Source organism: Argentina silus (genome assembly GCF_951799395.1).
Source record: "Argentina silus genome assembly, chromosome: 14".
Lineage (NCBI taxonomy): Eukaryota > Metazoa > Chordata > Actinopteri > Argentiniformes > Argentinidae > Argentina > Argentina silus.
In genome coordinates, this window is record NC_139668.1 from 867735 (window position 1) to 1136076 (window position 268342).

A 268342-nucleotide genomic window follows, 5' to 3' on the forward strand; every position below is an offset into this window, starting at 1 on the left:
ACTATTTGACTATCATCATGAATCTCATCTCAATGTCATATTCATCAATGTAAATTCTTTGTGTAATCTGTCATTTGTTATAACCCTAGCATTTATATTTTTGTTTGTTTGTATATTTCCTGTATTGTGAAAAAAAGAGAAGAAAAGTACATTTCGGTCTGTCATTTTATTTATACAAGATCCGTTCACAGGGTGTAGGTTTCATTAAGCATGGGTGGGACATGTCCCACTCACTTTTTGAAAATGGTATTTCCCCCCCACCCCATTTTTTTCTATGGTCCTGTGGACTTTACCTGTAGAAGGACCAGTATCATATATGAGAAGAAGGAATTTACAGGAATTTTGGGCCCAAGCACTGGTGTTTTTTATACCCAATGCCAGATGCTGGTGCACCAATATAATAATAATAATATGTACCGCTGTGCAACTGCTGCACTACACCCCTGCTTCTACCTTTTTTAGGGCAACCTAGACGTCCACAGATGTCCGCTATTGTGCAATATCTTCAGCGGGACATGCCGACTCGGAAGGTATAAAGCCTTAACCCTGAAAGGTGTGTGCTAACCCGCTCCAGAACAAGGCCAGATAGCTGGGCTCAGGTCATTGCTAGCCATTTTAGAATGTGCAACTGTGAACAGTTCCTTAGCCCTGGGCTAAAATCTATTTTAGCGGCTAGGAGGCTCTTTGAGCTAAGTGCAGTATGAACAGCCCTATAGGCTACTTGATTTATGCCCACCGCAGTCGGGTTACACTTAGGTCTTCATCATTGGATGGGCTATAGAATATAAAGCTACTTTTTGACAAATTGCTATAGGCCTAAATAAAATTGCATTGAAACAAATGAATAGATCCTATGATTTAATGTCTGTAGGATGAGGATCTGCTAGTAAAAATAAATCTCACATGAGCTCCTAAAAAAAAAAAAAGGGTTGCTCGGCAACAGGCTTACAGTGGATCCATTGTCTTTTTGACATGGCATGTAGATCCTTTTAATAACAGTTTCCCTGTCCCCTCTTCCACCTTCAGCCTGTATGCTGCAGCTGTGACAATTCAAGAATAAGGGGGCTGTCAATGCGATGGATCAGGTCCCAAGTGTCACGTAGTGTTACAGACCTAAACAGCTTTTACATTTCTCTGGTCTGGCCCTCTCTATACAGTTAAATGTGAGGTCCTTACCTACCATGCTCATTGGTCACTGATAACAGACACTACCAAATGTACCTCGGGGAAAGTTCAATGTCAGTGCACTGCTATTTAAGGAGTATTTGATAGGCCTACTTGTTTAAAGGTGCAATATATGACATTCATTTCTAAACGCTTCCTAATGGTTGTAATGACTATGTTTAATTGGTAGCGATCAGGGAATGAGATCCCTTGAAAAAAATATTACATTTTGCTTTCTAAAATGGATTGTCCGTCATGACACTCGGTTTGTAGACAAACATGTTGGTACTGACCAGGAGTGTCTCTGGTGGCTGCCTCTTTGAATCCTGCGCACATACAGAAACACAACAGCTAATGTCTGACACTGCAAGTCCATTTCATGGGTTATATTATTATTAGGGAAGTTGTTTGTAACTTTAAACGAATTTCACCGCAGTGGCCAGAGGTGGCAAATTTCCAGCAGACTTACACCCTGCTTCTTTAAGGGGATATCAATTTAGAGGAAATAGGATTTTCAACGATTAAATGGTCCATTTATTTTGTTGTAACATTTTCTAAAATCATCAGTATTGTATATTCCTAACATTATTATTATTATTATGAAAAAACAGGGGGAAGACTCTTTATTATTAGTTTATTGCGCAATTACATTTTAACTGTGTGGTTATCAACATTTAACATATATCTTTGCACTTGGACGGTGCACATGACTCAGCAGATCAGTGCACTGTGTGTGTCTCACATCTGCCTCCCTCAGACCCCTGTGCACCCCATCCTCTTTGCACCCAACTCTACTCTGCTCACATGCAAGCAGCACGCACACACACACGCACACACACACACACACACACACACACACACACACACACACACACACACACACACACACACACACACACACACACACACACACACACACACACACAGAGCTAAGCTCCTTTATCCCACGGCTGCTGCTCTAGCAGTCACTGCAGCGTTGTAATTCACACAGGAATGCACAGCATGAGGCAGTGGGGCCCAGAACCAAGCAGTCAGGTCCTCTCTTACATAGCCCTGGAGCAGGCTGAACCTACTGTAGCCCTGGAGCAGGCTGAACCTATCCCTGGGAGCAGGCTGAACCTAGCCCTGGAACAGGCTGAACCTAGCCCTGGAAGCAGGCTGAACCTAGCCCTGGAGGAACAATATCACTGGGTTTTTAATTAAAGGGTGGGTGAGTACGGTAGATAATCTGATATAGTATCCCGCAGCAGTCATTATACGGTTCACATTTCCTCTAACTCACTGGGAGTTCTCTCCTTTTCGCACTCTGAGGCCTCCTGTCCATCTTGAGGCACAGTCAGGTTTGGTGAATGTGATGCCCACAACCAGTACAGTGCAACCTGGAATCAGACCACGGTCATCTGCATTGTTATTAATTTAAAATGCAGGAGGCCACCATGAGGTAAAGAGCAAAGATAGTTGTTTCTTAGCCTACAGTCTATTATGAGGGTACTGTTGAGGGTAGCTTACTGTTATGCATTCAGATACCACCAAGCAACCATGAACTCAGCAAGCTAATGTATTGAACTTTGCTCCAATGCTTTTTGAATGCATTTGTTTATTACTTTGGTTGACAGTGAGAATGTACAGTACGTTATTGATAGTAATCAACAATACTTCCTTTTATCCTCTCCATGGACATGGATATAGTCAGGTGGGTGGGCTGTCATTGGCCTATATAGTATACATGCACTTCCTGTTCTCTTCCCCTCAGCAGATCACTTAGACCAAGAATGATCATCTTTTGCAAACACAGTCTGTTGTATGCATTCCTTAGTCATCCAGTATTCATAGGCTATGTGGGAAAGATATATAGTTAAACTTATAGTTAAGACCAGCTTGATGAAATCAGAAGAGCAACATGTTAACACACATGCATTCTGATGAACTAAACAGCAATAAGTTGTGGGCAGTCAAGTGAACTGACATGGTGTTGCTGTGTCAGCAGATTACATAGAAGACTTTAGTGAGAGGCAAAAAAACAAAAACACATCTCTAGGTTATTATTATCAAACCCAGCTCCAGACTAGATATAATTAAATTGAAATCCATCCTGTCCCCTGCAACCCCAGATGTGAATGTATAATGGAAATTAAGTAATAGGCATTCTAATCTAGTTTCAGCTTCACTCAAGCCTGAAGGCAAAGCCTTTTTTTTATTTTTTTAATAAAGCCTTCTTTTTCCTCTGTCACTCAGAGGAGCAATTTAGAACGGCAGGGTGCTCAGGATGAGTATCTATTTCAGGCACCCTTGTATTTGATATTTTAATTTCAATAAAGATAGCTCACAAAAAAGCCAGCCAGTATGCAGTAATGCAGTTTGAGGGATGCAATCAGAAATTGGTATTCTCTTTACAGAGATTTAAATTTAAATTATTCAAACTGGTGTTTTTCATTCAAAGAGAGAGGTACCAAAAATGGGGAAACGAAACCAACTCTAACAAATAAAGTAGTCTACTGTACTGTAGTATGGTTGTGTTGAATTACCATCAGATGGCGCTTTAATCTTTTTAAATCACACTGCCAAGACAATGTGGCGCTTTGATGTACCGTAACAAACAGAATAGGATGTCATTCAGAGAAACACCTATTTCAAAGAGAGGTTTACTGTCTTTACAGATTGCAGATTGTGTACTAATGTAATGCGAGTGATTTGTTTTTTTATGAGAAGCGGTGACATGGACTGGAATCAATCCATTTCAGAGCATCAAGCTGCCACAATAACGTAAATATTTCGGCGAAATATTCCAGACCAGAGAAATATATCGGCTCTCACAGTTTTCTACCCTTTTACGGTAGCTAGGGTCTCGCGATGTTTGACACAGCTGAGCTGACATCCTGGAAGAAAGAGAAATTGACACATGTCAACAAATAGCCACTATTAATGCTACACAGGTAATGCTACGAACTTACAAAGTATTTTGTCATTTGGACAAGAATGATAACAATGCGAACGTTTGGTTTTATATTGCAAAAGTTAAGTTAAATGAATACCAAACTGTCGCTGTTTGCCAATATAGTTAACCATAAGCCGTTATGCACCCTTTACTGTAGCAGGTACGAGCCGGGTGCCACTCGGTGTGTACCACAGATACAGAGTGACGAGCAACGTTTCGAACAATGAAAGACGTTAGGCTGAATGTTAGAGAACTGTCTGGTTCTAGGCTACACATGTACTCGTACTAGTACTACTAGGTAACTTAACTAACGTTGCACCTTCCTGAATAAGGCCAGTGGACGTAGCTATCTATCTCTTATCTCCAACTGGCTGGTGAGCTGCTAACATACAGTATCTGTGGTTCTAGTCATTTACTCGTCCTGGATATAGGCACTGCGGGCTAAATACTTTGACACTAAACATAACAATGACCATACCAATCCTATCCTTTGCGTTTATGTAGCTAAGCCCATATGTGTCTATGTTACTTATACTGTTATTATGGGAATGTAGAGGGACTCATGTTGGGTGTAGAACAGGTACAGAGACAACAAGTCAATTGGATAGAATAGAAGTCAACTCATTATTGGTAATGAATTAGATCATTAATATGTGAGATACTGTATTGTCATATTGTCATCAACACATCATATGATTGTAAATAAAACATGTAATTAACGCTCTCTCTCTCTCTCTCTCTCTCTCTCTCTCTCTCTCTCTCTCTCTCTCTCTCTCTCTCTCTCTCTCTCTGCCTCCTCTCCCACCCCCTGGCCCTCCCATTTTTCATCCTTTCAATATCATATGATTAGGCAAGCTAAGGTATGCCAGTGTACAATGCAGTAGATTAACTCACACTGCGCCTACAGGTCTTTTTTTGTCTCCATGACCACCCCTCCCATAACCACCGGCTGTATGACTTCCTCCCCCTTCGCCGGGCAGCAGGCCCAGGCTGCTCGCGATGTCAACACATCATCCCTCTGTCGTATTGGCCAGGAGACAGTGCAGGATATTGTTTTACGCACCATGGAGATCTTCCAACTATTGAGAAACATGCAGGTGAGCTTAGGTGTACAACTGCATGTGCATGATAGTGCTCCTTTGGATTTTAAAGTATTGTCTAGGAATACTGTAAATACCCTGAAGTAGACGTTTTGGTTTCCTGTTGTTTATAATTGGTCAAAAGATTGATCTATTGGCAGTTTATTTGCCGTTTGCCCCTCATCCCTCTTTGTGTGGGAGAATGAGATTGTGTGTTTTTGTCCACACACACACACACACACACACACACACACACACACACACAAACACACACAAACACACACCCTTTTTGTGTGACACTGGTTTGAGACCGAATTTATATTCCTCTCTCTCTCCACAGTATTGAATTACATACAGTAATAAGCATTGTCTCAGTGTTTTGTGGTATGAGCTAAAAATATAAGCTAAGTCAGCTTTTATTCTATTATCCCTAGCAATATTTATCCCATGGTACTGTCTCTCAATTGTTTTTTAAACAAGGAGAACCATATAGTATTTTGTCTGAAAATGCAAACATTTTATCACTAGACAGCCAGACATCTGTTTAAACCTTATTTTGACCTTCTGTTGACACATTGGAATGATCAGACTTTGCCCTGAAGATGGGTTTAGGGTAGGTTTCATTTTGATGTCTGTGCTGAGAGAGGATCTCTCTGCGACTCATTAAAAACAACCAGGGAAAGACAGAAGAAACAACCAGGGAAAGACAGAAGAAATACCACAACACAAGCACTGCCTTGCCACAGAATGGACAAACAGCATTGTTGTGACTTGTTTCTCACTGTTTCATAATGAAAAGATAGTTTATAATTTATTAAAGGTCCAGTATGTAGATTTGTACTTCAAAATAGTGCTTAATGGCAATGGTAAACCGGTAGTGATCAAGGAATGAGATTTTATGATAAAGAATATTTATAGGAGAGTGCTGTTTTGGTCCAAGGCGCTTTCTAAAACAGTTGTCGTGGCCGAGAACTGGCCTTTATGTACGATTTGTAGGTTTTGTGAATATGCACACATTTGTGGCAATTAGAAAATTTAGCATATTGTACGTTTTCAGATTTTCAGTTTTGCCAGCAACGCGCAACATGATAGCCTACACCTTTAGAGTAGGAGTCTAGTTATTAGGAATCCATGATTTGACTATAATGTGAGAACTGACATTCAGGTCATAGACAGGTCATATGACCCGACAGGTCATAGACACCAACACACTTTGTTTGTTGTTCACTATGTAAATGTCTCTTAACAGTTGTTATTACAATGTTATTACATTAGTAGAGTGTACATAACAGACCATTTCCCTATGTCGTCTCACCCAGCTACCTAATGGAGTGACATACCACCCCAACACTCATCAGGACAGACTGAGCAAACTGCAAGAACACCTGCGCATGCTCTCAGTGCTCTTTCGCAAACTGCGCCTCGTCTATGACAAATGCAATGAAAACTGCGCTGGTCTGGACCCGATACCATCAGAAGTGAGTGACTACTGTTCAGGCTCACCCCAGACTCTCCAGTTGATCTAATTTATGGCAAATGTACTGAAAGACCAATTGTAGGACATAATGCATATTGCCTCTGCTGACGACATTCTGTGTTGCTATACAAACAACTGATGCAATTCTTTTGGACGTTTTGGTTGACAGATAGAATGGATTACACTTTGTTCCACAAAATGGCTGATTTTAGTAAGGAGATGCTGTGAGGAAGTAGGTCAAAGAAGCTGGTGCCTCCCACTCCTCCAGGTCTCTACCTCAGTTGAGCTCCACATTCAATAAGTGCTCCATTCTCCAGGGAGCCCTTAGTGGCTGTTATGGACACCTCGAGAAACCCACCTCTCTGTGTCAGGCTTTGTGTAGGGTTATCTGTCTGATTTATGACTGCAGTCCACTGGTTGGTTTTGGTTTTGAATCGTTTGTGACTGACTTCACATACCATTTTAAATATTGTATTCATTGCACACATTTTGAATGTTTTCTGGTTGTTCCATATTACATAAGGATACATTACGTTATTAGTTCTCTACAATGGACAGAAATGACACTTTAATTTGGAGTTCTGGACAAACATTTACAGTATGTGAACCTCTTTACCCTTTACACCATACCGTACCCACCATATTTAGTGTTTACATATGAAAACCCACTAACTGCTGACCAACCAATATCTCATCACCGCAACATGTTGATTTTAGCCTTGCGCACAGCACACATTTATCATTCTGTAACATTCAGGTGCTTGACATTTTGGCTATTGGCTGCCTGGGCCTTTCCTCAAACAGGAAGTGGAATCAATGACTCAGGCAGCATGACCTCATCCCGGCCTAATTAGCAGCAGGCCTGGTAATGAACAGCTGGCCAAAATGCTGAGGTCAGCATTTCCCCCCAAGCCAGGCAATCAGCGGCGCTGCTCTGGCATTTCCTGTTCTCTGAGCGGCCATGTCGTCTATTCCCTTCTCCGCTCGCTTTTTTCCTGTTTTCTTTTTCGTCCCCCCTGTCAAATTAAGGAAACCTAGAGAACTTCATTACCCCATTCTTCTCTGTCAAGCGGGAAACCACATCCGTCCTTGTGTGGAGACAGAGGTTATTACTCACACATGCACGCACACACACACACACACACGCACAAACACATACATGCTCGGTCCATTATATCTAAGCACTATCAGAAAGGCAGGCACACCAGATCGCACATGCATTCGCTCACTCACTCACTCACTAACTCACACACACACACACACACACACACACACACACACACACACACACACACACACGCACGCTCCGCCATGACTAGCGCAAGTTAATATAATATAATATCCTGCACATGTCTTCTGTCTTTTTTTCCTCTGCGAGTCAGCCAGTTTTGGTTTGGCAGTGTTCTCTCTGACTGAAGACAACTGCTAGGGCTACATCTGATTCTCCCTGTCTTTCTCTGCTGGCCCTACAGTAACACTCTGGTCACAGCTTGATTTAATCACTGTCTGAGGGGCCTCTGCCAGTTGCTGAACCTCAGGTCAATGCAGCAATGAAACAGGATAAACTATTCAGGATTTACAATAGCACTCCGCTGGATTTGTTTTAGACCGAAGTGTTTTCACACCTGGCAAAGCTTTTTATTGGCTCGTAATTGTTTTTAGTCTCGTACCTAATCTGTTTGTAATCTTGATTGGTATGATGGTTGTGTTATCAGAAGGTGCTGTAAATGTTGTTTCTTTTCTTATGCACAACAATGTTTCCCTCATGTCAGACCTAATCTCTCTTTACAACATTATCTGATGATAGACACAGGTATTCAATGGGCATCAAGTGGAATGGTATCATTTAAGATAACTGTGCTGGTGCTCATATACAATTCCCTGCATAAGTAACGGGACAATAAAACATTTCTTCTATTTGCTCTACACTCCAAAAGTTTGGATTTGAAATTGAACAATTACACTAAAGTACAGATTCTCAGCTTTAATTTGAGGGTATTTGTGTACATATTGGTTTTACCATTCAGAAATGACAACACTTTTTATACATAGACAAGGTTCCCACGTGTCCTGGAAATCCTTGAAAATGAAAGACCAGGCTTCCAGGCCTTGAAAACACATGGAAAATGAGAAATACAATAAAATATGGTTAAATTGGCCTACATTAACTCTAAGTTTGGTGATTATAGGCCTACACACATCATTTTGGAAAATCTTTGTTTCTATCGGTTTTGTTACATAGCCAATTAGGCCTACTTTTTTTTTTTAAATTGTAATTCCTTGCAGGGAATAGCCTATGCAGCCTTCACTGAGGCAATTCATAGGTAGGTTTCTGGTAGCCAAAGCTAAATAATTGAAAGATACCATGGTTATTTTTTTTAATATCAAAAACATTATTAACAAAGTTGATTTTATATTTATGCAACAATACCTAGATGCTTACTCAATGGCATACATTCAACACTTGCTCAATGTGAATCTTGTGCATGCGATACTGCTCTCTCATTGTGAAATATGTGCCATGTATACATGCCACTAATTGACGTAGGATTCCCAGTGTTGTCAGTAGCAAGCAAAATGCTGCTTAAAACTCTGCTGAAAACTAAGTAGAAATGCATGAAAGCCACTAACAGAAGACCAAATTTACCTGGGAGAGGACTCCCAGACCCTCCACCCAAATTAGGGCTAATGAGGAATTTATTCTAAGCAAATTATTTTACCACACCCTAGTTTTAGCAGAAAAGATGTCACTGTAGTGCTTCTTCATTGACTTGCACAAGCCTATTAGTAGCCTAAGGCTTGGTTAAGGATATTAAAGTAGTAAAATAAAGGGATGGTCAATATTACTGTTTGAAAATGGGTTCATTGATTAGATTTACAGATTGATTAGCACCAACTTGCTGGCGTATAGGGACAGACCATAGAGTTATGGAGGAGCTGTTGCTGTTCCTTAGTTGCCCTGTAGGCAAGCACCATGGTATTGAGTATGATGCACCCCACTACTAAGGCCAGTGGAGAGTGCAGAGGAGAGGTGTGACATGATGTTCTACACATGAGATACCTACCTATTGTGTGTTTTGCCACCATTACAGTGAGTAATGTCTCCCTATTATTTATCGTAAAATGTCATTGAAAATGTCCAGGAAAATTTGTTCTTGAAACTTAGTGGGAACCCTGATAGTCTATTTCAGGGCACCAAAAGTAATGGGACAATTGGCTTGATAGGTGTTTCTGGTAAGTCAGGTGTGCTCTGTCACATCATTTGTACAGGCTGTCAATGTCTAGTATTGATTCTAGGCTTTGTGTTTGCCATTGGAGTCTGCTATTGGTGTCTGTCAACATGAGGACCAAAGAGGTGTCTATGAAAGTCAAGGAAGCCATTATGAGGATGAAAAATCAGAAACATACTCAAAACCTTAGGCTTGCCAAAATCAAGTTTGGAACATCATTAAAAAGAAAAGAAAGCACTGGTAAGCTCAGCAATCACAAACAGGCTGGTAGGCCAACAAAGACTTCTACAGTGGAAGAATGCTTACCATAATTAAGAAAAAAACAAAAACAAAACAACTGTGCCCCAGATCAGGAACACTCTCCAGAAGGAGTGAATGTGTCATCCACAGAATACATCACCAGCCGAACTACAGAGGCTTCTTTTTAAAATGTAACTTTTTTAAATGTCTAATTGGTGAAACCAAAATGTACAAAAATACCATCAAATAAAAGCTGGGAATCTCTACTTTAACCTCACAGTAATTGTTTGATTGAGTATAGAGCCAAAATAAGAAAAATGCTTCACTGTTCCTTTACTTACGCAGGGCACTGTCCCTGTAATAGGGAACAGTGTGTTCCATCACTGCGCTACTCATTATCCTTTACACCAGCAGGTGTCAGTGTGATTTAAAGCAGAGGAGCAGGGAGAGTCTGAGGATGCTTGGAGGCTTTTAAACACAACAGTCGGTTTAGTGTCAACCAGACAAGGTCATGCACAGAGTGCCTTTAAAATGAATTAAGCACTTGTATGGAGAAGTCCAGGAAGGTGGGAGGAACTTTTTGAACAGCTCTGAAAGGTTCTAAGATAAGACATGATTTGCCTGTTTTTAAGCTCTACACAGAATCCCCATTTTCACTACTCTAAGGAAATAAGATTATCACTTGCATAAAGTAATTTCTAATACTGTATCTTAACTTAGGGCTGAATTCCCCAGAGCTCCCTGTAATCTGAATATGGTCAGTTTGTGCTTAAAAATGCTGCATAGATCTAAAGCTGTAGTCTATCCTATAGTTAGGTTGAATTTAAGTCTATTGCACTTATCGATTATATATTTTGGAACATGTAATTTTGTTTAATGGCAGACATGGAATCCAACAAATGTAGTTGTGCAAATAAATGCTCAGCAAACCAAACTGATATCAATTTACCCTCTCAACCCCTCACTAAACAAATTCAACGTATCCCTCTTTGTGCTACCACAGCAACTCATCCCCTATGTGGAGGACGACAGCTCCAAGCACGATGAGCGCTTGGCCAGCCAGACCCGCCCGGCGACAGAGGAGAGGAGGGAAGTCCTGGAGGTTAATAAGGTAAACTGCCTACTGGGCCTTAAGCACTGCTATCCTGTATGAAATACAGTACAGATACAAGCTACACAATACTCGCCGTTTTTTATCTTACTTTATTTACTGTATTTACTGTATTTATGGCTAGTAGAGCAGTGCAATACAGTATGCATTATTTGGCAGTTTTTTTACACACACACACACACACACACACACACACACACACACACACACACATACACACACACACACACACACACACTCTGGGTAGAAGACATGAAGAGAGTGAGTGAGTGTGTGTGTGTGTGTGTTGGAGTATTCACCTACATTGAAACATAATACAAATCTAAAATAATGAAAATAATGAAAAGGTTAGCATGACTGCAGCACTCCCTCCACTCCAGCCCACAGCACTGAGCCCAGATGCCCATCTGTATATTAAGGCTGCAATCGCAAGAAGATCTTTTGGGGAGTTAAAGAGGTTAACTCATCAGGAGGAGAGTGATGCAGGCAGCAAAATGTAGAAAGCAGATGTTAGGAGCACCGGCTGCATCTGCCGCAGTGACCCCAGCCAGATATGATTCTACTAGAGGAGAGAGGGAGGTGAAAGAGAGAACACAGAGAGAAAAAGAGAGGGAGAGGATGGATGGATGACCGGATAGATATATGTATGTAGTCAGAGAGAAGAGATGGGAATAGTGTGGTAAAGAGAGAAAGAAAAAGGAAGGACAAATATAAAGGTGGAAAATGTTGTGGTGAAGGAAAGACAGCCAAAAGATTGATGAATTACTGAATAGAGAGGTTGGTAGACAGTTGGAAGATGCCTCTGGAAGAGAAACATAATGTACTGTAGGCCTATACTGTAACAGAATGACAAAAACAAGAAAAGAGAAATGATAGATGGATAACAGAATTTATACCTACTAAAGATACAGTGCCCTGCGTAGGTGATGGGACAGTGAAGCATTTTTTCTTGTTTTGCCTCTACACTTGGAAAACAACCAATTACTATGAGGTTAAAGTAGAGATTCTCACTTTTATTTGATGGTATAAATGTACATATTGGTTTCACCATTTTGAAACATATATGACCCATTGACCCCACCAAATGTTGTGTATCTTCTCTGGTGATGCTCTGCCAGGCCTGTACTGCAGCCATCTTTAGTTGTTATTTGTTTTGAGGTATTTTTGCCTAAAATCTTTAGGAAATGAAATACATGTTCAATTGTATTTCAATCTGAAGAATAGGCTGTGGCTATGGCAGTATGTTTTGGGTCATTGTCTTACAGTATGACAAAGCACCATCCAATGAATTTGGAGGCATTTGCTTGCACTCTCGCAGACAAGATGTTTCTGTACACTTCAGAATACATTCTGCTGTTGCGGTCAGCAGTTATCAATATCATCAATTAAGACAAGTTAGACAGTTCTAATGGCAGCTATACATGCCCAAACCATAGCACCCCCTCCACCATGTTTCACAGATGACATAGAATGCTTACAGAAGATTGTAAATATAGCTATTTGAGCTAGATTATTGAGTGTGATAAAATAGTTAATAGTGTATTTGATATTCAAGACATATGTACAAGTAACGTGGCTAATGTGACCAGTTTCTATATTGCTGATAACCGATTTTTGAAAGTAACACTTTACATTAAAGTCACATGTGTAAAAGGTTTATAAATGGTTTATAATTAGTTAATAAATCACTTATAACCAGTTTATTATTAAATTATAAACCATTTACAAACAGATTATTCGATATTCACTTGGTGCTTGCCAAATAAGGAGCTTGCAATCAGGAGGAGTTATTAATGCTTTATAAATGCACTTATAAATACTAACAATGATGTGAAATCATGCAACATTATTTACAATTGTTGCAGTGGAAAATTGTATTTGCTTTTTTTTACACCACATTTGTGTAATTATGGGTGTAATTACTCTTAATTGGTAGTCTTACTCTTGATGTGGTAGAAACTGAGACCCTCCACTTATTGATTCATTTCTGCTATGGCAAGCCCTCATTGGACAAGAGCAATAGCAGATCAGTTTTCTCTTCATTGCTTTTCAATAGGAGAAACACAAAGTTTGCAAAAATGTGAGTGTGGGTTCTCCAAGCCTCTCTGGATACACTTTTATAATAATTGAAAACATTTTGAAAATGTATTAATTAACAACAATAATATTTCATGATAATTGTATAATACCGTGATCATTGAAAAATATGTCTTTATAGTCCAATGAGTGCCCTACATTATGTTGTCTAAATGGTACAATGGTATAATGAAAGAGATATAATGGACAGGCAACGCTCTGCTAAGAATCATAGTCTGACGCAATGATGGTCAAGGCCTGTAGGTTTGGATTTAATGGCTGCTACTGGGACACAATAAACTCTGTCTGTTACAGCAGGTTATCTTGTTACAATTCAGCATGACTAGCATTTAAACCATTTAATACTACCACTAATAATAATGCATTTATTTTGTACAGCGCTTATGTTTATAGGGCAGTACTATTATTTCTTAAGAGAAAAATAACTCCTATTTTGATGGTCTTTCAAAAAACATCACATACCAGGAAGTCGGTTTGACAACCGAACTATAAGTGCCAGCTCTCTGGTGTTGCTATCTTTATTTGGTCAAAACTATACAATTATATATAACATTTACAAATGATCATTGGAAAAGAAAAAGAGAAAGATGTAAATCACATAGCGCTAGCAACTTACTTCAAAGGTGATGCTACTAATTGGCTACGCAAGCTAGCTAGCTAGCTATATACTCGTTTTGATACTGTCATGACTGGCTGACATAGAGCTACTTAGCTAGCTCCACACCAGTGTGGCTTTGTCGTAAGCTTGAAACAACTTGTAGTTTAAACACTGATAGCACACAGTTAGCTAGAGGGACACATCAGCTATATGCTGTGTGGGGTCACTGGTGTTGCTCACTAGCTAGCTAAAATCAATGCCAAATTAGGCTAGGTAGTAGCTAGTTAGCCAGTATTACCTGTAGCAAGCCTGTAAGTTGCCAATGTGAAACGCACCTTTCAAACATTTGATTTATTTATCTAATTTCATTCGGTCTCTGTCTGTTCGTATGTCACATGCTTTTTCTCTGACACCACTAGGACAATTTTGGTGAAACTTGGATGAATCATGGGTCTTGCCATACATATTGTTCAGGAGTTTTGAGGTGACGCCAATACGTCATTAAAAAGGTCATAATAGGGTGCAATGTGGAGAGCTAGCAGTGTAGCCTAATGCAATAGGCCTGTTGAATTTGGGAATAATATTTTGAGAAATCAACACAAAGCTGTAAGAAGCAAGACTGATAATGATCAAATAACCACTACACGTTCTGGTAACTTTTCAGTCTAACTACGAATGCAGCTGTAGAAATAAGCTGGCGTCTTATGTCAATAATGATATTAATGATAACTCATTAATTAATGTTGATAACTCTTTAATAAATGGTTAATGGTGTGACATTTCAGCAGTTACACATGAATAAATGGGGTTATGGAGGTTTTCTCCATAAGCACACAGGATAGAAGAGTGCTCACATGTGGTCTGCTCATTGATATACCCAAACCAGCTCAAAGCACTAACCACACATCGGTGAACACAGAGAAGGGGTAAGTAGTGGATAGATACTGTATATCAACAAATAAAATCTGGGAACCTACACGGTGGACATGTTTAAATGAGGAACAAGTTGACAAGGACATCAGGATTTCAAGTGTGCGTCATGGGGCAAAAAATATGGTGACAGCTGTTCTGTACTTTGGGAGATCTTTACATTGTTCTGTGTGTAAATATGTGTTAAATCGGTTTGCTGCCAGCCGAATTATCCCTACAATTCAGGAAATAACTTCACCAACTGTGCAACCACTGCAAATAATGTTGGCTGATTTCACATTAGGGTTAGTTTTAAAGCATTTATAAGTGGATTTATAAACATTAATAACTGGCTCCTGATTGCAAGCTCCCTATTTGGCAAGTACCAATGAATATAGAAAGTTTTAAACTAATGAGTTATAACTGTTTGTAAATGTTTTTATAATTGAATAATAAACCGGTTATAAGTGATTTATTAAGTAATTATAAACCATTTATATACCCTTTACAATGTGACCTTAATGTGTTACCAATAAATCTTCTAACCTGCGCAGTTTTATACTGTGCATTTCTGGGATAATGAAGAATATTAAATTATATTATGGTGGGAGTATATTTAGCAGCTATTTTCCATATCAGTTTTGCAACACTGAACATTTGTTTGGCAGTGACGTTCCACTTTACCAGTGTGCAGGAGACTCCAAAAGGTGAACGCAAAGCCTAGAATCAATACTAGACATCGACAGCTCTCTTATGTCTCTTATGACAAATTATGTGATGGAATGCCTGATTTGCCAGAAACACCTGTCAAGCCAATTGTCCCATCACTTTTGGTGCCCTGAAAAACGGAGACTATGTAAAACAAGTGTTGTCGTTTCTAGATGACGAAACCAATATGTACACAAATAGCATCAAATTAAAGCTGCGAATCTCTACTTTAACCTCATCATAATTGTTAGATTTCAAATCCAAAGGTTTGAAGTATAGAGCCAAAAGAACTTACGCAGGGCACTGTATATCCACAAAAGGGAAAAGTTGGTGAAGAAGAGTGAAGATGCCTGTATGAGACACCTGTATATTTCCTCATAGAAGAAGCAGCTGTGAAAGGCCATCCCCTACCTTCAGTCTAGTTGGACAGGTAGCATTGTAGAGATGAGTAGAGGAGCTAGATGAATGACTCCTCCATGGTAATGTCTTCCTGCTTTATGGGCCATCCTGTGTGTGAGTGATAGCCTGTTCTCCTTATCTGTCTATTGGGGTAATTGCTGTTTGTCGGAGGCGCTGTGACTGATGGTGATGCAATCTGCCGAGCTGGAGAGGAGGAGAACAGCATCACTCTCCACAAGTGTGTGTGTGTGTGTGTGTGTGTGTGTGTGTGTGTGTGCGTGTGCGTGCACATGACCGTGTGTGCATAATTCATTGGCACCTAATGGTTTGAGATTGCTCAATCTCTGAGATGCAGAACTTTTGTGCTGTAGACTGATTGTGCATCATCATTTCAGGCCCCTGTTCCTCCCTCTCTCGCAGAGAAAGATAAACACTGAGGTGCCCAAGTGACCACAAATTAGAACCTTAATGAATGATCTACATTGATGGTCACATAGCAATTAATGAAAGGAAATAATTAATATACGATAGATAGATACACAGAATTCTTATTGAATGCAAATCTTGAATGCATTTTGTAAGCAGGCTTTTTTGCCCTCTATGTCTTCTTCGTCTAAGAAAACCCTGTCTGACTGTGCATTTTCCAGAAATGTGCACTCAAGACTGCTTGATAATCCTTCCATTTGGTGATGATGTCTTGTCATCGCCACATCACTCTTTCCTCCCTCATGTCCCCATCCTCGTCCCCCTATAGAAGTGGCTGATGGCCATCTCCCTGAGAGTATCACAGTCATTAACCTCCCTCCCCCACCCCCCGTCCCCCTCCCCCACTGGAGACCCATCCCCAGCAGCCCTCCACTGCAGCCTGCCATCACCACTCGGCCCGCGTTTGATTTAATACCAGCCTAAGTGTGAATAAATTCCTGTCACAGCCCATTAAGGAGGCCTTGGAGAGATCTGGCCTGTTATTAATTCTCCACAGCTCCTCTCTCTCTCTCTCTCTCTTTCTCCCTTGCTCACACACACTCTCTTGTTTTTTTAATACCCTGTTAATTACCACGTCTGTCCTCTTTATTCAAATGAGAAAGTGAGAAATTAAAAGCAAAGATGTTTGTAATACAAACAGGGAGCCCTCTAAGCCTGAGCTGGCTGACGCATATAATGAGTTCCAGTGGCATTGGTGGTTAGCCTTATCTGAAGAGCAGGCCTGATGATAAACAAACAGAACCCCGAATGGTAATGAGACTCGGAGAGAGGTGTATGGGTCTCTTTCCCTCTCTCTCTTTCTCACTGTTTCCCACTCTGTCTCTCTCTCTCTCTCTCTCTCTCTCCCTCTCTCCCTCTCTCTCCTTGTGTACACACTCAGACATTAGCAGGGTGTTCACACAGCGCCCAAACCTCCATGTTATTTGTAGGCTCATATGTAGCCCATTAGACCACTTTGTTGATCAGGGGCTTTTTAAATTAATTTATAAGTCATATTTATCAAATTCCAGGGGTAGGCCTAGACAGTATTCTTTGAAATTACTTTGAGTTCTCTCCTTTGCTCTGCTGTCGGGTTTCATGTTTAAGCTACTGGCTGCTAGTCGTGCCAACGGCTCGTGCTGAAGCAATAAGCTTCCAGAATTTGTGGCTCATATCTGGTGAAAATAATAACTTGAAAATATTAATAATAATAAAAAAAAGAGTAATTTGTGGGCCATATGCAATCGCCTACTTATTAACCATATCCATATTAATAATAATGTATAACTGAAGTGAAGACAGGGTCCGTTAAACACATTTGTATGGCCTTAGTTTAGTTTTACATAACATTGAAATGCTTTGGATCGGTTAGCAAGGCTCGAAAGTCTGCTTTTGACGCGCTAGAATGCCCAGGTGTATCTCAATTGCTACCATAATTATGCCATCAGGTCCAGTAGCTAGAACATGGTAATGCCATCAACACCTAATAAAGGGGAAATCTGGGATTAAAACAACAAAGCTAAACTATATATAAACAATACATATTTTTGTTGACCAAATGTGACACTTCCCCATTGCCTTCCAGTCAAAAAACACACAGTTTTGTCTACATGGCGTCAAATTTCATAAGGGGCGGAGTTAGGTCTGTCGCTTCGCATACCCCTTTGGTTGAAGGAAGCTCGTGAGGCATTTATAGGTATTCTTCAAGAATCAATGGCTATAGAGAGCCCAAGTCAGCTCCACCCCTTTTATTTTTTGCACCAGAAGTGTGTCTGCCCTCTCTGTTCCTCATTAGCTGGATTTATTTTTCTCTATACTCTGAAATCAAACAATTATTATAAGGTTAAAGTAGAGATTCTTAGCTTTTATTTGATGGTATTGGTGTACATATTGGTTTCAGCATTCAGGTTTAGGGTTAGGGTTATTACTTTTTATGCATAGTCCATTAGAGTATCCAGTAATGAAATGAATTCATGAAATGTCCAAATTAAGCACTCATGTTTAGTATTTGGTCGACAATACCTGCCTGAAGTCTGTGACCCATCTTCTCTGGTGATGCTCTGCCAGGCCTGCCATATTCAGTTGTTGTTTGTTTTGTGGTCTTTTTTTCCTAAAATCTTATCATCAGGAAATGAAATGCATGTCCAATTGGATTTATATCTGAAGATTGACTTGGCAAATCTTTCCCCCGCTTCTCTACACTGTGAGAGAATGCGTGATGACGGTATGAGAGTAGATATGAGTTGGTCTCATTGCTTGGTCCTCATTAAAATAACCTGATATTTAAACCATTTCCACTCTTCATCTCTGTAATTCATGAGCTGCTATAATAAACTTGATTTTGCCAGTCTATCTCATAAGGCAAACTGATAAGGCAAACCTTCTTTTTTCAAACGTCCTTTACAGCTCTTGCCACCACCTTGTGGAGGCTTTGGGCAGCACTTCACACCTTGTGTCTGCTGCAGCAGCGGCATTGAGGTATAGCACTGCTGCGATGTCGGCCTGAACCTATTAACCACTACCACTGTACATGCTCAAACCTAACACCCCCTGAACCATGTTTCACAGATGAGGTGGTATGCTGTGAATCTTGGGCAGATCCTTTTTTCTCCAAACTTTCCTCTTGCAATCACTCTGTCCACAAGACTTTTTTACACACCTCAGCAAACTGTAACTTGACCATCCTTTTTGAGGATTTTGTGCCTTGCAGTGAAGCATCTTTAGTTTGGCTGGTGAAGTATTCTGCGGATGGTAGTCTCTGATCTGTGGGACAGTTGTTTAGGGGGTTTTCTTAATTATGGTGAGCGTTCTTCGGCCATCCGCTGTGGAAGTCTCCCTTGGCCTACCACATGTTTGCGATACCTGAGCTCACCAGTGCTTTTTTTTTCTTTTTAATGATGCTCCAAACTGTTTGATATGGGAAAGCCTAAGGTTTTGGCTACGTTTCTGATAGTCTTGTTCCGATTTTTCAGCCTAATAATGGCTTCCTTTCATCATCTTTGGTCCTCATGTTGACAGACACCAATAGCAGACTCCAAAGGCAAATGCAAAAACGTAGAAATAATACTAGACGTTGACAGCTCTCTTATGCCTGCACAAATTATGTGACAGAACACACCTGACTTACCAGAAACACCTGTCATAAGCCAATTGTCCCATTACTTTTGGGTACCCTAAAATAGGGAGACTATGCATACATTTCTGAATGGTTTCATTTAAATACCATCAAATAAAAGCTGAGAATCTCTACTTTAACCTCAAAGTAATTGTTTAATTTCAAAATCCAAACTTTTGCAGTGTAGCGCCAAAAGAATTCACTGTCCCATTACTTACGCAGGGCACTGTACAGTATGCCAGTGTTTAAAAGGTTTTGTAAGACAATAAAGGACAGTAACCACCCACTTCTGTGTTTAAGGAATATTTAACTTATACATATCAGGCAGCAGAGCAAGTCCATATTCTGGATCCAGCTATGTGGTCTGAAACGAGAACTGAGTTTTACATCAGTTCTTGTCGTGTCTTACCCTTTGATCTATCAGCCAATCTGAAGCAGTATACAATCCATCTTCATGTCATACCAACCTGTTTTTATGCCATTTTTCATGTTGAATGTATGTGTAGAGACGCCAATGCCACTTTATCGACCTATTGCCTATGTGGGAAATCTTTAATGACTACCCTAGACCATACTACATCAGATAATAGTGGTTTTATTTGATATCAACCACAAAATGACCACAGCATTTCAATGCACCCAACCTGCCTCCCTGCTGACAAATCACTGGGTAGCCTAAAAATAATTAGAAATGCATAAATGAACAAAACCATTTTATTATTTTTTATTTTTAGAATATTAACTATTCTCTAAAATATGCAACATTTTTGGTACAGTAAAATCAATGTTTGCACGTCTTCTATGAACGGAATTTGTTAAATGACCAACTTTACTGTTCTAGGGGAGGAGTGGGCCTTGATTGTACGCAGCATTAACATTTTTATCTCTAAAAGACTGTCTAGTGGCTAGATGAATTGTCACGCTTTTATTTATAAATCGGAAATAATTTTAGCTTGTTAGCGGAGCTCAAGCAAGCACACACAGGAGCTGCAGCAAAATGTGTATCATGAACGTCACACATATCAAGAACTGTCCAAGGCTACAGCAATGATATGACACCTTTATGAAAGTTATTCATTTGTAGCGAACTATGATACATGATATGATGGACAGGGGTGAAAAAACGACAGTTAGGCAACTACAGATGACTTGGATACAGTCAGTGAAAATATATTTTGGTTACAGATTAACAGTTTTATATATAAGGCTATAGCCTACAGAATAATATGAATAAAAGCATGTCAACATAACAGCTTACTTTCACTGATCACAGTATATGAGAAGGGCTGATCTGCTATACTCTTCCTCGCTGTCCCTCATTCGAGCCCCACCTGCCTGCTCCCATTATTCCTTGACGCCCTTGTCAGATTTATTCCAGTCTTTGCATATGGCATGTCAACTTTTTTTTATTGATTCATGAAAACTCTCATTTCAATCATGTGAAATATGTTTCACGTAACATTTTAATTACATTAACATTTGCAATTAATATCAGCTCACAAATTGTGAGTGTGAATTGTGAAAGTCAATACACAGATTTTAGCTACTGTTTCACAACAAGCCCATCTAACCCTAACCCTAAACATGTTTTGAGAAGGCTAATTTACATCCGCGATAACCTGGCGATATAGTCGCACAAGCATGAACCTTTTAAACTCTGACCTACTGTATTACAATAACATTGATAAAAGATTAGAGCAGAGGTAACCTTGTCCCCAAGCTGTTGCGCACAGCGCATATAAGCCTGGTATAACAAGGACTCAAATGTGGCCTTAGTGATAGTGAATTTACTGAGTAAAGTATTTGTTATTATTTGATTTCAGCGAATCACATGGCTGTGAGGCATAGCTCAGAATCAGAAAAGTGTGGTGTCCAAGCACTGGGGGGAAGTGCTGTGGGCGATGATTGATGCGAGGTAAAACCAATGGCAATGTGCCGTCCATTTTCTACACTCTACATTTTTGGCTTAATGAAGGCCAACTTTGATGCATTGGGTCACCAGCCCACCAAGTGTCTGGGAACGAGACTAGGGCAGAGGTAAGTAAAATGTCAATGGTGCATATTTTGTGGCACCTTTGATAAAAGAAAAAAATTATAATTTTAAAATAATTTCCAAAAGTGGGTGGAGGGGGGGAAAAAATACAATTCTCAAAAAGTGCCCATCCATGCTTAAAATGCCAGTATGTAACATTCAAGTTTTCTAAAAGCTTCCTAATGGTTGCAATGACTATGTTTAATCAGTCGCGATCAGAGAATGAGATCCGTTTTCTATCTGGTTTAGACATGTTTCAGCCCCAAAATAAAACAGCATGTTTTGCTTGGAGCCGCTCAACATCATCTCCACCAGTTGAGTATCGCTGCTCTATCCCCTCCTCTCCCCCATCCTCCGTGCCTCCCTCCATCTGCATTATTGATTGACAGAAGCATTCTGATGCCAAGGCCAAGAGCTCAGAACCTTCCACCCTGGCTGCCAATGACAGAGAGGCAGTGATGGATGATGAAGGAGGTGCTGGCACAGCATTATGAGCACTCTCCTCTTCTCTCTCCCATCCTCCCCGCCTCCCTCCATCTGCCTAATCCCCTCGTCTCACTCACAGACACTTACACTTGTAATTCCCAGTCACATCCTCTGGAGTGAAAGCAATGATTTGAGTCACCAGCGACAGGGTGGATTAGCTGAGTGGAATCCTGAGTGAAGGCACCTTTTAACACGACTCAGTATTCTCACTTCTGATACAACTTTTAAATTCAGATAATTTCTCCAGTTATTGGTGAAATCTACTCATTTAAAAAAAGCAACGCAGGACGCTTACTCTGCTCAGAAAGGGTGGTGGTCATTTTTGTAATTGTAGACGAAACAGGCTAAGAGATTAAAAGGATGGATCTCATCCATTGATATAGTAATATCATTACAAGATTAGCTTTTTTTGTCTCATGAATCAAAATGCCTGAATGGCTTTCAGGGGGAAAATGCAACTGAATCAATTAACACAGACATTTCAGTTATGCAACATAATAGACCCTCTGTTGTATGTCCTTCGAAGACTACCAGACTGCTAGAAATGACAGTTTATAGTGTGATGGTAACTGAGTTGTTGCCTCCAATGTGTAATGAGTAATAAAGTTACAGTGATTTTAGTGAAATGTGAAAATCCACTCACTTGAATTGACTGAACTCTACAAAGTGTGGAAGATGGGAATACATAGGTGACTATGGCTTTTATGTCTTTTGGGGTTTGCCCTCAGAACTCTGCCACTCAACAGAGAGGATCTGTTCATGATCAAGATCTTTGGCAGATTGGAATGAACCAGAACTTTAATAAGTTGTAATAACATGTTTTCATCAGAAATTTTTTTCTCTTGCCCCATTATTGAGGACAGTGCTTTTGATCTGGCTGCGAGATGTCAGATGAAAAGAGAGACAGAGACAGAGAGAGGGAGGGAGGGAGGCATCAGACCCTGTAGCTAAGGCTGTCAGAGAGCAGAAGGGGAAGCTGTTCTCTCTCAGATTTGGGCGACCAGTCAGAATCATCAGGGCAATCACTTTCTATCAGCAGGATGATGGTTCAGGGATCAGTGTTCAAAACATTTTCCACTGTCTTCTCTCTCCTGTTCCTCTCTCCCTGGTCTATATGAGAGCACTACACATCAAGGCAGGAATGGCTGAAGTAGCTCTAAATATAAGGGGTGGATTGCAAACGAGGTGAGTTGCCGCTTAGCTGGGTGCTTACATCTTATGACTTAATCTAGGAGACAGGGAGACCAACGGGTGATGACCATGTGAAGAACGAATGTGGAATACCGTGCCTGCCCTGGCTATCAGCTTAAAAAACAACAACAAAAAAAACTATTGGTACAGTAGATAGAATTCAAATTTGATTCATGATTCCAATGTTAATTATTTATTTGTTATATGAGATGATAGCATTCATCAACTTCATTCATCTTACTCTTTGTGGTTTCTAATAGGTTGAGAATTCAGGTGGGCGGTGGTAGAGAAACAGACATGTTTCCCTCTGTCAGGTATCAAAACAAATTTACAGGCGATTCTCCAGAGACTAACTGAGTCCCTGTAAAATGTATGCAGCTTTTTGTTTGCAATCAGGGATAATTTTCCAAGCAGGTGATGATCATTAACTACAATGTAGTCAGAGGTAAGCACGCAGTTATGAGGGAAGGCAGACAGATTTCGTACCAAGCGGGCTATTGCTGTGTCAGCTAGCTTAGCATAGTTTTGCCGTCTAAACCAAACTGAGATGCATACAGAATTTAGACTGACATCTGTGCAAACATTGCTATGTTCTCTACACCTGTGGTTTAGAGCTTGTTAATATTTACCATTGGAACTGTTGCAATGTACTCCAGAAAACACTTCACTTCCACTAGGGGTCATACAAATTGCAAATGAGTTGCTTAAACCATGTCAGGAATAGGTTTAATGAGAGAGAGAGCTATTTTATTGAAGAATATAAAGCACTTTCAGTACACATTAGCAACATTTTCTTTGTGAAAAAAATACATGAATTTCATGAAATTTCAGACCACACAAAATATCTTCTAATTTCACATTGAATAGTCTATTTTGTACACTAGCCTATTGATGTTTTGAAAGTTGAGGAAGCATAATTATTGATCCTGTAAACATATTAATAATGGAAATACCCTCACACTCGCAAACACTTCTGTTGCTAGAATGTATGTTTGGTAAGGAAAGAGAAAGACAACATCCAGTGCGATCCAATTTTGTTCATCTAATGTGTTCCATGTACTGCCTGCAGGCAGCCAACACTGTCACGCGCATGGAAGAATTCAGACAGTAACATGAAGAAGAGTGCGAGCCAGAGCATGTGTAGCTCAACCAAGCCCCTCTGGGCTAACGTGTGTAAGCCCAGTTTGGCGAGAGTTGGGGCGATAAAGACATCTCGCCCCTTACCAGCCCATGGTAAAGTCAAATTTCAAACAGACTAAATGAAGACATTACGACAGCATGTTTGTACTCAAACTTTAAATGTATACATAAATGTATAGATTACTGGGTCTGCACAGGGCACGAACATTTCATGAGGAAGTGAAGCGGTTTGCTATCACTGCCCTCTCACAGCTGCAGCCTCGCTTGCAGTTTGCGCTTCCGACTCACAACTATAGCCAGCAACATGTTACATAGGTATCTGGTGTGTGAGCACAGGAGACATGAAGACACTTGTGAAATCGGCCTAAAAACAAAACAGTAAGAAGGCAACATTATAGGCTGATTGCACGCTTGAGAAAATTCCATTAAAATCAATAGGGAGATGCTTAGCTTTGTCTAGTAATAATACATCTATGAGCTCAACCAACCAGGGGGGAGTTTCCCGAAAGCTTTGTAGCGTTAAGTACTTCTTGAAGTCAGTCATATGAGCCTTTGGCAGTTAAAGTGGGTTTCCTGAAACTCTTTGTAGCTCACATAGTACTTCACAAGAGTTGCAAACCACTCATGAAGCAGCCAAAGAGTGTCGTTAGGTGAAATTAGCAATTTACACATTGAGAATGGACCACAAACATAGAACTAACAAGTTTAAATGAAGCCAATGCCCAGAAATAGGTCTTGGCAAGCAAAACGAAAAAAAAAAAAAAAAAAAAAACATCGGTGAATATCTTGATTTAATGTGGGGCATATTATAAAGAAAAAAAGATGCAGCTTTTGGATAAAGCGCTTTAGCCTACATTATGAATCGTGAACTGTAACAAAGGCATTTGTATCCGCTTTGAGATGGTTGCGCACATGCCTATCAAAGTGCGTGCATCAATGTCGACATAGACAGAAGTTAATTATAAGAACCGGTCCAGTGTCAGTCTCCTATCTTAACCTCTTAAATGTAGGTCCGAATTTGCCTGGAGAAAACTGATCTGAGAGCAGCGCTTCTAGCCATTGGTTATGCATTGATACATGATACATGTTCCTCTCCACTACAAGATGAACTTCACAAATGTGTGAGTTACAAGGTGGTTTGGGAAACACTTGCCAAAAATCCATTGTTATGGGTAAACTCACCCCAGGTTAGTTAGACTCAACTTACATTTACATTTACAGTTATGGCATTTAGCAGACGCCTTCATCCAAAGCGACTTACAACAAATACATAAGTAAGTGAATCTTGCCATTCTCCAGACAGTTCTGCTGAAGGTTAGCAAAATACATGATTAATTTGATAGAGCAATCACAATTAAGCTCACCTACAGCTGCGGTGTAAACCTGACAATTGACCGTTTTTTGGGAACTGCTTAAGGCGTAGCTATGCTAGCCTCATGCTAGGTGACACAGCAATTGCCCCAAAGGTGTCTTGAGTGACACAAAGGGTTTCTTATTAGTTTTTGGGCATTTATTATTCCAGTACCTGTATCTGTAGTTAATGTATGTAGAAGAATCACTTTATGGTTTGACATTGTCTTGTTCATAACAGCGTGCCCGCAAGACTCCAACTCAAAGGCTGACAATGACAGTCGCTCAGAATAATGAGGTACATCCTGTACACCCTCCCTGTGAATCAAAGTGAAAGTCTAGTAAAAATTTGAGAACCCCCTAGAGACACGCTGGAACCATTCCAAATGTTCCACTCCAGAATATCTTCAAGGACAATCAGCTAAATAGTTTATATTAAGAGGGCTGTGTGAAATCGATTGCTGAATGTGTTATCTGCGCTGCAAAAATGGCTGGGTAATTAGTCACGGCTAAAGGAGTGTTACTGAGAGAGCAAGATGGATTTAATCTTAGTAGATTTCACTGCAGTGCAGATACAGTATAGCTCCTCAATGTTATCTCTCTCTGCATGCTATTTTCTGAAGGTAGTCAGACTACTGCTGTTTTGATGCATAGCTACACTTACTTGTCTGCAGGGCCTGAGTTATGTTCAAAGAACCCTATTGGCAGCTGTGATTTCTGAGCAGCTGGGGAGCCATTATTTGTTTATGCGTAAACCTCAGCAACGAGGTACTTGAGGTACCGCAGCTGTTGACTTTGAGATTTGGATAGTGTATTCAAAGGTAATCTGCAGGCAAACTTGCTTTGACTGACTTTGCCTTGTTGGCTCCTGCAGTAAGCTATACCTTCGAGTCAGCCAGATGTGTTAGTTCAGAGATTACAGTTTTTCTCGACTGCTACACCATTTGTATGAAACTGAAGTTCACATGCCCACAGCAAAAACACACAGTAGGTCACTGTTTAAAATATGCATGTTGTCATCGTAGCAGTGGACTACCTCAATACCACTACGTGTTCCTTGTGTTTCTTCCTTGTAACAAAATAATCACAAAAATAATAATGAGAGAATAGTTTATAATTGCAGAGCCTTGCTTATTTAGCTTTCTAGATGGATTAACTCCTTGCACGAATGACAGAATATCTCCTATATTTGGCCAAACAGAGTTGATTATCAGATCAGGTCATGAATTACAGAAACATGAAGAGTGGACATTGTTTAAAGATCAAGTTGTCTTAACCAACTTGTGTTTTTCAAATATCCTTATCTACCCTCATACTGTTTGTTGTAGTCATCATGCATTCTCTCATATGCGACAGCGCGGAGAAGCTGGAGAAAATTTGACATGAATTTGAAGCCAATGAAGCCAGTCAGCTTTGATAATGCAACCTAAATAAGTACATATAAATGAACATTTATTTGATTCTATTGATTACAGAATAAAGTTAGGAATTTTCATGTGAGATTTAAGGATTTGGGGTTTCCCTTTACCTTCACCCACCCATTTGTTAACAATCTAAGATCCGCTTGGGGTTTTGGGTGGGGTGTAGTAGGGGATGTGGATTTTGTATAGCCTACTACACAACCACCCTGTCGTGGATAACTGCTGATGTTCAGTTTGTCAACATGTTCCTAAGGAAATTGTATAAGCCCTATTGGAGGATTCAAAATTGAAACCACTGTCAATTTCAAGCTCAATGACAATTCATCTTTGGAATGTCGCACACAACCGTACTTACAAGGCAAATGTCCACATTTGCGCCTTTATTCAATTGTATTTGATAAGCCTTTGTGTTATTGTGTGATTTATACAAATATTGATAGCTTTCAGATAATACTGTCCTTGCTGCTGAATTTATTTATTTTTTTAAAATGGGCCAAGATGAAACAACCCCTGTGCGCTGTGTGCAACTGACATTTTTTCTGGATGCTTCTCAATGTTTTCTTATGCACTATAGTAGTACATTTTTAGACTTAGTGTCTATGTTATTTGATCTGATTAACTATGTTAAATAACATACAATTTGTCACATCTTTCACTATTGCTTTATGTGCATGTTTTTATCGTGTGTGTCAAATGCACTTTTAAACTGAATCTAATCTCTTGTCATCTCTTCTCGTCTCTTCTCGTCATCTCTTAAGAATTGATCATCAGTAGCCTAGAGAAGATGATAAATTCACTCAGAAATGGAATCACACCTTCCCCCCCATCACCGCCCCACATTGTAGGCTAGATTGCTACCGATTACAGACCCATTCAATGAAGGGAATTTGGGGGGTTTATAGAAATTACATAGAACGTTTAGAGCTTGCATTATGGCTTTACATTCCTAGTCTTTGGACATTTTTAGTTGTAGCCCGCAAAATATTTTAATTTGGTTCCATGTTTTAGTGAAAAGTCTAGATTTACTTCTCATTGCAATACATGCAGCCTAATCTTAATTTAGAAACGTCCTCCTGTATCTTTGGTCGTCTGCAAAGTCAGGTAGCCAAATTGCATCCACTGCATGCAGTTCCACGCACTTGAGATGCAGCAGTAAACCACAACTTCACCAGCGATTACATAGGGCAGGATCAAGAACAGACAGAATTATAAGTAGGATAAATGAAAACAATTCACAACGAATGTCACCCTAGTCACTCCGTGAAGTTTGGTGGCACATCATTTTGAAAAACCCATCAGTTCTGTAGCCTACTCTTGCAAATTACGTTGGTAAAGGAGACAAATGCGATTGTTGAGAGAATAACACATGCTTCGTGTGAGAATAAATTATTTTATTTTTAATTTGATTATAATCACAGGATTAATAATATCAATTTGGTAAATGTATTTCAATTTACTTTTGGGGAAGCTTAGCTTGGCATGGTACATGTAGTACCCGCACACTTACACGTACATGTACAGAAGACATTTACCAATTTCCATCACTACCTATATTGGGTTCACAAGTGACACGGCCAATCAACTATCCATTCCATTCCATCTAATTCCAACCTTCCGATGTCCACAGGTTAACCCATCTTTCCCAGCATATTACCATTTTGCTATTTCCCGTCACAATACATCTACATATTCAACTGTAGTATTTCACAAAGGTCTTGAACCTCTCCATTTGTATACATTCTGTCGCAATTTACATAAAAATAAATATTTTACCTAAAAATAGAATCATATTTCCCAATGAGTGGGCCTGGTCCCTCAGATCCCCCAATAATATCGATTCTAGGTCTATCTGCACACTGATATTATTCCTTAACAACCATTCCTGGACCTGACTCCAAAATTGAGGCACCGATGGACAGTACCAAAGGAAATTATCTATTGATTCTGTTTCCTCATGGCAGAATCTGCACAAGGCTGATTGTTCAATGCCCCAAATATTGAGCATTCATTTTGTAGCTGGAATTTTATATAATAGTTTAAATTGAAAAGAATGGATTGCTCTGTCAATTGTTGTTTTGTATATTAAATCATAAACCCAATGCCATGGTATTGGGATATCAAGAATCTGTTCCCAACTATATTGAATTTGATATGGCATAGTGGTCAAACCTTTTGACCTTAACACTAAAACCTCCAGGCCCTCATTACTTACCAATGCCTCCAGATTTATGTCTGGGGACATCCATTGTTTGACGTTAGTGTTTTCAGTGTAATCTATTCAATAATCATCTATTGAGTTAAATCAATACCATGCCAAACGAATGCACTGGTGGTGTTTAGGAAAGCTCATGTCTGCTTTTTTCATGGTTCCATTCATGGTTTCCATTAGAAGCTGTCAAATTCTGCTTTTGCCCAGGAAAGCTTCCATGATTTTCACTACCAGAAAGAAAGACTGTTTATTTGCCATGCAATCAATTCTCATCAATTGTTGGAATGAATCTTTTTGCACACACCCCCCCTGAGACAACACACACGCACTGCACCCCCCCCCTCCCTCCGAGACAACACACGTGCACACCTCCCCAGGGAGAACAGAGCGCTGGGCACAGGGTCAGCCCTGGAGCAATTCGGGGTTAAGTGCCTTGCTCAAGGGCACAACGGCAGTGGTAGGGACCTGTATATGATTCCAGTAACCCTCCAGTCACCAGCTCACATCCAGATCCCTCCTGGAGCGGGGACCGAACCAGCAACCTTCCGATTGCTGGCCGGCCTCTAACCTCCAGGCTACCTGCCGCCCCATATTCTCAGACACTCAGAAATGTGCTCAAGCAATTGAGAAAAACTGTAAAAGCATCTGTGATTGATAACGTCAACCTTAGTACTCCCTCCAGTTGGGAAAAACACCACATCGGTGTTTAAGTTCTGACAATTGTGATTTCATGTTAATTTATTACAGAAGCTCAAACAGAAGAACCAGCAGCTGAAGCAGATCATGGATCAGCTCCGAAACCTCATCTGGGAGATCAACGCCATGCTGGCTGTTAGGAGCTGAACGAACACACACACACGAACACACACACACACACACACACACACACACACAGAGCATGGAAGAAAATGGTTATTAAATAGACTATAGTCATGACTTTCAGTAGAAAAGTCAAAAGTGTTAATTGTATGATTTGTTTCTGTAAATGTGGGACAATATGTAGATATACATACAACATTTATATATTGTATTTAATCTTTATATCTTAAGATATTTGACAAATACTAAATTCACCCATTATGAGGGGTTTGAAATACATTTTTCCTCAAAAGGTTTTTATATGCTCCTAAAACATTTTAGTAGAACATACAGTTGGTGAAACGAAGAGGTTGTATTACTGTACATTGTATTGCTTCTGCTTTTTACCTTTGGTTGTTTGATGCAAACACACCAATGTACAGCTCCAACAGTACTGGACTTTTATTATCATTACAATGGCTGGTTAACTTTTGTAGTTTTGTGGAGCTAGAAATCCTGCTGTGATTTCAGGCCAACACTGTTTTTGTTCAATTTTTAAGTATTTTGGCTTGCTTATGAGGACAGGCAGATCAAGTAGGGAAATCTTTTGGATTGTCCCCAGGCCTTTAAAAGCTTTTTTCCAGGCATAAAAGATGGAGACTGAAGCAAAAACAGAGAGAGAGAGAGGCTCGACTATCAGGTTTCAGACATGAATATTATTTTCAGATATAAATGTGATTAATAATTAAGACGATGGTTGGGGTCATATCCAAGTTGTGTTGTGAGGTTATTGTCCTCGGGGAGGTGTTGGAGGACTAAGTTAGGTCAGCAAAGATTCTTCCAGAGAGTAAAAATCAATGGTTTAATAGTGGATAATAATTCCTCTTCAGTGGTGTAATTCTCAGATTGTTATGCTGGAAGACAGTGTTTAAGGGTTGCATCAATATGGTGCACTATGAGTAAATTGTCATTCAGTTGAATAGAAGTACAGTATGAAGACATGATTTGTCTGTTTACTGATTTTTTATTCCTTATTTCTGAAAAATTAAAACAAAATATTGAAATATGTCCCACTCCTGTCATGTGTGCAAAAAATATATCACTGTATCAAGGCCGCAGAGAAGACACACAGACATGATTATCATCAAATATGAGTTTATTCATTTTTTATTTTATTTTATAAATCATTCTTACAAAATTTGCGTTTTTATTTCTATTTCATTTATTACCTCTATAAAAGTCATTTGTTAATTACAAGGTATGATGGAGGAAGGCATCAGGACAGCTGGGAGCAAATACAAAAAGTGTGATGATACAGTATGTACTGATAAATAATCCTAAGTGGTCATGCAGGCATGTTGTCTCAGCTGCTGAGGGGGTGTCATAAATGAAAGCTGTGAAACTCCAGTGTATGATGAGGTTTGCTCACGACCCCTATATGTTGCTTCTCTTTTGAATGACAGTCAATGACAGACTGAGTGTCTCACGAATTCACAAATGTTGCTAAAAGGCACAATCGAGGAAAGACACAGAATACTATCCTGCACATACAGTACCACCACCACTATGAATACAAATGCTATGCATTGGTAAACCATTGAGGGCTTTGTTTGGCATAGGATGTGTCCAATGTGACAGGGGTATATGCCTGTTTCTTTCCACATTTGTTGTTTGAAGGGATTTTGTACAGATATTAGTAATACAGTTTCAACAGAGGCAAACCACAAATGACTTAAAGGGACACCACCACATTTTAACCACATATTCATTATCTCCAGTAGCAAACCAGTGTAAACATTTTCTATATTCTGTAGTCAAAAACTAAGAAGTCCTAAGAAAATGACCCCCCCTAATGATGTCATTGAGGATAATAAAAAAAAAGAAATAAAAAAAATCTGTGATTTTCAAAAAAATACACTCCCCCTGGCACTCCCCCTGGTTGGAAACTTGTTTTGGGGAATTACTGAATTTGTTTTAAAATGTACCCTGATGACATCACAGGGGTCTTAGTTTTTGTTTCTTCTCATCTTAAGACACTGGTATAGTGCTGAAGATAATGAATATGGGGTTAAAAAGTGGTGAAGTGTCACTCTAATTGAGACAGACAGTGTATCAGATCAGGAGAGACAGTACAGCAAAAATGAAAATGTGTTTAATTTATATATTTAAAAAAAAAAAAGAGTTTCAAGGGACCCAGCTGGTTATCATTTTTCTTTTCTCAACAGCAACCAATAGTCATAATTGGTTTCTGTAACCCGGCTCACACGGAGAGCCAACATTTTCAGGGCAAATTTGTGATCTCTTGTATGATCTCATACTATACACTCACTGAGCACTTTATTAGGAACACTATACTAACACTGGGTAGGGCCTCCCTTTGCACTCAAAACAGCCTCAATTCTTCATGGCATTGATTCCACAAGATGTTGGAAACATTCCTTTGAGATTCTGGTTCATGATTACATCATGCAATTCCTGCAGATTTTTCAGGTAGACTTTCAAGTTGTGAATCTCCCTTTCTATCACAGAGATACAAGGCTCCCAAAGGTGTTTTATTGGATTCATATCCGGTGACCAATGAAGGCCAATGAAGAACACTGAACTCATTATGTTCATGAAACCAGTTTGAGATGACTTTTGCTTTGTGACATGGTGCATTATGCTGGAAGTAGCCATTAGAAGATGAGTAAATTGTGGCCATGAAGCGATGCACATGGTCAGCAACAATACTCAAGTAAGCTGTGGCATTCAAGTGATGACTGATTGGCATTAACGGGCCGAAGGTGTACAGGTGTTCCTAATAAAGTGTTAAATGAGTGCATATACACTGTTCGGTTATGCTAACCTGTGAAAAAATAAATATACATGTTTATGTAAAGTGATGAAAGTTACAGGTTTCTAAAATGTCTCTGGTTTGCCTGTGAAATAATTGTGCAAGGCTGGGGACTTTCTCTCTTGATGATAAACAACACTTCAGACAATCATTGATTTAAAAGGCTTGATATGAAATCAAACAAGACGGTTCACTGAACTTAAAATGGGAACCAGATGCAAGCCAAGATTTTCCAAATCCTTGAGATGAACACCTTCTGCCAAGAGATACAAGGCTCGCTGCAACTTAACATAAAATACAAAATAAATCTCTCTTGGCAAGTACAGTATCAAATCCTACAAACTCATTTTCGCATGTGTGAGTACATTACCAGAACGTAAATACAAACGTGATATGTAGTGGAAAAAATATACCAACAATATCAGCTTTTAAACTGTACTGTACAAAGTATTAAGTGTTATGATGACATTATCACATATGACATACTGAGGTTGACAAGAGCCATCAGTGAAACAACTCACTGGCAATGTATACTGTACACCTAGTGGACATTGGCTCCATTGATTGTATTCTGATGTCAACATGAAAAAAGAAACCAAAAAACCAAAGCAAATCAATGTCAACAAGTCTATAACTACCTCATTAGAACATGATGGAGATGCAAGGGGGGAGAAGGAATAGTTAAGCTTTGGCTCACAGCTGGCACATTTCAAGTTCAGTCACCTTCACAAAAAGGCCATTAAAGCACACTACACTCCTTCAAGTCTACAGACATTCAAGTACCTGTGAGTGGACTGGCTGAGCTCTCTATTGTGGCATACAGGCAAAGGCCTCTTAACAGTTTGATATTACTATAGAGCAATGAGCAGCCCCTTCTCTTGAAGCCATTCCCTTGAAATTGATCCATAAAGGACAGTATTCAGATTTTCTCAGTTTGATTGCAATATGCCCATGGTTGTTTCTGGCTGGCTAGAATGTGTCATGGCAATTGTACAGTCGCTGGGTAGGTAAGTATTGCTAGTACAACAGCATCATGAGAACACATGAAGCAACATAAGTGAGGGACAAGGATGTTTTTTGTCATTGCAATGACAAGGCTAGGTAAGGGGTAGGTGGTTTCTATTTTAAGGATCGTGTTCAGAAAAGGGTCACGGTTGAAGCTCACTGCATCTAGAACAGAGTGGCCTATAATGGTAAATTCAGTGCCAAAAGGTTTCAAGGACTACTCTTCTAGGAAAACCAACACTTACATGGGTTTATAGGGAGCAAGACAACACACAGGAAAATATGTGCAATAAGCAATTTAAAAGGCAGTCTTAATGTCAATTTCTGGAACATGGCACAGATACATTTCGCCTTAAAAATATCTCAAGTTTCAAACTCTCCTGTGAAATGAGGCAGGCATCTAAAGACCTGTTTAGGGTCTAAATGAAGCAACAGTAAACTCCTGCCTGGTAGTGTTCTTAGGCAATAAAGAGGGAAGAAATGGGCAAAAAGTGTTGAGTTTAGAGTCTGCTCCATTTTATCCAGAAATGTTAATTCGCTCATTCCAAAGGAGAGAAAAGTACTCAGTTTGGGCTTCTGGTTGGATGAGCATACTTTCAACCTTTATACAGACTGGAGCTGATGTCTGAGGGAAGAATAAGAGGATGAGAAAAGTAAAAAAGCTTTGGAAACGATCAAAGGAAAACGGCTACATGGAAAACGTGATACGCTTCTTATGTATCTCTGCGATAACAGAGACATTGACAGACTAATATAAAGCTCCCATCGGAGAACCAAGGAATGGGCATAGAGAGTATGTTATTTTGAGTTTTGGGACTGCCATATGGCTATGGGTTTATGGATGACAATATCTGAAAACAGTGCTTTTTAAACCTTCCTTTCAGCAAAAGAATCACAAAACAATCACATAAAAGGGGGGAAAGCTACAATTTGCTTTACTTTATCGATCTTTAATACTTAATGCGCACTGGACATGTCTTGGTAAGAGATCATAATGCTTCAGACCAGTGTAACACATGAGAGAAGGTGGCCTGGTAAAAAATGAAACAAATAGTAACAAAAAACAGGGTTTCCCAGGGTCTAGAGCAGGGGCTGGTGAGTATGTCAGGGGTCCTGATGCAGGGTGGGGAGTGGTTGGAGCGGTTTTGGAGGTGGGGGGGGGTTTGCATTGAGTCAAGGTTCCCAGCCTGGGGCTGATTTGTGGTTGGGTTGCCAGATTGGACACCACCCCTCTTCTACCGTTCTGCACGTGTGCTGAGAAAGCAGGAAAGTCACGTTGTTCATTTGTGGCATTCATACAAAACAATATTCTATCCAAGAGTCTCGTCGTCAGTAGTGTGTATGAGTGTGGAGATACTGTAGGTAGGTACGTCCATCGCTTTGTGTATAAATGTGTGTGTGTGTGTGTGTGTGTGTGCGCGCAAAGTTTTCTAGACACCAGCGCTTTTCAAGTCCTGGCGCTGTGGTCATTGGCAATGTGCTGAGTGGAAGACAGAGCTCTAGCGTCCCCTAGATAGCTGGCAGACTGTCCTGCCGTGGTCCTCCTCCTGCTCTCTACTAAGTCTCTCCCTTCCCCCTGCCGCTCCAGCAGGGGGCGCCAGTCTTGTCAGAGCCTCTCGATGTCCCTGTATTTCTTGCGGAGGATGGAGACCTGGTCCTTGAACAGAACCGGGTCCAGCCTCATCTGGGAGTGGACCAGGGGCATGGTGCCAAACCAGCTGGCGAACTTGTTCATGCACGTCTGCCGCTGGGCAAAGTGGTCGGGGTCGGCCCAGCGTGAAGCCCGCGATGACTGCATGATGAAAGAGAGAGAGGGAGGGAGAGAATGATAAGTTACCATTAGTTAAGTAGCACGTCACCAATTTGTTGCACTGGTCACATTACACAATGTTTAGGGAGGCAAGACATGGGAGTGAAGTGGTTTCCATTTGTCAGTCCTTTTCAAAAGTACTAATACTTGAAAAAAATATACGAATATGATTTAACAGGGTTGAAACTATAATAGGGATCATGCATCTGTGTACCTGTCCCATCATGGTCTCTTTGTACTGCTTCTTCTGGGTGACTTTGATGGGGGGTAGCTTGGTGACAGCCGAGACCAGGAAGTTCATGAGGATGTCCTCACAGTTGGCCAGCTGGTCCACCATGCTCTTCAGGCTACTCGGCAGGAAGTTAGTGTACAGGAAGTGGTAATATCTGAGGCGGGATAGAGGCTGAGTGTTAGATGTGTTTGAAAGATCTAGGGTCCCATTCAAGCTCACCAAGCAGTTAACTGACTTATTGGTTGACTTATTGAGGGTCACAGAGCAAGTGATTGAAGATCAATAGAGTTATTGGAGCTCATTTGCAATTAAGTTGCAGTTAACAGTTAAAGAGGGATATGTCTTTGTGGAACAGACATATGAATGGGAAGATAAATGAAAAGATATAAACAAACCCATGACATCCTCAGGCAACAGAGCATTATGAGTGGCAATCCTGAATGTACCCCATGACTTTAATAAGTTGAGGTTCGTTCCTAGTGGTGGAGTACCTGTGATAGATGGCAGCTCCGGTCAGCACCATGGAGTAGTCGTTTGTCCACTTGGAGGTGTAGCCCCAGCGCTCCTTGTTGCTGTCCCAGAAATGGCTGCGGGCCGGGTAGCCCACAATCCTCTCTGGGAAGCTCTGCCACACGGTGAAGGCAAAGTCCACCTGAAGAGCGAGACGTACAGCTGAGTTAACCGACGCACCCTCAAAGATCTCAGTATGCAGAAACACTGGCAGATACACATACACACTCTCTCTCTAACACACAACCACAATCAATCAAACTATAGAGCACATTTCATACAAATAATGTAATGCAATGTGTGTTGCAAGAAAGAAAAATAAAATAAAATAATATTAATAAAACACTGGAGTGAAATACAGTGCAATAGAATTAATAAAATAATCAAATGGTAATATAATGGAATAAAAGTGCAGCAAATAATAAGAAAAGCCTATGAAAAAGCAAGGATAAAAAGGTATGTTTCTATCTTTTGTTTAAAAATGTCCACTGTTTCTACTATTTCACACACACACAAGAATTGACAACAGAAGCACACTCTCTTTTCAACACACAAGTATTTTCAAAGCCTTAGCAGTTGGCTGACCTCACTGATTGATCAAATCATTTAAACAAATAATTACAGAAAAACATCAAAAGGGTCCAGCTTCAGCAGCCAAACGGAGCCTCCATCAGAGACTGAATTAAGAGTGTAATAACACAGCCGTGGTCCCGATAAAAACAGCCTTTATGGGATCCCATTCAAAACTCATCTCAGCAACATCTGTGTTCACATGGTGTTTTGCCAAGATGTGCCCAGGAAAAAAAAAGCACCACTGGAAGGAGAAAACAACGCTTCCACTGAATAGCCACAATGATAGTTCCCTCAAATGCATGATTAAAGATGTGAATTAGAGCAAGCAAGCGAGAAGCCGGGTAGAGAAAACAAGAGAGAGAATAAGACAAAGGGAAGTAGAGAGAGAGAGGGGAGAGAGAGAATGTGCAAGTAATACAGTGAAAGAGTTGCATTTGAATTAAACAAGTTATTGCAAGGGATAGAGAGAAAGAGAAAGACAGAGAGGAGTAATTGAGAGGGAGGAGTAAATGAGAGGGAGTGATTGGAAAGTACATGAGAGGCAGAAACAGAGAGTTGCATGTGGGACAGGGGACAGAGAGAGAGAGAGAGAGAGAGAGAGAGAGAGAGAGAAAGAGAGAGGGAGGTCTGTACTCTCCCAGGCAGGCCAGCCAGCGTCTCTGTGCTGACACAGCTCTACACAAAGCACTGAGGGCCTGGAGCCATGCCAACGGTGACATCATCTTCATCACCATCAGCAGCAGCACAGAACACAACAGTAGAGCAGAGCTGAGGCCACAGCAGGCTGACTGGAGATGGAGGGAGAAAGAGAGACAGGATAGAGAAAGATGAGAGAAAGACTGGGAGGGGGAGAGGGTAGAGAGAGACACTGAGCAAAGATAGAGGAAAAGAAAGAAAGAATAGAGAGAATAGGGAAAGAGAAGAGAGAGGCAGACGAGGAGACAGCAACACAGAGATTGAGAGAGTGAAAAGAGGGGTGTAGATAGGAAAGCAAGGACAGTCCTGAGTAGAAAAGCACATTCCCAGATAGAATAAGGTCAATATCTGGTCTGGTGACTAACCTCGGTGGTGGACAGCACTGTGTCCTCATCCAGACTAAGCACAGCATCAGTCACGATGGTCTCATAGGGTATGAACCGGCTGCTCATCACCTGCAGGGGGAGACAAAGGTTCTCTTAGATGCCAGTACAGTACTGTATGTCATGGTTTAAAATATCAGAATCAGAATTCTTTTATTTTATTATTTATTAAGTATATTTGCACATACAGGAAATTGACTTGGTGAGGTTGGTGCATGGACATAAAAAACAAATAGCAAATATTGACAAGAAATTTACAAAATAGCAAAGTATTAACAAAAATAACAAATTTACAAATTTACAAAAAAGAGCAGCAGAACAATACATCTTGTAGGCACAAGAGGCTGTGAAATGCTTGTGGGGCATGTACACTATAAATTAGAATAATTTTAAATAATTATAAATTACACTGTCAGTGCGTTGTTAGTGTGACAGGGTGTGGGGGGGGGCGTCAGAGAGAGGCAGGGGGCTTGGTTGTGAGCCCCACTGCCATGGGGAAGAAACTGTTCAGGAGCGATGTTTCAGTCTTGATTGACCGGAACCTTTTGCCGAATGGAAGTCTTTGGAAGAGGTGATGACCAGGATGGGAAGGATCAGCGATGATCTTTCCTGCTCTCTTACTGGTCCTGGAGTGGAACAGGTCTAGGAGAGATGGCAGGTTGCAGCCGATGACCTTCTCGGCTGATCGAATGACCGGCTGCATTCTGCCTTTGTCCTTGGCAGTGGAGGCAGCAAACCAGACAGTGATTGATGAGCTGAGGATGGACTCAATGATGGCCGTGTAGAACTCAACAATCACTTTCAGTGGCATGTTGAATTTCTTCAGCTGCCGTAGGAAGAACACCCTCTACTGGGCCTTCTTGATGGTGGAGGTGATGTTCTCCGCCCACCTGAGGTCCTTTGAAATTATTGTCCCCAGTAATCTGAATGACTCCACAATGTTAACTGGGGAGTCACACATGATGAGGGGGGCGGTTGGGGCTGGGCTTCTCCTGAAGTCTACTACCATCTCTACAGTTTTTAGGGCGTTCAGCTCCAAGTAGTTCTGGCTGCACCAGGAAGCCAGGCTGTCAACTTCCTCCTTGTAGGCAGCCTCATCACCGTTGGAGATTAATCCAATGAGGGTAGTGTCATCCGCGAACTTCAGGAGTTTGACAGAAGGGTGGCTAGAGGTGCAGCTGTTGGTGTAGAGGGAGAAGAGTAGAGGAGAGAGCACACAGCCTTGTGGGGCTCCGGTGCTGATGGTCTGGGGCTCCGAGACAAGCTTGCCCAGCCGTACTTGCTGCTTCCTGTCTGTCAGAAAGTCAGTGATCCACCTGCAGGTGAGCTCAGGCACGCTCAGCTGGAATAGCTTATCCTGGAGGAGAGCTGGGGCGATAGTGTTAAATGCAGAGCTGAAGTCCACAAACAGGATCCTGGCGTAGGTGCCGGGGGAGTCTAGGTGCTGTAGGATGAAGTGTCCCATGTTGACTGCGTCGTCTATAGACCTGTTGGCTCTATAGGCAAACTGCAGTGGGTCAAGTAGGGGGTTGGTGATGGTCTTGAGGTGGGTGAGCACGAGGCGCTCAAAGGTCTTCATTACCACAGAGGTCAGGGCGACTGGTCTTTAGTCATTAAGGCCTGTGATCCTCTGCTTTTTGGGAACTGGGATGATGGTGGATGTTTTGAAGCAAGCAGGTACCATGCATTCAGCCAGTGAGGTGTTAAAGATGTCCGTAAACACTGGAGACAGCTGGTCTGCACAGTGCTTCAGTGTGGAGGGGAGACAGCATCTGGTCCAGCTGCCTTGTGGGGGTTCTGTTTCTTTAACAGTTTGTTAACGTCTCTCTCCTAGATGGAGAGAGGTGCGACGGGGGGGGGGGGGGGGCTGTAGAGGTTAGTTCCTCTGTCCAGGCTGGGAAGGAGAGGTGTGATAGCTGTGGGGGAGGGTTGGTTTTGTGGGTCATAGTCAAGGCTGCTCCATTGTCTGTCGAATCTATATGCATTTTGTCTTACAGCGGTGGGCTACCTCAATGCTGCTGCTGTGGCAGATACTAGTTGTGATGAAGTGCTGCTGAAAGCCACCACAAGGTGGAGGCAAGAGCTGTGAAGGATGTTTGAAAAGAGGGGTCCTTCGGTTGGTAGAAATGACCCTGACCCGCCCCCTCCTCCAGCATCAAGAAAAATAAATGTTCTCTCCTGAATTCCACATGAATTCCATTTGATGCATGCCTATCACGAAAATAATAATTTGGTTGTTCATTTAGGCATTTCCTATAGATAATTGTATACATCGCTTAAAATAACCAAGTGTACCGCTTATGACCATATGAGATTGGTTATTCATAAAAAAATTGTGAGACAGACTTATTCTGTGCAGGATAACTCTTTGAATTACAAAAAAAAACGTTGATTGCAACGAAAGTGGAGCAGTTGGCACAAGCTACATTGCACTGCTTTATTGCACTGACTGGAGACCACTGGACAGCAACCATAACTACCTTGGTGTAACAGCACACCTAATCGATGACGAATGGCAACTGCACTCGTTCGCTTTAGGTGTGGTGAAAACACATTTTGCTGATGCATGTGCTACTCAGTTTCTTGATGTTTCAAAGGAGTGGGAGATATCGGACAAGGTCACCACTACAGGAACAGATAGTGCTTGCAATATGATCGTGACGGCAAGGATTCTACCATTCGAGCATATGCCCTGTGTAGCGCACATTAAGGGTAATCGTAGTGGCTTTCCGTGACAGCGGGTTTGACGGTGCTTTAGCCAAGTGCCGTAAAATAGTCCGACACTTCAAACACAGTCCTGCAAATACAGCAGAGCTGAAAGTTCAGCAAGCCTCTCATGGGCAAGAAGAGGAGTCACTCGTCCAGGATGTACCCACACGCTGGAATTCAACTCTCGAAATGATAAAGCGGGTCCAACACAACCCACTGAAGGCAAATGTTGGCATAACAGAAGCACAAATTAGCCATGCCAACCTCAGCTGAATATGACAGACTGACAAAGTTGGAAACACTGCTGGAGCCATGCAGGTAAGGTGATTTCCCTATCCTCACCAATTTTATTTTCTGACAAATACAATTAATATAATAGTCACTTTGTTATTGTATTTTATAAATAATTTGAATGAAAAGTGTAGTCATTAATTCTGTTGGTCTTGTGTGTTTGTAGGTATGTCACTGAGCTCCTGGGTGGTGACAAATATGTGTCCTGCTCTGTGGTGCTGCCTGCACTCTGCCACCTCTTGAGTACAATGAAGGTCTCAGATGTTGACCCTATATAGTGCGCTTCAAGGCTGTATTCAAAGAGGACCTCAACAGACGAAAGGAGAACACAAACCTGTCATGGCTAAAGGTAGCTAAAGGTAGCAGCAGATCTAGATCCCAGATTCAAGGACCTCAGCTGCCTGCCCAGAGCAGAGATAGAAGAGGTGTGGCAAAATATGCTGAAGGACAGAGAACCTGCATCACAGCCCTCCACAGAGGAAATGGAACCAGAGCCACCAAAGAAGAAGATGGCCCTCCTGCTGATGGGGTCAGAGGCTGATGATGAGGCACTGTCCACAGACAAAAATCTAGACAGGTATAGGGCAGAGCCCAGTTTCAACATAGAGGCTTGTCCACTACAGTGGTGGTCGGCACACACAGGTGCCCATGGTAAGCTGGCCCATATTGCACAAAGGTACTTGGCTACACCTGCATCAACAGTGCCATGTGAGAGACTGTTTTCTTTGGTAGGCCACATTGTGCAGAAGAAGAGGTCAGCTCTGTCATCTGTAAATGTCAACAAGCTAGTCTGCCTGAGCAACTGGTTAAAAGAAAAGCAGACTTTATGAACTGGTTGAATGGAGTCATGTCACACAAGTTCACACTGTTTCAAGTAATCTTATTAAACTAAGAGTGTGAAAAAGGACTGTTCACTTTGTCTCTTCAAAGACACTGTAGCATTCATTTGGGTGAGATGTTACTTTGCAAACAATTTACAGGAAAGCTTTTTACATTCACTTTGTAGCAGATGTTACTCTGTAACTGTTCTTTATGTGGTTGTCTGCTTATTCAGAAATGATCAAAACTGTTGTTGTAACTGATGTTAATAAAGTAAAAAAAACAAACTCTAATCAGTGATTCCTCTAATGCATTTCGTTATTCCAACACCACACATGTATTTGTTTTATCTCCCCCCAAAAATACAAGTAAATACTAGTATTACTAGTAAATACTAGTAAATACTATAATCGTGATTAATCACAGCCTATTACTGTTATTAACTCAATTAAATTTTTTAATCGATTGACAGCACTAAAATAAATACATAATGTTCACAGCTCTGCAGTTTCCTGCATTGGAAATCCTGCATTCTTTTTACTTCACAGTATGCGGACGGGACAAGGTGCAAGTGAACCTTGTGGCTCTTTTATCTCTGGTTTGTTGTCCCCCACTGATGAAATCAGAGGGGAATATGATTCAGTCTCTGTTCGTTCATATGTCACAAGCTTTTTCTCCGACACCACTGGGACAATTTTTATGAACTTGAATTACGGGTCTTGCCATACAGATTGGCAAGACATTTACAAAATTACACTGCCAATTTTGATGAAACTACAGTAAAGATGCGTCTTGCCATAGAGATTGTTTAGGAGTTTCGAGGTGACGTCCTTAAAGATGTTATGATGCATTGGTGTTTGCATGGTTCTGTTTTGTTGAGGTTTGATAGTTATGGGCTTATGTTGTTAAAATTCAGGCAGGAAGCTATACAGAGCGGAGCCATCCCATAACGCCAAACTTAAATGTATTACCATTTTCATTAAACAATGATTAAACCGAAAGAGTCCTTACTACATTCAATCACTGAGTCCAAATGATTTGATCTGGTTATTTAAATTGAAACGCCTACAATTACAATTCAAATATTACAGAAATACTTTCTGTAAACAGTATACAGTGGGCTAGTGTTTAAAAGGTTCACACCACCATCGCAGTGGTGGTCTACCTCAATGTAGCAGACATAACTCGTGTAATAATAATAATAATAATGCATTTATTTTGTATAGTGCTTTTCTCAGTATTCAAAGACACTACATGGAGAACAAGAATAGATAGATAAATAAAAAGCAAAACAAAAGCACCGTCAGCAAAAACAACAACAAAAAATAGTTTAAGATTTAAAGCAAGTTTAAAAAGATGGGTTTTGAGGGATCGTTTGAAGGAGGAGAGCATGCTGGATTCTTTGATGTGGATTGGGAGAGTTCCAAACAGTGGGGGCTGCAGTGGAGAAAGCCCGGTACCCCACTAAAACACTGCTTAATCAAAGATATTTGTATCATAACTGGCGACATGATTTAACATTTGGGGGTTATTAAATAAAAGTGTACAAGCCAGTGATAAGCCAACAAATCCACTATTTACATTTTAAGTAATATTTTTTGACTATTCGTCTGTCAAACAGCAGGGAGATACACCACCGCTAGCTCCCTAAACCAGCTAACAGTAAGAGTTTGCAGTAAACATGGGGTAAGTTTATCAGTAGGCCTATCTGTAACTATCTATCTATATTAGCCTACTTACCAACATGACAAGAAACATGCAAGCTGGCCAAGCAGATGTCTCTCTCAATTAGCAGAGATTGGCTTGTTCCAAACGTATGACTGTATACATTTTCCGGCAGATCGACTAAATAAACTTCCAGCTGTTTTATCCTCATTTGCCAATGATTAGATATGGCAATGTAATTGTAAATAGTCAGCTTTCTGACATTTGTAAAGAGAGTTTGTTCTGTCTGTATAAATTACATCATCCTGATTGCCTCACTTATCGCAGCGGAATGGTCGTCATGGTTCTGTGATCTGTCTAATGTTAGCCGATATATGTTGCCATGTTGACGATGCAGTGTTCATAGAGAACATGAGTATTTACAAGTCCCTTAGTTCTCCTTAATATACTGCTCTGGTAGCCTAGATATCACACTGGTTAGCCTACTCCTAAAGCTCACACTTCCAAGCTGGGTAGACTAAACATAATTTGAAATGCATAAATAAACACAACCATAACAGTTCTCTAAAAGATGCAACATTTTGGCTACAGTAAAATCTATATTTGTATGTTCTAGGGGACGAGTGGGACTGGATTGTACACAGCATTCAAATTGTATCTCTAAAAGACTGTCTAGTGGCTAAATAAATTGTCAAGTTTTTGTTTGTTAATGGGAAATTATTTGAGCTTGTTGTAAGCGGAGCTCAAGCAAACACACACGAGCTGCAGCAAAATGTGTAGCCTACAGATCATGAATGTCACACATATCAAGAACTGTCCAATGCTACAGCAATATGACAATGCCTACAGTGCCCTCCATAAGTATCGGAAAGAGGAAGCATTTTGTCTTCTTTTACCTCTATATTCCAACAGTTTACTATAATGTTAAATTAGAGATGCTCAGCTTTAATTCAATGTTTTCTTTTTACAGATTGGTTACACCATTTAGAAATAACAACCATTTTTATACATAGTCCCTCTATTTCAGGGCACCAAAAGGATTGGAAAATTGACTTGACAGGTGTTTCTTGTTAGTCAGGTGTGTTCCGTCATATCATTTGTGCAGGCATAAGAGAGATGTCAATGTCTAGTATTGATTCTAGGCTTTGCATTTGCCTTTGCAGTCTGCTATTGGTGTCTGTCAACATGAGAACCAAAGTGACTCAATGAAAGTCAAGGAAGCCATTATGAGGGTGACATATCAGAAAAAAACGAATCGAAACATAGCCAAAATCTTTGACTTAACAAAATCAACAGTTAACATAATTAAAAAAGAAAGAAAGCACTGGTGAGCTCAGCAATTGCAAACGGGCTGGTAGGCAAAGGAAGACTTCTACAGTGAATGACCAAAGAATGCTCACCATAATTAAGAAATAACAACAACTGTCTCACCAGGAGGTAGGTGTGAATGTGTCAGAGACTACAATCCACAGAATAAGTCCCTAGTCGAACTACAGAGGCTTCACTGCATAGTGCATACCACTAGTTATCAAAAGGGATGGTCAGGTTACAGTTTGCTAAAAAAGTACCTAAAAAGCCTGCAGAGGTCTGGAAAAAGGTGTTGTGGACAGAAAGGAAGAATATTATCATCATGTACCAGAGTGATTGCTGAGGAAAGTTTGGAGAAAAAAGGATCTGGCCAAGATTTTCAGCATACTACCTCATCTGTGAAATATGGTGGAAGGGGTGTTATGGTTTGGGCATGTATAGCTGCCACTAGAACTGGCTAACCTTAATTTATGATGTAACTGCTGTCAGCAGAATGTATTATGAAGTGTACAGAAACATCTTGTCTGCTCAAGTATAAGCAAATGTATCCAAATTCATTGGATGGTGCTTCATCATACAGTAGGACGATGACCCAAAACATCCTGCCATAGCAACTAGGGAGTTTTTCAGTACCAAATGTGGAAAGTTCTTGACTGGCAAAGTCAATCTTCAGATTTAAATCCATGTAAATCCAAATGTATTTCATTTCCTGATACAATCTTTTGGCAAAAAAACCTCCAAACAAACAACAACCCAAGATGGCTGCAGTACAGACCTGGCAGAGCATCACCAGAGAAGATACCGAGTGTCTGGTCGGGTCAATGGGTTACAGACTTTAGGCAGTTATTGCATGCGAAGGATTGTTGACCAAATCCAAAACATGAATGCTTAATTAGGACATAATATGAATCTGTCCCATTACTTTTGGTGCTCTGAAATAGGGGGACTTTGTATAAAAAGTGTTGTAATTTCAAAAATTGTAATTAAAAGAAATAAACAAAACAAAAGTAATTTTTGGTGTAACAGTGAAACCAATATGTACACAAATACCATCAAATAAAAGCTGCGTATCTACACTTTAACTCATTTAGTACAAAGGGTGAATAAAGTCGCCCAAATTGTCAACATTCTAGAGTGCCAAGGGCGACTTTATTCACCAAAAATGCATAAATGATGTTTCATTTTGTAGCATTTAGTTTAGTTTTTTTATTGTATTGTTTTTTGTGTGTGCGCGCATATGTGCGTGTGTGTGGACAACAAAACATTTTTTTAAGTATTGTTGCTAGGTAAATACCACATAAAACATATCCATAGAAACCTTTATTACGATGTAAACAAAATGTTAAACGACGGAGAATTTATGTTTAATTGGGAGTTTTTTGGGTTTGAGGATCATGAGCTCTGAGGGGAGGAGGCCTTTCGATGACAAGAGCCCAAGACCAGTCCCACAGAGGGTTTGTAGTAGCAAGGCATAGGGATGGTGATGGAGAGAAATCGATACATTGATTATTCAATTGAGTGAGCTCGCACCACAAGCTCGTTTGCGCGGTTGGAAGCCCAAAGACCGAGTAGAGATGGAGACATTTCTGAAGATACAGGTGAGCTTGAGTATGGTGAAAAAAAAGTTGCTTAGCTGGAAAAAAAGCTGGACACCCAACTTTTCAAGATTGATGGCAAAAAATAAATTCTAACTAATAAGTGCCTGCCTGCACTTCAACGACAATGAGAACCGAGTAGAGAGGGGCCTGCCAGCATACGTTCAAGATCAGAACTCTAATCGACCATGTCCTTGCTAACATTCAGATGGAATATTACCTCCACCAAAACCTCTCCTTTGATGAGTCCATGGTGTTGTACCGAGGGATTTTTTTTTTCCATGAGTATATCCCCAGTAAGCGCCACCGGTTTGGACTGAAAAACTTTGTGTTGACAGACTCCACGTTTAATTGCATGTGGGACATGTGGGATACGTACACCAACGACCGGGTTGTGGTGATTGGGCACAGTACTGTCATCCACCTAATGAGAGAGGCAGGCCTTCTGGGAAAGGGGCATACTGTGTTCACAGACAACTATTACACCTCCCCCGCCCTCAAGGACAACATGGACAACACCGGTGCATGTGGAACAGTGAAGGTTAACCGAAAAGGCATGCCACTCCAGCTGCGAGACCTGAAGCTGAAGCCAGCAGACCCCCGGTGTTCTTCGAGAAAGCCCCCCTGCTCGCATCATCATTCAGAGATGCTGGCACTGTCACGGTCCTCACCACAGTGCATAACTCTGTCATCAACAAGTGAGTCCACAGCAAGGGGCCCACTGGATTCAGAGTGCTCCACAAGCCCAGGTGTGTTGAGGAATACAATAAGTACATGGGGGGGCGTGGACTGTACCAATGAACTGTGTTCTTATTACAGCTACCAGCAACGCAGCATGAAGTGGTATCATCGACTATACCACTGTCAGAGAAGTGTCTCTTTTAAACACCTTGATCCTATTCAAAGAGAGTGGACACAATATGCAGTCTGCTGAATTCAGGGAGAGAGTATCAGAGAGGCAGCTTAGGAGAAGAGGAGTCAACGAGGTCCTGCCACTGATGCCAGTGGTAGAGACGTCGGCTGTACCTGCGCGTCTCACGAGATGGCACTTCCTCAGCAACATGAGAAAATTAAGCCAGACTGCAAGGTGTGCTCATCTCGAAAGCGAAGTGCAGCTGACGGAGGGGAGGCAAGGAGGCAGACACTATTATTTTTGCAAGACCTGCCCAAACCAACCTGCACTGTGTCCTACTACCTGCTTCCAAGCTTGTGTACAAACAGTAGTTGGTAAGTTTGCTTTATTTGACACATTTCACACTATCACTGCACTGACAGTGACGATGTGCACATGTGCTGCCCCCCCCTCCCCCCCCACACACACACACAGATAAAAGGCCCTTTAACACGTCCTCAGAAATTGTAAATAAAATATGAACTGCTGTAATTGATGTTTTTATTATCCTTTATGCCTTTCTTTTATTACTATGTAAATAATCAGTTCATAATATTATACCTTCAGAGTTTATATTCAGAGTTAATCTATAGAATTGAAATTAAATTATTGATTTTACTGTCAATATTGTTGTTTGTCTTGGTGTTTTCTAGTTAATGGTTTTGCCTTTTACGAAAGCTATTCACTGACTTCTCTTGTAACGACCAGTCCTGTGCTGATGTTGACTGATATATGTGGGTATATTAGGACAAGAGGGAGAGGGGATGGCCTTTGCTAACCCCCTGTTACTTTACTTGAGTAAAAAAAAAACATTCTTAAAGTTAAAACAAATGCAAGGTTTGAAGATTTTCAGGGTGCTTTTTTAACATTTAGAATGCTGGGCGGCCATATTGGCTTGGCACTTCAGGTGATGAGTGTTCTGGAATTCGTTGGCAGTTAGTGAGTTAACCTCATAGTAAAAAACTTTTGGAGTATAGAGCCAAAAGAAGAAAAGTACTTTACTGCCCCATTATTTACACAGGGCACTGTATAAAGGCTTGAAACATTTACAAAAGCGTACACTGAGTAGCATATACTAAGACTGGCAGAGGATGGGTGGCTGGAGAGAGCTAGTAGATGGAACTTAAGGATACGTAGATGTGTATACTGAATTAATTATTTTTAGATAAAAGCTCATACTAGTATGTACATGGATGCTGGATATTTTCCAGAATGCAAACAACTCCCACGCAGAGATACATATATACGCGCCCACACACACACACGCACATATGCGCGCACACACACAAAAAACAGCCACCCACACCCTCGTAACCTTTTCTCTCAAAACACACTCGCCTCCCAGAAGGTCAGGTCATTGTAAGAAGCCCTGTTCTTTCTAAAGCTTGCGGTTACACAAAGCTGGATTGGCTAGAGCATGGAGGCTGGGGTATCAGAAGTACACAGATGACCTCTTTTCTTCAGAACACCGCTGCAAAGTGCTCTAAATACAACAGATCTTAGCTATAATGACTCATTGTATGGACAAGTGCAGGAATACATATTAATCTACAACAAATTGACTACAATTTTGAGAAACATCAAATTCCATTCCTACTGCACCTAATACTAGAGGTGGCTCGGTCAAATGTCACCCAATTTCCCCAATCACCGACACACTCTAATGACAACAATACCACTGGAAAGTTGTGTTTTGGGGGGGGGATTGGGATTGGCAGGTACAGTAGGCCAGTGTTTTGCTTTTGTAAAGCTTTGCCTTATCAGCTAGATTGGCAAAATCAAGTTTATTTCAGCAGATCAGCCCATGAATTACAGAGATGAAGAGTGGAAACAGTTTAAACATCAGGTCATTTTAACAAGGACCAAGCAATGGGAACAACTTGGGGTTTTCAAATAATCTATCTATCTATCTATCTATCTATCTATCTATCTATCTATCTATCTATCTATCTATCTACTCTCATACAGTCATCAAGCCTTCTCTCATAGGCTCTACAGTATGCACAGGCAGCAATTAACATCCGACAGTGCAGAGAAAATGTTTTGCGCAAATTTCTCAAGAATTTTCATGTGAGACAGGAGTAAGGATTTTGGGTTTCAGTGGGATTGAGACTGGGTATAAAAGTAGCCTACAGTAGGCTATGTAGGACAGCAGAAGATGGCTGTGACATAACCCCACAGTTGATGACAAATTTGCTTACATTCCTGCACTCTGGCCCTATATTGTAAAGAGAGATCATTCTGTCTGTATAAATTACTGAACCCTCATCATCTGATCCCCTCACTTATCGCAGTAGAGATCTTTGTCATCATTCTCTGATCTGTCTAATGAGGCTCAGGTTCTCTAAAATATGCAACATTTTGGCTACAGTAAAATCTTCAAAGTCAATCTTCTATGCAGAAAGAACTTCAGTGTTTTAAGGGAGGAGTGGGCCTGAATTGCACTCAGCATTTCAGGGGAAGGGGCAAGACAGATTGTCATGCTTTTGTTTGCTAATGGGAAACGATTTGAGCCTACAGATCATGAATGTCATACATAGCATCTGTCCAAGACTACAGCGATTATATGACACCTATATTAAAGTACTTCATTTGTAGCCAACCATGATACATGATATGACTGACAGGGGTAAAAAAGAACAGTCAAATACAGACAGTAGGCAACTACAAATGGATACCGGCAGTAAAACAGTGAAAATAGAATTTGTTTACAGATTAACAGTTGTGAGTTTTATGTATTAGGCTATAGCCTACAGAATAATATGAATAATAGCATGTCAACATGACAGCTTACTTTCACTGATCACAGTAGGCCTATACCAACCGCACAAGGTTGGAACAATTGAAAGCTTATATTGACAGTGGAATGCCGACTATTACATTGACTTTGGTTCACGATCGGAAGAAGATTTTGTTCCTGGATGTTCTGGTCACAAAAGCAAGGGACAAAAAGACTACTTTTTACTGGAAAAAAGACTGATAAAAACTATTTTCTACATTTTAGCAGCAATCATCCGGCTTTGAGACGCAGTCTCCCTTATAGCAGTGTCTTCTCAATATATGACTCATCTTATTTTATTCACTTTTTTAAAATGTTTTTTATTTATTATTATCTTATGTTGTTCGTGTATATTTATGTTGTTCATGTATCTACCTGTTCTGTCTTTAGCTGTTCTGTACTCTGGGTGTTTTATGTTTTATGTGGACCCCAGGAAGAGTAGTGGCTGTATGTGCAGCAGCTAATGGGGATCCTGAGCAAAAATATAGCCAACTCTTGCGCATAAGAAGAATATCTAGCTCTGATACAGACGCAGATATGAGCTCCTGTTTAACAGCACATTGCCTATCCGTTAGAATGCTCAATGATGCCCCCTGGTGGATGTTTTGACAAGGTGAAATACCTATTATAAAATTTGTGAAAAAGTGAGGATGACCCGCTACTGCTGTAGCAGTAAATAAAATATACCAATGACTCCCTGTGAGTTCCTGTGAGTCAACTTTGACCTCTGAAGGTGAGGTTTTAGAGAGGAAAAGGCGACACCTTCAATTGAATCCTGTCAAGAGGCCAGACCGATCATAATGTCATAATAATGACATTAAAATTGCTACCGTTATACGGTTTCTGTCCATCAAATTTACCTAAGCAATGGTTTGAGTCATGACAGCATCTAATAACACACAGTCCCTGACTGGGCTTGAGGTGCTAAGAATAGAGAAATAAAAATTTGTGGCTCACCTTGTTCTCTCCCTCGACGACGATAACGGGCACTGAGGTGGCAGGCCAGCGGTGCTTAGCAGGGAGAGGCTTGTCACAATTCCACAGGACGATGATCTGAGATGAGAGGGAGGAAGAGAGTGGGGGAGAGGTGGGAGAGGAGGGAGATTGAGAGGAGAGAAGGAGAGAGCGAGAGAGAGAGAGAGGTGGAGGACGAAAAAGGTTGTGGGATAAGGGAAGGGGAGATGGAGACATGAGGGACATAGATGGTGTAAACAGAGGTCTCATAGGAATATTCAGAGTTCGTATTTTAACTGACTAACAGCGCAGTACATTCATAACATATTTAATAACTTAACTTAACACTTACATTCTCAGATCAGATCATTATCCAATTCTAAACACTACAAACATCTGACATTTAAATGACTAAAGATGAGAAAGCAACCCATAGTGAGATTTGACAGATAGTGACAATCCCACCTCTTCACCTTTTCTGCAATACCAAATCAGTTCATGTTTTACCCCCAGTTTGACATCAGTCCACATTAATGTTTAATGAAGGACACACACCACACCGGCGTGTACCCTAACACAGAGACAGATCCTTCTCCAGCCAGATTGCGCATGCTCTTTTGGCCTTTCAAGCTGACTTTCAAGATAAGGGATTCTAAGAGGATTGTTAAGCACTGGAATAGGACACGTTTGATCAGTGGATTGAGAGAACACTCGCTCTAGAACAAACACATGCACACGTATGCACACATAAACACACACAAACAAACTCCCTGATAATTCCTGGTAGCCTCTTGATGATGACAGAGGAGGTGGAAAGGCAGATGGTATCTCTGTCAACCTACCAGTCCTCTCATGGAAGACTGTGTAAGTGTGTGTGTGTCGGTGATGTGAGTGGAAGACGCAGCTCCTCTCTGAACCAAGAGTGCACACATTCACAGCAGGAGGTCCACAATCTCGGAATGCACGTCTTTGCCAGAACTGTCTCAAAAGCTTTCTTGCTCCCAATTTTCTCTCCCCCGCCCTCTTGCTCTTTCTCTCTCTCCCATTCATGTATTTATATCCCTTCCTCCTACTCCTCTTCCCTGCTGCCTCAACATGGAGTCTTTGTGCACTGCACGTCTGTTGTGTACCTGGCTCTCCACTTTGCATGCTGGGCCAAATTTATCTGCTCGGGCATAAGCTGGAATAAAAGGCTCTCCTAGGGAAGGGACTGTTTAACCTCCCATACATGTTGGGTGACGTTTAGAAAACATTTGGCTGAATGTGTAACATGCTTTACACTGCCATCAGGGGACTTTTATTCCATTTCCCACCCCGGGTAAAAAGCGTAGATGAATCAATACATCTTCCATCCAGCTGCGCCACAGGGCTCTTAAAGAGAGCTGGTGCCATGGAGACAGACGCGTGATCCCTACAGAACTGCCTTTCTTATTGAAATCCAAAGTTTAGTGAGGAGAGCATTGTCTTGTTTGCAGCAGTGAGGGTATGAAATGTTAAAACTGTTCTGCAATGATTATATGAAATCCAAATCCAAATCCAAACACACACACACACACACACACACACACACACACACACACACTTACCTGTGCACAGTATTGTGATTTGGCTACAGCCACCAGGAGTTTGATAATGGGCTGGGACTGGGAGACCAGAGGGGTGACTGCATGGATGACTGCTGTGAACTTAGGGTACGGTTTGATACCTGGAACACAGGTACACATTTAGTAAGATATTTATGTCACTCAGACTAACGAGGCAGAACAAAGACGTAGAAATGTCAGATATATATATCTCTATAAACCAGCAGCCCAAAACTTCTACATTTCCTGAGGGATGGTTTACTAGACAGCCAAATCCTGGACCAAATCACACTTTCAATAGCAAATCTCTAGAGATGCTTTTTTAGTCTAGGGGTATGCTTAATGTATTCAAAAGCCATGCTTACCAAACTAATTGAGCATTGCCTTATTCTGTGAAACAAACTAGCCTCTTAAATGATTGATGCCACTATCTGTATCCACTTCATATCCACCAATCAAGAAGCCATTTTACTCTCTAGCATAAACAAACTCAGGTTGGAGTTATAGGATCTCATGATAAATAATAATTTATAAGTCATTTTAAAAAGACAGATTTTCCTCTATTCTCCTTCTCATTAACCCAGCACCACTCCACCTTGTCTCCTTACACTCGGGAAGCTTAATTGGTGACCCTGTGACAAACCAATAAAAACTCAGTGTGCACACATTGTGTGCACTCTTGCACACATTCACACATGCACATTTAAGAGGCTAGTTTGTTTCACAGAATAAGGTGCTTGTCACTGCATAATTTTATTTATTTATTTATTTTTATATATCTGCTCTTACCTAAGTGTATTGATTAGATTAGATTAGATTAGATTAGATTCAAGAGTAAAATGGCTTCTTGATTGGTGGATATGAAGTGGATACAGATAGTGGGATCAATCATTTAAGAGGCTAGTTTGTTTCACAGAATAAGGTGCTTGTCACTGCATAATTTTTATTTATTTATTTTTATATATCTGCTCTTACCTAAGTGTATTGATTAGATTAGATTAGATTCAACTTTATTGATGTAGCTGACTAGCACTGTACAGCGCCTCTGAGGTCCCAGATATTTACAGGGCCAAAGGATGTGGTGGTAAACCAGAATGTAGGATTGACATCACTCAGGAATCAAGAGAATGACTTGACCATTTGGCGTGTCAACAGGCTAATGCTAACATCCATCCAGGGCTGCTCCTCTACCACTCTGTGTCAGAACCACTGGAACAACTCAATATCTCTGCTACCAGTTTTAGGGGAACACAAGGAGTTTAAGAATCTGGAAACAGAGGTTCCTCAGATGACACACTGTGTTCATTTTGATATTGAACTGCATAGTCTATAATATTGTCAATCTGTTGTCTTCACTTGTATTGCCCCAGTAAATCTGTAGTTTTGCCATTTTTGATAAAGCCTGCTGTAACACATTGACTGAACTGTTATGACGTGGATAACAAAGAGCAATATGATGAACAATTTGATTGACATGGTCTTCATCAGGTCACAACTTTTGAGAGTAGAAAAAGAGTGAGCAGGAATGTCCTTTTTTGGGCCGTCTAACTCACCTAGTGTAGCATAGTAGAAGGGGAAGTCTCCCAGATGGGCAGAGTAGTGGGGCAGGGCGAAGAGCCCCCCGGGATGGCTGTTCCACATCAGGCTGCTCCTGGACATGTGCTCTAGCACCCGGTCCTGGATGATCTGATGGAGGGAGGAGGATGGAAAGAGATTCAATCAAGGATTCCAGTAAACCATTCACTAAAATTGGGCAGTCACTCAAACAGCCAGACACCAAAATGGCCACCGTTTTCCCCAGTTGCTTTTCTGAGGGATATGCAATTGGCCCCCATATTGGGAAAAAAGCACCAGAAAGAGGTATTACTGCTGTGCCCTTGAGCCAGACTAAATTGCTTCAGTAAAACAGACACAGGTTTGCAGCCGTGGTTTATGGCCCTCTATTGAATGCTATGGTGGCAGGGGTGACTTGGCCGTTGGCTTGGTAACAATGTGGAGAGTCTTAGGAGGACGGATGCAGTGGGCGGTGGGCCGCTCTAGACGCAGCTTGGTGAGAAGCTAATAATACAGCTGGAGGCTCTCACTGTAACAATATTGACAAAGCAACATAAAAATTAATCGGCAAAGACAGGGATAAGAAAACATAGAATGAGTATTGGACTTTTTCGCTACAGCCCTGAAGGCAGTCAATAACCATTTGCGCCTCAGCTGAACAAATTAACTTGGAATCCTTTAGCCTCTCAATAAAAGCACTCACCACCTTAAAAATGAGTCCGTAAGACCTTATGAGAGGCTACTTTTCTTGTTTAGGTGAAACCCCTCCCCCAGAGCAACCTCCACGTGCATGATGGACGACTCGATCTCCGCTCCCAACACCTACAATCAACCAATTGGAGGACAATAGATAAATCCACCCTCTTTTGAAACACCCTGTAATTGGTTTAATAGGTTACTTTAATAGGTGTGCCAGCACTGGAGGAAGCTCCATTGACCTTGTGATTGGTTAAAACGTCTCTACTTCCTGACAGGAAATGCTATGTGATTGGTTGAGCTTGTCTGCTGGCTTGTGACTGAGCCGTCAAACACTGTTCATTTGGGAGTGTGTGAAGTTTAGAGAACGGCAAGGGTGTATGTATGTGGGGACATTACATCTGTCAAGATATTGGTGTGTGTGTGTGTGTGTATATCGGCCTAGATCTGTAGCCGAGTGAGCGTTGCTCCAGAATGAATAAACCATGTTGCTTATTATCTTGGGGGCTGCTATGTTACCCTCCTTCTTTCTCTCCGTCTACAATACAGTCACTCAGGCTTATTCATTAGGCTCCATCGCTCCCTTCACCAAGATACTCAAAAAACACTGGGTCACCAGGGTTGTACAGAGCCAACCCCCCTCTAGTACAGATTGACAATGTGCCACCGTTGTGTTAGGCTCAGACACTGAGACATACTGTACAGAGATAGGTGTGAGATTTAAATGAGTCTAGAGGTAAGACTTTGTGATTGGTGTTAGTGCTAGTGTGAGTCAAGAGATATCCATCAAGTTGATGTGAGACTAGCATGCAACAGGCTGGAGGTAGAAAAATATGGTGAGGAGGCTAGTTTTGTTGGAAGCCTATAGAGATACAGATGACATCGGGGAGATATTTGCTAGCATAGTGTGAGATTTAGGATTGTGAGGCTGGTGTAAGGTGAGCCTAGCATGAAACAGAAGATACACAGAAGACTGCAAAGAGCGAGGAGAGAGAGAGAGAGAGAGTGTGTGTGTGGGGGGGGGGGGGGTTCTACCTCCAGAGTGGTCAGCACAATCTTCTCCACAGAAGAGAAGTAGGCCTCCCACAGAAACTGGGTTTGCTGGCGGAGTGCCAGGATCTTGTCCTGATGGATGGAGCGCACCGTGGACGGGATCTGGAGAGGACAACATAATCAGGTCATATGGAGAGAAATAGTGAGAGTGAGAAAGTGAGTGAGTGAAAGAGTATGTGAGTGAGAATGAGAGAGTGAGTGAGTGAGGAGAGAGAATGAGTGAGATAGTGAGTGAATGAGAGTGAGAGTGAGTGAGAGAGTGTGCGTGTGTGTTTGTGTGTGAGAGAGTGAGATAGTTAGTGAGAGAGTGAGAGAGAGTAAGTGAAAGAGTATGAGAATGAGTGAGAAAGGGAGTGAGAGAGTGAGTGATTGTGTTCGTGAAAGAGTGAGGTGTGAGAAAGTGTGAGAGTGAGATAGTGAGTAAGTGAATGAGAGAGTTAGAGAGAGAGAGAGTGTGTGTGAGAGAGTTAGTGAGAGTGAGAGTATGAGAGAGGTAGACAGTAGGATGGAGGGAGTAAAGAGGGTGTGTACAGTTGTGGAAGAGGAAGGGTTGGCCTCCTACCTGCAGCAGCAGCCTCTCATCTCCGATGACGGCGGCGGTGTTCCAGTTGATGATATCAGAGAAGGGCAGCTCCCAGCCGTTACTCAGCATCACCGGCACACAGGCAGCCTGGACACACACACAGCACAGTCCCACAGGGACTCAGTCAAGAGTCAGGTCTCGCAATTGTCTCTCTCCATTCAGCAATACAGGCATTTAAAACACCAGAGGGTGGGACTGAGACACAGAGAGACACACACAGGCAGACAGACAGAAGAGAGAAAGAAAGAGGGAGAGACATACATGGGCAGACAGACAGACAGACAGACAGAGAGAGAGAGAGAGACAGACAGACACACACACACACACACAAACAGACAGAAGAGAGAGAGAAAGAGAGACACACATAGGCAGACAGCCAAAAGAGAGAGAGATAGACAGACAGAGAGAGAGACAGAGACACAGATACAGAGAGATAGAGAGAGAGAGACAGAGAGGGTTAACCAAGCGGAGGTTGGCCTACAACAGTGGGGTGGTGGAGGAGAGGAACAGGGGGAGGAGCAGAGGACAGCTGGCTCTGTGTGATGAGAGTTTGACGTAATGACGGCCCTGTCACTCTGGGGTCATAAAGGTGTCAGCTGAAACAGCACCAGCCCTGAGGCTCTACTCCAGCTCTCTCCTCTCCTACACACACACACACACTCACACTCAATACAGTAAAGTGACTATTGCTCTCAGACTCACGTCTGTGTGTGTGTGTGTGTGTGTGTGTGTGCGCGCATGTGTGAAGAGGCTCGGAACGCCAGACTGAGTGCGGTGAGTCAGACAGTGAAAGCATAGGAGTCTGAAGAGGCAGGACAAGTGTATACTCACTGGCTGGGGAAGTGTGCACTACCTGTGTGCTCATAAGAGAGGTGGTGACAGGGCAGTATGGAGTGTACAGGTAGACAGTGACTGAGAGTAAGTGAGTGAGAGTAAGTGCACTCAGTGTGCGCGAGTGTGTCGTGAGTGTGTAGGCGCAGGATGCTACAAAGGCGATGGATACAGAGTATGTGTAAGTGCTATTACTGTGTATAAGTGTGCGGTACAGAAAAGGTTATACATGTATACATGCTGTTTATTTGATAGTGGGCTTTGATAAGAAGATATGGAGTAGAGTTGTAACATCGGAAATCATGAGTGCAGTGCAGGTGTTGGATATGGGAGTACAGTGGGAATGTGGGGGTAGGTGTGTGTGTCTGTGTGTGTCAAGGCCCACTCACTTGCAGTGCCTCCAGGAATCTAAAGGAGCCCAGACGTCTGCCGCGGGGGACCAGGCAGAAGGTGGAGTTGTGGAGCATCTCCCTGTAATCATACCTGTGGAAAGACACACACACAATGAGTTCTCTCTCTCACACACACACACACCCTCCGTCCATCCCACTGCTCTCTCTCCAGTGAGGTGTGTCTTATTGCTATCCAAACAGAACCATCAACCCTGCCAGGGGTAATGAGCTGAGAGTGACACCTGCTTCCAGGAGGCAAGCTGCTCTGTGTGTGTGTGTGTGTGTGTGTGTGTGTGTTTGTGTGTGTGTAGTCAGCCACAGACAGCGGGTGCAGTGTGTACACATGCAGGTGAAGTCACTCTCAGGCTGGCGGAGTTGAGACAGATGTGATGAGACCGTACGTTTGCCCATGTTTCACTCCATCCATATATTTTTGTCACCCCTCTTTTTCTGTGCTCCACCCCTCCACCTCTTCCTGTCCGCCGCTCCACATACACACGCTTGCACAGCAAACGTAGCGTGGAGGGGTGAAAGGGCTGAGACAGGATTTTCGGGTTAGGAGGTTAAAAGAGTGAGACAGAACATCATTCCACATTGATCACAGCCGACATGAGGTGAAGGTAAAAGGACACTCTCTCTCACACACACACACACACCATATCGACTGGAGACACGATTCTTAATATACAGAAGTATGATGGTGTTTGCTGATGACACTGCCAGAAGAGTGTGTGCATGCGAGCGTGTGTGTGTGTGCGTGCGAGATCCTGAGGGGAATGTTTGACAGTACTTGTTCAGGGCCAGGCATGACATAGGCATAGACACACACACACAGACACTGCAATCATTAATAATGGGGCAAGTGGAGTATTTCCCCCCCCCCACACACACACACACGCAACATACCATTACCACATAACGTACATCTCACACACACACCTCCGTGGCCAGGTTTTAGCAGGAACAGGCGACAGCTGCACGCCCACACATTGACATGTGGTCACCTGCTGATGGAGACAGAACCGGAGTGCATATTTGTGCACCAGCTGTCTCCCTGCGCCCGTCCCATCTGTGATGCCTTAGAATATCAATGAGAGAGTCAGAGCCATGGCCCAGAGAGTCAGAGAGTCAGAGCCAGGGACCAGAGAGTCAGAGCCAGGGACCAGAGAGTCAGAGCCAGGGACCAGAGAGTCAGAGCCAGGGACCAGAGAGTCAGAGCTAGGGACCAGAGAGTCAGAGCCAGGGACCAGAGAGAGTCAGAGCCAGGGCCCAGAGAATCAGAGCCAGGGCCCAGAGAATCAGAGCCAGGGCCCAGAGAGTCAGAGAGTCAGAGCCAGTGTGTCTACAGTAGTCTTATTCACCCACACCAAATCTGGATTTAAGTCATGACAGACAAGGACCTCAGTATAAGATACTAGGATTCTCTCTGTCCTTCATCACCATACAGGCTGAAAAAGAGAAATGGCCTGACCCCTGCTATGTCCACTTCCCTACTCCTTGTCCCCACAGCCAGTGTGTGTGTGTGTGTGTGTGTGTGTGTTTGAGAGAGAGGGGTAAAAAAGAGAAAGGGGCAGCATATGGGAAAGTGACCCGGTGTAAAGGGTGTAAAGAGTAAAAATATTGGAAAATTAAGTCAACATAATATAATGCCAAGAAAACATGATTATGATGAGGGGGATTGAACGTAAGCCCTAATGAAATAAACTATGGACAATACTGTGTGTGTGTGTGTGAGAGAATAAGTGAGATTCTGTATGCGTTTCACAGGTCTGATGCAATTAGGTGACCCCTCTCAACCAGACCCAGTGGCAACTTTCAACACAGTCGCCATGGCAACAGTTAAATGCCTCCATTTAGACTGACTTAATTACATGCATTCTGTTCTTCACCCATGAGCCGCCATCCCCTCCGCCACCCCCCCATTAAATAAACTTTTTATAAAACTACCTCCTCCCACCACCAAGGATTCTCAGAAAGGGTGTGTGTTTGTGTGTGTGTGTGCCTGGGCAGGGCGCCAATACGGCCATCAGTCCCGGTGCAGTATGGGTATCTGCCAGACAGCAAACCCTACTACCGGACGCTGTAATGTGGCGAAAACAAAACACAGAGAAAGGACCCAATTTGGGGCTTTAGGAGACTGTCACATTAGCATAAGAGGTCTCGCTCTCTTGTTTCTCTCAGTGTGTGTGTGTGTGTGTGTGTGTGTGTGTGTATTGCCTGCCTGAAGGAGGCTGAGATGAACTGTAGACAGACTGAAGACACAAAGGCAGGCAGGACTGGAGTTGGCTGGATTAAGAGTAACAATGAGAGGAGAAGAAAATAATACCACACCACAGAGGATTAGGGTCGGTGTGAGATAGTGTGTCAGTCGGAGCTGGGAGCTAGCCATTCAAACTAGAAGACAAGATACTGTGAGAAGGGTGTGTGTGTGCCTGTGTGTGTGTTGTCCTCCATCACGGACATATGTCTGTCAGTATGTTTGCGTGAGAATGTTGTGTGCGCACGTGCGTGCGGCTGTGTATATGAGCGAGTGAGAGTCACTGGGGCATGACTGAGTGATGTATGTGTGTTTGACCCCATAACTCACCCCTGTTGCTCCCCACGGCTATGCACCCTGCTGCCCCTGTGAAGAAGAGTGTGTGTGTGTGTGTGTGTGTGTGTGTCCGTCCGTTCTGTCTCTTACACGCTCATCGCTGCCTGCATGCTCTCCACAACTAATTCATTACCCTAATTAGGGCTCATTGGCCAGCTTATGCTAGTTCCAATTAGCATCCTAGCATCAAATAACCCTGAGGTCCACTTCCCCAAACAAACACATTCACTGTGCAGGATCCCATGACGGCCATGAGGTTGGCTACACACAGGGGAATCCCATTATGCTCACTTACAGTCCACAATCCATTAAGCATTACATTGCATTACGGGCCGACTTTCAGAGGTCTCCCTTTCTGAAAAGCCTACGATTATAAAGTCTGAATGTGGAAACAGACAAGACAATCCCTCAAGAATTAAGACTATAACAAGGTTGCCATTTTCATTCAGATTCATGGTTGACTAATCATGTTGAGGATAACTTTCACTTTTATTAAGCAATGCATAGTGGGTTATATAGTGAAGGGCAAATTCTCAACATTCAAGGGGCAAGTGATCTTGAGGGAAACCCTAAAAAGAATAGCTAGTTAGCATTAGCCTGTTTTGATAGGCCCTTTAAAAACAAGGGCTCAAAATGATAAGATAAACTTGATTGTCCCTAAAGGGAGATTTGAAATGTTAAGATTGTCCATCAATCCAGCCTTGTTCTGAGGAAATGCTAAAATGTTAGTTTGTATAACTTGCCAAAAACCCTAATGCCATAAGATATAATATATGCCATTTAGCTGATGCTTTTATCCAAAGCGACTTACATTGCAGTGAGTGCATACATTTCAGTATATATGGTCCCAGCAGGAATCAAACTCACAACCTAAGTATTGTTAGCGCCATGCTCTACCAACTGAGCCACAGAGGACCACAGAGGAAGAGAGACACCTGGAGTGTAAAGAATATAGCTATGCATGCAGCTTCCACAGACAGCCATCTGAATCAGCTTTATATCAGTATACATCCCCTACAGCACCTTCTCCTATCCCCTTGTCACACGTGTAAGCCTGGATATTTGTACAAACATGCAGATAACAAGGGCCCCTCCTACAGAGATGCTAATTCAATATGACGGGTTTATCCTTGCATCTTTAAGATGCGCCCTATCAAAGATTTTCGCCTAGTTTTTCACAGCAAGCAGGAGGTGGCAATTTTTCTGTTACATTTAGTGTCCGCACAGCACTCGAGAATCCCTGATGCCTAACACACCCTTCAGGTGATAGTGGTCGACCCTTAACTACACAGTGACAAAATATACCGAGTGACACACACACACACACGACAAACACAGGAGGACACGCACACACTTCAGTAAAACTTTGATGAACACTACAGTCATTGTGATTGGCTTCCGTCAGATCAGAGGTCCAGACAGTCTGCACACACTGAGAACAGCTGTGACTCCTACTGCACACAGATGGCCCTCAGGATGACGATGTGTGTGTGACTGTCTCAGATTTAGACATGTCAGCACTCCTTTTAAACTCATACACATTTGGCATCAGAACTGCAGGAATAGAGAGCACAGAGAGGACTATATTTATCCATTGAACACTCCTTTTATCTGAGGCACACAAACCAATACGGATCAACTTGGGCCACCAAGAAATTCATTTGACTAAGCATATGGTATATGTGAAATCTTACCAAACCAAAGCACGCATGCTCTCCTCTCCATCTCATCTGCTCCTACGCTCAGCCCCTCTCCTCCAGAAAAGTGACTGGAAACATAATTAACTCAAACACATTATAATTTATTCCCTCTAAAGGATAAAGCCACAATAAACCAAGTGCCATAAGTACCAGGCATGAGATTAAGTAGAATAAAACACAAAACTCATAAATAAAAAGATAAATGGATGAATTAATAAAACGAGCCTGGTGGAGTTGGGATGTGTTGGGTAGCTGACTGAGGGAGTTTAAAAGTTTGGTCTGTGACTTTGTGATTCCCGCAATCAACACAACTGTCTCCTTCACACATGTAACCCTGACTATCACATACATCATGCATTGGTATCAATGGGATGTTTCATTATGCACACAGATCTCAAGATGGTATTCCACTCTTCCTGTATAGGGGGGAGGGGCTGAGCAGGGTTTCCTGCCTGCCTGTGTCAGTAATGGAGGGTGGCTTTAACGAGGCTAGCCTGCTGGACCACGCTAGGACTAACACTGGGGGGGGCGGCTCTCTGGTTGCCACCTGCAAAACAAAAAGGCAGGTCTGAGCCTTTATAATCCATGGTTCGATTTGTGGCTGTGGGGTGTGGAAGAATGGGGGGTGGGGCAGGCTGTGTGTTTATGCATGGGTATATAGTGTGTGTGTGTGTCTGGGTACGTGTACGTCTCTTTAAGCCTGAGATGAGAGCCCCGCAAACATACAGAAACTAATGGAGGGATATCCCTCAGAGGCACAAGATGACGAGTGTAAGTCTCACAGATCTACTGAAACTATAGAAACACCCAGCAAAGTCCACACAAACACCGCATACTGGAACCAGAGAAAACAGCCACACACTCACAGAACCGGCTGAGCATCACTTCCGATGCAGAAAGCAATATGCTAATGCATGTCATTTCATGGATGACTTGTATTGGAACACCCATGTTTTGATTAACTATTGTGTGTATTTTGTATTTTCCTGTATTGTGTTGTTCAATGTGTTGTTAAGCAATTGCATTTACATGTGGACAGGGTGCACCCGTAAAAGAGACCTTGGTCTTAGTGTGTTTTTCCTGGATAAATAAAGGTTAAATAAAATGTTAATGGCCTAATGTATTACTTCAATCAGCCAACATATTGGTGAATTGTCATTACCTGTCTTGTGCATCCCTTAGCCTATGCATTATTCATGTCCAGAAGGTCAGTGTTTGAAAGGTTCATAGCTTACTGGTCTACCTCAAGTGCCACTGAAAGCCTCTCCAAAAGGTGGAGGGAAAAGCTGTGAAGGATGTTTGAAAAGATATCTCCAATATTTGGCAAAATCAAGTTGATTAGATAGCAGAAGAGTGAATTACAGGAAGATGAAGTGGACATTTTTTTAAATATCAAGTTATCGTAAAGGGGACCAACTTGTGTTTTTCATATATCATTATTTGTTCTCATGCCATTTGTTAAAGTCATTACGCATTCTACTTAAGCTTAAGCGAGGAGAAGGGGAAATGTTTTAGTGGTATTTTGACATGAAAAAGCATGCACGGCTTGAACAAAATAACATTTAGAATTTGCTTTTCCAAAATGTTCGGGACGTTTCTGGACGTGTAAACTGCGACTTGCGTGTGTGTGTGTGGCTCATCTACTGCCTGGAGACCGCCAGCATTCAGTGCTGAAAGCGGACTGTAGCGTGCAATTTGTATGCAAATAAGTTTGTAACATGTATTCTGATGATTTTTCCTCGTAAACGTCCTGTTTGACACTACAGCCTTGTCTGTCTTTTGTTTGTGGAATTAAGGGATTTTTTTTTAGTCTTTGGGTTCAGCGAATGTGAGTGTCTCCACTGGCTGGCTCATTTCTTTGTTCATGTTTATCGGCTACAGTTTCAACCACTTTCACTCCTTTGCTAGTTTCAAGGTCATGTAAGAAGACATTTGCTGGATAAAAACATTAACATGATTTATACATTAATTGTTTCAGTTAGAAGTAGTTCGCATTGAGCAAAGGGAGGGAGAGAGGAGGAGACATTATTCTGAATTGTCATTGCAATTCCCGTTGCAGTCAAAAGAGGGCACAACCCTGCATATATTTAATTCAAATCAAAATATTAAAAAAAACAAATAAAATAATTTATTAGAGAGCATATTTTCGTACACACATGCAACACAATACAACCATCGCAAATTGGCTCACAAAAGTACAGTAGATTGTTTTGTGTCAAGTACATAAAGATTGTGAGACAGGAAAGAGATACTTGAGTACAAACAAGTGGACAATGTAGAGGGAGGGTGGCCATAGCAAATATGTAGCATAACTATGCAATATGCCATTGAAATATCAAATACATAACGACAGAAGAAGTATCCCAGTGGTATGATAACACTATAATGAAGTGGGATTCCCTGATATTGAGTAGTAGGTAAACATCCCTGAGGTAATGCATATTCCTGAAGCAGTCTGCTCCTCAGGGGAACCTCTGCTTCTACCCTATAACAGTGAAAACTAAAGTCTCCTGCAGGTCTGTGTGACATTCCTCTCTTTCCTTCCATTCAGAATTTGCATTTTGCAGTGCAGTAGAGCATAGAGTCCACCTTTGAATCTGTAACAGAGGGATATTGTTGCCAAAGAGCCATGACTTCAGTTTCTAAGAATTTCAATCTCTTAATTACAAAGGGGAATGGTGAAGGTAAATTGTCGGGGGGGAGTAAGAGAAAGAGAGATGAAGAGAGAGAGTGGGGAGAAGAGAGATATACATTAATGGTGCCAACTACAGCACAACTATATTTTAAGTGCTCAAAGACTGTGTACGAGGACACATTCACACTGCTTTATCTTTGGTGACACACACCTCTCTCTTCTTGAATGCATAATCACAATTGTTTCCTTGCCAAAGTGAAGAACAGTAATCTAGTGCTTTGATCCGTCTCAGTGAGGAGCTGTCAACTCCTATCCAAGCATGTCATTCCCTCCCAATGAAGTGTTTGAGGAGCTAGCATCATTAGCCTACCTCTCTGACAACTGACACAATCTACCTCTGAAAGTCAGAACAATCTCACTCTGGCTTTAACCATCTCTGACAAAGAGCTGTCATTTTACCAACAAAGTTAACACAAGCCACAACAGCCACTCAAAACATGAGGAAACAACTCAGAGCCAGCATACCATAGCTCCAATAATTGCTTCACATCTCCAACTGAGATTGCAATTACTACCACAATAAATGATAATGGTAATGCTAATCATAACAATAACGCAGTGTGAACAGAAAACAGTGGTTGCGTGCCCTAGATGCACTCTACGGCAATTAGGCTAAGGAAATGAACTGAGCCTGGCCCCTTCCTGCTGGTTGCATGTGTCATCTGGCATCTCTACCTTCACCAGGGGCAGCATTGAAGCCAAAAGTCAACACAACAAACACTGCTGCTGACGTGGAAGGTGATGGTAGAGAGAAACACTGACATGGGAGGAACACAGGTGGACAACTGACTGAAAAAACACTATGCCTTGACATCGCATCATGACAGTTGTCGAGGAACCAATCCAGAGAACATGTCATCTTACAACAAGTGACACATCTTGCCACATTTTGCTATTTGTTTGTGCAGAACCATTGATCTCTTGGCTTCATTCCTACAATAAAATGCTAGAAAGCAGTAGCTTAACATTAGAAGTCTCTGGCCCTCCTTACTAAGGAAAGTACCCAGAGTGAATACATTCATTATATTACCACGCCCAGCCAGTCAGCATGCTCTGTTTCCAGGATAAATGTAGGCATAAGATAAAGCAGTTTTGTATTGCATTGTGACGATTTTGACAATAAATAATATCACATAGCAGTTTGTTACTATTGATAAAACACAAAATCGCTTCTTCTTTCAGTGGCTATGCGCATTTAAGTGGTGAAGCCTGTTCTCCAGTCCAAGTAAGTTAGTTTAATCTTGTTTAAAGGTAGCTGTTGTATTTTACTGTGGCTATCCTGCCTTAAGCTCTGGGACCTAGTTTATATTGAAAGCCATCTGTTTGAAGCCAATAGCTGTCAATCTCCAGTGGGAGGGCCTGAAACTACTCTGCAAGGTATTCTAAGTCCTGCTCACCTTGGACCAGGACTAATACATATGGGACTGAGTGGTGAAACCTGTCTGGTTGTTAGCTGATCGTTAGGTGGGAGGGGCTGCTACCCTGCTAGTCATCAGCAATTACAGAATCTGCATTTCTATCCTGTCGGTCACAGAGCGACAGCCTCTGCGACAGCCTCCTGACACAAAGACGAAGGAGTCAATCTGTGGAGTCCATCGAGGAAGGCCTGAGAGGAAGGCCAAACTACTAAGTATTTTTATTCCATTAGTTTATTTTTTCACTACTCTGAGTGTATTGAGCACTACCTACATCTTGTATTGCCCACAAACCCTCTCTCTCTATATCGGCAAATATCACAATGTGCTTTCTCCCCATTCCTGTTATTTCATCCCTCAGGAGGACACATCGACGCTACACCTCCCCTCACAACCATTCCTATCTAATCTACCCACCATGCACAACTGACCACAACCTCACCGTTGCGGGAGGACTTTGGAACTGCCAGTCAGCGGTCTGGAAAGCAGAGGCTATCTCAGCTTATGCCTGCTTCATGTCTCTCCACTTCCTTGCCCTCACAGAGACATGGATTACAGCGGAATACACAGCTACTCTGGCAGCCCTCTCTGATGCCAACTCATTTTCTCATTCCCCTAGATTCTCTGGTCGAGGGGGAGGCACAGGACTCTTCATCTCACCTAAGTGGTCACATAATGTCCTTCCCCCGTCACACCTGTCCATATCCACCTTTGAATTCCATGCTGTTTCTGTCACCTCCCCAGTCAAACTTCACATTGTCGTTATCTATCGTCCACCAGGTCAGCTTGGCCACTTGTTAGATGAGATGGATGTCCTTCTCAGCTTCTTCCCTGAGGACGGTACACCGCTCCTACTACTGGGTGACATCAACATCCAGTCACAGAAGCTTCACTCGTCTGGAGTACTTGACCTCTTCTCCTCCTTCGGCCTTACCCTGTCCCACTCTCCTCCGACACATAAGGCAGGCAATCAACTCGACCTTGTCTTCACCAGATCCTGCCATACCTCCAACATTATTGTTACCCCTCTTCCAGTTTCTGATCATCATTTTGTATCTTTCTCCCTTCCCCTCAAATCCACCCCCTCCCAGTCAGTCTCTACCCACACTGTGTCCTCTCGTAGCAACCTGCATACCTTCTCCCTCACCGTTTTCTCTTGTCTTATCCTTCCTACCCTCTGTTGAATCCTTCTCCCTTCTATCCACTGATACAGCTACCTCCACCCTCCTGTCGACTCTTTCCTCATCCTTTAACTCTCTCTGTCCACAGACCTCAAGGCCAACACGATCCTCTCCACGCACTCCTTGGCTGTCTGAAACCCTGCAAGCTTGTCGAGCAGTGCTCCGGGCAGCTGAGAGGAAATGGAGAAAAACCGGCCTCTTTGATGACCTAAAACCTCTCTCTCTCCTCCTCAACTACACCTCATCTGCATCAGCTGCTAAAGCTTCTTACCACCATTCCAAAATTCAATCCTCTGCCTCGGACCCAAGGAAACTGTTCTCCATATTTTCCTCACACCTCCACTGTCTCTAACCAACTGTCTCACTACCTCCTTCAGAACAATCTCCTTGACCATCACCAATACGGCTTTAAGGCTGGGCACTCCACTGAGACTGATCTCCTTGCTGTCACGGAGGCCCTCCACTCTGCTCAAACTTCCTCCCTCTCTTCTGTTCTCATTCTTCTGGACCTGTCTGCTGCATTTGACACAGTAAACCACCAGATCCTTCTCTCCACCCTCTCAGAACTGGGCATCTCTGGCTCTGCACTCTCCTGGTTTGCATCTTACCTGGCCGATTGCTCTTACCAGGTGATGTGGAGACGATCGCTGTCCTCTCCACAAGCCCTCACCATTGGGGTCCCCCAGGGCTCTGTCCTAGAGCCCTTACTGTTCTCCCTCTATACCAAATCTCTTGGCTCTGTAATTTCCTCACATGATTTCTTATACCACTGCTACGCAGACGACACTCAACTCTTTCTCTCTTTCCCCCCTTCTGACTCACAGGTGGCAACATGTGTCGCTGTGAGTCTCGCAGACATTTCCGCTTGGATGTCAGCCCACCACCTCAAGCTCAACCTTAACAAGACTGAGCAGCTCTTCCTCCCGGGGAAAGCCTGCTCTCTCCAAGTCCATCACAGTAGAGAACTCTACTGTGACCTCCTCCCAGATAGCCAAGAACCTTGGTGTGATCCTTGACAACCACTTATCCTGTGTGGCGAACATCACAGCACGCTCCTGTAGATTCTTCCTCTACAACATCAGAAGGATACGTCCATTCCTCACCAGAGAAGCAGCACAACTTTTGGTCCAAACACTTGTGATCTTTCGCCTTGACTACTGCAACACACTCTTGGCCGGGCTCCCTGCCTCTGTCATCAGGCTTCTGCAGCTCATCCAGAATGCTGCCGCCCATCTGGTGTTCAATCAACCCAAATTCTCCCATGTCACCACCCTCCTTCGCACCCTTCACTGCCTCCTGGTAGCAGCTCGCATCAGATTCAAGACCCTACCGGGCGGCAAAGGGAACAGCCCCCTGTACTTCCAAGCAACGGTCAGCCCCCAAACCTCTGCCTGATCACTCCGCTCTTCCACTTCGGCTGGCCGGCTGGCCGCCTGGCACCGCCGCCTCTACATCAATATAGCAGCCGCGCTACTCGGTCACAGCTTTTCACTGTCCTGGTGGAACGAGCTTCCCACTGCAGTCACTACCTATCTTCCGCTGTAGATTGAAGACCCATCTCTTCAGGCTACATCTTAACTGTCCCTCCTCAAGACCTCTTCATCCTCACTACCCCCCTGTGCAAGTTTCTCTCCTGTAAATAAATTTAAAAAACTGACTGTGACTGCCAATAGCCCCTGGTCCTAGCATAAATAAAATTTTCTTTTGATGACTGATGGACAGATGATTCACTTGCTTAGTCAAATGTATTTGTTGTAAGTCGCTTTGGATAAAGGAGTCTGCTAAATGCCATAAGTGTAAAAATGCAAAATGTAAAGTCCACAGACAAATCCCTTGGCTCTTATGTTCCACCATGCAAACCACATTAAAAAAAATATTCCTGGCTTATAATAAACAATCAAGTTACGCACAAAAGCGTTCCAAATGTCTGGAATTGGGTCAAATTTGTCTGTCTCCCTGGACGTGGATCTCATATCCTTATCATCAACCAGACACACATACAGTAGGTCAGAGTTTAAAAGGTTTATGCTTCTGCAACAATATCGCTGGGGTACCGTGGCAGTAAACTGGCCTTCTTGAAACATTTTATTTCACCTCTGCAATAAACTACCAGGGGGCATCGTTGAGCAATTCTAAACGATGGGCTTGTTGTGAAACAGTAGCTCATATCTGCGTCTTCACTTGCCAAATTTGAGGGGTGATATTAATTGCATATTTTAATTTAATTCGTTTTATTGTAATTCCTTAATTTTCATTCTGAATTAACAATAATGACAGCCTGGATGAATTACGTGAAGAGCAGTTTATGAGTTGTTGAAATTGGAACAAATCATGTCTTCATGGACACTTCACAAAATTATGTAAGATATTAAATATATGTGGCAGTTTGTCCCCAAAATTGCATATTAATGAACTCATAGTGATATAATGTTTCTCAGCTTGGGTTAGGGATTCCGCGCAGTTCAGCAGTAGGCTATATGGACATAGTGCACTCACAATCATTAAGAAGAATGAGGGACAGCGAGGGAGAGTATATCATCCCTTCTCATCTACTGTGATCAGTGAAAGTAAGCTGTTCTGTTGACATCCTTTAATTATTCTGTAGGCTATAGCCAAATATATATGAAACTCACAACTGTTAATCTGTAAACAAATTCTATTTTCACTGTTTTACTGCCCGTATCCCATTTGTAGTTGCCTACTGTCTATATTTCACTGTTCTTTTTCACCCCTGTCAATCATATCATGTATCATAGTTGTGTATGATGTAGACAGTTAGGAGACATGCTAAATCAGGCCTACCATTTGGAACTGGTTTTCACAACATCCTGTGATGGTGAGTGGTCAAGTTAAGTGTCATGAACTGTCAAACCAATTAACATACAGGTTGGTATGACATGACGATGTTAATGCTTTGTATACAGCTTCAGACTGGCTGATAGATCAAAGGGTAACACACAAGAGCTCATGTAAAACTCAGTACTTAGCTCAGACCAGACAGTTGGACCCAGAGTATGGACTTGCTCTGCTACCTGATATACAATTAAAATATTCTTTCAACACAGAAGTTGTTACTGTCCTTTATTTTCTTATAGTTGGCTACAAATGAATAACTTTCATATAGGTGTCATATCATTGCTGTAGCCTTGAACAGTTCTTGTGTATGATCTGTAGGCTACACATTTTGCTGCAGCTCCTGTGTGCGCTTGCTTGAGGTCTGCTTACAACAAGCTCAAACTGTATCCCATTAACAAACAAAAGTGTGACAATCTGTCTCTCACTATTATCTGATGTAATATGGTCGAGGGCAGTCAGACCGGATTTCCCACAAAGGCTATGGGTCAATAAAAGTGGCATTGGCCACTCTACACATCAATTGGGCATTGCCCAATTATGACACATTCGATCATTCAATATTGTTTTGGACATGCTACAGCGACGTTATGGCCAATTTAGCCGCAAGTTAAGCAAACAAAATGATTTCGGCATATAATGGCTTCTGTAGTTGCTGGCTAGCTCCACATTGGCTACAACCTACACAGTAAAATCCATGCACACTTTATTAGAAAGCTGACTAACTATCTACTGTCTGTCTATGTTGCTGATATTGCCATTACGGTTAAAATGGGTGAGCCATTCATAAATGTAAGCTCAGTTTCGATTCACCATGAGGGTAAAGCTACGATGAGGAATGCAAATGGACCATTCGCGGCTTTTGCGGGCAGGTGTAAATAGCACCTCAGGACGTGACTTGTGACATGTTGGTTATCCCAAAAAAAAGTGTGGTAGTCATGAAAATACTTGTATGTGTGACTCTGAAATGATAACAACGCTATCATGTTGAAAACAGACATTAAGTTAAAGTCAAGGAAGGAGGGTGACAAGGGTTTCACAACGGTGGAGTTATTTTATTATTAAGTGTATTTTATTATCGTACCCGTGGAGGAACCTCTGTTTAGATGATTAGTATTAACAGATACCCATACAGCGCTGACAGAACTTGCATACTCCATTTTAAAAAGAGCTTCTATTGAACAGGAGTGTGAGTCCCCAGAGCCTTCAGTGTAATGATAACACACTCCCCTTCAGCTGAAAGAGTTCAAAGGAACTCAATAAAACATTTACAGCGAGAAGGCTTCTTCTTTTCTCCCTCTATGCTCTGAATGACCTTGGGTTAAACACATTTAATTAGAACTCACAGGATCTGCACACCCGCTCCTGCTGGCAGCTCAGAGAGGAGCCCTCTGGACAGCCATCTCTCACATGCAAGCTTGAGCTTCAGAGCTGTCAGACCACACAGGCCTATTATTCTCTTCGGGGTTTACAATCAAACAGGGCCTCGGCCATGGCTCTGCTCAAACGGAGAGCTCCTCACACACACAGCCTACATAGACATACACATAGTTCAGAGGAGTGCAGCTGATCACACTGACAGTGAAACACTCCCTCTCACCTCACTCCTAGAGACCTTTAAGCCTTTTTCATTCTGATGGTACATCTGGGGCTTGCAGCTTTCAAGTTGTTCCCTCTTATCTTGGAGACCTCTAGCATGCAACCAGAACAACATATTTCACATATCAGGGTCACTTGGGTCAATATAAACAGCTGCATGGTGGCTTTTATGTTGCATTCCCCAGCACTGAGTATAACCAGCAGTCCTGAACATTCAATAAGCCTACAGAAAACTGCCTGAGGTACCTGTGAGAATACTAATGAGAAGCAGACTGTACACATCATGACGATCATACAATCTCTAAAGGAAGACTATGCACATTGCGGAATAACAGTATGTGCACGGATTAAAAGCCAATGCTGAGACACACCTAGTAAGTTATGAGCTATAAATGGAAGAGAGAGATTTAATAGCAATGACAAAAACATAGTAATTCAGTAAAACAGATACAATCTACTTTCCGAGGCAACATCTGGGGAAATAAAGGTAACAGATGTATATTTAGTGGGGCTCTCTTTAGTGCTCTCTTCTCAGAGCAGCTGACAATTGTTATTATGAAAACTCAATAAATACAGAGCTAACGTTAGCATAAGTGCTAATTAACTTAGCTGTGTTTTAGGTCTTCTCCTAAGGCAGCAAAGCTCTCATTAGTCTCTTTATGAATATTTGTGTTGGAAAATCAACTTCCCCAGGGATCATTTCATGGTGACACTTGAAAGAATGGGTTGGCTTCTCACTCAGAACCCAATTCCTAATCAAATAACCTCACCCTGCTATTGCTACAGTGTGTGACGAAGCCACAGGAACTAGACTCTTGATGAAGCATGGCATACAGGAAAATACAGGCCAAATAAATGGATGGGAAAGCTTGAGGTTGCTGCTAGGTTTTTTTCCCATCCAGTTTATCCCTCTGTACGTATTTTCTGCATCTCTTGAGTAATCACTGAGCAGAATAAGAACATGATTAACGCTTCTAGTGGGGCTTTTCTCCACTGCACATTCCGAGGGGGAAAACTTTTAACCTACAAATGAGGAGTAGTGATTCACCTTTAATAACTCAAAGGATGTGGATCTCTCTGAGCTCCAGGCAACGGATGCTTCAGCTGATTAACGGCTGTTAACCACCGATGCACTGTCAAAGCACCATCTGCTGACTGTCCGTTAAAGGAATTAAGCTTTTTCAGACAGGTATACTCTCAAACCCATTTACCATGGAGTGTGTGGGAACAGAGGGGTGGTGGAGAAATTATTTGAATGATTCATCAGTTGTAGCAGTATGTTGACATAGGCCTGAAGGAGAAATAGGTTGCTATTGATTCAGTTGGTATTGGTTTCAATACCTCTATAAGCCATTCATCCAATCCTTTGCTCAAAATATAATTTTTTGTTTAATTGTGAGCACATGCAGGAGACCATAGGTTTGTTGGGTGGGCATGTGAGTTGTTGGAGTTTGTGGACTCTGGGCTGCCTGTATGAAAAGCTGAACTAGAAGTTAAAACCGGGTGAGCTACAGTCAGTAGTGTAGACACATTTGAGTGTGTGTGTGTGTGTGTTTATTGAGTCTCTGATTCTCTGCTTCTGCAAGCATAGCTAAAAAGTGTGGTCTGGACTTCTAACAATGATCCTAGGCAGTTTTTCCAGACGCACTTTCAACATCCTGGTGAGCTGTACGAGATGACTCAATGTTTTGACAACAATGATTTTTTGTTTTTAACAATGACTTTTTATGAGTTTGGCAGATGCTTAATCCGAAGTTCTCAAAACATGTTCAACAATGTGAGTTCATCTTTAAAGGACATTTAAAGTGAATTATGGTATACTCAGTAGCACTCATTAGAGCAAAATGATCCTCCTTATCGCAATCTTCAGCAATCAGCCTCTCCAGTTTAACTTAATTGGCCCACCACTCTCTTACGATGCAAATCCACGATTGGTACACATACTTTCCCAGGAATGTACATTTCATAAGTTGTCATCAACAACATCAAAATTACTCTCTCATTCATTTCAATAATATACTTTAATGCAAGTAATAAGGTTGACCATATCTGCCAAGCCATCCACGGCAAAGCTCAACTTTCAACCAAAAATCATAAGTCAAATACAAATACCTTCACTTTACCACCACAAAATCCCTTCAAACATTCATATCAAATCTCACTCCAAAAACACCACCAACTCAGGCGAAGTTGGTGGTTGTAGGTCAAAAGTTTGCCCCCTCTTTGTTGTTCTAGCCATGGAAGAGATGGACCGCTCATAAAGCAGAATCGCCAACTTGAGAGGCCAGAGGAAAGCAGTAGAGCACCACACTCCTGGGCCCCCTATAGTAGCCTCTCAGATATCCATCAGCCCAGCGGCTCTCTGCTTGACAGACCATCTACAGAGGCCTCATTCTCAAGCCAGCCTTTCTCTACCCGCTGGCATGACTCCAGATAAAGCTGGACTGAGGGAAGTTCCCCTGACCGCGGGCCTCCTACAGTGAACGAGGACGCTTTTGTGAAAGAGGGGGATGACGGTCAAGCAGACAGAGTGAGGAAATAAACAAGCCGGCAGCACAGGCATGCACACACAAACACACTTGTGTGAACACACATACGCACCCACACACAAACTCCATACGGGAGTTACTTGGACCTATTCGACATTAGTACAATAGTTCCCATAGACATATGTGCCATGTATGAATTGTTTTCAAAGGGTAATTTAGCTGACACTGGAGCCGTGATTTCATTACTTAATAGGCAATGCAGAGTACTGCATTGATTATTGAGGAGAAAACCTCCAAACTGTGATATGATTATCAATGAGGATGGCTGGCTGGTAATGTAACAATATGCAGCTCTGGTTACTGAAGAAAACCTCCTTAGGTTGTGATATGGTTGCTTGGGTTACTGAGCTGTTTATTTAAAACTGGATACCAGGCACTGCAGAGCTCTACCCTATGGAGAGAATATTTACAAGCCTTTTATTCATGAGTCTCCTGAGAGAGGTTACTTATCTGTGGGCATACACCCCCCCTATCAGTGGAGCACTCCATCACACACAGCTGAAGAGAGGAGCAATGAGAGCCCTGTAAGGGTCTGATATGTATTCAGAACTATGGCTATACAGATTAACCAATGCTTTAGTTGAAAACTAATTATATACATTTCACCTCAGATTTATCAGATCAAGGACAAGAACTTAAAGCTAGAGTGAATGAATGACATGTAGCCAATTAAACAAGAGTGTTGTAGGAAACTCGGTTCAGACAATTTGCACCTTTCATTCTCAACTTGTAAAGTAGCCTATTATTTCTGGGTTTCTTGTCTAGAAATGTTTAGAACACCTCTTACCACCTAAATTGCAAGGTGATGATTCAAAAAAAAAAATCTCACATTTCCACATTAAACTAATCAACTAATAGGAACAAATATATCAACAAATACTTTTTTTTATTAGACTGACCTACTCAGAACATGCATAAATACTCAGTGTGCAGTCATCGCACATTAATACTCACGGTACACGTCTGTGTGAAGCTTATATAATGAGAGTGAAGGGCAAATCTATTCTTCTTGAGTCCTTCTCTGTAGCCTGTAGATAAGTGTCAAATTCAGGCATGTCACAGGTGGTGAAACTGATGCTGGGCTCTGTCAGTATGGAGGATACAATTCCAGCCTGCATTTCGTTTAACCATGGACTACAAACTATACTGCAACTTATAATGCTGAAAAACAATACGAACCCTCCAACACCCTCAATCCCTGATAAATGAATCTGTGAAATACACATTTAGGTAAATGATATCTGTTCAGTTTTTGAATATTCCGGTTGTATATCCTGCCCCCGACTTTTAATCTGCTAACCAATATCCTCAAGCTTTCTAGAGACAATGAAGCAGGTATACTGATACTATGCCTGTCTGATCTCATCTCAAACCATGCCCAGTCACTTTCAATTAGGACTATTGGACCGACGCAGAGACAGTGTGGCCTGCTACTATAGTGGGACAGACGAGAGCTCAACGCTTAACTGACAGAAACTGACAGAAGCTGACAAGAGCTCTCCCTCACTGCTCTCTCACAGGATCTGCTGTCACTAAAGCAGAGAGGAAGATGGAGTTCCTCCATGGATAAAGACGAGCCTCAAACATCAAACTCAGATAGACTAAAATAGTGCAGCAAACGGCGTGGTAGAGTAGCTTGCTCTAAGCAGGGATCAAATTCACAACTTATTGTCCCAAGAGAGCTAACTACGGCTAACAGGCCGTATACAGGGTGGTATTACAATAGTAATAACAGGTAGTGTTGTAGCAGGTGGTATTGCAGTAATAATAACAGGTAGCGTTGTAGAAGTAATAAAGTAATAACAGGTAGCGTTATACAGTAGCAAGGTGGTCTTAAAGTAGTAGTACAGGTCTTATAGTAGTAATAACAGGTAGTGTGAAAACCCATCTCTTCAAGCTACATCTTAACAGTCCCTCCTAAAGACTGCTTCACCCTCACTACCCCCCCTATACTAACCCTAACCCCAACCCTAGAGACCTCTTCACCCCCGCTACCCTCCCTGTACAAGTTCTCTCCTGCTAATAAAATAAATTTAAAATAAAATAAATAGCCTACTGGCATGCCTATGGCCCCTGGTGTGAGCATTGATTACTTTGTCTTATGATGACTGTTGGATAGATTATTCACTTACTTAAACAAATGTATTGTTGTAAGTCGCTTTGGATAAAGGCGTCTGCTAAATGCCATAAATGTAAATGTAAATGTTGTACAGTAGCAAGGTGGTCTTACAGTAATAATAACAGGTAGTGTTGTAGCAATGATCAAGCTCACAAGTGCCGGATGCTCAAACTAATACGCTTGATTCCAATAATCATGCTTAGTTTAGTATCAACATTAAGATACATGATGCAGTTGGAAGGGAGGAACTGCTTGTCAACTGCAAACTCCTAACATGCTTTCTCACACATTCCTCCTCAACGTCTTTCACACCGGAAAAAATACCTCTTGGCAAAACATCCTTAACTTGACGCTAATACATGGGTGGTCTACATGGCAGGTATACACAGCTAGTATGGGCAAACAGAACCTGTGGAATAGTGTGGTGAGGTGAACTTACACAAGTAAAAACAGGGAGAGTGTTGCTCTGAACAGAGCTACACCTTCGCACCACTTTGGTTGACTGATGAGTTCAAAGAGCTCATGGTAATAGCCTGTCTACAACATTCCCCTAACCATAAATCTTTCCCAAGAAAAATGAGAAAGCAATCAGGTGGGAAGAGCGGTGTGTGTGCGTGCGTGCGTGTGGCAAAGTGAATGTGAAAGTGCGAAAGAGGAAGAAAAATTGTGTGAGCATGTGTGTGTGTGTGTGTGCATGTGTGAAAGAGAGAGAGTGTGACTGTGAGGAAGTGGGGCCATTTTAGTGTGTTGCACTGCATGCAAGATGAAGCCATGATTCCAACCCACCACTTAATATGATTAAAGAGTCGGACACAATAAAAAGCGCTCCCCCTTTTCTTAAAGTAATCAAACCATTATAGAGAGCAGCCTGGGAGAGTTATTTACTGTAGACTTTTTGGCTAGAGCGAGAAAGGCACAGCCAAGCTTTGGGCATCCAGTCAGATATGCCCTGGTAAATAACAGCTGCATTACTGTGGAGGCAGTGAATCGATCAGCCCACTCTCTTTGACTTTCCTGACCCTACCTCCCTCTGTTTTGTCATTCTCGGGATGATCATGGACGTTAGAATGTGCATTCAAAATCTACTGATTCATCTTGGGTCCTTACTGAAAATGCACATGCTCTGGACCGTTGACATTAGGCTGTGTGGCTTTTGATGCACACGTACACTGACAACCAGCCTGCTGCCACAATGAGGAAGAGTGAATAAAAGTGTAGATTGTATGATACAATGCCCTGTGTAATTGGACAGTGAAGACACTCCAAAAGTTTGGATTTCATCCACTGTAGAAGTCTTCCTTGGCCTACCAGGCCATTTGTGATTTTCTGATATTTCACCCTGCCCACTTCCCTGACTTTCATTGATGTCTCTTTGTTGACATGTTTGTTGACAGACACCAATAGCAGACTCCAAAGGCAAACAAACACAAAGCCTAGAATCAATACTACACATTGAGAGCTCTGTTTTCACGAATGATGTGATGGAACACACCAGATGAACCAGGAACACCTGTCAAGCCAATTGTCCCATCACTTTTGGGTACACTATAATAGGGGGACTATGCATAAAACGTGTTGATTGGTGAAACCAATATGTACACAAATACCATCAAATAAAAGCTGAGAATATCTACTTTAACCTCATAGTAATTTCAAACTTTTGTAAAGTAGAGCCAAAAGAAGAAAACATGCTTTGCTGTACTTATGCAGGGCACAGTATATCTACACAAATCAAACAACGTAACATTGCAACAGTCTTTATTTTTTTAATAATCATTTGTACTCAAAAACATACGTATATTTTGGCGATTTCATATGAATATTATTGACAATTGTATACCCATGGGACATAGGTAAAACAGAGACAACCAGTGTGTCTTATGAATAAATGTCTTGCTTTATTCCATCACTCTCCTTTTATAGAGGGGCGCTACATCATTCGTGGGGGGCAACATGTTTACTGTACATGTTTACTTAACAAGAATGGCAGCCTGGATGAATTACGTGAGGAGTAGCATATGAGTTGTTGTTTCAATTTGGAAAAGGACAAATTATTGTCCGGTCTGAGAAATTATGTCCTTGGATATATCTTAATTTAGAACAAATCTTGCATATTCATCCCGCACATTTCAGCAGTAGGCTATATGGACTCGCACTCACAATGCAAAGAGTGCAGTTGTTGTCATACATTTTCCACTCTGGCACCGCGAGTTCACCTTCATACACAAACTAAGTCACAGATTTCACCAGGAAGTGAATAGACAACATTGTTCCCAGGATTACTGTACGAACATTTCCCAACCAGAAACTGTGGGTAAACGGTGACATCCGCGCGATGTTGAAAGCACGGACCACCACATTTAACTCTGGGGATATGGACGAGTACAAGAAAAACAGACATGATCTCCATCAGTGAAGCAAAAAGACATTACAGTAGAATCGCATTACCGTGGCTCCAACTCTCATCGCATGTGGAGTGGACTTCATTACATTACAGATTAGAAAGGGAAACCCAGCTGTTTTACGCACACCGATGCCTCTCTTCCAGACGAGCTCAACAAATTCTTCACTCGGTTTGAGACCAACAACACAGAGCCTGCTATGAGGGCCCCTGGGGCTCATGATGACTGTGTGCTTTCGATCCCTGTGGCCGACGCAAGTAATATTTTTAAGAGGGTGAATACTCCCAAAGCACACGGCCCAGACGGCATTCCAGAGTCTTTAGGGACATATTCAACCTCTCCCTGTCCTAGTCTGTAATCCTCTGATTCTCTGAAATCACCTGCTTCAAGATGACCATCATTGTTCCTGTGCCCAAGAAAACAAAGGTAACCTGCCTAATATCACATTGTTGCACTCACATCTTTCATCGTGAAGTGCTTTGAGTAGCTGGTCAAGGCGTACATCAACTTCACCCTACCAGACACCATGGACCCAGTTCAATTTGCATACCGCAATTGCAATGCACACTGCCTTATCCCACCTGGGCAATAGGAATATCTGTGAGAATGCTGTTCATTGACTACAGTTCAAAATTCAATACCATTGTTCCCTCCAAGCTCATGACCAAGCTTGTGACCAAGCTCAGGGCCCTGGGTCTGGACACCTACCTCTGCAATTAGATCCTAGACTTCCTGACAGGTAGACCCCTGGTAGTGAGGATAGGCAGCAACAACCTCCTCCACACTGACTATCAACACGGAGGGCCCTCAACATGGTGTGCTCAGTCGGCTCCTCTACTCTCTGTTCACACACGACTGTGTGGCCATGCACAACTCCAATACCATCATCAAATTTGCAGACGACACCACTGTTGTAGGCCTGATCACGAACAGCGATGACACAGCCTACAGGGAGGGTGTAAGAGCCCTGGCAGAATGGTGCCAGGATAACAACCTCTCCCTCAAAAGAAATTTGGAATGGCCCCTTCGATCCTCACCAACTTCTACAGATGTAACATTGAGAGCATCCTTTACGGCTGCATCACCGCCTGGTACGGCAGCTGTACAGCCCTCAACCGCAGAGAGTGGTGAAGACCGTTCAGTCCATCACTGGGGGCGAACTCCCTGCCATTCAGGACATCTACACTCACTGAACACTTTATTAGGAACACCTGTACACGTTCTCATGGTGGAAGTGGTGTAATGGTGTGGGGACTGTTTTCTTGGCACACTTTGGGCCCGTTAATACCAATCAATCATCGCTTGAATGTCACAGCCTATTTGAGTATTGTTGCTGACCATGTGCATCCCTTCATGGCCACAATTTACCCATCTTCTAACGGCTACTTCCAGCATGATAATGCACCATGTCACAAAGCAAAAGTCGTCTCAAACTGGTTTCATGACATGACAATGAGTTCAGTGTTCTTCAGTGGCCTTCCCAGTCAACGGATCTGAATCCAATAGAACACCTTTGGGAATTGCGTGATGCAATCATGTCATCATGGACCAGAATCTAAAAGGAATGTTTCCAACATATTCTGGAATCAATTCCACAAAGAATTGAGGCTGTTTTGAGAGCAAAGGGAGGCCCTACCCAGTATTAGTATAGTGTTCCTAATAAAGTGTTCAGTGAGCGTACAACAGGCGGTGACTGAGGAAAATCACCTAAAGGACCTCAACCACCCTATCCACGCTCTGTTCTTTCCGCTAGCATCTGGCAGATGATACTAGTGCATCCAGTCTCGGGCCGACAGGTACTGAGACAGTTTCTACCTCCAGGCCATAAGACTTTTGAACAGCTTACCCTAGCTGCCCATCTGCACTACCTGCTGCTCACCTGCACCTTAGACAATTTGCACTGGCTCTCTGCACATCAACCACACACACACACTTCTCTCACAAATACACACACACACATACACCTAGTAGTAGCGGTACCACAATAGTACAGCAATACCAAAAATAGCTTTCGGTCCAATACAGCTGTGCATCCACTTTTGGTAGTACCGAATGTGCAAAAAAGTATGACACGTGTATCAAAAGCCCCATTGCCATAGAGCACAACATTGTGCTGCCGGCCACATTTGTGAACAGCGCAACAATGTGTCAAAAGTTGTGCTTCCACTGCCACATTTGTGAACAGTACAGTATATATTTCTACCTAAGATAATTTTTCTATGCATAATATTGACCGATTGGCTACTAGAAAAGAGGATACATCTACTAGCCAAGTTGCGTTAACATGTATTGGGATCACAAAGGGACATTTTTTACATGTTGCTGATTTCTCAAAGTTGAATTAGAGACTTGTTGAATGCACAGTCCAATAGTGTGTGTTTTCCTTTTCCAGTGATACCCTGGAGGCGACTGAAAAACCAATATACATATATTTCTTATGAATAATTTCTGATTTAAAAAAAGTTACACACAATACTTACAGCTTTTTGCCTTGTGTGATGTATTTACTTTGAGTTTCCAATGTATGTAGTGGACAACAAAACTAAATATATAAATAATAATCTAAATATTATGCAGGCTACTGTAGTAAATAAATCAGTTTGTAGTACTTGAGGCTTTTTTTCCTCTGCCGTGGTATCATGTCGGTATCAAGTATCGTGATACTGAACTGGTCGAAGTAAAAAATGCTGGTATTGTGAAAACCCTACTAACATCACTGCTCCTGCTATTTATTACTGTATTGTATTGCTCCCTTCATCGCTTATAGACAATTGTTGTCTATTCTGTTATTGTTGTATTTGTATACATATGTCCAAATGATTGCATTGTTAAGAGAAATCTGGCAGTGTAAGCATTTCATTATACAATTTAGAACAACATACTGTGCGCATATGACCAATATGACTCAGAGACATTTAGCCGCATCTTCACTTCAAAATGTGAAAATGCATGTCTTTGACAACAGAACATGTTAATGTGTAGATTAGTCCATTTTACATGCATCAGTTGCTTCATGTGTGTAATTTACAATAATTAGTATTATTTTGTGTGCATTCAAATACATTTGTATGTTAATTCAGCCACTCTCATTTCCTCTGTGTAGCAGATCATTAATCTGTAATAACTACACCCACACATTCCCTCCACACACACACACACACACACGTAAATCTCAGGAGCATCACTTTAAGCCAGCAGAACTGAAATGCTTTCAAAAGCAATCAATTTAAACCTGCCGGAAAGAGCAAAAACAATGAAATGCTTTAATACCGCCTTTAATTATTAATACCATGAGTTCAAAGTGACCCAGGAAACTCTGTGCTGCTAGTCAACTAGCGAGAACTCTTCCACACAGAGACGCTGGTTGGCCTGGCCTTCTTTAGCCCAGAACATATTCACTCTCCCCTTTCTCCTCCCTCTCCTCTGAGGAGATCATCCCTCGCTCCTTGGCGGAGAGGATGAAAGTGGCCTTTCATTGGGGCGGCTGAAAGGGCGTCTTGAGAGGCGTGACGGTGGGCCTGTGACAGCCGCCCTGCCAAGCCTGCTGGGTTACATGTGTGCTGGGGCGGTATTGACAGTCTGGGCATGCTTGCAACCTTGCAGACGGGCAATTCCCACGCCCTTGCCCCCCACCCACCAAACCCCTCTAAAGAGACACACACACACTTTTGGCATAGCCCACCCCCTGATTGTAACACATATCCCCAAACTTGACTTGATCAAGTTGAAATAATCACAATGATACAAATGAGTAAGTAAATGGAGAGATCTCTTACCTGAGATGAGGACCAGGGAGGGAGGAGCATGCAGAGAAAAAACAAACAGAGTGTAAGTTATTGTCAAGTTCAACAGTGAATAACCTTTGTGAAGAGCTTGCAAAGCTCCTCTCTCATAGGTATATGCTAGTAGTTTGTTTACTAATCCAGTATAGTCTTCAGGGCATAACATTCTCTCCACCGTGCTCGCTGCTCTGGTAATCCACATCTCGGCCAGTCTTCCTTTCCACCGTTTCAGCTGCAGACACCTCGGGGATGCTGGCAAATACCCCAATTAGGCCAGCCAAATCAGCAGGTGGGCCTTGTCCTGACAGCCAGCCTTGACAGAGTGACCCCTCTCTACCCCTTGACCATTTTTTTCATGGTGTAATTCACTTAACACGGCCCCCAGGGGGCGTATATCAAACCGCCCCCTGTCAAAGGTTAAACACAGGGGTCCCAGACGGCAGGGCAGACAGAGAGAGCTTTCTTAGCAGGAAAGAAGGGGGGAAGACGAACAGATATGTCCAGGCGCTAGTCGCTCACATTATTGTCTGTGCCATTCCTTCACTAGGTGTTCCTGTAATATAATAATATAGGCCATTTAGCTGACGCTTTTATCCAAAGCGACTTACATTGCAGTGAGTGCATACATTTTCAGTATATATGGTCCCAGCGGGAATCAAATCCACAGCCTTAGCGCCATGCTCTACCAACTGAGCCACAGAGGACCATCCTGTAGTATGTGATGTGTCCATGAGCAGTATGCCATGACATGAGATTATGAGTATCGAAGCGAGGGGGGTGGGGTACAAGCTGACGCTGCAGTCTGTCCAGAATGGATGAGGGGACACGAGTGTGTTCAGAGCCAACACTTCTATTCACAAATGGGTTAGGTAGTCTACTCACAGAGCACTCTGAGGGGGAAAAAAGCCTTAATTCTGACATCGAAGCAAAGGGCATTTAACAAAAGCCCAAGGTCTGAAACGATCTAAAGCACAAGCAAAGAGCGACAAGGAAAAAGTCTCTGTGGTAAGAACAGGAAGAAAGCTTGAGAGAAAACTTGCAGGCTAGGCCAGAAGACCTTAGATGTGGTCACCACAACTGATCAGACAGCATGTAATAAGAAGGAAAAAGCTGCACTCTGGCTAGGGTCTCTGGTTTCCTCTGTGTTTGCAAACTGTTAAAGTGTGTGGTGCATTATGTGTGTGTGTGTGTGTGTGTGTGTATGTTGGTGAGCAGACAGCCACACGCCTACCACTTGTCTAGAGAAAAGCTCAGAAAGAAACCTGTGATTCTCTCCCTGTCAGAGAAGCAGAAAAAGGAAGGGAAAAGGAGGGACTGACTGAGGTTTAGGGCACCGTCTGGGCTGACCATCAAAGACAGGGCAGGAGGCTCTGTGGCCCAAAGGGAAGCAATTTTTAAGTCAAAAGACTCCAAGCCTCTCCTAACATCCCTCTCTGCACATACACACACTGGAAAAAATCGCAGAGCGCAGAATATTTTGAGAGTGATGGAATTGCTCGGAGCAGGAGCGGTTTGCCGGTTAAGGCTACCCATAAATCTCTGCACTGCTGGAAGCAGCTGTGCGGAGCAATGAACGATGAACTCTATAAAACTCCTGTCTCCCTCCCTCTCTCCTTTAAAGGGATGGTTCAGCCTATTTTCATGTTTAGGTGAAATATCATCTTACCATGAACTGTCCTCATCGACCAGTGGTGAAAGCGTCTCTGCTTCTCTACTTTGCTACCGCAGCACAGGTACTTAGTTTAGCATCATTGAAAGTGCGTGCCAAAATCTCATCAGAGAAACATATACAATGATCAGTTAGTCACATATACTTCCTGAAATCCATTAGGACACCAGCAACTTTTTATTCACAGCTAGTAATTACTCTTCGAGTGCCGGTCCAGCGAGGGGAGACATTGGCTGGTGAAACTGAAACCCAAACAAAGAGGCTGTGTGTGAGTCTACGAGGAGGACATAGTTCCAGTTCTGAGCAAATCGTTGTGGTGAAGCGGTGTCTTTAAACCCAACAACTTCCTCTACAGATACAGTGTTGCCGCAGTCAAGGAAGGAAAGGCATCATTAACTTACTTGTGCGCCACTTAGAGCTGCTAACCACAGATTATCAGTAATTGATAGCATAAGTTCACACTAAATGTCTTGCTTTACTGAGAAACACTGAAGGCGTTCTTTGAAACTGTTAGCCCGGAAGGAATAGTGTGTACAGTTTAAAAGTGTGTGTGTGTGTGTGGTCGTCATGATGTTAGTGGGAAGAGGGCTGGATTCTCTGGAAGCTGTCCTTTATGGACAGACTGGATGGTGTGGGCGACAACGTGTTGATTGTTACTTTGGAGTCTTTTCCCAGAGGATCTTGCAATGGACAAAGAAAATCACAGAGACTGAATTAAGAATTTCTCTATAAAAATTCCATCTAAGCAACTAAGAAAGTTGAACAAATCTGTTTAAAATTTGACATTTTATTAACGATGATCAAGTCTGATATTTAATTATTGTGTACTTTACATCTATTAATTTCAGTTTGGCTCTCTCCTTGGTAAGTGAGTCTGATCTTGACACACCAGCCACATAGTTGGTCAAAAGCTGCCATTTTCTGGTCCCTATGGGTACAACACTAGGCCCAGACTGGAAGTCACACTGCTACTTCCTGCCTCCATCTAATCAGGCGTCTCTGTTGGCCTTGGCAGTGTCTGCTCCCTGGCATCCTGTAGGCTAGAGTAGACACTTCCACAGGGAGGACTATAAAAACATCAAACAAATCACACCACACAAACGCAGGTCGTGGGAAATAAACACTTCCAGCTCAAAGCAAGTCACACAAATCAAAGGTTCTTAAAGTCATCCTGAGTGCACACATACACGCCACCCCTGACTTCTGTAACACAAGCGTCTCTCCACGAGCGGCTGTCAGCGCTACCAGACACTGAAGTAGAGGTTGCCCAATGTTTTTTTACAGAACAGCCATCTGCATTCATTGTTTAAGATTACTTGGACACAGGCGTCTGCCGACAAAATAAATAATGTTTTAATTATGAATTGTGGCGATTATGGAGGAGTACTTCACAGCTGAGTGTCTGTGTTTGCATATTGTCTGCATGCGTATGTTTGTTATGCATGGATGGACGTGAGGTGGTGGTGATGGGTGCTGTTCCTGGGGGTATAATAGGGATGTAGTGTCTAATAGGAACCAGAGTCTGTTGGTAGAGGGATGAACAGTAGTCCTTCACTAAAGACAGTGCTAGAGGGATGAACAGTAGTCTTTCACTAAAGACAGTGGTAGAGGGATGAACAGTAGTCTTTCACTAAGGACAGTGGTAGAGGGATGGAACAGTAGTCCTTCACTAAAGACAGTGCTAGAGGGATGAACAGTAATCTTTCACTAAGGACAGTGGTAGAGAACAGTAGTCAGTGAAATACACTTCCTGTAGAAGAGCCAAAAAGGTTTGGTCTGACCACTACAAGTTACACATTCACAGGTAGATCTAATTAATATTCCATGCATATTCAGGGTGTTAAAAGGTTTGTGGTGAGTGTGTGAGAGAGAGATACGGTCTTGTATGTGGAGGTCCTGTATTATGTTTCCTTGGCTACTACCAGCCCTGCTTAGCGAGACTCTCTTCATCCATCTTAATTTCCCAGGATGCCAGGGTGTGTGTGTGTGTGTGTGTTTGTGTGTGTGTAAAAGTGATCAATTAGAGCCTGCCTGGTCTCACCCACTGCACACGGAACACCATCAGTCTGACCTTTCTGCTCTATCAATTCCATCTCTCTCCCAGCTCTCTCCTCGCCATGGAAAAAAGGCATTCTACATGCTCCACCACATCAACTGCTCTGCGCACTTCATTTCCTTCCCACCCTCAGACAAATAAAAAGAGCAAAGCGATTTGGGGGACTTAACTCATTCTGTTAAGGGTTACATATAAAAGTGGCAGGTTGTGATGTCATCTGAAGGCTGTGCCCCTGTTGGCCACACTCCATGGGGTCACCTTGCAAAAATAAAACTGCGGCCCATTGATCTGCAGGGGGCAGCCATTTTGGCTCCAATTTAGACTGCAAAGGAACGCCGCTATGTCTCCTAACCTCTGCACTGAGGGGCTTCACTTCGGCTAAACTGGGCACGACCACCTGCTCTCTCTGATCTCGTGACCTCCCTTCTCAACGACTGACACACAAACACAGGGACCTCAAGGGTGCTTATTCGCATACACACAGAGTGAGCCCAAGGACAAAGCCACACTCAAACTCACACAAAAGCATTTGTGTCTGTGCAACTTTTCATGCTCAGTGGCTAAGGATAAACACACAAGCTAAGGTCTGATTGAACATGTCAACACAGTGAAGTGACTTCCAGCACGCACGCACACGCTAAGAAGATGATTAAAGCCCCCACCTGTCAACACCACTGTATTTTCATCAGCTGAGTGTATCTATAGGACAGTTTCAAGTGAGCGACTCATGAGGCAGTGAGTTTTACCTCATCTGAGTGCATTACATCAGTGGAGTGGAGCTCAAAACTAAGAAATACATGGAACTGTTTAAAAATAAACGGAAAGTCGTAAATCAGAATGACTAATCAGCATGAACGCTGAGCATGACGAGAAAAACTCTGGAGCGTAACAGACGTAATCAGTCTGAAAGAGCCTTTTATACACAGCCCCCCGAGCCTGCAAACATATACACAGAGAGAGAGAGGGAAGAGAGAGAAAGAGAGAGAAAAAGAGAAAGTGGGGAGAGAAGTAGTTGAGAGAATGTGAGACGATGATAGTGCTTCCAAACCAAGGCCCTGCCATGTTCATGGGAGAGAGGAAGCCTCAATAAGACTATATGCAGACAGTCTGACTTGGAGAGTGTGTTGACAGACATGCTCCCTGTGACTGGAGAGGATAAAGAGGATAACACACTTTAACTGCACCCAATAGCCTCAAATGAAAAATAAAAATCATGTGAAAGAAAAAACGATATCCCCTCATCACCCTGGATTTCTGTCCATGGATGAAAAAAGGGAAATCTCAAAAAAGAGAAAATAACAGATCTCGCTCACAGGTCTGCTTACAGTAGGCCAGTGTTTCATATATTAATTCATCAACGACGGTAGAGCATGGTTACCGCGAAAGCAGTAGTGAGTCTACTGGGCTTTTTCACACATTACACCTCAGTAAAACAGCCAACAGGAGGCAAAAGTGAGTAATTTATTCTGACAGTAAACAGAGGTGTTTATTCTCGCAGCAATCCTATTGCATTTGTCTCTTTTCCCAACATAATTTGCAAGAGTAGGTTACTACAGAACCAATGGTCATTTCTAAATTAAGTTGACATGTGTTGCAGAGAGGAGCAATCATCGTTTTCAGAGCGTAATTTCAGCTAAACTAGAGTCCTTTCCATGGAAAATGTGGCGTTCTGTAAGGGCATTATAAGCAGCAGTTTTGCTTGCTACAGAGCCACAACACTGGGAAAAAAACCCTGCTACTGTGTCAATTGTATCAAGGGCGCATTTTACTTTGAGAGTCCATTTTGCACAAGATTCATATCGAGCATTCACAATATGCTTCATTGACCAAGCACAAAGGCACTGTTGCGCACATTAAATTAATGTTACTGATGTTAATGTTACTGATGTTTTCATTAAATTAATGAATTGATTATTTTGCTTTGGCTTTTGCTACCCCCCTCTTTGATTTGACATGTTGAATAAAAAAACAAAAGCATCAGCACAAACCAGGCCACAGTGTGTCCAGTGGCTATTTAGGAATGTAAAGCCATAATGCAAGTTGAATAGGCTCTATGTAATTCCTATCTTCTAATCTTCTCCAGGCTACTAATGATCCATTGAGATATTGATGGAGAAGATGACAACAGATTCAAGTTAGATTCAGTTTAAAAGTTCCACATCCAGGCACTATATGGGTCATTCCATAAATTAGGGGGCCAATGACAGTTTTGCAGATGACACTCCCACGTTTTTTTCTCACTGTTACATACACTCACCGGCCACTTTATTAGGTACACCTGTTCAACTGCTCGTTAATGCAAATATCAATCACATGGCAGCAACTCAATGCATTTAGGCATGTAGACATGGTCAAGACGACCTGCTGAAGTTCAAACCGAGCATCAGAATGGGGAAGAAAGGTGATTTAAGTGACTTTGAACATTGCATGGTTGTTGGTGCTAGACGGGCTGGTCTGAGTATTTCAGAAACTTCTGATCTACTGGAATTTTCACACACAACCATCTCTAGGGTTTACAGAGAATGGTCTGAAAAAGAGAAAATATCCAGTGAGCGGCAGCTCTCTGGGCTAAAATGCCTTGTTGATGCCAGAGGTCAGAGGAGAATGGTCAGAGTGGTTCGAGATGATAGAAAGGCAACAGTAACTCAAATAACCACTCGTTACAACCAAGGTATACAAAAGACCATCTCTGAACGCACAACACATAGAACCTTGAAGCAAATGGGTGACAGCAGCAGAAGACCACACCGGGTGCCACTCCTGTCAGCTAAGAACAGGAAACTGAGGCTACAATTCGCGCAGGCTCACCAAAATTGGACAATAGAAGATTGGAAAAACGTTGCCTGGTCGGATGAGTCTCAATTTCTGCTGCGACATTCAGATGGTAGGGTCAGAATTTGGTGTAAACATCATGAAAGCATGGATCCATCCTGCCTTGTATCAACGGTTCAGGCTGGTGGTGGTGGTGTAATGGTGTGGGGGATATTTTCTTGGCACACTTTGGGCCCCTTAGTACCAATTGAGCATCGTTTAAATGCCACAGCCTACCTGAGTATTGTTGCTGACCATGTCCATCCCTTTATGACCACAGTGTACCCATCTTCTGATGGCTACTTCCAGCAGGATAACGCGCCATGTCACAAAGCTCAAATCATCTCAAACTGGTTTCTTGAACATGACAATGAGTTCACTGTACTCCAATGGCCTCCACAGTCACCAGATCTCAATCCAATAGAGCACCTTTGGGACGTGGTGTAACGGGAGATTTGGATCATGGATGTGCAGTCGACAAATCTGCAGCAGCTGCGTGATGCTATCATGTCAATATGGACCAAAATCTCTGAGGAATGTTTCCAGCACCTTGCTGAATCTGTGCCACAAAGAATTAAGGCAGTTCTGAAGGCAAAAGGGGGTCCAACCCGGTACTAGCAAGGTGTACCTAATAAAGTGGCCGGTGAGTGTACGTACGTCCTTTTGAAAGCGTAACTTTTTATGCGTTTGATGTTACGATGGTAAGGCAGATCTACTAGTCCCACTAAATCAGATGTGTCTGATTTGCATGATCAATCGCCTTTTTACCGATACAGCACCTTTCAGACCACAAACTGAAAAAAATGAATATTGTCGTCATAATGGTTCCAACACAATGCTGTTTTAGTTCTTATTTTGTGTCTGTCTATGCAATAGATTTGATCATTATCAGAATAATACTGGAAGTAAACACTCGTAAGACGAGTACCTTGTGCGATGCACCATGAGCAGAAGTGCGGGAGTTTAAGGAGTTCAGGAGAAATTGCTTCAGCACATTTCTGTCGCCTGTTACGACAGGTTGTTGTTCACTGTAGGCTATAAGCAAATTTTCTTGATTAATATCTGCTAATGAATCAAATAAACATTACAACATGGGCAACCCCCTAACTTGGATGGCGAAGCGGGAGGGAAAATCTCTGCCAGGGCTTCTTTTGGAAACATGACTTTGGAGGGTTATTCCTTGTCAGTATCTGCTTTCCCAGTTTGCGACAGTCTTTGTAAAATGGCAAATTTCGGTTTGATTAGGACCACCTGTAATACTGTAGATTTTGACTTGAGATGCAAGCCTATGATAGGAGAGACGGGATGGACAGGACAGGAGCAAACAATGTCTGATTGCCAGGGCTTAAGAAACACACTTTTTCTGTGGGCTATTTTTGTGTGTGTTAATAACATGACATCTTGCCAAACAGGGTTATGTGGAAAACACAGTGAAACCACTGTGTTCTCACTGCTATCCATTAACTTATTGGACAATCACAATTAATTAATTTAAAAAAATGACTAAAACCACATAAGACCTGTGTAGGCATGATAATGCAACTATTAATAGTTGTATAAATAATTGTGTAATATATCATGTCTGAGAACTATTTTTCTTATGCCTTGGGGCATGGCGTGTGGCCATCGAGACCTTGGAAAAGACAAAAGTGACCCCTGGACCAAAATTAGACAGCAACACTGGACAACCACCAGTAGGGCATGGAGATGGCTTTGAGTAAACATCTGACACAATCTCTACGGCAAAAGACTTATGTAAGGTGGAGAGATGGAACCCTCAAAAGAGTAACTGGAAGATCAAAGGGTTGTTTCAGAATCAATCAATCCCTTGGGTGACAGTGACAGGCTGCACATACAATGCCCTCCGTAAATAATTGGACATGGAAGCATTCTTTCTTTTTTTTGTCTCTACACTCTGGGATTTGAAATCAAACAATTACTATGAGGTTAAAGTAGAGATGCTAAAGTCTACGACCCATTGACCCCTCGCTGAAAAAGCAGGAGACAAGCCACATGCAGACACATACTGTTAGGCAGCTCCATGCTGCTCTGGTCTGGGACTGTAGTCCTTCGATGAAGCCATCTCCTCCCTTTCCTCTTGTTTTGTATTGTTCCTACCTTACCTACCTAAAGACTAAAAGGGTGTCAGACAAGGATGGTTGTTGTTTATTGTACCATTGGAGATTGCCCAAAAGATATATGGTGGATAGGTTCTATGCGGAGCACTCAGAATCACAGTGATGTGTATAATCATCCCAAAACATTGAACAGGCCAAATCCTGTGTTTGAACCATTGGGTTTCATCTTCACAGACATGTCATACAGATACTGTGATTGGTTTATGTCATTATCAAACCAAGCTGAAGTGTGCCAATGCACAGTAAGACTCCTTCATCCCACCTTATGTTTCTCTCAGTGGTAAAGCTCTCATGCTCGTAGGAATCCGTCTGATCTCCTTTTGCCTTAAAGAAGTGCCAGCCTGATGGTTGTAAAGCACAGAGATCTAGCTGTAAGGACAAGCATCTGACAATGTCCCATTGTGCTGTACAAGCCATCTGATCACAGCAACGAACCAAGAGGAAAACAATGGATCTGGATTTCTACTGATAGCTGTGAGAGAGAAGGAGAGGAGAGGGAGATGGAGAGATGAAGGAAGGAGAGGTGGATAGTGAAATAATGGTGTGTGTGTGAGAAAGAGAGAACAGTCTATTTTTATCAGCTTTCCCACATTTACCTCTAACTAACAAATGGTCCATATGAAAAAAGCAGATACTCATCATTTGATTATCTCCAGAGATTCCCACCCCCAGATACCTACAGTATGGAGCTTCCTGCTCTGCCCCTCACCCCCCCTCTTATTCCTTCCTCCTCTTCCTCTCGGCCATGGATCTTAATGAGGCCCTGAGGGAATGCTTCTCTCCTCTCCCCGTAGAGGGGCCTGAAGTAGTGCTCTGCCATTCTTACCAGATGGTGAGCCAATCACAGCACAACATTGCCAGGTGTAGCAGGGTCCAGTTCTACCACAGGGTCCAGAACAACCGTGTATGGCACAGTATATGATATAGTTGACTGTAGAAATTAAGACTTTTGTTTGGATGAGCTAAACATGAGAAAATGGCGATGTACTGTGTTTTTCTGTCTATGAGAAACTTTGTTACAATGACGACTTGTTACACACTCCATTTGGAGTACAGGTCTAAAAGAGACCAGCCCAAATAATCACATTCAAGTGCAATGGTGGTCTAAACATGGACCAAGAGGAGAGCAAAGGGGCTGCGTATGGTGACCATGGTGTTTCACTTGTGTTATTTGGACCATCTCTCTGAGTCAAGCAGTTAGCTAACAGGCCGTTAATATGTTAGCTAATCTATTCAGCCATGTCTATTTCTGGATACCATACTGTGCAAGAGAAAAACAAGATTAAAAAAGGTAGAGATTTTCTTCAAGATTAGGAATCTAGGAAACTTAAACCATTTAAAAAATGTTACTTGGCAAAAAGGACACCGCCTTAAAGAAACACACATGCACACATTGCATTAATGCAGTAAGCATCTTTTATCTCCCAAACAAAGCTGCTAGGAAACCACTGCACTATAGCACACCACAGCAACCTCTCTACAACACCATCAATACATGAACCTGATCACCATGATCACAATGGATTTTGAAAAAGAGTTTTAAATTGATAACTTCGCCATCAGAGGCAGAAAAAGAAATGGAGCAGCTACTTTGATATGTACGATGCATAGAGCTATGGGTTTGGTCTGATGCAACCAAGCCCTCTCCCCCTAAGGTTTTTAACCTAAGAAAACAACCCAACAGCCATTGTGTTATGAATGACTTTCCTCTTGCAGGGCTCTCTTGTGGTTACTGGGGTAAAAAGAGGGAATCTTCCCATCCCGAGTGCCAGGACAAATCCTGACTATGCATCATCCTTTCCATGATATCAGCCATGGCCCCCTTGGTTCAGATACTCCCCATTACAGGCCACTAGGTTCCCCTATTTCGGAGGCAGCAGAGGTCAAGGTAAGTTCAGTTCAGCTTCCAACCTTGTGATCTTCCTTTGGGGAATTCTAGCTCAGAGTGAGTCACACAAGGCTTTATATTCACTTAAACCACCAAGGTGTGTCAGAGAGTCATGATTTACAAATTTTAGTCTAACCAAATAGAAACTGGGGACCTGTATCTTGGACGAACGAATAAGCATCAACTACGTTCTATGTTAGAGTCAAGGTGGTCACTGTCAAGCCTCAGAATGTGACTGCCTATTGGTGGGCTTTAAGCTTAGATCCATGACGAGAAAGTCGGATTTTCCACCACAGTGAGTGACAGATCAGGGAGGCCTTGGAATGGGAGGGGGGAGGGGGGGCAATCTTTTTTTTCCCTTCCCTGGAGTCATTCTTTTCTTGGCAATAGTCACCCAAAAGCTTTTCTTAACACAATGCGACACAGAATGGATAACGGGGGCTAAGAAGCAACTTGACTAAAGTCTTTGGAGACTGCGCTTTTGAGGAGACGTGATTCCGGACAAGAAGAGGACAATGGTGGTGATATGGCAAGGCTAATCAATATGAGTAGCTCTGACTTTTGAACAGGGACAGGAGTGATGTGCCGTTTGATGTCTCTCACAGCTTCTCACCAATTCTTGCTCCTTGGCCCCAACCCCTCCGCACTCTTTCATTTACTTTTGTTAAGGACCTCCTTTGAAATACTAAACAATCAAGTTTTTACTTCTTGTTTTCCTCAGAAATAATTAACATTTTACTGACACAAACAGAGGTCTGTCCATTCATTCTTCCCTTTCAGGATGTAGAGAGTGAGATCAAGACAGCAGAGTTAACACAAGTCAGTTAATGTACAAAAGTCTCAAATGGAACAATGCTAAATATGGCAGAGGTCAACACTCACCGCAGCAACCAAGGGCAGCTGTCTGACTATTCTCTGTTGTGGTAGAGCTGAATGCTGTTCAGACACCCATGTGGTCTGTTTGGGTTTCAGTAAGACACGTGTCCTCTGTTTATGTTCTGGTCAAGTGTGGTCTGTCTGGGTTTATGAGTTCAGGACATACATAATCTCTCTGCTGTGGTCTGTTGATTTTAGACCAAAACACATGTATTCTGTTTGTGTTTGGGTCAAAAGCAAGAGTCATTATTTTTGGTATGTCTCGGTTAGGGTCAGGTGTAGAGGTATGGACCCCTGGAGTGGGTGGGTCTATTTGGGTCTCTATTGTTGCTAGTTTAGGTTCGTCAGACTGTAAACACAGGCAGCGTCTGCATGGACTCAGCTGACGGTGACGGCTAAAATAACCCCTGCAGTAGAGGCACCCATGTGCTAAATTACTGCCACAAACACTCTCCTTCAGGCCCTGGCAGTCTCCTCCATGCCATTCAGCTCTCTCAAGCACCGCTAGTCTTCTTTTTCCACTACATAATTGCACTAGGCTTGCCCAGTCGCTACATCGTGCTGGGGTGAAATGTGGGGATGTGTGGGGAAGAAAAAAAGGATCATCATGGAACAGGTGCTGCGCTAACAATGTCATTAGAGGAGAGGGTGTTGAACCTGGCTGCTCCTCTTGTGTTTCCCGTAATGAAGTTCTGCAGGTCACTGTGTGTACACTCACTGTCTTACACTGAGGCGTGTGATTAAGTTCCTCTGCTGGAAACAGCTAGACAGGCAAACTGGTAGAGAGTTTCCCTGGCTGTGTGTGAACTCAATGGAATGTGACATGTAGGGAGGAGACTTCCCCTTTGCTTGTGATTCAACTTCCAGAAGTCCAGTCACTACCACAGCCTGGAAATACCCCGAAATGAACACATGAACGAACAAACGCACGCACGCACGCACGCACGCACGCACACACCTAGACCTGACCTGTCTAAGAGGTCTTTCACAGTACAGGGGACACTGACTGGAATATAATTTGAACTCCAACGCAATTCCTGTCTAGAGGGGGTAAGACTAATCAAAAGGCTCATTCATATGCACAGCACTATAACACTGTAGGAGTCTGTGGCCCCAAGGCTAAATGACACCGCATTTCACAATCAAAGACCTGCACAGTGTCAACACAGTAAGTAATAGCATGAATTAACAGAGTAATGAGAGAGTGCCACCGTGATTAAGACAAAGGGCTTCCTTTACTGCTGTGTGTGTGAGAGAGAATACAGCCTGCCAATGGGGAACAGTGCACACAATAGCCCCAATCTATTTCCATCTCCTTATTTCCAAAGCAATCAGATGGCAGAACACTGCGACCTGTAATAAACACACCTATTCATTTGCAGTATCCCTCCATAACAGTGTTGGAGTTTGTGTGTAGCCAGCCTCCACAAGGCCCTGGTGTTGGAGGCTGTGTGTAGTCAGCTTTGATAAGGAAATGTAGGGCCCTGTCAATCATAAATCAGCGAGAGATGGAGGCAATCTGCCACGGGGCGTAAGTCACTCATTCAATCGAAGATTTAACCTGTTTTTTCACACTCAGGCTGGTCACCACCACTGCACCTAGCCTATATTTCAAATGCATATTCATTTGGGAGCAGGCTCTAGGCTACCACATCTGACCTATCATTGCCTCAATACAAGTGTGCACGCTTCTACAACCTAAAAGCAAATAAATACACTGAAGGTAATGGACACACCTCTTACAAAATCCTTCAATAAAAAGATTCGTTCTCAATTTCACAACTCGTAGTCAGATGGTTCCTTACCCTGAAAGTAGTCTATGGGCAAACTGTAATCCATGGTTCAGAGTTGTTTAAATGGCCATTACTAACTTCAGCTAACTTTAGCCACAGTTTAAGGTGTAAAATAGTTTTCCCTTTAAGACTTCTACAGACTTTTACATGCTTGCTGGTTGTGCAGTACATGAGTAATTGCTTATGGGATTGAGCAGTTTGTGTTACAACAACAGTGGAAAAAATACTGTTCCTTATTCCACTTGTGTAATAACACAAACACCTCAACTCTGTGTACCATGCAATTACCATAATACCCTCCACCATGTTTCACAGATGAGGTGGTATTTTGGAACTCTTGGGCAGATCCTTTTTTCCCCAAACTTTCCTCTTGCAATCACCCTGGTACATGATCATACGCGTCTTATCTGTCCACAATACCTTTTTCCAGACCTCAGAATACTTTCCAGACGTATTCTGTGGATGGTAGTCTCTGACACATTCATGCCTACGTCCTGGAGAGTGTTCCTGATCTGTGGAACAGTTGTTTTTTAGTTTTTCTTAATTATGGTGAGCATTCTTGCACTTCCTTGGACCAGCCTGTTTGTGATTGCTGAGCTCATCAGTGTTACTTTTGGTAAGTTTTGGCTATGTTTCGGATAGATCTTTCAGATATTTCAGCCTCATAATGGCTTCCTTGACTTTCACTGGCGTCTCTTTAGTCCTCATGTTGACAAACACCAATAGCAGACTCCGAAGGCAAATGCAAAGCCTAGAATCAATACTAGACATTGACAGCTCTCTATGCCTGCACAAATTATGTGACAGACCACACTTGACTAACCAGAAACACTTTTGGTGCCCTGAAACAGGAGGTCTATGTATACAAAGGTTTGCAATTTCTAAATGATGAAACCAATCTGAAAAAAGAAAACATTGAATTAAAGCTCAGAATCTATTTTTCAATTTCAAATCACAACTGTTGGATTATAGAGCTAAAAGAAGACAAAATGGTTCCTCTTTCCTATATTGCTCTGGGTAATTTAACATTAGGTTAAATTTGTAGTAACTTTGTGACTACCCTTGTAACATGTATAGGTTGAAACACTTGGCAATCCAGTGATATAAAGTGCTCCTCTAATCCAGAAAGGACAGACGATCTGGACAACATTGAAGCGATTAGTTAACAAAGCGCTGATCCTAATCCTACTCTTACACTGGGATTAAGAGGGAAGGTGTAGCACTGCTGGTGTGAAAGAACAAGGGCCCTTTATCACTAGCTCTATCATAAGACAAGGGACAAACATAAGCTCCCTCTAGAAACCTTAACAAGGCTGCATATAGAATGGAGGGGGGCAAGGCCAACAGGTCATGGCTACTAAAACCTTAACAAGGTTTCTTTTGGGAGGTTACCAGCATCCAAAGAGCTCATCCAGCCTCAGTGCATATTCAGCATTAAATTAAATTAAATAATGAATTCTTGGCTTTTTAGACCGTTGAACTCAGCAAATTTACGCTTCCCAAAACAGAGCTTTAAGGTCAGTTTCTTATCCAAGATTAAATTCAAATGAATTTCTTAAATCTAAGATAACACAATGCCCAACAGCATTCATGGTGCAGAATAAAATGAAAACCGGAGGGTACCTGCTGGGGAATGAGCACACACAGTATGTGTGGACATGCCACAAAAACAGAGAGTGAAAATTCATGAATAAAATCCTACTAATAAATTATTCATTTGTGTAGCTTCTGGGGTTCCACATGAGTGGTCCCAGTTAGAGTAGCTCCAGTGTTCGTCCAAACAAGATGCGCTAGGGAAGGGAAATGCCAGAGGACTAAAGACCATCCACAGCGGGAAAAGTCTGTAATACACTACTGATTCAGCACATCGAGACATCGCACACACACACACACACACTGTACAAACTCAGACTACAATGCAAACCTACCACACACACGCTTAGACTACAAATCCTGCATCCTCTCAAACTGCAGTAAAACACGTGAAATGATAACAAATTACACACTTTTTCATACACCCAATGCACAGCCTTAGACTATTACACAAACATAGTGCATATACTTGGACAGCATTTTGTATAAGATCAGTACTCTCCCGGACTCTCTCTAAGTCTCAGTGTGTTTATAGATGGAACTGGTCACCAGATACCCCAGGATCTCTAGACAGGCCCAGAAAGAGGTTTGTAGAATGTAGACATTCAACAAGCAATGACACCCACCATCTCATATGTTCTGAAATGGTTTCTGTAGTTAGAAACAAATACGATAAGTATTCCTGCATCATTATTTTGTAGAAATATAGTTTCATCCCTGACAAATAGGATAACTGAGTGTACCCAAATTTCATTTTGTGGGATTCGATATAATATTGAATAGAATTCAAATCCAAAATCCAATTTGGGCCAAAGTCCTACATGATAATGATTAAGAGTGGTGTCCTACATGATAATGATTAATGGTCAAAAGTCTTCTAAAAGGAGGGGTTCGGAGGGTTAATAGAAGACTTTATCGGCCAGTATGGAATATCAGTTCTCTATGTCTGACAGTAATATGAAGCTGCGGCTTGGAGTTTTGTTTCTTCATACTATGTAATCTGTTTCTGGTAAATCTGGTAATCTGGAGGTTGGCCTGTCCAAAAGTATTAGTCATTGAAGTTGTGCGTCTAATGTTTTCTAAAGGAGGATTCATGGGTGATCATAGACCATTGTTTTGGATTCCTCATGTCTTAATCATTATCAGGCAGGACTTTGGTCCAAATTGGATTTGGGGTTTGAATTCTATTGAATATTATATGAATCCCACAAAATGGAAATGGCCAATTTGGGTACAATCAATTATCTTCTTTCTACATTTAACATTTAAGTCATTTAGCAGACACTTTTACTCAAAGCAACAGACAAATGTAGTTATTCTAAGTAAGTGAATCAAATATGCCATATCAGTTATCGTAAGTAAAACCATTGATAAGAACAAGTGCCATCAGGCGTCCCATTACTTACGCAGGGCACTGTAGATGCCAAATGCTCTCTTGTGCTTCAACTTATCTGAAAACACAAAGAACGAATACAAAATAAAAAAGAATACAAAAAAAACACACCAAAAAGTAGCAATTTGTCTCAAATAGCGCCAAAAAAGGCAAGAGGTCACAGTTTTGCTAACAGTCTAATGGCATAAGGTTGCGCTAATCCCCAGCCCTGGCAACCCCCAGATAAATGCACTTCTTCAAACCTCCGTACAAATTAGAGACAGCTCATCACATCCCAGAGCCACTGGCCCTGCATTGCTTCCCCAACCTCCCCCCTCTCACTGGAGAGAGAGGGAACATAACATCTAGCAAGCGAGCGTCAAGACATACAAGAGGCAGAGGCAAAGTGCTGTCGTGTCACAACTTTCTGGGGAAATAAACATTTCCATGCCTAAAAACACCCTGCCGAGCTGCTAACCAAAGCAAAACGCGTTCTGGCTTCCTCAGTCCCTTCAACTGGCTTTGACGCTGAGGATGCGCTTGGATAGACACTGCAAGCCAGGATGTAGGTTAAAAATAAAGCCACTGAAAAAAGTACTGTGTCCTGCTTCATGACAGATGTCAAACTGTAAAAATCCCTCGTCACAGAACACACACAAAGCCTAGCTTGTGGGAATCTTTTTCCCAGGCTGTTCAGACCTCTTCTGACTCACTCATTGAAAATGCACCCATCAAATTACTTAAACAAAGGCTCTGTATAGAAACAATGTTCTCATTCCTAAAATGTTTCCATGTATGGTGTAATTTGCTCCTTCTGGTAAAAAGCAAAAGCAAAAAGTCAGGGTGATGAAACGTTGCCCGAACCTTGGTAAGGTTTCATGGCTCTTTCACAACCTTTTTCATACATTTCCATATGTATAGCGGATTAAGCTCTTTTGCAGAGCTTTAAAATCATTTCACAAGCCTTTTTTGAAGTGGCCGTTCATTCGCACAGTCTAACAGTACAACCAGCTGCACTTTGTCCTACATTCTCCTCAAACAACCATGCCCTTATCTGAAAAGGAGACCTAGTGGAAACTCATGAATAAACAGAGGACAACACCTGAAAACAAATTGCAAACTATCAACTGCCATGATAACCAAAATAATTAAATATTCTACCATCCATGCCTGAAACAGTCCACATGCCATCATCCAAACCCCTCCGTTTTGGCTCGGCTCATGATCCATGGAGTGTCATGGAATCCGCCAAATGAGGGGGTCGCTGGAGTGTCTGAGCAGCTATTGTTGCTACCGTCCAGGGTTCAAAAGCAAAAGACATGAGAGATCAGCCTTAGGAATGATTTGCTAAGAGGCCAGGTCTAGGGTGGGTGCAGGACAGGCAGGGGCGGGTGTTTAGAGTTCAGAGCCTTCAGGATGCAACATGGAGGTGGTGGGGGGGGGGGGGAAATCACCAGAGGGGCCTTGTGGGGGACTGTGGTGTCAACAAGGCACAGACGGCTAAAGAACTAGAGCATACTTTCAAACAAAAGGACCCCTCTTAGCGCCTCGGGCAGTAGAGCCTTTACATCCACAGAGGGGAGGTCAAACTAACCCAGAAAGCAAGAGGAAGGGCACAAGCCATTCCATCAGCCACCACCACCAACAAAACGTTCCTTCTGTCTATGTCGGGCCCCCACCTTCTCCCATCACATTGACATTCTTCAGGGAAATAATGTTTTTTAAGGGACCCCTTATTTGAATATCAACACAGTGGAGAGATGTTTGTTTTCCTCTGGTGGTGGTGAACAGTCAAAAGGGGTCAGGGCATTGAAGATAGCAGTGATGTAAAAGACCTGCCAGTCCATTCAAGTAGTGGCCTGAGGGGTTGTTAAATTGCTCCTGGGGTCATAAAACTCGTCCTTGGTGCCATAAAACCGTGCTGTAAGGACAGGGCACAGGAAGCTAGTTTACACTGGTCCTAGTTACCCAGTTTTGGCCACAGTGTCCGGAGCAGAAGTAGACCATAGTTTCTGCCCACTGCCCCTCATTGATGAGATGGGTCTGTCAGGTGGTCCAAAGCCAGGGGGCTGTATAGTCATTCAGGAAGAGCGACAAATCCCAGGGACGACCATTCCCACCCCCCACACACAGCCAATGCATCCACATAGGAATGGAAACCGGATAATAAACATGCACCCTCAGCCTGTTCACTTAGTAAAGCGATACCAACCAGGCTCGTTAGACCAGCCTAACAGTAGGAGCTCCGCAAGAAACAATTAACTATTGGATCACAGGAAGTGTCTTATACAATATCATTTACATTAGTGACTCTAAGGTTTCTCAACTGGGATTCATCTGCTATGGAGGGATTGTTCAAATTAGGTGAAATGTAATCACAAGCAATGACAGCAAACACATACCCAGAGAAATACAAACAAAGACTCACTGAATGTGTTAACCGTTGGGGTTGGCTACATATTCTACAAACCAGGACTTCCAGTTAGAGGTTGTGGCTGCAAGCCAAGTGAGACAAATATGTTCAGGAGAGAGAAAAATATGGAGAATTAAAAGTAGAAGGGTAAAACTGAGGGAATGTGTGCTCCGAGCTGCTCTACCTCTGCTTGGGCATGTCTGTGCCATAAAAAAAGCAGAGCTTTTATCCACTAAATGAGACAAGATGTCAGGGCTCAAAAAACATTCAGCTTCCATAATGGAGACGCCATGTCTTCCTCTTCCTCTAAGCAGGATTTAACAAGGAACCAATCTCATCTGTCTCACACATCACTTTTTTACATGGAACCAGTCAACTACCTGTCTCGCCCTGTTGACTTCACAAGGAGCCAATCAGCGGTCTCGCTTGCTCCCAGGTACTTGCTAACCAAAACTGAGCAGTTAGCCTGCTAACTTAACCTGCCAAACGTATCACTTTAAACATCACTAAAGCAGAGGGAGAGAGGGATGTTTTTACAAGTGTATCCCTCCCACTTATTAATTCATGTCTCTCGCATTCCCTGACAGTCCAGGGGTGAAGACTTTCGTTTTTCACCTTATTATTTTGTACTTGCAGTTACTGCTGCTTGAGTTGCCTCTGGTTTGTAAGAAACGGTAAACTTTTGATTTGGGGGGCGGCCAAGTGCTACTTCAATCGATTTTCATTTTTGGTGAAAAACTCCCAATTGATCAAACTCTACCACCAGCTGAACACTGGTGGCCAAGCAGTCACGGCCAGTAAAGGCCGGTTCCCTCTTCTGTCGCAGGGTTACATTGCCATGGTAATCCCCTCTGAATGTGGGTTACTGAACAGGGGCTTGTCTCCGTCACTCAGAAAGGGACAGACAAGCGAGGTTGTGAACCCCCCTCCACACACACACACACACACACACGATGACTGTTGTTGTTGACTATCCTAGCTAGATGACGGTTATTTTCAATGTGACTTTGCTAGCTAACACAGTGATATTTAGCGAGCATATCAGTTTAATTCATACTACAAGCTGGGTATAGCTAAAGTTAGTCAAACTAAATCTTCTTGATTGCATTTTCTGATGAGTTATATCTTATATTCCACTGATAATGAAGCGGGGAATAGTCAGGTTAGGGAAAAGGGGGGGCTCTGGGCTGAAAATGCCCCTGACATTTTAAAGGGGTACAAAGAAATGATGCCCTCTAAAATATCTAGTGGTAAGTTAGACAGTTGCTACAGGATATCTGTGTTCTTACAGGTTGCCTAATGAAATACCTGTGAGAATTATCCGACTGAGTTCTTTATCAAGTGTATTTACCTTACTAGACAGATAGTGGTAGAGGCGAGTGCAGTAAGGGAGAGATAAGACAGGAGGGGGAAGAGAGAGGAAAGAGGAGGAGGAGAGAGACCACCTTTGTCTGGGAAACACAGATTGTCAGGGTCCCCAAATGGGTAGATCTTCCAAGGCTTTAGCCATGGCTCTACCACACTGATCACGGTGAGTCTACTCAGCATGACACTGTGTGTCTTAAATGGCAATAAATATAGTGAATTTGAATCAGTCACCTAAATTGACATTCACCCCAACCCAGTTGGGGCACTACGCCAGCAGTGTGTGCAAGTGAAGTCAGTGTGCAATTCCAAACCTTGACCCCCTCTGCTGAAAGAAAATCTAGGGGAAACACTGCAGAATAGGTCTAGCCTATACTCCACATTATCAGGAGCAAGCAGGTGGTTAACAACTCACACCAAACTAGCCACAATGAACTGGAATACCATGAGTGGAAAAGAGCCATGGTCACCTCACAATCAATGTTGTCTCAAAGTCTGGCTTGCCACAACATGTCAACCAAGACAGAAACGTGGAGAGTCATGCACAAATTTCAATTAGCAACAGGAGAAAAAAGGTACATAACCATAGGTAAAAGAAATTAGATGGATAGATTGACTGATAAGATAAAACAACTCGAGTAGCTATCTTTGAAAAATAATAATATACAACAGCTCTAATTAGGCCAAACCGCATTCCAGCTAATTGCTTCCAGATCATTAGCATTTTCATATGATCATGGGCCATTGCTTTATTGAAGTGAGAAAAGATCATGAAATATTCATGATTTATTAATCTAACAAGAGAAAACAAACAGGATCCCGGAGTGCATGACACCACCCCAAATAACGGGCACACAGCAAATGACACGTTCATGTTAACCTCTAGTTCCCTTCCTCTCCACTATCTGCAGGGAGAACAAGACTTTGTTACCACTCACATGTTAAAATGGTATTCATAATACTGTTTTAAAATCCTAAATTGGGGAATCCTATTTTCTTGGCCAGGTTTCTATTCAATATGTTGCTCTGTGTCAACAAAATGTCCACCGTCGCACCTTAAAGGAGGATATGGAAATATGGCAGGGAGCCATCTTCACCCAAATCCCATCAGTGTTTCCATATCATGCCGATGACACAGAAAGAGAGGGTCGCCAGCAAACAAAGAGGATTTTCTTAAGTGGCAATATTCCTGCCGATGACACAGTTGTGAAAATGCAGCATCGCCTCACTGATAATGCAGCCATGAGCTTTAAATGGGGAAAAACACTCACATGCACAACACAATATACAATCTCAAACACACACACAAACACAAACACACGTCCCTGGATTGACCTTGAGTGGCGGCCGCCGGTAAAGTGGCTAAAGCACAAAGTCAATACAGGCCGACAGACCTGGTTAAGTATTAAATGCTGCAGTCGTCTGCTGGGCAACTTGTAAGAGGGGAAAACAAGGAATACGCAGACTTTGTCAAAACTCACATTAAGGAGTTGACGGGTTAGAATTCAAAAGCTTCAAAAGCATACTTTAGAGCACTGGGATGTAGTCCATGAGTGCTATGATGGTAAATTAAACAAATAAACAGTTCATAACAAACAAACACCCCCCATGTTGTCTTGTTTCATGGATTATACCTACATTCCCACATCTGCAGGTTCCACACAAGCAAGTTTTTTCTTTTCTCGTTTCCAGAAAAGTTTAGTTTCCTGTGTATTCAAAGTTAATTGTATTCAATATAATAAAATATATATATTATAAAGATGTGAATTTTACTCACTTGTTAAATCACTGAAGCGCGCATGCATGCATTATGAGTCTGAAGAATTGCGAAGTTTGTCTAAACAGCTGCGATGTAGGCCCAATTATTTAGCATCATGTAATTGAAAAAAAAATTCAATGCCCAGAGAGTCAGTGTAATTCGAACACTGTGTAAGCTAAAGTGTTGGGGGTTGCCAGTGTGTGTGTGACTAGCTTTCGATCTCTGCTTCTGCATTCCTTTTGGAGGCAATAATGTCAGAGGACCAGGGCAAGGTGATGCACAATGTTATTGACAATCCACCATTGGCAGAGGGGAGGGGACAGCAGCTATCCTGGTCTGAATGGGCAGTGAAATGTATTCAGGTATGTCTGGAACTCAGATAATGGATGACACATTTCTCCAGGTGACATGAGCCAAAGGCATCTCGGAAAAGAGATTGTAGGAGGAGATAGATGACAAATGGACAAGCGCTTACTTGTGGGATGTTGTGGCTGCATATTTGCATTGGCTGTGTGTCCTAGGCACTGTTCTAGTCATTGAGTTCCAGTTTAATTCAAGTTCTGGAGGGGTGACGACTTCTTCTCTGACCAATTTAGTTATCTGGTCAATGCTACTCTGACCCGCTCTCAACATTAAGTGGACATCTGTGGCCTTTAATAACTTTTGTACACACGTTATCACCTGGGCCCAGTATTTCACACTTTTAATGTCGATCAGAATTCTGTAATCCCCTTTTTTGCTATCCAGGATCAGGTCGATTTGGCTGATTTTGAGCCGGTATTTCAAAACATTATCGGGTAGGATGATTCTGATCCAGATAACACAAGATCAAGATCACAGAATATGGATTTGTATAGGCCTCTATCTTGCCAACTACTGGGCGAGGTAATGTAACAACATTTTTAAAAGACATGAGTGAACTACATTGTCTTCAATAAGTATTCACCAAAGTGGCCAAAGAGAATCCCTTAATGAAAAAATATCTATTTCACATCCATAGTGGCTGGAAATGTGTTCATTTGGTTTTACTACAAAGCATTAAGTTAGTGCAAATCCAGCACATACAATGACGTTTCGCGCACAATCCCTCTTGTGAAGAATAGTGGTAGCTGCATCATGTTATGGGTATGTTTGTCACCAGCAGGGACTGGGGAGTTTGTCAGGATCAAGAGATATCATGAAATTTGCTGAGTTGGTAGTGACAGCCTAATCCACACAGTGTGTTATTGATTCCTATGCAAATCAGAGACCCTATAAAAACAAAGATATTCATTCTGAAATCACATTAACTATTATCTTTGCACTCAGAAGAACTCAACTCAACTTAGAGTAACTTGAAGAAATGAGCTAATTTTAGGAGTGTCATAGCAAAGGGGGTGAATACTTATTGACTCAAGACATTTCAGCTTTTCAATTTTAATTCATTTGTAAACATTTCTGAAAAATGATGTTCACTTTGACATTATGGGGTATTTTGTGTAGCTCAGTGACAAAACAATCTCAATTAAATCTATTTATAGTCAGGTTGTAACAAGAAAATGTGGAAAAAGTCCAGGGGGTGAATACTTACTGAAGGTACATGAAGAAAGGTAGCGAAGAGAAAAAAGATCTGTATCACTCATTGTCAACACCTTGACAAAATGCAACACCTCACTGGATAACTCACAGTACATTAAATACTATTACTAATGTGTATTTAAGACGCATATACATTTTTTTCACAACATCTCCTTATTTTATTGGTTATAGTGACTTTCACCTTCAAGCCTGCCCAGAATCCACCCCTCCAGTGGGATAAAGATTATCCAGTTTTTCGCCATCCTAATCACTTTGAGTTTTGAAATACGCAAAAACAACTTTCAATCTTTATTAAAGGTCAGATTGGATTACCAAATCTGAATCCCTATCCAAATGAGTCTTGTTTTTCAGCTGCCCAAAACAAACCTGTGTCACTCATTTAGAAGGAAACTTGGTAGGACTTTCATACTTACACTAAAAATACCAATATTGATTGGTTGTGATTGTTGGCTGACACAAATATCATTACACCCTAAACAGACAATGAGAGAATAATATACAAAATAAAATCAGTGCATCAAACGTAATGTTGGTTTGTGTCATGTCAGGTTTTTATTCTTCAACTGACAGGTACTTTGCCTGGTGTTTTACACCTACCAAATGGGGCATAGGCCTACATGTGTTATGGCAAGGTCACACCACTCCCATTCCACTAGCCGCACTTGCCTTCTCAACTCACCCATCACAGCTGAACTTTGATACATTTTCACTGTACAGTAACCATGTCTGGGGCGGGGTAGGTCTGTCGTAGGCCTACCATCATCATCTTCTACTAAGGTGTGGTCTGGCCCGCTCGACTGCCCCCAGCAGTTCAGAGTAACTAAGGACACACTAATCAAGGTCCCCTTGATTAGTTTGTCCTTCTTTACTGTGAACTGCTGGGGGCAGCCCACACTGTTGTTAGAATGGGATTGATTCAAGTATCTGGAGTAAAACCTGATCAAAGTTCAACTGATGGGTGTGTTGAGAAGTCAGCAAGTGCCATGGATCGGATAAACCGGCTACTATTCCACTGGTCCACTCACAGTAGCCTTAACATTGCTTCATTCCCACAAAGTATAGTGCAATATTCACAATGTGTTGGCAAAAACACCCGCACACACATCTACCGACACGGACACCCTCTGGGATGGGCAGGACCCAGGGACGTCCACAGATAGACGTCGTATGGAAGGCCAGGTCCCTTTCCCAGAACGGGGCACGGGGCAGGGGGGGGGGGTTACAGCATAAACATAAGCCACTATGACACTTATCACAATAACTTGACAGACACACGTCCACCATGACTTACTTTTCATATTCTGCGTTGTCCCTGTCACAGCGAGCGTCCTTGTGCTTCTGCCAATCCTTGCCGTGTTTACAGGTGGTGAGCAGCACCACGTCCTCCGCGTTATGGACGTGATATAAGGCATTCCTCGTGTCGGACCCGATACCTGTCAGGTACCGCTTCCCCTTGAACACCAGCACATATTTCCTGAAAGGTGGAATAGAGTTGTACTTAAGGTATCCCCTCTCCCCTCCGGTCCTAGGGTGCTCCTTTGAGAATAGCGGGATGGACACGTCAAAGTTGGGTCTGAAGTTCTCGGTACTGATGCTGGCTTTGGCCAACATGGCCTGGCCTATGTCGAAGCCTAGGTCTTCCGTGTAGTCTGGCCATGTACCCGAGTACAGGTTAAATATGAGGTGGTTCCTGCCGCTGTTCCACAGAGGCTGGTTCTGGACCTTGGTTTTGAGGTTGTGAACGTATTGCGGAGAGAGCTGGTCTCGGTCCAGGGTGTCTAAGCTCAGGACGAAGAGACAAGCTTGTCCCGGGTCAGAGGTGTAAAACCTGGACCCCTCAATAGTCGATAAAATATTCTGGTAACTTTCGGAGATTTTCTCCCCTTTCTGCTGGGGATACACATACACTTTGAACCCGTTCTTTTTACATGAAGAGAAATCAAAGCAGGAGTCCATGCGGCACCGTTTGCCTTTGTAAACACTTGTGTTAACGTCCCTCTTCTGCCGTGGTGATATGTGGATGTTGTATTCCTCCGTGTCCGTCTGATCCCAGGGTGTGAAAGGCTGTAGCGGGTCAGAGTGCGGCCACGGCCGGTCGGGACGATCACCATTGCGGCTGCGGTCATGCCGGTTCCTGCCCGCCGCTGGAAGTTGGACTCCTCCAAAGTAAAACAGTAGAACTAGACATGTACCAGCGGAGAGCAGGATTAAATATCGTTTTTTGGCCTGCATGTGTCCTACGAATAGGGTCGAGTTGTTTACAAATAAATCTTCTTAAGTGGGCCAAAGTTAGGCACTCACCACCTCCAACTACACCGCTCCGCCATCTTCCAGCCTGCAAGGATTTCAAACTCGCGTCTTCTCCCTTCTTCGTGTTCCGTTCCCCAGTCCAGCGAGTGACCCAGCGCATGTGGGCGATTTTAAATGGCTTTTTTTCTTCTCACTCTTCCATCTAGTTGTAACATTTCACAATGACGCGGTTGTTTGCGGTAAAATGTCACTGGATAAAGTAAAAAACAAATACCTCTCTCCCGAATACTGTCTGTACCCGATTCCAATGGAAAACTGCGCCCGAATAGTGATGTCCGAAATGTTTCTACCAACTCTTCACCCCGGAGAGCAGTGGAAGGGTCATGTGGCTGTCCGCCTGGAGAACAGAGAAGGGATCCACGGTCTACATCCAGTCGTTAACACACTGACGGGGGTTTAAAGCCGTCGGCGTGGCGGCGTTTAGATCCAGATGTCTCGGGAGTAAATTCGACTGGTTCCTCTCGTTATCTCCGGCGAGGTATCACTCCATGGTTCCGTTAAAGGACCGACAAGGCGTCGTAGTACAACAGCGGTTCATCGGTATAACTGTAGCCTCACGAATCCCTGCATTTCTCTTATATCCAATCTCCCGATAGACCCTCTATTCGCGCAAAAATACAGTCATCACATTGGGGGAAAAAAGGGCCTGGTTCAGAGAAGAAACTGACGCCAGGAGCCAGACACTACTCTCTGCTACTCACTGGTGTCTTCAAACACATTGAAAACGTTGAAAAGACGAGATTCCTTGATGTTAGTTGTCCAATGACCAAACGCTCAGTTGTTCCCAGTGTTACTCTGCAACATTCCAATCCCGACACGGTGGCAGCTGACGTGACGTCCCGTCAGTGGGTTTCGGCTTTCCTCATTGGTTCCGTTAGGACCGGAAGAGGCGGTTGCTTCAGATGCACCCATTCACAGCCGGAGGCCTGTCACCAGGGGCATGAGGCACACAGTCAACTCTGGAGGACTGACACTGTCAACATGCTCTTTTAAAACATCAATCGAAGCTAGGCCAATAATACAGTGTTTGATTATGTTCTGATTGTTTGTAAACAGTAAAAGATTAAAACCGCATGAATGTTGGGTTATTGGGGGGGGGGGGACGACATTATGCTGATAAGGCATCTATAAGTAGCCTACTGTTCTTTAAGAATCTAGCGGTAGACTAATCGGCAATACTAGTGCTCTTATCTGCAAACAAAATCACAGTATCCCATTGCAAGTTGATGGCTCTGATGTGAGTCTATACTTCACCACAAGATGGTTCAGTGGGTGATCCTAATCAGACAGTTACAGTATTTAGCAAATGTTTTATTCAAACAATGAATGAAAGAAAAGTGAAAAGGTGAAGAGCTGATGAGGTTAGTGTGTCTACTACTTTCATACTGAAGTCAAGTGCACTGACAGCACAAAGTCACTCTGAAGGAGTCTCACCATGCCTTGTAAACCTGTGTAATCTACACAGCTGCCATTTTGTGGCAGAACACTCAAACTGGGTGAAGAGGCCATCCTCATTTTTTATTGGCCAATTAGCTTAGGAAGTGGGGTAATTAGATGTGCCAAACGAGTGGGACTGGCTGGGAGTGAGGCCAGGAACCTGGAGTTCGCCTGCATTACTCTGTGCTGGAGTGACAAGGCATCCTCTAGACTCCCAACATCAGCAACAACACCCACCATAAGGCCCCAGGGGCCCCTCTTACCCAGGCATGTCTGATACACCTGAAAAAGCTGGCTTGCTCATTGGCAATGGTAGAGATATCATTTTCCATTTAATCACCAAATAATTGCCTTTTCATGTATACCTAATTGGAAGACCTTTGCTGTACGTGTTGTTGGCTATATGAGCAAACTCCAGATGGACACCCCTCATTGTGAAGAGCTGGATTACCTGAATTACCTTTACCTGATTACCTTTTGTTCCCCTGGTACAGATAAACTGTGTGTAAAGCACTTCCTCTCTGCGATGGCAGGCAGCCGTGATAAAGGCTGCAAATTCAGGTCGTGGTAAACAAATACCCACGGCTGGAAGGTAATCCGTGGGTTCAGGGAGTTCCAGGCAGACGGAAGACAAAACAGCCTTTGAAAGTTCTCTAGCCACTGCAGATCGGGCGCAGATAAACTCCCCTTAAGATGATATAACGAGCTGTGCTCCTGGAACGGCCTGGCAAAGGGTGTGTGTGCGTGTGTGTGTGTGTGTGTGTGTGTGTGTGTATGTATGTGTGTTTGTGTGTGCATGCGTGTGTGAGAGACTGAGCATGGTGGTGAAGCCACACACACCAGAGTCATGTAATCAAACCACACACCCCAACACACACTCATAGGAACCACACACCCCAACATACACTCATAGGAACCACACACCCCAACACACACTCATGGGAACCACACACCCCAACACAAACTCATAGGAACCACACACCCCAACACAAACTCATAGGAACCACACACCCCAACACAAACTCATAGGAACCACACCACACAGCCCAGGATCTGTACAGAGTGACAATAAAGGGACTGCAAATTTCCTCTGTGGATCTGTGCTTTATGCGCCAAATGTGCGTGCAGAGCTCCAGTGCATATTGTAATGTCAGCCCAGTATGCGCCATTGTGTCAACTGCGCGTTTGGGGCAGGGAAAATATTTGAGGGGGGTGTCTCATGAATGTCACAGATACACACATTCTCATCTGATATTTTCAGCGCAAAAACCCAAATTTTCCTTGCGCCCTGGCAAGGCTGCATTAAGTCCAGCAACACGATTGGCAGGGTTCGAAATTGCATCTTTATTTTATGGATGACAGTTTATTCAACAGTAGCCTAATGAGGTAATGTAACATTACTCATGTCATGGTAATTTGTTGAAGTGACACTGAAAATAATTGAAAAACATAGATGTAGCACCATTGCCATAGGAAATATCACTGCAACCCTTATCTGTGTTCACTTTGAGTGGTCTCTGTCATTTAGTCTACCTTCGTAGGGTCAGTTGCTATTAAATAGCCAAAATGTATATCATTTCAAATGTGTCAGTATATCTTACCAATTAGAAAGAATGGTTGCGCAATCCAAGAATAACAGTATAAATACTAGTTGTATTGTCATATTACTGTAATATATACGTATATATGCCATTTAGCTGACGCTTTTATCCAAAGCAACTTACATTGCAGTATACACTCACCGGCCACTTTATTAGGTACACCTTGCTAGTACCGGGTTGGACCCCCTTTTGCCTTCAGAACTGCCTTAATTCTTTGTGGCATAGATTCAACAAGGTGCTGGAAACATTCCTCAGAAATTTTGGTCCTTATTGACATGATAACATCACGCAGTTGCTGCAGATTTGTCGGCTGCACATCCATGATGCGAATCTCCCGTTCCACCACATCCCAAAGGTGCTCTATTGGATTGAGATCTGGTGACTGTGGAGGCCATTGGGGTACAGTGAACTCACTGTCATGTTCAAGAAACCAGTTTGAGATGATTTGAGCTTTGTGACATGGCGCGTTATCCTGCTGGAAGTAGCCATCAGAAGATGGGTACACTGTGGTCATAAAGGGATGGACATGGTCAGCAACAATACTCAGGTAGGCTGTGGCGTTTAAACGATGCTCAATTGGTACTAAGGGGCCCAAAGTGTGCCAAGAAAATATCCCCCACACCATTACACCACCACCACCAGCCTGAACCGTTGATACAAGGCAGGATGGATCCATGCTTTCATGTTGTTTACACCAAATTCTGACCCTACCATATGAATGTCGCAGCAGAAATGGTTTATTGAAATGATTGAGAGGACACATACATGTTGCACTGCTTTGAAGATCTCCCTCAAGCACAATTAATCGCCACATTAGTTTCAAGTGGAAATACGGCCATTATTCTCCGCAATTTAATTCCACTCCAAAGCAGATGGGCTACGGCAAATAACAGGCTATTTAGCTGTTTTTTAAAGCCTCATTGATACTGATGAGATTCCAGTTTTTATATTTTACTATCCAGAAGGACTTCCTCAAAATAAAGGTTTTATAGCCATAGGACAGGAATTCCTCAGACATCTTGAATTGAACACTCATAGATGATTTCTCTTGGCCACCAGAGGGGTGGAATTTTGAGGCAGAGGGTGGGATTTTCCAAATGTCTAAAGTCTAGAATGCCTATTTGGTGAGATATGCACACACCTTTGTCAAAATGGGAATAACAAATCTTGGAAAGTGCAGAGCCAGAAGTGCATAAAAGGCGCTGAGCACAAGGAAATCATAATAGACCTCTTAGGGGTCACACTGTACAGATTAGAGTGCCACATAAAAACACAGAATTGTATTGATGTACCGTAATCTCCTTTGCATGGTCTCCTTGGGAGTATGTTGAACTGTATCAGAATACTGCTGTGACATTGTTTTGATTATTTTGTAATGATTAAACCTTTTAAAATATTCATTCCACATACAGTTCCTATTGTCTTGTCACTGTGTTATTGTTTGTTGAAGTTGATTTGTGAAAACTCGAAGAGGTGACAAGGTCAGGAGAGAAATATAAACTTAATCTAATGAAATCCATGCGCTTCAAATCCTTAAGGGCCCAGCATCCCAATGCAATAAACATTTGCAGTAGACTTTCCCATAGATTATAGAAACATCACAACGACAAATGGCCAGAGGTATCATCATATGTATGTAGGCACAATGTGACTAATGTAACTGGTTAGTGAGTGGGAGTGTGGTTTTGGAAGTTTTGTTCATCTAGTTTCACTCTCACAGATACCTTGGGCGAATTAATGTTGAATTGCGGTGCCTAGTCTTAGTGCTGCTCAGTTTGTTGGATGCTTAGGGATCTCCTATTCTTTCTTTATTTAAAATGACCTTTAGACTCTGGAGCAGAGATTGCTTAAGGCAAAGTAAGGGTTTAAATGTTCAGGGATGTGGGAGGGACGCCATCGTTTGTAGGGCTCCAAGCAAGTTGAGCCAAAACTCCAGAATTTCATTGGGAACTCTACTGGGACCCAAAGGCAGCAAATGAACTGGAGCAGGTTAGATGTGGTGAGAGGTTTTTGTCCTCATTAAAAAATCCCTGCTGCTGACTTCTGAACCCCTCATTTGTATTCCACTGCAATTTATTCAAGGTGGATTTTGATTTGGGATTTGGGTGGAATTGAAGCCGGGTGAATACAAATATTTATTATAGTTTTTGCTCAAAAAGCAGGCAGGGGGTGCTGTACATATGGAATGCTTAAAAATAATTGTTCACATTCAGTTCATTGGCTTAACGAAAGATGTTTGGAGATCCGTAGATGAATAGTGTCAAGTAACTGTCTAAAGTAGACTTGCAGTTGAGTTATTTGAGAAACTGAGAACGAAAACATAATATGTGTCAGTGTCATAAAATCTATACATTTTTATTATCATGAAAAATACAGTTCATGAAGATTTGCTTGCATTGAATGCAAAGAGTCTAAATCTAAATTGCCATTGCACATTAATCCACTTAATTTACAATTGTTCATGCGAACCACACTCATATAGACATATAGCTGCGAGCAGGGCTCTAAGCTATGGCACTATATCGCACCAAATTGTTTGTTTGTTTGTTTTTTGAGTGAGTGAGTGAGTGAGTGAGTGCGATTGTGTGTGTGTGAGTCTTTCATTTATCTTATTGTTATTCACTGTCCCTCAGGATATGGCATGATGACACATATTTGGCAGCATAATTTGCTGCTTGTCCCTCTCTTAACAGTATTGTTAATGTATGATCATCTTCCAGATCTGTAAAATGTTGTATTATTTGTCAAAGTATTGTTCAGAAGAGAGTTTAGGACAAAGTGCATCTCTGCAACCTCGTCCCCAGGCTATTGCGCGGAGCGCAGATAAGCCTGGAATAACAACCACTCAAAATTAGACTTTGTGGGAGTGGTCATAGAATTCTATGGGAGTGACCTTACTGAGTAAAGTATTTGTCATAATTTAATTTTAACAAATCACACGACTGCGAGGCGTGGCTCAAAATGGAGGCAGAACCCCACAGGAATTTGAGGCGTGCTCACAAAAACATTCCCCCTGGGCTCAATGGGAGAAAAAAAATAGCTAGCTAGTTCGCAAAGGACATAGCAAGCTAGCTAATAATGGCTTAACCGAGGAGAAAAAAGCCTGATACACCCTCAAAATCTGTGGTTGATGTGTCGCACTTCTGGGGAAAACTACCACAATAGCAAGTACAAACAGTTGTGTCCCCTAACCCAGACTCAGCCAGTGTGTATAACCAGGGAGTAGTCATGTAGAAACAGACCACCAATGCCATGGTCAAATAATCCCATTTAATTTGTTTTAGCTTTTATGTCCTTTGCTGTCAAGAATGATCATGTCAAGATAAATGACGAATGCATTAAGTTAGCCTACTTGCTACATGCAATTGGCTTCTCCACTGATCGTTGCTCGGGCGAGCCAAACACTATCTTGAAGTCTTTGTTTGCAATCTTACTATCCTGGTGATCGTCTCTGCCAGCGATCACAGTGTCCCTTTATCTTGCAATGTTGGCTTGATCGACAGCAAATGACTAGAAAAATTGGATTGCCTGGTATCGGTGGTCTTCGGGTAACATGGAGCACAGTGTTGGCCATGCCTAGTAGATTTTAAGCTTTTGCCATAACCTGTTGGAAAATCCGTTATAGATCCTTTATTGATGTTACTGGGTGTGTACCGGAGTAACGTAAACAGGGGGAAGGTGTTAGTGATGATTGGTTGATAAATTAAGCTGATTAAGCCAATGGCTATGCGTCATCCGTTTTCAACGGCCTTTCTATTCGCTTAATGAAGGCCAAGTTTAACGAGTTGGTCCACCAGACCTTTTGTGCACCCGGGCGGAAGTGTCTGGGAACATACAGTGACCACATATTCTGTTCTTTTGGCAGACAGGATTTATTATGCCTTACCTTATCAATGGCTAGATGTGGTCACTGAGCCTACTTGATAAGGACCTTTTTCTATCAGTGGTGGTGAGTGGAGGTAGAAATCGAAGGGTGGGTTTACTGCAATGCATAAAATGATATGAAGAATGGTATCAAACACATACCCTTCCTCATTCCATTCGATGCATTACAATGAGCCTGTTCTTCGATTTCTGCCTCCACCAGCCTCCCCTGGTCTCTGCTTTATATCTATGACAGTAGAGAGATATTCAGCCAATTCATAATCTCATTTGAGGGTCCTATAGCATTCTAGTTTGTTTTGAATTGAAAATGTTTTATCCTAATGTTCCAAATAAGAATTTTTAGTAGTATAGGGAAAATCAGCCAGCTCGATTTGATCCTGGATAGCAAAACATCATCTGGATCATTCTGAAAGTTTTCAAATACTGGGCCCAGATGATCAAGAAAGTTAGAGCTCTTTTTTGGACCCGCCTAATTCTGCCCTTCATGCATTGGTGTTTGTCTTTGGATGTTTAGAATATTTGTACAAAATTCTGCATGTAGGGTCTCTGTTGGATGCTTGTCCCATTTAGTGTAACTATGATGACTGAGTGGACTCTATACCTCACATCCATACAGCACAATGGGCTAGATTGCACCCATTTCTAATTGAATGGTTATAGTGTAAAATCTCAGCTTTTATCACAAAGAGAGCTTTTCAAGCTTTTTCTTTGAATGTATTCACTGCCATGATGAAACTCCCTGATGCTGAAATGTTCAGACGAAGGTTGGGGTAACTCATTGTACACATCTGTGTTCCTGACATCATGATTTGGGTCTTTTTAAAGTTTAGTGCCAGGGCCCAGTTCTGGCAGTATTGCTCTAGCAGATCTAGATGCTGCTGTAGCCCCTGTTCTGTAGGTGACATCAATACAAGGTAATTTGCATAGAGCAAAGATTTCACTTCCATGGGTTGGAGTTTGTGGCTGGGGGCTGTAGATTGTTCCTTAAAGGGTTGGTTGAGGATTTTTTAACCATATCCATGTCTTCTACTTACCAGAAATGCTGTTGATCGATGGGTTCTATTTTGGAATTTGTCTGTGCTGTCATTCATATGGCGCACTTTCACTGGATAGCATTTTCCTCATGAGCCACAATGCTACTGCAAGTAGACGGGGCTCCAGGTTCAGTCTGTCCAAAAAGCATCCAAATAAACTACAACGTATCACTCTGCAGCTGCAGAGGGACACAGTAATGCCTACTTCCATATGATAGCACAGACAAGTTCCAAAATACAGTACCCATCGATTGACAGCACTGCTGGTAAGTAGAATACATAGATATGATTCAAAAATCCAGAACTAAACCCTTTGAAACTACAGCCCTGACGGACACCTCTTCTCTGAGTGAAGAACTCTGTACGTTTGCCACCAATTTTAACTCCACACTTGTTTTCCGAGTACATTAATTTGATTATATCATAAACTTTACCCCAACTTTACCAACACTTTGGATCAGTCTATAAAAGAGTCCCTTGTACCAAATATAATCAAAAGTTTTTTTTTTTTTAATCAATAAAACAAGCAAGCAAACAGGGTAGGGTGTAGGGTATACATGTGGTCATGTATGTGCAATGTTTTGGAAGAAAGACAATTCGATTTTTACTCCGGACGTGTTCATTTAGGAAGTTAGAAATTCTACGGTTTAAGATGCTACAGTACAAAATACCTTCCCCAGATTGCTTCTCACACAAATGCCCGGTATATATTAAGCTTAAAATTGTCTCCACTGTTATTATTTGGGGATATATACCCATGACCCCTAGTTTTCTGGCTAATGATATTTTATGTTTGACACATTAAAAAAAATTTGTTTACATTAGTTGTCAAACCATTTGTCATTGTTTCGCTTTTTAAGTATTTTTTATTTGCTTTTTGAAGCTCTACCTTAATTACTGCCCTTTGGAAGACAATGTTAATGTTGTAAACAGCCATATTAACACCATCTGTGTTACTTGTATTGATTGTTAATCAATTTAGTGATTCTGTTAATTAATCATGACGAATTGAGAGCTTGAATGCACTTGTCACCACTCCCTGGAGCCCATCTGTATTTTTGATACAATTTAAACAGCTTACTGGGCTCTGTCTGTGTCTCTGGGTTGTCCAATCATTTTCAGAAACCCATTTATTTAGTTATGCTCTGAAAAGGAGGTTTGCTTCCTGACAGTGAATGCATTGATAGAGGAGGGGTCTATGTCAGTGATGTCTCTCTTGCTCTTACTCTCTCGGTCTCTCTCGGTCTCTCTCTCTCTCTCTCTCTCTCTCTCTCTCTCCACTCTTTGAAGAGATGCAGTGTTAAAGCCCTCCATTGCAGGGTGAAAGTTTATGCATTAACTCTACAGGCAAGAATTAGAGCCGACTCTCTCCGGCCCTTTGAAACCCTCTTTTGTCCAATTCAGTTTGCTCAGAGCATTGCGTGAACAAGTCCCATACCGTGTTTTACCCATTTTAATTGCTCCTCATTTCTGTTTCTAATTTTAGACATCTTTACAAACAGAACAAGGTACAGTGTTGTAGAGAAGTGAGTGAGTGTGTGTGTGTGTGCCTCTGTGTGTGTATGTGTGTGAGAGAGAGAACCTTTGAGCTTTGATGTTGTCAACTATAGATAACACTGATTAGCTATAGCCAGTTAGACATTACTCAATCTGGCTCTACTGAAGGTTCAGAAATGGAAATAAGACACTTTCTACCAGTCTTAGCCATTCAAGGCTAGATCAAAGACCCTCCTCTCCTCAGGTCCCTTACAGGGGCAAGGGATGGAGCCGCTGGGTTGATGGAGGAGAAAATTACGCACACAAAATTACACACACAAAAGGTCAAAATGAGGACACGTGCGATTATTCAGTTGACTTGACTGCAGTGTGTTAATTATGTATTGGGTGACTGGCATTAGTTTAGTTATGGCCTGAACCAAGCTACCATTGAAAATGCCAAATCACCTTGACTGTATTTGTTGTAAGACGCTTTGGATAAAGGCATCTGCTAAATGCCATAAATGTAAATGACTAATTTCTCAACCTTTTGACCACCGATTTTGATGCCATTTCCTATGTCTGCTCACCGTGCCAATGTCTACACATCCCCTGAATATTAAAATAATTTGTTCAGCCGTTTTCATTTACCATATACCTTAGAGTATTAGCATCAATATTAAGAAATGTTCTTAGTCAGACCTACAGCAATTTTTACACAAGCGGCCCTGTCAGGTAATGTCTCAGAGCAGTGTATTGAAGTTTATTTAATTTATAAGATATCACATTCACCGGCCCATAGACAATGTATGGTGAAGACCAAAATGCTAACAGTTTTATTGAATGCTAGTCTAACATTCTACGCTGCTGCAAGACACAGCAACAAACAACAGAGTGCTATGACACCCAGAAAACACTGTATGTAACCGCAACCTTGAAGTTAGGCTGTGGTGAGGTTATGGTGAAGTTGGTGCCAACATAACCAAATGACCACCGTGACAGCTTGTAATGAGAAATCACACACAATGATCAAGTTGTTACAAATTGGGCTCACTGAGTGCTAGTTAGCATCCCGACTTGACCCACGTGGGGAAGTCACTGATGGGGTGTAGGTATCAGATCTTGCATAGAAGAGTGTGCAGCAAAACACAAGCTGACAGAACTATCAGGTCTGAAAAAGGAAGTATTTTCAAACAAATATTTAATTATTTAACTAAACCTATTGTTCCCTCTGTCTGTTGGGCTATAAGCAAACATGTACCAATATCAACATTGTACATGTAGCATGTTGGTCCCACAAACACTACTACCTTTCAAAGTCCTACAGTACATTGTCAACTTTGCCCATTATTATTATCATTACACGTCAGTGTGGGTGATTAATTCATACTACTATGACTCAATGGTTTTGTGATAGTTCATGAATTCAGCTCCATATATTTAGCTAGAGCAAGTTAAATAAGTTAGTCGGCTGTGGCATGTAAAACGTGGTCTGGTGGGGTCAATGGTTTGCAGACTTCAGGCAGTTACATGCAAAGTATTGTCCACCAAATACTAAACCTGAGTACTTTATTTGGACCTTATATGATTTTTTTCCAATACTTCTGGAGCCCTGAAATAGGGGGAGTATGTTGTACTTTCTAAATGGTGAACCCAGTCTGAAAAAACCCCATTGAATTAAAGCTGAGAATCTCTACTTTGACCCCATAGTAAAGTGTTTGATTTAAAATCCAAACTGTTGGAGTAGAGCTAAAAAAAAAACAATCCTTCCTTTTCTAGCATTGGCACCCGGTCTTAACATATATTTTTGCTCATGATGACTGATGTATAGATGATTCACTTACTTTAGACAAATGTACTAAGTCGCTTTGGATGAAAGTGTTTGCTAAATGTAAAAAATGTGACAAAATGCTTCCTTTTTCCAATACTTGGAGGACATGGAGGACACTGCATATGGTGTTGAAGGGGAGAACTCCCATTTTAAATAACATTAGAAATTGAATCCATTATGACCATTGTTCCACCGTTTTTGCACTAACCAATCTAGCCCTCGATTACCCTTAATATGTAAGTAAGATATAATGGATATAATGGATTGTGCAACTAAGTACAATGGTTAGTACTATTTTCTCCTAGTACTATTTTCTCCTAATTCCATGTATTTCACAATTCATTTTACCACAGTGTAAACAATCGATTGATACCCTCAAGCTGACATTTCTAGTCACTGACACAGCTTGTGTTTTATTGACTTCCCCTGTTTCTTTTGGATGTCTGGCTCTGAAGCTGTTTGTGGCATCTGTGTTGTGTTGTAGATGTAGCTGCACTTTTGATTGTCTGGATGCAGACAAGTAGAAAACACACTGTTTTTTAGAGGTATGGATTGGAAGGGTAAGAGTGATGTCAGCATGAAACAAAGCTGAGATCTTCAATCCATACAGCTATGTATTCATGGCAGTGTTTATTGCTGTATTGCATTGTACTACAGTGTATATGCAGTATGTTTTAATGTGCTGTGTGTTTTGTGATTTGTCATGTGGAATGTGATGACCAATGTTTAATGAAACCCAACATCTGGAACCCATTAATCTTTTCTTTTCAGGCATTGTTTTCCCAGACATTTCTCTTTATCATGTACTCTCCCACTCCTTCTTCCCTGCACATCATCTGCTGGCTTGTCCTCTCCTTTCACCTCTTTTCCTCCCCCCTTTTCTGCCGTGCCTCATTACCCACATCTCTCCTCCCTCCTAATTGCTCCCTAATTTGTTTAGTCTGAAAAAACCAACAGGGATGAAATTAACACAATATAGGCATGGTTACCATGGAGGAGAAGGACATTATAGTGTGGATGACTATGAGGATGAGGTACTTCTCCAGAGTTGTAAATCTGGTTTGTTTTAAGATGTTCACATGTACAGTACTATGCTGTTTGTCAGTTAGGGAGTTCCTTTATTCATGTAATGTTGAGGCTGGTGTGGTGACGCATGCAGGGACAGTGCCTGGAGCAAAAATAAAGATTAGAACAATGTTTACTGTTCTGTATGATGAGGCAAAGTCTGTTCATCAAAAATTTACCAGATTTCCGACAAAGTTCCCACAAGAGTTGGTTCAGCCAGCTTGCTTGTTGTATTTTTTTTTATTATATAAGACCATTGAGGGCCATAAGGAACACTTTGTAGACTCACACAATGCATGTAAACGAACGAGTAGAGTCATAATGGAGGATCACCTTTTTGTTTGCTTGGTAGACAGACATTTTGATTAGTAATACATGTATACACACTAAACGCAATATGTGAAAGCCATTAAGCTTATATAAATGCTGCCAAGTGGGCCACATCTATTTGTATGCCTGTCCGTGCAATAATTAATATTTCCCTAAACAAATTCCCCATACACACAAACACACACACACACACACACTGTACTGTAGTTTAATATTTAGACCTGTTAGACTGTCCATATATTACCATCGCACTGCATTTACACAACAACTACGCATTCACACATGAACCTCTCATAAGAGCATCCCCACCTCCAGTTGTTCCTCTGCTGTAAGCCACCTCTCCTATATCTGCCCTAAACCCTGTGAAATTCCATAAACCTGAACTTTTGTCACGTACCCATGTGAGGGAAGACAGCACTGCTTCATGGTGCACAGGATTTATCTCCTGCAAGTCAGGCATCAAGCGTCACTGAACAGGACAGACTTGCATGTAAACAGAGGAACATATCCAGGAAAAAGGAGAAAGATGGGAGGAACAGCGAGGCTGGGACTGTAGTAATAGAACAACAGTGTGTTCAGACAGTGTTGGCAGGTTTGAACATGGAAATACAGAGAGAGTCCACTCAGACAGCTGGAGAGACACAGTTCATCGACCGGCCACTTCTGAGAAATGTATGAGTGCAAGGGTTGGACTGGCTCTTGGAAAGGTGCACTTTCTGTTTGTGAAAAGTCCCTCTTTCTCCCTGCTCTGGGGCTGGGCTTGCCTGGACAGCTGGGAGAGTATGACATTCCATTCACTGTACTGGAGAACCTAGTGGACTCATGGTAGAAATGTAGAACAAATTCTTTATCTCCCCACAGAGAGCATACTGTAAAACTGCAGTAGGTAAAATAAAGCCTCCAGGTGATCCCAGAGAAATTAGGGTTAGTGGCTCCCAAGACAGTCTGCTTGTAGACTAAGCATGAAATTCTACAATTTCACAAGGGAGAGAGGAGGTGGGTGGAGGGAGTTGTAGGGAATAAACTTCAAACCCTCAATGTACTGACAGTAAAATCCAAACTGGTACAAATCCAACAAATCCATATTTGTTGTGTTACATCAACATTTGTTTCATCATTGGTTGGCCAAACATCTTCCCCCACTAGCCCAATGCTAAGTATTAGCTAAAGGTTTAAGTTACATTATATAGTTTAGCGAGGTTTTGTCATCCACAGTACAATCTGACCCACATGCAATAAATAGAATTCTCCTTCTTATGAGCAATTAATCATTGTGAGCCCTTACAAAGTGCTCCCATCCCAGGTAGTTAAGGGGGGAAGGCATGGGTAATTATGACAGGAACTCCACGCACCCTTAGCTCCCTGCATTCCCATTAGGGGGGGCGTACAAAGGGAGGGCCTGCGCCCTTCTCAATGCATCAGCACACAGTGGGAAGATAAAGAGGCTTGGAGTGTCAGTGGGTGTCGGTCTGTGGGGCTGTATCATAAACGCCTGGGTCGGATTGAAAAGGCTTATTATTATCAGGACCTGTAATGAGTTCACCAACAGAAGTGTGTGTGTGTGTGTGTGTGTGTGTGTGTGTGTGTGTGTGTGTGTGTGTGTGTGTTTGTGTGTATGTGTGCATGTACACTGTGTATGTTTGTTAGAGAGTGTGTATACCTGTAATGATGTGATGTGATTTTCAGTGTGTGTATTTTTGTTTAAGCAATAGTATTGTGTGTGTGCAAGAGTGTTCAGTATGCATGAATGCCACTGTATGTCATATGTGTGTGTGTGTGTGTGTGTGTGTGTGTGTGTGTGCGTGTGTGCGTGTGTGTCTGTCTGTCTGTGTCTGTCTATCTTCAGAGAGAGAGGCTCGGGGAGCTGCTTGCAATGTTGATCTAACTCTATGCCCCAGCCATTCATTCCAGAGTTTAATACAGAGGTAGTTTTAGCTGTCAAAGCACATCAGAGTGAGAATACATATTACAGTCTGCTTGGCTGGCTGGCATACCCACCCACTTCATGAATGTAGTTATCCCTCTTCTTCATACACACTTTGTTTATCAGGGGCTGATCCAGACCAGGGAATGCCCGAGGAACTGATCTTGGTTCAGTGAGAGTTGCCTTTTCAATGTACCGTTTCAATGTTCAATTTTATTTTCAGTGACTTGCAAGCAACACATTCAGTTGATAAGGAGGGAGTGTAGAGAAATAAGCAATAAGCAAGAGTAAGAACAACAGGTGGGGATCTGGAGAGTAAATAAGGTGCAGAAGTATGTTGGTTCCTTTCTCAGTCAGTTTGAAACACTCTGCGGTCGTCGTTTTAGGGTACATTGACAAATGAGGCGAACAGACAGTTAGGAAGAAAGTACAGACTGTAGCTCACCTCTACTGCTCTCCTATTCTCTCATTAATCCCTTGCTTCTGTCCTATCGGCTCTCGTTTACCCTAACTCTTGTTGTACCTATAACTTCACTTGTTCTGGTCTCGTATTGGTTCTCATTTAGCCCAGCTTTTGTGCTGCCCCTGGCTCTCCTCAGCCCTTGTTGCCTCTCCACTGATTCCCTGTCATCCTGGGAGGGTTGGCACGGCTGTGGCTGTCCTGGTTGGCACCCTGGTCCCAGCTGTCACAGTGTACGATTGTGCCAAGCCGGATGCCCACATGGCACAGAGGAGCCAGAGGCTGCCCTCCCTGCCAGCTGGCCTGTCAAGCTGAGACCCCCCACCCCACTTATCCCTCACCACGCTCCACACACACGCACATGCACATGCATGAAGGCGGACAAACCAAGTCTGCCCCCCATCTTTCAATCTTTTCCCCGAATGACCATCATTCAGACAAAGGGGTTGATTCACTCTAAGGTTGAATTAATTGTTGTTTATTGTCAGCATATGATCGTATTGTCTCTCTACTGTTTGAATACTGTTGAAGAACTGAGTGTCGTCTGACTCTGTAACTGATAAGATGAAGATGTGCCTTGCTCTCTCTCTCTCTCTCTCTCTCTCTCTCTCTCTCTCTCTCTCTCTCTCTCTTTCTCTCTCTCTCATTTACCATGAGGGTGGGATGTAAAATTTAGATTTTGTATGTATGTATGTATACATGAAAATGTATTTGCCTTATAATAGATGTATTCACTTACAATGTTATTAAAGCCTCATTTGATTTATTTTTACATGACCATTCTTGCTCTAGTCAACCCAAACTCAACAATTCTTTGCACAGAGTGTGGATTAAGTAAAATGAAATCATATTATTATATATGCTTTTTTATTAGCCATACAGAGCCAACCCTTCTTTTTTTATTGTATGCTTATTACGTTTAAAGGTATATAGGGTTACATTAACAATAATAGCGACAGACAAGTAAATAAACAAAAACAACAAGAAACAAAACAGAACAAGTAAAAAAAATCATTGAAAAATAAAAAGGCAGTTCACATTTTCACACAAGCAGCACATATTCAATTGAGGCTGTCTACATATGTCCGAAGAGGCAAGAGGTCGCTTGCTATCAATTCCGACCACACCCAGAGTGAATCTCTTCTGTCTAATAATAAATATAATATAATATAACTGCACATTTGGCAAGGAAACCCGAACTAGGTACTTGGGCTTAACAAGCTTAGTGATTCTGACTAGGGTTTTCTTTTTTTTGTTTCAAATATATTGGGAACTACTGGCACCTTTTTAAAAAAGGCCTTTTGAAAAAAGGCCTGAGGTAGATAACAGGGAATATTTTTAAACAAAAGGCTTAGCCTAGGAAGGATGATCATATGAAACACATTTATTCTGCCACATAGAGGGCTGGGTAATACTGACCAAGTTGCCAGGTCCTGCTTGATTTTCGTAACAAGAGGCACATAACAAATCATTGAGATTTGGTGTGACATTTATACCTAAATTTCCCTCACATTTGTGAGTAACCCAGTGAGTGATCACATGTGAGGTTGATCTTATAACCTGACAACTTTCCATACTCAGATGAGGTTTCTGGTTGCAACATATACAAAAGGACGTTGTCAGCATACAATGAATTTCTATGTTTCTCCTCTCCTATTCGGATACCACTCATATCCTCACTAGATCTTATAACTTCAGGAGGTGGGTCTATTACCAAGGAGAATAGGAGAGGGGATAATGGGCAGCCTTGTCAACATCCTTTACCTATAGGAAATTGTTTTGAGAGTAGACCATTTGTATTAACTGATGCTGATGGATCAGAGTATAGCAACTTGATTAGATTCATACAATTATCCCCCAGTTTAACTTTTTCCAACACAGCAAACAAAAAGCCTCATTTGATTCTGTCGAAAGCTTTTTCGGCATTGAAAGAGACAATAAGAGCCTGGTCCTTGCTCTTACCAAGATTATCTATGATGTTTAGGACACATCTTGAATTGTCTGTGCCAAATCTCTGTTTGACAAACCCTGTTTGGTCAAGTCTAATGATGTCCGGAAGGAGGGTTTCCAGCCTATGAGGGTCTTTTTGAGAAGCAGGCTGATGGAAGCAGTTTGCCAGGAATCTGGCATGGTATCTTCTTCAATCATAGCGTTAACAGCAGGCATAAATATTGGGCAGATCTCTGGCCAGAACTTATAAAACTATTGATACCTGTCCAAACCAGGAGCTTTTCCTGAAGGCATTGCCTTGAAAGCTTCCAAAGCCTCTTCTGGAGTGAAAGGCGCATACAACATGGCTCTATCCTCATCTGATATACATGGTTTAAGAGATCTGATCCAAATAGGATATGATCTCATCAGACATTTTGTAAAGCATAGAGAAAATGTGTTATTGATTAACACTAGGTCATGTTGTAGAACCATTGTTCATCCGTACACATTTAATTGATCTTTCACCTTTTGATATTGATCTTTCATCTTGCTCTTTATGAAATTGGTAGGCAAGAAATAGTTTGCCTCAAACTTTGCCCTCTTTTCTAATATCAGCTTCTTAATCAGAGATGCTTGTGAAATAATATAGCCCCTTACAGTGTCTTTGGCCGCATCCCAAATACTTGCAGCAGAGACAGCGGACATTTGATTATCAAGCCAATATTGTGTGAGTTGTTCCTTAATCACAGAACAGAACCATTATTATGAATAAGAGATTCATTGAACCTCCAATATATTGTCTTAGAGACTGAGATTCCCATGTCCAGGTTTAAATGCACAGTATTTAAATACACTTAAATACACATAGAGCCAATGGAACAAGACTGCACAATATGCATATACAGGATGTAGAGGAGATGAAAAAGTAGTCTCTGACACTGGGATTTAACTCCATACAAGGCCTGATGAGTCACAAATGTTTCGAAGAACATCTGAGACCTTACGATTAGAAATTTAGGCAGTTGAAGATATCAAGCTTATCATAAAATATACAGTTAAAATATCACCAGTCACCATTCCGAATCCCTTACGGTACGTGAAATGATATGATACAATCATATCAGACATACATTTAGGGGAGTCTGTATTTGGACCAAAGACATTCAAAAGAGTAATATGTTGCCGCAGAATATTTCCTGTAATAAGAATAAATCTGCCTTCAGAATCCTTCTCCTTGTGTTCAACTATAAACGGAAATTTTTTGTTTATCAAGATGACCGTGCCTTGTCATGATATATGACAAAAAATATACCTGGCCTACCCAGTCCCTCTGAAGCTTAGCATGTACCTGGCCTCCCCAGTCCCTCTGAAGCTTAGCATGTTCTGTGTCAGACTTGCGTCTCCTGTAACATAGCTACTGAAACCCTTCGCTTTTTCAGAAACTGCTTTAAATGGTATTCATGTCCCAATTATTGTGGTAAATAGTATGAGCCTGATGATGTAGTGTCTAACAGAAACCAAATTGTGAGAAAAAACGTAACCCTGAAAAAAACAAAAACAAAAGAAGACAAACCTGTAGCCGAATCCCCAAATGATCCGGCCAGTAACCCAAACAGAACCTACTCTGTTCTCTGCCATTTAACTAACTGGAATAACTCCACTGATCAATAACAAACAAACAAAAATAAACACTGTTTCGCTGAATGAAATAAATAAAATTAAAAAGTACCCACTGGATGACAATAAAGAGTGTTCAAGCTATAAACCAGAATGGTAGTCAACGTGTGTGCAAATGAGCACATAAACTGCCACACACACCTCGCACTCACTGAAGAGAGCCAACCAGTCTTACTGTCACTGCCCACCTATACGGGTCTACACACACACACACACACACACACACACACACACACACACACCCTGGATGTTGGAGCTGTCACAAGCGACAGGAGCGTCAACATCATCAAACTGTGCTACATAATCCTCCTTATCGCCGTAGTTGAGTTAGAGACACATGCCCTTGATCAATAAATCAATCCTCTTCGTCAATGTAATGTCTCAAGCAGGGGAGAAGTCACAATTAATTGTGCAAGAGGGAAATGTGACGTAATCTTTATTTTGTGATTACAAATACCAGAATTCAAATTGAATCCTCTACTTGGTATGTTTAAGCAGCGTCTCTTCTTATGCCCACATGGGAGGCATCTTTGTGTTAGGAGAGTCTATCTAGTAATAGTTGTATATTTAAACTGTAACCAAAACTATTTTGTGATTATATTTGATCATATGCCAAAGTGTGTGTATATATTTCAGTAGCCATTCATACATCAAAGACAATGAATTGCAGTAACACTTTCATTGATATACCACAGATAGTCCCAAGATTCCCAGAGCACAACATAAGTCATATCATGTCTAGGATCCAGAACAAGTTCTCACAGTGTTTGAAGGTGTGGATGAAGTAGCAAGTGCACTGTGCCCTCTCTATTGTTCTGAGACTGTGAGAAAGCGGTGCCATTTCTGCCAATGTTTGACTGGCACGTGGCCACGCACACACACACACACACACACACACACACACAAACAAAGCTGTTGGTGAGACACACCTGATCCCTGCGGTCGGACACACCTACACTCTCCACGCCCTTTCAGGTAAATGACAAGAGGAATGAATCACACCACTTCCTGTCATAGAAAGCTCATCGGACCACTAATGTGATCGTTGTAAAAACCCTGAGGAACCAACAATGTTTTGATAGTCAATGCACTGAAAAGGTTGCTCAATAGTTGATGGGAAAGTAAGATTACCCAATTGTACTGTACTGTGAAAATGACCAAAAGTTATGGGCTATGATTTATTTTTGTTTTCCTCAGTCTCAGAGCCAGAGAGATGTGTTGTAGGTGCAACTGTATTGGTCCTGGAGGACAAATTAGCAACATTCTAATGGTAATGTATCATTTCATGAGCTGAGGGGGAATCATTGCGGCTAAATCATCACTATGAAAAAACACAGACATGAAAAGTACTCATCCAGGTGGGAAATGAGAAACAAATGCTTAAATGGATATTGACATACATAGGGGATGAAAGCTGTCATCTAAGGATACCACATTTCCCAGTGCTAGTGGAAAATGATAGAGGATTTCCCACCACAGGCTATCTCTCTTTTTACAGTTTCACAGTGTAAGTAATTCTGCCAGGCCCCCTGAGCTAAAAACACACAGCAGTGGGAAAGTATTGAGGCCATTTTGTCTCAGCAGAGGCTGATGGCACACAGAGAGCCGGGGTGATCATGCCGAGCTTGCACCTCATTAGGAGGCAGTGACATAGCCTCAGTCCTCCAGACGGGTCCAGGACTCCTCACCCAGGGAGGGGGGAAGAGGGGAGAGAGAGAAAGGGCCGGCGGATATCATTAGGGGCCAAGCGCAGTACTTTTAACGAGCATGCTCACAGCACCCCTTCGTCCTCAGTGGCGCCTGCCGGCTGGAGGCCCCTAGGTTCCAATTCCCCACTGTGCAGGGTTTGGCCTGTTCCACTAGAGACTAAAGGTAAGGGGGTTGGAGGGGTTGGAGGGGTTGGAGATGGGGGGGCTTATTGTTTCAGGCGACCCGTGGGAGCCCCGGCACATTAACACACCTACACAGGCATAAACATTTTCACACACTCTTTTGAAAACACATGCACACAAACATAGCCTTGGGGAAGAAAGCTTTGCCAACCGCTATTTCTTTCTCTCCCCCTGTCAGTCACATAATTGACTCTCCCTGACACATAAACGTGGTGGCAGGACACAGCTGTGTAAGATGCTGAGATGCTGGGAAAAGTCACCGGGCTTCACCGGCGTTCAGACCACACCTCACCATGGGAAGTTGACCAAAAACCCAGACAGTAAAAAGAGGCGACGTTCTGTCAGAATCCGTCAGTGAAGGGGGAAGTCTAGGGGCTGCCTGTCTGAAACGTTCCTGGTACGTCCCCACAGGGAGTGAGTCAGAATGATAAGAGGAGAGAGAGATAGAGAGAGAGACCCGCCACAGTCAGTCATGATTAATTAGGAGCCATGTTGTGGTTTCTCTGGAGTGCACACACAGACCCTGTGAGGAGAAGATAAACACAGAGAAGTGGTTCATAGTGAGCTAAGCCAGGTGAAGGAGAGGAGCCAGTGGTCATGAGGGGGCACATTGGGATCTATCCCTGTTAGAACTTATAGGGAAGGCTTAACCCCGGCCAGTGAAGTGGTACTCTTAACACACACCACCTGGAGGGAATAGTTTTGAGCCCAGCTGCCATGTATCATGTTTGACTCATTCACCTCCCAATGCCAGGACACATATTGGAGAGGGAGGGTAGAGCAACAGGGAGGGAGAGAGTCAGAGAGAGAGAGAGTACACAAAAGAGAGCGAGAGGTATTATCATATTACAAATGATAATACATGACATACAATGATAAACAAGAAAAAGAATCCCAAAGAATGTGTCCAACTTAAGATACGAAAAGAAATTTCGACAACAGCTCCGGCCAGCACATGTGTTCTTACCTGGCGCAGCCCCTCCCCCACTTCCCCAGGGGCGGAGTGTGACTTGTGATAATGTCCTGTCTAACCTGAGCTCTATACCCATCTAGCCTAGCTGTTCCTAACACCTCAATATGCAGGGAGGAAAAGTGGTAGATAGAATTTGAGAGAGAGAGACTGAGAGTGAGCGAGAGAGAGGGAGGGAGAGTGAGAGAGAGAGAGAGAGGCAGAGAGAGAGAGACAGAAAACAGGAGATTTCATTCAAAGCTCCCAAAGTGCTGAGAATGTCTCTTGTGGGACACAGGGGAAGCAGAGAGGGACTGAGCCATAGTGATTTACTGTCATGTCTCCCTTTCTCTTCATCTCTCATTCCTCCTCCTCCTCTTCCGCTGCATGGCCCAGGGTAAGTGAATTTTAGCATTGACACTGGCGAGCACGGCGTTACTTTCACCACTGGCATCTGTGTGTGTGGATCTGCTCTCAGTCATTTCCAATTCTAATTTACACTCATAACAGACCCAGGGGCCGTGGAGAAGCTGGAGTATGTTAAGCAGGAGAGACTGTTTACATGCTAACACTACAGACCCTCCCTACTGCAACATTCATCTTCAGGTCCACCATCTGGGAGGCTCCTCTGTCCATGCCTGCTGTATGCAACAATGCAATACAGTGAATGTGTGTCAAATTAATTTCATAATAAAAACATGGGTGAAAAACAGGAAGCTTTTCACTCAGCAGAAATAAATAAATTCATCTAAAATATTCAAAATCAAGCAAGTAGTTACACTAATGAAGAAGTGTTAAAAACAACTGAAAGGAGAGAGAAGGACAGGATGGGACAACAATAAAGAACATACATTTATTTCCCAGTACTGCACACGGTTATTGACATGATAAAGCGGGCTATACACACTAGTGGTCACATGACCAACTAACACAAGTTCACATTACGTTATATCTGACTCCAAAATATATTGTATGATTAATAATGATTGAACATTTGCTCACCCCTGTGTGACAGCCCTATGTGACTCGATCATATCGGATCCGAGATTCCATGAAGAATACCCAATATGCTATTACCATGCTTTAGTTACAATGAATCGTGAGGAGTTTATACTTGGTCCAATACCTGAGGTCGATGACTGAAGTCCATGTGTTGTTAACTACGCATGTGAACATTAGACATTAATGGTGAACTCTATGTGATAACCTGGTCCCGATTATGTTGTGCTGTTTTACCTGGACCTTTATTTAGCGCAAAACATCACATTAATGCACCAAGGAAGAATGAGAATAGAGTATCAACAAATTAAACAATTTAATAGTTTCAAAGAAACACATAAAATAAACAAACTGTAGTAAATTAATGGACATTTAACCATACGTCTAATGCTATGTGTGTCAGGGACAACACAGGTGACCGGTGCCCATAGGCCTAACCCCAGTAACTCAAAGAATACATTGCTGTCTGTCAATACCATCCCAATATGGAACATCCTTTACATTACAATAGTAAAGGAATTCACAACAGGCGTTACCCTCAGGATATCTACCATTCAACTGTAAATAGATGTTCCTCCTGAGAGAGGGGGGCATTGATCACCATTCACAATGGAAGATCAAACGATCAAACTGGCGCCACCAAATCCGTCTACACTAACATAATTGCCAACAGAAACATTTATAGTAATTTATTCTCTCCTGTCTGTCAGGTCACATGTTAAGTTACTGGTGACCTATTTCATTTGTGATTACAGACTAATTGCTTGTTGAACTGTTGAGTGATGAGAGTTACAATGTATGGAGTAGAGATACACCATAATGGGAGACATAGCTATATAAATACCTTGCTTGGGCTGAGCTCCAGTTTTGTCTGTCAACACTTACTCAATTGGAAATGTGTGTCTTATGTAGAGAGTTGTGTTAACTGTTCTGCAAAAAGGTGCTTAACATTTGCATTTAGTGTGAAAGCAATGAGAAATGAAAATGGTTTTGCTGAAAATGTTACTGTTGTGCTCATGTATGTTATTGCTGTGGGCATGTGAACTTCAGTTTCATACAAATGGTGTAAGCAGTTGAGAAAAACTGTAAACAAAATTTAATTAAATACAACCAGAATGTGTATTTTATTAAAACATTGGACATCATTACTCAACAATGAGTTGATGCCAAAAATAACAGTTGTAGTCTGTAAAGAATAAGACAAAACACAAGGTTAATTTGTTTATTAATGGTTGTATCATAATATGAATCTTATAATTGATATCCATGATTCGGCACCCTACATGTAGATTGGGCAAAAGTAATGAGATTGAAAACTTGTTCTGGATTGTATACAAAACAATAGAACATAATTAAAACATGCTGTCAAATTGGCAGAAAATCATACATTCTAATTTTGATATTGTGATTAAATGTGTGTGTGTGCACCTGTATGATGTTTTATGCATGTACTGTATACTTGTGTGAGTGTGTTGTCCGACTGTGTGTTGTTGTAATTAAATAATTTTTGTTCGCAGTTGTATATGTGTATGTGTATACAGTATATAATTGTGTGTGAGTTTGTGTGTAAATGTCTTTCTCAGTCATTTCCAATTCTAATTTAAGTTCAGTGACGCTCAGTAACGTTTCTCTTGTCTAACAGTGCACTTGTAAAGTGTCAATAAATTAATTGCAAACACCTAACAAGAATCCGGAGATTGTGGAGTAAGTCAGTTCAGGCAAGTCCTCGGACACCTGGGCAGCACTGCCAGTGTGCACTGGGTGCACCAGGTAAAAATGCTCTCATAGTCACATGGTACGATAGTAAGCAATCAGTATCTTTCCTTAGAATGCAAATGTAAATATTTTACACTACTATACTTCAATATATAAAAGATAACCCGACAGTAGGCCAGTGGTTAAAAGGTTCATACTGCCATCGCAACGGTGGTCAACCTCAATGTGTGACGTGTGAAGTGCTGCCGAAAGCCACCACAAGGATGTTTGAAAAGATCCATCCTTCTGTTGGTATAAATTACTGACATTGCTGACATTATTGATGTTCCCTCCAAATAATCACTAAAATAAATATGAGGGAGAGAATAATTTGTGATGGTTTGCCTATGAGCTTGCCTTATCAGATAGATTGGCAAAATCAAGTTTATTATTGCAGCTCATGAATTACAGAGATGAAGAGTGGAAATGGTTTAAATGGTTATATCTTAACAAGGACCAAGCAATGGGACCAATTTTTGTTTTTCAAATGTCCTTATCTACTCTCATACCGTCATCAAGCATTCTCTCTTAAGCCCTATGCAGCAACCAACACACAACAGCGCTAAGCAGGGGAAATGTTTTAGTGTAATTTGACCTATGGATTACAGAATAAAGTTAGGAATTTTCATGTGAGACAGGAGTAAGGATTTTGGGTTTCATTGGTTTTGAGACTGGATAGAAAAGTAGCCTACAGTAGGCTAGGACAGCAGAAGATGGCTGTGACATCAGCCCATAGTTGATGACAAATTCGCTCATCGCCACTCCGGCTCTATCTTATAATTCACTGCTCATTACAGACCCATGAAACACTCCCTTTGAAAAGAGAGATCGTTAAATTATTGACCCACCCCCCTCCTTGAACATTGAACCCGCTAAATGTTTTATTTATTCCATAATAGGCAGTGTCTTCAGTGAGTTCTTAAAATTTACAAAAAATGATTTCTACACTGACTTGTTCTGTAAGAGCATGCTCCCTATATGGTGACATTTCAGCTAAACCTGTGGCATAATCATTGGTGCTAACATTCATAATCATAATGAGGTGGGTCTGGGAGTCCAATACCGGGCTCTTGAATACATGGCAATTTCTTGGGATTGTTTTCCACGTCACAAGAAGGCCCAGTATTTCAAAACGCCACTCCAGGGCCCAGTATTTCAACATGTTTAATCTGGATCAGTATGGGGGGAGAAAAGGGATTAGGAATGATGCAAGCAATGCTATCGGATAGAACTTAAATTCTATTCACTAATTTCAAAGCTAATCTGTCCCCAGATTCTTTTTTGCTATCCAGGATCAGATCGAACTGGCTGTTTTCCCCTATACTCTCAAAATCTGCCAGATGGATCTGATCCCCGAAGGCAAAAAAAAAAATCTGTATCTTTAAAAAAAAAAAAGATACTGGGCCCTGATGATGAATTTATTTACAAGTCCCTCTATCTTAGCTCATTCCTTAATATACCTATAGCAACTTATCGGTAGATATGACGCTGGTTAGGTTACTCCTAAAGCCAAGCTGTATAGCCTAAAAAATATTATTAAGGTCCTCTGTGGCTCAGTTGGTAGAGCATGGTGCTAACAACGCTTAGGTTGTGGATTTGATTCCCACTGGGACCATATATACTGAAATGTATGCACTCACTGCAATGTACTGTAAGTCGCTTTGGATAAAAGCGTCAGCTAAATGGCATATATATTATTTTAAAAAATTTTTAGGGATAGATTAGCTTTGAAATTAGTAAATAGAATTGAATAGGAGGATTTTTTTTTTTATTGAATCCATTGAATAGGCAAATCAAGATTGGAATCTTGCCTGAAGGAATGAATGAATGAAACAAAATTAATAAATGAAAATGCTGGTCAGATCCAAAAGAGCTTGGCTCTTTAACTGAAACTTGTCTTCTAAAGAGAGCCATCAAGGGCCATCTACAAATCTCAAATAATACTGTCTTTGGGCTGCTAATGAATCAAATAAACACAACAATGTCATTGTAAAAATGGATAGGTATAATAGAAGTTGAATTAAGTCAAAGGAACCAATCCAATGATATGTGACCATCATGCGTATGTGCCGCGCCCATATGTACAGTAGCAAGTAGCACGTACAGTAGCATGTATAGTAGCATATAGCATGTACAGTAGCATATAGCATGTATAGTAGCATGTACAGTAGAATGCGCGTCTGATTGGCCAGTTCTCACTGTCCCGTTAATCCCAAACTAACCCTCAAATATTTGGATTGGTTTCAAATAATACTGTCAAATAAAACAACAAAGAATGAAAGTCTATAGCCTACTGTAAAATAATGTCTGCTTTCCCACTTTGTGACAATGCCATTGTAAAAAAAAACATGAAATACAACAATTCAAATTACATCAAAATATAAAATGTATATCAGCTCACAGATTGGGCAAGTGGAGATATGAGCAACACATGCCTATCCATTAGAATGCTCATTGATACCCCCTGGTGGTTGTTTTGCCAAGCTAAAATACACAAAATGTAATTCTCGCTACTGCTGTGGCGATATGGCCGTGCTACTTACTGTATAATGAATTACAGGCTAAGTTAGACTGATCCTGCAACTAAAGAGCTCCAGAAAGAGTTTCCTTCCCAAATACTGAATTCAATACTGCACTCAACAACATCTCCTGATTCATCTAAATACTGCCATAGGCTAACACTATAAACTAATTCTCCCGGTTTTGATATTAACAGTTTACTATAGAATCTGATCCACTGTGGAGGCAGGCAGCCCACTGGTGACACCAGATCTCCACTGAGGCATGAAATACCACTTGTGTTTCACGATGAACGACTTGGTCCCATGTGACTATCAGTATCAGCATTCTTACCTCTCCAATGTCAGGGATGGGCTATTCCAGTCCTGGAGGGCCCACAGTCCTGAAGGTTTAATCAATACTATTCAGTCTGCAACTGGGTCACCCGCATAAGGCAAGCTCCTTCCCAAACAATGGACGGACACATAGGGGCTATTGCTCTGACAGTTAGCTTAGCATAGTCATGCTGTCTAAACCCAACAGAGACGCGCGTACAGCATTTAAACTCACAGCTGCTTAAACATGATTGCTGTGTTCTCAGGTCTGTGGTTTAGAGCACAGGTAAGTATAACCTTGACCTCAATTGCAATGTACTGTAAAAGTCACCTCACTTTCCACTAGGAGTCATCATCTAAATGTATGGGTTAAGAAAAGATTATAGAATATAAACCACTTTTTGTTGATACATATATGATATCTGAAAACATTAATTGTATATAAATTAATATAAATAATCACCATTATGTATAACTGTCTGTGAATGTTATTTACAAATGTTTTATTATGTAATTACAGTTTTGCCATATAAGGTGATGCTTTTGTGTCTACATAGCCTATTTAAGACCCATAATACAAATAATACCATTGACAGAATAGAATGGTCATTTGTGAAACTCTGTCATAGTTGGTAATCAGAATCAGCTGTCTATGTTGGATTCTAATAATGAAGTCGCTGATGTCAGATTACTACCCCAGGCAATATGGATGTTCTAAACGACCGTCTCCTGATCACTGGTCTACATACCATATATACAGTGCCTTCGGAAAGTATTCGGACACTAAGGGAATGTATACTGGAATGTATTTTTGTATTGTTTATTGAGAGCCTTTCGCCGGTTTATGGTTGCTGTGTCTACCCTGAGACCTGAATGGTTATGTAAACATATTCCAAAATGGGACAAGTTGTTGGTAAATAAGTAAGGTGAGTTTCATCTGACTTCAGTCACATTGAGCAGATTTTATGCTGTAAGACAATAACCATTATACTGTGTTGTCTATGAGGCTAAGTTAGAGGATAATTACTCAATTGGAAGCGTGTGGGTCACCTGTCAAGTCTATAAAAAATAACTTGGTAAAGAAGTGAATTGCAGTAGATGAATTATGGCGAGAGTGGCAAACTTTACAGACTAAGAGGCTATACCCATAATTAAGTGGTCAGTCTACACACCTCTCTGTAGCCTACAATATTGTAGCCTGATACTGTTGCTTGTTTTGTTCCCACCACCACCCCCGGCTTTGGTTTTCGGGGGTTGATAGATACAGTGTATGGGCTCCCTGCCATGTAATATACTGTCCATGTATGTGTTGTAGCCGTTTATAACTCCCAGAAAGGGAGCAAAAAAAGAAAAGTGGAGCCATCCAAATCCGCCAAGCCAAATTGTATAACCATGTTATATTCAATAAATGGTTAAACTAAGATGTGAGTGTTCCTGACTGAACTATTTTAAGAACCAATTTAATCTAACATTGTTGTTTTGTTAATTTGTGTCTTGTTGGAGTAAGGTTATTTTCTAAGCCCCTTGTGGGTTTCCCAAACCCATTTGCTTTGTTTTGCCTTGTGTCATACTTTAATGTTCTTTATTCCTTGTGCAAATAAAATAATTTTACATCTGATTTGATCACTTAGCCTAGTAACACATACTGTGGAATAAGGACAGGGTAGTTTCATTGATTTTACAGAAAGAAGAACTATAAGTAGACCATACAAATAATACTTAATGTGTTTTGATGATTGCATGGGAGAGGAAGTCAACGACAAGTGGAGCAGAAAAATTATTTATTTCATGCATGCAAATAATTTCTTGAGGGCTTTATGTAATGCGCGTTAGGCAATGCGTATATCATGTCTCCAGATAGATTTCCTGGGAATCAGTTAAATGCCTGATGACAGATTGGACAGAGCAATCACGGTTAACTACCTTACAGGTGCAGCATGAACTAGGCAAATCTCAGGGGAAAGCACTCAAAGCACGGCTCAACTCAAAAATGCTAGATAGCTAGATAGCTAGATAGCCCCATATAGTACAATTCAATTCCATTAAACCCAAAGGCTCTCCAGGGCTGGAGTCCGCCTCTTCTTTTCATGTCGGAAATTTTGTTTTTATGATTGCCTTCCATTATTTTTCACAGGAAGGAAGTTGTGATGGTTACAACTGTCATGGCACACTGAAGGTGATACAGTATACTATGGTTACTAAAAATCACTGCAGAATACTGGCTTAAGTGAGAATTCCTTACTGGCTACAGGGTTTGAAAAGACACCCAGGTGGCGATGGCCCAAGCAGTTGACTGAGTTGTTGGCTTGACAGTTCCAAGTGTTTTTAAGTACAGTTACAATCCCAGTGAACAGTGAGCCATCTCACATTAACAACAAGAGAGTTAGTTCCTCATAAAACAGTGATTCAGTGAGATAAATACCATGTCTCTCTCTGAAAGACTGGCAGACATTTTGATGATTAGCTTTTTCACATCCTTTCTACACTATTTTCAATTGAATGAGGTGAAAAAATAAGGGGGGGTCTTCTGTGTGGTGTGTGATCTCTTTTCTTCTCTTCATCAATAGAGAAGCACTTGCCAATGTTTCCCTACTTCACAAGGGTCCTCTCTACCACACCTAGTTCCTTTTTGGGTAGCCAGGTCATTTCACAATCCCATTGAGTCTTCTTAAAGTTGACAGGACCATTTAACAACCACAATTGCTGTAGTCCCTTTTGGGTTGCCAGGTCCTACTGCCACATCTACTCCCTATTTGCTTGTCCATTAACACAACAATAACACTCAGTCCCTTTTGTGTTGCTAGGTTCTCTCATTTTACCCCACACCTGGTCGTATTTACAGTGAAGTTCTCTCTCACCGACAGACTTGCTGTCTGCACTAATAGTGACCCACTAAGGAAATCAAGCAGAGGACAGACAGAAATAACAGAGAGGACATTTTCACCAGACAAGCTGAAGTATACAGTATACAGAATCAATGTAGATGAGAGAGAGAGAGAGAAAGAGAGAGAGAGAGAAAGAGAGAGTGAGAGAAACAAAGAGATGCTGGCGTACTCAAAATGTCAGTACAGTCGCCATTAAAAGTCATTAACACAGTTCCCACCATATCCGTGGTGTCTCATAGGGGTGTTCATAGGAGGAGACAGAAAAGTGCTACACTGGATAGGTTTACATACAGTGAGAAGGTATTCAAGTGGATTTAAGATGCGTCACACTGGTCATTTTGTCCAGTTTCTGTCCAGTATCTTTATCTGAGTCAAAGGTTGAGGATAGATAAGTTGTTGACTTGTAGCTTGTTCTCAGTGTGGAATCCTGGGGTGTTGTGTTAGTCTTGAGAATAGGAGAGTTTGTAGAGTGTGGAACAGGGACAAATGTAGTGGTGGCTACTTTATAGAAGACAGGAAATGGTGGAAAACAAGATACATACAGCCAACATCTGGACAGGTCTGTGAATGGTCCTGGTATGAGTTTTAGTTGAGGGAGTAAGAATGGGGTTAAGATTAGGCCTAAGGATGTGGTTAAGGAGTCTATAGAGTTGTGATTGGTGGTCTAATGAGGTCAGATGTCACGTGTAGGTGGTCTGAGGAGAGAGAGACTGGGTCCTGTCGTGTTTGTCCTGGAATGCCGGGCTACGGAGAACACTCCAGAGAGGCTGCAGAGAGAGAGAGAGAGAGAGAGAAGGGGAGAGTAAGACTGAGTGTTAAATAGATTAACTTCCCTTAAATATGAAACAACAGAAAATGTGTCTGTGTCTTAACCTCTCTGACTCAGTGAAGGACTGTGTCAATGTGGACACCTCTCTCACTCAGGGTGAGTGGAGCTAGAGCAAAAACAAGAGCAACATCACAAGGTTACAGCAAACAGTTCTGTCACAGCGAACAGACTATGATCGGGAAGCCCAATCGATATGGCATATGGGATAATATTTTGTATTTAACCTTTATTTTAGCAGGGAGTCCCATTGAAACCAAGATCTCTTTTACAAGGGAGCCCTGCATACACACCTTTTACAACAATAGATAATACACATACACAAAATTACAACATAATAAAACACAATCAAGAAAAACAAAAAACATTTTTCAACAAAGAGGTCCTCAATTAAAACTTTAAACTTCCCTAGCGCACCAGAGCAACCAATTGAAACATTCGCTGCAGATTGTTCCAGCAGTGAGGTGCACCACAACTAAAAGCAGATTTACCCAATTCGGTGGAGACCCGAGGAACCTCAAGAGTTAACCAACCCTGAAAACAAGTTAGGTAATTGAGGTTCTTGAATTTCAATAATGAGGTTAGGTATGTGGGTAGCAGGTTCACAATTTTCTGAGCTCTCTGCCAAGCAAAGAGGACCCTGTGGGCTTACTGCGTATGCATGCGTAACGAGTATAAGTAATAAGTAGGTAAGATATTACTGGTGGGCTATCAGAAGAGTCTAGAGTCAAAGGGAGGTGGTGGTAGTAACACAGTAGTAACAAAGTGAATAATCAAGACCAGAGACCACAGAATAAGTAGAGAATGTGGCGGCTCGTATTCAGTGAGTTATAAAAACACCATTATAATCCAGTAAGGTAAGTACTATTTAGCTATGGGTAGACCCTCTAAGTTTATCATAGAGTATATAATACAGTTTCCAATACAGTGCCCTCCATAAGTATTGGAACAATTATTATGGGGTCAAAGTAGAGATTCTCAGCTTTAATTTAATTTTTTAAACATACTCCTCCTATTTCAGGGCTCCAAAAGTAAAATTATTGAAAATAATAATATAATGTAAGGCGACAATCCTTTGCATGCAATAACTGCCTGAAGTCTGCAACCCACTGACCCCACCAGAGGCTGGGTATATTCTCTGGTGATGCTCTGCCAGGCCTGTACTGCAGCCATCTTCAGTTGTTGTTTTTTTGTCTTTTTGCCTTAAGTCTTCATCAGGAAATGAAATGCATGTTCAATTGGTTTTCAATCTGAAGATTGACTTGGCCAGTCAAGAACCTTCCACTTTTTGGCCCTGAAAAACTCCCTGTTGCTGATCTGTGGGGCAGTTTTTTTTTTTTTCTGAATTATTAATTCATTCTTCAGTCATCCACTGTAGAAGTCTTCCTTGGCCTACCAGCCTGTTTGCGATCACTGAGCTCACCAGTGCTTTTTTTCTTTTTTAATGATGTTACAAACTGTTGATTTTGGTATGTCTAAGGTTTTGGCTATGTTTCTGAGGATTTCAACATTCAGATTCCTGGGGACAATAATTTCACAGGACCTCAGGTGGGTGGAGAACATCACCTCTTCCATCAAGAAGGATGCCCAGCAAAGGATGTTCTTCCTGCGGCAATTGAAGAAATTCAACATGCCGCAGAAAGTGATGGGCGAGTTCTACACGACCATCATTGAGTCCATCCTCAGCTCATCGATCACCATCTGGTTTGCTGCCTCCACTGCCAAGGTCATGAATAGAAACATGCTATGTGTAACAGTACAACTTCAGTATACTATGAGATAAGTATCAATAATAATAGTTCAGTTCAGGGGAGGCTGGTGGAGGCAGACATTGGAGGACAGGCTCCTTGTAATAATGGAATGAGGAATGGCATCAAACACGTGTTTAATACCATTCCTCGTTCCGTTCTATGTGTTAAAATGAGCCTGTCGTCTGATGTCTTCCTCCACCAGCCTACCCTAGTTCAGTTTCAACAATTTCTCTTGTTCAAAAGTACAAGAATAGTTCAAGAAGTATTCCCATAGATGTTTCAACACCCGTGAAATCATGTGTGTTGCTCTAGTGCACAATAAAATGGATGCATGCTATCGCCCTCACAAACTGAGTAACTATGAAGCACATGCATATCAACTGATTGAGTCACAACCAATTAGCTTTACAAATACCAAATGAAAATACATGTTTTACAACCATACAAAATGTTACCATACACTTGATGTGATGAAATAAAACAATAGAGTTCACTTAAGCAAAGCCTAAAGCTTGTAAAATAGTTAGCTGGAATGAACACCCAATACAAATGCAAGCACATTCACCCATTGCTCCGTCCAGTTCAATCCAAGCCATTATTTAGAAATAATGATTGACTCAAATTAAATGATGATTGACTTCAGATATTTCAACAGAAAACCCACTTTTAACCCATAGACCCTCATGGAGTGATGTTCCACAGTGACCACATCTCCCTACTGGGGTACCGAAGTAGGGTTTTCAATGAGGTTTTCCCATGCATTTTCCAGTGGGGTTCAGTTGTCTTTTAACTGTAATTCAGGTGATTGATGGTGATGACTGAAGCTTTTTTGATAATAACACCCCAAAACCCATGAAAATGTTTATTGAAACATAAAAATAACAACAACAGCAAATGTCGAAAAGTGGCCAACAGTAAGCTGTTTGTAGTGAGGGTCAAAGGGGAAATTTGACTTCCGTACCCCAGTAGAGGGGTGTGGCTTCAGATGCGTGAGTCCCTATTAGTTCACCTGGGTTACACGTTACTTAATAGTGACTCGTAACAACACACTTTACTCCATAGCTAATCTTGTGGATTTGTTATTTAGCTACCTAGCCGCCTGTCTTTGATCACAACGATGTTGTAAATAATAACGGCGGTGATCACTGTAAAAACAAAACAATACAGAAACGTAAACACTTTACTAACGACGACTACAACTGGGCCATGCAAGCCGAATTCGGCTAAACAATTCTAACATCTTAGCAGTCCGCTGTCTGTTGTCAGCCGCGTTAGTGGAGCGGTGGAGAAACGTTGACACGCTGAGGCTATCAATCACACAGCATAGCCAGATAATATGTTTTGTTGGTTGAGCTGTATTTGGAGAACTGCTGTTGTTGTGTATGGATTACAATTGCTATCTATGGCTGTGTTCCCCCTCCAAAAAGCGTTAACTGCGTCTGTGTTTCCAATAACGATTGATCGTGAGTGTGCTGCTGTTAAGGCTGCACACATGCGTCGTCAGCCCAAAGGCTCCTTTGCTTGGCAGAGAGCTCAGAAAATGTACAATTGTGAACCTGCTACCCAATATGGTTTATAAAATGTATATAATGTATAACATATGAAATGCATATGCAATATCTCAGAATCGATTGGGCTTCCTGAACATAGTCAGTTCGCTGTGACAGAATGTTTATTTTTTCAGATTTGAGATTTGCTGTATTCTACAAGATTCTAACAGTATCTAGCCCTACAGTGAGGGAAGAGGGGTGTAACCCTTGAGTAACCATGTGACGTTGCTCTTGTTTTCGCTCTAGCTCCCCTCTTCCCTGAGACAGTCCTCTATTGAGTCAGAGAGGTTAAGACACATAGACACATTTCACAAATTTGCAGTTGTTCCCCTTTCATATAACCAGGGGGAAGTGAGTGACAGATAAACAGAGAAAAGGATAAGAGAAAGGAAGAGGAATGAGGAATAGGAAAAAACCAGAGCGGGGGGGGGGGGGGGGGGGGGGGAGTGAAAATGAACAGAGAGAAATGACGTACATGAAAGAGGAAATTAAGAAGTCGAGATCAAACAGAAAAAAGAAAAGGGCGAGATAACAAGCATCGGCACAGGAAATCATGAAAAAGGAATCGGGGGGAGGGAATTAACAAAATAGAGGAGAGAAGGAGATAAGAGAGACAGTGAGGATAAAAGAGAGAGGGGGAAGAATAAAAAGAGGAGAGACATAATTATAAAATAGCAGGAGCAGGAGAAAATCAATACAGTGAGCATCATTGTGCTCGCAGGCACACAACGGGAGGTGGAGAGCGCACACACATGCACACGCGCACACATGCACACAGACTTCTCAAAGGGAGAATGAGTCAGGCCGATCAGTGGAGAGAGAAAACTGACATTTAAAGCTCAGCTACGACATGTGACATGGCATGGATGACACATGCCAATTCTGACGAGTCTGAGTCTGCCTCTTTAAAGATCATCACTGTGAATACATAATCTACAGATGTAAATGAAAGCAAGCAAGAAAATTCAGCTCTTTATCACATTACCACGTCATGTTATACATGTTGTACATATACTGTAAGAATATCACACATATTCCGCCTACCATATCAAACCACATATTCAACATGCAGTTGTACTACTTTAAAGGAGCTACACGTGACATTTCCATTGTACTACAGGATATATAGCGGCCTTGAAAAATCTGCAGGGATTGTGGAGCGATAGTGTTCAGGTAATAGCTCCCCACCAATGTTTCGATTCGCTATGGTATTAGTGTATTGATTTCTCCTGAATGTTACGGCCACTCTGTTGTCGAATTATAGCTCATTACAGAAAGTAGCCAAATCACAACTATAGGTAGCAAATATTTAATTACCTGTTCACTTGACAGGAGCTTATTTCAATTGTCTGGATAGCTGATTTGCGATGGAAGCTAGTAAGTACCAATGGCTAGTAATGAGACTTAACAGCTCACTGTAATTGCAGTTTCGAATCGTGGCCACAGGGGAGGCAGATTTCATGTGTAGCTCCTTTAAACTACACACTTGTAACACAATTGTAATAGTGAGATCCCTCCTTGATGTGGCAGGACCACACACATTGAAATTCAGCACATGTGAACGTCAGACATACTGTCACCTAGTTGAGACCACACACAATAGTTTAAATTCATTACTGTCGTAGGCCTTGACATGCTTTCAGAATATAGCAAGCCTCTCCTAATGCCCCCTCTCCCTACACACACACACACACACACACACACATACACACACACACACACACAAACTCCTGAAGTCAGTGATAGTTTGTTGTGGACAAACCTAACTATTACCATAACTCCCCCTGATTCCTAGTCCATGTAACAGAGTAGTTCACATGCATTTAGGCATCCCACATAATAATTGAACAAATTACTTCTTAAGGGCTTTATTTTGCAGTTATATATGAGTTAGTTAGTAATTATGTCATTACATGTGACAAAAAGCACTGAATACAGTACATTCATTCTACCATTTCTCTCATTATAGCCCTTAAAGACTAGAAAAATAACTGAACTTCTTTTATCTGATTACTATAATCTGCCAAACCCAAATTAAACATGACAGTGTATGAATACAACCCTGATGTGTATGCATGAGACAGAGAGTCTGTATGTGTATATTTGTGTGTGTGTGTGGGTGTGTGTGTGTGAGAGAGAGAGAGAGCACCATGCCCACTGCCAGTTATTAAACTAACCAATTACAAGGCCCACTCATCCCATTTACCTCTCAAACAAAGGCAAAGGATGTTTATTATTAAAGTACCGTTCCACAGTGTAATTTCCACATACAGTAAAAACCCCAGACAGAGCATTCTATTCTCTGGCTCCCTTGCCACCGGGGTCAATGATGAATGTGATTCGCCAATATTAACTGATGAGCAGGTACTAAAATGTTGGAATCCTCAAAAGCTCAGAAGGAGGAGAGGAGGGCTGTAGGGCTTATTCTCTCTTCCTGACTTCTTTCCCTCTCTCTCTATGCATTAATAATCAGGCTCACCTTACTTATTTAATCAGTGCACACCTCTGTGAGCACCTGCATCTGCTGTCTCTCTCACTGTGCTGTCTCTGTACTGTGTCTCTGCGAGTCACACAGTACCTGTCAGCGCTGATGTGCTTGATCTGGGATATATGCAAGCTTTCTTGGAGGTATGAAGAGGACAAGAATAAGGCATTATGGATCATATTGAGCTCTTATGGTTGTGGTCGAGTTTGTGATTCGATGGCCTTCCTTTCTTTGGGTGTAATCTAGGTTGTGACTGTTCTTCTCCCTGCTGGGGTCAATATTAGAGAAGAGGAAGTATAGATCATTTACATCCCTGGCTAAGATTTGGATTGAAGTTGGGGGACTCTGACAACCTCTATTTTAAGCGTTTCACTCTTGATATTAGATCTAGTTGTCATTTGGTTCATGGGATCAAATGTCTAATTAGGCCTGGAATGAATGCTGTCCCTCTGATGGCCACTGAACCAGAGAATTATCAGCCAACCAACTTCTGTTTGGTGTCTGGTCTGCCATGCGATTGGCCAAAAGACTGAGGCTCTACATCATGTTGACTCTGAGCCTGAATCCTTAATTGTTTGCTGAAACATATACATGATGGCGCACAAAAACTCAAACACACACAGATATTCTCAGATATTGTTCTGAGATTCTTTGGCTCACAGATAGGGTTTACTGAGACTTGTTCCACAATGTGTGTTCAAAATAGGTCATCTTGTTCTTCGGCTGTTCATAAGTTTCCTGCCCTGATTTCACAATCATAAACAAAAGCAGTAAGTTTTCTCTCCAAAACAAAAACTGCTCATCAGCATAACCCAGTGATGTGAAGTAAATAAGTCTATTTAATGCATAGAGGGAGTTGTTATGTCTTTGTTCTAACTGTGGTCACGTGGCTCTGTCACATTTCCACCTGCCATCCCCCTGCCAATGCTCATACTGTCTTCCATATTTGTTAAGATGAGGAGAAATATGTTGGGGGTAAGGTGGTTGACTGGGGGTTTATGGTGTTTGTTTATGGTGTGTGTAGATGCGCATAACACTTTTATAATTTTCCATGATGATTACACTGAAAATATGATGCTGATGTGCATATCTGATCCTTTGAGTTCTGATATTTGTGTTGAATAATGTCAATGAGATATTGGTTAGTTTTTTGAGAATTTCTCTATAGTCATTAGGCATTAAGAAAAATATAAACTTGATAGTGTGGGATGTTTCTCCAGTTAATAATAATAATAATAATAATAATAATAATAATGGTAATGCCATAGACTTACAGGGTTTTTGGCTGGACGCTTGATAGGGGCAGCATTTGAAGGCGCTTTAAGGTGCTTCAAGATAAGGGGTCTTAGGGATAACAGCCATTTTGGGTATGGGGGTGGGGGTGGGATAGATAATGGAGGACAATTACAGTGTCTCTATAAGTATTGGAAAGAGGTAGCATTTTGTCTTCTTTTAGCAATCAAAAAAGTACTATTCTCATTTAATTAATGTTTTCTTTTTTCAGATTGGTTTCACCATTTAGAAATAACAACCCTTGTTATACATAGTCCCTCTATTTCAGGGAACCAGTAGTATTGGCTGGACAGGTGTTTCTGGTTAGTCAAGTGTGTTCCGTCACATCATTTGTGCTGAGAGCTGTCAATGTCTAGTATTGATTCTAGCCTTTACGTTTTCCTTTGGAGTCTGCTATTGGTGTCTGTCATGAAGACCAAAGAGTTGTCACTGCAAGTCAAGGAAGCCGTTATTGGGCTGAAATCATAAAGAAACTATCATAAAAATATCCTTAGGCTTGCCAACAACAACATCATCATCCAAAAGAAGAAAAACATTGGTGAGCTCAGCAATCGCAAACGGGCTGGTAGGCCAAGGAAGACTTCTACAGTGGATAACCGAAGAATGCTTACCATAATAAAGAAAAAACCCACAACGACTGTCCCACAGATCAGGAACCCTCTACAGGAGGTAGGCATGAATGTGTTGGAGACTGCCATCTGCAGAAGACTTCACCAGCAGAACTACAGAGGCTAATCGGCAAGGTGTAAACCACTAGTTAGCAACATAATAGAATGAATTCTGAAGTGTACAGAAATATCTTGTCTCCTGAAGAACGAGCAAATGCTTCCGGGCAATGACCCAAAACATGCTGAGTTTTTCACGGCCAAAAAGGGGAAAGAGTGGCCAAGTCAATATCCATATTCCAATATCCAATATCCACATAAATATTTTCCAATATTTTTGGAGCCCTGAAATAAGGGGAGTATTTTTAAAACATGTTGTACTTTGTAAATGGTGAAATCAATCTGAAAGAAAAAAACATTGAATTAAAGCTGAGAATCTCTACTTTGACCCGATAGTAATTGTTTGATTTCAAATCCAAACTGTTGGAGTATAGAGCTAAAAGAAGACAAAATGCTTCCTCTTTCCAATACTTACGGAGGGCACTGTAGATGTCTACTTAGTGTCAGTTGCAGCTATATTTAGTACATACTGGTACAGATACAAAGAAAGAGGGCAGGAATTTATTTTGGTATAGTATTGGTAAGTATGGGTATAAGGTAAGCGTTTCAAAATAGTATTGATATTGGTAAGTATCTCAAAATGTAGGCCATCATGGTAATTGTATTAAAAACTAACTACGATAAGTGCACTATATATATACAGTTGAAGTCGGAAGTTTACATACACATACACCTACGCCAAATACATTTAAACTCAGTTTCTCACAATTCCTGACATTTAATCCTAGTAACCATTCCCTGTCTTAGGTCAGTTAGGACCCCTATTATATTTTAAGAATGTGAAATGTCAGAATAATAGTAGAGAGAATTATTTATTTCAGCTTTTATTTCTTTCATCACATTCCCAGTGGGTCAGAAGTTTACATACACTTAGTATCATTGCATACTTAGTAGCATTGCCTTTAAATTGTTTAACTTGGGTCAAACATTTTGGGTAACCTTCCACAAGCTTCCCACAATAAGTTGGTGGAATGTTGGCCCATTCCTCCTGACAGAACTTGGGTAACTGAGTCAGATTTGTAGGCCTCCTTGCTCGCACACGCTTTTTCAGTTCTGCACACATTTTCTGGAGGATTGAGGTCAGGGCTTTGTGATGGCCACTCCAATACCTTGACTTTGTTGTCCTTAAGCCATTTTGCCACAAATTTGGAAATAAGCTTGGGGTCATTGTCCATTTGGAAGACCCATTTGCGACCAAGCTTTAACTTTCTGGCTGATTTCTTGAAATATTGCTTCAATATATCCACATAATTTTCCTTCCTCATGATGTCATCTATTTTGTGAAGTGAACCAGTCCCTCCTGCAGTAAAGCACCCCCACAACATGATGCTGCCACCCCCGTGCTTCACGGTTGGGATGGTGTTCTTCGGCTTGCAATCCTCCCCCTTTTTCCTCCAAACATAAAGATGGTCATTATGGCCAAACAGTTCAATTTTTGTTTCATCTGACCATATGACATTTCTCCAAAAAGTAAGATCTTTGTCCCCATGTGCAGTAGCAAACCGTAGTCTGGCTTTTTCATGGCGGTTTTTGGGCAGTGGCTTCTTCCTTGCTGAGTGGCCTTTCAGGTCATGTCGATATAGGACTCGTTTTACTGTGGATATAGATACTTTTGTACCTGTTTCCTCCAGCATCTTCACAAGGTCCTTTGTTGTTGTTCTGGGATTGATTTGCACTTTTTGCGCCAAAGTACATTCATCTCTAGGAGACAGAACGCGTCTCCTTCCTGAGCGGTATGACGGCTGCGTGGTCCCATGGTGTTTATACTTGCGTACTATTGTTTGTACAGATGAACGTGGTACCTTCAGGCGTTTGGAAATTGCTCTATAGTTTGTTAACATGAAATCTGTGGAGTGGTTAAAAAATGAGTTTTAATGACTTCAACCTAAGTGTATGTAAACTTCTGACCACAACTGTATATAGTGCACTTATATACTTATATATATATATGTCTGTCTGCCACACATTAAAAACCACACATGGTTTAAAACGGTTAATATAAACCGTAAAATCTATCAGTTTCACATAAGGTCAAAAGGTGTGACAACTATGCTATATAAAATTCAAGATAGTTGGGAACAGATTTTTGATGTCCCAATACCATGGTATCAGGTTTGTGATTTAATATACAAATCACAAACAGTATAAAATTCTCGCTCCAAAATGAATTCTCAATATTTGAAATAGTAAAATCCTGGCAAAGATGGACATCTGAAGGTTCGAACTAAAATTGGAATAAATAATTCATTACCTGATTCATCTTTAAACCTAATACAGGAAACTATAAATGTCTATATATATTATATGTGTCTCCCTACCAGCGCTCTGTTTTATTTCTTTAACATGCAGGACTCATCTTTGTGAGAGAACTAACTTGTCCTCTTGGGCTTTCAGGAAGTGATGAAAAAGCTGAAGCACTGAATGTACCATGAAATTGGTGGTCCGGAGAGGTTTGATGATGGTGAACAACAACTAGGCCTGCACAATCCTCTACTTTCAGTGTGAGCATAGTGTCATTGTAATTAGTTCAAGCATTGGGTGTAGCCAAAACATCTGTCACAGATACAGTATGATATTGGCAGTTGTAGCTCAAGTTGGTTACTGCTAATGTATTGACAAGTATTAGTTGTAGCTCAGTTGTAGCAAGCATGTGTTACAACAATTGGCTCTTGTACAGCTCATGGCAATGGTTGTGGTAGCAAGTATTGGTAGAAGCTTTGATATAGCTTGTTGAAACAGTATCGGCTCTCTGGCATTATTAGTTGCTCAATAATTGCTTGTACTCTAGCTCAGGTATTCATTGCGGCTTTGGCATCAGTCCTGCTCCTTCTGCTGTTTGGGAGCCAAAGGGGGGAAGGAGGAGGGTGAGCCAGAGGGGGGAAGGAGGAGGGTGAGCCCTGCCCAGTGCACAGGTTTCTCCTGACACTGATGAATACCTGAGGAATGGGACACACTGGAGAGCTTTGCTACGGCGTCATTAACCTTGTAAAACCTAACCCCCAAGCCAATGATGAACGACACCCCATTATGTTCTATTAAACACCATCACAGGAGGGGCTCCTCTCCCATACAAAAAGAGCAAATGCTGCCAAAGACAGAGCTTCTTGGAGTAACTTAGTGGGCAACATGTTAGCTGGTAAAACCTCATCCAGGAGGGTACTATCTCATGCTGTGTTTGTGCAGTACATGAACTCTGCTGTGCATTTGCGGTGTACCACTTACATGTTTCTCCTCCCTGAGTATTTCAAAGGATGTTATTGTTTATTACAATGGAGCACTGTGGAGTCCCTGTAGAGTCTCAACGATAAGCAAAATACCCTGACACAGAAAAATCCCTTTACATATGAAAAGGAGAGTGAGGAATAAAGAGAGGAGGAGAAAATGAAGTGAGAGCGGGATACAGATAAAGCGAGAATAGAGAGAGGTGGCAGGGCAGGGCGGAGTCGAGAGAAAAAGGAAGGAGAGGGAAAGGGAGATGAAGAGAGAGCTGTATTCCCTGATGTGGCTCGGTGGGCTCTTCGCGGCTCCTGCGGGAAGGATTACTGCATTTACACTTCAGCTTAAAAATAGCCCCGTTATAATTTATTTAGCTGGAGCACACCAACCTGCATTGTGCTCCTAGAAAATAGCTTCCTCTGTCTGTTCAATCCATGGTGAAAGCCTCTTTTCTCTGCTTTCCAGAACTCAATGTCACCTCATGTAGTTCTTCCTCAGGAATGATAAAACAATGCGGTGTGATTGAATCCATCATGGCGTCTTATGCTACACCAATTAGGAACCATCATAGCCTTATACTAGGGTTAACAATTGGATACACACCATTGTGTCTTATGCTACAACAGTTAGGTACACCAATTAAATTGCTGCAACAATTAAATGTACCATTCAAGTAAAAAGACATTTCGTCCTTGGGATATATCTGCCAAGTATCAACCCAATAAGGCTAAACTGAGACAATTCAAAGTCAATGGCACTTTACATGTAGGCTATGAGTCCTTCAAAAAGCGACCTAAGACTTGGTTCCAATTTTAGAAGAGGGGAGGTCTTTCAATGGCTCGGGTTAAGGAGATCATCAGTCATCAGTCTCTGGAAAAGCAAATTTCATTTTCTATAGAAATATGATGACTCAACAATAAAAACAGAAATTAGTAAGTCCAGGAAGGAATCACTATGATTGGACTCGACAATTTTATCTCCACAACCACAAGTATTTGTGAATAATGATGACCTTACACAGAGTGGGTTGACAACTCTCATATCCAATGAGAGTTATCTCCAATTCCACCAACTGTGGCCATTTCTATGGCGCACTCAATGTTGTCTCTCGTTCAAGTGTCAAAATTGTCAAAAATTGGTTTCAACAAGGTCAGATGTTGAGAGAACAGTGCTGGAGGTAGCCAAGTTAGACAGGGAGGTCTGGTCTCATCGGTTCTACAGAATGTTTCTTCTCCAGGTTATAACCCTATGCAATGGGAGGTTAAATCTATATTTGATCATTTAGAATAAACATACTTGAAAAAAATAAACTAGCACACAATAATTGAATGGATCTTAAAACCAATGTGAGATAGAATAGAATAGAATAGAACAGAATAGAATAGAATAGAGAACCATGTAGTGTGTGAACATACTCTTTTTTAAATGTATTTTTTATGCAAAATAATATAACTGAGACTGACATTTTTTGATCTAAGTTTAGATTTTTCAACCATCATAGTGCATACATCACCCCTCATGAAACCATCATCATTGACTTACAGGTATGTCAATATCAGATTTCTTCTAACTCTGTAATAAGAATCTCAATTCAGGAGGATGCTTCTCATTGCATGAATCACCAGCTTTTCCATACATCTGATGTAAATGGAAGCTTACCAGGCCTCACCAGCTTCTGAGAAGTAATGTGGGTTGTTAAAAAGACGCCTCCCACACAGCCATATTACGAATCATTTAGAAAATATTTCATTTGGAGCTCCTCAGTTCATGAAAACTTTGGAAGCACTTTTATTCCCCTTGAGCAGCCGTGTGTTTCACGTGTGAACTAATTCTGCTGTTTTGTAATTAAATAAGAAATCAATTCGACAAACAATTAGTTCCACAGGAGTGAGTTAGTGTTGCGTGGTGAGTGGGTGTTGGGAGTTGCATTGACTCATTTGCGGTTGATTACTTTTTTTTTTTTTTTATTTGTTTTCAGGAAGCAGGGAGAAGTGGGCAAGCCTGGGCTTAATTATTAGATTCTTAGGCACATTTTGGGCTCAATTATGTTTAAGAAATGAAAACAACGCAAGCCCAGTGTCCTCTCTAAAAGCAAGAACAAATAGCAGTGGGTGATGCTAAAACTGAAACAAACAAAGTTGTCTTTACACTGTCATAAGCATTATGTAACAGATGTTGTAGGTGGTCATGACTAGTCTGGTTATGACAACTGACTTCACCCAGTAAAGAACAGGTAGGAGTAGCAGTGGTTAGCTTTCATTCTCCTGCAACCACCATCATAGTATGTTATTATCTAGCTCTGATACCGAGAGCCTTTGCATATACACTCACCGGCCACTTTATTAGGTACACCTGTTCAACTGCATGTTAGCGCAAATATCTAATCAGCCAATCACATGGCAGCAACTCAATGAATTTAGGCATGTAGACATGGTCAAGACGACCTGCTGTAGTTCAAACCGAGCATCAGAATGGGGAAGAAAGGTGATTTAAGTGACTTTGAACGTGACATGGTTGTTGGTGCCAGACGGGCTGGTCTGAGTATTTCAGAAACTGCTGATCTACTGGGATTTTCACGCACAACCATCTCCAGGGTTAACAGAGAATGGTCCAAAAAAGAGAAAATATCCAGTGAGTGTCTGGGCGAAAATGCCTTGATGATGCCAGAGGTCAGAGGAGAATGGCCAGACTGGTTCGAGATGATAGAAAGGCAACAGTAACTCAAAGATCGGTGGTGGTGGTGTAATGGTGTGGGGGATATATTCCTGGCACACTTAGTACCAATTGAGCATCGTTTAAACGCCACAGCCTACCTGAGTATTGTTTCTGACCATGTCCATCCCTTTATGACCACAGTGTACCCATCTTCTGATGGCTACTTCCAGCAGGATAACGCGCCATGTCACAAAGCTCACATCGTTTCAAACACAACGTTTCTTGAACATGACAATGAGTTCACTGTACTCCAATGGCCTCCACAGTCACCAGTCACAATCCAATAGAGCACCTTTGGGATGTGGTTGAACGGGAGATTCGCATCATGGATGTGCAGCTGAAATCTGCAGCAACTGCGTGATGTTATCATGTCAATATGGACCAAAATCTCTGAAGAATGTTTCCAGCACCTTGTTGAATCTATGCCACAAAGAATTAAAGCAGTTCTGAAGGCAAAAGGGGGTCCAACCCAGTACTAGCAAGGTGTACCTAATAAAGTCGCCGGCGAGTGTATTTCTCAGTATCCCAACTCATCCAAACCTGTACTACAATCTAGCAGGCGCTGATGTCAACGCGCACCACCACACAAAGTGATCGCATATAGTGAGAGAGCACAACGTAATATGAGATGGAGTAAGGTGAACACCTCACATTTTGGCTATTTGTCCCGATTCTGACAATGACAGAAGATGCCCCCCCCCCTTTATGTACCCAGCAAAAATGTAGCCCATCACCTATTAAACAGCAATTCTGGTGACTTTTGACAGGAGAATAGCATAGTGGTTAGTGCGAGTGAACCCCCTCTCCCCTTCCCATGTGACTGCATCAACCCGTATAAATGGACATAATGTAAGTGTCAGGTTATGTTGGTCTCAGTAGATCTGGGGCAACTGCGGCCTACCATATGATACATATGTATAATAACATGTGCTAAGAGACTCTGTGGAGTAAGTGTCACCTAGAGAGACCGTCATTACCCATCCACCATTGCAGCATGTCCCAGCATGCCCTCTAGTCAGTGTGGGCCTCAGCTGTACTGTAACTCTGTTATGGAGCTGCTTGCTGATATGTGGCCCAAAGCCTTTCCTCTATCTCTGCTATAATACACTCTCTGTGGTGCATACCTAGAGGTACATAATGTGGGTGGGTCAAGCAGGACTAAGAACATGAACAGTTGGTCTGAATATAACAATAGCTTTGGTATAAATTAATGTACCAGTAGTTACAGTATATCAGTAAGTGAGTGAGACAAAGTACGTCAAACATGAACTGCAGCAACAGCAGTCTGGGGAATCAGGAATGGTCTGTTGGAGAAATGAAAGAGAAAACAGAACATTTGCTAATGACTAATGTGTCATGTTTTTCACCGCTCACATGCCACTGACTAATCTGTGTGAGAGACATCTCTCCTGTTAGTGGACAGAAGGGACTCCTCCCCCTCCAATAAGGGTAGAGTGATTCTAACAGAATATTTAGGCATATGAATGACAAGAGTGCAAAATAATTCTTTGCTATTCTGGACACATTTGAACTGTCTCAACACGTGAAAGAGGCTACTCACTGTAAGGGGCATACCCTGGACTTGATTATCACAAAGGGTCTCAGTGTTTCTGATATTTCTGTGATTGATCCTTCCCTGTCTGACCACTTTTGTGTTTTCTTTGATATATCCTTTATTCCTGACATACAGATCAAATCAAACACTGTCAAAAAACGGTATATCAATGAACATTCTAGTGCACTCTTTAAAAGCGCCATCTCTATGCTACCACCTCCCACCCCATGTTCTGCTGATGATTTTGTAGATAACCTTAATTCCAAAATTGTGAAAGTTATAGATGTCATTGCACCTGCTAAGGGTAAAATGATTTCTGGTAAGCAAAAAGCACCCTGGAGAAATGTTGCTTCTGTAACAGCCCAGAAAAGAGAGTGCCGGAAAGCTGAACGCATCTGGCGGAAAACAAAACTTCATGTTCACCATGACATCTATAAAGAGAGCCTCCGTGCCTACAATTTAGAATTAAAAAGTGCGAGAGAAACCTTTTTCTCCAATATCATTAACAGCAACACTAACAATACACAAACCCTATTTGCAACCGTTAATAGACAAACCAATCCCCCAACACAAATACCCCCTGAACTCCTTTCCACCCAGAAATGCAACGAGTTTGCATCCTTTTTTACTGATAAAATCGAAGGCATTAGATACGCCATCAATATTTCCACTTATCACCTTGTTTAGACAAAAGTAATGTTGCAATAATGCCATGCTTTAATGCCATAGACTCTAAAACTCTTGTGGAAACGGTGACACAACTAAAGCCATCCACCTGCTGCCTCGATGTTTTACCTACCACCTTCTTTAAGAATGTTTTTGACTGCATAACTATAGACATACTGCATAGTTAACAGCTCTCTCCAATCAGGCAATTTTCCAAAAGCCTTGAAAACTGCAGTTATTAAACCCCTTTTAAAAAAGCGGAGCCTAGATGCCTCTATCATTAACAACTACAGACCGATATCAAATCTACCCTTCATAAGTAAAATCATTGAGAAAGTTGTCCTCCAGCAAGTTAATCATTTCCTGACCTCAACTGGCTGCTATGACAACTTCCAGTCAGGTTTTCGACCTCTTCACAGCACCGAGACTGCTCTTATTAAAGTTGTAAATGACATCCGTCTGAACACAGACTCTGGCAAAATTTCAATATTAATGCTATTAGACCTCAGTGCTGCATTCAACACTGTTGACCACTCAATACTTTTGGACAGGTTGGAAAACTGGGTAGGACTTTCAGGCACAGCTTTAAGTTGGTTCAGGTCATATCTACAAGACAGGAATTATTTTGTCTCCATTGGCAACTATTTATTGGAACCAATTAACGTGACGTGCGGAGTCCCCCAAGGTTCAATCCTAGGGCCGTCTTTATTCAACCTCTACATGCTCCCACTCGGGCTAATCATGCGAAATAATAATATTGACTACCATTGCTATGCCGACGACACTCAGATCTATGTAGCGCTATCACCGCACGACTATCGCCCCATAGATCTGCTGTGCCAGTGCATTGAACAAGTCAAAGACTGGATGTGCCAAAATGTCCTTCAATTAAATAAAAAAAAAAACCCAGAGATAATTGTTTTTGGCGAGAAAAAAGAAAGGCTGAAAGTTACCCAACACCTTCACTCTCTGTCCTTGAAAACCAAAAACCAAGCCAGAAATCTCGGGGTTATTATGGATTCGGATTTACATTTTGCCAGCCACATCAAATCAGTAACAAAATCGGCCTACTATCACCTTAAAAACATAGCAAGACTAAGAGGACTCATGTCCACACAAGACTTAGAAAAACGTGTACATGCCTTTATAACTAGTAGGCTAGATTACTGTAACGGTCTCCTTGCAGGTCTTCCGAAAAAAACTCTTAGGCAGCTACAGCTTGTTCAGAATGCTGCTGCTAGAGTTCTTACCAAGACCAACAAATTTGAACACATTACACCAATTCTTAAATCCTTACATTGGCTCCCCGTATGTCAGAGAAATGATTTTAAAATACTGCTTCTCACCTATAAATCACTACATGGCATAGGGCCAAAGTATATCACTGAAATGCTTCCGCTACACAAGCCTTCTAGACCACTAAGATCATCTGAGACCAATCTGTTAATGGTTCCCAGAGTAAATACAAAACATGGGAAAGCAGGATTTAGTTACTATGCAACAAATAGCTGGAATAAACTTCCTGAAGATTTAAGACTTGCCCCAACTCTGACCACTTTTAAATCAAGGCTAAAAACATTCATGTTCACTTTAGCTTTCTGCTAAATCTTAAATACATTGCACTTTTACTATAATGCATTTTTTAGCTTTTTAATTTTTGCACTTTTAATTTTGCACTTTTTACTATAATGCATTTTCTTTTTTTTCTTTTTTTTACTTTTTAACTTTTGCACTTTTATAACTCTTTTCTTATTTCATTTTCTTATTTCATTTTATTGTATGACATGTTTTTATATGAAGCACTTTGAGGCTGCCTTGTGTATGAAATGTGCTATATAAATAAAGTTGCCTTGCCTTGGGGTGAGTTTCCTGTGCCAATGCTGTGCCTATATATTGAGAAGCTATTTTCAAAGACCTTTCTATGCTGTGCCCAAAGCAGCGGACACACCTTATTTAAATAACTTTTGCGCCTCACTCATATCGTTTTACAATGGACTGTGACTTGGAAGGAGGGGAAATCCAGGTCAGATGAATTAACACTCAAAATCTCTTTTGAGAATTCTATTTCTCAAAAGAGAAAATAGAATCACCAACTCAATAAATCTCCTATCAAAAACAAATACAAAAGAAAGGTTGCTGATTTAAAACAAAAAGCTAACAATAAACATTCACGCTCTCATGAAAGTGGCACTGGTGGGGGACTGGCAGGCAAGTTCCCTGAACCAATGTCAGGGAAAGGCTTTTACAACTCGTGAACCAAATGGCCAGTGATGGCCTGGGTTGGAGGGGTCACTCAAAATACAGATGGATAATACGTATGAGCCACCTATAATATCCGTTCGTATGTCATACACTTTTTCTCCGACACCACTGGGACAATTTTGATGGAACCTGGGTGAATGTTGGGTCTTGCCATACAGATGCGGCATTTACGAAATTACACAGATTGCCCCAATTTTGACGAAACTATGGTGAATGATGTGTCTTGCCATAGACATTGTTTAGGAGTTTCGAGGTGATGCCGATTCATCATTAAAAATGTTGTAATAGGGTGCAAAGTGGAGACCTATGAGTGTAGGATAATGCAGTAGGCACATAGCCTAACGAATTTGGGAATAACATTTTGAGAAATCAATGGAAAGCTGTAAGAAGCAAGACTGATAAACTGATCAAATAAGCAAGTGATCAATAAGTTCCAGTGTCTGGTTACGAATGCAGCTGTAGGAGTATAGCCTAATGCAGTAGGCCTATAGCCTATAAATATGTAGGGAACAATATTTTGTGGGTGAAGTCTATGATGCAGCATCATTTAATTTCGACACTTGGCTTGTCACGCCTGAGGGCTCTGTCTGGTGACTCTGGCGCCCCCCTCCGGCCACACGGGTCAGGGCCTCCCAATCTGCCGGGTATCACCTTCATCCGCTTCACCTGTGTGTTCTGTCCCTGGTGCTATTTAGCCTGTCTGTTCCCTCATGTCCCCGTCCGAGATTCTCTCCGTATCCTCCCCGTTTGTGCATAGTGCCCGTCTGTCTGTTCGTAGCCCAGCTATTATCGCCTGTTCCTGTGTTTATATTATTCCACTTTCTAAGTGAGTACTTTTGTTACGGAGCTGGTTTCTCCGCCTTTGTTTTATCGTTTTGACCCAGTGTTTGTTTGTTCCCGTTGTCCCTACCCGTTACTATTAAAAGATATCCGTTCTCATACACTTCGCGCTGTGGTCTGAGTATCTCTCCGTTTTGGGTCCACCACACTACCTCTCACCCCGTAACATTGGCTTATATCAATACAGAAACCAGAGTTGTGATAACCTAGGTTTATAGCCAGTCACATTTTTAACCAAATCATTTGGCTGTGCAAATATTTTGTCTTAGCCTATTGGTGAAATAGAGTTAGTACAATAGTAGCATAATGGCGCCCAAATATGTTTTCTTATGAATAAACGTGCTTCATTCACAGGCTTCATTCCATCACTCTCCTTTTATAGAGGGGCGATACATCATTTGTGGGGGACAACATGTTTACTGTACACTTGTTTTATTTTAACATCATATGGTTTGGACTAATCCTATATACCCTTTAGTTGATTATAGGCTTAATATGTTGTTTTGTTTTTAAGATTAACCTTCACCATTTAATGAGGGCACCAGTGATGAGTCCGAACCATTGCTCCTGTGCTTCATTGATGACTGTCTCAAAACCAAAAGTAAATTTTACTGCATCAAAGATTGCTATACAACATAACGCTGTAGATGACAAAATCTTAATCAAGCAGTTGATTGAGATGGTTGTCAAATCTATACTTTCTGATTACTTGATCATCAGTACCATCTAAAGCATCTACACAACTGTAACGAATCCTATATATTCTATTTTCTAGGTAGCATCTTTGTCAGGTGAAAAAGCAATTCAAATGGCATTTTTACACAAATATGCTGCACCACATCCTACCCTGGTACAACTTTTCCAGGGGCGTATGTGCATACATCTTTTTGAAAATTTAGTCGTGAGGTGCGAATATCGTGCTCCCACTCTGCTAGCCAGGTGCAGGTGGAGCGCAGAGAAGTTTGCGCAGCATATCGCCACTTTAGAAAATTGGCCAAGAGTGCAAGTCGGGCTCAAACCTTGGATTACGCTTACATATCTGCTTGTGCATGTTTGAAAATCACCCTGATTGCATTTAACTTCAGGGGAGAAGGTAGACCACAACCATTGAGCAACACCATGTCTGTGCTCCGACTGCATGCAGCAGTGAAATGTCAAATTGAAGCCATGTCAGCCATGGATGAGAGCACCAGCTATACGCACAAATAAACTAATGAACTAAGAGTGCATTAAGAGGTAGATAGAGAGAGAGAGAGAGAGAGAGAGAGGCGGTAGACTGAGAGATGGAGATGGAGAGAGAGATCAAAAAAAGTGAGAAGTAGGAAAATAAACGGGTAAGGAGGGGCGTGCGAAAGCATTGGACACCCTTCTGCTTAGCAATTACACATCTTTCTCTTCATATCCCTCTTTCCCTTTACTCCCCCTTTCTCTCTCTTTGACAGTGTGTAGGAGTCTGGAGAGAAGTCAGTGAAGCAGCGACACAAGTTCAAATCAATTTTCTACTTTAGCATCTATGATAATCACTATTTTTACAGGAAATGGGACTTGCACATATTATTGCTTCCTCTAAAACTCTATTAGGGGGAGACAACAAACAGAGGAAATTACTATCGATTTAAGAAACAAACAAGGAAACAAACAAACAAATGGAATATTACACAGATATGGCCTCCTCAAAAAAAAGGGGATTTGAAGCAGGGTTCACTTCCCTGAGAAAGTACTGTATAATACAGAAGCACTTCCTTATACAGTACCATTAACAGCCAGGCCAACACTGAGGAACTACTTGAATTTAAAAGACATCCTAAGATTTTTTCTCATTGAGATCAGATCTCCATTGTGTTCCAAGTCTGCCCTCATAAAAAAATAAAACATCTAAGGAACTAAGGAAAACTAACTAAGGAAATCAAGTTCAAAATCAACCAAATTCTTTGGTTATCAGAATCTTAAAATTCATTGATCCAAGCCAACAGCTGGCTGGGCAGTCTGAATGTGCATGATGCCAACCTCAGGACTAACACTCTTTTATCTTTTTGACCAATTGAAAGCAAGACCATGGTATGGCATGATGTAAAATAAAGACACCTGTAAGTATCAGGTCAATCTATCAATCTATTCTTCAATTGGTATTTCAATTCACTGCCTGAAATTCAGAGTTGAAACAGGAATTGACTTAAAACCTGGTGAGTATGTTACCTTATGGGAGAGTGTGCTCATGAATTCCCCTTTAAAATGCAGCACTGTACAAGAGCACCCAGGTGTGTGTGTGTGTGTGTCTGTGTGTCAAAACCAGCATGCTACCAGTATTTGCTTGAGTACGTCTTTGAAAAATCATCATTCATTTATAGAGAGGCACTCTGAATTTACTTGGAATACCCTGAGCACAGCGATGAAGACAGAACAGGCAAAACCTGCCTGCGTGAAACAATGGATTTCACTCTTCATTAGGACTGAAGGAGAAAATGAGCTTGCCTTCATGGATCACTGGCGATCAGGTAGTGAGCTGTCTCGCACCTCGCTCTGACAACCAAACTGGATTCAGATATCACTAAAATAATACTCCAACTTATCAAAAACAACAACAAAATCCTCAAATAAAGATTCAATCTTTACATCACGAATAAGAATGACAGTGCCTCTATCTACTTCCCTGCTAAAGCCTTCAGTCTACAGATTGATGGGTAAATGCAGACGTTAATTTGTGTGACAGGGAGGAAGGGCAGTTGACAACAAAGGAAGAACAGAAAAGAGTTGAGAGGAAAGAGAGGAAAAACGTGAAGATTCAATGTCTTTATCGGGGATGGCCCTGACAGACCCCCTCCTCCCAACACACACACACACACACACACTAATCTCTCTATCTCCTTCTCTCTCTCTACTTATATCTCTCTCCCTCATCCCCCTATATATCTCCCTCTGTCTCTATCTTTCCCTCTCCCTCCTTCTCTCTCTCTGTCGTCTCGGGTGTGTTAAAGACACAAACCTGCCTGGTAATTGCTGCCTGAGCCTGGAGATCTTAATCAAGGTGTGGGTGTGATGGAGGCGGTGGCCTAGACAAGCATTTACGGTTGCATTTATTGATGCCACGGTGTCGGGACCGCCGTCTTCCCCTCTCACCCAACCTGCAATTACACAATGAGCCACTTCAGGGCAATTTGGAGCTGCCATGACAAACCAGGGTGTTTACATTGTGAGCCTTGCCGTGCCAAGGGAAAAAAAGAAGAGGAAATTACGGCTGTACGTCATACATTATGTCAACAATCAAGAACGCTGACATGAGTAAACTGTGTTTACATGTGATAGCAGAGCCTTATGAGGACACTAATGTGTTGTTTACATGGTGTGTCAACAATTGGAGAAAACAGACAGAAGAAACTGTGGTTTAAGTGAACGCAGTGCAAACTGTGGGTTTGGTTTACATGACCTGTCAGCAGTAGGAGGGTACACGCTTTGAAAACAAGACCAGGCAATCTGTAGTTTACTATATATCATGTTAGCTATTAACAAGCACAAACACTGTAAATTATTTTTTACATATTGTTTGTGTCACACAGATATGTCAGGTTGTAGGCTGTGTTTCACATGGTTGTGGGGTATATTATGTTCCAATAGGCTGTTACTTTCCCTGTACACATTTCCTAACCCGATCAACACTCAAACCCCTGAGACTGTTTCCATTTTCTCTTTTTTCCTTGTATCGCTGTAAACAATTACATTTAGTATACGACTCCCCCTTGGAAAGAAATACAGTGTTGCCACATATGAGTCATCCAGCTCTCAGGATAAGTGCATTTATTTCTCAAGTGACAAGCCGCTCCCTCCAGACTATGACACATGGAATAAGCCAGGAAAAAATGGCCCAGCATGCCACATGATTAATAAGAGAGAAAAATATATATACTGGATACAGGGAAGTTGCCAACAATCTGGGGGCGATGAACAGTGAACTTCCAAGTTTAGCAATTTATGTTCCAGGGGATATGTTCCAGAGGATATATGCAGTCATGGAAAGAAATAGTGTAGCCATCTTATATATAGTGCTCTGCGTAAGTAATGGGACTTGGATTTGAAATCAAACAATTACTATGCAGATAAAGTAGGATGCTCAGCTTCTATTTGATGGTATTTATGTACATATTGATGTCACCATTCAGAATTTTTTTTGCATAGTCCCCCTATTTCAGGGTACCCAAAAGTGATGGCACAGATTTATCAAACGTCCAAATTAAGCTATCATGTTTAGTATTTGGTCGATAATCCTTTGTGACCCATTGACCCATTGACCAGACGCTGGGTATCTTCTCTGGTGATGCTCTGCCAGGCCTGTACTGTAGCCATCTTCAGTTGTTGTTTTGTTTTGAGGACGTTTTGGCTTAAGTCTCTTCTTCAGCAAATTAAATGCATTTTGAAAAGGATTTAAATCTGGAGACTGACTTGGCCAGTCAACAACTTTCCAAATGTTGAAAAACTCCCTAGTTACTATGGCAGTATGTTTGGGCCATTGTCTTGCTGTATGATGAAGCGCTGTCCAATGAGTTTGGAGGTATTTGCTTGTACTTGGGCTGACAAGATGTTTCTGTACATTTCAGAATTCATCCTGCTGCTACCATCAGCAGTTACATCAGCAATGAGGACAACTGAGCCAGTTCCATTGGAAGCCCAAGCCATAACACCCCCTCCATATTTCACAGTTGAGGTGGTTGGGCAGCTGTGGATATTGGGCAGTTTTCTCTCCACACTTTACTCTTGCCATCACTCTGGTACATGTTAATGTTTTGTCTCATCTGTCCACAAGACCTTTTTCCAGAACTCTGCAGGATCCTTTAGCTACTTTTTAGCAAACCGTTACCTGCCCTTTTCTTCTGATATTTCAGCGTCATGATGGCTTCCTTGACTTTCATTGATGTCTCTTTGGTCCTCATCTTGACAGACACCAATAGCATACTCCAAATGCAAACGCAAAGCCGAGAATCAGTACTAGACATTGAGAGCTCTCTATGATGTGACAGAACACACCTAACGAACCGGAAACACCTGTCAAGGCAATTGTCCCATTACTTTTGGGTATCCTGAAATAGGGGGCTATGCATAAAAAGTGTTGTAATTTCTGAATCGTGAAACCAATATGTACACAAATACCATCATACCAACGTGTATGTATGTGTGTATACGTGTCTACTCTCCCTGCTCTGCAATATTCTGTGCTGTCAGCTTGTGTTGTAGTGTGGTAACAAAGTGAGGTGCTCAAGTGTGTTACATGTACGATTCTCACAGGAGCCTACACTTTAATTGCAGTTCTACAGCAAAACAAGCCCGGCAGATAACTCACAGTGTGCATCTGGAAAATCTCCTGTCTAAGATATAAATATAATCTCATTGTACAGAGCTGTGTTTCTCCATCAACCCTGGGATCTCATATTCGTCTGTCAGTGTTACTGTGTAGGAGAGAGAGAGCAGATGGGAGGGGAGAGAGTGATGAAGAAGAGAGGAGAAAGTCCCATGGGGAGGGAGTGGAGAAACATAGCTGATGAGAAGGGAGGAGGGGTTGGTTGGGGATAGAAGACTTAGTGATTGGTGGTCTGACCTCTTTGTTATCTCTGTCTCTACCACCAACCTAGCAGCACAAACTGTCACTCCCAACCTGGGCTTCTAAAAAAAGCACTTGATCTAAGTTTATACAAAATTAACCACCTACTTAAACTGTCGGTGGAAAAAATGCTTTTGAATTTTCAAACACATGGAGTGTGTGAAGGTTGGGGCTAGGGCTGGGCTGGTATCCTCAAGGTCACACAATACCGACAGCCACATTTCTATGAGGTACCACACTCAAAAATGCTGTCTATTCAGTAACCAAATAATGAAATCTGCCAAACACATTTAATGTATTCCCATCATTAAGTGGCATATACAAGAGGTGCTTAGCATTCAGTAAACACCTGGTTTCCCCAAATCATATTTCTCAGCCCTTTGTCAGCAACTCTTTTGAGAGGAGTGCTATTCAGCAGAGAGCAAGAACATGACATTTGTATTCTGCTAATCCCCCTCTACAGGAGGAGGGTAATGGGGGTTAACAGGACTTCACTTCTACCCATGCTGAGCTTCTCTGAGTGCCCCTCACCCCCCTCCCTCCCCAAAGTCCCCCTTACCCCCCTCCCCATAGTCCCCCTCATACCCCCCTACTGTTGGTTCACTCATCCCCCTATAGCAACAATATTCATCATTTAAGCCATGTCAGAACAGTGTTTATCACCTGATGTTCCTACATGCACGCACACACGCACACGCATACACACACACACAATTTTAATTGCGTTTCTGCAGGGCAAAGGGAGCACTGTGGATCAAAGGGTTCACTGATGTAGGCCTTACAATCAGTAACACACTCACACTCACACATTCTTTCACAATCACTGCACTCCTCATGGTGACTCCCTCTTGTATCCAGATGCTCAAAATATGTATGAGTTAGGAGGACTTATCAATTAGTTCAGTTTATATTTACTGTATGGACACTCACACATATTATCTATAACACGCACACTGTACACTGTTCAGTATCTATAGTACTCCAATTAAATATATCCTATATTTGTTTATAGTACTGTCTACTCCAAGTAATCCATTCATATAATTAGCATAAACATATTATGTGAATTAATTGTATCTACTCTAATCAATTATTCAGATACACATACAATTTGTGCATGTGTGCACCAGTAGTCTCGAGTCATTCGTACCAGCTAACGCGGCACATCTGGAAATAATGGATCCAGCTTTTGAGAACTTCGAGATGGGAGAAAAAAATCTTTCGGGGAGGGTCTTCTACAGACAGACATATCAGGGTTTGGGTAGGTGGGGCTCAGAATGAAGGTGGAAATTGCGCTCTCCTATAAATCGAAAATAAATCTCTATAGCTAATGCAGACATCTAACATCGGCAAGCCTTTCTGAGAAAGAGATTCCTCAAACTACTTCAATCCGCTTATTACATCATTTTACAGTTTCTAAGAAGTCAAAGCATTGGATCCTTCTCACTGGTGGCAATAGAGTCAGAGATTTAGTCTCTCTATCTAGTTTCTAAATTAAACATGGTAACACTTAATGATTCCCTGTGATTTATGGCCCATTTAATTTTCATTTGAGACTCCATAAAAGAGTCTGACACCCTGCATTTTTTATTGTTATGACAGCATTCATCAAGTGAGGAGTGAGAGATCTGAGAGAGAGAGAGAGATGTGTGTGCTATCGATCTCTCCTCTGGACTTGATCCCCCAGGAAGACAAAGTAAGTCTGGACGAGTGCATTCTCCCGGGGTCATACTTTGCACAGCAAGAAGTAATATAAAATACAGGAACGATCTATGAGTATTCCAAAGGAATGTCATGAGATCAGGGTAATTTATAGCTCGCAGAGGCAGTAAGAGTTGTTTTCAAAACATTGGGTTGACTTCAAAGCTGTGTTATTTTAAAGTTTTAAAAGGTGCAGTTTGGGCACAAAAGGGTAGGATACCAGTATTCATGCTTTACATATTAATATATAGTAAAACATTGAACAGATTTATATGGGAAAACTAAACCTTAACTAGGCATAGGCTACTATCCTGTAGATATACAGTACCAGTCAAAGGTTTGGACACACCTTCTCATTCAATGGTTTTTCTTTATTTTTTTAAAATTATTTTCTACATTGTAGATTAATATTGAATACATCAAAACTATGAAGGAACACATATGGAATTATGTAGTAAACAAAAAAGTGTTAAACAAACCAGAATATGTTTTATATTTTAGATTCTTCAAAGTAGCCACCTTTTGCTTTGATGACAGCTTTGCACACTCTTGGCAAGTTCGTGTCCAAACTTTTGACTGGTACTGTACAAACACACTACACAGACCTGTTGCAATAGTACCCCCTCTGAAGCAAAGAACTATCATCACATAATAGTCCTCACAAAAAAATAAAGAACTCAAAAACTTTGCCTGTACCAGGGATGAGACCTTGTGTCCCTATAAGCATAACTACCACATTCTGATACTACTTGAATCATAACTGTCTTTAGTGAAGAGGCATTTGGTAGAGACTGTTCCTGTAGCTGTGTTTTACCACCAGGTCCCCTGACTGTACTTTGGAAAGAGATAGTGGCTAAGGACAGATATGTGCTGACATAGACAGGCTTGCCTTGTGTCCGGCCCCAAGCCTGTCGGGTCTAATCCAGCTAGGTCTACGTCGACCTGGTGCTCTGCACAGACAGGAGACTGGGAGAAGGTCGCCAAAGAGCTTGTCTGAACGGCGTGCTGGAAAAGGTCGTCTTCAGAACAAGACTGGGAGATAGGAACTGACTAGTGCTTCTGTCAGCTCCTTTTCTAGCAGTGTGCACATTTTATTTTCTATCCCTTTGATTCTATTATTCCTAATGTCAAGGTAGCGACGCCCTAGCTATCCAATTTCAATTCTCACAAATGAGTAATAACTTGAACTGAACAACATGGTCCAGCCAAACCTGCCATACTATCTAAGGGTAGAGGACTCAGGAGAAAGCTGCATTGTTATCCTCCTGGCTAGCTGGGCACTCTTTTCAATAAGACTGTATTAATGCCATTTTTGGTACTTTTATATAAAACCCAGCTCTCGACGGTCGGTGCATCAACAGAAATGGCAAATGATCTGCGCTCAATATCTTTGTCAGATTTATTGTAATTGTGTGGGGCAGCGTGGCAGAGACCGCTGGTTTGGATATTGCTTTGTATTTCCCTCGAGTCTCTGCCGCTTAGGCAGGCTCTCTCTCTCTAGTTCCTTTCTTTCATTTTGTTTCTCTGTCATTTCTCTGTCATTCTTTCCTCCTTTTTAGCTGGTCATTTTCTTCACATCCTTCCTCATGTGCTGCTCTCTCACTCTGTCTATTTGACCACTACCAGGAAAACAATAGCTTCTCATGTGGTGTGTGTGTGCGAGTGTCTTCATAATGCTAGGGCAGCAAAAATGAAGTGGGAATACACACACACACACACACACACACATTAAAACACATCTGACAAAGGAACAAACAATCACAGGTCTATAATGACATTTCAAATGTGGGCAGAGAATAGAATTAAGCATGCATGGCAGAAATACAAAAATAGAGAAGGAGTGACAGATGAAGTGTGAGAGAGAGAGAGGTGTTCTATGTGCAAAGGTTGGAAATAAAGCAAACTGGGGTGATCTGGTTCTGGGTGGACAGGCGAGTCCTGCATCCAGTTGGGTACTGCGGTTCCCCGCGGACAACCTGCTAAAAAATCACAGGTAGATTTTTGGTAGTACAAAAACCCTGTTGTAAATTTGGGATCCAAATCAAGCATGTTGCAGGTCGGTTGCGGTTTTAATGATAATAACAAAGTCATAATTTATTTACCATAGATTTGTGTTGCCTTGTAATTCATTCTGTATTGTGTCATCAGAGCGTAGCCTGAGAGAGACAGTGCTTGTTCTGTCTCTCTCCTAATTCTGTGAGAAGTTTTGAGAATTAGCAATGTAATTATAACAATGACAATGTTACTTTCTCCTTGTTTGCGGATATCAGGGTTGGGTTTCGAGTTAAGTTCTCGCCGTTTGGTTCAGGAAGGCGGGTTGCAGCAATTGTTGCGGGTCAGGTTGGGTGCGGGTAGTGAAAAATGGACCCGTGCAGGACTCTAGTTGAGAGTGCTGGTACAGTAACAGCCTTAATTCAGTCCTCCTCACACTTCTGTCTCTTTCTCTCCCTCTGCTCATTTGCACTTGGCTGGAAAGCCAAAGGCGGGCACTAATTCGCTCCACCACCGCCCCACCGTTTCTTCTGGAATGACTGGCTTGAGACACAGGGCCATTTTAGGAAATAGGATTAATAGGGAAAAAGTTCAAAAGTATAACAGGAAAAAAAGACCAATCAAAAAGATGGTATGCGGTGGCGAAAACTGATGTTCTTTTGGGAAGATGAAAAATGTTCTTTGGAGATGAGAGGGGTTGAGGTACTTTCTTTCATGGCTATGCTGTAAATCCTGAGGTGATGAATAGGTGAGTGTCGGCCGCTACTCAGAATTAAAGTATGCAGCTGCTCTGGAATCCTTCTTTTGCTTGGCCCAAAATTTCAAAAGGTCATTTGATGACAGCCTTAAAACTTAAAACTATAATCTACCAAGGGCTGATAAAGGAGATGGCTAGTTAATTAATCTATGTGGAGGTAAGAATGCAGCAAATGGAGTTATAGATAACAGATAAAAGCTAATATATAGTAAAAGGAGCTACTTTCACTGTGTGCACTTCTACTGACAGATAATTTATCCAGATATAGCGTTTCTGTCTCTAATAGAAACATTGCTATGTTAACATCCTGTCATAAAAATAGATCATAAAAACTGACATTAAAGAGATTCAAGCTGTCTACTAGCAACTGCAACAAGGCCTACAGTACATCACAGATGCCATTTATCAATCCCTGAGGAAACAACAGTTCAAACTGCAAATTGCGGTGCGATGTGATGGCTATGGGGGAGATCAGCGACTCAACAGTCAATGCAAGACTGACCTGAAAGCACAAACAGCATATGTGTGAAGTCTCATGGACAGAGTGGACTTTATTCAAACAGAAGCAAGAGAAATTAACAAGGACGTCAACTGCTGCAGCACCGAGGTGCATCAGAAAACGTACAATATGCAGCATTTTCTTATAGCGGCAAATATTTGCATATTCACAAAACTTACAAATGGTATGTAAATGCCGGTGCTCCGCCACAACACCAGATTTAGAAAGAGCCTCGTCTGGACCAAAACAGAGCTCTCCAATGAAGTTCTTTATCATGCGATGTCATTTGTAGAACGCTACTGCTTTATCATAGCTATTTAGCACTATTTTAAAGCTCAAATCTACACACTGGACCTTTAACTATCTTAGAATATCAGCGGCAAGACAAAAAAGGAACAATTTCCTTTACAGCAATTTGGATTAGGTGGTGGTGTATCAACATGACACACATCTTAAGTTTGAATAATAACCCACTGGTACCTTGTAATAACCTTTAAATGATCAGATACTTTTCTAGCCTCCCTCCTACTGACTAAAATTAATTAACTATAGAATGATAGCTTTTCTGTAGACTGAAGAAAAAAGAATGCCATAGAACATGGACTCCCGTTGCGAGAGTAAGAGAAAGTGTACATAGAAAGAGAGGTCTGATCACAAAGTGTAACTTTGAAGACTAAAGTGCTGATCAGAGCAGAACAGGGCTGGACTAAGGTGTAAGATACCTCTGATGGGATTCTGTACTCTGCTACAGGGAGAGGAGTTTGCTGCAGTAGGATAAGTCTGGCTCTCTGGGCTTTATAACACAGAAGAGTTAGCTTAGCCTCATGTCTCTCTGGGCCTCAACACAGAGGTGAGATCTAGAGGAGCAGTGTGATGTCAGTCTAGATAGAGCGGTATTACTGACCTGAGTTCAGATCGACAGAACAGTACAATAAAACAGTGCTGGGGGAAGGTGGATCCAGAACTGAGCTGGGTACAACTTGCTAATGGAAAAAACAGCTTGGGAATAGGTTTCTTGGGGGGGGGGTGTTGTACATTTGCTTTACATCCAAATGCCTTTGTTTAGAGTCAAACTATTAGAGAAACATTAAGGTACGAGGTATTCAAATTAAATGTGCAACATTCTTTTTCCTTCTGCATAATTACAGTGGAATGTGGCTGGGTGTAAATACAGAGAGGTGATAGGGTGGGTGAGGCCTTAATGGAATTGATTCCTCTCTCTCCATTCCTAATGGCTTGCATCGATGACCCCCTCTGCCGGGAATGCTGGAAGGAGGAGAGAGGGGTGGCTCGGCAGGGCCCTTTAGATCGGGGTGGGGGGGTTGATTTGTCGAGGTTGTAAACGCCAGCCATGTTTCCTGCATAATCATCGCACATTCTGGATGTTTTAATTATAAAGAGCTGCGGTGCAAGTGGATGACCGCTGGTCTACGAGCTGAGCTGAAAAAGTCCCACCACAGGCAGAAATGCCTCCAGACCACACCGTAAAGAGCTCACTCTCACAGGCACAACTCCGCCCGCTGACCATAATTAAGTAGAAAATTACAGCTGTAGTAAAGTTGTCACGGGTGACTGTGCGATTAGATGAAGGCACATTAAAGAGGGATTGTGTGTAAATGTGGATGTGGAACTATGTGTGTGTGTGTGTGTGTGTATGCAGCCTATTTTTCACACCTCTCACAATCTTATCTTTGAGACAGAGTAGAATATAACATGATACCTCTATACCTCACCTATCTGTCCAAATGTACACATCTATTTTCTTTGAAAAACAATGCATTTGAGCAGGAATCCCCTGAAAACCTACAGACACAAACGCTTTGTTCCGGACAACCTACAATGTGTGCAGTGGTGAGCCCACTAAATGGAACGGACACATAGGAGAAGGGAAGAGTACAAGTGTTCTTAAAGGGTAAGTACACCAGTGGAGGCTGGTGAGTTGAACATTTTAGGAGGATGGGAGACTCACAGTATAGGCGTGATATAGACGGCAAAGCTTGTTCCAAACATTGTCTAAGACAAATCATTTTAGGTTGTGGTTAAACATACGGATGCGTATTGGAATTACCATAAGCTAAAAGTACCTTTTTTTATGATGCAATTCATAGTATACCTCTCTGATTGGATGAGTGCAATGTAGGAGCGGTACTTTCAAAAGGGTAAAATAACTAATATCTGTGGTAAAATCTTGTTAGATCATTGCTGACAATACTCACTTGGTAGCAATTGTTACTTCTGCCATCTGTCTCAAGGTAAACACTCCCTTACCATAGCCACTTCCATTTTTATAATTTTTTTACCTAAAAAGTGTAGGAAATATATTTATAGTAAAATATTATGGGGAATGGGAAAAAGCCAGTTCATCTAGAGAATAGCAGTGTCCACGATAAGCTCCTCATGAATAGATGGTGAAGAGCTCAACTTCACTTCCACTCAGGGCAGGACAGGATTTTACTGTGAAGACAAACACCACAAATGTGGTTGTGTTTGTGCATGTGATTGACTCTACATATAGTAATAAAGAATTTGACAAGGCTAAACAGAACCCATATCTGAAGCAATAGTGGACACAAAATTGTGTGGACACAAAATTGCATTTTCTTTCAGTGGCTATGTGCAGGCAAATGTGTCGGCTCTTATGCTCCACCATGCAAACCACATTCAAAACAAATATTGATTAACAGTTTATTAGACGTTATTATGTGATGGTTATTTTTCAACGTTGCCTTGAGGTTGTAATTTGATGCTCATCATCTAACTTTGCTACCTGATTGCACACGGGCTGAAAAAGAACATTTTCTTAACATTGGCAGTTGTCGGTCAGCATCAGACAGTAAATAATATTTTTTTCAATGTTGCCTATTTACGTAAATACAATGTTGAAAGTATAATATTATTGTCATGTGAACTTCTTAACCAAATGGATACTTAGCTACAAAAAAAAAGGTTCATCTAGTCCCCCCCTCATATTTTAGCCGGGCTACTTTTTACCTTTCCCATAACAGCTTGAGAGTTATCAGACAGATCAGTGTGGACAGAGTCGCGCTGTCTGTGTTACAGAATGTCTTTACAACCTCAAGGAAAGTATTTCCCTAAGTTTCCCCATTATTACTCTCTATACTCTATTATTCGTATTACTGCAGCAGTGAACTAGTGGCATTGTGGACAGAACAATGTAATACAAAGCAAAAGGTTGTGGGTTTGAATCACAAACTGTGTCATAAAGAACAGTATTTATTCAATCATAGTGCATGGAGAGAGTACTCATATAGCTTATGTCAATGTTAAGTAAAGTTCTATTCATATAATGAACAGTTTTTTTTACTTCCCTTTGGTTAGGAATCAATAGGCAACCTTGTTACAATGTTAGATCATGACTGTCAAATGATGACATGTAGACACAGTCCACATGCAACCTTGTCACAATGTTGTGTGATGACTGTCAAATGATTTTCTGAAAACTTGTATATATGTAAATGACCAACATTTTAAAAACTGCTATTTGCAACTGTGAGATGGTCTGATGCTGACCGCCAACTGCCAATGTTAAGATGTTAATGTTAATGTTTATTTTCTATCCATGATAAATCATCAATCAGACACACAGGCTACTGTACACACACAGGTGGAGAAAAATACGTTTTAATAGGCTGAGGGCAACACTATGTTGTGGCATGAATAAAACAAATGAGCGGGCTTCTATTCACATGTACTGTAATTGCTTTGATCATGCAAATAATTGTTATTGTCTGTCTGTCTATGTTCCTGATATCGCCATTATGGTTGAAATGGGTGAGCCATTCATAAGTGTAAGGTCAGTTTTGATTCACCATGAGGGTAAAGCTACGATGAGGAATGCAAATGGTTTGCTCAAGATTTAGTTCTGTGTGTGATTTTGAAATTATAACAATGCTATCATGTTGAAAACAGACACTTAGGAAAAGTCAGGGAATGAGGGAGACATGGGTTTCACAACGGCAAAGTTATTTTATTGTAAAGAGTCACATTGCATGGACCTCCCTTTTTTTTTTTTTTTTAATTAGGAGAAGCTCCAAATCCTGTTTCCTCTGTTCTCATTCAACTTGCAGGAGCTTGTTCAACCATTTTGGACCACTAATGAGAGCATAGAAAGTGAAATTGCTTCTATTTGAGCCAATTATTTTGTGCATTTTGTGCAGCAGATGTACAGTTTTTATACAGAAGTTTTTATTTATTATTTAATTTTCTCAAAATTCAAAAACCATCCTCCTCTTCCTCAATGGACTAGCCTCCACTGAAGTACACATTACATACAATATATACCATGTCTGTATAAACACAGTCATATCATAAGTTCATCATCATACTAATAGATACATAATATTGTCACTACTAGACAACATAGTACAGTCTAACCACTCATCAAAACAAGGTTGTTCAGTGACCTCATCAATTTTGTTAAGCCAAATGAATACTGATTATTCATTGGACTAGAGCAGTGGTTCCCAAACTTTTAACAGTCATGTACCCCCTGTCGGTTATTTTGTAGCCTAATTGATATTCTATGAACATTATCCCTTACCTATTAGACATTGTGATAATATTATTCTGTTGGATAGGGTGCATGCATTTATTTTTGGTACTGAGACTGCAGTCGGCTATTCAACACATTTTTGCACATGCAACATGTAAGCCTTTTCGCAAATGTAAGGATCATGACTCCTCCTATGGGGAAGAACCTAGATCTTCTCCTCTATGACTACTATGTTACAGAAGAATACCTGTTCAGCTTGTTACTGTATTATCTGTGTTCTTCACCACCTCAGCCAGATGCTAGCCTAGCCACTCCAGGTTGGGATCATACAAACTTTGCCATCGTTCCAGATCCCACCCTATAAAAGACTTTAGGACAGACACTGAAATATGAACACATTTCCTCTCCTTGCATATTGTGAGAATAACTCTAACGCAGTCTCATCTCACGTATAAACAATTGGTTTGCTGCAGCACCAGACCAGGGCTGCATCATCAGCAATCTATCGGAGGGGATGGGTTTGAAGGATAATCAAACAGTGTAATTAAATCAGGAGTGTCCCTCAAACATATAGTCTGGCACAGTGGAGAGAGAGAGAGAGAGAGAGAGAGGACAGCCTGGCATTCTTAGCTCCCGTATCAAAAGGCCGGAGAAAGATCAATCATCTAGAATAGCTAAAAGACCTTTCAATGAACTTCCTTTAATCTCCTGACAATGCTACAAACTGGGCTGGAAGTGGAGCATTATGGAGGGGACCCTGGGGTTTAATAACTCCCCCTGTAAAGAGTGTAAATCTTTAATAGAGGGCAAGCTAAGCCTGTGGCAACTACGACGTACACAATGATCATGCACACACACATACTGATGCAGGATATTTGATACACAAAACAGACAATACACAACAAACATGAACGTTTCATAGTCTACCCTGCCAACACAGACACTGTATAAGCACACGTAAACACAGAAATACAAACACACAGAGAGCGAGAAACAGATAATACAGTACTGACGGAGAATTATAACATCAGCTACTGTACTTACAAATAAAAGCTCACTTTATAAATATTTACAGGGTTGCCAGGAGGTTGAAATATAAAGTCATTAAAATGAAAGTAAGAACTCTCTGAAGCTCTAGGTCCACAGAATTCATTTAGTCTCTGTTACAGATTAATGGTATTGCTCAGTTACTATTAATTCACTTAACCCAAAGAGGCCAACAAAAAGTTGACTGTAATACATGACAGGGCACACTTGAGGGTTATATTTAATTTTCAAATAAGTTAAACTAAATTAGGATCAATTAATTTCTCACAGGGTACCCAATAGGCACCTCCATTAACTGAGATAGCCAATACTAAAAGTGTGCATTGACCACCACACACTGTAATGATATCATCATGCCTGTCGAGCATCATTACTAAGACTTTTGCTAAGCTGTAAGGTTGACTATACTTGGTCAGGTTTATGACTGTACTGTTGCCAGATGGATAGTGTGATGGTTTCACTTATCAACACTAAAAGTGAGGCTGCATACATAGATGCCCCATACCGAGATCACAGCTCTCAAACTGCATGTTGTCATTGTGGAGGTGGCTACTGCCATGCCACTGCCAGGCTCTCATGCCACTGCCAGGCCCTCCCATCTCACTTTCCTCTGAATCCTTTATCTAGGTTTTGTATAAGTCTTATATATATTGTGCCCTGCTTTAGTAATGGGACAGTGAAGCATTTTTTCTTCTTTTGGCCCTACACTCCAAAAGTTTGGATTTTAAATCATTATGATGAGGTTAAAGAAGAGTTTCTCAGCTTTTATTTTGTGTGTACAGTTTATGTGTGTACATACTGTATTTGTTTCACCATTCAAAGTAATGGGACAGATTTATCAAATGTCCAAATTAAGCACTCATGTAGTATACGGTCAACAATCTTTTGCATGCAATAATTGCCTGAAGTCTGCGATCCATTGACGCCCGGTATACAGTCAATTCGGAAAGTATTCAAACCCCTTCACTTTTTCCACATTTTGTTATGTTACAGCCTTATTCTAAAATGGATTAAATTCATTTTCCCCTCATCAATCTACACACAATACCCCATAATGACAAAGTGAAAACAGGTTTTTAGAAATGTTTGTAAATTTATTAAAAATAAAAAACTGAATTATCACATTTACATAAGTATTCAGACCCTTTGCTATGACACTCGAAGTTGAGCTTAAGTGCATCCTGAACCCAATGGTCACTCTGACAGAGCTCCAGAGTTCCTCTGTGGGGATGGAAGAACCTTCCAAAAGGACAACCATCTCTGCAGCACTCCACCAATCAGGCCTTTATGGTAGAGTGGCCAGACGGAAGCCACTCCTCAGTAAAAAGCACGACAGCCCGCTTGGAGTTTGTCAAAAGGCACCTAAAGGACTCTCAGACCATGAGAAACAAGATTCTCTGGTCTGATGAAACCAAGATTGAACTCTTTGGCCTGAATTCCAAGCATCATGTCTGGAGGAAACCAGGCACCACTCATCACCTGGCCCATACCATCTCTACAGTGAAGCATGATGGTGGCAGCATCATGCTGTGGGGATGTGTTTCAGCGGCAAGGACTGGGAGACTAGTCAGGATCGAGGGAAAGATGAACGGAGCAAAGTACAGAGGGATCCTTGATGAAAACCTGCTCCAGAGAGCTCAAGACCTCAGACTGGGGCAAAGGTTCACCTTCCAACAGGACAACAACCCTAAGCACACAGCCAAGACAACGCAGGAATGGCCTCGGGACATGTCTCTGAATGTCCTTGAGTGGCCCAGCCAGAGCCCGGACTTGAACCCGATTGAACATCTCTGGAGAGAGGCTGTAATCGCTGCCAAAGGTACTTCAACAAAACACTGAGTAAAGGGTCTGAATCCTTAGTAAATGTGATATTCTTTTTTTTTTTTTTTCATAAATTTGCAAACATTTCGAAAAACCTATTCATAGATTGATGAGGGAAAAACATAATTGAATCCATTTTAGAATAAGGCTGTAACATAACAAAATGTGGAAAAAGTGAAGGGGTCTGAATATTTTCCGAATGCATTGTATTCTCTGGTGATGCTCTGCCAGCAATCTTCAGTTGTTATTTGTTTTGAGGTATTTTTGCATAAAATCTTATCATCAGGAAATGAAATGCATGTTCAATTGGATTTAAATCTGAAGACTGACTTGGCCAGTCAAGAACTTTGCACTTTTGGAGACAGACGCCAGTTATGATTGCTAGAAAAAGTTAATCAGAGCGGTTGCTAAAGAATAGTAAATATGTTTGTTCTCCTCAAGCTTTCATGTTTCATCCTCTCTACTCTGGACACAGACAAGCAGACAATAATCACTTTTAATCCTTTTTCGGAACAAATAAACCACAGAGCCTGACATTTTGGCAGGTAATTAAACGTAAATAGTGTAATGGCACCAATTATATCTGATGATAATGGTTTGTTGATCATTGTACCTTATTCAAGACAATTTCATTTTCTGAGCTAAATGTAGCCTACACTTGAGCCACTGGGAGGACTGTGAACAAAAGCACAGATAAGGGTTGCTCAGTGTATTGTACAATCAGGTCTATTTGAATAGAGGAACTCAATTTACAGACAGCTCCAGGAGGGTGGAATTAGTAGTGTTTTTTGTTTCCCTCTGTGGGACTTTGGCGGACAATGTTTAGACATTAGGAGCATTTGTTCTATCACAGCTGGGAAACTGCATGAGAGGTCTAAAAACAAACTACGCAACAAAATGGTGTCTTGACATTATACAATTCAACCTTATTGCATAACATAGTTGCATGCATATTGAACATTTATACATATAAGTCATATATACAGTGAGGGAAATAATTATTTGATCCCCTGCTGATTTTGTTAGTTTGCCCGATTACAAAGAAATGAGCGGTCTATAATTTTTATGGTACTTTTAGTTTAACAAATAGTGACAGAATATCAACAAAGAAGTCCAGAAAAAACACATTATATAAAGTTATAAATTCATTTGCATTTGATCGAAGGAAATAAGTATTTGATCCCCTACAAACCAGCAAGAATTCTGGCTCATACAGACCGGTTATATGCCCATGAGGCACACAGATTAGTCCTGTCACTTTAGGAAAAGTACTCCTAATCTCTGCTTGTTATGGGTATAAAAGACACCTGTCAATAGAATCAATCTCTTCCATTCCAACCTCTCCACCACCATGGGCAAGACCAAAGAACATTCAAAGGACATCAGGGTAAGAGTTGTAGACCTGCACAAGGCTGGAATAGGCTACAAGACCATCAGCAAGAAGCTTGGTGAGAAGGAGACAACTGTTGGTGCAATTATTAGAAAATGGAAGAAATACAAAATAACCATCAATCGCCCTCGGCCTGGAGCTCCATGCAAGATCTTGCCTCGTGGGGTAAGGATGATCATGAGAAGGGTGAGGGATCAGCCCAGAACTACACGGGAGGAGCTTGGTAATGATCTCAAGGCAGCTGGGACCACAGTCACCAAGAAAACCATTGGTAACACACTACACCGTAACGGATTGAAATCCTGCAGTGCCCGCAAGGTCCCCCTGCTGAAGAAGACACATATACAGGCCCATCTGAAGTTTGCCAATGAACACCTAAATGATTCAGAGAAGGCTTGGGAGAAGGTGATGTGGTCAGATGAGACCAAAATTGAAGATAGCATTTGGCATAAATTCGACTCTTCGTGTTTGGAGGGAAAGAAATGCTGATTGCTACAATCCCAAGAACACCATCCCCACCGTCAAACATGGAGGTGGAAACATTATGCTTTGGGGTTGTTTCTCTGCTAAGGGTACAGGACGACTTCACTGCATTGAGGGGCCAATGGACGGGGCCATGTACCATAAGATCTTGGACGAGAACCTCCTTCCCTCAGCCAGAGCACTGAGGATGGGTCGTGGATGGGTCTTCCAGCATGACAATGACCCAAAACATACAGCCAAGGCAACAAAGGAGTGGCTCAAGAAGAAGCACACTAAGGTCATGGAGTGGCCTAGCTAGTCTCCAGACCTTAAACCTATCGAAAATTTGTGGAGGGAGCTAAAACTTTGAGTTGCCAAGCAAAAGCCTTGAAACCTTCAGGATTTGGAGAGGATTTGTAGTGGACCAAAATCCCTCCTGAGATGTGTGCAAACCTGGTGACCAACTATAAGAAACGTCTGACTTCTGTGCTTGCCAGCAAGGGTTTCTCCACCAAGTACTAAGTCATGTTTTGCTTGGGGATCAAATACTTATTTCCTTCGATCAAATGCAAATGAATTTATAACTTTATATAATGTGTTTTTTCTGGACTTCTTTGTTGATATTCTGTCTCTATTCGTTAAACTAAAAGTATCATAAAAATTATAGACCGCTCATTTCTTTGTAATCGGGCAAACTAACAAAATCAGCAGGGGATCAAATAATTATTTCCCCCACTGTATATTGAGAACAAATAAATACACATTCAGGTTTCTGCTCATTTTTAATGGCTGCAATAGATTTACTAATTACTTTTTGTCCTTAATTTTTTTCCCCAATGGTTAATATGTTTAGATGATCCTCTAAGAAAGACATCCGAACCGCATTGTCTATCATAATCCGTTCAAAACTTATTGGAGTGTTTAACCTTGAAGGATGGCCAAAATTAGGGTGACCAAATCGATGAAAAAAAGCGTTAAAAAAAAAATCTGGAAAATAGCATCCCAACTAATAAGCGCAAGGCTACTATTCTAACTTCCATTAGGCTACCTGACAGGCTTACTATCTTGTTGAACTTTTCATCTTTCTTCTCAAATTTGCGGGACATTACAGAGGTAAGATAGATATTGATTTTGAGACATGGCATGTAGTATTTTTTAGTATACACTTTTCATATGAATGCGAAATTGTTATTTTCTAGAAGATTTCTCACAAACACGTTTATTTTGTGAAATGTCAACGGAGCACTAAGCATACCCCAAGCCTTTTATTTTTACATTTAATTCAGCTCATGCCATCCTTATTTATGTGACCCATGGAAACAACTTTGAAGATGACCACCACAACATGTAAATCCTCAAAAGTTGCTGTGAGACAGTGGCATCGTTCTGTTAACAGTGCTCAGTGCTTATTATGGGCTGTATTAGGTTATAAAATCCGACTTTTTGGATAAAGTGTTATTGATATGTTAGAGAAATACCCAACTGAACGATTCACAATATCATATTGTTTTGGTAAAATGTGTTTTTATAAAATAAGGAGATGAAATTTCATTACCAAAGTGCGTTTTCTCTGGGTAGAGTGGGTGAACACCCTACTTCAGGCACTGTGTTTGACATGTATCTGGTAATCATCATTTAATCTCAAGTCATTAATAACTGCCATCAATCATATTTGTCATCAAAGTGAAAGATGTTACAATAATAATTAATTATCAGGTGGAGCGCCAGGCCATCTCTAAGTGAGGTATCATAAATCTTCACCACACAAATGATGATCCAGGACTTGCATTATATACATAATTTCCTTTTATGTACCCCTTGATACACATCATTTCCCTCAAATCGCTGTGTCTCTCCTTTATGACCATCATGTATCTATGGCAATGTGTTAGTTCTGCAAGCAGATTTCTGAAGATAAATGCATGTCAATATCCTCACATATGCTCTTCGCCTTCAAGTTCACTAGTTATCTTAACTGAAGGACAAATAAATAGAACCAAATACATTGATCTTAACTATGAGTGAGATATCAAAAGGTGCAACATGACACTAGACAGTATATTTCACAACATTTACAACTAAATAAACAATCCAAAATGCATGAATGATCCATGACAAAGCCAACTATGTTAAGGCCACCATAGCAACAAACAAAGCCCTAAAAAACCTCAACAAGCCATCCATTACATAAAAGGTTGTCTATGTTAGGGAATTGGCTGGCCGCTGGGTACTGTAAGCATCCTGAGTATTGATCCAGGTTGGGCAGATCATGACTGAATGCTAGGATGCTGACTTCATGTGCGCGGCGCCTGGGCTCCTGAGTGGTCAATGGTCAGGGGCTGGAGACGGTTGCAGACTGAGTGGAACCAGGGCTATGCCTTTTTAATGGGCTTCAATTTCTCCATAAACTAATGAATTCAGCTCCACGCAGTGAAACTGAAACCATAGCCCGGTTAGTTTAAAAAGAATAATATAGAGCTGGCCGGCTTCATTGACCCTGGGTCATTGTTGTGAAGTTCAGCCCAGAAGTAACAGTTGGCAAAGTTAATCTTTGAGGACACTTTTACACTTACAAAGGCTACACCATGAGTGGAACATAAACACATTTACAGTACTCCTTCCCTCCCATTATACATTTGCTATGATATTTTATGGGGCTTCAGCACCCAGTCATTTTTAATTTGTTTTTGAAGTGAGCATGTTGTTTCTTTAGCACCATGAGAGGGCCATTCTAGAATAACCGCATGTCTGTATGACGTCAATGCTTGTGTCTCTGCAAACGTCTATTGTTCACAAGGAAGGAACCATTATGAGGCACAACTAAATGCTTCAACGTATGCAGGAAAGCAGCCTTTCCCTCTAAAGTAAGAAATCACAAGATATAAAACAGTAGCACTGCCCATGTGAATATGTCTGAGCGACAGTATCTCTCTACCTCTGCCAAGATAATGGGTCACAGTTGACTGTGTAGAACCTCTCCTATGACTGCAGTACCTGTGCCCCTGGCTATTCTACCTTTATGTCTTCTCTCTTGGATTCTTCATTTTTTGAATTCTACTGGTGCCCTCTCTCCTTCAGCTTCATTAAGAGATCTGCACATGTTGTTCATGCTTCACTGCTTCCCGCTCCAATGTCCTTGAGAGAGAGGGTTAGAGGGGGGTTTGTTGTATTCTTGTATTCCCTGCTTCTCCCTGGACAAAACTAGATGAAATGTGCTTAGAATAACCTTGACGTTCCCCAACTTCCTCTATGGTTGGTAGGCAGGACATAAAGGAGAGAAAATGGCCGCCTGCAGTCTGGTCAGAAGTGTTTGTGAGGGAAACAGTGCTTTAATTGGTAATCTTAGCAGGCCACATTGAGGGGAATTATAGCTTGAGGTTATCACAGGGTAGAAATATACTTTTCAAACACCATGCTTTTTTTTCATTTCAAACACCTGGGCTACAGTACATTTACAACTGAATATCAACTGCGGTCCGGCAAAGATAGCTTTATTATCAAGGCCAGTCTCTATACAGCCTAAATAAATGGAGTCTGTGCCTTCACAAGGTGATATTTATTCTTTGTATTTCTTAACATTATTAACATTTGATCTGTGTAACTACATTGTCTTTCATCATCAGATGTTAGCTGGCATACTAATGAGCAAGGTTCTGAGAGGCAGTTTATTGAACCGAATGACCACTTTACTTTGCTTCTTAATGACACCTAACCTTGGGAATATGAGCTGAAATTGGTACCTAATGTGTAGTGTCACCTAAGGCATCCACATTGTGTTCGCATTGAAATTGGAGTAAAATGAAATGGAAGACTTCATTAAATGGGATATTACCATGCGGCTTATATCTATGGCAAAAAATTACATCTTACATTCACTTTTCCTTAACCTTAATCACATCTTTCCGGTGTCGAAGCCCAGATAGAGTCTCTTTAGGGGATCTTGCTGACAGGAAATTATGAAAAGGAATTAATTTGACCTTCCAGGGAGAGAGAGGGGGAGAAGGGGGAGCTTTCGGGGGTTAGTGACTCTACAGAGGATAAGATCCTGCAGAGCACTTGGATAATGAGACCACTCAGCTTCCTCCAGAGTAAAGACACTCTAGTCACTTAAGACCTCAAGGAAAGACACTAGTCACTGAAGACTCCTCCATAGTCTTATTCACTAAAGACTTGAGAGTAAAGACTTGTTTTCACTGAAGATCCACCAGGCAAGAACATTGAGGCCATGGAGTTAATTAATTAGGGTGCCTGGAGAAGTCAACTTAAGACTAAAGTCTACAGTGCAAAGATACACTATTTCACTAAAGGGCCTGGGGCAAATACTCTATTCATTAAAGATGACACTCTTGCTTATGCTGCAGTACATAGATAGTTATCCTTAATTAATCTGTAGCACAGACAATATACATTAAACAAATGTCCTAAATGGCCCCAAGGCAAGGGGCAAAACTGTGTGTACAATACAGAAACCAACCGTGTAAAACAATGGTTGAAATACTAAAAGTGGTTTGAAGGTTAGACTGAGAATAATTTAGTCGCTATTGATGAAAATCTGATATACAGTGCCCTGGGTAAGTAATGGGACAGTGAAGCATTTTTTGTTCTTTTGGATTTACACTAAAAGTTTGGAGTGTTTCTAGTTGGTTAGGTGTGTTCCGTCACATCCTTTGTGCAGTCATAAGAGAGATACTAGACGAAAGCCTAGATTGATTCTATACTAATGAGGTATGTTTGTAAATGGTTTAAAATGTAATAATAAACTGGTCATAAGTGATTTATGAACTAATTATAAACCATTAATAAACCCTTTACAAATGTGACCTTAATGTAAAGTGTTACCCTGAAGGTTGACTTGGTTGGTCAAGAACTTTCCACTTTTTGGCCCTGAAAAACTCCCTTCTTGCTATGCCAGTATGTTTAGGGTCATTAACTTACTGCATGATGAAGTGCCATCCAATGAATTTGGAAGCATTTGCTTGTAGTCGAGCAGACAAAATGTTCCTGTACACTTCAGAATACATTCTGCTGCTGCTATCAGCAGTAACGTCATCAATTAAGACACGTTAGCCAGTTGTTGTGGCAGCTATACATGCCCAAACCATAGCACCCCCTTCACCAATTTTCACAGATGAGGTGGTATTCTGTAAATCCTGGACAGACAATTTCTTCTCCTAACTAAGGTTTTGGATATGTTTCTGATATTTCAGCCTCATAATGGCTTCCTTGACTTTCATTGACGTCTCTTTGGTCCTCATGTTGACAGACACCAATAGCAGACTCCAAAGGGAAATGCAAAGCCTAGAATCAATACTAGACATTGACAGCTCTCTTATGCCTGTACAAACACCTGTCAAGCCCATTTTCCAATACTTTTGGTGTCCTGAAACAGGGGGACTATGTATAAAAAGGGTTATCATTTCTAAATGGTGAAACCAATCTTAAAAAAAGAAAACATTGAATTAAAGCCTAGAATCTCTACTTTAACCTCATAGTAAGTGTTTAATTTCAAATCAAAACTGTTGGAGTATAGAGCTAAAATAAGACAAAATGCTTCCTCTTTCCAATACTTATGGAGGGCACTATAGTTCCCCAAGTTTCATATGTTGGTGGGTTAGGCTTCAACCAATTGAGAATATTGCTTTTTATGGCAGCTCTCAAAGCCTTTTATTGCTTTACTCTCTGAGTAAAGTCCGAGAGTAAGAGTAAGAGTAAGAGTCCTTCCTTCTAGTCTCCCTGGTTTCACCCCTAAAAGTGCCACCAGGGGTGCAGAGGGACCTTTACATCGAACACCTCGGCCAGTGCTTTGTACACTTTGTCAGTATTGATATATTTGTGCTGTGTATTAGTTTCAAATAATTCCTAATTAGAAATATCTATGAATATACAAGGGGCACAGACAATTTTTATTCATTCATTTATGCATACCTATTGCCAAGTGTGAACTCCATAACAGTGTTAATTTGCTCTAAAAACAGGGCTGCTCTAAAAACACCTACACAAGTAGTTTATTTTCCACACTTTTTGTACAGTTTTCCTTAACTGTTGTTTGTCATATTCACACCAAGCTACATATTCACGCCAAGCTACAGGTATAATTCATAAACCAAGCAAATACCAGGAACATTTATTTTTATCATATGAAGTCACTGTACATTGTGTCTTAATTAACCTGTGTATAATTAGTAACCATGGATACAGCAGTCAAGGAAATATACAGTCTCAGTCTAATGAAGATAGGCCAGCAGTGTAAAAATGGAATGGAATGGAAAAATACATATTCTGTCATTATTACATTTATTATTTCATCCAGTCTACTTACCCAGTAATATCTTTTGGCCTCAACTGATACTTGCAGTTGTTGTTTGCATAACCTCTTCTGTGAAATGTACACTGTAGCAATAAACAGATGTGTGATGTGCTCAATACTATTGTGTATCAGATGCATCAAAAACATTAAGAAATAAGTGCACAAGCACAGTATTCAAAGTGATGTGGTCTGTATTCAAAGTGATGTGGTCTGACAGCAATGCCACCTCACGGTCAAAATGTCCCCCTCAGTCTGAAAAGCCTTTACGAACTTAGCTATAGCTATTGTTGTCTGGGTAGTATACTGAGAATAACTTTCTCTCTTTGTTGACTGTAAGTGATAAAAGAGAGAATCCTTCACAATCATCCCTCTGGCATGGAGAGACAGGAATCTAATTATTTTCCTCCCATGGCCCAGTGCGCCTTAAAGGTTAATCACTGTCCGTCTAGCTAATTCTGCCTGGGTAAACTCCAGTAATTACAGCGTCTTTCTGTTCTCTACTATTTTCCTTCTATCTCTACTTTTCTCACTTACCCTTATCTCACTATTTCTTTCCTAATTTTATTCATCTGTTTGGTCTTTTATCCCCATTCAATCCACCCACCCTATTGCCTTCTAGCAGAACCTGCTCATAAAGTAAAGCTAGTAGTGTTGTTAAGATACCAACATTTTACTTTGATACCAATACCAGTATCATGATTTCGATTCGAGATTTGATAGCTGATATTTAAATCAGTATACTATGATGAACAACAAATGAGTGAACACAAAATAATTCTCTTAATTGTTACATTAATTCAATATGATACAAAATATAAGGTTATATTTATCAATGTGGCCATAATACAGGCCTTATCTCAATGACATTTATATTTCACTAAGTTATGGCATGTAACCTAATCTTGGGATTTCATTATTAAATATAACTCAATTCACAAGAAGAATAATAGATTAACATGTCACATGGCAACACAAAGGCACATGATCACAGGTCACCAGGAGAGGAGGAGACACTAGTTTTTTTTTAAAAACTCACTCGCTTGCTTGACTGAATATTTATGGACATGCTGAACTTAATTTCCATCTCTGAACGTGTTATGTGATTGAATCATGTATCTAAGCATATACTTAGCTATCAGACCTATTCGCTGACCTGTTGTGATTTGAACTCCTTGAAAAGGTCGAGATGCCTATCAGAAAGATGTTTGCAACATGTTGCCTCCCTTTGACTGCATGGCCTTGTAACATCTTTTACAAATAGGCTTTGTGATTTCAGTCGGCTCGCCGTCAACATTGGCTCTATAAGCAAAGTAATGCCAGATTTCAATTGCGGCTTCCATCCTTCTCTTTCCTCCTTTTTGTCAACACCACGTGTGCGATTGTTTAGTGTTGTCTTTGCCAGCCACACACACCCACTATGCATGCAGAACGCATGCCAGAGCACACTGCCCCCTGCCCCCCCGTGAGCATATAGGCAAATTAACCTTATAAGATAATATTCTGCACAGCTCAAAGTAAATACTGCGTCAGGCATTTATGGTAAAACAAATTTAAAAAAAAAACGGTTCTAAATGTTCTTAGTATAGAACTGTGTTCAAAGCAGGGTACCATGCTACTTTTGTAGAACCGGTACATTGTAAACACTAGAAGCTAGCTCTCCTCTCTGTTCATAGCGCTCTCTCTCCCTCCCTTCCTTTTTGCGTTTCTCACTCCTCCATCATCTCACCCTCTCCATTTCTCTCTCATTTTCTCACTCAATCTCCCCACTCCCTCCTCTTCTCACAGCGGCATCTCCAGTAATGCCAGCAGCCTGTTCTTGGGACAATGGAGTCTTCTTTTCCTCCCTCACCTAGCCTCCTCTCTTTCTCCCAGCGGCAGCACCTCAAGTGGAGGCTGGAGCCTGCCCTAGCCTGTTCCAGGCACACCGCCCCCCCCCCTCTCTCCCTCCTTCACTGTCTGTCCTCCAGTCCTTCCCCCATGGAGCCCGGCTCCACTAACAGACTCCTTCCTGGTGGGGATGTTGCCTGTGTCTCTGAGTGCTGGTGTTCTGTCGGCTCCCATTCCATCACTGAGCGGAGGGGAACAGGGTGTTTGATACGGGTGCTCTGAGCACACTGTCACTCACTCTCTCTCTCACTCTCTCTCTCTCTCTCTCTCTCTCTTTCTCTCTGCTCATCACAGAGACATTCAGAAGAAGAAAAAAAAACACTACAGGCCTTTGAGGCAAAGCCCTGCTTGGAGCTGTAGACATGTTGATGGGCGTGATGCTCAAAAAGAGAGAAGAATCGTTGAGAATAAATGGATAAGGAGGTGGGAGTGGATGGATCAATATTATGATAAGACGTTATTTTGAGATGCAATGTATGCACTATGTAATGTAGTGTTTGTTGGTACAGGTGACAGGCTATAATACAAATATGTTGGGTGAGCTACTCCAAATGATTGAATGTGAAATATTTTTGGAGTAGCTTTAATGGTCACAGGCTCTATTGTATTATGGGGTGTTTGATGAAAGCTGTACCTTGCTCTATTGTATTATGGGGTGTTTGATGAAAGCTGTACCTTGCTCTATTGTATTATGGGGTGTTTGGTGAAAGTTGTACCTTGCGTTAGTAGCTGCAGAGTCCTCACTTCCTCTCGGACACGCAGCTGCAGGACTTGTTGGAGGATGTACTGCCTCTGGGCCTCTTGCATGATGCCCATTCGCTCCAGCTTCCTGTCTGTCAATCTCATCAGGGCTCGGCCTGGACACACACGCACATAGAGACACACACACACACACACACACACACACACACACACACACACACACACACACACACACACACACACACACACAGTTTGGAAAACTGTTTGGGATGGAATCACCATTCATATTTCTGTACCTCAAGGTGGCATACAAAATAACAGCATAAAAGGGTTTTCTCTCTCAAAGGGGACTTCAGGTAACTTTTGTTACAGCAGGGAAAAAACATCCATGATATAAAAGTTGAGAGTGAAATACTGCCTATTTTTTCCATTTGCATTTTTTGTATCAATGCATAAAGTACACCAAGGTGACTCTATTCTCTTCCATGGAGAATACTTTCAGTGAATGGTATTCAACCTCTTACCATCATATTGATATGCTAGCAGCTTGTATTGAGTCAAACAGAGTCAAAATCCAATAACACTCTTATTTTCAATTAACATCATTTCTCTACATAACACACTTTTTACATTTCTATCTTCTGAATCCCATAGGCCCCTTAATTTTTGGACCCTGATTTCAAATCTCTAATCTAATCTCCGTCAATATAATTTCTAAAATGGAATTTTGGTCGGTGATAAAAAGCTGAGGAAGTACAATCTAATTAATTACGCTCATTATAAAGCCCTTTGTAGCGTGCAGGACTGTGAGCAGATAAAAAATAATTCAGAGCGATTACTATGCATTAGCCGGACCCCTGTAGATCCCTCCCTCCTTTCCTCTAATGACTCGGGGGAAACGGAATGCTCCTGATTGGCTCACAGCCCGTTAACTTCCCCTGGTTTATGGTCTCACAGCGGGGCTACAGTGGTCTGACTGTCACATGCTCTCTCTTCCTCCTATCCACTCACAAAATCGTTACTGCAGTCGGGCCATTAAAGCCTGGCTACAGATCTGTATGTGCTTTATCATGGCATGGCATTGATGACAACAATAGTCTGAGGGGTTATGGTACATGCAGCTCTACAGATCTGAACAGTTCATGTAGCACATTGATAGTTTTGCTGGTGGTGGTAGAATCATGACCTCTGACCATTTTGTGTGTGCGTCCACCACAATGAGAAACATATGGCTCTCAAATGGCCCGGCAAAGTCCACGTGTACACATTGCCAGGGGCATAGAGACCACTCCCCCTTGTCTTAGCCACTCCCTATCGGACTTCTGCTCTCCCTGGCAGGACATGCAGGCTCCAAGCCTGGCCACCAGACGTGACTCCAGATGAGTGACTTCATCCGTAGGACCCCAGGGTGCTCTCTGTGTAGTTCCTCCAGCACAGGACTGCGTAGTTCAGCTGGCACAATGACCCGCATTCCCCACATGAGGCAGCCCTGTTGAACAGTCAGTTCATTCTGTCTACTTATGAAGGGGGTTAGTGCTGCCGAGCCCCTACTTGACTGGAGAGATGTTCCCCTCATCACCATCTCCCACACCTGTGAAAGCACCGGATCCCTCTGTGTCTCCCTGCCAATGTCCTTACAACTGATGGGCTGAGTCAGGTTTGTCCCTGTGGGTGACTTCAAGTGGATAGGCTGTCAGCATTACAGTGAAGCTCTGCTTTCCTATACTGAATGTGGTAGTTGTGGGCTGTGAGGATCAGGGCCCACCGCTTCAGCATGGCAGCAGCCAGAGATGGAGTACCCTGGTGTGGCCCCAGTACTGTAGTCAATGGGCGGTGGTCTATGAGGAGAGTGAATATGTGAGAGAGATATTTCTTAACACCAAATACATATGATGCTCAAAACCTGTGTGTAGTTTTTCTCTGCTCTTTTTAAGGTCCTTGAGGCAAATGCAATGAGCTTTTCATCTCCATTGTGCAGCACATGGGATAGCATGGCGGTGCATCACACGCCAGTCTGATGTTGAGCTTTGGGTGATAGTATGTCAACACGTTGTGTGACACTAGTCACTCCTTTGCACTCCTAAGGTGCTGGAAACATTCCTCAGAGATTTTGGTCCATATTGACATGATAGCATCACGCAGTTGCTGCAGATTTGTTGGCTGCACATCCATGATGCGAATCTCCCGTTCCACCACATCCCAAAGGTGCTCTATTGGATTGAGATCTGGTGACTGTGGAGGCCATTGGAGTGAACTCATTGTCATGTTCAAGAAACCAGTTTGAGATGATGTGAGCTTTGTGAAATGGTGCGTTATCCTGCTGGAAGCAGCCATCAGAAGATGGGTACACTGTGGTCATAAAGGGATGGACATGGTCAGCAACAATACTCAGGTAGGCTGTGGCGTTTAAACAATGCTCAATTGGTACTACACAAATCTCAAGTTGAACCTGAAAGGAACTTGACACCATAAGCAGTCAGTCAGCTCAAGTGAGATCTAATCAGTGTGTGTAATTCACAACAGCTGGAAAGAGATTTGATCCGACGGCAGCATTGGAGTGGCTAAAGAATGTTAATGGTGAATCGGACTCTGATGAAAAGCCTGCTATTATCAGTGCTGATAATGATGATTACAATGATACCGATTCTAACTACGAGCCTCAGGTTCTGCGCAAAAGAATTAGAACAGAATTGACTGAGCCGGTGTCACCTCGGCCCCCGGCGCCTCGGGCTCCACGCAAAAAACCTACAACAGAACTGGCTCAGCCGGTGTCATCAGGATACGGCAGTTTGGATAGAACAGTCTGCAGGCAACAACGCAAAAGGTAGAATTGCATCACATAATGTCATTATGGAGACGCCAGGGCCTACAGCTTACGCAAGAGGGAAAATCAACAGCGCACTTGACAGTTTCCATTGTTTATTTGACATGGAGATGTTGCAACAAATCAGAGACCATACTAATGTTGAGGCGCACTGGGTCGAAGGAGACAATAAATCAGGCCAGTGTTTAAAAGGTTCATACTTCCATCTTGAAAGTGGTCTACCTCAATGCCGCTGCTGCAGCAGACACAAATTGTGAAGACATGTGAACTGCTGCTGAAAGCCACCACAGGGTGGTGACTAGAGCTGTGAAGGATGTTTGAAATCCATCCCTCTATTGGTATTATTCACTGACAGTGCTGACATATAAATAATATGAGAGAGAGAATGGTTTTTGATGGTTTGCTGTATCAGCTTTCCTTATCGAGTTTATTATCGTGAATTACAGGGATGAAGAGTGGAAATGGTTTAAATACTTTGCTTTTTATGATTTAGTGTCATTTCACATGAATAAGCATAATAAACAGAGATCTGAGCAACACAAATCAATCACTTGTATGGGCATGCCTCCTATACACTCAGTGGTGACATTTCAGATAAACCTGTGGTATAATCATTGGCGCTAAAATTCATAATCATAATCTGGACAGCGGGTCTGGGAGAAATGGTCTGGTCTTTTTTTGTGCTGGCTGCTCTTTTTGCAGTATGCTTTTCATTTAGGAATACATGCAATAGAATGTAAAGATATTTGTGACAATGTCTATACAGATCTTTCCATGATCAGTCTGGCGCACCCATAGGTCTATACCAACAATACTGCACATCTCATGGTCTGCTCTCACACTGCCCTCCCAACTGAACTCTTACTCTTCTCTAAATCCCTTGTTTGTTTTGTAAACTGGTGTATATTGATCCTTTCATTTTTCACCATTGCTTTATCGTGTCTATCTTAACGTAAAGTGTTGCAATACTGTGTGAAATGCATCTTCATTAGTTGCCTACAGTAGATAACAAATTCACTCTGAGACAGGATCACACCTCCCGCCAACCCACTCGTACTGTAGATCGCTGATATTACCCATTCAAAACAGACTCCCTTTGTCTGGAGAAATTAGACTATGGACCCGCCCGCTTCCTCCATGGAGCATAAACATTCATTTTCTGACAAGGATTTCCCCCACTGACACTGACAGTGCATTGTAAAATGATATGAGTGAGGTTATTAAAAAGTTATTTAAATAAGGCGTGTCCGCCTCTTTTTTTTACGCTCACCATGCGCACACAAGTGCACCATAGAATGATCTTTGAAAATAGCTTCTCAATACATGCAGCAAAATGGAAAATGCGCACGTATGTCAGCTTCTAAGTTTCTTTGAAAAGCACCCTGTTAGTCTATGAGGGCTGCGTAGTCAACACAATAATATCAGACAAACTGTTGTGGGAAAGTTTGTGTGAGTTAAACTGTGGGATGGAGGGAGATAGACACCTGTTCTTTTGTACTGGATATTTTTTATGCTAATTTCGGAGCATTGATCTTTGACCATCTATAGGATGGGTTGCCGCTAGTTATATCTATTTCATTTGTAGGCTATGTCTGGTCGCCGTAGCTTAGCGCTAGATAGAATGCACCTTGAAAACAGAAAAACGTCTATTTGGCTCACTTTCTCATTAATCGCAAACAAACCCTCAAACACTTGAAATGCTTTCAAATAATAGTTTCAAATAAAACAACATTTTTAAATAATTAATGGCTATACTGTAAAATGTGCACTAATATGTTTGCACTACTAACTGTGACAAGGGTCGCAAAGGGTCATCTTAATATATTTTATATAGCCTACTCTACCTCTTAGTTCCATGAATGAAATAGCACCAACTAACAATGCTTCGCTGTACTGGGTAACAAATTAGATACATTTTTTTAGATAGATTTTTAAGAAGGTACCCCCCCCTATACTACACTACCCCCCCTATACTAACCCTAACCCCGAGACCTCTTCTCCCCTGCTACCCCCCTGTACAAGTTCTCTCCTGCTAATAAAATATATTTAAAAAAAAAAAAGAGGAAAAAAAATTAGCCTACTGGCATTACGACTGCCAATGGCCCCTGGTGTGAGCATTGATTACTTTGTCTTATGATGACTGTTGGATAGATGATTCACTTACTTAAACAAATGTATTGTTGTAAGTCGCTTTGGATAAAGGCGTCTGCTAAATGCCATAAATGTAAATGTAATGTAAATGTGTACTGCACAAGGTCAATGGAATTGGTGAGCTTTTGGGAAACTGACGACAGGCCATGGAACCGCTCCTGTGAAATTATGCAATTCCTATGTTTTGATCATGAGACCCATGCGCAAGGAGACAGACAAATGTGTACATACCTTGATTGCTTCTTTATAAGCCAGGAGACAACATGACTGTTGATGAGCAACTGTTTCCAACAAAAGCTTGGTGCTGCTTTACACATTACATGGCTAACAAGCCTGACAAGTTTGGCATCAAGTTTTGGTTAGCCGCCGAAGTGGACACCAAATACATGCTGAATGCATTTCCATACCTGGGGAAAAATGCATCTCGGCCAGTGGGTGAGCGAGTGTCTAAGAATGTGGTGATGAAACTGATGGAGCCTTTCCTGGGCAAAGGATGAAATATGACCATGGACTTGGACAACCATGGACAACTTCTTCACATCAATTTCCCTGGCAAGCAAGTTGATTGCAAGGAAAACGAGTCTCGTCATAACCTCGTCTGATCCTATGGACAAATAGAGTCGGAGACTTTGTCATATATATATCGAAAACAAAAATGACCCTGCAAAGTCACAGTAATAAAATCCTTCTTTCGCTGACTCCCCTTTGACGGGCATGAAATATTTCTCTTGCAAAGTAATTTAACAATAAGTTAAGGGAAATAGAGAGCTAACTTTGACAAAATCCAGAGTTGGAGTGAAAGTTAGCTCGCAAACTTCCATAGATCCCTTGCGTAGTTAAAAGTGCCTTTATTTTATTTTTTTGCAGAACTAGGAAAGCCTGGTCTCAATGAGGTTACCAGCCGAACTATAGAGGCTTCACTGCAAGGTGCAAACCACTAGTTATCCTCAGGGATGAGGATGGTGATGTTACAGTTTGATAAAGGTACCTAAAAACCCTGCAGAAGTCTGGAAAAAGGTATAGTAGATAATACATATAATCATGTACCAGACTTATTGCAAGAGGAAAGATTGGAGAAAAAGGATCTGCCCACGATTTACAGCATACCACCTCATCTGTGAAGCATGGTGGAGGGGGTGTTATGGTTTGGCTGACACTAGAACTGGCTAACTTGTCTTAATTGATTATGTAACTGACGGCAGCAGCAGAATGTATTCTGAAGTCTACAGCAACATGTTGTCAGCTTGAGTACAAGCAAATGCCTCCAAATGTATTGGATGGTGCTTTAACATACAGTTAGACAATGACCCAAAACATACTTGTTATGTATGCAATTGATATTGCCTTGTTATTGCCATGCATTAGGTGGCGCTCTACACACACTGTTAAGTGCAATTGGTAACAACGTCCCGGTGTTAATAAAGCAGATACCAATGCCTCGACCTGCGCTCGCGTGTCGCTCTCATGTCAAGTATATGGGAGTGAATTGCGCTGGGAATGAATTTTAGACAACAAAAACATCCATGCTAAATGTGCAAAAGGGCACATGGCTAACACTAGCTCATCAAGTGCAAGTTCAGAGTTGGAGCTAGGAGAGTTAGCAGAAAAGCCAGCACGGCAAGCACAGCCACAAAGAGAACAAAGTAAAATAACAGCTACCATTGGACATATTGATGCCTTCAATGAGACTGTGGAGCTATGGGCAACGTATATTGAAAGATTTGAACACTTTGTAAATGCAAATGACATAAAAGATGAGAAACGAGTGTCAGTGCTGCTTCGTGTTATGGGCATGAGAACATATGGACTGCTGCGTAGTTTAATTGCACCAGCACGGCCCGAAGACATGACCGGTCTACCCGCCTCCACCATCAGACCTCTGCAGCTCATCCTGAACGCTGCCGCTCGTCTGGTGTTCAACCTCCCCAAATTCTCCCATGTCATGCCCCTCCTCCGCACCCTCCACTGGCTACCAGTAGCAGCTCGCATCAGATTCAAGACCCTGGTGCTTGCCTACCAGGCGGCAAAGGGAACAGCCCCTCCCTACTTGCAAGCAATGGTTAGCCGCTAAACCCCTGCATAATCACTCCACTCTTCCACCTCGGCTGCCCGCCTGGCACTGCCGCCTCTATGTGGATGCAGCGGCCGCACCACTCAGTCACGGCTTTTCACTGTCCTGGCGCCCCGCTGGTGGAATGAGCTTCCCACCACTGTCAGGACTGCAGAGTCACTACCAACCTTCCGCCGTAGATTGAAAACCCATGTCTTCAGACTACATCTTAACAGTCCTTCCTAAAGACCTCTTCACCCCCACTACCCCCCTTGTACTAACCCTAACACTTGAGACCTCTTTACCCCTGTACAAGTTCTCTCCTGTTAATAAATAATTGATGTTTTTTTTGTTTTTTTAAATGCCTTCTGGCATTACGACTGCCAATGGCCCCTGGTGTGAGCATTGATTACTTTGTCTTATGATGACTGTTGGATAGATGATCCACTTACTTAAACATATGTATTTGTTGTAAGTCGCTTTGGATAAAAGGCGTCTGCTAAATGCCATAAATGTAAAAAATTAAAAAAATGTTAAATGACCTTTCAGCGCATTGTGGCTGAACTACAGGCCCAATTCTCTCCAAAATCACTCATTATAGCAAAGAGATATCATTTTCATGAACAGAACCAGGAAGAAGGGGAGTCACACAGTATGTAGCAGTTTTGAAGAGACTCGGAATATTGTGATTTTGAGTCGAAGCTGGAATACGCACTTTGGGACAGATTTATTTGTGGATTAAAGAGTGAAGCTACCAGAAATGGCTATTGACGGAGGCGGCTCTCAACTTTCACAAAGCAGTGGTAATCGCTGTGTCAGTGGAGACAGTCGCAAGAGAAGTGCAGCTCCATCAAGGTAAACAAAGTGACTCTGTCCTCTCCCAAAACGAGACATAAATGTAAGAGATGTGGGAAAGCAAATCATACAGTACAGATGATGACTGCTGGTCCAAAGACCAAATTGCCATAACTGTGGGAAGAAAGGCCACATAGGGCGAATGTGTAAAAGTAAAAAGAACTGTGAAAGAGGGGGAAAAACCGAGATTAAAAGAGGAACATTCAAGCGGCATGATAAAGAAAAAAAGAGAAGAGTGCATTGCTTGGAGGTCACGTCACGTCACGCTGGGAATTAATTCAGCGTTCCGGGAAGCAAAGCAGTTACTCGTCTCACAAAAGGTATTGACTCACTATGACCCTAAGCAGGCCATCCGGCTCGCCTGTGACGCATCACCCTACGGGGTAGGTGCAATCATTTCTCACGTCCTGCCCAGTGGTGAAGAAAAAACCCCATCGCCTTTGTGTCCAGAACTCTCAGCAAGGCAGAGCAGAATTATGCCCAGATCGAGGGGTCAGCTCATAATTACACCATCGAGTACAAGAAAGCCGAGTTTCATGCTAATGCAGATGGACTTTCACGGCTGCCACTCGAAGTGAAACACAAAGACAAAGTCGACACTGTGGAGGTATTCTGCACCCAACAGGTGGAAACACTGCCCGTCAGCAGCAGGGAGATACGACGAGACACCATGGCTGACCCCACAATGTCTACTGTCTTGGACATGGTAACAACACGATGCTTCCCAGCAGAAGATGACACCAGAAGTGAGCTATCACCGTTCCTGGGCTGACAAAACAAGTTCACATTCCAGCAAGGATGTCTGACGTGGGGCATTCGGATGATTGTACCTCCGAAGCTCCGCCCCCGTGTGTTGGCAGAGCTACACGTCGCACCCCCAGGTGTGGCAATGTTGTATTTATTCATGTCTCTACGGCCTTTTTAATGCTCACTCCAAAAGTTTGGATTTGAAATCAAATAATTACTACGCAGTTAAAGTTGAGATTCTCAGCTTTTATTTTATGGTTTTTGTGTACATATTGGTTTCACCATTCAGAAACTAAAACACTTTTTATGCATAGTCCCCCTATTTTAGGGCACCGAAAGTAATGGGACAACTGGCTTGACAGGCATTTTTGGTAAGTTAGGTGAGTTCCGTCACATGATTTGTGCAGTCATAAGAGAGCTTTTAATGTCTAGTTTTGATTCTAGGCTTTGCGTTTGCCTTTGGAGTCTGCTATTGGTGTCTGTCAACATGAGGACCAAAGAGAGGTCAATGAAAGTCAGGGAAGCCATGATGAGACTAAAATATATCAGTCAAAACCTTAAACCTACCAAAATCAACAGTTTGGAACATCATTCAAAAGAAAAGAAAAAAAAAACTGGTGAGCTTAGCAATCGCAAACATGCTGGTAGACCAAGGAAACATTCGGATGACCGAAGAATGCTCACCATAATTAAGTAAATCCTCAAAACAACCCACAGATCAGTAACACTCTCCGGGAGGTAGTGTGAATGTGACAGAGACTCCCATCCACAGAATACATCGCCAGCCAAGCTAAATAAAAAGTGTTGTCATTTCTAAATGGTGAAACCAATACATAACCAATAACCAATGTATTGTGTACTGTATGTACACACATACCATAAAATAACAATAACAAACACAACACTTACATTTTTAAGCGACTATACCTTCACCAAAAATTAATATTTTTCTTAGAAAATTTACTCATGGCATCTCTGGACATCTTACTCATCCTTTTGACCTCGTACAAGACTATTTCAGAGGAGCAGAAGTTCTGTTTTTACATGATTTGATTTCCGCAAGTTCTCTAGTTTAACCTCATAGTAATTGTATAGAGCCAAAAAATGCTTCACTTTCCCATTACTTACACAGGGCACTATGAGAGAACACTTTCTCACCAGTGAATAAACAGGTGGTAGAAGGAATATTTATTCATCAGAAGAAAACCATGAAAGAAGATAGCACTGTGTGTGTGTGTGGACAGTGAAGATGCCTCAAGATGAGAGAAATTTTGAGACCTGCCAATTCTTGTCATTGGTGCCAACGTGCCTCTCTTTCCACTAGCAGCCGAGCGAAACGCTTCTGTAAGGAGTCCAAACTGTCTCTCCACTGCAGTTCTGAGTCATTGACTCCACAATCCCACCAAGCCACAGCAGGGAATTTATCAAACCACAGTTAATACACAGAGCAGTGTAGCATGGCCTGACAGAGAGAAGAAGATGACTGAGAGAGAAGAGAAGAGAGGAGAAGATGAGATAAGGAGAGAGGAGGATGAGAGGGCTGCAAGGGGATTTATTAAAAAAAGAGGTGAGAGGAGAAAATGAGCAGAGGGGAGGTGTAGAGAAAGAGGAGACCTGAACCCAGCAGATTATCGTAGTAGCCATGGCGCACAGACTATTCACACACAAGCAAACACACTTTGGCCACACAGTCTCTCTCTGATTCTGCCCCAGCTAAGGTAACAGGGATTCCATTTCTATCTGAATAAGTGTAATAATTTCCTTTCCCCATGCCCTGTCTATGATGGGAACACTGCCAGACAACAAAGCTCTTTTTACTTCATCTCCTGTATCCACTTATCTTTGGCCAATTGACTGAGAAAATGATTTAAGGCACTTCAGCTTCAGTTGCAGATTATTGATTGGATTTAAATTTCACTCCCACTCTCAGTTGGTCTCCTCTGAAGCCAGTTGGCTGGCTGTTATAAGTCTGCCCTCTCTCACTGTCCGCCTGTGTTCCCAAACCTGGGAATTTATAACTAACTCCTTCTCACCCACCTCTACCCAGCAACTGATTTCCTGTGAGAAAATGGCTATTCTTCCCCATGTTTGGTACAAACAGAATATGCGCATACAGCATAGAAGTGTGCATACAGTACTAACGCGAATTCATATATGTACACAATAATATAGTCAGCTCTCTCTCTCACACACACACACACACACACACACACAAAAGCAAAAGAGGACACATACACAGACCCACATTGTGCACCTACTGAATACACACACACACACACACACAGACGAGGCCTTCCCTGTGGGATCCGTCCCCTTTTGCATGTGAACCAAAAGCCATGCTAATTATTGCTCCATGGTGCAGCAGAGGGTGAGGACAGGAGCACAAAAGCAGCAAATTAACCTCACTTTCCCTCCATTTCACAACTCTCTCAAAATGGCAACACTGAACCTTAATGTGTTTTAAGAGCTGGGCTGTGAGCTGCAGATAGGGGGGAATGTTCTCCTCAGGCGAAACCTCCACACAAAACATATTTCACATAACTTGAACACTAGTCGTTCCAAACAGAGATCCACGGGCGTGTGAGACACTTTATAATAAAATAACTCTGCATTGTGAAACAAAAAGTCCCGCTCCTTCCCTGATTTTCCTAAATGTCTGTTTTTAACATAATAGCGTTTTTACAAATCCAAAATCACACTTAGAAAAAAAAAATCAGGAAGCATTTTCATGACCATTACACCTTTTATGGCCAACATCTCCAAGTCACGTCCTGTGATTAGCATCTGCCACAAGCACAAATGGTCCATTGAAACTAGCCTAATCCTCATTTTGGTGACTCGAAACTGACCTTACAGTTATGAATGGCTTACCCATTTCAACTGTAATGGTGATATCAGTAACATAGACAGACAGACAACAACAGTTATTTGCATGATAAAAGCAATTACAGTGCCTATAGAAAGTCATCATACCCCTTTGAAATAGTTACTATATTTATCGTACAGCCTGAAATCAAAACCCATTAAAAAAAAAAAACTTTTTCCAGCTTTATGTACAGAATTTAGCCATACAACATCAAACTAATGAAAAAAAAGGCAACAGTTCTGAAAATTTATAAAAAAAGAAAAACAAGAATAACAGGGTTGGAAAAGTCATCAGTCCCCTGATTTAATACTTTGTAGAGCCACCTTTTGCTGCAATTACAGCCATCAATCTGTTTGGATATGTCTCTACTAGCTTTGCACACCTAGATTGGAGAATATTTGCCCATTCTTCCTTGCAGAATTGTTCGAGTTCAGTCAAATTCCGTGGCGAGCGGCGATGGACTTCTCTCTTTAAGTCCATCCACAGATGTTTTTATCGGATTTAAGTCAGGGCTCTGACTTGGCCACTCAAGGACATTCACCTTTCTATCCTTAAGCCACTACGTTGTTCTTTTGGCGGTATGTTCAGGATCGTTGTCGTGTTGGAAGGTGAATGACCTGCCCATCTTCAGCTGTCTAGCAGAGGGACGCAGGTTGTCCTCAAGAATTTGGGTGTACTTGGCAGCATCCATTTTCCCTTTAATCCTGACCAATTGCCCAGTCCCCGCTGAAGAGAAACATCCCCACAACATAATGTTGCCACCACCATGCTTCACAGTAGGTATGGTGTGTTTTGGGTGATGTGCTGTGTTTGGTTTTCGCTTGGAGTTCAGTCCAAAAAGTTCAATCTTAGTCTCGTCTGACCATAAAACCTTTTTCCACATGGCAACAGAATCTTCCAGGTGTGTTTTTGCATAGCACAAATGAGACTGAGTGTGGCACTTTTTCAGAAAAGGCTTCTTTCTTGCTACCCTGCCATACAGGCCAGCTTTGTGTAAAGCTTGTGAGATTGTTGTCACATGCACAGACAGACCAGTCCCAACCATAAAGACTTGTAAGTCCTTCAAAGTTGCTTTTGGCCTCTTGGTAGCTTCTCTGATCAATGTCCTCCTGGCTCGGTCATCCAGTTTGGATGGACAGCCTGATCTAGGCAAGGTGTTGGTGGTGCCATACGCCTTCCACTTCTTAATGATGCTCTGAACGCTACTCAGAGGGATAGCTAAAGCCTTCTAAATCTTTTTGTAGTCTTCACCTAACTTGTGCCTTCCTACAACTTTATCCCGGAGGCCTTTTGAAAGTACTTTTCCAACCATGGTGAATTCTTTGCAGAACCATGCACTTCCAGTAGTGGAATCCTCAAGAAACAGCTGGTTTTATGTAATCAAAACCACTACAATTGATGTCAGGTGGGGGGCAATTAGCCTGGTGTTTGATCTGGAAGTTGATTGGTTGCACCTGAGCAAGTTTTTAATGGTATACTCTAAGGGGCTGATCACTTAACCAAACCAGGTATTTCACTAATTAATTTTTAATAATTGTCCAGAATTAAAAAATAAATAAATAAATCACTTTGATGATGAGGGTTATAATGTGTACATACAGCTCAAAAAAGTTAGATTTGATTTATTTTAATTTCCAGGGTGTAATGTGACAAAAGGTAAAGATTTCACAGGGTATGATGACTTTCTATAGGCACTGTACATGTGAATAGAAGGCCGGCAGCGCGCATCCAGTCTGTGAAGACACGTACCCTTCATCACACCTGTATTTCAAAAAGTAGGCTTATTACATTTGTTTTATTAAAGCCATAGTTTTGCTCTCAGTCTACTAAAACGTATTTTTCTCCACCTGTATGTGTGTGTATGTAGGCCATAGTAGCCTATGTGTGTCTGATTGACGATAAGGGCACAATATCCACGTGCAGGAAGATGGACAAATACTTTGGTTAGTAATGAGGTCCCGGGGCTTTTAGTGTTAAAGCAGCTGTGTGTATCCTCTGGGTACAGTATAAGTCTCACCAGTCTCTGGTCCTAAACAGCACTAACTTCCAACACGCAATGAGCAACACATCCTTGTCAACATAACATCCTACAGTATATGATTAAGTGAAACTCAGCAATCAATTTGCACCACAGTTTCCTGCAGTGAGTCCTCCTATTACTCACTAATTGTTGTGTAGGCCTTAAGATCATTCTGCACTCATTGGTATAACACACATTAGAAACTCTGACCGTGACAGCAACTCTCTGGCTGACCTGGGCAAACACTACACAGCATAGCTTGTGAATGGGTCTGAGACTCTGAGATCCAATGAGATGCTAATGCCATTCCAGACTGTGAAGAAGAGGGGAGTTATTATAAAGTGTATGTGGTCCTCCTCTGTAATGAAGCTATGCACAGCAGAGAGACAATCAGCAGCACTCAGCATGAGGCTGATTATAAATCACAGCACATCTACAGTATCTGATCGGCCACCACTACCCAACAATCACTGTGCCACTTGTAACATCACGATGAATCAACGTGATCATATCCTCCAGATAACTAGCACTCCTGCTAACTTCTCATTACAGTGCATTCGGAAAGTATTCAGACCCCTTCACTTTTTCCACATTTTGTGATCTTACGGCCTTATTTTAAAATGGATTACATTTTTTCCCCTCATCAACCTACACACAATACCCAATAATGACAAAGCCAAAACAGGTTTTTAGAAATGTTTGCTAATTTATTAAAAATAAAAAAATGAAATAATCACATTTACATAAGTATCCAGACCCTTTACTCAGTACTTTATGAAGCACCTTTGGCAGCGATTACAGCCTCAAGTCCTCTTTGGTTTGACGCGACAAGCTTGGCACACCTGTATCTGGGGAGTTTCTCCCATTCTTCTCTGCAGATCCTCTCAAGCTCTGTCAGGTTGGATGGGGAGCGTTGATGCACAGCTATTTTCAGGTCTCTCCAGAGATGTTCGATCGGGTTCAAGTCCGGGTTCTGGCTGGGCCACTCAAGGATATTTAGAGACTTGTCCTGAAGCCACTCCTGCGTTGTCTTGGCTGTGTGCTTAGGGTCATTGTCCTGTTGAAGGTGAACCTTCACCCCAGTCTGAGGTCCTGAGCGCTGTGGAGCAGGTTTTCATCAAGGATCTCTCTGTACTTTGCTCCGTTCATCTTTCCCTCGATCCTGACTAGTCTCCCAGCCCCTACTTCCCCACAGCATGATGCTGCCACCACAATGCTTCACTGTAGGGATGGTATGGGCCAGGTGATGAGCGTTGCCTGGTTTCCTCCAGACATGACGCTTGGCTTTCAGTCCAAAGAGTTCAATCTTGGTTTCATAAGACCAGATAATCTTGTTTCTCATGGTCTGAGAATCCATTAGGTGCCTTTTGGCAAACTCCAAGCGGGCTGTCATGTGCTTTTTACTGAAGAGTGGCTTCTGTCTGGCCACTCTACCATAAAGGCCTGAATGGTGGAGTGCTGCAGAGATGGTTGTCCTTCTGGAAGGTTCTCCCATCTCCACAGAGGAACTCTGGAGCTCTGTCAGAATGACCATTGGGTTCTTGGTCAACTCCCTGACGGTGGCCCTTCTCCCCCTATTGCTCAGTTTGGCCGGGTGGCCAGCTCTCTGTGTTCTTGGGGACCTTCAATACTGCAGAAATATTTTGTACCCTTCCTCAGATCTGTGCCTCGACACAATCCTGTCTCTGAGGTCTACAGACAATTCCTTCGATCTCATGGCCTGGTTTTTGCTCTGACATGCACGGTCAACTGTGGGACATTATATAGACAGGTGTGTGCCATTCCAAATCATGTCCAATCATTGAATTTACCACAGGTGGACTCCAATCAAGTCGTAGAACATCTAAAGGATGATCAATGGAAACAGGATGCACCTGAGCTCAATTTCGAGTGTCAGCAAAGGGTCTGAATACTTATGTACAGTTGTGTTCAAAATAATAGCAGTGTAATTAAAAAAGTGAGTAAAGCTCAAAATCCTTATAATAGTATAACACTGCACATTCTATTCCAAATCAAAACATGAAGAAATGTATCAAATTTGTTATTACTTTACAGAAAGTGAAGAAAAAGGAATATTAGGCTGTTCAAAAAAATAGCAGTGTCTGCATTTTTCTTTACAAACTCAAACATTTACTGTATAAACTGAAAAATGCTTGAAGATTTAGCTTTCCTGTGAATCACTGAACTAATATTTAGTTGTATAACCTCTGTTTCTGAGAACTGCTGCACATCTGTGTTGCATGGAGTTGACCAACTTCTGGCACCTGTGAACAGGTATTCCAGGCCAGGACGATTGGACTACATTCCACAATTCCTCTGCATTTCTTGGTTTTGCCTCAGAAACAGCATTTCTGATGTCACCCCACAAGTTTTCTATTGGATTAAGGTCCGGGGATTGGGCTGGCCACTCCATAACGTTAATCTTGTTGGTCTGGAACCAAGATGCTGCTCGTTTACTGGTGTGTTTGGGGTCGTTGTCTTGTTGAAACACCCATTTCAAGGGCATTTCCTCTTCGGCATAAGGCAACATGACATCTTCAAGTATTTTGATGTATCCAAACTGATCCATGATCCCTGGTATGCGATAAATAGGCCTGACACCATAGTATGAGAAACATCCCCATATCATGATGCTTGCGCCACCATGCTTCACTGTCTTCACAGTGTACTGTGGCTTGAATTCAGTGTTGGTTGTCTGGCAAACTGTCTGCGGCCCCTAGACCCAAAAAGAACAATCTTGCTTTCATCAGTCCACAAAATGTTGCGCCATTTCTCTTTAGGCCAGTCAATGTGTTCTTTGGCAAATTGTAACCTCTTCAGCACATGTCGTTTTTTCAACAATGGGACTTTGCGGGGGCTTCTTGCCGATAGCTTGGCTTCACATAGGCATCTTCTAATTGTTACAGTACTCACAGGTAACTTTAGACCTTCTTTGATCACCCTGGAGCTGATCATTGGCTGAGTCTTTGCCATTTTGGCTATTCTTTGATCCATTCGAATGGTAGTTTTCCGTTTTCTTCCATGTCTTTCTGGTTTTGGTTGCCATTTTAAAGCATTTGAGCTGAGCAGCCTATCATTTTCTGCACTTCTTTATATGTTTTCCCCTCTCCAATCAACTTTTTAATCAAAGTACGCTGTTCTTCTGAACAATGTCTGGAACGACCCATTTTACTCCGATTTTCAGAGAGAAATGCACTATAACCAGCATGTACAACATTTGCTGCCTTCGTACTTAAATAAGGGCCACCTATGTGACACCTGTTTTTTCACAGAATGAATGACCTCACTAATTGAACTCCATACTGCTATTATTTTGAACACCCCCCTTTAATGATTCAATTACACAGAATCAGCAGCATGCATGTCATGACTGTTGGGTCTGTTGGTTTTCTATTACTCTACTACAACTACTAGTAAATTATTTGCCATGTAGAAATATAATTTCTACCAAAAACAGTGATTGATCTGATTAGTGATGTTGGACTGCTATTATTTTGAACACAACTGTAAATGTGATATTTCAGTTTTTTATTTTTAATAAATTAACAAATATTTCAAAAAACCTGTTTTCGCTTTGTCATTATGGGTATTATGTGTAGATTGATGAGGAAAAAAATTAATTGAATCCATTTTAGAATAAGGCTGTAACATTACGAAATGTGGAAAAAGTGAAGGGGTCTGAATACTTTCCGAATGCATTGTATATTTACACTTCATAGTCCACACACAGTGCTGCATCTGACCACTCAATCACTCACTATCAATAGCGGGCTTTCCATAGCGGGGCTTACGACGTGTGTGCCAGTGCGTGCCAAGGCCAATTGCTTTTCCACAGTCACTCCCGGGCTTCAACAGGGCTTACTCCAGGCCTATTCAATGCTTAAAAATCTGGCTTTTAAACTTCTACCCTCTGGCCGTGATGAGGCTGAACGGGGCTAGGGGTGCGGTTTAGAGTGAGTGCGGGATATTGTTATTGTCCAAGTGCTTTAATTGGCTAGTGAATTTGGTGAGTGGCAAGGATAATTCAAGTTAGCTCGCTCTAACTACACAATCGAATGAATTTGAATCGCGCTTTTTACAAATACAATTGTCAAAGTGCTTAAGTTACAAAAACCTTTTGGGAAACCAGAGGATTTGATGTGTTGCTACTAGTGTCTCCATAGTTTGCCACCTTACAAACTGTAGAATGTTAACAAACTGAATGATCACACTGGGCAGAAAAACCCACTGTAGAAATTCAAACAGGCTTGTTCACTAGGCTCGGGACACACAGGCTTTGAGCACTAGCTGGCCGCTAGTAAGCCTTAGCACACACTGGCACCCCTTCCAAAAGCAGCTATTGAGGATCAGTGTGATCCTTCAGCATTCTCTGAAGATCATTCTTTACTGTCCTATTCCTGCATTCCATCTCTTAGATCCAAGAGTCACCTTATCAATAGCATCACTGATTATGATTCCTCCCAACTGTGTATAGCCAACTGTTCTACAGATTGGTCATTTGCAATAAGACCATTCAGGTATCCTATCTAGGTAACACACAGTGATGGTCAACGGTGCAGTCATTTGGAGGCTGAGCATTGACTGCAAGCATGTAGCCTCTGACTTTATGTCTCCTCCTCTGAGAGACATCAGTATGGTTATATGACAAGGTCTCACTGCCTGTGGGAATTATTGTCAAATTTCTAAAGTGCTGTTTAGGCCTATTGCCCAGTGGTAGGGTCATTTAAATGGTGTTTTTCACCTTTTATCCTTTTCATGGCTCATCAAATATACATTTGCTACCCTGTATGACACCCAACAAGGGACATTCAAATCACCATCACTAGAGCATGAACAAATGTAATTTGTAAATGGAAAGATAAACAGAGTTAGGGGAACAAGTAGGTTTTTGTGCAGCCCCTTGCAGTAGCTTGTCAACTTGACAAAATGTGTTTTGTCAGGCAAAAGCCTCCACTAGGCAGTTAACCTTCCAAGTGATGCATTTGCAATCACAATGAGTCCTATGATGCATCCAGTAGAAGAAACTGCTATCCCCTTTGGGGTATAGGTCCATATCCTCACTGAAGGTGAGAGGAGCTGGCTGCTTCCACTTTGACTGACATCTAAACACCTGCCATGTAATACAACAGTAACTCAGTACCGTAGCTGCCTTTTATCTACAGCTGCATCTAATTCCTCTCTTTGTATGCCGTCAGAGAGCGCATTGAATTTCCATGTTCTAATTCGATGCACTCCTTGACAGGGAATATAATTTAATCATCGCCCGCCCCTTTCTCTCCCTTTTGATTACATATGTCGGTGCACCTTCTCCACTGATTACACCTACGGTATCTGCAAATGTGTACTTAACTCATTTACCATGCCACGCTCTTCACTCGCAAAGACTCTGTCTTTGTAATTACACAAGATTAGGGACTAATATCTAATTATGCCTTAATATGCTTTAATGCATTTTTAATGACAGCTCGGTGTTAAAGTCAAACTTGTGCTGTCTTTCAGGAGTGCAAAGGGAATCTTGGCAATCGAGGCTGGAGGCGGATGGGAGACATTGATTTTTTTGGCTGTAGTTCGGAGTGCTGGCAGGGAGGCGGCTTTATATTGAAGTCATCCGAAGTAAAAATGTTGCACCAGCCCAGAGATGTAAAATATCCAGCTCACTGTCAAAGGGGGACATAAATGTGCCTGTTTAAGTTATGATTTGGACACAATACCGTTTAATGATTTGTTACTTCTGAAAGGATGACCAATGGGCTAAAAAAATGAAAACAAGTAGTATTGACATTTGAAAAGTGGTTTGATGTTCGGTTCCTGTTGAAATATAAAAAAAAGAGAAGTACTAGAGTAGAGTAGCTACCGCCTTCTCCTGGTCCTCCAGAAATAGAAAAGAGACAGTCAGCCATCTTCCATTTCCAAGTCACAGGCAGCTAGAGTTTGACAAGGCATTCCATGAATAGATATTCTCAGTTGTGTGTAATGTATTCCTACACTGTAGTGTTTGTGCACACAAGATGTTTTGTTTTAGTTTTAATACAATGTTACATTCATAATTTGTTCCTATGGTTTATTCTAACAGAATAAAGAAAGATCAGCCTGATATTTCAAAGATTGATTGTGATGCAGATTGTTTTGTGAGCCCGATTGGTATGGCTTGGCCTGTTTTAATTGGATTCTGTTAATTAATGGTGGATGGGATGACTGAATTACTTGCATGTTTTATCCATATCATTATCCCTAATTGGGCTGGTAGTTAGCTCTTTACTAACTCCTATTATCCTTATACCACAACACCTCACAATTCAAGAGATACTTAATTCAGCTAAGCTAATAGTTCTGGCTAAATTGAATCCATCTGATAAATGGATCACATGATCAGTAATATGTTTTTACGATTATGTACGTTAAACATCATGTATCTTTTATCCAATTAAATACAGTGATGACATAGGACAAGTGGGAGTCCGCTAGCTAGCGTACCTTCAACTACATGTGAATGGAAGGTAGCATTTTCCACTTAACGGAACACCACTGCAAGAGCATCATGGGTGAAGTGCCCATTTGCCAGTCATCATGAGCGAGGGCGTCGGCAGTCGTAAATAAACATTCTAATGTAATAATTTGTGCTCTGAGAGGTTGAGTGCATGGCAATTAGCCATCTTGTCATTATGCAGTGGGTCGTTATGCAGAGGGTCGTTAGCGTGTGGGTGACCTTGAAGGGCCTCGTTAGGGCGATGATTGACAGGGCTACTGTGACAGTGGCAGAGGCAGATGGAGGACCGGGGGCGCACCTGTGATGTCATGCTGCTTGAAGGAGTCGCTGTAGATCTGGTGCTGGTTGGGACAGTGCTTCTTTAGCCACTTGCACACGTCCTGCTGGGTCCACAGGGCCACGGGCTTGGACAGCTTCACTATCCCCGGCTGTGGGTCCAGAGAGAACACATAAAATAGACCACAATAAATGTTATTTACAGTATGTCATGTACTTTACAGTGCACACTTACTATACTTACATATAAAAAGATGTATTTGTATCATACTGTAGCATTGTCCTGATAACATACTGTCCCTATGTTAGTATATACACACTATGATGCACTATGTACAATCGTAAAAATCGTAAAAATTACACCATTGCAATGATTCAGCAATATTGATTGATGTGCCTCACTTGACACTAGTGTAACAGAAGTAAAAGACGATGCCACATGTCAGGCAACAAGGAGACCTGGGTAACACGATACACAACATGCAGCTACGGTGTCTAATCCCTCAGACAGTCAGTCTGCGTACTGCTGAAGAACACTGATTCAAAAGTGCTGGCATCCCTTCATTTTGATTGAGGGGCTACTAAAATTACAAACACAGAGAGGTGGTTAAAATTTCACATCCACTCCCTCGCACTCACGCTGGCATGGTGGCTGCTGCGTGGTGCTGCATAGCAATACAGCATGCCTCCATCTAGGCCAGCAGAAAAAAACAAGCACCCACAGCGTTTTACCTCTCTGTGCCTCCCTCTCCGTCTGTACCGACAGTAGCTGTCTGAGCCACTGGGGGTGACTGTGCTTGGCAGCATTGGGGGAATGACAGAGTACAGACGATGTGACTGTTTGTAGGACCACATAGACCCTGAATCTGCAGGGAGGCAGGTCCAACACTTTAACCTTTAAATACACCTCAGCTCAATGTGAATTAACCCTGACTACCAGCCTGGGCATAGAGGGGAGGGTTTAGCCAGAGAAGCTACCATGAAAGAGAGAGAGAGAGAGATGGGAGGGAGGAAGGGAGGGAGAAAAGAGATAGTAAGAGAGATGGAGGGGAGGATATATGAGGGGTGGGAGAGAGTGATGCAGTTGCTTATTGGTTCTGCTCGCAATCCCGTTGAGGAGTGAGTGTGCATATGCCGTCATGGGGTATGATTATGGGGTTTGACAATGGAAAGGGATCTTTTTCTAGAACAGTTACTAAGTCCATAGTCATCTGTGTATTACATTGTGTAGTAATAGAACACAGAGCAGAGTTTCTTGTACAAGGCTGCGCCTGGCAGCAACGAAACACAGCGGAAAGAAAAGCTGAGGAGAGAAAGACAACAGAGGGGAGTCATGAACAAGAATACTTTGGGCCAATTAGAGATTTGAGTGACAGCGCTGGAGTATGGGGCGAGAACAGCTAGCTTTATTTCAAAGAAACACACACATGCACACACTCACACGCCTGCACGCACGCACACACACACACACACACACACACACACACACACACACACTGTACAAACATGGTCTAGCACAAAACATTGCCCTTCTGTCCTTGGTGTAATGTAATTAAAAGCCTTGTACAGTTCAGGTATTTCTCATTAGAGTAGGGACAACAAAGAGAGAGGTAGAATACTAAAAATAAAAGCCAAACATGGAAAGCCATACAATAGACACCAAAAGAACAGCAGTAACATCCAGTAGACTTGGTGTTATGAATAGTGTTGGTGAGCAGATGGGAGACTAGGGCATTCCATATTAAATATTTCAGGTAGTCTTAAATAATTTCAGTATAACTTGCATCAAATAAGAAACTAATGAAAAGGTATCACAGGAATTACAGTATCGTTGGAGTAGATACCACATTCCAGAGACTCACAAAACAGAGGTTTCATTAACGTTCACTGTGAATTCACAAGAACCTTGTACTGCACTCAGAGGCCTACCCAGGTCAGCATAATTATGGCCCTGACATTCACAAATACATAGCACCATCTAGTGAGTAAAAACATAAACAGTACCATTTCAGTAATATGCAATTTTTTCAGCATGGAAAGGGATTGCCATTAGCATCATGTTGACTGACTGAGTGGGTATTTGAGACATTGAACCTGAGTGTCCATCTCCCTTTCTCTAGCACTAAGTTAATTAACAGCTTTGGCATTGCGGCAGCAGGCATCGCCTCACTGTTCTTCTCCCCTATGAAGCAGAAAGGCAAAGAGAGGTCTCTGCGTTCATTATTCGGTTACGTGTGGGGATGAGGCCGTCTGGACAGGCATGGGGAAATGCGGACAGCCAGGAAGAAATAACACCATCTGCTGAGTGAATTATTAACCATTTTAAAACACCTCAGGTTGAAATTGGATTTACAGGCAGTGCAGACTTCATGGGCCACATCAAAGAACATAAACAATGCCTTTTCATTCTCTGACCTTGAGAGTCAGTGATGCTTTACTCAGGGCAATATGAGTTGGAAAGCACGATAATACCTTGGGCATGATATTGATTTAGTAGTGTGGAGTAGATAATTAGCACTTTGTTTTGGCAATTCTTTAGTAAATAAATGCTGGTGCTTCAAAATAGCCATGTCCATAATAGCCCTTCTTTTAAATTCAGAACTACAATTTAAGATGCTAAATTAGTATTGCTTGTATAGTAGTATTGAACTCAAATGACTACCACTGTGTATTATGCAAGTTTGAAAATGTGATCAATGCATGTCTTACTCCATGCCACTGACAACTTTACTAAATAGGTCTTAGGGAGAGTTGACAGATAGTGGTTAGGTAACACAACTCACATGATGACATTTCTGGATTCATATTGAGGATACCTAACAGTGCAAAGATTCCTCTGTATTAACAACAGACCACAAACTAGTAAAGAAGTTCCAGAAGTTCCAAGTTTGTGGGCTTGTAAAGTCTTATTTTGCTAGTAGAGAAAAGTTTAAAGATGGTTTGGACGATAGATAGATAGATATATTTGCTGGGTAGTTGAAAGAAAGTGAGAGTCTTATTATGGTAACAGATAAAGTTAAAGATGGTTTGGTTGGTTAGAGGATGAGGGTTAGGGTAAGGGGTTAGGGTTAGGAGGAATGGTTGGTTGGTCGTTGGTTGGTTGGATAGATTAATTGATAGATAGATAGATAGATAGATAGATAGATAGATAGATAGGAGCCAGGGGTACTTCAGTGGAGAGGGTAAAGAGTTGGTTGGTTGAGTGGTTGAGAGTGGTAGAGTTGGTTGGTTAACCAGATGAGAGTTTTTGGCAGTTACAAAAAGCTTAATAGTTTTAAAAGTTTAATGAAAGCTTTTATCAGGGTTGATGATGTTTTTCTGGGTAGTTGAAAGAAAGTGAGATAGGTTGTGTGATTGGATGGATGAATGAATAGATGAAAGAGAGGATCAATAGATAGACAATTAAGAGGTTAATCAGTATGGGTTTTACTGAGTGAAGCAGTAGTGACTGGTGAAAGGATGATGGCTAGGGCGTTGAAAGGTTAGGACAGATATAAGGTTGGAAATAATGTTCTATTATATATATATATATATAGGTTAGTTCAGTGGAGTGGGTAGAGAGTTGGTTGGTTAAGTGGTTGACAGTGGTTTCAGTGGGGTAGAACTGATAGCCAAGAGAGTGCATTGTTGTGTAATCATTCTAAGAATGTGTTCTGCAGGTCTCCTGTTGTTTACATTTATATTTTTGCTGAAGTAAGCCCACCTAATAATAATAATAATAATAATAAGTATGAGTAATACAATACTTGTACTTGCTGAAGCAAGCCCAGTAATGAACCTACATTGTGATTTAAAGAGTGATTACATCATCAGAAAGGAACAGGCCTCCTGAATGTACCCTGAATGTCTATCAGCATTTCAATGGTGTGTGAACACAGTTCCAGGAAGGGATATTGGCAGCTGATTATCTGTCATTCCTTTCTCCTATCCCTTCAGAGACAGAGACAGAAACATTCCAGGCCGCTGTCCAGACAACAACATAGCATTCTATTTTTGGAGAGGAAATAAAAGTAATTCTGCACTGATAAAACCTTTAATTAAAGTGACTCATGAAATGTTGTAATGGTAGTTTGGCATCCATAATTACTCAAGTTAACTCAAGTTAGGAGCCAGAATAGAGGTATTCAAGTGTGTGAGGAAATAATATTTGAATCAATTGACTGAACCAGTGTACTGTATCAATGACAAGTTGGATTTAAGTATTGCCATAGCAAAGGATGGGACCATTAATACCATGATAAAATGTCAGATTAACCTACAAACCGAATCTAACCCAGCATGCACAAGAGAGTGTTTGGACCAGACTTGGCTCTGCTCTTACCCGTGAGAGTTCTGACTCAGAGACGGAACGGTGGGGTGGGGAGCGGCGCTGGTAGCCGGGGCTCACATCCTGGTAGGTGGGGCTGTCATCATCCAGCATGGTGCCCTGGTCCAGAGGCTCCTCCTCCAGGTGTGAGGTCACGTCCTCAGTGCACATCTGGTGATCGATCCCATTCTGGCTCAGGTTGCAGTGGACAGCTGGGAGAGTGAGAGGGAGGACGACAGGCAGAAGGTCAAACACACTGATGACATACTGTGTGGACATTTGTACTACTAATCATCCATTTGGTGGGTCACCCCACCATTTTGTTTGGTAAACAGCTGAGGGATGGGGCTGGAGAAATGTAACCACTCTCAAATTCATAGACGGTGAGCTATGGATGCAAGGATTGACCATCCATGAGATCAAAGGGATAGTTTTAACAATGCTTTGAAGCTATACAGTGTTTGTTTACATTGTTTACAAACAATGGAGTAAAACAAGATTTTATTTTGGGTTCTGATGGGGTAAGACATTTATAAGCTCATGAGGCACTAATAAATGAACTTAGCATAAATTCAGGCGGGACACTTTAAGTCGAATGGTGCAGCCAGGTGATGGACAGCTGATTCACATGTATGCAAAACATCATCACATGTCTCAGGGTATATGTAATTATGGGCTCCCTACTTATATTATTTTGTATTTTATGTTGTTTAAATTTCAGGCAGCGAGCTATACAGAGCAGAGCCATTCAATTTCACCAAGCGTAAATGTATTACCATTTTCTTAAACATGATTAATTTGATGAAGTTATAGTCTTCAAGAATCAAAATCCAAAAATGGATTTGCCAATCCTATATTGCACCAATCCTATATCAACCACCACTCCATTCAGACACTCGCATCATGATTTGGAATTCTAAACAAAACTGGAATGGGATTTTACTCTAGATATCAGAGTTTTGTTACTTTGTTTAAAAAAAAGTACATCTTTGTGACATCTTTGACAGCTGAACATTTGAGAGTTGGATAAATAATCTTTTATATATTTCAATAAGTTGACATTTTGATTGTGAAGACACAGCAGCATGGCCATACACTGCCTTTGTGCATGGTGTACTATTTCAATTTCACTAGATGGCACTAGATAATATCACGATAGTAGCTATTGCATGGCTGAGATGAAAGACTTTTTACAAGTAAAATTCAAAGTCAGAAAAAAGAGCATAGAGCATTGACAGGAGTTACAACTGTAAACTGTGAGGTAATATTACCAAAAATACTCTTGCCTTCTAGCCATCAAAAACAATGAACTGTTCATTTTGGTAAACATTTAATAAAACAACATCACTTTAAAAAGATTGCACTATACTGTCTGCTTGAGGTCAACAATAAAACATTTTGTTTGTTTCCCTTAAACAATAAAACACACATCACAACAACACCAGCAACACATTCACTCTAAATTCCAAGTCTGACCCAATGCTATTTTTGGAGGTTACATGAGCTGCATAATTCCAGATTATTTCCATTAATTTCCACGATTAATTCCATTAATTTATGTTGCGGGAGACATAAAAGATGACACTTCCATGAATCTGCCAGAGATGTCAGTCATATTAAACAAAGACACTGAAGGGCTGCCAAAGCTTGTTCTGGGTCACTGTCACTGAGCGATTACAAGAAAGTATTCATAATGATTAAAAAAAAAACTGTCTTTATAAGCTATAGCCTCTTCACCATTTCTGCTATGAGGAAAGACAGTTGTTCTTGCAGAATAGCCTCTTCACTATTTATGTTTTTATCAAAACATATTCAAGTTACAGTTTTATATACAGTACCAGTCAAAAGTTTGGACACACCTTCTCATTCAATGGTTTTTCTTTGTTTTCATTATTTTCTACATTGTAGATTAATACTGAAGACATCAGAACTATGAAAACACATATGGAATTATGTAGTAAACAAAAAACTGTTAAACAAACCAGAATATGTTTTATATTTTAGATTCTTCAAAGTAGCCATCTTTTGCTTTGATGACAGCTTTGCACAGTTCTGGCATTCTCTCAATCAGATTCATAAGGTAGTCACCTGGAATGGTTTTCAATTAACAGGTGTGCCTTGTCAAGAGTTAATTTGTGGAATTTCTTGCCTTCTTAATGTGTTTGAGACCATCAGTTGTGTTGTGCAGAGGTAGGGTTGGTACACAGTTCTATACAGTGAATAGCCCTATTCGACTACTGTTCTAATCCATATTATGGTAAGAACCACTCAACTAAGTAACGACAGTCCATCATTACTTTAAGACATCAGTCAAAGTCAGTCAATCCGGAAAATTTCAAGAACTTTGAATGTATCCTCAAGTGCAGTCGCGAAAACCAACGTTATGATGAAACTGGCTCTCATGAGGACCACCCCAGGAAAGGAAGACCAAGAGATACCTCTGCTGCAGAGGATAAGTTCATTACCAGCCTCAGAAACCGCAAATTAACAGCACCTCAGATTAGAGCCCACATAAATGCTTCACAGAGTTCAAGTAGCAGACACATCTCAACATCAACTGTTCAGAGGAGACTGCGTGAATCAGGGACCGCAGAGTGAAGGCAAAGCAGCCAACAAGTGCTCAGCACCTCTGGGAACTCCTTCACGACTGTTAGAAAACCATTCCAGGTGACTACCTCATGAAGCTGATTGAGAGAATGCCAAGAGTGTGCAAAGCTGTCATCAATGGGCTTAAAGTGCAGACTCTCAAGTTGAGAGTCTCAACTTTAATTTGAGGGTATTGTCATCCAAATTGGACAAATGGTTTAGGAATTACAGCTCTTTAATATGTAGCCCCCTCTTTTTCAAGGGACCAAAAGTAATTGGACAGTTGACTCAAAAGCTGTTTCATGGACAGGTGTGGGCTATTCCTTCGTTATTGCTTTATCAATTAAGCAAGTAAAAGGTCTGAGTTGATTCCAAGTGTGGCTTTTGCATGTGGAAGCTGTTGCTGTGAACGCAAAACATGCGGTCAAAGGAGCTCTCAATGCAAGTGAAAAAAAAAAAATCCATCAAAGATATAGCGGCAACATTAGGAGTGGCCAAATCAACAGTTTGGTACATTCTGAAAAAAAAGAATGCACTGGTGAGCTCAGCAACACAAAAAGGCTCGGATGTCCACAGAAGACAACAGTGGTGGATGATCGCAGGATCCTTCACATGGTAAAGAAAAACCCCTTCACAACATCCAGCCAAGTGAAGAACACTCTCCAGGAGGTAGGCATTATCCAAGTCTACCATAAAGAGAAGACTTCACGAGAGCAAATACAGAAGGTTCACCACAAGGTGCAAACCATTCATAAGCCTCAAGAATAGAAAGGCCAGATTAGACTTTGCCAAAAAACATCTAAAAAAATCAGCCCAGTTCTGGAACAGCATTCTTTGGACAGATGAAACTAAGATCAACCTGTACCAGAATGATGGGAAGAAAAAAGTATTGATGATGTGACAGAAGACAGAAGCAGCCGGATGAATTCTGAAGTGTTTAGGGATATACTGTCTGCTTAGATTCAGCCAAATTCAGCAAAGTTGATTGGACGGCGCTTCACAGTACAGATGGACAATGACCCAAAACATACTGCGAAACCAACCCAGGAGTTTTTTAAGGCAAAGAAGTGGAATATTCTGCAATGGCCGAGTCAATCACCTGATCTCAACCTGATCGAGCATGCATTTTACTTGCTAAAGACAAAACTAAAGGCAGAAAGACCCACGAACAAACAACAACTGAAGACAACTGCAGTAAAGGCCTGGGAAAGCATCACAAAGGAGGAAACACAGCATTTGGTGATGTCCATGGGTTTCAGACTTCATTGCCTGCAAAGGATTCTCGACAAAGTATTAAAAATTAACATTTTATTTATGATTATGTTAATTGGTTCAATTACATTTGAGCCCCTGAAAATAGGGGACTGTGTATAAAAATGATTACAATTCCTAAACGTTTCATACAATATTTGTATTCAACCCCTTGAATTAAAGCTGAAAGTCTGCAGTTCAATTACATCTCGATTGTTTCATTTAAAATGTATTGTGGTGGCGTACAGAGCCAAAATGATGAAAATTGTGTCACTGTCCAAATATTTCCGGACCCAACTTTACATCTTATCAGTAAAAAGACTGACTTGTTGATAACCCAAGGTAGCAAGAAGCATCTAGTGTTCTTTCAGTTGAACTTTCTGAGAAGAACTAGGTAGAACTAGGTAGAAGCCTTGATGAGTCTTCCTTAGAAATATAAGGAGAATATACATGAGAGGGCCATGTTTTAAACAGAGGCAACACAGAGCATTGGGATGCATGACACAGAGCATTCCTCCCTCTCTGCTTCTCACTGCCTCCCTCATTCTTTCACTCTTCCCTGCTCTCTCTCTCTCCATCTTTTTCCCCTTTCCCATGTCATATCGTAACTCACTGCATGACTGGTGTTCAACCACTCTCAAGCAAAAATGAGTTATGCATCTTCTGTTAAGTGTGTCTGTACAATATAGCAATACTGAAAGAGAACGATGCAAAAAGGATAGAAAGAGAGGGGGAGAGGGTTGGAAGGAGAGATGAAGAGAGGGAGGGATCAGGATGGACAGTGCGAAGGGAGGGAGAGTTTCTTGGCTCTTTTGGTCCTGTTGAGGAAAGGGGTTTGGCGGGGTAGGTGGGGGTTGAGATGGGGAAGGATGCTTTTTTTCTGCAACAGTTACTATATATAGCCGAGAACATTCTTCCCCCTCTCCTCTCTGACATGCGCTGTGTGAAGAGAGATGCATCAAAGTAAATGAGGGGGAAACAGGGGAAAATAACTGAATGGAAAATACATAGAACCACCATCTTGGTGCTTCCAATAGTGTTTTAATAGTTGTAAGTACAAATGTTGATAACAAAACAGCATTATTCCTCTTGCTATGTCCCTCCATCACTTGATATTTGACACAATAATTCATAGCACTGCGTTACAGGATTGTGATCAGCATAAATCTAAATTGCAGACTTCCCTCAAAGATCAAAGGCCTTGTCTACACTTGACATTTACATCAGACTTCTGTTATGCGAATATAAACATCAGATCACAATCCGATTACAGTATGTGTGTCCACAGCTGGTATTCAAAATTCCAAAATGCATCTCTTAACGGTCTAATGTGCCCACATTGTGCTCTATTGTTTAGTGACTGGCTTCAATCTACTTTTTTTACTCACCAAAGTAGTGATGTTGCTAGAGTGCTGACAACCTGTTCATCTGCGCCAGGGTTTCATTCCTCCAAAATACGAAATAAAACAGAATCTGAGCACTCTGTTTACCGTCACCATTTTGAGGAACGGAAGGCTCAGTGCCAGCAAGGATGCCCTGGACCACAGCTAGGTGATGGTAAACAGAATGCTCGGATTTCTTTTTTATTATGTATTTTGGAGGAATGAGACCCGGTAAGAATGAAGAACAGGTTGTCAGCACTCAAGCAACATCACTACTTTGGTGAGTAAAAAAAGTATATAGAAGCTCGTCACTAAACAATAGAGAACAATGTGGGAGGGAACATGAGACCATTAAGAGCCATACATGTGAGCATTGTTGTGTTTCTCCCAGATGTTTTTATTTGGTGAGAGCAGAGGCTCCCAAATCTGCATCAAAGTCTAAAAGTGTGATATAAAAACAAACTGCACACAAACACATTTCATACTGATAGAATAAAATAGACATAGTTAAGCCTGCAGTGGGTCCATAATCAGAAGTGACATGAAGTGAAGAGTGGGTGCGCTTCGGCTCACTCTCAAAGCAGAGCAGAATGAATTGTTTGTGCGTAGTACGCTGTATGACCCAGAAACAAAGCCTGGAGTGGAGAAAGAGGCCAAATGACTTGCAGCTCTGTACATTACAGGGGCCTCAGTAGCATACTCCCACTACAGAGGAGTCTGGGATTAGATAGGCATCAAGAAGATGATGATTCCTAGGCTTTGCTACCACACAGCCGCTCTTGTTATATGCTAACAGTAGCTTGGGGCACCAACTGAAAACAACCCTTTTCAGAAGCCACAGAAACCATCATTATTCTATATGCCTCACAACTATTTTGTGCCTTTTGGACTGAGGGTGTATGTGCATTTGAAATATCTAGGAGTGGACATATTCGCATTGTAAGGAATTATAGTAGGATGCTCAAAACTATTAAATTGTATCTCAAGAAATGGGTCAACACTCCAGTGTCATTATCAGGTAGGTATAAAAATGTAGGATATATTACCACGTATAAATTACTGTAGATGCTTCCCCTCTATCCTCCCCCAGGCTACTGGGAAAAGGTCCACAGTGATATATCAAAATTAATTTGGCAGGGTAAGCAGTCATGAATAAAACTGTCAACCTTACAAAGATGCAAAGATGTAGGAGGCCTATCTGTACCTAAATTCAAACTTTATTTTCAGGTGTTGACATTTTGCCTTTATTGAATTGGTTTAATTATGATTCTTCTGCCCCTGGCTGATCATGGAGAGAAAATATGGTTTTGCCCATTCCCTTGCATGAGGTAGTTTTTACAGAACTATCCCTTAAATAATGCAGACTGCGGTTCCTATAATCTCCCATGCAATCTCTACCTAAATAGAAAAACTGAATAACTGTAATACTAAATGGCACGCTCAAACTCCAATATTCCATAACATCCTGAGGTCATGACGGTCTTTCGTTTTCCCCCAATGGTCAAAATGCAGAATACATACACTAGGTGATATAATGGATGCTAATGGGTTGAGATTATTCCAAGACCTGAAAGAATCACACAATCTGCCTGGAACCTCCTTTTCCTACAGCATCAGTCATCTAGCTGGCTTATGGAGTTCCATGGAAGCATTAATCTCTGTAATTTACAAGCACATATTGAAATGTTCTCCCTTACCCATCCCAAAATTGCAGAATATAAATCTTAATGCTTAGAGAAATATATATATCACACAACCCCATAAATTAATCCGGGGGGGGGGGGGGGCTGGCCTCTTCTGTTGCCTTTATAAATCTCCTCTCTTATCCTCATTTTATTTAGATTTCTGGCAGTGACAGCTAGCAGGTGCAACTATTGTGTTGTACTGATGCATAATTATTGCTATAAATATGATTACCGTAATTGTATATGTATGTGTATACAGCATGTCTGTATGTGTATGTAGTGTGTATTTAAACAGTATATACAGTGACCTGCATAAGTAATACAACTTCTTTTGGCTCTATACTCAAGAATTTGGATTTGAAATCAAACAATTACTCTGAGGTTAAAGTAGAGATTCTCAACTTTTATTTGATGGTATTTGTGTACATATTGGTTTCACCATTTAGAAGTGAGAACACTTTGTATACATAGTCCCCCTATTTCAGGGCACCAAAAGTACAATTGGGACAATGGGACTTGACAGGTCTTTCTGGTAAGTCAGGTGTGTTCCGTACATCATTTGAAAAAAAAGCACTGGTGAGCTCAGCAATCGCAAACATGCTGGTAGGCCAAGAAAAACTTCTCCAGTGGATGACAGAAGAATGCTCACCATAACTGCACCTAGGTGACAACCTACCAACCCCTGCACCCCCCCTCCCCCCCCCCCCCCCCCCACCCGGACAATTGCACTATTACTGTACCACTGCTCTTCTGTACATATCTGTCTATACTGTTCATAATGCACATATCCCTATATTTTCTTTAATACTACTGTTAATACACTGCACATATCTGTACATACTGTACATACCTGTTTATACTGTTCATACGGCATTCCATATTTATATTTATTCTGCTATCTACCTTAATGTTACTGTTAATACATATATACTGCTAGACTGCATTACCTATACAGCTCATATGCTGCTACACTGTTCATACTGCAACCTATTTATTCTGCTTATAATGCTACTGCTTACTCATATACTGCTACACTGCACTACTTATACTATACTGCACTACTTACTGCTCATATATTGCACTACCTGTATATACTGTTCATTGTACTTTCTGCTATTTTGCACTTCTGGTTAGATGCTAACTGCATTTCGTTGTCTCTGTACTTGTACTCTGCACAATGACAATAAAGTTGAATCTAATCTAATCTAATCTAATCTAATAATTAAGAAAAACCTCAAAACTGTCCCACAGATCAGGAACACTCTCCAGGAGGTAGGCGTGAATGTGTCAGAGACTGCCATCCACATAATACGTCACCAGCCGAACTACAGAGGTTTCCCTACAAGGCGCAAACCACAAGTTATTCTCAAAGAGGATTGTAGGGTTACAGTTTGTATCTAAAAAGCCTGCAGAGGTCTGGAAAAAGGTCTTATGGACAGATACGATTAATATTATCATGTACCAGAATGATTGCTGAGGAAAGTTTGGAGAAAAAAGATTCTGGCCAAGATTTACAGCATACCACCACATATGTGAAACATGGTGGAGAGGGTGTTATGGTTTGGGCATGTATACCTGCACTCGAACTGGCCTTAATTGATGATGTAATTACTGACCTGATGATGAACTGCTGGGGGATATCGCAGGAATACCGCAACGGCACTAGTGAGTTTTATTTCAGGTCATTCACCTTGGCAAAACAACCACCAAGAGGCATCGTTGAGCATAATGGATATGCTTACAGTGTGTTTATAAACATTACCACAAATGCTCTGGCACTGCGAGTTCACATTGAATGTATTTCACATGATTGAAATGAGAGCTTTCATGAATTACTCAAACATGTTTACATGCCATGTGCAATGACAATAAAACAAATTATATTTTCACAGTTTTACTGTACCAATGAGTCATTTGTAGTTGCCTACTGTATTTGACTGTTCTTTTTCGCCCCTGTCCGTCGTATCATGTATCATAGTTTGCACTGAATGCTCTGCATACAACAAGCTCAAATCGTTTCCTTAACCCTAACCCTAACAACCAAAAGCATAACAATGTATCTCTCCACTAGAGATATAGAATTCAAATACTGAGCACAATGCAATGCTACTCCTCCCCTAGAACAGTAAAATTCTTCATTTAATGAATTCCATTAGTTCATAGAAGATTTAAATGCAAACATTGATTGTACTGTAGCCAAAATCTTGCATATTTTCGAGAACCGTTATCAATTCCATTTTACATCAAGATAGTTACAGATAGACCTACTCCTAATTTGTCAGTTATCACTGACTGGGACACTTTCCTTTAACATCCCCCAAATATTAAATCATGTCGCCAGTTACGATAGAAAAATGTTTGATTGAGCAGTGTTTTAGTGGGGGGACCGGGCTTTCTTCACTGTAGCCTCCACTCACTTTGGGACACTGCCAAACCACATCAAAGAATCCAGCATACTCTCCTCCAAACGATCCCTCAAAAAGTGTGGTATAAAAAAATGCATTATTATTATTATTATTATTATGATTGCATTGTGTGAACGAGAGATGGCTGCTCTTTCTGCAAATGTGGACGTTTGCACCCTATTATGATGGTATTAATGATACCAACTATAGGCTACTTTTCTATTACAGTCTCAATCCCACTGAAACCCAAAATCCTGCCTCCTGTCTCGCATGAAAATTCCTAACTTCATTCTGTAATCAATATTACATATTACATTATTAAAGCTGACTCGCGCTTATTCATGTCAGACTGCACTTAAACATTTCCCTGTTTCTCTGCGGTTCTGTATAGAATGTGTGATGACAGTATGAGAGTAGATAGGAGTTGGTCCCATTACTTGGTCCTCGTTAAAATAATCTGATATTTAAACCATTTCCATTCTTCATCTCTGCAATTCTTGAGCTGCTATAATAACCTTGATTTTTGATCTATTTGATAAGGCAAGCTGATAAGGTAAACCTTCTCTTTTCAAACATCCTTCACAGCTCATCACCACCTTCTGGTGGCTTTCAGCAGCACTTCACACTGTGTGTCTGCTGCAGCAGAGGCATTGAAGTATACTCCGCTGCGATGTTGTACTCGTATTTAACACACCGTAGACTTAACACTGTAGAGCCAAAAGAAGAAAAATGCTTAATTGACCCATTACTTACACAAGGCACTGAATATTTATACATAGTATTATCTTTATTTAACTTTCTAACAATGTTTTCTTTTCTAAAACCTGCGACCCCAACAAAAAGTTTTTTGTTTTTTTTCAGTTTTTTTAATCACAAAAAATAGTCTCCCCATCTATTTCCAAATGTTTAAAGAGACAGTTCACTGATTTTGACCTCAAATTGTTGTCCAGATCACCTTACAAACATGTGGGCATGTGAACAGCTTCCAAATGCATCCTGTAGATCAAAAGCTATGTATTCCTAGCATAGATTTGTTCTTATGATGGCTGATGTATAGATGATTTACTTAGTTTAGACAAATGTACTTGTAAATTGTTTTGGATAAAAGTCAAAAATGTGTATCTGAAAATGTAGAGGATTTTACACTGAGTGACTATATTTGGGGGTAATCAATGGGGTTTTTTGAAAACTACCAGGAGCTTTAGGGAGGTTTTCGTTTCCGAATTAGCTACTAATTAGCTATTAGCCTGGTATGTTTACATAAGCTACATACTGTAAGCACTGTGCTAGTGCATACAGATCACTTGTGTTTACTAACATACATCTTAGCTTTGACGCACCTTCGTGGCTGGCGGAGAGGCGCAGAGCACTATGGATGTTGACCATTCAGATTTCTTAATATTTCCTAAGACCACTAATAACTTGCTGTTGAGTAGAGCTGTACCTGACCAAGAAATTGCTTGCTGATCAAGGATAAGTTAATGTTCTGCTATACTACAGTTGGAATCAAAAAAGAATTATGAGCATTTTAAATATCAATTCATTGATAACTGCAGAGGACAGGGTATTGGATTTAAAGTTTTCAAGCCAGAAACGGGCCTATTGAGATGAGGCCCAAGCCCAGTCTGAGCCCGACATCACTGACTTTTCATGAGCCAGAGCCCTAAAAATGCCTGACTTTTAGAAAACGGCTGTGCCTGTATCCATTGCGCACAACAGCAAAATTGCTGCATCGAAGTGAGGAGAGGTGAAAGCCACTTGCTGAGAAGAGTGGAGAGAGAGATGGTGAAAAACTCACCTTAAATACAATCAACAACTGTATTTGCACCAGCCATTATAGAATCAATGACCAAAAACTATGTTTTAAGTGAGAAGTTATGGCTTCTCAAAAGCCGCAAAAGACAGGAAAATATGCACTTAACAAGGTTTTCCAGCACACAACTTTGAAACCTGCTATAGTGCTGTATGATGGTCTACTGTACATAAAACAACATGTTAACCACTGGGCAGGTTGCTTAGGATTCAAAGCTTCTCTCAAACAGCCTAATTCAATCCCTAACCCTAACCCATATTGGTCAGGCTGTATAATTTGACTTATTTGAAAAGGGGAGATTGTCCCATATGAGGATCTTAGGCTAGTGTGCATCTTACTTTGCCAAAGAGAGGGTGGTGGCTGTGGAACTTTGACTATGATTTCTCATGGCTCACACAGCTTTGAGATGCATGGGTCATCTCTGCCAACATGCATCGGTCAGCTCTGTCACAAAAGCATTGAGATAAGTAGGATATCCCTGTTACTAAAACATTGTAAAACAAGCATGAGTCAATCTTACCACATGGGTCATAACCTTCACTACCGCTTTAGGATTCAGAAGTCAACTCCGCTATTATCATTGAAATGCATGGGTCATCTGAAGCCAACACCACATTAACATGCACGGGTGAGCTCCGTCACAACAGCATGGAAGGAATAGGTCCAAGTGCATTGTTGCTATGGCAATAAGAGGCACGAGTACATTTTGTTACCACATGGGTCATGACTTTTATTAGTAATTTGAGATTCATAGGTCAGCTTCACTACTAGCATTAAGATGCATGGGTCATCTACTGTACACCATTGAGATGCATGAGTCAGCACAGACATTAGGCAATTAGTGCACTGCTACTGTAGTTATTGTGACAACTTTTCATTTCACTAAGTATGGCCTGATATGCTAACCTGACAAGACCTAGAATCCTGGTCTAGGTCATTGGGCATCCCAGGCTCATGTGTCCACACAGGAACTTGCAGACTGAAGTTAGCGCATTAGCCAAAGACTCTCACTAATTCATCCTGACATCCTATCAATGGTTAACTGTGTTCAAACTTGGCTTTGCTCCACCGCCTTAGGGCTCTCCTCTGGCTGCCCAATGTGGACCAGACACAGATGCCTTCTGCTCTGAACATGAATGATCCACTTTATTATACACACACGTGCTAAATATAATTCACATCATCATCAAATTTGTATATGGTATGTAAAGTACTGTCAGAGAAAACCTAAAGATGTTTACGTGTGGGTAGTAAAAAATATGTAAAAACCTACAAAACCAGAAAACCAATAGGCAAGACACTAAACCTGTCTTGCAACCTGAACGTTGCTAGTTTGAATCGCGCTTGGGACATTTATTCCTTTTTTTTTATAATGCCTTCCCCTGAAAACCTCCCCTACCCTTGCCTTAACCAACCAAAGTTAATGCCTAATACAGCCTTACTGCCACACAACTCATTGCTAACACGCTTTGTGGAAACGGTGAACATAACTCTCGCATTGCTCGTCTTCAGTTTGTTTCTCTATCCTATCTCCTCCCCTTTCACCAATCCATTTCCATTTCTGTTCCTTACCACCATAATCACTTCCTCTCTATCCACAGGATCTGTCCCATCTGCCTTTAAGACAGCCAGAGTCAAGTCTCTTCTCAAGAAACCAACTCTTGACTCGTCTGTCCATAACTACAGACCGGTATCCCTTCTCTTCTTCTTATCTAAAACCCTTGAACATGCTGTCTCTAACCAACTGTCTCACTATCTCCTTCAGAACAACCTCCTTGACCCTCACCAATCCGGCTTTAAGCTTGGGCACTCTACTGAGACTGCTCTCCTTGCTGTCATGAAGGCCCTCCACTGCTCGAGCTTCCTCCCTCTCCTCGAGCTTCCTCCCTCTCCTCTGTTCTCATTCTTCTGGACCTGTTCGCTGCATTCAACACAGTAAACCACCAGATCTTTCTTTCCACCCTCTCAGAACTGGGCATCTTTGGCTCTGCACTCTCCTGGTTTGCATCGTACCTGGCCAATCACTCTTACCAGGTGACTGTCCTATTCACGCGCCCTCACCACTGGGGTCCCACAGGGCTCCGTCCTAGGGCCCTTACTGTTCTCCCTTTATACCAAATCTCTTGGCTGTGGAATTTCCTCACATGATTTCTCCTACCACTGCTACACAGATGACACTCAACTCTTTCTCTCTTTCCCCCTCTCTCACAGGTGGCGACACGTGTCTCTGCATGTCTTGCAAACATTTCTGCTTGGATGTCAGCCCACCACCTCAAGCTCAGCCTTAACAAGACTGAGCTGCTCTTCCTCCCTGGGAAAGCCTGCCCTCTCCACATCTTCTCCATCACAGTAGAGAACTCCACTGTGACCTCCTCCCAGACAGCCAAGAATCTTGGGGTGATCATTGACAACCACTTATCAAGGATATGTCCATTCCTCACGAGAGAAGCAGCACAACTCTTGGTCCAGGCACTTCTGATCTCCCGCCTTGACTACTACAACACATTCTTGGCCGGGCTCCCCGCCTCCGCCATCAGACCTCTGCAGCGCATCCAGAATGCTGCCCGTCTGGTGTTCAATCTTACCAAATTCTCCCATGTCACCCCCCTCCTTCACACCCTTCACTGGCTCCGGGTAGCAGCTCGCATCAGATTCAAGACCTCAAGATCCTTCTTCTTATGATGACTGATGTATAGATGATTCACTTACTTTAGTCAAATGTACTTCGCTTTGGAGAAAGGAGAATGCTAAATGTCTAAAATGTAAATATAAAAATGTAAGCTACACTGAAGTACACTGGGAACCCCTGTTGCACTTTTTAGACTGTGCTTGCTTGCTCAGCGAAAAATTAAAAATAAATAAATAAATGTGTGTTGATAAACTGTTATGATTAATCTAATGGATAAAAAAAAAAAAAAAGGCTGACTATTTTGCGGCTATATCGGGTAAGAGAGTGACCGATATGATGTATTAGGCTATAGCTCCATTTCAAGCTGAAAATAGAAGGTTAAAAATTACTTTACGTAGCTTATATATCCTCTGTATAGTAGTTTTAATATTCCATATCAAAACAGAGAGTAAACAACAATAAAAATAGTTTCTCAATTTGGAGTATGAGCGTGGTTATTAATATTTCAGCAGAGGCACACCCTCTCAATTTATATATATGCCATTTAGCTGACGCTTTTATCCAAAGCGACTTACATTGCAGTGAGTGCATACATTTTTCAGTATATATGGTCCCAGTGGGAATCAAACCCACAACGTTGTTAGCGCCATGCTCTACCAACTGAGCCACAGTGTACCACCAATTTAGCAATTGAATTGTGACTGAAACAGAAGGTTTTGGATTTCTGAGTGGACAAAATACTTTTTCAACTTCAGTGCAGCTTTTAAGCATCCTTTAACTCACCCCATTATATGATGAACCTCAAGGGTCTTTTCTGCTACCACTTACAATGCTGTGTTTACAGCCTAGAAGCAGGCAAGGTCTCTGAATGAAAGCATTTAGTCATTCTCTACATAGTCCATCTTGCCAGACTCTTATGCCTGATACCAGGTAAATGCGGGTATTTCATATTTTCTACATTAAATATATTTACAGTAGATACACAGACTACAGTCAGACCTCTTTCATTCTCTTCCCCCCAGTATGGGCCAGTTGAAAGTTTGTCTTCAAACCCTTGCATAGATTAAACAGAATTCCTTACAAAGACATCGTTCTTAACTCATGCGAAAGAGGTCTTGGTATGAAAAATTAACATCTTCACAAAATGCAGCAAAGAGAACATGCCTGACATTCTCTGATATTGATTCTCCATCTGTGCCTACTGTAATATCAATGACTCTGAAAGTGTCTCACTTCAGTGGCTTCAATCACTCAGCAGAGTGGGACTCATTGAAATCCAGGGCTGTGACAATGCCAAGGCTCCAACTCAACACTGCAGGGTGCCACATGACTCATAATATTCCAATAGAATGGGCATTATCAGTGACCAAAATAGGAGTTAAAGTGACTAGGTTGGGAGAGCTCTCCAAAAACAGGAGAAATAATTGGTACATCCAACAAAGCCCTACTTTTCTGAGAAATACATAGTCAAACCATGGGGCTGATACTGCAAAAACAATAGACATGAACAATGCCTCAAATGCATATTTATCAGGGCTAAAATTAGACTGCTCTGCCTCACCCTTATCCATAAATCTGCCTCTGTATAAATAGTCTGTGTGTCAGGGTAAAAATAGCATGCCACCAAATTGAAATTGATTTCCAATTCAGTAATTGCTAATTGCAATTAGGTGACATTCTTTTATCAGTGACATTGACACTGATATCTGCTGAGTGAATAACTACTAACATTTTAATTTAGTACAGTAGGTCAGATTCATAACAAATGGAGATACAGTATACAGCTAACTTTGACCAAATCCTAAGTTGGAGCTTAAGTTAGCTTGCTAACTCCCTTAGCTTGCTTGGTGATATCCCCCTGAGTAAAGTGTGTTTATATTTTACTATAAAAGGGACATTTTGGAAGCTTGATGCCCAATACCAGAACCACCCGACGAACCATCAGAGTGAGTGAGAGTAGGATTTTATTACAAACTGTGTCTTGGCGAGGTCGTTTTTACTTTGATACATGACAAAGTCTGTGACTCCATGCAGTCCACACTTAGAGGAGGATGCTATCCGGCTAAGGCCTACTGTGCAACTACAACGCCAAAGCAATATATTCCATCCTCTGCGTTTGTTTTATTGTGTAGCACTGACCACAGTTTGTAGCACTGACCACAGTACATGTGCTGTGAACATGTTGTCTACCTATGCTGTGGGTTTTTCCACAAAGCCCTGGTTCCTCAGGTCTGTGTATCCAGCCTTCCATTGGGCTGACAGGCCTCTCCCCTGCCAGAGCTGTGGGTCTGTGGAACCAAGGGGTTAGATTCAGGCTTCTGAATGGATGCACAGTTAGGAGGGTTGGGGTATATGACACATAAGAGGCTGAACAGAGATAGAGGCCCAACTGAAGGGGCTAAAAGCGCTGAGCTAAAGGGGTAAACACTGGTCTTTACCAAGGTCTAATTGTGATGCTGAAGCAGTGTTCTTCATGAGGAGCTCTTGGTGTCTTGTTTATGGTGTCCTTAGTATGACATAACAGATGACATAAGCAGTCATAACAACGTATGTTTGGATGGGCTAAATAAGCCTTCACTGTCATGTAGCATGCAGCTGTACATCTGTCTTTATACAGATTGTCATGAAGCGACACCATGCCTTCCACACCATTCTCAAGGCAGAATAAATTGTGCTTTGTCACGTGGAGTCATCCTCTCAGGGCAGATTAGTAAAGGCATTGGATTAACCAAGAATGTTGGGGGAGGGGTTTTGCCTATAGGCCTATTCTGACACACACAATGTAATTCATCTCTGAGTGTATCCGATAACTATCTTACATTGTCATGATATAACCAATCTCTGAAGCAGTCTGCCTGGCCACAGTGTAATAACATCACCTCTCTATCCCCCAGAAGTCTGCCTGGCCACAGTGTAATAACATCACCTCTCTATCCCCCAGAAGTCTGCCTGTCTAACATCACCTCTCTATCCCCCTGAAGTCTGTCTGGTCTAACATCACCTCTCTATCCCCCAGCATTCTGTCTGGTCTAATATCACCTCTTTATCCTCCAGCAGTCTGCCTGTCCACAGTGTAATAACATCACCTCTCTATCCCTTAGCAGTCTGCCTAGCCACAGTAACATCACTTCTCTATCTTCCAGCAGTCTGCCTGTCTAACATCACCTCTCTATCCCCCAGCAGTCTGCCTGGTCTAACATCATCACTCTATCCCCCAGCATTTTGCCCTAAGTGTGTCTGAATATATTTCATTATAACAGTTCTTCTAGGATTAAAGTACCTGGACTAGAAATCATACAAGTCAAGTAAATATGGTTGCATACAATGCTGTAATGCTATGTTCAGAAGATACCATATCGTAAACATTTGGTCTGGATAGGTTACAAGCATGTTTGGGCAGCTCTAGCCAAATCAGACCTGACCTTGTGAGAGTTTAGCAATGCCCTTAATATGAAGTTCACACTTCAACATGCAGTCCTGCAAGGCTCTTGAAGTGTCAGCATCATTTAAGTGAATTGGATTTGTAACTTTTTTGCAAAGTAATAAATCAGTATTTTACTGCACAATGAGTTAAAACTTGACATTACTCTAAACTTGTGAAATGTTGTTATGACTCAAGTAACATAGTATAACATGACATTAGCATACAGTAGTAAGAAATGGTTTTGTAATGATATAGTTATGGGACTTGAGCAAGTTCTGGTTGTTTAACAAGTGAAATAGGAGCAGTTAATTTAGATACAGTTCCATAATGAAGCACATCCCTCAATTACAATACAACTAACACATCAATAAATAATGTTGTCAGAAGAAATGTTGCAGTTGAGAAAGTAGTATCAGAGCTGATGATAGCATGTGGAGAGGACATGAGTGATCATGGTGTTCTGGTCCATGTTCTCCATGACTCATTGAGTCTACAGTCTGGTCATAGGGGAGTTTTGAGTAGCCTTTTCTCATTTCACCTTTATAATAAACATAGATCCAGGAGTATATGTATAGAACGAAATAGGCTACATTATGATAATTGTTACACTGTCTGTTTTTAAGAGTAAATAAATGTTATCGTGTATCCCTGTGTATTCAGGAGATAGTAGGCCTAGAGCTCAAAGGTGACATAGCCTACAGTACAAGGTCTATAGTACCTGCTATAAACAGTGGGACCTGATAGTGATAGTAAGTTAGCCTGTCGTCACCTGAGCATGCGATAGGCAACCTGTCCTGTATAACTACATAGTCACATGCCAGGCATATCTGCAGGGCCATGCACAGACTTATGGAAGAGCAGGTGCTGCATATCTGATCACAGGGAGAGAAAACCTCTTCTTTTGGCATGCCCCTCATACCCCCTAAATCATGACAAGTGGTACATTCAAAGCTGCTAAAATCTTTAAACATAACCTACATACCTCTCATTGGATTCTGAATCCACAAAATGCCTCCGATAAGGTGAGGTGACTGACAGATCATCCCGACACGATGGGCGGTTTAACTGAACCTGGGCAGTGAATACAGCTTGTCGTTATCCCCGCAGAATGTCCTGAATGCGCACCTTACGAAACTCTTGGCTATCCGCTTGTCAACATGGCAAATGTCCAAACAAGCGAAACCCCAAACCGCCCTTTGAATACGCTACAGGCGGGTGGCAATGATGCGCAATGTTCTGGTTCATCTTGCATGGAGAAGCTAGCCTTTTCTGTCAGAGCAGAGGCATGTTTTGGTGATGCTGGGACACAGATGGTCCACCGCGGGCTTCTGCATCCCTTTTGAACAGGTGCAGAGCACAGTGCACGTCAGATTAATTACGCAGATTCAGTTCTACATTCATCCTGATCTGAATATTGTGTCAATACTTGTTTTATGCACAATATACATGTTTTAATATATCTAATCGCTCTCTCTCATCAACGCTGGGTTTTCACGCGTTCCGAATGTGGACATAAATACCGACGCCTGCGCGATAATACTATCTATATCACATGTGAATGGACTACTCTCCCACCCCGTGAACAGCAATGTGATATCCATATCAACAGTACAGTAGGCATAGATGACATGACCGGGCCGAAAATGTGGAGAGACGAGTGCAACATCATCCAATCACAGGCTTTCACAGTTGACAGTGCAAGAAAGAAACACGCACATCTCATCAGTGCCCAATAAACCATGTACCTGCTTGATCCATCAATAGACCTCGTAGCGGTGGCTTTACCATGGTGTACGCCACTTCTCTGTGCTGAAATGACAAAAAAACAGCCATTCTGCCGTTTGCATAAATAGGTTATCTCACCTTCGACAGCCATTATGCTCCTCCATTCATTCGGGCATCATTCATTTCGTAGCAGAAATGTTGGATTGTACGTACTCTCATAGTACCTGACGGTTTCGTTTGTTACTAGCTGCAGGCAAGCTCGACCGCACAACAGCCGCCTCTCAAAGAATTGTGGGGAGTGTAGGCGATTTGAAATACCAATTAGGAAGTTACATTTCAAAGAACATGTTTTGACATCAACCTTTTCTGACTCTGTAAGTGGCTATTAAGGGAGATGAAGATCTAATAATAATAATATAATGTTATTGCCTATATGTCTATTGGCATATTCCTCATCACAAAATGGTGTACCATAATTGTGGCGTGTGTGTGCGTGCGTATCAGCTCTGTAAATCACAGGTGTGGCTGTGGTATGTCAGGTGAGGTCTGCTCTGCCAGTTTGAGTTCACTATTTCCTCCAATATCCTGGAAGATGTGTGTTTGTGTGACAGTGATGCTCCCCTGACTGGGACACAATGTGAGAGCTACCTACCCAGGGGAAAAAAACATTGGCATGAGGAAGCAAAGAAAGAAAAATCGCAAAAAAAGAAAAAAATATATATATTGCCGGTTTGACAATACACTTAACTATACTGTGAAAGTGAAAGTAATTCATACAGCTCTTTGTATTATAAAATGTGTATTATATCAACAAATGACATGTAGAACACAGTGATTTCTTTGTAATGGTTTCTGGCCCCCCAAAAAAGGTCATGGTATAAGAGAAAAATTATCATAATCTGTGTTTACTGTTGGCTACATTAGCCTAACACACTCCATGGTAAATGGGTAAGTTCTCAAAGATGCAGACATTTTGACATTAGTTAAATGTCGCAATTATGTGAATGAAAGTAGAGGTTAGAAAATAATGTATGAACTTGCACCAATGCCATGTAGTTGTATTGATTTGATTGTTGATAGTTTAATTATGTTTTATCATAAACTAATTCCTGTAATGACTGTAGTATGCAGGCAGAGGACTCAAATGCACAACTTAAACAAACTTAAATTCAATACAATAGTCTTTACTTTCAAAAAGGTTCGGTACACAGGTAGGCAGTCAAAGGGTAGGCAGATAATCCAGGAAGGGGGTAGGCAAACATTTTTTGAATGACATGACAAAATAGCAGTTAAAGTGTTGGGTGGACCCCATTGACACAAAACCCTCTGAAAACAAAATTAGTTGGTTAGTAGCCAAAAAAGGACTTTACATTTACATTTTGCTGTGATTTGATCTATAACATATACTTAGTTTTTCCTGCTGACCCCCCCTTCCCTAGCATCTGGTGTTATTCAGTCTCTCTGCATTGTGTTGAACTGCTACTAGGTGAAAGGGCGATCTGAGAGACTAACACATATAGAATATTGTGCAATTCCAACATCTTCCAACTCAAGGATCACCATCCTTCAACCTCAACCCTACACACGCTGACAGTAAACTGAAGCTGCTCAGAGGACGTGTCAACACAAACGGCATCACATTCCTTGGGGCACACAGGGGGTAGTTGGACACTGAATGTCACACAACACCTACCCATCACATGGGCAACACCACCATGATGCCCCTCAACTGACTGACCAACTGATTTTGTTTTTTGTTATTGTTTTTGTCATTGACAGATTGATGACTACAGGTGTCCTCATAACACAATGGTAGTTACTAATTTTGACAGGGAGCCATATCGGCAGAATGAAATTACTGAGAGAGCCACCACGATTCCGTGTTACCGCAAATTAACAGAAACATCCCAATTGAAGAGCAAACATACTGATGAGTGAAAGTGTGTCTGCTGCTCCTTGACTCTTCTCATTAATACATTGCAATCTAAATACCCCTCTCTATGAGCAACATACAGTTGCAGTAGTGTTGTTATGATACTGTAGGAGTTGAAGGGAACAAAGGAACCATCTTCAGTTGGTGTTTGTTTTGAAGTCTTTTTGCCTAAAATCTTATGGGTGAGCATGGGAGAGTGAATGAAATACAAGCATGCTCTGAAAAAGGTTGCATAAATAAGAATGCACATGTTTCAACAAAGGTAGTATTGTTAGAGGCAATTTTGTTTTGAACCAGAACCAGAGTTTTTCCATGCCATTGTGCCCTATATTTTTCCCCCTCTGGGGAGTTTTTTCCTTGGCTTACTGGTGGTCAATGATTTGGTGTTAGATCATATCATATATATGTTTGTATTGTATTTATTGTTTATATTGTTTAGTTTTATTTAGTTGTGAAGCATTTTGTGACATTTGTTTATGTAAAAAGTGCTATACAAATAAACTTGATTGATTGATTGATTGTAGAAGAACACCCAACTTTTTCCAAGAACCCCTGTGAAAGTAGGCTGAATAACCCACAAAGAAAAGTGCTTTAAGCTAAGTGCAAAAGTATCAACAATAGTGGTAGCTAGCTCCACAGACCAGAACTGGAACTCTGCCTTTTCTCTGTCAGTATAGGCTGTTTGGGGCACTATTCACCACAGTGATGCCAACATGGAACCATCCAATGATGAAGACCAGCTCAGCCTGGCTGTGGCTGGGGTACAAATTGTAGGAGTAACCACTAGGCTGGCCCACAGAGAGATTGCACCCCCTGTTAGTGGTGAACACCACTACTTGGACATAGTGAGCGTACTTCCCTGACACCTGAATGATGGCTTCGCCCTCAAAGAGCTCAATCACCTGCGCAGTGCCACCCTTGTACTCCATAGCGGGGGACCAAGTGTGGTTGTAGCGGAACTGGAAGCTGAAGCTGTTTATTGATATCAGTATTTCATTTTTTTTTATTCAATTTGGAAAGGGCTGAGATTTTGGCTACAGTATATATGCTCCAAACTTAAATCCAAGGGCACTAGAAATCTAAGAATCTATTGCACATTTAGTCCAGTACTATTTTGGGGAGGGGCCCCCTCATCACTCTCTCTACTATTGTAGTATGTATGCACTGTATTAAATACAAAAAAACTATGTTTTCAGTTAGGTATTTAAAAAGAGCTGAAAAAGACATTCGATCTATGAAATCTGACCTATGCACTGATAGGGTTTTCCAGCACACTCAGTTTTGACTCTTGCTACAATAGCTTTGTTAGGCTACTGTACTTCAACATAGGCTACACTCAGCACTGGGTTTAGTTGTGAAGACGTGTAAAGTGAAAAACAACATAAGGACTTTTGGGGATCAAGCAATAAGGACTATCTTGGCGATAAAATTCCCAATCCAAGCATTTGAATCTTGCAGGGTATCAACCCAATATGTGTGGAGTGTGGAGTATGAGGTAGGAAATCATTTTAGTTTGTTAGTTAGTAGTACTGTTGTAATAACTGTACTTACGTGGGTCCGCTACCGATATGGTCGTTATTGGGACATAAGCCATGGCCTGAGGAAAACGTATAGGTGCCAACAGTCAAGTAATTTTGCTTACATTTGTCTAAATTGTGTTGATTGTGCTGATGTTGTCGTGATGTTGTCCTTTTTGTATTCTGTCTTTGTGAACCCTGGCTGCAAAACTAATTTCCCCTAGGGTATAATAAAGAAACCTTCCACCTTGAACCTAAATTAGTCATTAGTCAAATTGTCAGTGACAATTGTCACTAGACCTATCCCATGTATTAAGCATAGATATTTTATCCATTGGCTTAACATGGGAAGGCAAAATTCTTGGGAATGGGTAGGGACAGGAAAAGCCCAGCTAGGTGGGAGCTTTCGTTCCGCAAGCCTACAGTGCAGGCGGCCACGAAGGCTCTAGTGGCTCTCATGTCAGTCATAATGAAGTGCTTTGAGAGGTGTTAAGTCTACCTGCAACACTAGACCCCCTCCAATTTGCATATTGGATCCACTGATGACGCCATTGCCCTCACCCTATACACTGCTCTATCTCACCTGGACAAGAAGGGCACCTACGTTAGAATGCTGTTTATTGCCTACAGCTCAGCATTCAACACCATAGTCCCCTCCAAGCTCGTCACCAAGCTCAAGGACCTGGGTCTCAACACCTCCCTGTGTAATTGGATCCTGGACTTCCTAACGGGAAGACCCCAGGTGGTGAGGGTTGGGTGCACCACCTCCTCCACTCTGACTCTCAATACGGGGGCACCCCAGGGCTGTGTGCTCATTCCCCTGTTGTACTCCCTGTTCACCCATGACTGTGTGGCCATGCACAGCTCCAACACTGTCTTCAAGTTTGCTGATGACACCACCGTGATTGTCCTGATCTCCAACAACAATGAGACAGCCTATAGAGATGAGATAAATGTCCTGGCAGACTGGTGACTGGCCACGCCCCCATCCACATCGGTGGGGCTGAAGTGGATAGCGTTAACAGTTTCAGGTTTCTTGGTGTCCACATCACTAAGGATCTAACATTGTCACACCACACCCACACAGTGATCAAGTTGGCAAGCCAGCGTCTGTTTTTCCTTAGGAAATTCGGCATGTCCTCCCAGATCCTCACAAACCTTTACAGGCGCACCATTGAGAGCATCCTGTCCGGCTACATCACCTGGTATGGCAGCTGCACTGTACACGACTGTGTGAGAGAGTGGTGAAAATGGCCCAGTCCATCATGGGCCGTGAGCTCCCAGCCATCCATGCCATCTACTCCGAGAGATGTAAGAGGAAGGCCAGGAAGGACAACAGCCCAGTCACACCCAGTTCTCTCTGCTTCCATCTGACGGTACCGAAGCATCCAGTCCCGGACCCACAGGTTTCAGAATAGGTTCTACCCCCATTTTGTTGCATTGTATACTTGTATTCAATGTAATGACGAATAAACTAGACTTGACTTCATTTGACTTCATGTTACAAGAAATTCAACATAACCTCTCTCAACTCAATCTAGTCTTAAATGCAGAAAAACAAAGCAAATGGTATTTTCAAAATCACAAAAAACAGGATACTAGGACATACAGTCATGAGAAAAAATTAGGACACCCTATGAAAACCTTTGTCTTCTTCAACATATTCAAACATATGGACATTTGATATTCATTTGAACAATATTGAAAAATTTAGGTAATATAACTAAACAAATACAACTGAAACAAATTATTTAAAAAATGATTGGTAAAATGTAATTAATAGAAATGCAATCTTCTTGTGAGGAAAAAGTTAGGACACCCCCACATTTAGTTCCACTTAAAATGCCTAAAATTATAATAAAGAGCACCACATCAGGTGCAAATGATTAGAACATCGTTACAGAGGATTTTGGAGGAGCCTGTCCTATTTAAGCCTCAGATATTTAGTTTGGTTTGCTCTTGATTGTTGAAGTGAGTTGCATCACCATGGCGAGATCAAAAGAGCTCTCTGAGGCCTTCAGAAGAAAAATTGTAGATGCATATGAGTCTGGGAAGGGATATAAAAAGATCTCCAAACTATTCGAAATTGGCCATTCCACTGTCCGGAAAATAATTTACAAGTGGAGAACATTTAAAACCACCACCAACATGGCCAGGTCAGGCCGCCCAAGCAAGTTCAGCCTAAGAGCTGACCGAAAGATGCTTAAAGAAGTCTCCAACAATCCCAGAATGTCATCACGAGACCTACAGGTATCTCTTGCCACAATTGATGTCAAAGTACATGCATCCACCATAAGAAAGAGACTGAACAAGTTTGCATTACATGGGAGGTGTGCAAGGAGGAAACCCCTGCTGTCAAAAAAAAACATCAGGGCAAGACTAAAGTTTGCCAGAGAACACCTAGAGAAAGACCAGAACTTCTGGAACAATGTGCTTTGGACAGATGAATCCAAAGTTGAACTATTTGGGCACAGTAAGAGTAAACATGTTTGGCGCAAAACCAAGACAGCATTTGAGAACAAGAACCTCATACCAACTGTGAAGCATGGGGGTGGAAATGTCATGGTTTGGGGCTGCTTTTCTGCAGCAGGGCCTGGTCAGCTCACCATCATAGAATCCACTATGAATTTTGTATTGTATCAGAGGGTGCTTGAGGAAAATGTGAGACCATCTGTTCGAAAGTTGAAGCTGAAGCAGATGTGGACCATGCAACATGACAATGACCCAAAACATTCCAGTAAATCTACCAAGGAATGGCTCAAGAAAAATAAATTGAGAGTTCTGGAATGGTCAAGTCAAAGCCCGGATCTTAATCTTATTGAGATGCTGTGGATTGATTTGAAACTGGCTGTGCATGCAAGACACCCCTCGAACATCACACAGCTGAAAGAATTCTGCAAGGAGGAGTGGGAAAAACTTTCTCCCAATTGATGTCAGAGACCTGTAGACAGTTATAAGAAACGTCTAATTGAGGTTATTTCAGCCAAGGGGGGCAATACTAGCTATTAGGGCATAGGGTGTCCTAACTTTTTCCTCAGTAGGAATTGGCATTATTGTTAATTTTTCGTTAAATAAATGATTACAAAGTTACATTTTCATAGTTTTTTGTTCAATTACATCCCCTTTATCTATAGACATTGTTAGAAAGAAGATAACATATTGATATGTCCATATTTTTAAGAGAATAACTTAATATTTTGGGGGGTGTCCTAACTTTTTCTCATGACTGTATAGTCACATTGCAAGATAAGCAAATAGAGATGGTGTTATCATATAATGTACTTGGGCTGTACCTTGATAAAACCCTGTATTTAAACTCCACATTGAACAACTCACTAAAAAGCTTAAACTGAAGTTGGGCTTTTATTTTAGAAACAGGGCTTTTTCATTTAAAGCTTGAACAAAACCTTGTTGCTGCCACATTCTTGTCTTTGCTAGACTATGGTGACATTTTATATATGAATGCCCCATGTTCTTACTTGCACACATTACACACACTATACCATGCTGCTTTAAGATTTGTCACAAATTCTAGATTCCTAACTCATCACTGCACACTTTATCAGTCAGTAGGATGGCCACCTTTAACTGTAAGACGACAGACACATTTGTATATGTTTGTGCTCTATTGTGTTCCATTCTAGGGCAGTTGCCATGTTCCATTAGCAGCTTACTCACCCTACCAAGACATGGTCAGTATAGACTGAGATCACAGAACTGTATCTCATATAACATTCCAAACACACAAACTGAATTTGATAAAAGTGCTTTTAGCTATGCTGCCGCATAATCGTGGAACATTTTACAAAAGAATTTGAAACTTAGAAAGTTTTATTTGGATTGATGATTTTAAATACAAGATTGAAGGGCTGTTGACTATGGAGTTCACATGCTTTTTACCCATGTTTTTAACCTTTCATAACTAGGAAGCTCTTTTTTTCTATGTGTTTTGCACTGTTTTTACCAAGCAAATTGTATACTATATGTTTTTTTTTTGTTTTTTTTAGTATGCTGCCTTCTTGACCAGGACTCACTTGCAAAAGAGATGAGCACCTCAATGTGTCATCCCTGGTTAAATAAAGGATAAATAAAAATGTTTTAAAAAGATAAGTTAAGAGGATATAATAGTAGGAGGACACTCACTCTGAGCTATGGTGGAGGTACAAAGGAGACCAAAGAGTACAACGTACAGTATTCCATATATTTGAAGACAGATATGGTAAGACAACACACATCCAGAAATGGCATGAATGCAAAAATGCGGCACAAATATACAGGTCATAATGTAGAGCAGCAAAAATGCATTTGTTGAGTGGAAAACATTTGAACACTCACTGAATGCTTACAACAAGCTTACAGAAGACCTAGGACAGATATTCTATGATCATTGTTAATAACTCAATACGCTTCATACGTTTCACCCTCAAACATAGATTATTTTCATAACTTAACAAACTTAACTCAACATAATTTATCAAACCAAATTCTTGTTCCCTCCTGTATGTTCTTTTGATTAAATCTCAAAACACATATCTGGTAAATTATTCATGATAATTATAACTATTAAAATATGAAAATGATTTGCTTACCTGGCATATTAATTACTGCTCTACACTAGTGAAATTGCTGAAAAACTAATTTAAGTCAAATGTTTGACAAAAACCAATGACTGTATGTAGTTGCTTTGCTATTATCTTAGGAAATTACTGAGAAACATCATTCTACAACAACTACTATAGCTACAGTACCTCTCAATGATAATGGCAAAATAACATAATACTCACATTTTGCATATGGAACCCAGCTATAGGAATCAATGATGGAGCCAGAGGAGAGAGAGAAGACAGTCAGTGCATCCGGGTCTGACACAGCATGAGAAGCATCACTACCTTCTAGTCTCTCCCAATGCTCTTGTCTCACATTTATATAGCAGACAACCTCATACGAACCTTTCCACTGAGATACATTCCAGGGCTTCCTTTAATGTCCTTTCCTATAAGGAAAGAGAGAGAGAAGACAGAGACAGATATGGTAAGACAACACACACCCACAAATGGCATGAATGCTTCCAGTTGCAGATGTGACACAGGAATTGGAAAGACATAATACGGGTGCGGTCTGCCCCTTATCACTGAAAAATTTAAAGTTACCTAAATTCTGGTACAGTGGCATCACCAGTCTGGCACGGTGAACCCTTATCAAAACAAATCAAATCAGACTTTATTTATATAGCGCCTTTCATGCAAAATTGCAAGACAAGGTGCTTAACAATGCAATGAAAATACAACAATACAATGAAAATGTAGCATTACAGTGAAAATAAACTGTAATATAAGGAAATTATATTATAGGAAATACGAGACATGGTAGAACAGAAAGACCAGTGCAGCACAGTAGAATAGGGTAGATTAAAATAAGATGGATTTAGAGAATGCAAAGCTAAAAAGGTGTCTTAAGACTTCTTTTAAAGGTGTTTACAGATTGTGACGCCCTCAGCTCCTCTGGCAGGCTATTCCAGAGGCGAGGACTATAGACACTAAATGCCGCCTCCCCGTAGTTCTTTGTCCTCACCCAGGGAACAACTAAAAAGCCAGTACCAGAGGACCTGAGTGATCTTGAGGGAGCATATATTAAAAGAATGTCTGACAAGTATTCAGACGCTAGTCCATTGAGTGATTTGAACACCAATAAAAGGATCTTATAATCTATCCTAAAACTGACAGGCAACCAATGAAGGGACTTTAGGACAGGTGAGATGTGTGCTCTCCTTCTGGTCTTGGTTAGTACACATGCTGCTGCATGAGGGTTCAGTTAACGCTGTAATAAAAGAGGAACCAAGCAGCAAAAGAGAAAAGTTCCTCATAGTTGGGCATCATTAAAACATACCAGATAATGTTTGTTTGTCAGTGCCACTGCTTTAAAATGTTCCTGGTTCCTTGTCCGTGCTGACATGAAATTGTATTTATGTAAGACTATGTAAAACATAATTGCTTGAATGTAATTTAATTCAGAATTGAATCAATATAACCATAACAAATGTTTTTAGTTCCTGTTTTAGAATTATGGTAATGGTGAAATTTATATATTGCCCACTTGATGATTTCTACCCTGACCAGGATTACATTTACATTTACATTTATGGCATTTAGCAGATGCCTTTATCCAAAGCGACTTACAACAAATACATTTGTTTAAGTAAGTGAATCATCTATCCATCAGTCATCATAAGATAAAGTAATCAATGCTCAGAGCATGGGCCATTGGCAGTCACAATGCTAGAAGAAGGATTTCTTTTTTTTGTTTTTATTAACAGGAGAGAAACTTGTACAGGGGGGTAGTGGGAGTGAAGAGGTCTTTAGGAGGGGCCGTTAAGATGTAGCCTGAAGAGATGGGTCTTCAATCTACGGCGGAAGATTGGTAGAGACTCTGCAGTCATGACAGCAGTGGGAAGCTCATTCCACCAGCGGGGCGCCAGGACAGAGAAAAGCCGTGACCGAGTAGTGCGGCTGCTGGATCCACACAGAGGCGGCTGTGCCAGGTGGCCAGCCGAGATGAAAGAGCGGAGTGATCAGGCAGGGGTTTGGGGGCTGACCATTGCTTGCAAGTAGGGAGGGGCTGTTCCCTTTGCCGCCCAGTAGGTGAGCACCAGGGTCTTGGATCTGATGCGAGCTGCCAGTGAAGGGTGCGGAGGAGGGGAGTGACATGGGTCGTTGCAGTAGTCAAGTGTTTGGACCAAAAGTTGTGCTGCTTCTCTGGTGAGGAATGGACGTATCCTTCTGATGTTGTAGAGGAAGAATCTACAGGAGCGTGCTGTCGCTGTGATGTTCGATGATGGTGGTTGTCAAGGATCACCCCAAGGTTCTTGGCTGTATGGGAGGAGGTCACAGTAGAGTTCTCTACTGTGATAGAGAAGTCTTGGAGAGGGTAGGCTTTCCCTGGGAGGAAGAGCAGTTCAGTCTTGTTAAGGTTAAGCTTGAGGTGGTGGGCTGACATCCAAGCAGAAATTTCTGCAAGACAGGCAGACACACGTGTTGCCACCTGTGAGTCAGAGGGGGGGAAAGAGAGAAAGAGTTGAGTGTCATCTGCGTAGCAGTGGTAGGAGAAACCATGTGAGGAAATTACTGAGCCAAGAGATTTGGTGTATACTGTATATTATACTGGATGAATCAGGAGTTCTATTTGTATACGCTGGTAAGTGGCATCACACTCACTCCATTTACCATTCCTGATGCTTTCCCTCAGAGTGGTGAGGACTGGGTGCTTGGCTGACATTTCTTCCAGCTCTTTTGGACTGAACGCACATGGCACAGTGTGCTTGGCTCCGTAATAGATATGGTCGTCTCCGGTGTAGTGAGACAGTAGGAGATTGAGAGTCAGGCGTGAAAGTGAATCGTCTGTGTTCTGATTCCCAGGCGTGTATACTACCTTGAAATTTAAGGCTGTAATCTCAAAGGCCATCTTTCAATTCTCACTGGTGGTTTCGACTTTGGGGAGTAAATAGTGTCTAATCGCTTGTCTTACCATTACAAAGTCATTGCCTTGAGAGAAAAACATGACATTTGTTGTATGCTCACACTATGGCAAGCGCCTCTCGCACAGTCTGATAGTAACGCCACTCTACGTCTGTTAGAGTGTGGCTGGCATAGTACACTGGTTTTTGTGCACTGTCTGTTTGCTTTTGCTTCATGATGGCTCCTAGCCCCACTGGACTAGCATCCACGATCATGCGTGTCTCTGCATCATGATTAAAGTAAGCCATTGAGTATCAGCTGACCAGTCCTTTCTTTAGCTCCACGAATGCTACTTCCTGTGCAGTTCCCCATGCCCAGTTGCAAGATGTCTCTGTGAGTCTTTTTAGCGGCTCAGCATTTAGACCTTATGAAGATGGCAAGTTCCAATGTGAAGGTTTGGCAAGGAATTGTGGCTATATTGTATTAATAGCAAAGTGTGGAGGTGCGGTAAACAATGAGACAAGGAGGCGAAGGCAAGTCGAGTCTGTTTACTCTCCACATAAAAATACAACTGACAACAACACTGAGCGGGGGCAACACGTTACCCGGAACCCCTTTACATATAACTCCCGCCCACTCTCTTAAAGGCACAGATGCCCCGGTGAATGTCTCTCTCTCTCCTCCCTTGTAGGTCACTACAAAAGCATCTTAATACGAATAATCTGAATCCAAGTAATATAATTAACACTATGTGCATTGTTGAGTTTGTGCTGATTTAGTGCAAGAATGAACAAATAGAATTTGTTTTATACCCTTTCAACCATAGTATTTAAATAAGGAGCTGTTTGCAAGGAGACACAACCAACCAACACAACCACATCATCACATTCTTGAGACATTGTAAAAGACCAGAGCTCTGTCCCATCGGGGGAAGGGACATTTGAAAATAGGGGCAGAATTTAACTTTTCCCCCTTCACATTATTTTGCCAGACTGAGGATGAATCTGCCCAGTAGTTTACTAGCCCTTAAGAAGCTTACTTCAGCAACATTTGTCTGTGTGTGTTCTCCACGGCCTCCACCTTTGACTGAGCTGCTCTGATGCCATTCTTTGAGTGGACGTGGCCCATAAAATCCAGCTCTGTCATGCAGAATTCACACTTCTTGCTGTTTTGGGTTAACTGCTTTTCTTGCAGTCACCTCAGGACCTTGTAATGACATTTATCGTTCTATGCCTAAGCTTTAGCTTGGTGGGCTAAGGCTCATGTCCTCCATGCACGAGACCCAAGTTTGAACCCCTGTCAGGCACATCCCACACTTTGGGGGTCAAAGGGGAGTGAAGTGCAGTGGATGTGGTTTGGTCACCATGTTTGTGTGATGAGTAACCTAGCCTGACACAGTAAGACGTGTGTTACTGTAACTCACTGATATTATGTCTAGGCTTTAGCTTAGCGGGCTAAGGCACATTACTTCCAATCTGGAGATCTAGGTCAGAACCCCAGTTGGACGCATCTACTAGCTTCATTTCTCACCATCAAATGTCAAAAATAAATGTTCCTTGTACATACATTCTGTTTGAATGAGCAATATGGATGGTTATGTCATATGTCAGCATTTCAGAGTGAATAGATTTATCCAGAGACATCATATGACTTGTTTGATTCTTCTTCATCAAATGTCACATATAAAAACATTAAGCTGTTCTTTATGTCACAGTAAGTAAATGTTTTGTAATCAAATGAAATGTAAAATATGGATGTTTCTGTCATATGTCAGCATTTTGACATTCAAACATAGACCCAAAATAATTCGATTTATCCATAGACATCATATGTCTATGTAGCGTAGGTGGTTTGCGGACGACACAGTTGTGGTGGGGCTGATCTCAGATAACAATGAGGAAGCCTACCTGGAAGAGGTGGCGGACCTGTCACTCTGGTGTCAGGAGAATAGCCTCATCCTGAATGTCTCCAAGACAAAAGAGCTGATTGTGGACTTCAGGAGAGCACAACATCCAAGGACCTACACGCCGCTGGACATCGGTGGGACTGCTGTGGACAGGGTGAGCAGTTTTAAATACCTGGGAGTCCACATCACAGAAGACCTGACCTGGACTACCCACATCAGTACACTGGTGGGAAAGGCAAGGCAACGCCTGTTACATCTCAGGCAGCTGAGGAAATTTAAAGTCTCCCGGAGGATCCTTCAGTCCTTCTACTCTGGAGCTGTGGAGAGCATCCTGACTGGTAACATCACCGTCTGGTACGGTAACAGCACGGCCCAGGACAGGCGAGCTCTGCAAAGGGTGGTACGCCTGGCAGAAAAGACCATGGGAGCTCCAACCCTCCCTCTCCCATGTCCTGTACACTAGGAGGTGTAGGACCAGAGCCTACAGGATAATGAAGGACCCTCACCACCCGAAAAACGGACTGTTCCAGCTGCTGCGGTCAGACAAACGCCTTCGCTGTCATGCAGCAAGAACAGAGAGGCTAAGACTGAGTTTCTTCCCCCATGCCATCAGGATCATCAACAATGACCCCACCAGTGCCCCCCTCAAGTCACTCACACACTCACTGACATCATAACACATATGCACACACATAATTATCCATTGCAGACTCATCTTCCACTGTAATTATCTGTACTGTCAACCTGTCATTGCCATTGTATATAGCCATTCCATTGTGTACAGTGCTTCACCGCTGTTTATACTGCTTATACTGTTTATACTGTTTATACTGTTCATACTGTTTATATTTTGTTATTATTTCTATTTTATTTTATTTTATTCTATTTTAAAACTTATTGTTGCACTACTCTGTGGCACTGTCACTTTCACTGTATACTTGTATGCACGTGACAAATAAAGAATCTTGAATCTTGAATCTTGAATCTTAGAGACCACGTTTGCATGATGAAAACCCAATCTCTTAATTAAAATGTCAAGTTACCGATATAAAAGCAAAAACTTAAAATGTTGATGTTTGTGACTGTGTAATTCTGATGTCTGACTGAACATCTGAGAATTGAAGAACATTGTACAGAACCAGGCTCTGCACAATGGGGGACCGTGCCTTTTCCTCCCACGCACCATGTCTTTGGAACTCTCTTCCTGACAATCTAAGGGCTTCTCAGACTGTTGGAGCTTTTAAAGCAGGCCTTAAAACGCATCTTTATCGGCTGCCCTACCTTTCCTCCTAGACTTTGATTTCTGAATTTCCGATGATATGGTTATATAGTATGTTTTTGCTGTTTTATTTATATCCTTAGAAATTATTCTTCTATAATGAAAAGTGCTTTATAAATGTAATACATTATTATTATTTTAATTATTATGTAAATAAGTAATTAATTCATTTCAAAATAATGTGTACATACTGTATATCCTTCTAATGTCAGCATGACGTCTCATGACAAAAAGTATGCTTTTTAAATGAATTGAAGAATAAGAATACCTTTTTATAATGCACTTTCTTGTAGTGTGGAAAAGGCCAGCTCCACTCCATTCAAATACATTCCTACATAGAGAGAAACCTGAACTACAGAGCTACCTGCCTTCCAACCAGGCAATGTAAACCCCCTGCCACTCCCTTTCCTACTCTTCCTCCTATCTAAAGTTCCTTGTTTGAAAAGAGAGGGAAGGTAACCTGTAGAACAAAAGACTGGCTGACCAGATGTTTGTTTGTTTTGATTTCAGCGGGTTGTATGCGTGAAGTAGTAAGTTATAACAGTGTTTTATTTACAGTCTATTGTCATTCGATTTTTTATTACTATTTAATGACAATGTTTTAGCAGTTATATTGGTAATATAGTGTCCTCCATAAGTATTGGAAAGAGGAAGCATTTTTGCTTCTTTTAGCTCTATACTCCAATAGTTTGCATTTCAAATCAAATAGTTACGATGAGGTTAAAGTAGAGATTCTCAGCTTTATTTCAATGTTTTCTTGTTTAGAAATTTAGATTGGTTTCACCATTTAGAAATTACAGCCCTTTTCATACATAGTCCCCCTATTTCAGGGAAGTATTGGAAAATTGGCTTGACAGGTGTTTCTGGTTAGTCAGGTGTGTTCCGTCACATAATTTGTGCAGGCATAAGAGAACTGTCAATGTTGAGTATTAGCTTTTCATTTGGCTTTGCATTTGCCTTTCGAGTCTGCTAATGGTGTCTGTCAACATGAGGACCAAAGAGAGTCACATCAATGAAAGTCAAGGAAACCAATATGAGGCTGAAATATCAGAAAAATCAACCAGAAACATAGCCAAAACCTTAGACTTTCTAAAATCAACAGTTTGTAAAATCATTAAAAAAGAAAGAAAGCACTGGTGAGTTCAGCAGTGGCAAACAGGCTGGTAGGCCAAGGAAGACTTCTACAGTGAATGACCGAAGAATGCTCACCGTAATTAAGAAAACCCCCAAAATAACCGTCCCACAGATCAGGGACACTCTCCAGGAGGTAGGCGTGAATGTGTCAGACTACCATCCACAGAACATGTCACCAGCCGAACTACAGAGGCTTTACTGCAAGGTGCAAAACACTAGTTATCCTCAAAAAGGATGGTCAGATTACAAAAAGTATGTAAAAAGCCTGCAGCTGTCTGGAAAACGGTATTGTGGACAGATGAAATGAATATTATTATGTAACACAGTGATTGCAAAAGGGAAGTTTGGGAAAAAAGGATCTGCCCAAGATTTACAGCATAACCCCAGCATAACCCCTGTGAAACATGGTGGAGGGGGTGCTATAGTTCAGGCATGTATACTGTAGTTGCCACAAGAACTAGCTAACTTGATGATGTTACTGCTGGCGGCAGCAGCAGCAGCAGCAGCAGCAGCAGAATGTATTCTGAAGTGTACAGAAACATCTTGTCTCCTCAAGAACAACAAACAAGATTTACATCCAATTTAACATGCATTTAATTTCCTGATGATAAGATTTTAGACAACTGAAGATGGCTACAGTACAGGCCTGGAAGAGCATTACCAGAGAATATACCCAGCGTCTGGTGGGGTCAGTGGGTTGCAGACTTCAGGCAATTATTGCATGCAAAAGATTGTCGGCCAAATACTGAACATGAATACTTTATTAGGACATGATGTTTTTTTCTAATATGTTTGGAGCCCTGAAATAAGGGGAGTATGCTTACAAAATGTTGTACTTTCTAAATGGTGAACCCAATCAGAAAAAAACCCATTGAATTAAAGCTGATTATCTCTATAGTAATAGTAATTAGTAATTGATTGTTTTCAAATCCAAACTATTGGAGTATAGAGCTAAAAGAAGTCAATATGCTTCCTCTTCCTTCTTGTTATCTGTTTGCAATACCATTAATGAATACTATATGTATTAATTCATTCTCAAACAAATGATTGTTTATGGACTAATGTCCTAACTCCTTTGATGTAAGACCTATCACTGCATTTATTGTAGTTATTCTGTGTATTTCCAATTGGGACTTTAACACGTCTCAGTCAAAGGGGGAGAATCATAGTGTTCTTTTGATTGATTTTAGCCAAGCTATGTACAGTATGTTGCATATGACACATTTAAACCAAATCATGTGATTTCAGTATTTCTGTGATATCATCATTATATTTGTACTTTGCACATTTGTGATATGTATTTAATGTAATTAATTCATGACTTAATTTTCATGACAAAAAGTCACTGCCTGACTTCAGGCATAGAAGAAGAAGAAGAAGAAGAAGAAGAAGAAGAAGAAGAAGAAGAAGAAGAAGAAGAAGAAGAAGAAGAAGAAGAAAAATACGTCTGTAAAGGGAAACCTCGCCCCTCATCATGCATAAAACCTGAGGGGTTTCAAGCCAGGGTCAGTCGCAGTGTAGTGCACCTTGAGAATTTAAGGCTGTAGTGTCTAGCTCAAGGGCACAACGGCGTGAGATGGCATCCAGTATACTGATGACATGGAGCAGGATTCAATGGGAGCGGAATTGTCGCAAAAATAATGTTTTATTCCTTGGGACATCCCTAAAAGATCCTGTGAGTTTCAAGTCTCTAAATTCAGAATTTACCAGTTTGCCCCTCAGATTTCATCTCAACACAGGTGTCATCATTTTAGACGTCAAGACCACTCTGTCAAAACGTATATGCTGGTCCAAGGGGACTGTCAAATAAGTCAAATTTGGGAACATCTGACCTATTTAACCCTTTCAATTTAAGAAAACAATCTTAATTCCCAGCAAATTTAATTGACTTCCAAGTTATTCATGTCCAAGTAGATGATCTAAATTGCTAAACCTAACTTGTGTGGGCTGGTAGAGTGTCTCATACTGACCAACTGAGCAAAGTTTGGAGCTGATTGGAAATTTTGTTATGATATGTTTTGTTATGAAAATGTTGCTTTCTAAGGGGTTTGCACTTAAGGCAATTCCTGTGAACACAGAAAGTTAAGAATTAACTGTTTTACCCCTCAGATTTCATTTCTGCTGTGTTTTGATGTGAGAATAACATAGTGGTTAGTGCCAGTGAAGCGTGTAGAATCCAAGCGCATTCACACAATTTAACCAGTAGCCTAGATGACAAAAAAAAACCTGGCCACATCCCCCGCACCACCTCTTCCTATGTGCCTGGTCGATTGTCGCCTGGGCAATCCTCCTCCTATTCTCACAGGTCAAGAAGGACTTATTTCTATACAGAAAACCAAGTTTAACTCTCAAACTCTTGGTCAGTTTTTCAACATACATTTTAAAAGACAATCCAAATGCCCAGGGCCCAGTAAACTTGTAATCTGGATCAGAATGAGATATCCATGATCAGATGACTTATTTCCCCTGAACCACTAAAAATCTGCCAGATAGATCTGATTCTGGATTGCAAAAAAAAAGAACCCAGATCATTCTGGCATCTGGATTAAACATTTCAGATCATTGAAAACAATATTACTATTAAGAATATTATAGTATAATATTCATAGGAAAAAACAAACTTAGTTTTATCAAAACTATGCTGAAGGTCAAGAATAGCCTGCTGAGCAGAAGTAGACAACAGTATCATCAGCATAAAGATGCAGTTTACAACTGTTCAAGGACAAACCAACATTATTTATGTAAATTCTAAACAGCAGTGGGCCCAGACTCTAACCTGAATTTCATGTTTGCAATAATGCCTATGCTTGCTAAATGAGGCACATTGAAACAATTAAACACTTGCTCGATCGAGACACTGACTCTCTCGCCAAGTGAAATATGCGCCCAAGAGACTGGACTTGCAACTAGGTCCTCTCGTTCTAAGAGTGAGACTGTAGGTGCTCTGCTATCTACTGAATGTTTAAATTTTTCTCATGGATTTAACATATAGGTGATATGTTCTTTTGTTTTATTGTGAATGCATATAAATTGAATTGCTTTGAAAACATAATTAAAACTGAAGGTGGCAAACAGATTTTAAATTATTTTTTAAATGACATTTTGCCATCTGTACAGTCACTGCAGCCCACACCCTGGAACAGTTACCCAGATAATTAGAGTTTTTCCAACTAAGCATTTGTGATAAAATGCTTTCCGATTCCGACTTTACTGGCACACTAAATCTGCGTGACTTTCTGTTGTGCGATAGTGATTCACTTGAACAAATCTTTTAGAGAAATGATTCAGTTGACTGAAAAGACTACCTCAAAAAGAAAGAATCAGTCTCGAACTGCAGATCACTAGTGGGCCACATAGGTTTGCATCACCACCCACTCTTACAACATGTGTTATGTTAAAACAATCGTAATACTGTATATTGTCAGACTGTTTATATATAGTCAGACTGTACAGTGGTCAGTTGCATCATCCATTGTGGTATAATCCAAGCATGAGGTCCAGAAGTTGTACTGTATATGAGGACCCAACAAGTTTACATCATTTTGTGCTGCACATTGCTGTAATAAGATACAAGCACTATATTACATGGGTAGAACAAGCATCAAAGAGGTGAAAACTTGTTTGCATTTCCAATAATGGTGCTGGCATTACTGTATGTCCTAAAAATGTCATTACCACGTAACACTGGTGACTGCTCATCATAACCCAGTCAGCAGAGAAATGACAGTCCAGATCTGGCTGTTTTCTACCTGTGGCCCATGTATCACTTTGTTCCCTGGGCCAGAAGTGGGCTGGCTCTGGCTGCCATTCCTGAGCCTTATCTTTGCCCTGAAAAGGCCAGATCTTGGCCAGCATGTGGCCCAGTTCCCAAACACACCCAGACCAGAGATACCAGCTTTGTATCCTGTTTAACAGTATCACTATAGAGCCGATAACACATTATGGGGCCGATCCGAACTGTGCTATCCTGTGCCGGACCTCATTGAGTACGACTTTGTATAGGAACTGCCTGCTTTCATTTTCCCTTGCCCATTAGAGCCCTCTTAGGGCAGGAGCTGATGTAAAAACGATGCATTACCACCACCAGGTGGACAGGTGTGATTGGACAACCTCACAACACGGGCGGGTTTAGACTTTGTCACAGTTGCCCACCCCTAAGAACAGGTACACGCGGGCTGACACCAGATAGGTTGTGGGACCAGCTGAGCACGGTGTGAAAACTGCTTAACTGCTTAAGGCCTGTCTGTCATTTGTCTCAGCATGTTTGTGCTAGAGAGAGCATCTACAGAGCATTTGGAATATTCCTAAAGCACACAATATTCAAACATGTTCAGCGACTGGGAAATCACGGGGCATAAAACAAGACTGTACCTACAATAGACTGATAGAAAGAGAAACTAACTGATAAGATACCAATGGTAGTAAAACCACAAAAGCATAAAGCTTAGCGTTAAAAAAGGAAGCAAGATGGGAGGACAGAGAGGTGAGATACAAGATACAGCATTTGAATAAAGAGCCAGTCTGTAAAAGATATCATCCAAAGCAGACAAAAAAAACATTGCAGCACAGCTCAAATTCCACTCAAACTTGCACACACTTACTTCAATGTCAATGTCATGCATACACACTTACTTCAATGTCACCTGAACTGATATTTCTGAGAAGAGAAGCTTGACACAGCTACAGCTGCACAGACTGTTTTTGCGAGTCACAGGGACCAAGAGGGGACTGAGTGGGGAAAAAGGCACAGGCAAAGGCAAATGTGACATCTGGAGAAGACAAGATCTTGCAGTTGACTTGCAGGGAGATTGCAGTTGACTTGCAGGGAGGGCGGGGGACCACCAATTCCAGCACTGCACCCTGAGCTCCAAGACTCTATATTGCATGTTAGAATGTGCATTTCAGTTTAAGACTGTATGCATCAAAAAGAAAACAGTTGGAGTCAGGGTTTTTTGGAATAGAGCGCCCTTGTTAGGGGGTCAACGACAGTTACCACTTTTAAGTCAAACCTCAAGACCCAGCTTTTTAGAGCTGCATGTGGTTGCCCTTATCAACCCCCCTTCCCCACTGCCTTTCCCCATGTTGAGATTATTGTGTACCCATATGCTTTTATTTATGTTATGTGTTTTGGTAATGGGTTTGGTTTTTATATAGTGTGTTAAGACCTTGGTGAACATGCACTTTAAAAATAAATAAACTTGAAACTTACAGTGCTGGTTTTACTTCTGTGTGCATGTCGATGTGTGTTTATATTTATCTTTGTGTGTGTGTGTTGGGCTTAAAGGTTCAGCCTATTTTCATGTTTAAGTGAAATATCATCTTACCCTGAGTTGTCCTCATAAACCAGTAGTAAAATATTCTCCAGTTCTCCGTTATCTACTTTGCTACCACAGCACAGGTAACAGTTAGCAGCAATTAGATAGGATTCAGATCGTAACTAGTTTAACATTGTTGAAATTACATGCCAAAATCTCCTCAGAGAAACATCAAACAAAGTTTTCTTTTTTTCTTTTTTGGCATTTCAACAATGCTAAACCATTGGAATCCTGTCTATTGGAGACAGCGCTGCTAACTGTTAACATTTGCTGTGGTAGCAAATTAGATAATGGAGAACAGATATATAATTATATTATCAAATTAAGCATTAATGGTTAGTATTTGGTCGACAATCCTTTGCATGCAATAACTGCCTGAAGTTGCGACCCATTGACCCCACCAGACACTGGGTATCTTCTCTGGTGATTCTCTAACAGGCCTGTACTGTAGTCATCTTCAGTTGTTGTTTGTTTTTAGGTCTTTTTTGCCTAAAATCTAATCGGCAGGAAATTAAATGCACGTTCAATTGGATTTAAATCTGAAGATTGACATTTGTTGAAAGTCTGGCCCTCCCCCGACCTGCATCTCCACCTGAGCATGCTGCTCTGAACTTCAGAAGAGGGCTGCAGCGCTCAAGTCATGGCAGGCTCCCGAATGGACGAGCGGGGATGGCGGTGTCACGTGGTTACCAATGGATTCCGGATGGAGCGCCCAGGCGTGGGAGGCTGGCTCCATCTAGTGTCCTCAAGCTAGAAGTATCCAAGGAAGCCGAGAGCTCGGCTCAGGGGATGATTCAGGATGGGCTTAAAGAAGAGGTTGTTGAGCCAGAGGGGGGAGAGGAAGATGGTGATGTCAGTGTCTCTCCTGGCTCCTTTGTGACATGGATTACCTGCAGCTGGATTTTGATGCTGAGAGTATGTGTACTAACACATTGAAATATAACCAGCAAAGAAGCACACTATATACTACTGATTTTATGTACTACTAATATGCTAAAGTATAACCAGCAAAACATATTATATACTACTAGTGATATGTACTACTAAGGTACTGAATGTCTAATGGCAACAAATACTATTCAGACATAAAATTGATCAGATAACTTGGGGTTTATTTATGTTGAAAGGAGGTTTTGCCTGTTTTATGATTTGAAGGATGAAATTGATCTGTCTAACTATGTGTAACAAATAAAGTTGAAATGTAATAAATTGGAAAGGGAAAGAGAGAAAGTGGAATTAAGTCAAAGTTGAGAGAGGTTTGGGTTGAGTCCAGAAGGCAGTGGGTTCCAGTAAATTAATAGTCAAGGATGACCCAGAGGGGGGTAAGTAGGAACTGTAAATGTCAAGGGGACCTAGAAGCTTTGCTCAAGTGAAACAGTTATGCTCAGAGGAGCTCATGAAGGGGCAGGGTTATACAAAACTAATTGTTAGGCGTATTTTAATGGACATTTTCCACATATCTCAGAGGAGGACGGATCCCTAAAGAGACCACAAGGTCTAGTCCAATCAGGGTATCCGCGACCAAAATCCTTCTCTGGAGAGAGTTTAGATTCGGAAAGCCCCCAGTCTGAATTGCTGTTAGTACCAGGAGTGGGCTCACTCTTTTTAGCTGCCTATATTCAGTGGAAGGGATTGCTAGGGGTTGAGTGACCACTTCACTTGTACTGGGAGGTGGGCCATTGTAGTTCCTCGGCTGAAGGTACAGTGTTACTCAGCAGGGCTGATAGAGGATTCGAGAGCAGCCACTGTCAAAACTGTACGGAGCCTCTCTAAATTTATTCTAGGGGCAGCCAGAGCTAGACTTATTTTACTTATTTTACTTCAAGAACTATAATGTCTATCAGTATTAGTTTTTATTTTCTTTAACTCTTTAGTTATTCGTTTTACTCCAATCTATTTACTTTAATTTCTTTGATTTCTTTTATTTTACTTTAGTCACTTTAGTATTACACTTTTGTTATATTTTGTTAAACTACTTTACTCTGTTACTGTAGCATCACAATACATTTTAGCCTGGAAAAACTCCCGAGTTGCTATGGCAGTATGCTTTGGGTCATCACCATACAATGATTTGGAGGCATTTTCTTACGCAGACAAGATGCTTCTGTACACTTCAGAATACATTCTGCTTCCTCCATCAGCAGTCACATCATCAAAGACAAGTTAGCCCATTCTAGTGGCAGCTATACATACCCAAACCAGAACACCCCCTCCACCATTATTCACAGATGAGATAGTATGCTGTAAATCTTGGGCAGATCCTTTTTTCTCCAAACTTGTAATCACTCTCATACATGGTAATATTCATATCTGTCCACAATACCTTTTTTCAGACCTCTGTAGGCTTTTTACATACTTTTTTAGTAAACTCTAACCTAACTATAATTTTTTAGGATAACTAGTGGTTTGCACCTTGCAGTGAAGCCTCTGTAGTTCGGCTAGTGACATATTCTGCCAATGGTAGCCTCTGACACATTCATGCCTACCTCCTGGAGAGTGTTCCTGATGTGTGGAACAGTTGTTTTGGTTTTGTCTTAATTATGGTGAGCATTCTTTGGTCATGCACTCTAGAAGTCTTCCTTGGCCTACCAGCCCATTTGCGGTGGCTGAGCTCACCAGTGTCCTTTTCATTTGCAGACCCCGAAGGCAAACGCAAAGCGTAGAATCAATACTAGACACTGACAACTCTCTTATGCCTGCACACATTTTGTGACAGAAGACGCTTGTCTAACGAGACACTTGACTAACCAGACACCAACCAGTCAAGCCAATTGTCCCATTACTTTTGATGCTCTGAAATAGGGTGACTATGTATAAAAAGTGTTTCTAAATGGTGAAACCATTCAACCACTCAAATCTAAACTTCAGTATAGAGTATAGAGCCAAAACAAAAAATGCGTCAATGTCCCAATATTTACGCAGGGCACTGTAGATATGTCTCAAATACCTCAAAATATGTAAATAGGATCACATAATTCGGCAGTTATACATACATCACTTCATTAGCTGGGTATTTTCCAATATCAAAGTCAATTGTCTAAGCAAATGGCTGTCATTGCATTACAAGCAACTATTGTAGACCACAGCAGGAGCAGTTGTAAAGTGTACAGGCAGCAACACTCCAGCAGAGGGCCTCATAAGGTCAGTGTAGAAAGGCTCTGTGAAGCACTGCTATAGGAGGCCTATGTTCGTCATACAAATGCACATTCAGACACATTGTGCATCTGTCTGTCTGCGGTGGCCAAATAAACACTGTCGAATAGGAACAATGAAAATGGGTCCTAACATTGAGATAAAAGATAGAGCTACACTCTGCATAGTCCATGTATTTTGTTCATGATGAGACTGAGGGGAAGGTATACAGAATGGTGGACCATGTGTACCATGTAAACTGAGAATGGACACAACCCATCATACTGCTTGTGCTGTGTATCTCAGGCTATTCATCTTTACCCACAACTTCCCTAGGTACAGTATCCATCCATCAAAGTGTGGCCTATACCAGGGCCGTGAAATCAGATGGTTTTAATTCTGGCTCAGTTCATAAACTGATTAATTATATTCATCATTTAAAGAGGAGGTTGGATCATGTTGAGTTACAGATGAATTACACTGAATTTCTCATTGAAAGACCATTATGGACTGGTGGTCCAAAAGTGAGTGCATCTGTGTTTCCTGATGCATATCAAACTGCTGTTAGTCATCCCCTTTATTTACCTTTTATTCCTTATGCCGGGCAGACACAAATTTGCCAAGAGCCAAATTTTCACTATGAAATGTGCAGGTCATCAGCGGTGAACTTGACACCTAGACTTGCACAGTGTGAGTTGGCCGATGACATGAAGAGAAGACATGATCACGTCCGATTTGAATTCTGACAAAATGCTTGGGTTGTGCCTCCTTTCTGCAGTGTAAGTATTTTTTACTTCTTTTGGCTCTGCATCGTGCCCCTAATTTCAGCCACCAAGAGTGATGGGACAGATTTATTAAATGTCCAAATTAAGCACTCAACTTTAGTATTTGGTCGACAATCCTTTACATGCAAAAACTGCCTGAGGTCTGCGACCCATTGACCCTACCAGACGCTGACACCACTTTTTGGGCCTGAAAAACTCTCTAGTTGCTAGTGGCAGTATGTTTTGGGTCATTGTCTTACTTACCAGGTCTAGTGGCAGCTATGCATGGCCAAACCATAATACCCACTCCACCATGTTTCACAGATGAGGTGATATGCTCTAAATTTTGGGCAGATCCTTTTTTAATAATAGTCATCTATTCTTCGTCTGTCCACAAGACCTTTCTCCAGACCTCTGCAGGCTTTTTAGGTACTTTTTAGCAAACCTGACCATCCTTTAACTAATGGTTTGCACCTTGCAGTGATGTCTCTGTAGTTCGGCTGGTGATGTATTCTGTGGATGGTATTGTTTGACACATTCACGCCTACCTCCTGGAGGGTGTTCCTGATCTATGTGACAGTTTGTTTTGGATTCTTTCTTAATTATGGTGAGTCATCCACTGTAGAAGTCTTTGTTGGCCTACGTGCCCATTTGTGATTGCTGAGCTCACCAGTCCTCATGTTGACAGATACCAATAGAAGACGAATGCAAAGGCAAATGCAAAGCCTAGAATCAATACTAGACATTTACAGCTCTCTTATGCCTGCACAAATTAATGGAACACACCTGACTAACCAGAAGCACCAGTCAAACCAATGTCTCATTACTTTTGGTGCCCTGAAATAAGGGGACTATGTATAAAAAGGGTTGTAATTTCTAAGTAGTGAAACCAATATGTACACAAATAAAAAGCTGAGAATCTCTACTTTAACCTCATAGTAAGTGTTTGATTTCAAATTAGAGTATAGAACCAAAATGATACAAAATGCTTCACTGTCCCATCATTTATACAGGGCTCTGTATGTCTATATGTAAGATTACATTGGCAATTAAAGGTTCCAATTTTCCTTTCTGCTTTTTCTTGAAAAAATACTCAAAGAACAGAAACAAAGATTGTAAGCTAGTTCGGTAAGTAACGCCAGCTATAGCTAGAAGCAATTTTCAACAAAAAGTGTCGAAAGATTGTTTCACTCAGTCGCAAAGAGGCAGATGAAGGGGGTTCAAAGGATTATATTTGACTCTGGGCACTAACTTTACAAACAGGCTAGCCACGTCATTTAGCTAACTATGAAATAAGATACATCATTGCATGTGACAAGTCGTTCTAGAAGGAGATACAAAATGTTGTTTACCATTACACATACTTTGACCTAAATGGCAATTTTCTGACTTGAATCATGCAATATGTCATATATGAGCTAAAAACATCAACATTACTTATGTGGACCATTGTTCATTACTAAAATGTTCAATTTATTATTTCATGCTTCTCCTCCTACTTTCCAGCCCCCCCTCTCTGTTTGCAGGCTACCAAAAAGGAGTTAATGAAGATGTCCTGTGTTAAGCATTATATAGTAACATCAGTGTTAAGCGGAAATGATGAAGCTCGCTATATAAATGTATAAACTACACAGATGCATGCCCCATAACATCACCTATCCTACCAAAAACACAGAACCCTCATGTTTTGTAGATGGTCAAACAGCTTTTCTTGTGCCCCTTTCTTTTTTCATCCTCCCAAAATACAGAATCTGCCATGAATGTGTCCAATAAATCCAAATTAGCGAGCCTTAGCACTCCTTTAGCCTCTAATGAGATCATCTGGCTACATGGGTCACTCAGTCATCTTGTCAGTCTCCTTGCAGGGGATGGGATATCCTCCACTTCCTGGATGGCCCACGCTGACCCCTGCCTATACTACAGTTAATTTACTGTCCCTTGCAAATATTTATGAGGGCCATATGGGACAGCCAAATACAATCAATAATGCACTTGAGAGGGAAGTATTAGTGGATTAGAGAGCGTTTTTGTACTGACAAGGGTTGTACTGACATGGTTTACTTTCCTGGGCCAAGACAGATTTGTGGAACTGGCTCTCTCTTTGGGGTCTCTATTGAGATGTGAGAGCATGTTATGTGATTGTGTGGAGAAAAACATGAGTAGAAATGGATGTTTTCGATTGTCAAGTTTAATTATACAGACACTTTGTCAAGGGTAAATGTTTGACCAATGTTCATGCTGTTGACCTACAGTAATTGGAATTGACCCCAAATTCATTGAAATAAACACAAATAACTATGGTCCAAGACAAACTAATAATGTTAATTTGTTCTCTAATAATGTTCTCTGATTCCATGAAAACATGCAATATGATAAATTGTTTAATAGCAACAAATGTGCAAATCCATGGAAACAAACAAAACGTACAAATTGTATGTAAAGGCCAGAGGTCTTAGAAAGCACTTTGTTTGGACCAAAACAGCACTCTCCACTCAATCCTCTTTATCTCATTCCTTCCATTTAGCACTACTTTAAAGCTCAAATCTACATACTTGACCTCTATGGCAGACTGTCAAATCGAATACTCAGAGTAATATGCATCATCTGAGACATGGCATAAAGAGAGAACCTCTCCATTTTGAACCAAGCTCTAGGACCACATAAGAGATTCCAAGGCAATCAAGATACAATGGCTAAACGCATCTATGTTTTGTCAGTGCATAGGGTTTAATGATCATGTTAAAGAACGAACACCATTCTAATAAACGGTAGGCAGCCCACTCAAAGCAACCCACAAATCAGCAGCACTCACAGGTGTCACCAAGTGCCTGATAGAGTGCACCAGCATCGATCCTACACTCAATCTTGATGGCCAACAAAAACCCTGGAAATACCTGCCTACTCTAGAGCCAGGCAGACACTGTGAAATTGTCCACGTCATGCTGTCTTGGTGCAATGTACACTGCATGAGCAGACCTGGTAGAAATGGCACTGACGACAAAATAGTAAGACATTTCAGCTGTGTAGCCATAGTCTTCATATGCACAAGAAAACCCCTAAAAAACAGGAGAATTTAGACACAATTTCCAGCAGTGGACAGAAGGGGCCATCTATTATTCCAAAATAATTGGAATTTCGAATGATCATGATAAGAAACACCTAAAAAAACGGTCCCACAGATCAGGAACACTCTCCAGGAGGTAGGCATGAATGTGTCAGAGACTACCATCCGCAGAATACACCACCAGCCGAACTACAGAGGCATACAGATGCAAACCAACCATTTTTTATCCAAAAAAGGATGGTAAGGTTTGCTAAAAAGTACCTAAAAAGTGGTCTAGAGAATGGTTTTGTGGACAGATGAAGGATAGATGACTGTTATCATGTACAATAGATGACTATTATCATGTTCAATGAAAGGCAGGGAAACCATAATGAGGCTGAAATGTAGGGTTTATTTTAACATTTAGTGAGTCATTGTATAATTATATGTACATTTATTATATATTGTATATGACATTGTTGAGGCCCTGTGCAATGCAACCATTTCACTACTCTGCTCACAGACAATAAATCCACTTTGACTTCAGTTTTTAAGTGGGCATGAGGTTGTCTTTGGATGAGGGGCTACTCCTTTGTAATGGAGGTCTTGTAAAGAGGTGTTGCTCTGGGAGTGTGATTCTTTGTAGGCTCTCACACCTCGTTATCTGTGGACATGCCAGAGTCTCTATCGGGTCCAGAGCATATGTTGGATATTTTGGTAGAGACATCAGTCAAATGTAAAGTGATATAGCCGTAACATTTTCTGTTCTACATCACAACATTGTCGTTTACATCCAGCTCATCTTACATGAGTCAAGGTTGTCCCAGTAAGCCTCCCCAATGTCTGATTCTGCCTGCGCTAACATTGGAAAGAGATTAAAAAAAGAATCAAAGTTCTTACCAGACATTATTCATCATGATAAGACAGGATTGGAGAAAGAAGATTGGAGATAACATTTGCCACTTGCTACAAACAATAGAACACTACAAGAATTCAGGGAAAACAAGTAGAATTGTTATAACAGATTTTGAGAAAGCCTTCGATAAAGTACAGTACTGTACGTCTAAAATTCAACTTCTGAGAATCTCTTATAAAATTGGTTAAAGTCATAATATAATAATCCTATATGTAAAATAATAAATAATGGTTATTTCTTTGAAAATATTGTGGTGTTAATATTGAAGAATATCGAGGTGTTAAACAAGGTTTACTAGAGGTGGTAAACATGTTTGCCCTCTATCACCATACCTGTTTATTATGGCCATTTAACTGTTAGCTATTAAATGGGTTATATGCATGATAACTGCTCATGTTCAGTTTGTCAACATGTTCCTAAATAATTGGTATAAGCCCTATTGGATGATTCAAAACAAACCACTGTCAATTTCAAAAAATAGATAGACAGATAGGATAAGCCTGGGGTACTTCAGTGGAGTCTGTAGAGGGTTGAGTGGTTGAGAGTGGTAGAGTTGGTTGGTTAAGTGGTTGAGAGTGGTTTCAGTGGGGTAGAACTAGTAGCAAAACAGTGCATTGTTCTGTAATCATTCTAAGAATGTTTTCCGCAGGTTTTTTGTTGTTTTTATTTAAGAGTCCTGAAAGGTCCATGGCAGTTGCAGTAACAAAGGTGCTAAAATGCTAAAGATAGCTGTGATGGCTGAGTCGATAAGGCGTTAGACTCAACATCCTAATGGGATCTCCCCATTCAAACCCTGCACACAGCGCAGACAACAATGTCCCTCTTTAAGTACTGATGTCAGCCCACCTCTGGAAACTTGATATTCAGAAAATTGACCATTGCAGAATGGTTAAGGGGTTTAGTGTAAAACCAAACATTCTTCCCAATGCCTTTGGGCTTTCCTTTCAAACTCTTTTCCTGTAAGTCCCTTTCACATGTCAAGAAGTAACTTACAACACTGTAACAATGACATTCAGTGGCCAACAGTGGTGGTGGAGTCCTTAAGGCGTTGACTTGAAATCAAATGTGGTCTCCCTGTGCATGTTCAAACCCTGCTCATGGCGTGCTGTTTACAAAATCTTCCCTTATGTTGTAAGACTGCAACAGACTTTCCGCTAATTTCGAGCAAAGTCAAAAAGGAGTTACATATCTAAACAGAACAAAGGAAAAACAGGCAATGTTGCTTTCTCACGTGTTACACATGTATTTGTGTAATGTAAGTTGCATCTTTCTAATATGTCTTCTGTGAAATGATATTCAAAGGTCTCTGTAGCAAGTTCCGTTGTACACAGAGGCGGACACAGTGGTGTGATTAGGGAATGGTCCCGTTTATTCATAAAAGTTCGTAGTTACGTTGGGACTTTCCAGCCCTTTGGCTTTCCAGCCCTTTTTCCTCCAAAACAGAGGCACACACATCTTAAACCATTTAGTCAACGAGGCTTCATTCACAACAGGTGCGCAACGGAGCCTCGCTGACGTAACCCTGGCCACGGTCCTGTAGCTCCCTCTACAGGCCGAACGCTGCATGTCCCCCCACATACCCCCACCGCCCGACACAGGCCGGGGACACGCCGGCCGACAACCTACTCCCCCCCCCCCTGCACGGGAGAGGAAGTCTGCCACGACCATCTGTGCCCCCGGTCTGTGCACGACCGAAAAGTTGAAGGGCTGCAACGCGAGATACCACCGGGTAATCCTTGCGTTCACATCCTTCATGCGGTGGAGCCACTGGAGGGGAGCATGGTCGGAGTAGAGGGTGAAAGCGCGACCCAGCAGGTAGTAGCGGAGGGTGCCGACCGCCCACTTGATGGCCAGGCACTCCTTCTCCACCGTGCTGTACCGGCCCTCCCTCTCCGACAGTTTGCGGCTCAGGTACAGCACCGGCCGGTCAGCCCCCCCCACCTGCTGGGTCAGCACTGCCCCCAGGCCTCTATCCGACGCGTCCGTCTGTAGGGAGAAAGGGAGGTTAAAATCAGACGCATACAGGACCGTTTCTCCACAAAGAGCGCCCTTAAGGGCCTCGAACGACACCTGGCACTGGCCCGACCATTGGACCGGATCCGGGGCACCCTTCCGGGTGAGGTACGTCAAGGGACTGGCCAGCTCTGAAAATCCCGGCACAAACTGCCGGTAATAGCCAGCCAGCCCCAGGAAGGCCCTCACCTCCTTCTTCGTCTTGGGCCGCGGAGAAGCGGCGATGGCCGCAGTCTTCTCAATCTGCGGCCGCACCTCCCCTCGACCCAAGTGGTACCCCAGATACCGAATCTCCCTCCGCCCGATCACGCACTTTTTCGGGTTGGCCGTCAGCCCCGCCTGCCTCAGGGACCGCAGAACAGCAGCCACACTCTGCACATGCTGCACCCAGGTGTCACTGTGAATGACAATGTCATCCAGGTAGGCAGCAGCATAGGCAGAGTGCGGCCGCAGAATGCGGTCCATGAGGCGCTGAAAAGTGGCTGGGGCTCCGAACAACCCGAAAGGGAGCACCGTGAACTGGTAAAGCCCGAGCGGAGTGGAGAATGCAGTCTTTTCCCGGGATACCGGCGAGAGTGGAATCTGCCAGTATCCTTTCGTACAATCCAATATCGTAAAATATTTGGCCGTGCCAAGCCGGTCCAAGAGCTTGTTAACCCGGGGCATTGGGTAGGCATCGAATTTGGAGACTGCATTAACCCTTCTATAGTCCACACAGAACCGTATAGACCCATCCGGCTTGTTAACAAGCACGATGGGGCTACACCGGTCACTGCGGGGCTCCTCGACCACACCCAGCTCCAGCATGGCCTCCAATTCCCTGCACACAATGTCTCGTTTGTGTACCGGCAATCTATAGGGACGCGTGCGCACCGTTAAACCCGGCTGCGTTTCTATATGGTGGTCGATAAGCGTAGTCCGACCGGGCAGGGGAGAGAACACGTCAGCGAACCTAGCTTGCAAATCTGCAACGTCCGTGGCCTGGCTAGCAGAGAGATGGTTATCAATGCCGACCGGAGTGCTAACTTTTGATTTTGGGTCCGAACTCATCTCTCTCTGGAATTATTGTAGCCAGAGCAACAGTGACCACGTCGTTCCATTTTTAAAGGAGATTTACGTGATACACCTGCAAGCTATCTCCCCGGTCCGAGCGTACTACCTCATAATCCACGTCCCCCATGCGACGTGTGACCACAAACGGCCCTTGCCACTTCGCGAGTAATTTCGTGCTGGAGGTGGGTAACAGTACGAGCACCTTGTCTCCCGGTGTAAATTCTCGCAGATTAGTTCCCCTGTCGTATAGGCGCTTTTGACGCTCCTGGGCTTGCAGCAAATGCTCACGTGAGATAACCCCTAGGGCGTGGAGCTTTGTGCGCAAGTCCAGGACGTATTGAATCTCACTCTTACTGTCGCTATACCCTTCCTCCCAATTTTCTTTAAGAAGGTCTATGACACCCTGGGGCTTACACCTGTAGAGTAATTCAAACGGGGAAAACCCGGTGGAAGCTTGGGGGACTTCCCGTACCGAAAACAGCAGGGGATCTAGCCATTTATGCCAATTCCGACCATCCTCGTGTACAAACTTCCGGATCATTGACTTCAAGGTCCGATTGAACCGCTCACAAAGGCCATCAGTAGCCGGGTGGTACACACTGGTTCGAACCGCCTTGATGTTCAACAACCCGTACAGTTCCTTAAGGGTGCGTGACATAAAATTAGTGCCCTGGTCGGTGAGAATCTCTTTCGGGATTCCCACGCGGGAGATTACTTGAAACAATGCCTGCGCTACACTCCTGGCAGAAATATTGCGCAGCGGTATTGCCTCGGGGTATCGGGTTGCGTAATCTATCAAGACCAACACAAATCGATATCCTTGTGTACACCGATCAAATGGCCCGATAATATCCATGGCAATGCGGTCGAATGGGTTCTCGACCAATGGTAAGGGCCGCAAGGGGGCCGGTGGAATGGCTGGGGGATTTACCAACTGACATTAGCGCAAAAGAAGCGCACCACCTATGCACCTCTGCCCGAATCCCCGGCCAATAAAATCGAGCCATTATACGGTTTAGTGTCTTATCATACCCTAAATGGCCCGCCATGGGGTTGAAATGAGCCGCCTGGAAGACCATTTCCCGGCGGCTACGGGGGACCAACAACTGGGTTACTTCCTCCTGGCTATGTGAGTCACGACTTACTCGGTACAACCTGTCGCTGATAATCGCGAAATAGGGGTGGGCGCGTACTGTGTCTGGCCGTACCAAAGTACCATCAATATATACCAAAAACTTGTCAAAATCAACAGTTTGAAAGCACTGGTGCGCTCAGCAATTGCAAATGGGCTGGTAAGCCAAGGAAGACATCTACAGTGGATGACCCAAGAATGCTTACCATGATTAAGAAAAAAAACAAAGCAACTGTCCTACAGACCTGGTACACTCTCAAGAGGTATGCATGAATGTGTCAGGTTACAGTTTGCTAAAAAGTACATAAAAAGCCTGCAGAGGTTTGGACAAAAGTTTTGTGAATATTATCATATATTGCAAGTGGAAAGTTTAAAGATAAAAGGATTGGGAAAAGAGGAAAGATTTACAGCATACCACCTCGTCTGTGAAACATGGTGGAGGGGGTGTTAAGGTTTGGCATGTACAGCTGCCACTAGAACTGGCTAACCTGTCTTTATTAATGATGTACTGTAACTGCTGATGGCAGCAGCAGAATGTATTCTGAAGTGTACAGAAACATCTTGTCTACACGAGTACAAGCAAATGCCTCCATTTTCATTGGATGGCACTTCATCATTATCATCACTTCATCATATAATAAGACAATGACCCAAAACATACTGTCATAGCAACTCAGGAGTTTTTCAGGGCCAAAAAGTGTAAAGTTCTTGACTGGCCAAGTCAATCTTCATATTTAAATCCAATTAATTTTCTGATGATACAATTTTATGCAAAAAGACCTCAAAACAAACAACAACTGAAGATGGCTGCATTGCAGGCCTGGCAGAGCATCATCAGAGAAAATACCCAGCATCTGGTCAGGCCAATGGGTCGCAGACTTCAAGCAGTTATTGCATGCGAAGGATTGTCGACCAAATACTAAACACAAGTGCCTAATTTGGACATTATATGAATCTGTCCCATTACATGCGGTGCCCCAAAATAGAGTTGTCATTTGTAAATTGTGAAACCAATATGTACACAAATACTATCAACTAAAAGCTGATAATCTCTACTTTAATTTCATAGTAATCGTTTGATTTCAAATCCAAACAATTTGGAATATAGAGCCAAAAGAATAAAAAATAAAATGCTTCACTGTCCCATTACTTACACAGGGCACTGTATTTAGACATTTTAAACTTCAAGCCTTTTTAAGCTGCATGAATTAACATGGGTTTCAATGAGGACCATTGGGTTTCTATGATACATTTTAAAATGCATCTCCTCTTTCATCTTTTAAGCTTGACAACCCAATCCAACTTTAAAATGTGTCCTGACAGGGTCGAATCTGCTGGGGACAGTATTATTTTTGTTGGCTAATTGTTGTTGCTTATGCTAATATTAGTGAATGCCTTCCCCTGACAACTTACCATAACCTTAACCAGTCAAAATTAATGCCTAACCTTAACCAGTCGAAGTTAATGCCTAACCTTAACCAGTTGAAGTTAACGCCTAAACTTAACCAGTCGAAGTTAATGCCTAAATTAACCAGTTGAAGTTAAGCGCAAGTCGTTATTCACGTAACGTTTAAGCAATGTACGTTTTTGACGTATCTTATGTCAAAACAGGTGGTCAAACGCTGGTATAGCCAGATAATATGATCCCCCAGACCGTAATTCCTGGTCTGCAGAAATGATCCCCCAGAACGTAATCATTTGGAGACTGTGTCGATTCAAGATAGTTTGGGAACAGATTATTGATCCCAATACCATGGTATCGGGTTTATGATTTAATAATAATTGACACAACAATCTGGTATTTTCTGATTTGATTCAGGTCCAGGAATTGTTGTTAAGGCATGATATCAGTGTGCAGATAAACCTACAATATATATTGTTGGGGGATCTGAGGGACCAGGCCCATTCATTGGGAAATATGATTTTACTCTTAGGTAAAATATTTATTTTTAGAGACATTTCGGGAGAAATTATACAAATTGAGAGGTTCAAGACCTTCATAAAACATCACAGTAAAATAGAAGGATGTATTGCAAAATAGTAAAATGGTAATATACTGAGAAAGATGGGTTAACTGGTGGACATCTGAAGGTTGGATAATTGATAAATCAATTCACTTATAAATCCAATAAAGGCAGTGATGGGTTATTATGTGTATATGTGTATGTGTGTAAATATTATATGCATGTAAGAAAATAAAGGACAGTCACAACTTCTGTGTATCAGGCAGCAGAGCAAGTCCGTACTCTGGGTCCTCTGGAACTGAGTTTTCCCATCAGCTCTTGTAGTGTGTTACCCTTTGATCTATCGCCCAGTTTGAAGCAGTATATAAAGCATTAACATCTTCATGTCATACCAACCTGTATGTTAATTGGTTTTGTTGATTTTGGTAGCGCCAGCCTTGATTTCAATGTGTATAACTATTTACAGTTGAATTACAGTTGAGTTATGTCCATAACTGTTGGATGTAATCATTGGGAATAAATGCCTTATGTTTGACCCGTCCTCTATTCTTCAGTGTTTTATTTTCATACTCTTCAGTTTTATAGTTTTTGTCACACTGAACTTGATCACCCACCATCACAGGGTGTTGTGAAAACCAGTTCTAAATGGTTGGCCTGATTAGCCTGTTTCCTAACAGTCTGAATCTTACAGTACCTTACCATGGAATGATAAATAGCTGTACAATAAGAAAAAGTATCATTATTATTTTCTTTTCATGTCCTCCAATTAGGGGAGGGTTGGGGGTTAAATAAAAAGGGACTAGAAATGATGCAAGCTATCTGATAGAACTTAAATTCTGTTTACTAATTTCAAAGCTGATCTACCTAAAAACACAAAAAATAATGCACCATTCAAACCAACTACAATTTCCACTACCACAAACACCTTCTTTATTTATTTATTTATTTTTGGCTGGTTTACATTCAGTTTACATTTGCCGTTTTGCATGTTGTTTCATTCCATCCTAGACACCTATCCCATTCTGCTTGCATACGCCTCCCCCTGTCCAGGGGTATAGAGGGGTCATTGCGCGGCACTTCATGGATGGTGAACTGAGCTTGTATAAATATTCCCATAAAACATTTTTTTAATTACAGACCATAATTTACAGTCCAAATGCAATTAATAATGTATCTCCATGATCCCAGCCATATCCACCCTGAGAACATTTCTCTACAGGCCTGTGCTCCCTTGATTCGGGGAAAACTGGATCAACAGCCTGGTCCAAAAGGCTCAACCCTCCGTGGCTCCTGCAATAAACCTGCTCAGGGACTTGATTGACACATTGGAAACACATGTGAGCTGATTCCATTCCACACTTTGGTGTCTCAAAGTGAAATATGCGTTGATACATGGCAGACTTGACATAGGATAACAAGGGTTTCCCAGTGTTATGGCTCATTACCAAGCTATCTGCTAATTCAAAATGTTACAACAAAACAATTGTATGAAATGCACATACAAGAAGACCACATTTTCCTGGAAGAGAACTCCCAAACCCTCTTTCCAAATCATGATAATGAATTTTAGTGCCAATTATTGTGCCATAGGTTCAGCTGAAACAGTACTGAGTGTAGGGGGCATGCTATTATAGTTGGCCTAACGATAACTTTCTGAGCGCACCGGCACTAAAAAATAGCACTACACCCCTTGACAACACAAAACAAAACATGACTTAATGCAAGAGAATGAAACGGTCCATTGTGCAGGAGAAAAATGTTGTATCTGAACATGTATGGTCTTCCTTGCAGTCACTCTATCCAAAGGAGAAGTTTGGATTTAAAATAACAATGAAAGACATTGAGCACTCTGTCTCGCATCCTGGAGGAGTTGCTGCCAAGTAGGCCTATCTTATAACGATCAGGGGCACAGCATCTGAAGAGATGCTGTGCCCCTGATCGTTATAAGATAGGCCTACTTGGGTTATACATATTTTTTTATTTTGATCATTGCATGGGTTTCACATTAGGTTATGGGCAATAGAGGTGTGTTGATGACAATGACACAATTCTGGCCTTGAAAATAGAGTTAATATTTCAGATACATCCATAGCCTCTTGCCAGCACCTTTTTTTTTTGTTTTTATGCTGTTAAAATATCGACCCTCTTGCTTATACTCTTGTTCTTTCCCATTTATTTTTCTAAACAACACAGAAGTTTTCTAAACAACACGAACATTGCTCTAGGTCTAGTGCAATACTCTCATGGATTTTCTCCCCATAGCCAGAAAGAATGCACTACTCTTAAACCAAGAGTGGCACACCCTTAGCAATGACTTTCTCTGCAAAGGTCAATCATTGACCTTTCAGTGTTTTGAAAGCAGTCTTCAGTGTTGTAATAGCATTGTCAATTTTAAAATAATACTGTATATTTCATGAGGCAGATTTACACATTGTGCAGATCAAATAAGTGAGTGTAAGAAATCTCTGAAGTACATCAACTTGATATGGATCATGTCACAGATTTTCAAAAATGGCTTTGCACATTCAGAGGAAAACAATGATTCTTTCATTTTTTAAGAAAGAGACATTACAAAAAATAAAATGCATGACCTAACACCTAATCTTACACAATTCTACTGAGACCACAGGGAAGGTTTTGTATTTCAGAGTCTGCACCAATGAACAAGGGAATGACTTGGAATTGTGTGTGTTGGTGTCAATACTTGATGTAACAATTGATGTAACAATTTTTGCCGCACAGGATAAATGGTTGCCAAGGATCACCCCTAGATTCTTGGCTGTCTGGGAGGAGTTCACAGTGGAGTTCTCTACTGTGATGGAGAAGTCTTGGAAAGGCTTTCCCAGGGAGGAAGAGCAACTCAGTCTTGAGGTGGTGGGCTGACATCCAAGCAGAAATGTCTGCAAGACACGCAGAGACATGTGTTGCCACCTGTAGTGATCCAAACTTTGGAGTGTATAGCCAAAATAAGAAAAAAAAATGCTTCACTGTCCCATTACTTACACAGGTCACTGTATATAAGATATTGTACAAAAGTAGGTGCAGTAAATACAGTTTTTGATAGTAACTAAGGTGAGTTTTCATGCAGTCTCTCCACTCTTCTCAGCGAGTGGCTTTCTCTCTCCTTTACTCCACAGCACTGCAATTTTGGCTTTTTAAAAGTCTACCTCAGGGGTCAAGCCTAGACATTATGCAGTAGTTACATTTTACACACACAATGTTGAACAAGCTGGTTTTCATTCTGTAGTTTCTAGATGGTATATTTTTACAAAGAATGTCAACTAATATTTGACAGATGACAATGTTACCCTGTTATACTATGTAGTCAGTGGTAAACAGATGCTCATGGTTAGCCTCATTCAGTAAATCAGATAACACAACAAC

The 268342-nt window shown here is 41.6% G+C and overlaps 3 protein-coding genes across 8 annotated transcripts; 1 reads left to right on the plus strand and 2 right to left on the minus strand.

The window, feature by feature from the left end:
• The first annotated feature begins 4027 nt into the window (after positions 1-4027).
• On the plus strand, positions 4028-31220 carry med30 (mediator complex subunit 30). 2 transcript variants are annotated; one of them, XM_083685426.1, is made up of 5 exons: positions 4028-4097; positions 5007-5196; positions 6498-6656; positions 11129-11236; positions 30104-31220. In XM_083685426.1, the coding sequence occupies exons 1-5, from the start codon at positions 4087-4089 to the stop codon at positions 30197-30199; spliced, it is 564 nt and encodes a 187-aa protein (XP_083541552.1). In that variant the 5' UTR covers positions 4028-4086; the 3' UTR covers positions 30200-31220. The 2 variants fall into 2 exon arrangements, with proteins under 2 accessions (XP_083541552.1, XP_083541553.1); XM_083685427.1 differs by having other exon boundaries at positions 4051-4097; positions 4950-5196.
• Positions 31221-31345: 125 nt separating this feature from the next.
• ext1b (exostosin glycosyltransferase 1b) lies at positions 31346-109158 on the minus strand. The gene is made up of 11 exons (XM_083685425.1): positions 107391-109158; positions 57898-57991; positions 56657-56764; positions 56077-56196; positions 54345-54477; positions 52795-52913; positions 51212-51307; positions 38179-38268; positions 36526-36686; positions 36017-36188; positions 31346-35784 (listed from the first exon to the last, which is right to left on the minus strand). The coding sequence occupies exons 1-11, from the start codon at positions 108329-108331 to the stop codon at positions 35599-35601; spliced, it is 2220 nt and encodes a 739-aa protein (XP_083541551.1). The 5' UTR covers positions 108332-109158; the 3' UTR covers positions 31346-35598.
• A 28098-nt stretch (positions 109159-137256) lies between these two features.
• On the minus strand, positions 137257-238764 carry samd12 (sterile alpha motif domain containing 12). Of its 5 annotated transcripts, XM_083685206.1 has the most exons (7): positions 238641-238764; positions 233891-233936; positions 211522-211718; positions 207223-207352; positions 186939-187079; positions 184348-184418; positions 137257-139142 (listed from the first exon to the last, which is right to left on the minus strand). In XM_083685206.1, the coding sequence occupies exons 1-7, from the start codon at positions 238647-238649 to the stop codon at positions 139056-139058; spliced, it is 681 nt and encodes a 226-aa protein (XP_083541332.1). In that variant the 5' UTR covers positions 238650-238764; the 3' UTR covers positions 137257-139055. The 5 variants fall into 5 exon arrangements, with proteins under 5 accessions (XP_083541332.1, XP_083541333.1, XP_083541330.1 ...); XM_083685207.1 differs by lacking the exons at positions 233891-233936; positions 238641-238764 and adding an exon at positions 230545-230865; XM_083685204.1 differs by lacking the exons at positions 233891-233936; positions 238641-238764 and adding an exon at positions 230427-230568.
• Positions 238765-268342: the final 29578 nt, after the last annotated feature.

What these genes read in the sequence shown, in the direction of transcription:
- ext1b (XM_083685425.1), bottom strand. Translation starts at nt 108,331, where the DNA reads ATGCAGGCCAAAAAACGATATTTAATCCTGCTCTCCGCTGGTACATGT. An exon ending in AATCACAATACTGTGCACAG is followed by an intron (nt 51,308 to 52,794) that starts GTAAGTGTGTGT and finishes CTCTCATCTCAG; the next exon opens with ATCATCGTCCTGTGGAATTG. An exon ending in CAGTGCTGTCCACCACCGAG is followed by an intron (nt 36,687 to 38,178) that starts GTTAGTCACCAG and finishes CTCGCTCTTCAG; the next exon opens with GTGGACTTTGCCTTCACCGT.
- samd12 (XM_083685204.1), bottom strand. Translation starts at nt 230,514, where the DNA reads ATGGCTGTTTTTTTGTCATTTCAGCACAGAGAAGTGGCGTACACCATG. An exon ending in CAAGCAGCATGACATCACAG is followed by an intron (nt 187,080 to 207,222) that starts GTGCGCCCCCGG and finishes GTGTGTGTCCAG; the next exon opens with GCCGAGCCCTGATGAGATTG. An exon ending in TCTGCAGCTACTAACGCAAG is followed by an intron (nt 184,419 to 186,938) that starts GTACAACTTTCA and finishes TTATTGCTACAG; the next exon opens with TGTACATTTCACAGAAGAGG.
- med30 (XM_083685426.1), top strand. An exon ending in AACTATTGAGAAACATGCAG is followed by an intron (nt 5,197 to 6,497) that starts GTGAGCTTAGGT and finishes CGTCTCACCCAG; the next exon opens with CTACCTAATGGAGTGACATA. An exon ending in AAGTCCTGGAGGTTAATAAG is followed by an intron (nt 11,237 to 30,103) that starts GTAAACTGCCTA and finishes AATTTATTACAG; the next exon opens with AAGCTCAAACAGAAGAACCA.